Source organism: Paramisgurnus dabryanus, chromosome 17 (assembly GCF_030506205.2).
Source record: "Paramisgurnus dabryanus chromosome 17, PD_genome_1.1, whole genome shotgun sequence".
NCBI lineage: Eukaryota > Metazoa > Chordata > Actinopteri > Cypriniformes > Cobitidae > Paramisgurnus > Paramisgurnus dabryanus.
In genome coordinates, this window is record NC_133353.1 from 29,511,286 (window position 1) to 29,741,386 (window position 230,101).

Below are 230,101 nucleotides of genomic sequence, written 5' to 3' on the forward strand. Positions count from 1 at the left end.
TAACAACACACTTGACAGATAATCTTAAAAATCTCTATTACTGTAATCACACAAGTTTAGTTCAGTGAATTTAGTGAATACTTCCTGTAAGTACTCAGAGGCGGTCTTACCATAGAGGCATAGGTAGGCGGCGGCCTGGGGCCCCCCACCAGCGGTCAAATTAGGGGGGCCCCCAACCAACCTAATAAATAGCCTACATAAATAAATAAAACCCTTATCATGACGAACACTTCAAAAGCATTGTAAAGTATATTAATATTCTTAAGAAATACGTTGAAACTTTGAAATAGTAGTTAAAATGTCCAGTTCATGTTCTGTCACTAAACACTTACACCCCCTTCTTTCACAATGAAATGGACTAGTCCATAACGGTGCGTGCTGCGGCGCGAAAGATAAACACAAAGTGACACGGGGACTGGGAAAGTACATAAACAGATACAATATAAACGCGAAAATGGGGCTTTGGTAAGTCAACCGGCTAGTAATAGCCCTACATTGATAAAAATTATTTTTTGGTGAAGTAAATAATGTTACTACAGAAAAAAAACGAATGTAACCCTACAGGGCTCCAGACTGCGAGTAAATAGTCGCATTTTGCGAGTATTTTCCCTGCCTATGACTATTTTTTATTAAATGTCGCACTGGCTGGACTGTGAAATTTAAATACAATTATATTAATATAATGCGCAGGCGATTACGTCTGCGACGCATTCAGTCACTCTTCTTGTTGTTGCCCGCTCCCCCGCCTTTCTATCAGCTCAGGTGCATATCACCTCTCTAAACCCGTCTCTTTTGTCCACTTTCGACCGCTTCTGCCCTGATTGTTTTGAGAGCGAGAGCCTCTGCTTTCGTTTTCGGGAGAAATGGCGGGTTTAAAATAACGCGAACTAATATTATGTGATGTCAGAGTCCGGTGTTGTAATTAACGATGCTGCACATTGTTTTTTTATGTGTATGTAAGAGCTTTCTCTGATATTTCAGCGCAGTTGATGAAATAATCTCCCCACAACCTCCACACGCTCGCAAAATGACACTAATAAAAGAGGCGGAGATCAGCTGCTTTAGTTTAATCAATGAAAGCCTAAAAATAGCGCTGTACACTGCGTATTCACGCTAGAAGTCAGAAAAAACGTAATACATTGTGCTCAGTACCTTAGATTACAAGTCCTGGCCAAATGATATCTTCAGAGTGCATGGAGACATTTTGTAGTGATTAGAGCACAAGACTGTGATTTCTTTACTCAAGTCTGTGTTAAAGTAGCCTAAAGCTTTTACAACAAAGTAATAAAAAGTTGATTGTAAGTTTAATGGTTTACAATAAGGCAAATATATGTTAAAAATAATAAGTATGGTAAAGTAAAAAATTTTTTTTATGTATATAAAGTATACAATTATTTGTATTTGTAATTAATTTGTTAATGCATTAAACTTGTTTGGACTTAGGTTTTAATGAATTATTAATGCATTAAACATGTTTGGACCCAGTGACTGGTGCCACCAAATTGAGGCAAGTGCAACCTCTCTCAAATGTTAGTCTGGAGCCCTGCTGATGTTATGTTGGGGATGTTTTCGTCCACTATGGGGTGCTGTTGAGTCTTAATTTGGCCACAACTTTCAGCATATGGAATGATTTTTGGTGAAAAATCTTATGTTGACACATATTTTGGGAAAATGCTTTGAACATTTTTCAAAAACTCAACAATACACTGTGGTAAAATTCACAACCCTTTTGTTATGTTTGTGAAGAAAACATCAAAGAAAACATAGTTTTAATATAAAGTGATTGTAGACTGGATTTTTTAAAACCTTTTAACACAGTCTTGGGTATGTGAAAGATTAGTAACAACATTGGCTTTGATGCATTGCTAGTTTTTGTGCAGCATCAGATTTAAATTATTTCTCCCTCATTTACTGTTCGTGGCTGTTTTTGCCTCATTGACTTATTCTCTATTGGTTTGTGTAGTGCTGCACTTTGTGTGACCTCTGCTTTCCATCTTCATTTTGGAGTAAAAAATACCTTCGCCTAGGGCCCCCAATTTGCTAAATCCGCCACTGTAAGTACTGCAAGTAATAATCAGTTTTCAATATTACTGTAAGCAGGACTTGTATTTTGTAAAAAGTCAGCAATCCAATGGCAAATTTTGCCAATTGCATATAACTTGTTTTAGGTTTCATAAGTGTGGATTACTAAACTAAACTAAACTAAACTAAACTAAACTAAACTAAACTAAACTAAACTAAACTAAACTAATAAATAACATGTTCTAGCAGTGTTTGTTGTGTCAACTCTCACTCTTTTCTGCTATTAATTGGGTTTAGTGCTTTTATGGAATTGGAGTTGCTATTGCTACATATTTAAAGGCGTGCAAAGATGGGTGGTATTTGTAATTATACACTGCAAAAATGATTTTCAAGAAAAAAATTCTTAGTATTTTTGTCTTGTTCTCATTAAAAAATATCTAAAAATTCTTAAAATAAGATGGTTTTTCTTAATGAGCAAAATGACCCAAGAAAAGAAGTCTAGTTTTTACACCAAAAATTTTAAATGTAAGTGATTTTGTGCATAAAACAAGCAGAAAAATCTGCCCATGGGGTAAGCATGGGGAATTTTTTGCATTTAGTGTTTAAGAAAATGTTCAAGATTTTTTGCTTACCCCATTGGCAGATTTTTTTGCTTGTTTTATGCACAAAATCACTTAAATTTGATATTTTTGGTCTAAAAACTAGACTTATTTTCTTGGGTAATTTTCATCAAGAAAAAGCATTTTAATTTAAGACTTTTTAGATATTTTTACTGAAAACAAGGCAAAAATTCTAAGATTTTTTTTCTTGAAAATCATTTTTTGCAGTGTAGTGTGGGCCGGTTTGGGCCAAAATGCCAGGGCCGAATTTTTGTCCCAGTCCAGCCCTGATGCTTAGAAACATCTGTTAACCTATGAGGTAAGATTTTAATCATTTTAATTAACGTTATATCTTTACATTAGACGTGTAATAACTTTTTCATGAATTTTGCTGATTAAGCACGCTCGAATTCTCATTTATTTCACTTCATCTCAATCTCTCCTCAGTTCTTTTCAGCTTGGAGAGAGAACAGTTTTTATCTTCATCTATGTTTTATGCATCTTTTCTGCACCATAAAACAGACACAAATGCATTTTGTATAATGCCCAGCACGCGTTCAGCTAAACAGAATTACTACTGACAACAGTGAAGTATTTCTGGATTATGGCCATTAGAGGAACATAGATCTTTTTACTCATCGACAGTACCTGAGTGCATGAGACAAAATGAATGGAGCTTACACCATGGGCTAAATTAGATTCTGTTGCAATCTTTTGTTTGCATTATTAATGATCAATGTGAAAAATGATGTTGTCTTGAGAGCAGTAATGATTTTTTTGTTCTTTGGTTATATGTTAATGTAAGATAAGCGCACTTTGATGTTGCTATCTGCAAACAAGTGCTGCTTGCTTAAATTTATAGCAACTCAGCTGGATTTAAGCCCAAGTCAATACTGAATAATGACTGGTTATACTAAAGAGCAAACTGTTGCTTAAAATGTCTATCATTTCAGTGTGGTCTGCTCCATGTATAGATGATTTCAGATAACACAAATATATCAGATCCATATGTGACCCTGGAACATGCTCGCACGGGTATACAATAGCCAACAATACATTGTATGGGTCAAAATTATAGATTTTTTTTTCATGCCAAAAATTATTAATGTAAAGGTGGAGATATTATGTGCATTTTCTACCATAAATATATCAAAACTTTATTTTTGTGAGTGGATGCACTTGCTAAGGTCTTCATTTGGACAGCTTTAAAGGCGATTTTTTCAATATTTACATTTTTTACACCCTCAATTCCAGTTGCCAAATATTGTATCTGCATACATCAATTAAAAGCTTATTTTTGCTTTTAAAAATTATTATACATATTTGGATTAGTCCATTAGACGATTATCTATTAATTAGTCTACCACTTCATAATGAGATATGACAATGTAATGAATACAAAATATGTGCCCAAGACTTCCTTCTTTTATTTCTGTATGCAAAACATCCCCGAACACACACACACCATTATTTATTATTTATAGTAGTCTAATACATGCACAAATCCACAACATATTCCAAAACAATTTCACAGCGGTAATCAAGATAATACAAGCAAATAAAAGGGCATAAACCGAAATGAAAATTTGGCAACTTGTCCCTTATCAAACCAATGCACGTAGCTATTCAAAATGTTTCCATGGCATTTAAACCTGTAAGTTAATTGAGCGGGTAAAGAGCATCATAAATATTCATGAAGCGTCTGTTTTTTTCCTGTTGGTTGTTGTATTCCATCTCACATATCACTGCGAGGGTCCCTGATGGTGAACCTTATGGCCAGTCCCAAAAATTGAGATCAGTGACTTAAATAAAAGCTTTAAATATGAGACGAAAGGAGATATCCCCACTGCAAACATCAGCAGCTGAGTAAATGAATTCATCAAATCTGTATTTTGCTTCTCTGTCCTTTTATTTTTAAAGGTCTATGCTTTGACCAAACATAACATCAGTTTATATGCCTTTCTCCACCTTTTATTAGCATTTGCACATGCACTGTAAAAAATTTACTGTGAAATTTACAGCAAGTAACTGGCAACAATTAGCCAGTAAGTTACTGTGAATACTTTTCACAGTTAGGGTACTGTACTTCCATTTACAGTATTTTATTAATTTACTGTGAAATCAAGAACATTTAAATACTGTGATTTTAGTAGTATTTACAGTATTTTATTAATTTACTGTGAAATCAAAAACATTTAAATACTGTGATTTTAGTAGTATTTACAGTATTTTATTAATTTACTGTGAAATCAAAAACATTTAAATACTGTGATTTTAGTTGTATTTACAGTATTTTATGTATTTACTGTGAAATCAAAAACATTTAAATACTGTGTGTGTTTAACATTGACCAAGATTCATTTCAGTTGAGAAATCCGATCAGTGTTATGTATGTATAGTTTTTTTATTCAGATGTTTTGCATAGAAATAAAAAATAATTCAGCTAAATAAAAAAATCTAGCTAACTTTGTATGTGCAAATCCTGACTGTGAAATCCAGACTAAAGTTTCATAATGTGGAGAACAAAATTTGTTTCAGTTATTGATTTCAATATTTGCCATGTCCTTAGTCCGTATTAAAGATAGGGCTATATTTTTTATATATTTATGTAGAAAACTGTCAAACAAAAAAAATCACTTTAACTGGGTTTCCACATGTAGGGTTAATTTTTTTCTTTAGTTCAAAACCCATTATAAACACATCTTTGTGATCTGATGTCTAAATTCTAAACAGACTAAAAAGAGTGGTATTAACCTAGTTAACAACGTGTGTCAGGTTATAAAACCTGCTTGCCTTGTTTGCATCTTTTGCATTACTTGGGAGGCTGTTTTTCATGCAACATTATTTTTGTGTATGGACAAACTTGAAGAGTTCTAGGAACTCTTGCTCTTTTTTCACTTCCATTTGTATTGCATTATGTGCAGAAACATGAATGTCATGGCTGAATGTATGCACTTGAAATTCGATACTGAACTGGGGAAAGAGACCGAGAGGTCTTAAGAGACTCTTCTTGTCATGTTTTTCCCCATGCAGCATACACCATGACATAACATGTCTTAAAAAGCGTTACACAACCAAAAGTAAAGTTTAAAAAAATAAAAGGCAAAATTCTGTTGACCCTCAAATGGTCCTTGGGGTCTATATGACCCCAAACGACATTTTCATTAGTAAAAAAACAAGGTTCCCTTTAGGGCTGGGTGTCGATTCAGATGTTCTGTATCGATTCAATTTCGATTCATAAGCTATCGGATCGATTCAATTTCGATTCTCTGTTCAATTCCGATTCTCTGACCAATTTTTATACTTGATCTCGATTCAACTCAATGAATATAGATTTAATACAAATACTTTATTTATGATAAAAAGTGAACATAAGTTTACAAGTGGGCAAATAATAAATAGAAATTAAGAGCCACCAACCTATTTTACACTTTTTTATTTTTGGTACACTTGGGTACATTAAAACAGAACCCATCTCTAATTTTCAAATGCATACAATTATGTTAAATACAATACAATTTTGATGCAAGATGTCAAAACAGTCGCATTCCTTGATCAAACAGGATCAGGTTATTTCATAAAAAAAAAAATCGATTCATGGCTTTTGAGAATCGACCACGTTAAAAAAAATTATTAATCGCAAAATCGATTTTTTCCCAGCCCTAGTTCCCTTCATCTCAGAGATATAAAATGTTGTGACCTTTCATAAATAATCTACAGTATCTTTACATACACAAAAAACAGGGCTTGATTGGGTTGTTCTAAAGGTATGTAATTTTTTTATCTATCCCATTGAAAATGAATGAGAAATGCAAATTTTTTTTTAATTTTTTTCCATTTGTCAAAAAATAAATATCAATAAATCCAGCATAAATCTGAATTTTGACACAGAAATGAAGGCCTGGTACTTGTGCACAAATGCAATGCAGAAAACACATGCTCACACACACACACACACACACACACAAATACACACACATGCTCTCTCTCTGCCTCTCACACACACACGCTTACACTCAGTCAAATTTCCGTAGCATTTTGTAAAAACAGACATTTAAAAATGCATAAAAACTACAAAAATTACTATTTGAAATAAAATGTATTTTTAATGTCCTTTCTAATGTTTATATAAACATAAATTCACAAAGTGTATCTCTAAAGTAGTGATTTGAGCAAGTTGGAGAATGAATGGGTCTAAAAATGCATAAAATAACACTTAATTAAAAAAATTACTCTCCAAAGGCAGTTGCATGCTGGGAAATACAGATTCACGGCCCAGTAAGTAATAGCAACAAAATTCATTAATGTGGTCACAATATAAAATGATTGAGTTCATGTAAAAAATTTTAAATTATGCAGATTAAACATTATAAAAATAGGTTGAGAAAAAAAAATTGTGTTGTATTAACTTGTTTCATTTAAGTAAATTAGACAAGGTGCAAAAAATATTGTTTTTTTTTTTTAGTCGAAATGATTTAATTCCTAAACTGTAATTCTTTTATGATTTTTCTAAAAACCGATGGCTGAATTCAACACCTAACACCTATATCAATATCTAAAAACAATTTCAAATCAAATTTAGATCATAATTAAATAAAATTTATATATTTTTCAGGTGTAGTTGAGGAATTTAGTGGTAAACTTCAAATCTCTCAAAACACAGCTTTATTGTATATATGAGAAGTAAACAAAAAAATTATATATTATTTGTATTATTGAAAATGTATATTTTTCTTACAATGTCGCTTTCTAGTCTCATATAGACCCCAAGGGCCAGTAGTGTTAACAGAAAACGAGAAGCGTTTGAGGGTTTAAAAACTTTGTAAAAGAACAATTGATTAAATGGGAACACTAATGCATTAGCTATGTTCATAGGTGGCGGGGCGGCAGTGGCCTAGTGGTTCATGTAGGTTGTCTACAAACCGGAAGGTTGGTGGTTCAATCCCCGGCTCCACCGGACCAAGTGTCGAGGTGTCCTTGAGCAAGAAACCTAACCCCAGCCGCTCCCGACGAGCTGGCTGGCGCCTTGCATGGCTGTCACCGCCGTCGGTGTATGAATGTGTGAGTGAATAGGTGAATGTGAGGCTAATTGTAAAGCGCTTTGGATGGCCATATAGGTCTGTTAAAAGTGCTATATAAATGCTGTCCATTTAACTAACAATGAACAATACTTCTACAGCATTTATTAATCTTAGTTCATGTTAATTTTAGCATTTAATTATAAATTTTTTAAATCAAAAGTTGTAACTGCTAACATTAGCTAATGCACAATGAACTAATGTGAGCAATTGTATTATCGAACATGAACAAATATTAATAAATGCTAAAACACTAAGTTAATGCATTTACTAATGTTAACAAATGCAAAATTTATGTAAAGTGTTACCCGTTAAAGTTTTTATACTCATGCAAATTTGACCATTTTTGTGTTGCTGTGGGAAAATGTCCAATCACTTTTATATTTGTCTCTCCTTTTGACAATCCTGGTGCTGTTTTTAGTGCTCATTAATTTCATCTAGAAAACAAGTGCCCCCAACTGTTTGCAAAAGAGCCCAAATCAACAGTTAACACGCAATCTGCCACAACTGATGAAATTGAAGGAATTTTAAACAGGGGGGAAAACATATGTGGCATATGTGATGATGATTTTTAGCATAAAATGCTAATAATATTTATTTTTTGCTTTGTTATATGTTGAATGTGGCCATATAGTTCTTGTATAGATCTTTCGGTGTCCACTATTTGAACTCAGATGTTCAGACATTATGAATCTTTAAGAGGGACGGTAAATATAACAAACCCATTCAGTATGCTGCCGAAGGCTTCTAAGCATGTCTGATAATGATGTGATGGATGTTGCCAGGAATAAAATGTCCTGCAGCTGTTGTACTCTAGACATAAAGTACTGCACCTGTCTTAGTTTGACCAATATTGACATAAAACGTAAATTGGTTTATCTGAACACAAATGGATACAAATATGCAATAGCCTATGGATAAAAATAATAAACAAAATATTGAATATGGGCCAAATGTCTGAAACCACTAGAGAAGATGCTTAAAGGGTACCCTGACGTTTGGCATAATAGATTAAAGAGCACCTATTTCATTGCTAAAAACAACGCTATTTTGGAGCACCTATAATATAACTATAGTATAATTTAATTCAGAAAATGCTGTGCAGATAAAGTAGCGTATCCACCACTGCACCAAATTTAGAACAAACAACAAGAAAACAAAGACTAGGAACGCAACACACTTTTTATTTAAAAATTAATACACGTCTATTTAAAATTGTGTATAGCACGTATGCATAAATATCAGCTGACCAATGCCTTCAATATGTTGTGAGCATCAAATTCGCTATTTTTACAACACTAAGAATGCTCGAGACAACATAATACTTTGCTCGGAGTATCACCTGTGTCTCTACACGTGAACTCGAGCATTGAGAACATTGTTTGTGTACACAGAGTTTACTAAAAAAAAGGTTTTGAACAACTGACTTTGGTTGTTTTGGCTTAAAAATAAGAAGCATACAGTTACAAACATCTCTTCATATACTATTTTGCACATGAGGAGTTTTCAAATGACATTTTGTTGGTTTTTCCACATTTAAGGGGAAAATTTTCATTACCGCAACATGTCCATGACTGGATTTGGGTTCTTTGAGATGGAAATATTTATAATTAAAAAAAACTTAATAAAATAAAAACCTTCAGTGCATGTTATAAACATTTACAGTAAAGAAACATGTGGTATTTGTTGATCATTGGTAAATGTAGAGACAATAATAAGGAATAGAAATGTGTCCAAGACCAATTTTCTCATCCTCCGCAACAATTTTCAATCATTGTTTAAGCCCTCAAGGAGCTAACAATTAAAAAAAAATGTGTTGGAAGGGACATAATTGACCGTGACACTCAAGATGGCTACCGGGTAAGCAGCTTCCATTTTTTTCTCTCCAGATAAAAGTTGAAATTTTGTTTGTCATAGTACCCAGACAACTTTTTAGTTCTCATTACCGAAACATGAGTTTGTAAATGCATATATTTAATGTAATATCATGTTGCGGTAATGATAATTTTTTGATTATGATAATCTTAAAAATTTAAATAATTCTAAAGGGAAATATTTTTTAAATCCTCTAAAAATAATGGTTATAGCAAGTTCAGACCTTAATCTTATATGTGCAAAAGAAAAATGGCTTCAATAGCTTTAAAAAAAAATCTGATGCTGGACACCTTCTAAGTCTGGTTTTCGTGAAAATCACCCATATGTTGCCATTTCAAGAACACATTGAAAACATATGTTATCATTTCATCCACCCAGTTGCACAATTGTTCTTAACTTTAAAATGATATGCACATATATTCTTTCATATTTATTTGTATGTCATTTGCATGTAAGACATGCAGCTCAGAATACTCAATAAACAGATAAATGTGTATGAAGCATACCCTGCTTTCTTCTTCTTATCCTGAAAGTAACAAAAGTGTTTGTAAACCAGACACTGTTATCTGGTGCTGAATGAAAATGAGAATTCTACCCAGAGTTGAATCTAATATAGACTAAAGCTAGAGGTCCCTGAACTCCTATGAGTCATGCATTTGCATGGTAATGAGAAAACTAACAGGCCAGATTTATTTCATATCACCTAACCCGCTGTTGATCATTAAGAGGCTACAATACTTTTGTTTTCATCTTTGAATGCTAGTTAACAACCTTTAGCTGAACTGCTGTTGAGCTCCATTTATGCATTTAAATAAAAAAAAAATTATTAGAGCTTGTATAATAGCCTTATGGCCTGTATCACGCTCTGCTTTGAAGTGTAGCGGTTTAGAGGCATTGCATGCTTTAAAGTATCACCCCCGACGCTCTGCTAGTGACTTATTCAAATAAGTGTAGATTGATAAGCATTACCTCCTTCTGCCTTTGGTCTCTTTCTCTCGCTCACTCGAGGTAACTCATTACGGCCGCCTCCAGCCGGCACAGATAACAGGTCAGAGTAAATGGGTTAGCCACTGGAGATCAGGTGCTACAGAGCTATACTTAATCTAAAGCCATTATGGAGACCTATTCTGGAATCTCACACACTGACTTCTAAGTAAAATCAGTATAATTAAAACGAAAAAGGCATTAAGAACAAGTTTCAGTCGATCTCAACCAGTGGGGACGGGACTTTAACATAATGAAGTTACATTTGAATAATGTACTGATTAAATGCTAAATGTGTCCTTGTCTGTGAAATCCAGGTTAAAGTTTTATAATCTAATGATGAGATTAGGAGCATTAAAGTTTGATTTCACTTCAATTTTAGACAGCAAACGACTCTGGGCCGGATCTGCACTGAAGTCCGCGGGTCCGGAACGGATCCGGTGCGGATATGATACTATGTGGTGCTATCTGTAACACTTTACAATAAGGTTGTATTTGTGTAGTAAACGCATTAGCTAACATAAACAAACAATGAACAATATCGTTTTTCAGCATACATTAATTCTTGTTAAAGGCGGCGTCTACAGTGCCGCGCTAAATGCCTCATTCGTGCCGCGAGACCTCCGGATGCGTGTCAACGCGTCTTCACATTGAATTAACATTGAAATGACTCGCGCTTGACGCCTCTACTGCAGCTGGTCTGAACGCAGCATAAGACCCAAGCTTTGGTTTGTCTTTTTTCAGATATTTTTCAGCTATTTGGGGTTGGGAAGCACCAATAAATATAATAACCAAATATTTTTCTTTAAACATGAAGCAGTGTAATTGTCCACGTTTGTGTACAACAGGTTCCAGATACACAGAATTAGGTATAATGGTGCAAACAACAAAAAATGTGACGTCCACGTATGTGGACACACAGGTCTTAGGAGGTTAAAGGAAAACACCACCGTTTTTCAATATTTTACTATGTTCTTACCTCAATTTAGACAAATTAATACATACCTACATGAAAGTGGAAACATGGAAGTGTTTGGTGGCTTCTAAATTCATCCCTGTTTGGATCCTAAGGAATGAATGGGGCTAGGCTAAATGCTAACACATTCACGACGCCCTGTACAAAGATTAATTGCACGCTTTAAAAAAAAGATTGATATGTATAAATCCGTATAAGTTTAGGTAAGAACATAGTAAAATTTTGAAAAACTGTGATGTTTTCCTTTAACAAATACAACCTTATTGTAAATTGTTAACGGTTAATCTTTGACATTGCCTTGCTTTGTCTGTATTAAAGATTTCAAGTTTATAGTTTCACAGGACATTGCATTTTTATTTTTTATAAAAAAAAAATATTTGAAATACTTGTCTCGAGTGTATGAGGCACATGCCCCTCACAAATCTCTGTCTCTCAAGTTTGCGCTACATCCCGCCAAGCTGAAACGAACACAGAAATGCATTTTGTCCACTAAAGTGTGAAATTTGGCTTGAGTGAATGCCTAAAGTAATTCAGTTAGCTTCTGATATGTGCTCTTTGTTTATGTGCACTTACTGTATCATCAGCATCGGCATGAAAATCTCCCATTCTTTCCCCATAAGATGCGTTTTATTATGTTCAGTGTATAATGAAGTCATTTAGTTACTCTTGTCTACTCATATGCTGAGCCATATAAATTAAATCAGATAAGAGCATTTGAAACGAATGAATAAACTATTGCTGTGGTGTTCGACTTTATTCTGTTTCTGCATGAACAAACAAGCAAATAGCTGTTTCTGTCTACACCGATTAGCACAAAGTCATTGCCTGTAAAACGCAGACTGCATGCTCGTCCATGTGAAAATGAACATGAATGAATTGTAATTACGGATTATTTATTTAATTGTATGCAATTCAGATACTGTGAAACCATATGTAAGAAATCTACCTCAAGTCTGTGAAAGAATGGCAAGGGGTTTGATCAACTACTTATGCATTATGAAGCAATCTTAATTTAATACAGGTACCACAATGGTTCCTTAACTAGGAGGTGAGCGATGGCGCCGGTGGGGGCAGAATAATGACGTTTTATGACATTTTATGTGGTCGTGAAGGGATGCACCCTACATTGGGTGCACGGTGAAAACCTTGTGCACCACTGCCATACTCAAGTGCTGCGAAAGACCTGGTGTTGCAGGACAAGCCATAGATACATGAAGCATAGGATCAGCAAAGTTGGGGTGAGAGGAGAGAGAGCACTTCAAATAAATCCTAATTGATGCCCTTATGCTGGTGAGTGTATTTGAGAGGCTTGTTTTGACTCAGATGGCTATTTACTTTTCATCTTTTAAACCAGCCAGACTTGACAATAAAACCCACAAGGGCCTCCTCTGTTTTCTTGTAATTAGCTCTGAATAAGTTTTTCCCTGCGCTCAATATTCAGCCCACACATATACTCATATTCATGTTGTTTCACCTGTATGATCTTTTTACATGTATGGAGATCTTTATCATACACTAAAAGTGAAAGTTAGCAGCGGGAAAAATCATTGTAAGGGGCAGCATGTACACTAACGTGGCTGATAACGGCAGGTGGACACCAACTTGCTAGCGTTTCTTCAGCGAAACAGAAATAATTGCGATTAATCGCATACAAAATAATAGTTTTTTGCATAATTTATGTGTGTGCACTGTGTGAAATTATTTTATATATATAAATACACACACATTAATGTTTGTATTTAAGAAACATTTACACACACACACACACACACATTCTGGTTTCCATGTTTTGTGGGGACATTCCATAGACGTAATGCATTTTATACTGTACAAACTGTATATTCTATTACCCTTACCTATCCCATTCCCTAACCCCAACCATCACAGAAACCATTCTGCTTCTTCACATTTTAAATAAACATTCTGTTTGATTTTTAAGCTTGTTTCCTCATGGGGACGTCAAAATGTCCCCACAAGGTCACAAAAACACTGGTATTCCTATCTTTGTGGGGACAATTGGTGATAATTACCAGATAATTACGTGATAATTACCAGGTACACATATATATGTGTGTGTGTGTGTGTGTGTGTGTAAATGTTTCTTAAATATATATATATATTTATTTATATATATTTTATATACATAATATATACACACAGTACACACACAAATGTATTATGCAAACACAAACTTTTATTTTGTATGTGATTAATCGCAGTTAATCTTTCGACAGCCCTATAAGAAATGCAAACCTTACTCGTCAAAGAAACTGTATTATTCTAGGACAAGGACGTTTCTTAGTGGCTTCAAACCTGTATTTCTTTGTTCTGCTGAACACAAAGGAAGATATTTTTAACAATGTTTGTAACCAAACCATTTATTAGCACCGTTGACTGCCATAATCAGGGGCGCTGTAAAAGGGGGGTAAACAATGACAATTCTTGGGGTCTGTGAGTAAGTGGTGCTAAAAAAATTTTTATAGTAAAAATTATTAACTTTAAATTATTCTATTTGCTGTTTCCTGATATAAAAAAAAATGTATTTGTTTAGGAAACACAAACGTCCATGGGCCCCTTTCCCCCCTCTCAATTATCATAAAATGGTTCAGTCCGCCTAAATTGTATAATCCAGGCAACACAGCTTGACTTCACTTATAGTGCCGGCAGAATATCAACTTGGCAAAACTCAATTTAAACAGCGCAAAATGACTGCCTGTGGACGTTATAGATAGAAATGATTATATTTCTGTTTTTATTCACACAATAACTATTTAAACTAGTTTTAATGAAAATGCATGTAGTTTTAGGAAAAGTCAGGGAGCAGCAAGGCTTTATGATTTATTTAGACAAAGTTAATGACTATGCAAATTTCAAAACGGTCAAAATGACGCCTTGTTTGTTCTAGTGTTAAAGATAATTACCACAAAAAATCTTTAACATTTTTCTTAAACACTAAATTCAAGAAAAATTCAAGAAAAATTTGCTTACCCCATTAGCAGATTTTTTGCTAAATATTGTAATATTTTTGGTCTAAAAACTACACTTATTTTCTTTGGTTGTTTTGCTCAAGAAAAACCACTAAGAATACTATACTAAGAATTTTTTTTCTTGAAAATAATTTTTTGCAATGCATAAGTTTAAATGTTACGGTTAAAATGACTGCTGGTGGCCGTTCTAGTGTTAAAAGTGCATGATAAGGGAACTCAATTTTCTCCCCATGTTAGGTCAAGAAAACGCTGGAAAAAATAACAATACACAGTTTTAGTTAAACGTTCAACACTGCAAAAATTGACTTTCTTACTTAGTATTTTTGTTTTGTTTTCAGTAGAAATATCTAAAAATTCTTCAATTAAGATGCTTTTTCTTGATGAGCAAAATGACCTAAGTAAATGAGTCTAGTTTTAAGACAAATTAACAATTTAAGTGAAATTGTCCTCAAAACAAGCAAAATGATCTGCCAATTGGGTGAAAAAAATTTGTGAAATAAGATTTCTTTTTTCTTAAACACTTAATTCAAGTAAAATTTTCTCACCCCATTGGTAGTCAAAATACCATAAAAGCGCATGATTTTATGTAAATTAATATGAAAAAAGTCTCAGCTGTGTTGGGAGCCCTGTCAAGATTCTTTTCATGGGGCCGAAAATCCTTAGCAGCGCCCCTGTCCATAATAGTATTTTTTCCTAGAAGTCGTCAATGATGCTTCTCTTTCTTGCTTCATTACAAATATCTTCCTTTGTGTTCAGCAGAACAAATAAATAAATACAGGTTTGTAACAACATGAGAGTGAATAAATGATGACAGAATTTTCATTTTTGGGTGATCTATTTCTTTAAGTGTAAAACATTGGTTCTTGCGTGTTTTGTAACTGTGACCTGAATTAAATATGTGTCTATTTTATCTATGTCAGAACAGATGTTTTCAGCTATTTGCAACTCGACATCTCACTGTTCTTCACGCAAAGCAATTGTATGACTTTATAGGACAAAACAAAGCATCACAGCTTTTCAAAGATTGCAGCTATGCTACCTTTTCATGTTTTAGCCATTTTCAAAGCATACACACCGAATCGTTTTGTGTCAGACACAATATTTTTTTAAGCGTATGTTTCATTTGATGACCATTATTCAAAGACAAGGAAATTTTTTAGTGGCTAAGAAATGTCTAATATATCCAAGGCTCTGATTTTATAAATATTGTATGCTTTAAAGGGATAGTTCACCCTAAAATATGAACCCAAAATCACCCTTTCATCATGAATCTATATGTTTTGCTGAACACAAAAAGAAGATATTTTGATAAATGATGGTAAGCACACAGCTGATTGTAACCATTGACTTCCATAATAGGAAAAACAAATACAGTGGAATTCAATGGGTACCGTCGGCGTCAACTGTGTGTTTTTCATTATTTATCAAAATATCTTCTTCATCATTTATCACAATACTTCCATAAAAAAATGTTCCTACTATGGAAGTCAATGGTTACAATCAGCTGTGTGCTAACCATCATTTATAAAAATATCTTCTTTTGTGTTCATCAGAAAAAAAAAATTTATACAGGTTTAGAACAACATGAGGATGAGTAAATGATAACAGAATTTTCTTTATTGTTTTGTACGATCCCTTTAAACTCTGTTTACTGTTTAGGCATTCCTTTACCATTGCACTTCTAGTCTGCACGTTCATTACTGCAGACTGGAGATTGATTTGTGGCACAACATCAGTTTGGCGTTAAACATGTATGCAGGGTCAAATGCATAACGGTAAAAGTTTTGTGTTTAATGGTACAATTGTGGGGCTCTCAGATGTTTGACATAAAATGTACATAATGGAGAATGCACATTATGTATAGTGTTATGGGGAAATGAAAGACATGAATATGTTATTAGACACCTGGCTGATGGAGCTTCAATTTCTTCTTAATTACGCTCTGATTTGGCAAACATCAAACGTGTATTTGGCAGAAGTGCTCAAAAGAATCACACATATTTTGGTAATTATTCCTCATGTTTCAGGAGCTTTTGAAAATAAGCATTTGATACATCTGTAGCTCTAAGAATCTGGTGGCAATTTGAAAATTATTTGAACATTTTAAAGATAAAAAGACACATATTTGAAATGAAATGTGTGACACATGCATGTATAAAAATCAATGCCACAGTGCTAAAGTGGTTGCCAGAATGTCACTGTTGTTACTAAGAGCAATTTTTGAGTACTTTCAGTGTGTTGCTATGTGGCTGCTAAGTTGTTGCTAGATGGTTGTTAGGGTGTTGTGGACTTACAGGTCTGGGTAAGTCAAGTCATCAATGTGATTTTTTTGTACCTATTTGCAAAACAACAATTCTGATCACTTAAAAAAGTAAAAACCAACACGATCTCATAGCAATTACAACGCTATCACATGGCAATTATGAGGTGTCTCGTTCGTATTTATTCGTACGACCAGATTCATACATTTTGCTTTTGCCCCTGTGATGTTGGGGTTAGGGGTGTTGTGTCGTTATTGTTTGTTTTTATTATAATCATATATTTTTGTACGATTTACTTCATACGAATTAGCTAACACAAATGCTAGAAGGCATGTTACACAGTAGAGTACAACATATAGTGTTAGAGGTTTGTTGATAGTAAAAGTGACAATTGCAAATGCAAACACCACTGAGAAAACTATTGTTTCAGCTGTTAGTATGACGTCTCCCACAGAATAATGGATTATAGCTATGACATGACCCTCAACACACACACACGCACACACACAAAACAAGAAAATAAGTTCAGAGTTAAGGTTTGCATTTTCAATACTGTTTATTTTAGTCCAAAACTAATAAGAGCATGTTTGGTTGGCTCGATGTTATTAGCAGATTACCTCTTGAAAAGAAAATCTTAAGATACCACACTGAGAGCTCCTTAAAAATATGAAATAAAAACATTGTGGGTCTAATATTTGTGCACCATCTGTTTGTTGATATGCAACAATATGAAAGCAGCTAAGTGTATAAAACAAAAAGGACAAATTTGAACAGAAGGTGCAGCAGATGAAAGTACTTTCATAATACAGTAATAAAAGTCCAAAAGCTTTTCATGTAGCGTGACGGTGGCTTGTGCTTTTCCTTTGAAGACAGTGAGCAATACTGCGCAGTGCACAAAACACAAACCACATTCAGCATCTTTATACTGCTCTGTACACAATAAACAATAATGAGCTGATCTACAATATTATCTACATTCACTGGCTAAACATCTGAAATCCACTTGCGTAATTGCATCAATTTGTAATAAGAAATTGTTCAAAATGTAATCAGGTATTAATTTATGCGAGGTCAAAGTCTGGTGTATGATTTGTATCCGTAATGTAATGTAATGTTGTTACAGTAATGGGCATCGTAATTGTTTTAAAGGTAGGATGTTTATTAGGTAATATGGCTTATCTGCTTAACTAAACACAAGAGCTTTTTGCACCAGTATGTTTTTTTCGTGAAGGGGGACGGGGGTTAATTCGAAAGTTTTCTAAAGTTTGATTGTGTTTATGGGGTACACACGGGGTAACTTTGCACCGCTGTTTCCATTCTAACAGGTTATTTAGTTCCTGGGTCTATAGAGCTCCACTCGCAGACATTCTCAATATGCTCAGATTGGTTAACTATCCCACTGTTGTGTGATTGGCTGTTTTCGAAATTCCTTTTTTTTATTTTGGGCATAGTTATATCACTATACCAGGAAGAGGCAATCCAGCCATTCGCTGTAGTTGTAACTTTGCAGATGTTGTTTATGTTCAAACAGCATTGTTACAGACTTACTGCAGCTAAAAAAGTGGATTCACAGTCAACTATACCTTTATAAAAATATAAAATGCATTTTATGTTTGCTAGATCTTTATTTGGTACAGTAAGTACAATATGATGTATATTACAGTACACTGTTTTTTGTGATTTGAAAAGAGCACGAAACAACAGCCAGCTGGACACACTTAACACATTTTAAATATGCTGACAATGCCGCTATATAAATACACAAGAATAATGAGCAAAAATAAAGTTTCTTTTTTATATACTGTGTGTGTTTGCACCGTAGCTGTCACTGGGCCAATACCCTTTAAAAAGGTCCAAATATGTACCATTAGGTACACATATGCAGGGCTCGCAAAATTTTTTAATCCCTGGTAGCCCTTCGGGCAGGCACTCTTTCCTTTTTGGTAGCCCGAAATGAATACAAGTAGCCCGAATAAAAAATACACTGTTTAATGTAGAATATTGATAAATCCTGGATTTCCATGTAAGCCAACTATTTCTGCCCATCCCCAGCTAACAATTTGGAACCCAAAATGTTCCCCTAACATTAGTTTTGGTTTCTAGAATGTTATTTTCCAAGGTTTTTGGTTAATAGCAAGGAATGTTTTCTTAAAGAAAATAAACATTCCCCTAATGTTATTTTTAGGTTATTTTAAAGTTCCCCTAACGTTAGAATAATTGATTTGTTATATTACTGAAATATTATATGAATGTATTATAACAGGTTTTTTTATTTAATTTAATATAATAAAATACCTCAACACATCACACATTGTATTTAGATAACATGGTATTTTATCAAATATATAAACAACCAGTGACTTAAACACAATAAAGAAGACTTAAATCAGATATTTATTAAAAAAGGAATAAACATTTAATTCCCTTTAGGTTAAGAGATCTTACCATAGCCGTTTATTTTCGCTGGAATAATGTTAGACTCTGAGGTAAAACGAAATGACAAATAAACTTTCTATTCGCTTTAGGTAAACATATCTTACCACTGCTGTTTAGTCACCTATCAAAAGCTTCTAACTTCATATTCTCTTTATAGCGTAGACGTGTCAAATCGATCGGAAATCACTCAAATATATTTTCCTTCTCACATATTTAGGTTACTACCTGAAGAAAGAAAAAAGAAACGCTAAAACAATGTTTGTCTATGAGGTACATTTTTTTTTTAAATGACTTGAGTTCGCGCTGAGCACAAGCGCAAGCAAGTGCTCGTGAAGTGCGAAGGCGGGAGAAGCGCGTGCAAAGGGTCGCACGCATTTCAGTACGTGCACATTAAAGGATGGGTTTATTTATGCTTTCACTTCATTTCCTGACAGTTTCACTTGTTACGTGAGGATAATGACTGACAAGAGGACGCCGAAATACATACAATATAATTACCTATCTAAATCTGGGACAAAGCAAAAACATTAAAATATTATTTCTTCCCCAAGATAGCCCGACGGGCAGGGCGGAGATACATTTTGGTAGCCCGACAGGAAGCCCCGGGACGTCGGGCTAGCGATTTTGCGAGCCCTGATATGTATACATTTAGTCCTAATAAGTGACCCTGGACCACAAAACCAGCCATAAGTCACACAGGTATATTTGTAGCAATAGTCAAAATTATAATTTTTTTAATGGAAAAAGTATTAAGTAAATTAAGTTAAGATCTAAAGGATATTAATTATAAAAAGATCATGTTCCATGAAGATGTACATTTCCTAACGTAAATATATAAACATTTATTGTAATTTGTGTTGCTAAGGACTTCATTTAAACTTTAAAGTCGCCATGAAACGGAAGTAGCGATTGCCTTAATTTCCCCGTGGTGACGTATATCCGAATGAAACGGCTTTTGAGATGAAATAAGGCAGGGCTGGATTTGAATTTGTCCATCGAGATCTGATTGGATCGTTTGAAGTTGGGTCGTGTTGCTAATTGCTAATCACTGCGATCTTCTCCCGGACCCCGCCCACCTGCCATACTTTTGACCGGAAGTGAAGAGAGATCGTTTTGAGGAGGGGAGGAGATTTGCATTTTTGATTAAAGATTATGAGCACACACGAATTTTTAAAAAATAATGAAGCTCACAGATAAGTCATTTGTTAATAATACCACACTATTAAAAATACATATATAGTTTTTCATTTCAATTTCATTGCGACTTTAAAGGCGGTTCTCTCGATAGTTTGTCAAATTGTTTGCACCCTCTAATTCCAGATTTTTAAATAGTTGTATCTTAGCTTTTAGTGTGAAAGTATAAATCTCAATTTTTAAAAAAGTGACTGGTTTTGTGGTCCAGGGTCACAGATGTCTTTGAGGTACACCTTTTAACAATTAAAGGGATAGTTCGGCCAAAAATGATATTAAACCCATGATTTACTCACCCCCAAGCTGTCCGAGTTGCATATGTCCATCGTTTTTCAGACAAACACATTTTCGGATATGTTAGAAAATGTTTTAGATCTTTCAGTTGATTAAATGTAATGTTACGGGGTCCACCCATAGTCCACGACCTTCAAGTCCAAAAAAAGTGCGTCCATCCTTCACAAATTAAATCCAAACAGCTCCAGGATGATAAACAAAGGTCTTCTGAGGGTAATCCGCGTGGTGTTGTTGTAGAAATATCCATATTTAAAACTTTATTAACGTAATTAACTACCTTCCGGTAGCGCTGCCATCTTAGTCGTGTCCGCATTCAGGATGAGAGCTTACGCAGCCTACGGAGGGCTACTCTGCTGCTGCTCTGTGCCCCCCGCCCTCCGAATTTGTCATACGTCACTAAGAAAAGTGCGTACACTACGCTAATACTCTCTCCTGAATACAGAGGAGTCTAAGATGGCGGCGCTTCCGGAAGGTATTTATTTTCGTTAATAAAGTTTTAAATATGGATATTTCTACAACAACACCGCGCGGATTACCTTCAGAAGACCTTTATCATCCTGGAGCCGTTTGGATTTAATTTGTGAAGGATGGACGCACTTTTTTTGGACTTGAAGGTCGTGGAGTATGGGTGGACCCCGTAACATTACATTTAATCATGAAAGATCTAAAACATTTTCTAAAATATCCGAAAATGTGTTTGTCTGAAAAACGATGGACATATGCAACTTGGACAGCTTGGGGGTAAGTAAATCATGCACTGTAAAAAAAACTTTGCTGCCTTAAAAGTTTTTGTTGAATCAACTCAGATTTACAAGTCATGTCAACAGAAATTAGTTGTCACAACTTATAAAATATAGTTGAGAAAAGTCAACTTAAATTTATCAGTTATAACAACTCACCTGTAGTTATAACAACTCATCTCTAGTCAAGATAAATAATAGTAAGTTGAAATGACTTGTAAATCCGAGTTGATTCAACAAAAAATTTTAAGGCAGCAAAGTATTTTTTACAGTGTGGGTTTAATATCATTTTTTGCCGAACTACCCCTTTAAAGTGCTTAAAAGGTTCTTCACACCGATAACATTTTTGTTTTCTCAAAGAACCATTCAGTCTTTTATGGGATCGTGAAGCACCTTTATTTTTTAGAGCATGCTTATATGCAAAGTGTGCTTTTTGGTACCAATATGTACCTCTGAGGTCCTAATTTGAAGTCTTTAGATGCAAAGCTGTACTTTTTTTAGGGTACAGCCCTAGTGACAGCTATGGTATATATTTTTACCATTTTTATGACAGTGTAGTTGATTCTAATCATTCTATGATCATCATTAGACAAAACATAATTACCGTATTTTACGGACTATAAATCACACTTTTTTTTTGATTGAACCACAAACCTTCCAGTTTGTAGACAACCTACATGAACCACTGAGGCACTGCGATTTTGTGCAATCATTTTCTAAATAAACTCAACATATAGTCTAGTGCGACTTCTATTTTTTTCCTCTTCGAAACGGATTTTTGATTGATGTGACTTACATTCCGCAGTGACCTATAGTCCGGAAAATACGGTAGACAAAACATCATTATTAAGCAAAACATCTTTTAAGCAATCTTTAAAGATGCTGCTGTGAAAGGTGTCCAGACAACTGCTATCGGTCAGGGTAACAATTCTGAATGCATAATTTTTGCATTTGAAGCAGATACTGTACATTACAAATTTTCTATATAATACAGTTCAGAAGTTTATGAATTTGCTTTTATGCAAAGCAGTTACAGTACATTCAGTTCATTCACTCTTGGCAGTCCCTCCAGAAAAACATATTGCATATTGCATATTTATGCGAGGCCACATTTGTTCAAATATGCTGCACTTTCACAGCATTAATTGCAGATTTCCGTGCGCAAAATATGCCCGCTTGCATGATTTTATAATCATCGCAAATCACTTATATCTTAGCAGAAAGTTGAAAAATGTTGCATTTACTTCACACAAGCGCAGCCATGTCCCCTGTTGCCATGGGAACGTTATGAAGTGACATAAATGTGACATAAACATCATTGAAAAGCTGCAAACAGTTTTTACAAGTTCCCGCAATTTCATCGCTTAAAATTTGCATAAATATCCTGCATATTCCATCGCATTTTTTAAGAAAACGTGTCGCAAGATCAAGAATTTTTGACCCCAACAATCACAAAAAAACAATGCGTTTTTCTGGACGGACTGATTCACTCTTGGAAAAATGTACAAAAGCTGTCACTGGCCCTTAAAGAAAGACCCTAATGAGTACCAATTTTATGTACACATTGTGTACTAGTGAGGTACTGTAGAAAAAGCTATGTCATAGAAAATTTTTTTTTGATTCTTTAAATAAACATTTAGACAAAGGTTCTTAAAAGAACCATTTCTTTCATACCTTTCGAACTTAAATTAGAAAAAATATGCAGCTGTACATTACAGCTGTGCATATTATTTACTGGCAACAGTTTGTTCCAAGTTACATGAATATTAAACAAAAAGTCTTTGTCTTTACAGAATAAAACTACAAAAAAAAGCTTCATGCAAGGCATTCTGGGAACTAGTAATCCTCAGCAACTTAGTTTTTTCCTTCAGATTTTGGTTCCCATAATGCTTTGCCTGAGGCTGTTATTTTAGTTTTATTCTGCATATACAAGGACTTGTTAATGTTTAATGATCAAAAAACTGTTGCCAGTAAATAACACAAATTTAAATCTACAGTAAGACACTGGCAAACAGATGTCAGTAATACTTTAATTTATATAGAAATTTTTAACTATAGCCATGTTTCCATCACCATGATTTTATGCGAATTTTGAAGTATCAAAACAAACGATATAAACGCCAAATTTCTAATAAAAATCCCTTAAAGGATTAGTCAAATTTCTTTTAAAAAATCCAGATAATTTACTCACCACCATGTCATCCGAAATGTTGATGTCTTTCTTTGTTTAGTTGAGAAGAAATTGTGTTTTTTGAGGAAAACATTCCAGGATTTTTCTCATTTTAACGGACCCCAACACTTAACAGTTTTAATGCAGTTTAAAATTGCAGTTTCAAAGGACTCTAAACGATCCCAAACGAGGCATAAGGGTCTTATCCAGCGAAACGATTGTCATTATTGGCAAGAAAAATAAAAAATATGCACTTTTAAACCACAAAATCTCTTCTTCCTCTGGTCGTATGACACGCCAGCACGAACTCACGTAATTGCATAATGACGCGGAAAGGTCACGTGTTACATATATGAAACGCACATTTGCGGACGATTTAAAACAACAAACTGACACAAGGACAATAATTAGTATCATTCGACATACAACAACGTCGGAACGGTCCTCTTTCTCCACACTTAAACACTGGTCGCACTTGCGTGTCACAGGACCGGAGGAAGAAGAGAAGTTGTGGTTTAAAAGTGCATTTTTTTAATTTTTCTTGCCAAAAGTGACAATGTTTTCGCTAGATAAGACCCTTATGCCTCGTTTGAGATCGTTAGGGTCCTTTAAAACTGCAATTTTAAACTGCATTAAAACTGTTAAGTGTTGGGGTCCATTAAAGTCCATTAAAATAAGAAAAATCCTGGAATGTTTTCCTCAAAAAACACAATTTCTTCTCGACTGAACAAAGAAAGACATCAACATTTTGGATGACATGGTGGTGAGTAAATTATCTGGATTTTTTCTTTGAGAAAATAGAGTAATCCTTTAATCCAAAAAATGTTTTTAAGCTCGCTTGAGGTGGTTTTTCACTTGCGAAAAAAGTAAATGCGAATAATGGGAGAAGGAAACACATTTGCTGAAGAAATTCTGACATAGCGAACATTAAACCCACCCACGTGGCTGACCGTCTGTTTCCGCTGTCGTTGCCTTTATCATATATGGGGTTCGATGTCACCTTACTGCCCTTGCTGCTAGTGCCTGCATCAAAAAAAAATTTCACAGCATAGCACAGCATTCAGTTTGGCTAGTAAATTAATAACTTGCCCCATCGTGACTACATGCAGTCCTGTCTCCATTTTCCACGCGTGCCTTGTTTTGTTTACTGTTGGTGACAAGGATACGAATACCACCCTGATTCGCTCTAACAACTTCATGGAAACGCATCTAATTTGCATTTGTTTGTTTGTCTTTTTTGCTAATTTTAAAAAGATTCGCTTCACGTTTGGATGAAAATCCAGCTAGTGTTGTTCAGAAGTTAAAGCAACACCAAAGAGTTTTTTTTACCTTAAAATAACGTTTCCAAAAAAGTTTCAGTGGTTCATCCACTCAAAACAGGGTGAATGGCACTTTCACATTCGCTTTGCAGCCCTCTATCGGCCAAAACCGCACTAAAGAAGTTTCCAACCGTCGGGTAGTGGTCCTGTAGTTCGAGTGAAAACTACAAAAACTGGCTTTACGGCAGACCTACACTCCAATCAGAGCCAGCTATGCTGCAGTATTTACAACAGTGCTAATGAATAATTACGGGTCTAACCTGTAGGGGGAGCAAAGAGCTATAACTCTTTAGTGTTGCTTTAAAGGTTCTTTATGAAACCATTCAGCCAAAATGGTTATTCGATGGCATCACGAAGCACCTTTAATTTTAAGAGTGTAGTTACAAAGTTGTATTTTTAAAGGGCACCTTCCCAGTGACAACTTTCGCACCTTTTACCATGATTCAGAGGTTGTTAATGTCAATTCATGCCAGTTGAGCTATACAGAATCTGTCTTCAGTCCCACACCTGCAGATCTACACCTTTTCTCAGATTCTCAGTTAGGGTTCAGTCTTGTGAGATCTTGCTAATGGCCATGGGGATGTCAGCAAGAGTACTGGAAGTACGTACGCGGATCATACGGCTCGAGGTTGTGAGGCTGCTCTGGGTGTGATGAGGTCTTCTTTGAAATATGTTCTGACAAAGATACAGCAGGAATTTGTTGTGCAGGGAGGCGTAGATGAAGGGGTTGTAACAGGCTGAGCTCATGGCTAACAGGTGGCACGACACCTGAACAACATTGACGTGATTCTTGTTCAAGATGGCAAAGTCTGTGTCGAGGTCACGGATGAGATTCACCACCTGCAGCGGGAGCCAGGAGAAGGCGAACGAAAGAACGGACACCAGCAGTAGTCGGAACGTCTTGCGCCTCCTGCGTCCCCACTTTTCCTGGTTGGAGGGCGTGGCGGCCATTAGCCGTGGTGTAGCTCTGTGCTGCAGGTGGCAAGAAATGGCACAATAGGAGATGGAAACCGCTGCTAGAGGAACGAAATAGGAGAGGAGCAGGAAAAAACAGGAATATATTAGGCGACCGAGCTCCTGCCCGGTCCAGAACTCCTCACAGATAATCATTTCGTGGCCCGCCGCGCTCAGATCCAGGTACACGGTGTGTAGAGCAGTAGGGGTGGACATTGCCAAAGCGCATAGCCATGTGCTGAACACCAGACATGTGCAGAAACATCGACCTCCACGCCGCCTAATAGGGTAGGCGACCACTACATAACGGTCCACTGCAATAGCAGTCAGAGATAAAACCGCAGCAAACACAGTCGCCGTTTGCATGAGAGTAACAAAGTGGCACATAAACCGGCCGAAAATCCAACCGCGCTCATCAAAGGCGTAAAAGGCGGTCAGAGGAACGCAGGACAGGCACATCACTAGGTCAACCAGGGCCAGGTTTCCAATCAGGAAATTTGTAGTGCTGTGAAGTTTCTTGTTCAGGCCGATGAAGATGAGGAGGAGGAGGTTTCCAGAGACAGCTACAAGGACCAGCATGGCATAAAGAGGTATGAAGAGAGGTCTAAGATCCATCAGAAGCTGGAGTCCAGTGAATGATGAGGATAACGCATCTTTGGTTCTGTTGTTCCAGGTTTCGTTATAGATATAGTCCATGTTTGTCATGCAACAAGCTGTTACCTGTTTCAAACAAATAGATATGGTAAGTTTGGTTTTTTCTTAAAATCGTGTAAATGATTTGGGCACAATGGAAATTGTGTAAAAATAAGTAAGCCCAGTAAAAAAAGTGAGCTAATAAAGTGTTCACCAAAGATGTTAACTGATATAATGTATAACATGCTGAATAAAACATTATGAATGTTTTATTCAAGATTTTTAATTGTCATGTACAAGTTATATGGTATACAAAAAGCAGTGAAATGTAGATCTGGCATACACTTTTTAGACTATATGCAAAAAATAAGACAAAATTAAGTACAAATAATGAACATAAAAAATTTTTAAAAAAGAAGAGAAAAAAGTAAAAAAATAATTAAATACAAATAATGACAAAACAATATATTAGGCTATTACACAGATGATGGACAGAGATGTAAACAATGTACAGTTAGAATGAGTTGCATTACTCTTCGCAAATTGGTCAGAAGTACATTTACATCTGAAAACTGCCTTACGTTCAGAAGTCATGATAATAAAGGAATAGTTCACCCAAAAATAAAAATAAGCCCATACTGTATATTACTTGCCCTCAAGCCATCCAAGGTATATGCGCCTTTCTTTTAGCCAAACATAACCTGAGTTATATTAAATAATATCCTTCGCCCTATCATACACCTAGCACAATGTGCGACGCACGTTTTTTTTGCTAGTTTGAGCCCGGGGCAGTTGGCATTTTCACGTTCAGCCCCACGTTGTTTAAATAGCGAATGCATTTGCTCACATTTTTGCGCCCATGGTCTAAAGTCTAAAGTTAATATGGCTCAATATTGTTTTGGAAAAAATTCAAGGATTCAAATGTAAAAGATTATTATTGAGTCATAAATGAGGACCGATTACGAGACATTAGAAGGTGTAAAGAGCTGCTTCATCTGTAGCCTGGTATACTGTAAGTAATTGAATGTTTTGTTTTAAACAAATGCAAAAAAAATTTTATAAATGCAGATTTAATGTACATGTTGACTTGTACCTGTGGATATGCTGAGATGAGAACCTTTTTTAAGTAATGGTTTTCAAAAAACTTATGGTGCTATCCGAGTGCTGAAACATTTCGGCTCTCCACACGTTTGTAAATTCTTTATCTCATGTCTGTTAGAAATAAAGTATTTTTAGAGTACAAACCTTTTATTGCATATTTGTATTATACTTTGAGATTACACTGTCACTGATCATGCACACTGTAAAAAATACTGTGCTGCCTTTAATTTTTTTGTTGAATCAACTAGGATTTACAAGTCATTTCAACTTACTATTATTTATCTTGACTAGAGATGAGTTTTTATAACTATAGGTGAGTTGTTATAACTTATAAAACTAAGTTGACTTTTATCAACTATATTTTATAAGTTGTGACCACTCATCTCTGTTGAAATGACTTGTAAATCTGAGTTGATTTAACAAAAAAATTTAAGGCAGCAAAGTTTTTTTTACAGTGCAGGCTATCCATACTGTACATTTACAACAATTAAAAGCCTGCTATTTTTACTTCCATGACTGAAAGAAAACGACTTTTAAAGAGAACAAAAGTTTGTAATACAAAAAATAACAATTTTAATACAAATGAAAACAACACAGTTTTTTAACATCAATCTTAAACTTGTGGTCTTCTTTCTTCGCTTAGTTTTTCAGTTTACAAATGCGCCATCTAAATAGTAAATCAGCATGGCGGAAGCGCAACTGGCTTTTAAAGCGGATTGGAGATGAGACTCTCATTGGTTTATTGCAAATTATGCCTAAAACACACCCATTACTCATTACAAGAATAGGAACATCGCTTTTGGACAGTGTGCTAGGTGCACAAACCATTTTTCCCATTATTAAATTAGTAAAAGTGGCGTCGGTCACACCCTTTTAGATTGCGTGCCATGCGCTTTAGACAATGCGCTTAGATCATTAAAATAGGGACCCCTGCCTCTTTTCAACTTTATTATAGCAATGGATATTGCCCCATTTTTTAAAGCTCTAAAAAGCACATCCATCCATCAAAAAGAAACCATACAGTTATTAAATGTCTTCCAACGCAGTGTGATATGATTGTAAAGAAACATTTATATTTCAAACGTATTAATAAGCCGTACGTGTATTCACGAGAAAGTTGAGATTAGGCGGAAGGCTGAAAACAGTTTGAAACATCTTGGCTAAATTTAATTTTTGGGTGAACCATTCCTTTAATTACAGTAGCTTTATTAGTACCACCATTAATGTGTCTTCATATACATAGCTGTATATGACATAGCTGCCTCATTTTAGATAGGGGGTCCCTTGCAAGAGGATCATCATATTTAGGGGTCCTTGATATCAAATTAAAAGGGGTCCTTTGATTTCTCTGTAGTTTTTCAGAAATTAATTACATTCATGCTTTGCAAACACAGCCATACTGTACCAAATTCAGTAACTCTGGATCTAAACTGTGCCATTTGTGATTCCAGCACAGATAATTTATCACCCAGAATCGATTGAATGTGCACTAAAGCCCGGTACACACCAAAAGATAATTAGGGTGATTTTAGGCCAATTTTCCCCAACAATCCTAGGTGAAGTCCTTATCATTTTCGCGATTGAACCGATTATCTTGAACCGATTATCTTATAAAATTTTCATGTGATCTGTGTTTGCTTAACAAAACGGCCACTGTCAATTATCAAAGGAAAAGACTTACATGAAAAACTAATTAGCACCTTTCATATATAAAACATGTAATAAATAGTTTTAAATGTAAAATATTGCAAATAAATCCTGACATTAATGTTTCATCTCTAAGCCAAATGATGCACAAAACATCTTGAAATAATTTAATGCTGGCGTGTGTGGGGGTTCTTATTTTTTTCTTTCCTAAAATCAATCAGACTACACTTTTGTTCTTCATTTTCGAAAGCTACAGTGCATTAAAGAAACCTTTTCTGAGATCAAATTCTATGAGCAGCCACCTGCACTTTTAAATTGGCAAAATGGACTGGAATGATTCAGCAAACCCTTTGGTTTCCACCCTTTGGCTGTTTTGATAGAGGACACTTACATTAATGTAAAAGTCATGCGAGACTGTTTGTTACTCTCTCAGTTAACAGCACCCACTGCAAATAATAGACAGGGAGAAATGATGCAGAACAAAAACCGAAAGACTGAAATGATATTTGACATTTCCATCCAGTGCACTTACATTTTAAAACTTTTTCAAACATTTTAGTCACGTCAGATCCAAACTAAGTAATCCAAACCAATTCATCACTCGTGTGATTAATAATCCTCTAATGCATAATGTCAACTACAGTGGACAGATATTTAAAGGCCATTTTTGACCTTTAAGACCCAAACCACTATGATTGATGACTAACCCATAGATCTACCTTTATCTTTATAACAGGACAGGTAAATAATAATAATAAATAAATGGAACACCTTTAGAAAGTATTATCTATACAAAATCTACACTGTGTGTCCTAGACTGTATTGTTCAATAGGAATTTTCGTTCAGCTATACTGTTTTCTAAATATGAAATAATAATGCGATTCTCACACTGACATTTAAACAATATTATAGATTTTATTAAGAGATACACCGATATTAACTTTTTTACAGATTATTCTGACTGACATCGGCCGATACTTGATGCCGATATTGATAGTTGGTTGGTTATATTAAAGAGACATTTTTTTTTAAATATGCTCATTTTCCAGCTTTTCCCGTTTTGGAATCCATTCAGCTGATCTCCAGGTCTGGCGCTAGCACTTGTAGCATATCTTAGCATAGTCCATTGAATCTGATTAGACCATTAGCATTGCGCAAAAAAATAACCAAAGAGTTTTGATGTTTTTCCTGTTTAAAATTTGACTTTTCTGTAGTTACATCGTGTACTAAGACCAATGGAAAATTAAAAGTTGAAATTTTCTAGGCAGATATGGCTAGGAACTATACTCTCATTCTGGTGTAATAATCAAGGACTTTGCTGATGTAACATGGCTGCGGCAGGCGTAGTGATATTACGCACTGCCCGAAAATAGTCCCTTGCTATTGAAAGTAACCAAGGGGACTATTTTGTTTGGTTATTTTTTAACGCGATGATGCTAATGGTCTAATCAGATTTAATGGAAGAAAAAAAAGTGGAATATCCCTTTAACTTGCATTGCATTTTCTGAATCTTATTGTCATTATATAATACTGTTAAAGGTGCTCTAAGCGAATTGAAGCGTTTTAGACCATAAAACATTTTTTGTTACATACCGGAAACATCTCCTCACTATCTGCTTGCTGACTGTCCGCTGATCAAACTGTAAAAAAGCGCGATCTCTGTAGACAGCCCAGGCTTCACAAACGGCAATATCAACAAATGGCCAAACCTAGCTCACAAAACAAAACAAAGTATTCCAGCCAATAAACGACAAGAAGGATTTGGGGGTGGGGGTTGGGCGCGTTCATGAAAGCACGGAAGGGAGGGGGAGGGGGAGGAGTTAGCTACGCTCCGTCTGTTTGAAAACAGATTCAAACGTCAACAATAACTAACGTCTCGCAGATTCGCTTAGAGAGCCTTTAATATTGAATGTTAAACTTCTGATTTCTTTACATTTTTATACACAGAGCGAGCTCAAATGCATTTTCCTGTTCTCTTTTGATTGACAGGATATATCGGCCAAAACCATTGACTGTTTTTAAACTATCGGCCGATAAAGAAATACAGCTTTTAGCAACCCATACTGATTATTGGGCAATATATCAGTGCATCTCTAATTATAATATTAAATTGCAATACAAGTTTTAAAGAAATAGAATATAATAGCAATACTGTAGGTAGCACAGAGGTAGCAAGAGAGAGATGAATGGTACTATATAGTCAGGTGACTGTGTGTAGTGCAGGGAGATGAGGATGATCGATGTGATGAGAGGACAGTAATTGTCCACATGCAGTCATTCGGTCTTTAAAACATGAACGATCTGTTTTATTGTCTACACAAAAGAGACTGTAATTTATTATATTATGTCAAATGTGAAAGTCTCGTAATCTAATTATAAGATTAGGAGCATCAGATTTTGATTTCAATCATTGACTTCACATTGATTTCACTAAACATGTATTGACTGTGTAGAGTAGCCTGATTCATTCAGTAAAATAAATATTCTGAACATAAAGAAACATTGTAATACTATTAAAACATGAAATAATGCTGTGATCAGCACTGTATGATGTGTTTGACCATCACAGAAACACTAGCAGCAGTGAGCAACAGTAAATTCTTCTCAAAATGTAAAAAACAGCAGTTGCATTATCCAGGTATTTCTCCCTTTAGCATCCCAGAAGGTATTTTAGATACCCAAAGACACAGATTCAATTCAACACTGCAATACTACATCATTTTTTTGAAAATGAGATAAAAGCCTGCAAAAATAACTTATTTCACTTTGTTTAAAATAATAAGGATCGGCAAAAAATATTGACGGGTAACAGGCGTTAAATAAACAATAGTGCATACATGTTTTACATATCCAAATCTAAAGCCTGATATTAGTTTATTAATCATTATAATAGCCTACTTACATACATTTTCCTGCACAAATTACCAATTTTGTACAGTCTGCTCAACCAGTGACTATTTTAAACATTAATACATATCATTATTTCAATTTAAAGGAAATAAAAACATTTTTGCTCACCTTTATTATTTTCACCTCTTCAGTGGGCGATGCATCATCCAAGTGCACGTACTTTATACATATATACGGCTGGATATGAAGGTTTCACGAGTAAATCAGGACATTGCTTTTGTTAAAAACGATCCACACTTACACTTCCAACCTGCCGTGTATGCTGTGTGAGCCGCTTCATAACTCGTGTTCATTTGGCTCGCGGACCTCAGACACGCGCCGCGCGCAGGCGACTGGAGATTCAAGTCACTAACGAGCACGCGAGAAACTGGTGAACAATCACCAGCCTATTTATATAATGAGAGAAAAAGGTTTTGTGTTATCCAAACATACATTTCAAGACCTGCCAGCAGTAATGATTGTTAAAACAAATGAAGAGGTGTGGTTAACTTTTTGTCAGGTTGAAGAAACTACGTGGTTTGCAGACGCACAAAAGCTTGATCAAAGTGCCCTTTTGGAAATTACCAATATTTAGTTTTAATGAAGGAGAAGTGTTCATTGATGTTCACAATATGATCTTAAAGGGATAGTTCACCCCCCCAAAAAAAGTATTTCATCACAATTATGTTCCAAACCTGTATACATTTCGTTGTAATTACAGTTATGGAGCACCATTGATTTCCACAGTATTTTTTCCCTAAGTTACTAGTGCTCCAAAACCGCTTGTCATCATTTATCAAAATGTCGTCTTTTGTGTTCAAGAAACTCATTTTGGAACAACTTGAGGGCTGAGTTTTGTTGAAGTATCCCTTTAAGATAAGATAAATAAATCAAACACTCAAACAACAAAAAATGTTTTAACGCATTTAATGGGAATTGCAGTTCATATCAGCATACAACTTTGGAAAAAAGCAATAATGCTCCAACAATATAATGACAGAAAAACCCCTATTGTGTTGCCTCATCCATATTCATCAATTAGTGACATTTATTGGTTACTTCTGCACTAAAACATAATTACGAATCAACAAAGGTCACACAAGAATCTCATTATCACACCTTTTGTCTTTTTTTCTTGAATACAACTGTACACTTACTAACATGTACAGAAACAATGGGCATAATATAAAGCTCAACACTCTTTAACCACAATTAATATTGGTTATCTAGTCCATTTACCTATAAAATTTCAGTCTGAGAGGATCTTACAATTAAAATCATGCTTGAAACGTTCATAATTGTAATAACACAATGTCTGGATTTGTGCATATTAGAGTCAATACTGCAAAAAAAGGGCAAGAAACAATTTTCATTTATATTCAATAGCCAATAATAAAATTTACATTTGTGGAATGTTACATAACACGTATAAGTATTTTCCTCCATTTATTTTCTCTTGTTTAATCCTGTAAACACATAACACTGCTGTAAAGAAAATGATGTCTTATAGGAATAGTTTACCCCAAAAAATGAGCAGATCTGGGGCACCATTTACTTCCATATTATTATTTTTCTTACTATAGAAATGAATGGTGCCCCAGATCTGCTTTGTTACAAACATTGTTTAAAATATCTTCCTTTGTGTAAAAGAAATTGATACAGGTTGGAACAACTGGTGGATGAGTAAAAACAGAATTTTCTGGTGAACTATCCCTTTAAATGATACAAAACCAATTATAATGTACAAGTGCATTATGTACATGAACTGACAGTAACTAATCAGAAACAAAAACCTAGCTATGCTAAAAATGTCTGTTCTTAGGTAGTTCGTATGATTCCATTCATTCCTGAATAGTCAATGCCTTTATTCACCATTTCTTCATGTTGTAGCATATATTAGTTTAGGAACTAGTACATGATTATTCGTGCTCCCCTATAGTATGGCTCCTACAAATGGATCACAAAATATCAGGTTGTTTCCACAACAAGACCCCACCTACGCTCAGCAAACTTCCCAGTGTTTCTTTTATATGATTATTTCTCTGGGCTTGGGCATTCTTCCTCCTCACATAGTTGATCAGTTTGGGCAGAGCTGACAGGAAGCTCACTGTTCTGTGTGGGCAGAAGAAGGTACTCCAGCTCTTCTGCATTGATGGCCACCCTTTCAGGCGACAACCAACGCTTGAACTGCTCCAGGGCACTGCAAAAAAGACAATGCAGAATAACCACATGCATACTGAATAGCAGATTGAATTCATTAGAACACCGTAATCAATGGCATTTATTCAACAGCTTTTAACATAAAAGAGATAATTAGATGTAATAAAAAATAATCTTTTGAAATTATGTAGAATAGATAAATGATTAAAATCTTCATTTATTTCAGGGGACCCTGCGGGTAAAAGGTTTATTAAGACTGTTGAGTTCACAAATTCATATTAACACATGTAATCAAATATGATAATAAAGCATATTAGGTGTGCTGTCAGAGGGGAGGGCTCTGAGCTCAAAATTTTAGTCTGAAAACAGAATACTCCCCCATCTTAAGGGAAAACACCACCGTTTTTCAATGTTTTACTATGTTCTTACCTCAACTTAGATGAATTAATACATACCTATCTTTATTCAAAGCATGCATTTAATCTTTGTACAGCGTGCCATGAATGTGTTAGCATTTAGCCTAGCCCCATTCATTCCTTGGGATCCAAACAGGGAGGAATTTAGAAGCCACCAAACACTTCCATATTTTCCATGTTTAAAAAAATGAGAACTATATTGTATGGCAGAAGAGCACTTAGTTTACAGCACTTCGAACTCGGGCGCAGTTAACATCATCACTCCTGACTACTCCCCCTCTCGCTAAAACGTCCGTCTATATTACTGCGCCCGAGGTCAAAGTACTCTTCCTCCATAAAATATAGTTCTCATTTTTTATCTGTTACGTTTTATTTTGTGCCACCATACTTACTTGTGCAACTACTCATGTAACAGTCTTTAAATAGGTTAAACATGGAAGTGTTTGGTGGCTTCTAAATTCATCCCTGTTTGGATCCTAAGGAATGAATGGGGCTAGGCTAAATGCTAACACATTCACGACGCACTGCACAAAGATTAAGTGCACGCATTGAATAAAGATAGGTTTGTATTAATTTGTCTAAGTTGAGGTAAGAACATTGTAAAATATTGAAAAACTGTGGTGTTTTCCTTTAACTGGGATAAATACCAGCCAAGAGTGAGGTGATGGGTTTTTTAGGAGGGATGCTGTAAAAACTGTCACGGAGGTAAGTGGAATGGATTACATGACCATGTTCCTCCCAAACTTAGTTAAATAAACTTCCAAAATCCAAATTCCTAAGGGTTTAACAAATATTTCTCCCAATTATAACGGAGATGAAATGATAACTTCATATGTTGGTTTGAATCTACAAATCTTCAGATCTGATCTAGATTATATTCCTACCTCGGATCGAAATTTCCTTCCTGAAACAGTTCTGATGTTTCGGCATCGTGGAGGAATCTATCCCAGCATTCCTTCTTTGCCTGGGACAAAGAACGGAGCATTTCCCTTGATGTCACATCATTTGACTGTCCCTTGATTCTCTTCAACCGATTTTCTGAAAAGTATTAATCCATAACATGTCCTTTAAGAATAATTCACAGGCCATAAAGCATATTCATATATATATATATAATTTCCTATACCTAAACTGGCAATGTAAACTTCAGAGTCAGCCATTGGTTCCCATGGGCTGAAAGAAGCCCTAGGGAAGTTTGGTTGTGGAGAGCCTTGAGAGGGCTGAAACGAGTCTGTAAATTGTCCATCGAGTTCCTGTGGCTGGGGCAGACTCGAGCAGATCTCAGACCACAGATCTCCACTGGATCGGACCACATGGGTTTCAGAATCGTCGATCATCGCGTCTTTCATCGATCAATAAACCTCGCACCTACGGTTGTCAGTATGTAAACACTCACGCACGTTATGAATTCACGCGTCTGCATTTAAAAAAAAAGACAAAGAGAGACAACATATAAAACACTTTCAGTGGATAAATTACTAGATCTATATTTGCTAGTTGATAACACCAGTGGGGGTGACCACCAGTCTTAATAATTGTTGACATTTCTAGCACTCAAGCAAACCTATATGAAACCTGTAAAAATGACTTTAGGTTATATTAAACTATACTTACCTTATCCAGAATACATTCAAAGCACCTCAGATCTAAGAAGATTTATTAAAATTGTTAAATAAATACAAACTTCAGCATATAAAATCCATCTACGCGACTATGTATTTACTGCTTGGATGCACGCAGAGCGAGCACGTAACCGGTAGGGATTACCCACCAAATCTGATTGGCCATTATACCTGTCCGTCATCCAGACCGTGAATGTGATTGGTTGAGGCGATTTGTTTAGAAACATTACTTCCGTTTACTTCTTTAGCACGCTGACATCGTTAAATATTACAGGTAAGATTTTCTTATTCTGTTTTTTGACAGTTACATAGTTGTGAATGTTGTTTACTGCTCTACTCAGTGCAAGTATTTAAAATATATATAATGCGCAATTATGGTTATGTCATTATACGTTGTTCACACAAAAAAAGTATATTTTCTTGTGCATGAGGAAAACAACAAAGTTATGATCTTGCTTTTTTGTTAACTGATATTTTTCCTGTCAGATACCCACGTTTGTTTATGTGAATCAAGTACGCATGTTGGAGGCGTCAGTGGTCTGAGGAGCTACGACATAAGTAAACGCACACGTCATGTATACTTAAAATAGTAGAGCTTATAGTTTTATAAGAACGTGTGTCGGAGTCTTTACAGACTGTTTGCAGTTGTTCTTCTGGACTGATTGAGAAATCAAATTTCATTCGTCGCAGGCGTTGCTCTTTAGGAAATGCAGGCTGTGGTCAGACTGTCAGCAATTGCGGTAGTGGTCCCTATGGGTTTGCTGCTTTCCAGAACCATGGCATGGATATCTAGTGGCAAAACACATGCTGAACTCGTCACCCGTTTAAGAGGTATGCTAGACTGATAAATACTACAACTTCTTCAATGCCCTGATATGTCTAACGTATACCTTTGCTAAAACCCTGGCAGATCATGGGGTTATCCGAAGCGACCGTGTGTTTAATGCCATGCTTGCCACTGACAGAGGAATTTATTCCAGGAATCATCCTTATACAGACTCCCCCCAATCCATAGGTATCCGTTATGTCCCATGCATCAGCAACTCTAATGATTTAAATACAAATAATGCATGCAAAAGTTACTCACACAATGTTTGTCTTTCTGTGCAAAGGATTCAAGGCCACCATCAGTGCCCCTCATATGGTAGGCCAGCAAGCATGGGTTTCCAAAATGTGTTTTGTATTGTAATACTGCAATAATATGTGAGGAGGAGGAGGTGATGATGAGAGTGCGCTTTAAATGTCACGATTTACATGTAATTTATTCGTAATATTGCTGTTTGTGTAGCACGCACACGCTCTTGAAGTTCTCAGTGATAAGTTAACAGAAGGAGCTTCAGCCCTGGATGTAGGTTCAGGAAGCGGTTATCTCACTGCATGCTTTGCCAGAATGGTAAGTGCTGTCATATTTGACCATGTGCTGTTTTTTATTTCAAAATCTACATTACATTTAAACAGTCAAATAGGTGTAACTTTCAGTTAGTAAGTCAACGAAAAGGGCAATTGTTTGGTATTTGTACCACGGGGGTGTTGAATTCTTAATTCTGTTGCCAAACTTTCTTAAAGGGAAACTCAACTTTATTTGAAAATGTTCATTTTACAGCTCTCCTAGAGTTAAACATTTGAATCATACTGTTTTGGAATCCATTCAGCTAATCTCTGGGTCTGGCGCTAGCACTTTTAGCATAGCTTAGCGCAATCCATTGAATCTGATTAGACCATTAGCATCGCGCAAAAAAATAACCAATAATTTAAAACTTGACTCTTCTGTAGTAACATCGTGTACCAAGTCCAACAGAAAATTAAAAGTTGTGATTTTCTTTTAAGGAACTAAAAAGAACTTTTTTAGGAACTATACTCTCAAACTGGCGTAATAATCAATGACTTTGCTGAGGTAACATGGCTGCAGCAGGCATAGTGATATTACGCAGTGCCCAAAAATAGTCCCCTGCTATTTTGATACCTCTGACTTTTCAGCAGAATGTGATAACCTTTTGGACTCTCTGCCTTCTCAAGAGTTGAATTATGAGTCCCTTCTAACCAGGCAGGATGTTTTGCCAGTTCATTAAGTGCAAACTGAACAAAGCTCCTGGGGCAGATCAGATGGTATTCCGGGCCGGGTCTTGAAAAGTTGTGCCTTGGAATTAACCCCTATTTTTCACTCTCTCTTCCATCGCTCACTCAGTACTTCTACAATACCTGTCATCATCAATTGTTATTCCTGTCTCAAAAATAACGCATTCAAGTTAAATCACTACAGGCCTGTATCATTAACCTCTATTATAATGAAATGTTTTGAGCAAATCGTCAAAAACATTATGCTTCCATATGTTACTCCATCTCTAGATTGTTTACAATTTGCATATATGCAGAAGAGAGGTACTGATGATGCAGTGGCCTGTCTCTTACATTGTCTACTTCAACATCTGGACATTTCGGGGAAATATGCCAGACTTCTTTTTATTGACTTTAGTTCCCCTTTTAACTCGATTCAACGTCATCGGATGATAAAGAATATACAGAGTGTGCAAGTTCCATCATCTCTAATATATTGGATCCATAATTTTCTTTCTAATAGACCCCAAGTGGTTAAAGTTGACAGTACACTATCACGAACCATTGTCCTTAAAACTGGTGCCCCACAGGGGTGTGTACTCAGTCCATTACTTTTTATTCTTTACACAAATGACTGTCAGAGTCCAGTTACAACTACTACTAAATATTTTAAATATGCAGATGATACAGCATTTCTTGCTCTGCTTAATGAGGACAATGACTCTTGTGAACTATCAATGTTCTATAGCACATTTTAGTAAGTGGTGTGAGGATAACTTTCTGCAACAGTGTAAATATGTTATGTATGTACGCATCCAAGGGGACTATTTTCGGGCAGTACGTAATATCACTACGCCAGCTGCAGCCATGTTACCTTTGCAAAGTCATTGATTATTACACCAGTTTGAGAGTATAGTTCCTAGCATATCTGCCTAGAAAATCGCAACTTTTAATTTTCCGTCGGTCTTAGTACACAATGTAACTACAGAAAGGTCAAATTTTGAATAGGAAAAATATCGAAACTCTATAAACTATTTTTAGCGTGATGCTAATGGTCTAATTAGCTATGCTAAAAGTGGTACCGCCAGACCCGGAGATCAGCTGAATGGATTCCAAAACAGTAAAAATCTAATGTTTAACTCTAGGGGAGCTGAAAAATAAGCATATTTTCAATTAAAGTTGAATGTCCCTTTAAGGTGTGCATTATTAGACAGTAAACGCACATCTATTAAGTAGTTTCAGGTCCAGAGTTCCATATCACAACATCAAGTTCAATTGAAATAATGGATTTATTTAATTTTAGCAAGTAAAGCATAAATATATGTGTGGTAGTGAAATATATAAATTGAAAAGAATGAATAAGGTAATTAAATTGAATGATTGATGACTGCCGTCGTCAATTATTCCTCATTGCATGATGCTCACGCTTATGTTAATTGCATTCATGCAGGTAGGGCCTTCCGGTAAAGTGGTGGGAATTGACCACATAGATGAGCTGGTGCAGTCTTCCATTAAAAATGTCCAGGCAGATGATCCCGAGTTGCTGGCCTCTGGCCGGATTAAATTAGTGGGTGAGGAATTAAATAGCATGTGCTGGTAACTAAATATGCTTTTAGGGTAATTGCTACTAGTTGTAAAATAATGTGGTTTCTTATTGTAGATTTGAAACAGTTCTGTTTACCTTAAACAGTTAAATACTTAAATACTCTTTTTTTAGTGGGTGATGGACGATTGGGATTTCCTGATGAAGCCCCCTATGATGCCATTCATGTTGGAGCAGCCGCTCCCACACTCCCTAAAGCAGTATGCGCTTAAGTATAGTACTGCAGTTATTTAATCTGGATAACCTTCAAACATATTTGATTTAATAGTCTTATTCAAACCTGTCTATCGACAGCTCCTGGAGCAGTTGAAACCAGGTGGCAGACTAGTTTTGCCAGTGGGCCCACAGGGTGGAAGCCAAGTTCTCGAACAGTATGATCGTCAGAGCGATGGCACGTTCCTCAGGAAAGCACTGATGGGTGTCATTTATGTCCCGCTAACAGACAAAGACAGCCAGTGGCCAAGGTACATATCAGTTATGCAGATCAGACGAAAACTATTATTTTGTTTTGGTGATTTTCACAATTGTGTGGCTGTTGATTTGTTTTTTTCCCCAGTGATGAGCTCTGATTGCAGTATGGTTGCCCCTGCAAGAGATGGCGCTGGTGCTTTGGTTCATCAAGCCTTTAGGCCTAAGGAAAAGTCTCACATCCCATCTCAACCCGCTGCTTAGCAACACAATTGCCAGGATCATTCTGATTCCTGACTTGAAATTGAAGTCAATGCAGCAGTAGAGGACTCGAATAGGCAGGGCATTTCTGAGGTGATGTCCTGGGGTGCTGTTGTACCTTCTCATACCTATACTGAGTGATGAAGGACTTTGCTGAAAGGCTCCTTAGCTAAGATTTGTGTGATTTCAAGTATGCATAGTATTCATGGGTACTGCTTTACTTCTGTTCTGCTTTAATGATACCATACAGGAAGAAAAGCAATGGCAATACAGTACAGCTACCTTTGTAAAAAGTTGAACCTCTTGGATGTCTCGCTAATAAGTTATATGCCAAGGCGTTAATAAACACAAAACAAAATTACTTTTTAATTTTTGAAAAAAAAAAAGGATAAATAATGAAATAACTTTTTGTTTCAATTTTGCATGACATTCTTGAAAATGTTATCAGTTTTATGTGTTGCTAGAGTTTTGGCCTGTGTAATTTGTTTTCATATTTTCTCTAATTTACATATCTTATTGTATTAATCTACTTGTAAATAAATGTAAACTAAATGCAATGCCTTGTATTTTATTTTTAAATCAATAAAGTTGTCAAAACACTTTAGACATAAGAGATGCACTAATGTATCGCCACCAATATTTTTAACCAAATTTTTATCAATTTAAAATAATTGGCATGTCTGCTATAGCAAAAAGAAGGTTGAACTGAACTAACTGATTATTTTAAATATGCATACAAAAATCTGCATGAAGAAACTGATTGTAGATCTGTTGCATAATTCAATGTTTTTCTCTGGGTACAAAAATGTAATTCTTGCTATAACAAAATGACATGTTTATATGAATGATAGCAAAAATCTGAAAGGTTGTCATTTTGCCATTTAATACTTACAATACATACAATTCAGTAACAGAATTGACACTCGACTTATTTTGTAAAACAGGAAATCAACTAGTATATAAAACACTTTTCACAGAAAATATAATATTGTTATGGCCTATAACATATTGTGATGCATGACAATGAGTACCAAATTATTAAACTAATTAAAAATATAAGAATTTGAATAAAGCAGAAAAGTTTTTGGACCGCAAACATCTCCAATTAAATAATCATCCGTATATTTTATAAGTAAAAGTTAAAACTAATTTCCATGAAAATATATTATTATAATATGTTTAAAATATACATTTATTGTAATATTTAAAATATATTACAGATGTAAAACGTGTAAACATTGTAAAACCTTAGTAAACTAAACAAAATGTACCGGTATACAATTTTTGAAACCTTTTATTGATTCATTATAAACTATCGCCATGTTGTTGTTTATTTTTTATTCTTATTACAATTGTAGATGCTTCGAATGTAATAATAAGCATATTGTTTATGGAACGTTATTGTTCTTAATAATATAAAGATAAAAAACTTAGTAAACATATGACGTAGCGTTACGTCATCAAAACAAGACGGAAAGAAACTTGTCATTGAGCTAATGGATGGCATGGTTAACATGTGTGAAGGGGAGGGTAGCTGGTTTTAATGTATTTCTTTGCTTTGGCAAACGAGAAATAAGCCTATTTCCGAGAAAAGTCTGTCTGATAGAAAACGTAAACATTAAAACTGTGGGAACGCTACGGATGGACCAAAATGTCAGAAGAATTGATGCGAAAATAAACGACTCATTCTCACACTCGAACCTCTCCAAACGTTATGAATTAAAGTTACAACTGTGCCGCTCAAAATTGCACGCTATGGCGACTAATGAAGCGAGAGTGTCGGAGAATTGCTCCCAGAAAGATGAAAGCAGTGTTGCAGACATCACGGTTAAGACAAACTGTGGTAAACGTAAAAGCGACGACACTGATAAGCCAGCAACACAAGAAGGATCTAAAAAGCGAAGGAAATGCGGTAAACAGCGTTCAGGTGAGCGGTACGTCCCGCCTCCGCAGAAACGCAACCCGGGTGTAAGTTTCAGTCAGGAACATTTTGCAGAAACCTCGTACTATTTTGAGGATGGATTTCGCAAAGTGTATCCATACTATTATGATTTTAAGACGTATTGCAAGGGACGTTGGATCGGTAAAACTCTGTTCGAAGTGTTCAAAAGTGAATTTCGATCCGAGCCAATGGACTACTATAATAAAGCAGTGAAAGCTGGGCGGATTCGATTGAATGAAATACCCGTGGATGACCTTAACATAACACTAAAGGTAAGAGATCACATAACAACACTACTAAACCCACTAGACCTGCGTCCGAAATCCTGTAGTATGACAGTACATAATAAATTGAATAGAGTACCAATTTAATGACCCTTAAAACAGTGTGTTCTATATAGTATGTATGAGTGTAGTATGCATACTACATTTACCAATGTTCTGTGACAGTACATACTAAATTGAATGAAGTATCAATTTATTGACCCTTAAATCAGTACGTTCTATATATTATGTATGAGTGTAGTATGCATATTACATTAGCAATGTACTGTGACAGTACACATTAAATTTAATGAAGTACCAGGTTATTGACTCCTAAAACAGTATGTTCTACATAGTATGTATGAGTGTAGTATGCATACTACATTTGCCATGTACTGTGATAGTCAGCACAAGCTAAATTTATTTAGTAGTATAAATTTATTGACCCTTAAAACAGTAAGTTCAATATAGTATGTATGAGTGTAGTATGCATACTACATTCATAGTACATGCTAAATTTAATGAAGTATCAGTTTATTGACCCTTAAATCAGTACGTTCTATATATTATGTATGAGTGTAGTATGCATACTACATTTACCATGTACTGTGACAGTACATACTACATTGAATGGAGTACAATTTATTGACCCTTAAAATAGTATGTTCTAGTATGTATGAGTGTAGTATTCATACTACACTCACAGTACATGCTTAATTTAATGAAGTATCAGTTTGTTGACCCTTAAAACAGTACATTCTACATACTATGTAACAGTGTAGTATGCATACTACATTTACAATGTACTGTGACAGTACATACTAAATTGAATGGATTACAATTTATTGACCCTTAAAATAGGACATTCTACATAGTATGTGTGAGTGTAGTATGCATACTACGTTTGCCATGTACTGTGACAGTACTAAATTTAATGAAGTACCAATTTATTGCCCCTTAAAACAGTACATTCTACATAGTATGTATGAGTGTAGTATGCATACTACATTTACCAATGTTCTGTGACAGTACATACTAAATTGAATGAAGTACCAGGTTATTGACTCTTAAAAAAGTATGTTCTACATAGTATGTATGAGTGTAGTATGCATACTACATTTGCCATGTACTGTGACAGTCAGTACAAGCTAAATTTAACGAAATATATATTTATTGACTCTTAAAACAGTAAGTTCTATATAGCATGTATGAGTGTAGTAGTGTGCATTCTACATTTGCCATGTATTGTGTGGTGACCTGTCTCTTTGTTTACCTATGACATAAACAATCACCTCACAAAAATAATTACGTATGTCTTGTTAAACAAGAAAAGTGTAACAATGTGGAATGCATTTCTTGTTACATAAAAAGCTGCCTAGTAGCCCTTTTTACTGTATTTTTATTTATTAACTTTTGGCAGCTGTTTCCCTTAATGTTTTTTTTTTTGCATACTGAGGTTTCAGACATGCTACTAATTTGGCATACTGTTTTCGCATACTGTATAGCATGGAAGTATATGATTTCGGACGCAGGATTTGCGCAGCCTGCAAGCATATAATATAAAAGTACCAAAGACTTTTTGCAGTACTTTGATGTCATACACCAATCGGTATACAACCAAGTCAAACACACCTACTGTCTCAATGAATGTGCAAGTCTACATCTGCATCTTTTTTGCTCTCCTAGAACAATGACTATTTGAGAAACACAGTGCATCGGCATGAACCTCCTGTGAATGGTCAGCCCATGGAGGTTCTGGTAGATGATGGTGAAGTTGTGGTGGTAGATAAGCCTGCCTCACTACCAGTGCATCCCTGCGGACGCTACCGCCACAATACAGTCATCTTCATTCTGGGCAAGGAGAATGGCCTTAGTGGCCTCCATACAGTACATCGTCTGGACCGCCTCACTTCGGGTGTGTTGCTGTTTGCTCGTACGTTGGAGGTCTCCAAGAAACTGGACGCGATGGTTCGCGAAAGACAGGTGAGACAGAGATTGTTACCTTAATACATCTAAATTTTTCTGGGTTTTCTGTTATATCACATTAGAATTGTATTTGTGTTGGATTGGCATTGCGTGATCTAACCCACACTTAATGTTACCATATTTTGACAGTTAGAGAAGGAATATGTCTGTCGTGTGGATGGAGAGTTTCCTGATGGTGAGGTCATATGCGAGGAACCCATACTGGTGGTGTCTTTCAAGGTGGGTCTCTGCAGAGTTGATCCCAATGGCAAAGAATGCCGTACGGTCTTCCAGAAACTGAGCTATAATGGACGCTCTAGTGTAGTGCGTTGCCTGCCGCTTACAGGTCGTACTCACCAGATTCGGGTCCATCTTCAGTATCTTGGTTTCCCGATCCTCAACGATCCCATCTATGGGTCTTCTGCATGGGGTCCAAACAGAGCCAAAGGAGGACTGGTGGGTATGAGCAATGAAGAGATCCTAGAAGCCCTCATAGAAGAGCACCGTTCTAAGGAGAGTCTACATTTGTTGGATTTACCTGATGATGAAATCTCTGGAAAGCATGGAACGAAGACGGAAAGTAGTGATGGTGAACACAATAGCCAAATGAAAAGTGTACCTGAGCCAAGTGATGCCAGTTCTTGTGATGCGCCCGTGGTTGAAGGTAATGAACCATGCAACAATAGACCTTCATGTGAAACTGAAGCAGAGAAGAATGGTGTTCAGAAAGAAGAGGACTCCGTTGTAGAAGAACCCACTAAAACTGAAGCTTTTGTTAGAGATCATTTATGTGGCGAGTGTAAAATTGTGCGGCCTGATCCATCAGAGAAGGATTTGGTAATGTACCTACATGCATTGCGCTACAAAGGACCTGACTTTGAATACAGCACCCGACTGCCTGACTGGGCTAAAGAAGACTGGATTCAGGATTAAACATGAATCAGATTAATGCAACATTTCTTACCACAGCGAATAAGAGTGGACACAGATGAAAAGCATCTTTCTGTTACTGAATCTATCCAGTGAGAAATGAAAGTGGTTTTATTTTAATTTGCCAGATTTTGGCATTTTATTTTGGATTACTAGGATTTAAGTTGGCTTTACATCTGTACACGTTAATCTGAATATGATCTCATTCAACTGGAACATGCAGCAATAAAATACTGACTTTAGTAATAAAAAGAAGCTTGAATTTTTTTTAACTTAATTTCCTTTTTTATTAAAATAATTATTTTTGTATTAAATAATATAATTACAATGTCTCATGCTAAATGTCATGTGCATATACCAGTGGCAGCCAGTGACTTCTTTTTTCGAGGGCGCTCGATGCTAAGTTCGTCACAACATGTATGTAGCCTGTCCTGTGTGTGGTTCCTTATTTCAAAATATGTGTTCTGCGGATCGATGGATCCTATATGGATCATGTGTCTTGTCAAAATAAGTGCCTGCTGCAGATGCGTCTAAAGGGTTTATTATTAAAGAGACGCTCGCGTTTGCCAGATACTCACATAATCTCATGCGTAATCAGAGTTTACTGTTAAGGGAGTGCCTTGTGTGTATTTTGTGAACGTGAACGTCTCTTTTATCATAAATGGTTTTGACGCATGTGCAGCAGGCACTTATTTTAACAAAACATGTGAAGCACATGGTTCACATGACGCAACAAACACATATTTGGAAAATGCAAGCAACACGACACTCCGAACACATATTTTGAATTTGCGCCCCTCGGATGAGCAGTCACAAGCCGCCACTAGCATATACACAAAATTTAAAGGGTTAGTTCACCCCAAAATGACAATTTTATCATAAATCACTTACCAGGTCCTTCGATTGTCTTCAAAACACATTTTTAGATATTTTTGATGAAAACTTTGAGGCTTGTGTCTGTCCCATATACTGCAGTTTGATTTACACAATCAAGCCCAGAAATGAATGAAAGACATCGGCAAAAAGATCGGTGTATGATCATAATACGGTGTTTCGTCGTTTAATCATAATATTATGAAGTGACGAGAACACTTTTGTGCACAAAGAAAACACAACGAACAATTTAACTTAACAATTTGTTCTCCTGCTTGGCTGTTTAGTGCGTGTTCACAAGCAGACTATGGCGCATGCTGCTGCGTGATCTGCTGATGTTTTTCCATTTTTTTTTTTTTAAGCCATAATGCAAACATTGTAAACAATACTTAAACAACCCATATAAATGCAGAAATTACTTGCCAGGGTATTCTGTGTCTGTACACTGGCAACTACGTGAGCAGGTCATGTCAGCAGCATGCGCCGAACACACACTGAACAACCAAGCAGGAGAACATATTGTTTAATATAACAATAGTTTGTTTTGTTTTCTTTGCGCACAAAAGTTTTCTTGTCTCTTTAAAATATTATTATTGAACTACTGATGAAACACGGACCTTTTAGGCGATGTCTTTCATTCTTTGCTGGGCTTGATTGTATAAATCAAACCGCAGTCTATGGGACAGACAGAAGCCTCCTGGTTTTCATCAAAAATATCTAAAAATGGTGTCTGAAGACTTGGTAGTTAAGAACGACACAGGTGTAAGTGATTTATGATAACATTTTCATTTTGGGTTAAACTAACCCTTTAAAGGCACAATATGTAAGACTTTTCACCACTAGAGGTCGCACAATAACAAAGGCGAAGCTTAAAGGAATAGTCTACTCATTTTCAATATTAAACTATGTTATTACCTTAACTAAGAAGAGTTGATACATCCCTCTATCATCTGTGTGCGTGCACGTAAGCGCTGGAGCGCGCTGCGACACTTCAATAGCATTTAGCCCCATTCATTCAATGGTATCAAACAGAGATAAAGTTAGAAGTGACCAAACACATCAACGTTTTTCCTATTTAAGACGAGTATTTATACGAGCAAGTTTGGTGGTACAAAATAAAACGTAGCGCTTTTCTAAGCGGATTTAAAAGAGGAACTATATTGTATGGCGGAACAGCACTTTTGGGAGTACTTCGACTCGGCGCAGTAACACCCTCCCTCTCCCATTATGAGAGGGAGAAGGGGAGCGGACTTTTCAGGCGAGTCAAAGTACTCCCAAAAGTGCTATTACGCCATAAAATATAGTTCCACTTTTAAATCCGCTTAGAAAAGCGCTACGTAACTACGTTTTATTTTGTACCACCAAACTTGCTCGTATAACTACTTGTCTTAAATAGGAAAAACGTTGATGTGTTTGGTCACTTCTAACTTTATCTCTGTTTGGTACCATTGAATGAATGGGGCTAAATGCTATTGAAGTGTCGCAGCGCGCTCTAGCGCTTACGTGCACGCACACAGATGATAGAGGGATGTATCAACAATTCTTAGTTAAGGTAATAACATAGTTTAATATTGAAAATGAGTAGACTATTCCTTTAAAGCCCAGAATACACTGCAGGATTATGATGATGACACAGAAGCACAATGTCACCAGCATGCGCTAGTGGTAAACAAATACCAGTATGCAGATCCTAGCAGCAAACACACTGTGCAGTGATCAGACTGAATTTCTGACACTGTCACAGAAATCGCGACGATTGTTTCAGGATGGCAATTTTTCGTCTGGGACAGCCAATAATCGTGCAGTGTATCTCCGGCTTAAAAGAATACTCCACTTTCATAAACAAATTAAAAACTTTTGAGATAATTTAAGTACACAACTCCATGAAATATATCACACTGTGTAAGTACTTTTGGATATTTAATGACAAAAGTGTACATATTGCGGCTTTAATCAGAGTTGACCAATTTGTTGTAACTTGAAAACTACCCAGAAAACCAGACTTTATTGTAACCTTAATTAAAAATAAAACTTTATTGAACATTTCCATCATAGTTTATCTTCAGACATAAAAGGCTATCAACAACATAATTTCCACACCAGGAGGTTTTATAATACAGCTGCATAATTTCATAAACATTTTGGCACATAATTATTTTACATTTTGGCACAGTATTTTAAAATGCTTTAAAAAAAAGCAGTTGGTCTTAATGAAGTAACAAAAACGTATCTAAGAGATAAATGTACTTGCGCTACTATGATGCGTGGTCTCAGAATTTTCCTTAAAAAAAAAAAACAGATTCCACTGACCTCTGCTATATTTCCATAGAGTCCATATTCATAAAGGATTTACATCTTTGTGCACATCACGAAATAACACTTGCTACATACAACCTTTTTGCATTCTATGCAATCTTTCAGATATATACTAAACATAGAGGTAACATTTAATTTTTTAGGGATCAATGTAGAAGTACAGTGAATTAAAAATCATTTAGGGCATTAGGGAAATATGTCCTGCTGTATACTATTAAACAAATACATTTTTATAAATTGGTTCTGCCAATAAGAAATGTGTTTCGTTAACGCTTTTATAAAAAACATTAGGGTTGGAAATGCAAAATGTTTTTCAACATACAATAAAAAGGTATTTACATGCAAAATCCACAGCAGCAAGCATTACACAAAGTGTTTGTGATAGGGTATGCATAAAACGTAAAACTGCTGTAGTAGTTTTTTCATAGTGCTACTAATCTTTGATAAAGATGATTGTTGATTAAGCCTGATATATAAAATGAAAATGAAATATAAAATTGATAACAATGAATGTGAGTGTTTCGAAGCTCATGGCTTGGTTGTCAAAGATCAGGCACAGTTGTTCTCTTAAGTGTCTGCAGTTAAAGGCCCCTGAAGAAAGGCTATTTGTGGGTGCACATTCAGTGTATATGTACATGACATGCAAGAAATCATGCTTTAAAAATCAGTCCTTTACAGGTCTGAAACGATTTTTGTAAGCACTCTGTACCCCGAATAAATTTCTTTGACGTGTAATAAATGATGGGGATTGCAGAATTCTGTCTGGTTTGCATTTTCAGACAGATTCCACACTTAACTAAGCTGATTAATACAAAAGTTTAGGCCAGCCTATAAAGTATGTTGACAGTGCTGCTTAGCTGCCACCTTCACCTTTTCCTTCCCTTTTGATCCAAACATCAGGCATATCAGGTTTACTGTTGGGAAGTATCACTGGTACTTCACTTTGGGTGGACCGCAGTCTGACGGTCCCTGGTGAGGCAAGGTCATATACAGTCTCCTTCAAGGACAAACGTAAAGTGTCTCTCTTGCCGTTAAGGTGACCAGGTTGTAACTCTTCCTCTTTAACAGCTAGAGTAACTGAAATAGCAGGCTCAACATCACTTAGCCAAGTCTCATCTGAATCTTCAAGTCCCTCCATGGAACCTTGAGACTGACATGAAAGGAGTCGTTTGTGACAGCTAGCAACCCCGTCTATTGACAGTGATATTTGGTTTACGGTGTCTGTAGTCTGTGTGGTCATAATTTCTTCCATACTAGAAGAGGACGACAGAGACACATCCCAAAGTTTAAGGCCGCTGCTTGACTGGCCTCGACATTTCTTGCACAAATTCTTCTCCTTGGACGGATCTTGCGGAGGAGTGACTGCACAACGCAACATGCTCTCTTTATACGGAGATGACGTCTGAAGTGCCGGAGGTTGGTTGCAACTTTTAAGGTGCCTGTTGCACATTTCTTCACTGTCAGCTTCATCACTGATGCGATCGTAATCTTGCCTGGGACTATGTCCGCAGAACTGAATGTCATCAGAAAGGACGGAAGGTCTATTTGACAGCTTGCTGGTGCAAGTGCTATTCTCAAAGCTGTCGCTCAATTGGCAAGCCAGTGGCTGCAGCTCATACTGTTCTGGCCCTTTCCCTCCGACTGGTTGCCGCTTTCTGTGGTGCTCCTGATCGGGGCAGAGAAAACCATCGCTTTCTTTATTCACTTTTCGTCGAACACGTGAACCTGTGCCACAGCCAAATGCCCCATTAGCTGATGGACTGGCAGTCCCAGGTTCTGCAGCCGAACAAGAAGACAGTTTATTTTCGGTGGTTTGCTTTGTGACGCACGGTAGGGTTATTTTCCCACAGTTCTTTTGGGGGCCAAAGAAGCAGCACAATGACTGAAAGAAAAAAGTGCCAAAGCCGCATGCCACGCACTTCACAAGCAGAAGAAAAATCCCCTGCTTTCGGAAAAGCAATGCGGTTGCCGGTAGCATAATGATGCCCACATAAAAATACGCCCCAGCACCTGTAGCTACCGGACAACCCATTCTCTTCAGGGAATGTGCGACCCTTCCCAATCTGTCGCTGTGTGGGGCCAGACTGTATGAAATGCAGTAATTGGCTACAAAGTCAACAGAAAGACCAGCAGCTGTGGAAATGAACAGTGCTTCCACACCATTTAACTGCCATTCTAATAGCACCAGGAGTCCAATGGTAGCAAAAACACTTCCTCCCACAGCAATGGACAAGTAGATGCTTAATGGAATATTCCAGGTTGTCAGGAAGAGCAATACAAATGTGAGAGCTACAGAAAAGCCGGCCACATGTAACGTCTCTAAACTCAGACATCTCTGGAGGTCATATAAACCAAGCTGGCTTACAAACCACCCTTTCTGCAATCCCATTGGGGCTTTGGAGATTTCCACATTAAACCATGTCAGGACCTCTTGATAGAATTGTGACATTCTGCTGTAGTTAAAGCTGTAGCGTTGTACGGTTTTAAACACAAGCACAAGGGCTGTGATTCGACCTTCTGAATCAAACCTTAGGCCTCCAGTACTAGGCAAGTTGCCCTCTGCATACTGCTCTGCTACCATCATGCTAAGGCACTGTTCGAAAACACTTGTGGGGTAAGGAAAGGGAAAGTCATTGCAGCAGAAACTAAATGCATCCTCACTTTCCGAGCAACGCCGTATGGAAACCCAATGAATCAAGCTTTCGACGAAACACACATTTTCTTCGGCTGTTTCTTGGTCAGTTGTTATTTGAGAGTAGAAGCTCTGGTTTCGAATTATCCCACAAAGGTCTCGCAACCAAACTTGGGCTTCGGGACTGCTCATATTGAACTCAGGATCCAGAGCCAGAGAACCGTTACTTTTTGGATTAAAGTGATCGCCGTTGTCTGAAGGAAGGACACCCCAAATTAGCGTTAATCTCATTGGCTCATCTTCACCTTGTTTTACTCGCTCGAACATAAACTGGTGGCGGTATTCGGCATCGTATCTTTCAAAAGGATGACTGGAACGGAACAGCTGCGCTTCTTTACTCTCTGAAGTTGTCAGTTTCATGCCAGGATCCACACATGATATGTATGTTCCTCCAGCTGCTAACACTGCAAACCAACAGATCCAAATATATCTGAACTTCACTACACCACAAGGCAGAATCTTTAAAAAAAGCAAGTTCGTTGTGTCCATAAACCCTCGTCCTAATGTCCGGAGCTTCTGTTTCAGCGTGAAGAGGCAGCGCTTTCTTGAACTCGTCTCCCAGAAACCACCAGCGTTTTTTGAGCAGCAGGGATTCCATGCTGCCTTTGTGGCATGGTTTGAAGATTGCACACCATAGCGTTCTTGCAAAATAAGTGTGCAGGGAAGCCAAACAAGAGCAAATAAAGTGTTGATCAAAGAGGCACTACCAAGATATATAGCATAACATCTCACAACTGTGATGCTGCTTATGTAGCCTGAGTAATATACGGTGCTGGATGTGAGTCCTGACACTAGTATCAAGTATCCCATTTCCTGTAAAACTCGGTTCATTCTTTTCTCTGGGATAGCTGGAGGGTTGTGGCTTAGCTGTTGTTTCCAGAAATCAACAAAAGTCAGCGCGTAATTCAGACAGCTTCCTAAAAGTACGAGGGCTGATGTGAGATTAATGAGAGGAAAAAATGTCAACCGAAATGCAACCTTATAGAAAAAATATGAGGTGCCGAGTGATAATATGACAGCAACAAGTGACATCACTGCTATCAGTAACGATTTCAGATACAAGCCCATTGTGATCAAAAGCCCAAGAGCTGCGAGAACAGGATAGATAGAGTCTCGGGCCAAGTAATACTTGAAAAGTCTTTGTTTAATACCCAAATCCATTCCAGTAATGGTGGTGTTGTTATATGTGAGCTCGTGACCCTCTAGATGGTCCAGATACATTTTCATCAGCGGATCTCCTTTCTCCACCGGTAAAAACATAACACTATATTTTAGGGATGGGACTTTATATTCAACAGTCTTGGGCCCCAGGAAGTCCTTGTCCACAAGATAATGAAGAATATGGAAGATACTTGTCTGCTTACAACGGTGTGGTACGGATGCACAGCGGCCATATTTACTTCTCTCCGTACATGATGCAACCAAGCTTCCATCGTGGTAGTAAGGAGCACAGAATCTGAGCAGACTTAGACTTTCAGACACGTGCTGTGCAGTCAAATGGAAGCAAGAAGAAACATTGTTGAGAAAAGCCAAGTAGTTCCCCAGCGACCAACTCGGACAGCACTCAGAGCCGTCTAACTCTGATCGGACCTGGCAGAACTCTTTAAATTGTGTCCTTGAACGGATCTGAAATATATAAATTAAAACAGCATTGCTTACACAAAAGTACCGTTGGTATGAAATGCAATATTCTAGATCAGTGGTTCTCAAACTGGGGGCTGTGGCTCACTGGGGGCCCCCGAGATTGTGCCAGGGCCCCAGTTTTAAAACATTTTATAAAATACTTTAATTTACTATGAATTCTGTGTAATTAAATCTCAGAATAACAAGGTTACTAACCAACAGCACTACATTGTATACTTTCAAAGTTTTGTTTAATTCAATTAACATGTATTAATTAATTTAGCATGTATTATGTCATACATTTTCTTTGGGCAGGGCCACAAAGGGCACAAGTGGGGCCCACCGTACACAAGGGGGGGGATACATGGCTACAAAGTTTGAGAACTACTGTTCTAGATTTATGTACACAAAATTATGCACATTTAAACCCAGCTAAAGTAATAATTTGTGAAATTATTGTATTTTACATAAAATCATCCTACATAATGTAAAGAATTATATATCGATCTTATAATATATAGATTATGAGACTTTAACCTGAATTTCACGGCCAGGGTCACATGGTTTTGCCAGTAATCAACCTACAATTTAAATTTTTGCCTTGTGATCGGTTGACATAGCTTAAAAAACTTGAAATTGTTTAACTTAATTTGTTAAGTTAAATTAACAAAAATATATGTTAAATTGACAAAAATGCCATAAAAATGTACAGTGTGGGTTGTTTTATCCAGTGGTTGGGTCAAATATGGACATTTTCTTAGTTAATTCAAGCCAATAGTTGGTTTGTCCATATTTAACCCAACGATGGGTTGAAACAACCCAGAATTTGTAGAATGTAGATTTATAATAGATGTTATTTTTGCCCACAAAACATTGCATTAATTTCCTCCATTATAGACTTAATATCATCCCCTTTTTAGGAAATGTTGTCCTTGCTTTACCTGTGTCTGTTCCATCTGGCACATGGAGTAAATTGCCTTTAGACTCCAGAGACTAGCAGAGTTTCCGGAGCGAAAGACCAGCTGAGCATAGCGTTCTCCTACAGAACCACAGAGCGGGTTAAAAAAATATAGCCTAGTTTCACAAACATCCTGTTTTTATTGATTTATTTGATTTGGAAATTCCTGATTTGCTCACCTGGGGCATTACAAAAAAAGTTGTGCTCAGCATTATCCCGGTGCAACATTCTTCTTGAGCGTTGTTGAGTTCTGCTTGTGTCCTCTCTGTAAACAAAATAGTATTTTGAACAACAAGTAAAAATACAGTAATACATTCCTATTAAAAGCAACAAATTTGATGGTTTGTATAGTTAAGTATTAAACATTCTTGTATGAATCGTCACCAAAAATACCTCGCTGTAGTTTCTTCTGTGAGTTGCCAGGGAACTGGGGAAAGTGATTTTCCAGGTCCAGTGTTTTGCTGTAACCTCATCCACGTTGCTAGCCGGATGCTTATGTCTGTTCCACGGGGTTCAAATCCCTGTTTGGTCCGAAAAAAGATCATTAATAAGTATCTTTATAAAACTGCATTAAATTGAGGGACCTATTTACCATTTTAATAAGGACACCATCAGTAATGTATTCAAGCTGAAAATAAACTACTGTCTAGTGCGGTTCCTGCACAAATCTCTTCCTAGTAATTAAGTGTTCTTAATTATTCACAATTCAATACTTAGCACAAGTGCATCATTTTAAATATATGGTAACACTGCTTGCACAATGTTAAAACATCAGCATTTAGACTAGAGGATATAAGGCTACGTTTACTCGTGGGAGGATATTTTCATAAACGGACATTTCAACCTCCCCGGTTTCAAAATTACTTTGTGCACACATGTCAGTTTTCAGAAAAGTGTTCATTTACACGTTCCTGTGTATATATGCCATCAAGAGAAGTTCAAGCCCATTTAAGTCAATCACCGGCGGCGCTGGTGGTGACGTGGACTAGTTCTTCGTGTTGGAGGGAGGAGTTGTTGCAATAGGTGTTCAATGACGTCAAAGTACCGGAAGAGCGATTCGAAATTAGACCTCTACGTGTGATTTCTCAACTCGCTCTCGCGCTACGTTGACATCATTCGCCTGTCGGTTCTTGCGGCGCCGCAATAAGTCATACACGCATAAAATTGCTGACCTCCGAGCACTCGTCTCTGCTCCTCAACATAATGGAGCAGCTGTATTTGCAAATACAAACACACGAAACGAGTTTGCACGAACATAAATGTGATCATGGAGGTGTTTAGAGTAGCAGTCACATGTAAACATAGGTCGCTCTTTTGACGTAGGTGTGAGCTCTGGCGCATGAAGGTTGGCCGCCTAAACATCCGTTTGTCTCAGTTTAGATGCAACCGTGCAAACAAAGGTTTTCAAAATATCCACTTTGGCCTGAGTTTTTAGAAAGAATCAGTTTCAGAGGCGAAATCTACGTTTACGTGTAAATGTAGGGCGCAAATGAAGGTAAATGTCTCCGTTTTTTTTTTTCAAAATAACCATGTACGTGTAAACGTAGCATAAGACATAACACATTTCACATACTCTACCCTTCCTGTACAATTCAGGTAAAACAAAGTTTGATTTCAATTATTGATTTCACTTGAATATCAATCTTTGACTTGACCTTACTCAGTTAATAATAAAGATATCAATGTAATATTTCACAGATTTTTCTTTAAACTGATGATTTTATGTAATGTCTTTAGCTGGGTTGTCACAGGTAGGGTCGTATACAGACGTGGACAAATACTAACCGACAAAGGGTCTGAAAAGTCTGGAAGCGGACCGGATAAAATCCCAGCCAGAGAACAGGCAAAGAGAACTACTGTACACGAAATGAGTACAGCGAATGGGTATTCGGCTATGACCTGTGAATAGCTATGAAAAATGAAAAATCAATGGTGTTAAAAGTCAAATTTAATACAATTATATGGTGTATTAACCTAAATGGTACTGCTGAAATTTTCCATTTTAGATTTTATTACCATACTACTTCTGAATTGTGTCTAATAGTCTGAATGTGTCTTCATAATATGTCAATAAATCCAATTTAATCTAATATTAACCATCATAATAATAATGCATAATTTACTACGTCTGTGAATTTCGTAACAAAAGCTAAAATGGTTAAAATATGTATCCCAGCTGCCCAGTACCCTTTTAAAAAGGTCCTAATATGTACCATTAGTTACAGATATGTATACATTTGGTACCAATATCTACCTCTGAGATACTTATATGAACTTTTTAGGTGCAAAGGTGTACTTTTTGAAAGGGTACTGTGCCAGTGACATATTTTGAAACATTTCTCACAGGGTATATTATAATCAAATAAACTCTGTCATAAGCATCTCACCTCCTTGGAATTCTATATAAGCCATCATTCCTATGGATGAGAAAGACAAAGTCATTAACACAGACTGATTTCACGGAAAGTCATGTTATAGTCACGAAAAATTTGATTAGTTTATACATGGCACAAAATTCAGATTTTTTCGTGCCTTAAGCATGAGTGTCTTTTTTGTGTCCATTGCACGACTTTCTTTTTCGTTTCATTTTATGTATTGTTTTATCCTATTTTTTTTAGCATTGTCACTTGGGGTTGGGGTTAGAATCACTTTCTGTTACATTTTTACACATCCTTACCCAAACCCCAAATATAACCCCAACTCCAGGCAAAAATAGTTTTAAAAGTGGAAGATAAACATGTAGAAACCAATACATAAAAGTACATCCTAACCCAAACCCTAAATCTAACCCCAACCCCAAGCGACAATGACTTAAAAATAAGGAAAAAATTTGAAAACCATACATAAAATGACACGAAAAAGAAAGTTGTTCCATGAACAAGAAAAACAAAAAAAGTGACACGAAAAAGACATTCGTGCTCAAGGGACGTAAAAAAACTGAATTTCGTGCAATGGACACAAATAAATTAATAAAAGTTTTCCAGACTATAACACGACTTTCCGTAAGATCATCTTGCAGTAACACATTAACTGAATGCATGTTCTGTGAAAAGATACTAAGAATAGGAAAAGGCCTGGACCTCACTGTCACCATGTGACGTTGCACAGGATTGTGGTTACTGCCTTCATGAGGTCCATGAACCCAGCGGCTTTGCAATTTTTTGTGACCCGAAGGCAGATGTGATGGACTGCAGCTATGGACAGTCCTAACAGGACTCGTTGAACAGTCTGCTTGATGGAAAGCATTGATTTGACCTGTACAGACATTGCTTTCAATTGACTGGTGATGGCCACAACAGGGGCACCTTTTGTGTTGCGGTGAATGATAGCCAGAGCCTTGCGATGTTTGCCGGTTGAGTTGAGTAGAGGAGGTCGACTTGAATGTACTGCTGTTATCTTCTTGGTTTTCCTCAATCCTGACCGGACACATTTGGAAATCTGTACCGTCACTGTCTGGGTGACAAACAGAAACCTCGGGGATGTCACTGGAAGAGAAAACATCAAGAAACATGCATATTTTAATTTAATTAAGAATTTATTTCGTATAGAGACAGAGCGCAGTTATGCAAATTTGAAAAACACGCCCACAGGGGGGAAAACAATCCAACCGTCTCCATTGACTTTGTATTGCGAGAGGCCACCTCCTTGTCATTTCTGGCTTATAACAAAAAACAGAATAATGCCTAGAAACAGCTATGTGACAATATGTACAGCTAACAAGCCAAAGAACCCAGAAATAAGTTTTTAGGCAAGCCGTAAAACCAAGCCTTTAAGGAGAAAAAAGTGGATCGCCGACTAGGTTTTCCCCTAGTGGAAGCAGTTCCACTAAAAGGAGTACTATGAAAAGTGGCCTGTTTCCACTTTTGTGTCTTTAAACGCTCGTTTTTTAAGGTCGACAGCTTATAAAAACTTTTTGGCTTGTTAGCTGTACACCTTGTCACACAGCAGCTTTTAGGAATTATTCTGTTTTTAAGTGTAATCTGTAAATAAGTTTTTATAAGCTGTCGACCCCAAAAAACGAGCGTTTAAAGACACAAAAGTGGAAACAGGCCACTTTTCATAGTACTCATTAGTAGAACTGCGTCCACCAGGGGGAAACGTAGTCGTCGATCAACTTTTTTCTCCTTAAAGGCTGAGTTTTCGGCTTGACAGCTTATAAAAACTTATTTTTGGGTTTTTTGGCTTGTTAGCTGTACACCTTGTCACACAGCAGCTTTTAGGCATTATTCTGTTTTTAAGTTTAATCTGTAAATAAGTTTTTATAAGCTGTCGACCCCAAAAAACGAGCGTTTAAAGACACAAAAGTGGAAACAGGCCACTTACTCATTAGTAGAACTGCGTCCACCAGGGGGAAACGTAGTCGTCGATCAACTTTTTTCTCCTTAAAGGCTGAGTTTTCGGCTTGACAGCTTATAAAAACTTATTTTTGGGTTTTTTGGCTTGTTAGCTGTACACCTTGTCACACAGCAGCTTTTAGGCATTATTCTGTTTTTTGTTATAAGCCAGAAATGACAAGGAGGCAGCCTCTCACAATACAAAGTCAATGGAGACGATTGGATTGTTTTCCCCCCGGTGGGCGTGGTTTTCAGGTTATGACGCGCTGCGCTCTGTCTCTATACTGTCAGAAAAAATGATCCCAAGATGTCACAGGGGTAGTACCCTTTAGAAAAGTACCCTTAAAAACCTCTTCAACCCTGAGGACCCTGTCCCGGGTCCAGAATTTCGTATTTTGACTTAATATAAAATATTCTTTTAATCTTTAATGCTTCGTCATGGACCCCAGTAACACATATGAGATACTGTTTGAAAGCTTAGAGTCTCTACTTTCTGCAGATATGCATCAATTTGACATATCTTTTACTGTGAGAAAGTTATTTACACTTAATTTACACTATCACCCCCCCCCCCCATATTTTTTTATATCATTTAATATTCACATATTTCATATTTGTCAAATATGACAAACATGGGCAAGTCTTATATCAAATGAAAGCTCTCATTCTCAGGAATAAGGCTACATCGTTATTTCTGTTCTATTATCAACACATATCCAACAATCATCGAATGAATAATAAGGTAAAAAATGGTCTTTTGTAAACATATGTGAAACTTGAGTGTGGACTGCCTCAGATAGCACAGAGAGCCACAAATGATACACCATCTTTTATTTTAGGTCCTACTCTAAACAATGAGTCCATTCACAGCATTTTCTTTGGTTGTGTGCATATATAATCCCTTGCTATTTATTATATGTGCAAAACAAAAAATTAATATTTATATAAAAAATGTATTTTCACACCCTTTAGTAAAATGAGAATAACTTTTGAATGCTACATGCTAAAGAGTTCATTCTTTTTTTGGGTGTTTACTGTCTGCTGCTGCTAACAACCAGAACTGTCTACAGTCTGCTAGAGCATCCAGAACCAGAGTTATACACTATCAAAGACAGTGTTTACAACATAAAAAATAAAATTTGGTGTTTCATCATATGAAAAACAATATAAATAACAAAATTTGTCACAAACAGCAGCTTTTTATGTAACTTCAAAGGGTTTTCTTTAAAATGATATAAAGAAATTGCATTTATTCCACTGTATGTGGTTATGGGAGCACTTCAAATGTTTTTAGGCAGAAATTGTATACAAAAAGGGTATTATTCCTCCCTTCAGTTGGAGTAAAATAACTTTTGCATATATTATGATAGAGAAAAAATTCCTTTTTCCTCTGTAAGCTGACAATTGCTGAAATCAAACAAAACTGTCTGCAGGGACCTGAGATACCCAGGGCCAGAGTAATATTCTTTCAAATAAAAACATCAAAAAGCGCCTATTTATTTTTGTGTTTATTAGAAGACTGATATCACACACAACCATGTTTAGCACTTTCAACAGTGTTTTATGTAATTTCAAAGGGTTTCCTGTAAAATGATACCAAACTTTTGTATGTAAACCTCTGCATGTGGGTATGGGAAGCTTTTGAAATTGGGTAGGCCAAATCCAGGCGAAAATCCCCAAAATAGCTTCAGGGTGTAAGAAGTTAAGGTACCTTTGAGGTACTAAAATGCACTCTTTGGTACCTGTATGTACCTCTGAAGTACTTACATGACCTCTTAGGTGCAAATTTGTGCTTTTTTGAAAGGGTACCAGTTAATTTTTTATACCATATTTTGACATTTTTTTTCTGACATTTATTGATATACTATTATTTGTAATCTCATACACTTTGGTATGCATATTTCTTTGATTTGAAAATACTGTGTACAATTTCCTTCTGCATGCTGTCAGTAAATGTCTGCCCAGAGAATTGTTTGAGTGCTGGCAACGTATATTAGATTAGCAATGATGTCTAAAAAATGTAACGGTGAAACGCTTGAAGACCCAATTAGGCCAAGAGGGAGTGACTCTGTCAGCTTACCCTGTCAAATCTCATAAAAGCCTTTTCAGATGGGATGAAAACTCACTTGTAACTCCAACCCAAATGCACAGGATGTGAATATGTTATAAAACAACAGCATAAAAGTAGCCTACTGATAAATAATGTAAATCACCAAATTTTTTTCTCTTTTGTTTAGTCCCCAATGAAATGTAAACGCTTTTATCAGATGTTATTATGCTTAAATTTTACAATTGAAATTCAATTTGTGATCAGTATATAGAAACTTTTTATTTAACCCTGCTTTTATTTATCACACTAGTATATTTAACTAAAGTTATTATGAGGTTCGGTAATAAAAAAAAACTATTCTTTTACACCTTAGATTTCCAATTTTTATTTATACTTTCGCAATATTGTATCAGACTTTTATTAATACCCTGCCGATAAGCTATGCAAATATTAAATCACATGACTGTAACAGATCAGCCATCTCTGTGTCGAAAGGTTAAATTTCAAATCTTTTTAAGATTTTAAAATTATAAAAATGATGCGGGCCAAACTTTAACCCATATTTTTAAATGTAACATATTTTAATTTCATATCCATAATTCCACTATCCCTTTAAAGTAAAGCAGTATTGACGTTTTCAGCATAGGTACACAAATTGCTCACCAAAACAGACCACTTTTAATAAACTACTGTTTACTTTACAAAGGTTAACAGTTGCATCTGATGGTTTATCATGTGCACATGCAGCAAATGTTTGATGGTTATCAGAAGGAGAACAGCCTTAATTTAATTGGACGGCTCTGCAGCTGGTTCATCTGCGACCCAAGACACAGAGGTGATTGTTGTGTCCTGTCAGTCTCTAAGGATGACTTTGGTTCAACAGCACACAAATAAAGAGAATAGAAAGCTTGTAAAGCAATTTTTTGATAAGAACCTGTCATTAAAATGTCATGGGTTTAAATTTGTATATATTTAAATAAAACCCAGATTCCCTAATATGCTGTGGTTTGCATTATTGCCAAATTATTTTGCCCATTTTCATAACTTTTGGCTACTGTACAGTGCATGATTTGCTTCAGGCAACTGAAAAATAATTGGAGTGATTCACAAGCATGAATCAGTTTAGTAATAATTTGCTTACAGATACATGGCATCTTGTTGCACATCATGACACAATATGCCTTTACAAATTTTACTGCAATTGTTTAGTCAAATCTTTTCTACTCAAGATCTAGATTAAGTCCTATTTCATTTTGCGTGCATGTGCAATATTTTAATGCTTAAGAAAATATTTTCTTGACACCAATCTCGCAGGTATGTTTGTGGCAGTTTAACTCTGGGAGATGAGCTTGCTTTTGTGTAAGATATGTGCGGCCATTTTAAGAAAAATAAACAACAGATAATAACATGGTAGAAAACCTTTAATTAACAAATCAAAGGCTGCTTAGAAGGCCAATGTGTGTCTCGCATTGGAAAATAAAGACATGGCTTCTCCATGCAGAGAGGGTCACATTCAAACATGAATCACTGCTGCTTCGTCTGGATCTTCTCCATCAAACATGGAGAATGTATCTTGCCATCTGTTCAACATTTCTTTCATCTCCAGAGACAGATTTCATCAGTAACGTTAATCTTTCAGTGTTAACAAAACAGAGGACCTGCATTCTGCCATGATGAACAGAGGGCCTTCAGCCATGATGAAACAAAATGTCACACTATGAGTACAGATGAGTCCTTAAAAATAAAGGTGATAAAAGGGTTCTTCGCAGTGATGCCATAGAACCCTTTTTGGTTCCCAAAAATATTTATGTGATAGGTTTTTAAAAGAAACACTTTTTATAGTCTTTAGATTTTTTTCATGCAATAGAAAGGTTTCGTGGATGTTAACAGTTCCTTCGCTGTAATGTAAAATGTTGCTGTAATTATGCAACTGGTTGCCAGTAACTTACTGTAGAAGATAAAGACTGAAAATGTTTCATGTTCATTTAACTTTGAAGCAACTGTTGCCAGTAAATAACATAAATGTAAAATCTACAGTAAGTTACTGCTAGTTGCCAGAAATACCCAGTAATACTGTAATTTCTACCGATTTTTTTTCAGTGTTGTGAAAACATACAGCTGAACAAAGATCCTATTTATGAAACTTTTTTTAAGAGTGTGGCTCACTGTCGTCTGTATTATTAGAATAACTTTAGAAAGAAGGAGAAAGGCAAATAAATTAAAAATCTGAGAATAAATGTTGGATTTTAGTATGAGCCATGATCCATGCAAATATCAACCTTACCATTAAAAAATAATACAAAAGTTTTAACCAAATGTTTTTAAAGCCACAACATGTAGATTTTGACCACTAGAGGTCACAATAACACAATAACAAAGGTGAAGCTTAAAGGAAAACACCACCGTTTTTCAATATTTTACTATGTTTTTACCTCAACTCATATGAATTAATACATACCTATCTTTATTCAATGCGTGCACTTAATCTTTGTACAGCATGTTGTGAATGTGTTAGCATTTAGCCTAGCCCCAATCATTCCTTAGGATCCAAACAGGGATGAATTTAGAACCCACCAAACACTTTCATGTTTTCCCTATTTAAAGACTGTTACATGAGTAGTTACACAGGTAAGTATGGTGGCACAAAATAAAACGTGTAACTACTCATGCAACAGTCTTTAAACAAAACGAGTGATGGAAATGCCAAATTTCGAAGAAAAATCCCTTAATTCACAAAAAGTTTTTATGCTCGCTTGAGGTGGCTTTTGACTTATGCAGAAAAGAGTAAATACGAATAATGGGAAATGGAAACACATTTGCCAAATAAATTCTGACTTAGCAAACATTTAACCCACGTGCCTCGGCTGCTTTTGCTGATGTATTTGGCAAGCCCCTGGACATTTTATGAAGCACTGCAAAAGTTTAAAACAAGGGCAGCTGTCCAGAAGTAGTTTTGAGGGAAAAACACCAAATTTAAATTTACTGACAAAATAAAGAGGATTCGTTAGACTCAGTTCAGGTTATTGCTTTGTTTTGTTTACTGGTGGTCCATCCTGATCTCAAAGAAATCGTGCACATTTTACAAATTGGCTAATTCTTATCAATTCATATCAAGTTAAGTAAAAAACAACAAAAATGAAACTAAACCCCTAACCCCGCACTTAACCCCCGGCGTCATAAGGGTCAGGGCAAATCGTACCAAAACTTACGAATGTGGTCGTATGAATTGATACGAATTAGCCAACTCGTAAAATATGTAAGATTTTTTTGTGAGATAGCGTTGGCTGGTCACTAGGTTACCAATAAATTATTCGCACAAAGAACTGGATGAAAATGCACCTAATTCACATTACTTTTCTGTTTTTGCGAACTTTGAAAAGATTCGCTTCATGTTTGGATGGAAACCGAGCGACTGTGCAAGTTGGTTTTAGATATTTTATTACAAAAATCTTACATATTGTGGCTTTAAACATACTGATATCTCAGATATTCGGTGGCTTAAAAATCTTTGCAAGTGTTTTTTTAATTCTTTAAAATTAGTCAGGTAAGCACATCAGAATTGTCACATCCGTTGTTTTTTTATCATAAATGTGCGCACTAAAATGTTTATAAAATAAATATTTTAGATTTTTAAAAGAGCCAACCCTACTTCATTTGTGGACCATTATTGGTTCTGCTTTGTGCATTTTTATTCACAGAATTTATATACATTTTTATACATCTCTATCATTAGAGGTCTATTAAAACCTAAACAGATGAATGAATTTATTTGTAATAAAATGCCAGGTTATCTGTGGGTTATTAGAACATAATAAACTAACACCTATTGATGTAACCTACGTTCTGTATGCAATGTAAATCGCTAGACAATTAACCCAACAAACATTTATAATATTTAGTGCAAGCTTATTCATACTTTCCATTCGCTCCCCAGTTTAAGTGACACCCAGGGAGTATTTCTCTATTGTAAACAAAAGCCAAAGTCCAACTGCACGAGAGACATATTGAAGAGGCGACACGGTCATAAATAATCCTAATTATTATTTGCAAAAAAAAAAATCTCTGTGAAATTATGAATTATGACTTCGGGTACAATATCACGCACGTACCTTTGAGGTGGCTCCTGAGAAAATCGCTGTTTTGTAGATAGGTCGATGGTTTCAGCATCATCGCGATCTCTAGAAATAGACCCTGTATCCATGCTAACACTGGCGCTTTAAATATCCAACTGGGGACCGTCTGTCACTATTAAATCTGTAATCTGTGCAATGTATCGATTTGGAGATGCAGTCGTGGTGTTAAAGGCAAACACTACGTTTGCTGGAGTATGTAGGCTGGTCCATCGTCTCTTATTGGATGTCGCTGTGTGATCGAGGTGTTGAACGGGCGCTGTTCACCCGAGGGTGGTGCTGAAGAACACAACAGATTCGCATCATGATTCGCATTAACATTGCATAGATATAGGTGTGTCTAAAATCATATTTAAATCTTTTTGTATTTTTCCAGGCACTCTTACTGCGAGAAGGTGCAATGGTGTGCTGCATATGATACAATGCAGCGTTCCTCAGTTAATTAATTTAATGTATAATGGAATGGACTGTGTATAATTCAATTAGTTACAACATTAAGTAATGTACTTCATATATATTTCAGTTCAATTTCTATGGGACAGCAGACATTTAAGAAATTAGCTACAAATTATTACATCAGATACAAATGAGGTTACAAATAGCGGTTAATCAAATCCTAGCAAATTACACGGCCACTTAAAAATATAAAACTCGATATAAAAACCATTTAAATAGCAGTATATTCACATTTATGATTTTACGATTGATATTATTATGACCCATTCTCTCAATATATATATATATATATATATATATATATATATATATATATATATATATATATATATATATATATATATATATATATATATATATATAAATTATTTTTTTAAATACATGAGTAGGCCTGGGTTTTGTAATATTATGTTAATAAAACAAACACAGTTACTACTAGAGTCCATTTGTGCATGCACTCTTGAGGTTTCTTAAATTATGTTTGTTGGGCTGTTTGGGTCCATAATTTTTTATAGACTATAAAAATGTATGAATGAAAGTTTTTTTTCGACTGAAAGATTCTGAAACAAAAATGGTTCTTCCACATTGTTTGAAAAATTGTCAAAATATGTCACTGGGCAGTATCCTTAAAAACATTCCTATTGTGTTACATTAGGTACACTATTATACATTAGGTATGGATATAATATTACCTTTGAGATACTAAGTTGTATCTTTGATGTATTAATACAAAGTATTTGGGTGCAAAACTCTACTTTTTAAATACAGTGTATGGCAACACTATGAAGAATTGAGTGTGTATGCATCACATCATGTATTTCTAAAGTGGCACATTTCTAACAGTGAATAGTGATGTAAGCTAGATTGTATATTTTCTCAGCGTATCTCAAGACAGAAAGACAAATCTCCCTAATAAAACTGTGAGAAGGAAATGTTTCCCCTGGCAAGTGATATAAAGCCTATGTGTGCATTATGCATCTAAATAAAATTGCAAGGCTCCATTCTTAAAATGGTTTATTTAACGTGTGCCAGGAGTTTCTGATTATTGTGTCTCTACATTACAAAATTTGTCTTGTTCTGAACCTTTAGTCTGTGTAACAAAACTTACAGTTAAAAAACTATAAGTTATTCTGCAACTATAGATTATAAATATTATTTTGTAACAGGTACACAAATAATTTTATATATATATATATATATAAAATTGTAAAATATAAAATATATATATATCTGTTAGAGGTAAAAAAGTGTATTTCTATTTTTTTATCCTTAATAATAAAGAAACTTAAATACATATTATCAGATATTTTAACCAAAAAACTGTATTTCAATTTTTTTAATCCTATATATATATATATATATATATATATATATATATATATTTTTTTTTTTTGGGTTAAAAAAATTGAAAAACACTTTTTTGGTTAAAATATCTGATAATATGTATTTAAGTTTCTTTATTATTTACATTAGTAAACTGTAATATACTGTAGTAATTATAATATAATATTAGGCCTATAGCCTATATAGTATTATGTGGTATTAACTATGATAAATTGTAAAAGTAAATACTGTAGCATAGTTTACTGCAATATTATATGGTGAGGTTCAAAAACAATATTACCTAGTAATTTTACAACTGTTTACTGTTGTAAATACTAAAGTACACTACTGTATTCACGAGTGTCCTTTACTACCCTCTGCTGACATTAACATGTAAGCTTACGTTGGCTTTATTTACGTTTGAATATCTGAAGAAACATATGCTCAAGACATAAATAATATGGTAGAGGAATATAAAGCCTCTTTTGTGTATGTGTCAAGCGCTAGGCGGTGATGTCGAGGTTTCATTATGTGAGAGGGGATTATTTTGTCCATCATCAACAAGACACGCCCAATGGGCGTTCCCGCAGCTCATATTGACTACACTACATTACAGTGCGCGCTACGATATGTGTGTCATAAAGAAGTATGAGCGAATTCGGAACCGAATGACAGTGTAAATTCACAATGACTTTCTCAAAGACTACCTTCAGCGTTTTTTTCTTTGTTGCTTTGTTGTTTTTGGCTTTAACAGTTGTTTTAAAACAATGGCACTTTGGTGTGCGGGAGACTTTTGGTGATGCTGCTGCGCCAGATGGTTTAACTCCAGTGCGAAACAGATTGCTTCAACAACTTGAAGAAAGACAACAAGAACTCGAACAACTTTGCATCTCATCTGATAATGTGCCAACAACACTGGGATTTATGGATCCACGGACTCCTGAAACGGAAATTGGATGCGAAGAACTTAGTGGAGTGAACGCTGTTGACTTTCTTGGTTCGGGTTACACTAAAACAGTTTTGAAAGCAGCGTTACCTGAAGGACTCTTTGTTGCGCTTAAATCCGTGAACCATCAAGGGACTGACATGAGACTGTGCATGGAGGATTTTAAAGACCATCAGAGCTGTCACGAGCTTGTATCTTTCAAACTGAGGAAAGAGATTGTGTTGTTGCAAAGACTTCAGCATCCCAATATTATAAAGGTAGGAAAAAACTAAACTGCCCCCTGTTGAACTTTAAGGTAGCTTGTGTGGGTTTAAATTATAAATATGCACAATTTTGAGAAATTTTGCACGACCAGTTTTAAACACACTTTATATATTGTGATTTAGGAATAGACACATATTTGCCCTCTGTTGACTTGAAGTAGTTTGCGTAGATTTAAATTAAGAATATAAAGGCTGTCCATTTCCAAAAAATTCACTTTCGTACCATTCTTACTTTTAAAATATTGTGATCTTATTGAATGATGTGATTTTTAGTAAATTGTGACAAATGATTAAATATTTTTTATTCCAGTTCAAAGGTCAGTGTCAGGACAGCGCTCTGGTAGGTGGCATAACAGCAGTTTTGGAGCAGGGGATGCCACTACAGATGATCCAGCTCCTGCAGAGCCCCTGGGAAGAGCGCTTTCGGGTAAGAACACAACCCCCAACCCTCCCATGGAGTGTTAATCAGAAATTCCCCACCCACAGTCCCCCACAGGGCATACCTGGGGTGGGGGTGGATGAAATTCTTTGGCCTGGATGGATTAACCGGAGCCCCATCTCCATACCGATCAATCCTGATCGAATGCTTGTCTGTCTCAGATGTCCATCTTTACTCTTATTTGCCCTGATCATTTGTTGTCAGCGTACTGTGGAGGGCAGATGATTTCTTTCATGTTCATTTTGGTATTTAAGAAGCAGGTGCTGACACCCTATGCCTTTTAAGGTATCGAAATGCGTTTAAGCTAAAGGGACTCCTCACTTTACGGTCTTATTTTCTTTGAAACGCATTAACACATGGTCGGGACTATTCAAAAGGTGTTTGGTTTCATCTAGTCATGTTTTTGAACAACGGTGGCTACACGGGGTGACTCAATACCTCGGCTATGCTCACTAGTGTTATAAAATACGATTAAATTAAGATTTCAGTATATACAAATGTAGAATATTTCTGCATAGCTGTTGTGTACAAAATTGTGCCCATAGATAGATCAGCTAGTCAGCGACAGCTTTTATTATTGGTTCTAAAGGATGATTTGGGTGTAAACAACAGTGCAAATCTATAAAAAACATTTATTTAAATTTGCTGTCATTTTTAACTTTTGATTTGCTTTGTGCTGCAGGTCTGTCTTGGTTTAGTGAGACTTCTTCAGTATCTATCCTCCTCACCGCTGGGTTCTGTGGCCCTGCTAGATTTCCAGCCTCGGCAGTTTGTGATGGTGTCGGGAGAACTCAAGTTAACCGACTTAGACGATGCAAGTATTGAAGAAGCAAGATGCGAGGAAGACTCAGACTGCCTACTGCAGTTTCCCCTCCGCAATTTCACCTTCAGATGCTCTTCTTCTCGGATCTGTGAAGGTTTGAACGAGATGAGGAACCTCTACAATGCCTACAGGTGAGAACTTCCCACATTCCATCTTTATTGTCTAACCCATATAATAAAAGAGTCTGGCTGGTGTGAAGAGTTATGATTGTACTTGTTATGATTAATCATCCGAGTGTCAGAGCATCATTTGCGGTGCGTTGATCTCACAGCTTGATTTGCCACACTGCTGTTCCAGGCACAGGAAATTATATACATAAAGTCATTATTTTCTTTCCCAGGTATTTTTTCACCTACCTACTGCCTCATCAGGCTCCCCCAGTGCTGAAACCCCTTGTTGAAAAAATTATGAACTCCACGGGTGAGGAATAGTACCTTATTTTCTGTAAAACTGATTTCGGGATTTATGAAGTCAATTTGGCTATCGCAGCTGTAATATGAAAGCCTATTTTTATATTCTTGTTACAGGGGATTTGAAGCAAAGCATTAATAAAACGCTGGTTGACTTCGAAGAGGTTTTGCATGTGTACAAGTCCGGCTTGCACCTGGAAAATGTGCCACCGTTAATAACCAAAGGTAATGCATTGATTTATTATATGCGCTTATTAATCATAACAGAAATAATCTTGCGTGATGAGAAGCATGTTTCCAGCACCGTAAACCAGATGTACTTCTGTCATAAAACATGTGTAACTCAATCCATCTTCAAGGATGAGTTTCGTACCCTGCAAGACTTTCAAGCGCCTCTTTCTTTGACTCCCTCTGTGTGAGCTTTGACACCTATAAATCACATGACCAAAGTGAAGCAGCACAAATGCGTTAAGACACCAAGCAAATTCTCTTAAATGTTCCACGAGTAAACAGATATTTACTCCCCTTTCTTGAGATTCGATATACATGTCTTTTGTTTTCCCCACAAATTGGCACGCACACACATTTGGTAACACGAGATTCTGCCACCTCTGCTGTGAAAGAGAAAGCACAAGTTCTCTCAGGGCAAGCTAATATTTTGCAGATGGGTGTTGAGTGGATCTTGAAATGGTTTTGATGCATTTTTTTTTCTTTGTGCAGATTATGCTGTCCTGAAAGGAATGAGGAGTGTTGGAAATATGGAATACAGATGCTGGCCGTCGTACAACGAGCAAGGCTGTGTGCTATCTGTGCACAGTGCCAGAGAGGCGGCGCTCATTTGCAGCTCTCATCCGCAGTGCACAAGCTTCTCTTTGAGCAATGAAAGAACATGGACAGGTCAGTATCCAAACTTTAAATTTTTATTATAATAAATGCATATATGTGATTGCATGAAGCTATAATTATAGCCACAATTTTGTTATTTTGTGTAAAATAAATAAATAAATGAAGGGGAAACTTCAAATGTGGTTAGGTGGAAATTGAATACAAAAAGGATATTATTCCTCCCTTCAGTTGGAATGGATTAACTTTTGCATACATCATGATAGAGAAAATTTTTAAAACTTTCCTCTGTAAGCTGACATTAGCTGGAATCAAACATTGCAGGTTTCTGGAGCACTCAGGGCCAGAGTTATACACTTTTAAATACAGACTTTAGAAGAAAAAAAATCAAAAACCCTTTTATTTTTGCATTTATTAGAGGACTGATAACACATACAACCATGTTTAGCACTTTCAACAGTGTTTTATGTCATTTCAAATGGTTTCCTGTAAAATGATACCAAACTTTTGTATGTATACCTCTGCATGTGGGTATGGGAAGCTTTTGAATTTGGGTAGGCCAAATACACACCGCAAAAAATGATTTTCAAGAAAACATTTTCTTAGTATTTTTGTCTTGTTTTCAGTAAAAATATCTAAAAATTCTTTAAAATTATTTCTTGATGAGCAAAATGACTCAAGAAAATAAGTCTAGTTTTTAGACCAAAAATGTAAAATTTAAGTGAATTTGTGCATAAAACAAGCAAAAAATCTGCCAATGTGGTAAACAAATTTTTCTTGAATTTTTCTTGAATTTAGTATATAAGAAAAATGTTCAAGATTTTTTTGCTTGTTTTATGCACAAAATCACTTAAATTTTATATTTTTGGTCTAAAAACTATACTTATTTTCTTGGGTCATTTTGCTCATTAAGAAAAAGCATCTTAATTTAAGAATTTTTAGATATTTTTACTGAAAACAAGACAAACATACTAAGAATTTTTTTTCATAATAATGTATTTGTATGGAGACATTTTTGATCTCTTATAGGTCATAACATTACAATATTGCAAAAAATTTGCTTTTACAATGTAGTGCCATGATAATATGTGACCCTGGATGGATCGCGGCTATTAGGATATTATGTAAAGATCATATTTTGTAAATTCTACCATAAATATGTTAAAATTTTATTTTTGTGAGTGGATGTTGTTCAAGACTTCATTTGGATTATTACTTTAAAGGTGATTTTCTCAATATTTAGATTTTTTGGCACCCTCAGATTCCAGATATTCAAATAGATGTATCTCGACCAAATATTGTCATAGCCTAACAAACCAAACACCAATAGAAAGCTTATTTAGTCAACCTTCAAATATGGTATACATCACAATAATAAAAAAATGATTTGGGTTTTGTGGTCCAGGGTCACATATGTGTTCCCTCTTAAGCCAAATATGATCTTGTTTCTTTTTAAAAAAAATGTATTTAATAAAGGTGTAAAGATGAATGAAATACATAGGTTACCCTTAAGACAGACATCCAAGCAGTAAAACAATCATATAAACATATGTTATTTGCATTTATGAGTTAAATGGTAGCAATAATCCATAAAGGCCTCAGAAACCTTAAATAAATCTTTTTTTGATAAGCATGATTATGCGTTGACTACCTCTATTCTGCATTATAAATCTTCTGAACATACGTCTGTTGTGTCTGTTTGGAAAATGCTGTGTCTAACCCAAGGGCTCGCCTTGCCTTTACTTGTCTGCAGGTCGACTTCTTGCCTCTTTCAGAAGTGGCTTCAGCCATCTGGTTCCAGATGTGAACTCGGCAGTGTACATGAGGAGAGTTAAAGCCTCGGGAGCAGTGCTTTGAGAAAGAGAGAGAAACTGGGGGAAGGGGAAAAATTTTAGACAAATGAATGTGTTATATTTGTAGGCAACTTTCTCAACAGCGTTTGATCCCACTGCCAATCCTACACGCTGCCAAGGAACGTTTAAAAGGATTTCCCTTCAGGTATAATTAACCTGTGGATACAAAAGGAGAAAGAAAAATACTGCCTTCCAACTTTTTTATTTTCCTTCTATGTTGCGTTCACATGGCACGGTCCAATGGAAGGACATTGAGCCTATTCTGCGCTGAGTAATGCCTGCAGGCGGAAAATGAAAACAAGCTCTTTCACAGATTTGCTTTGATGTTAATGAGGCCAGAAGTTTGCTGCGTTTTGCTGGATGCCAGTATGTGCCGAAGACCGTGTCAATAGGCGGAAAACTGCTGAAACCACAGAAATGCAGGAATGTTTAGTGGGAACCATTGTTCTTCCAGCATTACCCTATGTAGGGTATATGTATGAATGTATGTAATAACTTTATATATATATATATATTTCCTTAAATTGTTTGATTGATAAAAAATAGTTTGTAATAAAATATTTTTTCAAATATTTTGACCCCACTGCATGTATTATGTTTTATACTTCCATCCCTTGGATGTTTCATGTTCTTTCAGAGAAAGAGATACACATGCCATTTGTTTGGATATGCTTATTCTGCATTCTGTCTTGTTTTTATGACTTTATCCACAAACTATGTAATAAAAATGTTTTTATTCATTGCTTGTATTTGTAAGACCGTTTGTTTACTTTAACACAACAGTGAACAGAAGAAAAAAATGCAAGTGGAATTTCTAGTGATTTTGATCCCATTAACGTCTTTATTACCATCTGAATATTGTCAATGCCTCAGTAATTCACTTCTTTGGTGCTGTCAGTCTTTACCTTCCACCAGTCTCTGCTTTTATTTTACAAACATTTCTAGGAAACCTCCACGACACACGGCGGCTTCACAAAGTTTATACAAAACCCTTCAACCGCTTGCTAATAAATCACTTGCAGGGTCATTATAGTTTAATTGTTACATGTAAATGCAGCTTGTTTGGGGAGCCTTTCTCATGGAGAAGCGAAAAAACAATGGCGCATTAAGAACAATTAAAGTAAATCTGCTGTTAACACATGAATAGAGCAGCCATCTGCCCTAGTTAGGGGTTTCCATTCATGGGTACATAGATATGCACAGATAAGCACAGGGTTAGTCTATGGTTTCAGGGGCAAGAGATCTTTAGGTGGGCCTTTTGCATTCTCCTGAAGGTCCTGGGGTTTGGCCACTGATAAGATCTTATCCAATTATTCAGCATTATCTGGAACACTTAAAATGAGAATAAAGTTAATGAAGAGTGAATCAGCAATGACAGAATTAACCAAAGGTTTACCCACCATGCAAAGCGATAAAATCATCTTGATGTGCTTATTTGAGGTGCATGCCACAATGCTTATTTTGTGGCATCTAAAGTATTTCAACAAGCACAAAAAAGGGTTGTAATCTTTGATACCACAATTAAATTGATGGATTCTGCTGTGTTTATTTTGGCTTTGACGTGGTAATGGCAGGCATGACTCGTAACTCACAAAAAACAGAACACATGGAAACAATGAGCGTCTTACACACTTACAGTATATGCCATGAAATCAATTATATCTATCATATTTATCGTTGGCAATTCTGTTTAAATCCTTCTTTCTATATTAAAACACACTTTAAATTCCTATTTCAGACTTTACATCATCATACAGTATATTTTAAACCTTCAAAGTTTATTTCTCGTGGTTGTCTCAAAAGAGAATACAAAGAGGGCTTTTCCTTTCTTCTTTACCTCCCAGTGTCTCAAATATAGTGGGACTCTGTTGCTGTGGTTTTAACTGACAGCTGGGCAGTTGTGTGGTGTTGAAGTAGATTGTTATTGCGGCCCGCTTTTTCGCTGCAATTTTGTTTCTTTAGTTTCCAGTTTCACTCAAGTTATTTCTATTACTCTTATTCATGAACTCCATCTGGAAATGATGTAGCCCAAAAGCAAGCCAGAGCGCTTTAGAAATATGTTGCATTAGTGTTTGTAAAGCAAAAAATAATGATTTCTGTGGAGGATATAGCTCTCTTCTTGTATGTAGATGGGCTCTGTTTTAAAAGTATGTGGATTAGATTGACATTACAAAACGAGCATTTATTTATTTAATTGTATAATAGTATGATTGACTTAAAAAGTATTTTTGGAACAAAAGGTATATTATAAGGCACAATATTGGCACAAAATATATACTGTAAATACATTTACACTACACTGCAAAAATGACTTTCTTACTTAGTATTATTGTCTTGTTTTAAGTTCAAATATCTAAAAATTCTTTAATCAAGATGCATTTTTTTTGCTTGATGAGCAAAATAACCTAAGAAAATAATTCTAGTATTTAGACAAAAAAATATCAAAATTAAGTGAATTTGGGCATAAAACAAGCAAAAAATCTGCCAATGGGGGAAGACACAAAATCTCGAACTTTTTTCTAAATACTTAATTCAAGAAAAATTTCTTACCCCTAACTTAGTTTTTTTGCTTTTTTTAATAACACATAATTGATATAAATGAACTGATGTAAAAACTATAGTTTTAACTATTTTTTAAAAATGAAAACAGAAACAACGCTTCGAATGAATAATTTTATTAAATGCGTCGGACATTTTAACGTTACGTGAAAAGAGTATTGACTTCATCCGTAGGACGTCAAAGTACCGCGAGAGCGGTTCGAAAGCATACAAAGCAGTCGGGTCTCTCGCGATACTTGACGTCAAACGCATGGCAGTCTGCATACTGACACACTTTTTTTTAATAAATTGTCACTTCACGCGCATTATAAAGTGACAGAAAACGGCGATTCAAAGTTTTGCCGCGATACACCGCTACTGGGGGGGGGGGGGGGGAGTAAAACTCTTATGAAAACAGACGCTACTAGATCGCCTTTTAGTTGTTTCTCGCTAAACTAGACATTTAGGTTGCTCAATTCAGACATTTATCAAAACACACAAAAGATTTAGTCATATTTCATGACTATTAACAATGTTGTTATTAAAGTCAGAATATAGAGTACAGTAGGCTAAGCTACAGTCGAGAAACGTCCTGGGAACGTCTGAGGAAAAGCTCTAACAACTAAAGCATGGGCTGGCAATGGCACTAATAATAAGGCTAACTCCCTTAACAGGTAAGTTAACATCTTCTTTTGTTCCCACCCAAAGTTTAGGATTAATGTGTTTCAAATTCAAAAAAACTGTAGTAAAGCCTCGAGGCACTGCTTGCATTTCTGCTTCAAGAGCATCTTGGGATTTTTCTTTGAAGGTAACCCCCATTCCTTCTCCCTGTCCTCCTCAGATGCCTTTAAATCTCCACAGTTTAGGGTTATCTATCAAAGCAGATAAACCAGGGCTATTTTCTACTACTGTAGACTGACACACAGCTTCTGTAAATCCTTTTCTGTCTGTCTGTCTTTCTGTCTGTCTGGTTGGCTGGCCTTTCTTCTGCCCGAGGCCTGAACACAGGAGACGATTGCAGGGCTATAGAAAGCTGCAGGCCTGGTTCTGGGTCAGCTGGTGAAGAAATTAAAGCTTGGAGCCCTTTGTTTCGAAAGGCTTTCCAGCTCTGCCTGTTTTACAGATTCTCAAGTGTAGATAGATAGACAGACAGACAGATTGATTGTTCCCATGTAGACATTGAGATGTAGTAGCATTGCAACATAGCAGAGTAGTGCACATGTACATATACTGAATTTAGAAAAGTGTTTGACATGAACAGATTGTAGCTCAGTAGATATATAGGAAAGTGGTGGCTACGGCTGCAAAAAAATGCAAATGTGCATATTGCAATGGTTTGCAGTAACTGAATGATTTTAAAACTTAAAAAATATTATGTATAGTCAGCCTGATGCATATAGCAGAGAGATTATTGTATTGCATATCGTACAGTGCATTATTTAGTAAGTTATTACATATCGCACCCCCAATACTGTGCAGCCCTAATGGTAGCTGTTAGTTTAAATCGTATATGTGATTTTATTATTTAATACTTTGCAGTTGCCGTTTTTGCTGTTGTACACAACTAAAACTTAACCAATTTAATGTGAATGTAAAAAAAAGTTTGAGCAGAATGTCCATATATACTGTTTCCATGTAGGCTAACGTGTTCCAGATGTTTCCTTTCTGCATTTTCACATTGAGACCGATTTACATCTAGCTGTCAAATCAAAGTACTATTGCTGTATGTTTTCTTCAACTGTGATTAACAAAGTTCAGAAATCCCAAACTTTTTAGTTAATAGTTTTGTATAAAAATTTAGTAGGCACACGCACATCATGTTAAGTCTCTGCTGTAATTACCCGATTGCCCCAATATCCATAAAACAGTTAAGGAATCAGTCAGGAGACTGTTAAATTTGGCACCATTAGGAGTTCATTAGTCAGCATCATTACAATAGGGCCTGTAATTTTCTTTCAGGAATATTAATTAAATGCAAATCACAACCAAATGGACTAATGAGTCATGAAACTGGCTTTCTTGTTTGGGAAGTTCTGGCAGTGCCGTACGACACCCTCCAGCTTAAGGCCGGCTGAAGTGAAATGTCCTCCTTCTTTTAAAAGGACGTATAATATCTAGAGACGTGTAATTTTTGGTGTTGTAAAGTCTGTCATGTGGACAAACGGGCAGAAAGGCCTCTTTAAACACTATTTGGCGTGACTCTCTGACTATTTACGATCAATTTGTGATAATGGGCTCCAATTTCGTGTGTTTCAGAAGTACATTAGGGCAGTAAAAGTAATTTTCAGTGATTACTTTGAGAAAACAACCAGAAGGCTGATCCAGACTACATGGGGCTGGAGAGGTTGCTGGAGAGGTAGGGGGGGGGTTGAGGTTACGTTTTTGACATGGGGGTGTAGTTACGTTTGGAGAGTGAAAGAACTTTTGCAAATAAGGATTCAACCATGTGGAGATCTCAAAGTCCTGCAGAGCCTGGGGATCGAGCCAAGGGAAACTGATTCAGAACCATCTGAATCAGTTTCATGTGCTGCATTCATGTCTGTGCGATATGCATCCACAACTTAAACAATGCAGCCAGGTTTTAAAGTCATCTGGAAAACCCTAGAAAAGCAAAGCCAAGGTGTTGAGGGGGACCCCGGATTGACCTTCAGTGTTTTCAGAGAGGCTCCCCCAAAGCAAACAAGTTTCTCAAAGTCAAACAATAGCAGGGCTTTACTGTAACCTACAATCAAAACGCTAGTGATGATGAGCGGTTAAAAATATCAAACTATTAATTTTTTTTAAAAAGTCTATGGTTGCATTATGTTAATTATGTGCTCCTGTATAGCTCAGTGGGAGAGTGATGCGGTAGTGTAAAAGGTCATGGGTTCAAACCCAGGGAACACATACTGATAAAATGTATACCTTGTAATGTACTAAAAGTTAATTTGGATAAAAGTGTATGCCAAATGCATAAATGTAAGTATATCAAATGTAAAAATTTTTTTTTATTATTTTTATTTTTTTTATTTATGTTTTTCTCTGTTAAAGTGATAAAACAGAAATTAAAGTATATAAATAAAACTACTTATTAAGGCTTTCACCATTATGAAATTTGGCCTGTTTAGGGATTTGACGACTATGACGATTAATTGTCTGAATTAATAATTATTAAAGAAAAAAAACAGAAAAAAAGATCTGCACACTGTAAAAGTCCCTTTTATTTCAAAAGTTTAAACAGCAAACAGCTTGCCTGACGAAGGTCTCTGACCGAAACGTTGATCTTGCACCTGGTCAAGACTTTTTTGGATGTGCGTATCCTGATTTCTCTTCCTGTATTATTTTTTTGACATTTAATTCTCATACATTTTTTTTGTTCTATTCACACATTATTGTGATTATTTAAATTAAATCTTCTGGCATTTAAAAGTAATTATTTAATGAATATATCTTTCAAAAACTGACTCATTTATACGCGTGCTGCAGCTCCCCTTGTGTTTTTTTTTTTAGGGAGATGTGCAATCATTGCGATAATCTACAATTATTGCGATGAGGTCAAACGATTGCGGTGAGACGATTATTTAATCGTTGTGACAGCCCTACCATGAGCTAATTTTTAAGAAAAAAAGTTTTAAGTAAAGCCAAATGCATAAGCTATTTTGAGTCTTATTTTCATTAACGGTATCACAGTATTGATTTTAAGTCACAGTAACAATAATTATGTGCATTTTATGTCATATTTATTAAAGGAATAGTCTACTCATTTTCAATATTAAAATATGTTATTACCTTAACTAAGAACTGTTGAATCATCCCTCTATCATCTGTGTGTGTGCACGTAAGCGCTGGAGCGCGCTGCGATGCTACGATAGCATTTAGCTTAGCCCCATTCATTCAATGGTACCATTTAGAGATAAAGTTAGAAGTGACCAAACACATCAACGTTTTTCCTATTTAAGACGAGTAGTTATACGAGCAAGTTTGGTGGTACAAAATAAAACATAGCACTTTTCTAAGCGGATTTAAAAGAGTAACTATATTTTATGGCGTAATAGCACTTTTGGGAGTACTTCGACTTGGCGCAGTAACACCCTCCCTCTCCCATTATGAGAGTGAGAAGGGGAGCGGACTTTTCAGGCGAGTCGAAGTACTCCCAAAAGTGCTATTACGCCATAAAATGAAGTTCCTCTTTTAAATCCGCTTAGAAAAGCGCTACGTTTTATTTTGTACCACCAAACTTGCTCGTATAACTACTCGTCTTAAATAGGAAAAACGTTGATGTGTTTGGTCACTTCTAACTTTATCTCTAAATGGCAGCATTGAATGAATGGGGCTAAGCTAAATGATATCGTAGCGTCGCAGCGCGCTCCAGCGCTTACGTGCACACACACAGATGATAGAGGGATGATTCAACAGTTCTTAGTTAAGGTAATAACATATTTTAATATTGAAAATGAGTAGACTATTCCTTTAAAATACATTCCTAGTTTTTTTGTTAAAGGAGACATATCATGAAAATCTGACTTTTACGATGTTTAAGTGCTATAATTGTTCTATCAACCTCCCTCAAAAATGTGAAAATAATTTACCAGTAACTTAGGTTTGGTAAACCATTAGGCTTTTTCGAATTCATGCGGCGCCGCAAGAACCGACAGCCGGATGAGGTCAAAGTACAGCGAGAATGATTCAAGAAATCATATTTCGTCATCTGGCTGTCAATTAATTTTTTTTTTTAAATAGGTAATTTAAATTTGGCTTCTCTTGTGATGTCAGCAGGAGATAATACCGCCCCTTAATCTGCATTATCCAACCACGTCACTGCCATTTTGTGCAAAGATTAACTCATTTGCATTTTAAAGGACACCCCCCAAAATGGCACAAAAATGTATGTGAGCAATTTTAACTTTAAATCTATATGGTATTATGATTTAAAACTTCACATATGTACTCTGGGGACACAAAAGATTTATTTGACATCTAAAAAAAAGTTTGGGCCTCATTTGCCTTTAAAGTACACTGCACAGATATTATCTTATATTCAATAACAGTATTTGATGTATTGTTACTAAAACTAAAAACATCCATTTATTAAAATGCAGTTAGTTTAATTTCAATAGAGATGTCAATGGAGATCACAAATGTACGTTGCTACAATGCTGCCACCAGGTGGTGTTCTTACAAAATGTCTTATACTGTACACAATGTATGTGTGTTGTATTGTACATTCTCAGAAGAAAGAGTACATAAAGGTACAAAAGTTGTCACTGGGGTGGTACCTTTTCAGAAAGTACACTTTTGTATCTGAAGGGTCCATATTGGTACCTGAAAGCACCTTAGAGGAACATCAAAGGCACATATCTGTACCAAATGGTACATATTAGTACCTTTTTAAAAGGTAACGTCTCAGTGACAAAAAGGTACAATTGCATGACGCATTTACATTTTTACACATGACGGATGCTTTTATCCGAACAATTTACAGTGCATTCAAAAATATAAATTTTTTATGTGTGTTCTCTAGGAACGAACCTACAACCGTTGCACTGCCAATGAAATGCGCTTCCAGTTGAGCTAAAAGAACAGAATCACAGCTCAATGCAATGGTGAGCCCGAACAATTCTTTGACTAAACTTGGACACCCATTATTAAAATAGTTTTCATACCATAGCTGAGCTCTTCTTCATACTGTGTAAGACACTTGCAGATGTTTCTGTGATTTTGTTTATGGTATAAAAGACAGTTGGATAGTGTCACTGGGCTTTTAAATAGGAGTGCATTTGTGTCCTGGAACGGAGCCTTGATTGTAACAGGCCCAGTCAGATTAAATGGATTCCCTCTAGAGAGAGGAGGGAGGGAGTAAACATATTTATCGTCCAATAGTGGCCAACTCATGAGTGCCTGATAGGCATTCTTTGCATCCCATAGCTCTCAGCTGGCCGGCCAGGGGAGACGCAGAGACGTCCGATGGTGTAGGCAATCTCAAAGAGCCATTTTTGTGTTGGGGTTACCTTTACAACATCCATCTGAGAGAGTTTTTCACTGCTCCATGATGTCAAACTGTGAGGAGCTTCCGATGGGTGAGTATCCGGTGACAGGGAATTTCTAGATCTATCCCGTTTCTGGCCTGGCTCCACGGTGACGACTCATTCCGCAAATATGTTCGGATACTCTGCTTGATGAGAGTTTAAAGGTTTTGGCCTTATATGGCTGCTCTCCACTGTACATCTCTATCATTAGACACCTTAATAGAGAAGCTATCATTTTACGAATGTTCTTAAGCTTTGCCTGTGTGTCTGCCGTGTAGGCCGGCGAAGTTAGAATGGAGACGCTGTGTTATAGGCTCTAGAAATTATTTATGAGGATCATATGATGGATTGCAGTATTTATACAGTATGTTGAAATGTGCTTCCTTCTTGCATGAGTGTTTTAATGGCAGTACATTTATAACTGTTCACATAATGCACGCTCAAATCGACACACACAGAGTCCGGGAAAATCTGAACACTGGCTGCACAGCAAAAACAATCGGGTATAAATAGATCTGGTGTTGGGAACATTGCTGTTTATAGGACTTTTTATCTGCTGGAGCATTGTTTAAGGCCAAATGACTGTATTTTGGGAACCAGCTTAGTCTTATTCTTCAAATAAACCTTTATGGAGTCACTTTAAAGCTCAATGATATGCAATGTCCTTCTGATTTGTCATTCTGAATGCCTGGGTATGGAGAAGGACAGAAGAGTCATAGCAGAATGTTTAATATTTGAAGGTTTGTTATGAGAATGAAGTCTATGTGCCGTCTCTCGGATCAGTGTGGGTCATGTGGAAAATCTCATTTTTGTTATGGGTTTGCAGAGACAGTGCTATCTGTTGTTAGGAATCTGGCATGTCATTGCTATTTGTATGCCGCTGTGTTTGAAAATACATGACGCTTTAAAGCAGTTTGAGTCAATAGAGGCTTTAAGTTGTGTGATCTGTAATGCTTTTTAGTTATCCATGTAGTTACTGTGATGCAATATTGTGTTTTATCAGAATTGGGTAGTTTTTTGGTGTAGGTTTGATTTTGAACGTTACGTTCAGTATAGGCCAGTTTTGACAGTGGAACCTGCTGAACAGCCTATTATTTACTTACAAGTAAAATTGAACAGTAAAACCATTGTGAACTGGCAAAACTGGAATATGTAAGAAAAAAAAAAATATTTAAAAATCTGACTTTTTCCATGTTTAAGTGCTATGATTTTATCCCCAGTGCTTCTATCAACCTAGAAAACATAAAAAGATCAACCCAGTAACTAAGTTTTGATAAACCATTCTCTGCAAACATGTGAAAAATATGTCATTGAATTTTGTCTCCCCTTGTGATGTCAGAAGGGGATAGTACCACCCCTTAATCTGCACTATCCAACCACGGCACAGACATTTGGTGCAGAGATCAGCTCATTTGCATTTAAGAGGACACACCCAAAACCGGCACATTTTGGCTCACACCTACAAAGTGTAAATTTTTACATGTTATAATAAGTTATCTATATGATATTTTGAGCTAAAGCTTTACATATGTCTTCTGGGGAGACCAAAGATTTATTAGACATCTTAAAAAAGTCTTGTGAAACGTCTCCTTCAAATGATTACTATCTGACATATTTAAATGTAAGTCTTTCAGTCGTTTCTTGTATTTACTCACTAACCAATATATATAGTAAGGTATGATGAGGATGGCCCAAGTGGCAAACTTTAAAAAAGTAGTTTTCCAAATCTTTATAAAGCACCTTTAAAAGATAATTTACAAATCTGTACTTGAGCTCTTTCATTAGGCTGTACTTTAATATTCCTTGCAGAATAGTGAGGAACATCTTTTGTTTAATGAGGCTCGGGGTTTAATGAATCTACTGTGTATAATTGAGCCTCTGTATGAAAGGAGGTCATTTGTTTTCCACTGACTCGCTCTTAAAATGTCCCAAATTAACCACTTAGGCTACATTGCATTAATTGAATCATGATACATTCATCTAAGGTATGCACTGAAAAGACGATAGCAGTGTAGTTTTGCAATCATCATTAAACGCAATTTTGTCCAGTGTATTATTTTCAACTCATAAAGATAAACGTAGTGCTTTATATAGCGCTTTCACAGACCAATGGCCATCCAAATCGCTTTACAAGTTGCCTCTTATTCATATTCGCTCACTCATTCATACACCGACGACCTGTCCTTCAGATTGTCCTTTATAGTTATGGATATGAAGTGATGTTTAAAAACCTCATCAGACTTTTTCCATGTTTAAGTGCTAAAATTGGGTCATCAGGGCTTCAACCTAAAAATGTGAAAAAGATCAACCCAGTAACTTAGTTTTGGTAAACCATTCTCTACAAGCACGTTAAAAATAGGTCATTGCAATATGGCTCCCCTTATGATGTCAGAAGGGGATAATACCTCCCCTTAATCTGCACTATTCAACCATGGCACTGTCATTTAGTACAGAGATCAGCTCATTTGCATTTTAAAGGACACACCTACAAAGTGGCTATTTTTACATACTGTAATAAATTATCTATATGATATTTTAAGCTAGAACTTCACATACGTACTCTGGGGGCACCAAAGATTTATTTGACATCTTAAATGTCCCCTTTAATCTGCATCTGTAAAAATTATTCAGATGTCATGTCCCCAACATTCCATTAATACATATCTAAATGTAGTTTTACAAGAATAATAAGCCTTTTTTTATGCTTTTATTTTGTAAATGTAAATCGGTCAGGTTAAATGTAAAATGATCAGGCTACTTTAAAATGGTAATAAAATAAAATAAAATATTCAATAAAATATAAAGTGAAGTAAAGTAATAAACAATAATAATAAAAAAATTATAATAATATGAAATAAAATCAAATTTAATATTTAAAGACGGGGTGCCCAATTTTTGAGAAACTCTTTGGAAAAAAGAAGTCATGCTGAGTACCAAAACACACTTCAGTACCAATCAGCAGTAAGGGGTGTGTCTACAAAACGACATCGTTGCCGGGGTTGCGTATGTGTGGGGCGGGTCTATCAAAAGAAGGCCAGGTCATTTCAAATTTCAACATTGGCTTTCAGAGATTGTGCACCCCACCTTTAACATGTTTTAATTTAATTTAATACATTTTAATTAAAAAAATGTAAGTATTTTATTGACATTTCCATTTTTTTATTATTTGCTTATATAATTAAAAAATGTGTTAACTTGAGGTGGTGTGGCTAGCTAAATTGTTGTTTTTCCATTGTTTTTTATTAATGATCTGAACATCAGAGAGTTTGTCCTTGTCAATGTCTCTTTATTGCAAAAAAAAGAGCTATACAAACACACATAAATTAAGTTAACAGTTTTTAATACTTGTTTGCCCTCCATAATAGCAAATTTTTACCTGAATGGTGGAACAGTGACCCCCCATGTTGGGGAGAATTTTGGATACACATGCCTGTTACTACCACAGGGTGTCACTGTTTCGCCATTTACAATAACAGAGTGTCTCCCGAAAAACCCTCCCACCTCCTTAAAGGTCATCAAGGATTTACAACAAATGATATTTGTCTTATGACATTTAGCTAATTTATAAATATATATTTGTGATTATATCAAAAACATCAAAAAAATCTGAGGTGGAAACACAGTGGGAAATGGACACACAGTCGACGCACATCCTGTTTATGTGCCTTAATGATTTGATTCCTATTGATTGTATGCTTCTCTGTGGATGACAGTGGTATCTGTGGTCAGCCAATTTCACAGGGGCGGCTATAAAGTATGTTACTTACATCTGCACTGTTTATATGATGTATAAAATCCTCTATGGAAGCTGACACTCATGTAGGCGTGACAAACAGACAGCAGCCTTCATTTATTTCTAGTTTGGCCGGCAAGAGAACATGTTTTGCCCCACCCTGGTTTATTTATCATAAGGTACAATAAATAACAGAAATAAGCTTGGAGGTGGAGAATTTGACGGAGCAAATCAGAGATGCTTGTGCAGATACATACCCTGATACAGTTTATATTGCGAACTTCATGTAACTAAATTGATCTTTGCGCAAGTTTTTTTTAAAATAAATTCTAAGGTTTGCTTTAGGAGGTTTCATAGTTGTTTATCACATTTAACAGCAAGAAGGAAAATGTTAAGGTAATGGCTTCATTTATCTGGTCTTTTCTAGGGAGGGGCATCTGCATTCCTAATGCAATTCAAAGCTTTTCCTGAGTTGCTCAAGATTTTATATTGATCGGCCAGAGTAACCTGATTGTCTGAGAATACCATACAGTCCCAGTAAAAGCAGTTCACACTGTGGAGGAAAGCACTTCTTATCTCATTTGGATCCCATTAGAGCAATGTGATTTATGAGCCTGATATTTTGCTAATGCAGGAGATCTAAACTGACCTGTAATTGGTTTGACCAGTGAACCAGTCATTAGATCAAGGTTTTCTTTTTAATCCTTCAACAATCTTAACATCAAGGTTTATAATTTAGTAATTTATTAATGTTAAATAGATGGTTGTAAAATACTTCAAAAAGATACAATAAAAATATAAAAAGACTGTCGTTAATTGATTGAAACAAAATCTATATATTTATACATTTGGCAAAAATGGCCTCAACGGCATCTGCGTCAAAAATGTAATAATGAAATTACCCAAATCCTCTCAGCACGTATTGTATCTTTATCAAATACTTTTGCTTCAAATCTGCTTAATCTTTACCGTTTGTTGGCAGAATCTATTAAAGGTGCCAAATAATGCATTGAAATAAAGTGCCCTATTTTAACGATCTAAGCATATTGTCTAAAGCGCACGGCGCACGCTCTAAACGGGTGTGTTCGATTTCACTTTTGCTAATTTAGCGACGGGAAAATTTTTTTATGCGCCAAGCACACAGCTTAAATGGGTTGTTCCTATTCTCGTAATGGGTTATGGGTGTGTTTTGGGCCTGGCGCCATGCCTAATCCCAATTTAGAAAGCGTAATTTGTAAACTGAAAAACTAAGTGGAGGAAGAAGACCACCAGTTTAGACTGATATTAAAAAAATGTGTTTTCATTTGTGTTGAAGCATTGAATTGTTATTTTTTTGGTATTAAAACCTTTAAAGAGGCCCTTCCACATAAAACCGTTTGTACTTGTATTTTTTGATATGTGTTAGGTTCATATGTGTTTGTGTTGTGTCGTGAATGTGAAAATTAACTTCCACCTCCTCTGTCAGCTCTAGCCACTGAAAAGAAATAAGTGTAGAAATCAGGTCAGTTTAAAAAGCTTATCAGTGTGACGTGGAACTGATCGAGGTCATTAATATTCATGAGCTCTTCAACTTGAGACCGCGCCCACATATTACGTGTAGTTGAGTTAGTTTTCATAACAAGTTACTGAAAGGATGGCTAAACGTTAACCGTACCATATTCGGGCCATTATTTTTCGTCAAGAGACATCATTCCTATTAAACGAGGTAATCATACCAGTTGCTACATGTTTGGATGTTCAGAAGAACGCTGGATTTGAAGAGAGACTGCGATTAAAAAGCAATGCTCCTCTATCAATATTGGATCCGGACGTAATGGTGGCGCAGCTTATGTGAGTAAAACGCTTTAGTACTATGTGTCACTGTGGTGGCCGGTGTTTTCTCTTCCGAGGGACGCGAATTCGTGCTGCACACTCTTTGAAAGGGTTTATGATAAAAGACACGCGTGTTTGTGGGAGTAAAACACTTTAGTACTATGTGTCACTGTGGTGGCCGGTGTTTTCTCTTCCGAGGGACGCGAATTCATGCTGCACACTCTTTGAAAGGGTTTATGATAAAAGACACGCGTGTTTGTGGGAGTAAAACACTTTAGTACTATGTGTCACTGTGGTGGCCGGTGTTTTCTCTTCCGAGGGACGCGAATTCATGCTGCACACTCTTTGAAAGGGTTTATGATAAAAGACACTCGTGTTTGTGTGAGTTATTAAATGTGATAAAAAAACACATGTGTGTGTTTGTGCATTCGTTACACACGCGTCGAAGGGTTTATGTAAAAGGGTTTGTGTGTGTGTGTGTGTGCGCGTGTGCGTGTGTGCTGCTACACGCACAACGAAAGGGTTTACGATAAAAGACACGTGTACGTTTGTGTTTGTGTGTGTGTTTTTGTGCGTGGGTTTACGATAAAAGACAGGCGTGTGTGTGTCAAAAGGGTTTATGATAAAATATGCGTGTGTAAGAAAGACACTGTGTCTTAAGACACTCACTTAACATTAAACTGATTACACATGAGATTAAATTGAAAGTTAGTTTGAACGAAAAACTGGTATCCAATCATAGCAGTGGGCGTTTACTTCCAAGTCGTCAATGCAGCCCGCCCATTAAAACGGATCACTTCTCTAACCAGCCTCAAAATCAGGGTACAAAATAGCCTTTTACTTATTGCTTTTGATGTTTTTGGATGTAAAAACCATGCAAACGTCATAAGTAGACCTCAGACAACAGTATAAAACAATAAAAACGCCAGAGGAAGGGCACCTTTAAAAGTTGTTTTCTTTCAGTCATGGAAGTAAAATTAGCAGGCTTTTAAATGCTGCAAATGAATGGATACATGATCCTACATGATCAGTGTTATCTCAAAAAATAATAAACAAATATGCAAGAAAAGGTTTGTACTCTAAAAATACTTTATTTGTAACAAACAAGAGATAAATAATTTACAAACGTGTAGAGACATTTCAGCACTCGGACAGCGCCGTGAGTGCTTTGAAGAGCATTACTAAAAAACGGCACTCATCCAATCATATCCAGAGGTACAAAGTCATTATATACAATAAATCCGTGGGTAGCATTTAAAAAAACATTTAAAAATATATTCAATATTTGCATTTATTTAAAGCAAAACATTTAATTACTTACCAGGCTACAGGTGAAGCTGCTCCTTACGCCTTCTAACGTCTCATAATCGATCCTCATTTATGTCCAAGAGACTCAATAATAATCTTTTACGTTTTAATCCTTTGAATTTTCATATATTAAAACGTTAATGTACTGCTGCACACCCACGTGATAAGCAAACGCGCGTTGTCGTCCTGTTTATAGGCGCATATTTCTAACACACTCCTTAAATAACAAAAACAATACTCCGCCAATGACTTTAGCCTTTAGACCAGGTTTTTGTTGGTCAATGGCGTAGTCTATTTCAGTTGCCTCAAATTAGCAACGCACCAACAATGCGCCCGAAAACACCTAATTTTCAGATGGAAAATTGGGTGCAAATGCATTTGCTATTTAAACGTGCGCTAAACGTGAAAATGATAATTGCGCCGGGTTGAAACTAGCAAAAGACACTTGCGTCGTGCATTGCGCCGGGAGTATGATAGAGCCTGATATGTTAAATTGCTCTCCAATATCTACATAGTTGGGATGTGGCTTTATTAAGTGCAATTTTTTACCTGTTTTTACATGTCTATTTACAACCCTACGATTTGTCTTTAGAATAAAATGGTCTATTATTACCTTTATAAAGGTCATCATGAATAATAATGTTGAGCTCTGCTCTGATTGGCTGTTTTTCAGGGCACTTTCTCTGTGTGTAAACAAACCTTATGTTTGAAATTCACAATTTGAGGAATAGTCAATTATTTGGAGATTGTTAATAAGCGTTTCTAAATAAGTTTGTGTTTTTTTCAGTATGGACCTGCAAAATGTAATTGTAACGTCAATAGTAGAACTTCAGCCTAAACACTAGCATATAGCATTAACTAGCATATAGCGCTAACTCAGCAGTCACAACTTTGTTTGGTTTTAGCATTGTAACAACATTGTAATTAATTTAATGTGTAATTTAATGTTGGTGTGTATATCACAACTGTGACGCCACAGTCGTTTTATATTGAAATTGGGCTGTTTTCCAGCAGTCTTTTGCATGCACAAGGGTTACATAAGGAGAAGAAAACAATAGTGTTTGAGGCACACGATATGTCATTACCATGTACAGAACTCTTATTGTTCATCAATGCCTAGGGAAATTGTTTTTCATTCGACAAACATATGCAAATTGAAGCACAGTTATTGACTTGAAATGTACATTTGCTATACTTTAATCTGAATATCATGAATTATATGATATAGTAAAATATTGTGTCGAAATAAAATGTATCTGTTTAGTTCTATAGAGTAGGTGTTTAGGTCTAAATGCTAGAGCATCATGTTGGGAATTGGGGGTTGGGAGGAAGTCCATGTATTCAGCAGCCAAGTCAGATATGATTAATCTTGCTGCTTCACAGGACACGTGAGAAGCCATGCAAGCAGAGAAACATATCCATATATAATCACAGAGGAAAATATATGAATCCATAAACAGCTGCATGTATCATACAGCAACAACCCAAACAACAGATCTATTGTGTTGTCTTTCTGTTTCAAACCTCATAAATAGAATCTATATTTACATCTTTGGCAGACAGCTTTGCATTTTATCAGTATGTGTGTTTCCTGGGAATCGAACAAGACCTTAACGCTGCTAACACAATGCTTTACAATCTAACCTTCAGAAATATGATTCTTTGAGGGTTTGACACATTTATCTGAAGGGAGACACATTTTATGCCAAGATTCAAATAATTTTTTGTTATGTTGCCAGATGCTCGTTTGAGTTGGCGTTTCCAGTTATGTTACCAAGGTTGCACCAAAAAATATATGATTTATAACATTCTATAATCTGTAATGCACGGGTATATTTGTAGCAATAGCCAACCATACATTGTTTGGGTCAAAATCATCTATTTGGTCATGCCAAAAGTAAAGTTTATACCATAAATATATAAAAAAATGTTTATCATAGTAATATGTCTTGCTAAGGACTTCATTTGGACAACTTTGAAGGTAATTTTCTTAATATTTAGATTGTAAAATAGCTGTATCACAACCAAATATAATACCCTATCCTAACAAACCATACATCAAAGAAAAGGCATCATACATGAAGTTTTCAGATTCGTTATATAATTAAAAATCCTCAGGAAACTCTGTTATAAATAAAATTGTTTGACCTTTAACATTATTTTGTTGGCCTTCTTTGCCTCTACTGGCACATTGATGGACAAATTTCCCATAGTATATAATGTTATTTAAATGATGTCACTATGATTATTGCATTATGTAATTTGATGTCTGGTTTGTTCTTAATTCTGGATTTGCACTAAAACCTTTCACAGCCAAAAAGGATCATGAGTGCTATTTCAATCCTAAGTGACAGACAATCCCTTTTCTGGGGTTGATGGTGAGAGAGAGAGAGAGAGAGAGAGAGAGAGAGAGATTTGTAAAAAGAAAGAGAATTACATTACAGTTGGATTGTGCAGATTAAGGGGTGGTTATCCCCTTCTTGCATCATAGAGGGACCCACAGAGGGACCCAAAGATTAATAAAGATTATTATTTATTCACAATTTGTACAATTATATTAAGCGGTTATGTAAAAATAAGCTTACATATTCATGCACATTCATAATTGAAATAAATAAATATTCGCTTGGACTTCACAGCAAAGAAGGTGCTGGCACTGTTTAAACTTCAGATGATCATCATAACCTCCTGACCTCCTGACCTTCAATTTTTTTGATGCTATATAGTCCTAGACGAGAACATGTTTGCAAATAAAAAAGTACAGTAGACAGTTACTTTGTACATAATGTATTCAACAAGGTTAAGATAAATAATAAAGAGGCAGTATAGTGCCGGACTAAAATGCATGTTTGAACTGCCTTAATTGAAAACAGTGTGCACTGACATATTTTAAATGATCAGTATCATTGTTTTGTCCCAATATGCAAATCAGTATTGTTTTTTGTAAGGTATGTAACTACTTAGAAGTCCTTATATAACTAAGGCCTAGTCCTGGATTAATCTAAACCCTGTCTGGGAAACTGCCCCAAAGAGCTTTATCCTGTTTTTACAGGTCAACTGCAATGTCATGGTTTAAAGAAACAAAAATTAATTTTCTCAACAGTGAAAGGATTATTTCTTTTCATAGACACTTTATGTGGTGTTATCTTTGCCTCTTTACATTGCCTCTATACATTTATTTTATGTTATCTCATAGCTTCTAGAATATTAATATTGATGATAGACATGCTGAAATAGCTATTACTGTAATAGCAGATTATTTGGGTTGTGGTCTATAGCCTAACATAATGTATAGTTTCTTTATTTTATAGTGCAGGTGCTGTGATAATGGATCCCCACCCAAGCGTGTGGTGTGGGTGTGTGTGGGTCTGTGTGTCATTAATGTTTTGGGTATATACTAATGTATGACTGTATGTTTGTGTAATTAAGGTGCAGTCAATATAATTGGAGAACAATAGGAGGGTGTAGCTCTGTCCAGCTGCCACCCGAGGGATCCCCATACTTACCCACCCATGATGAACTACCCCTGCTCTCCCTACCCCAGTTGGTCTCTCGCCCCTCCCTCACCCTCTATCTCTCCCTCTCCGGGTGGGCAATGCACTTTCCCAGCACCTCTACCAGTGCACAATATTTTTCTCTCTTTGTCCTAGAATTTTTCATGCAGATGGCTGACACATTAACATGATTTTTGAATTATTATGAAGTGTATAGTCCCAACAGATCTGAGTGGGAAATCATACATTCTCCATATTATTTTGAATGAGTTTAGTTTCAAGATTATAACCTTAATATGGAATGTAAACAAAAATATCAATAATTTTGGTGAAAGAAGTGCGTCAAATACCATTTGAGAGTTTGTGTGTTTGTGTGTTTGAGAGATATACACCTACAAATGAATATAACTCTGGCATTTTTTGGTCTTGAATCCTAATCTCTGTCTTGTTTTAAAGAAGATACTTTTGGGGTTTTTACAGAAGTGTCAGAACTGGTGAAAAGTTAAATAAATAAATTGTTATAGCAGTTTGCATTTATTTTAATAAATGAGAATAATGCAATAACATATTAATTTTATAAATAAAATTATAAAAATGTAAATATTTTACAAAAGTAATAATGCAAACATGAAGCCGTCTCAAGTAGTTCTGATCCAAATTTTAAGTTAAAATCACAAAAAAATTATGTTTGTGTCACACTTTTAGCGATTTTACCAACAACGGCCACTAGGTGTCAACGATTTATTGCATACTCTTGTCACAAATTAATAAATTACTGTCACTACATTATTATTACTGCAAAAAGGTTTTGAAATATGAAAACTACTTAGAGCTTTCCAACAATATATAGTTTTGTCAACATTTTTGAATATTTGTAATATGGTATAGTTTTACGATTATATAATTAATGAAAAAATAATGTCCTATCCCAACAAACCAGGCTATTTATTCAGCTTTATTCAGATTTTGTAAAAATCTAATTTTTTTGTCCATTTACTAAATATTAATAAAATATGAACAATATATTTAAAATGGCCTTTATTTTATATGTAAAAACAGATAAGCAGCATATTACTGGTGTGACAAAGATGCAACAATATTTAATTTAAATTTAAAAAAAAAACAGGTCATTTTGGCACACATATATGCAATCTAGTGATATTATACCTTACTTTTAATATAAAAAATAGCAAAAGATTTAGTTCAGGAAGTTCTCGGATTCACCAGATCCATGAAAAATTAAAGTGAAAATTAAACATCCACATATGTATTTTGGGGGGTTCATGCTGGATTTGAGGATCTTTGATGTCAGACTGAAATCCTGGCCTCAGGAGATGAACATGAAAGATCTAAAAAATGAGACAGTCTCATCTTCCACCTCTTTTCATTTAATTTTTGGCCCTCTGAGATACAAGCCATGGTCAAATTGGACACAGAAACCCCAGAAATCCAATTTAACACACATCTCTTTTCAGCTCACCATTACGACTGAGGGGGTTGGGTCATGAGAATAATCTTTAAAGCTGGCTTTCCTGCCCCTTTCTCTTTTTATGTGACTGTTCTGAGATCTGTAAATATATAGGCCACGTTGTCGTCCTTACACATATTCCACCGTGTGCTCCTGCCTCCTGAATAATTAAAAAGGTTTTCCCTTGTGACAACCCGCAGTCTGGGATATTTTTTCATTTTTTCTCCAAACCCATTTTCTGTTTGATGTTATTCCAGACAGTTTTGTCTGTCTGAGGGTTGATAAGGTTTGAATAGTCAGTGCTTGGCTCTAATTCTTCTTCTCGCGAGCTTGTTTGTTTTATGGCATAAAACGTGGAACGAATGAGATCATGTTTTTTGGCTGAAACATGGAAAGTCCTCAAAACCCTTCTTTATCGTGTTGGAACCTCATCTGTATTCTTCTTCTTTTTTGCTGACTATTTCTAACACTATTGTCTGTTTTTAATATTTTGTCCTCTATCTGTCGCTTAAGAAATCTTTAGTTTTCATATAGTGAAAGCCTTTGAAATATATGTTGAATCACAGCGTCTTTTCTGGCTTTATGAAAAGTGACAGCTTAGATTTACTGTAGTCCTACCCATAAGCATCATGATCATAATCCTCTTTGCTTCGGTTTGTTTTCGTAGCACAGCTGTGTGTCTGTGTCAAAACACAAAACGCCTCAAAATACTCAATGAGCTCTTTACCAACAATAAATACCACCTTGTTTCTATTTTAAAGCAGCAAAGTCATCTTTCTGGCTTGAATTTCTTCAGCACGGCATCAGAGTCTTTCAGTCAGCTGGAGTGGGAGGAGTTGTTTTAAGAGGCCCCACCTCCTTTGTTTTGATTGGTCGCTTCTCTTTGTCAGACCGGGACAGAAGACTCACAGGCAGTGGAGCGCAGTCAACATTACACAACACTTACACGCAGCTTTCCTCTGAGAGGAGAAGCCCAGTACAGGCTTATTTTCGTTCTGGAGGTCTCACCCAGGAGAACAGGACAGGAAAAGAGGACACAAGGAAGAAATTGACTATTTTCACTTTCTCTTTTGGAAACTCGCAATTTTGTTCAGCTATTTACTAAGAGATTGTGAGTTTGCATGACTCAAGCTTGGGGTGAATGAGTTGTCATGGTGACTGACACTTGTAGGCTGACCCCAGATGAAGACTGGATGTTGAATGGGCTGTAGAGGCCAGTCAGCAAGAGTAACGGGGAGTTATCGGTGAACCAGGAAAAAAGAGGGATAATAGGATGGAGGACGGCTTTTCTAGCTACAGCAGTCTGTATGACACCTCATCACTGCTGCAGTTCTGCAATGGTAAACTAATGATGCTTTTAAACATATGTTTATATTTAACACAGGTCCTTCTCCTTGTCAGGTGTATGTGTATGTGTGTAAATGTGGGCTGCGCTTAATCTCTGTGACCTTTCTTGTGTCTTTCTTCAGTCCATCAACTTTCCATCACAAAACCGAAAGTTCTTGGTGTAGCTGTGACAGATCAGTTTGCTCGGAAGAACAATGCTTTATCTTTGTCACAGGCAGCTGTTTGAACGATTTTATGGGTTGATGTTTCAAAAAAGAAAAAAACCGATCACAATACATTGTGATATACCGCAATATATCACAATATATAGAGCTTGACAGTTTTAGTGTTATTTTGAGACTAAATATTTTAGATTTTGAATAACATCTGTTAAGATAACCTTGTACTGATAATGACACGCTCAACATTTCTGGCTATGTAAAGAATGAGGATGTTGCTTATTGATTTGCATGGTTCTTGTAGATGTTTTTCCAAATGTCCTGTTTTGAGAGCATCGCTTTTGTTGTGTTTTCCTGATAGTAATCTGTAGTCGTGTGCGTGCACGCTGGTGCCTCTTGAGTTTGCGGAAAAAATAAGACTTGATAATAAAACAAGACAAGAAGGGCAGACGATTGGAGGGTGTTTTGGGATGGGCTTTCCCAGTTACAGAATGAACAAAAGTGTGTGTCACGGTTGCGTCAAACAACATTAATCACTCGCAAGAAAAGACCCCAGATAACATTGTAGTATAAATAGTGGGGCAGTACCCTTTTAAAAGGTCCTAATATGTACCAGTAGGTACAGATATGTACACATTTGGTTCCGTATTAGGGATGCTAAACAATTAATCGCGATTAATCGTTAGCAGAATAAAAGTTTTTGTTTACATCACATATGTGTGTAAACTGTGTATAATAATAATGTATATATATAAATATAAACACATTCATGAATAATTTTAAGAAATTTTTTTATATATTAAGTATTTACATGCATGTGTGTACATTTATTTATACAAAGTTATTATACACAGTTCACACACATATATGATGTAAACAAAAACTTCTGCTAACGATTAATCACGATTAATTGTTTAGCATCCCTATTCCGTATGTGTACATTTGAGGTAATAATATGCATTCTTTGGTACCAATATGCACCTCTGAGGTACCAATAGCAACTCTTTAGGTGCAAAGCTGTACTTTTTGAAAGGGTACTGTACCGTCCCAGTGACATCTAGGATACATATTTTAACAGTGTAGTAGGTCCTGTTGTCAAAAAAAAAAAAATATATATATATATATAGTTTAATCTTTTAGTGGTAGGATTTATGTTGATTTGCTTAATTTTTTCTTTTTTAAACACTATATGCTTAACCATGTTTACTCCTCAGTTTGTTCATTCTGTAATCTCCCCTTAAGCATTAGAAACCAATATTTGTGGTGATATGTTTATGATGTCATGTGACATATGTGCATGATGGCCATGTGAATATTGAGATCATCTGTGGTTGCTTTCTTGTGTTTACTTTGAAATTACATTACAATAGTATGGTTGTTGTGACCTTACAGAGACCTGTACATCTCATCATGTTTCCATTTCCCAATAGCCTCTGAGCTTTTGATAGACTTGACAGTGCGTACAAGCCCTTTGATCTGCCTTGCGGCTCGTTCATCTGTTCATGTTCAAAACGTCCTGATCTGGACTGGAAAAAGACAACCTCTTTCTTATTTTGTAAAATTCAAAGTCTGTCAAACTAAAATTTGAGGGAGAGATGCTGTGATGGTTGGCTTGTATTTACAGGCAGTTTATCAGTCCAGTTCAGCATTGTGGTAATTGAATAAGGGTGTGCTGGAGAGTGCTGTGGTGAGGTCATCTGGCAACAGAGTTCCTATCTGAAGCCCTATGAAGTCATTTGTATGAAGCGAAACCCTTTGTGCGTTTCTGATCAGCCAACCAAACTTATGTGGGGATACCGGGTCAGCAAACAACAGCGATGAGGGATTCTGTGAAGTCTGAACACATTACATTTAATCTTTGTTTATAGTGTTACCCCTCGTCTGACATGGAAACATGCTTACCGTTTTCTTAAAGGTGCAATGTGGGGCATTTAAAAGGATCTCTTGACAGAAATGCAATAAAATATACACAGCTTTATTATCAGTGGTGTATAAAAAACTTACAAAATGAACTGTATTGTTTTTATTACCTGAGCCATTTTCATTAGGGCTGTCAAAAAATGTATCACGATTAATCACATACAAAATAAAAGTTTGTGTTTACATAATATAATTGTGTGTTTTGTGTGTAAGTATTATCTATAAATATAAATACACACATACAAGTATCAATTTAAGAAAAAAAAATTATTTATGAATATTTCTTTAAAAATTATATATAATATAAAATATATCAAAATCTAAATAAATATACTTGTAAATGTTTCTTACATGCATGCATGTGTATTTATATATATAAAATAATTACACACAGCACACACTCATATCAAAATCAAACTTTCTCGATTAATCACGATTAATCTTTTGCCAGCCCTAGTTTTTATCCGCAAACACCGTTTGTCCCCTTACATGGAATTCGCCATTCGCACATAATACGTGCATTACGTAATAATATTACTTTTTTAGAGTAACGGTGTGGGAACAGTTTAAGTCAGAAACTGAGATGGTAGGCTTAAGCTCAACATTTTTGTGATGAAATGTGCAATTTCTGAATGCAGAACTTTTCAGTCATAAAAAACCCCTGCAAGGCCTAAAAGAGATCAAGCCTCAGACAAGAAAAAGTAATGCAAAAGTAACTTAAAGTAACATAAGCATTACTTTCTATGAAAAGTAACTAAGTAACACAAATAGTTACTTTTTTGGGAGTTATTTAATATTGTAAAGCATTACTTTTAAAAGTTACTTTCCCCAACACTGCTTACGACAGTGAAGACTACAACTCCCATCGTTCAACCTTCTTTCACAGCGTCATCAAGCTATGCCGTTGTTGCTGTTGTTGTTTAGCGACATTTAGCGGCAAAATTACATATTGTGCCTTTTAAGTGACAATTCACCCAAAATATAAATTCTGTCATGATTAAGTCACACCTACTTACTTTCTTTTGTTTACCTACAAACAGAGAGATTCATAAGACTGTACACGTGTGGCTTTTTCTCACAGTTAAGGTGAATGGTGACTGTAGCATTCAGGCATCTAAAGGGACACAAAAGCATCATAAAAGCATGATAAAGGGGCCAACACAGTTTTCAGAATTTTTCCCTTTTGTATTTCCCAGTTGAAAGAAAGTCAAATGTATTTGGAATGACATGATGTAAGAATAAAGTAGAGAGTTGGACAATCTTCATGTGATTGTTTTCATTCTGCCAAAACATGACAATTATGGTTATTTCCTGCAGGATACTAAAGGGAAAATAACCTCATCTCTTTACTCAGATTAAATATTGGCCGTGTGTTTTGCCAAGCGAGTAACTAGATGGCTGGTGTTCTGGCTTCCAAGCCTCTGTGCCAGACTTCCTTGTGTTTTTGACTGCTGTTGTCTCATATGGCCATAGCTGCAAAATATCTCCTCTTATAGACTCTCAGTTGAGCCACCAATGGTTGCACGTGCAACAGGATTAGGATTAAAGATCTGCTCACGTTACCAATCACACGAAAGTGAAAATCACGAGAGAAAATGCTGTCAACAACTTCTGTTCTTATAAATCCCAATGCAATTTTAGTATTATTTTTACTTTTATGCATTTGGCAGATCCTTTACCAAAGCAACCTTCAGTGCATTCAAGCCATATACTATCAGTATATATGACCTTTGGGTTGCTAACGCAATGCTGTACTGAGTAAGCTACAGAATCCATAAAGACAAGAGGCAATAAGATCTGCTGGAACAAATTATTGCTAATAAGAAATGATTTTGGTTTTGTACAGGGTTGTCCCTTAAATTTAAGGGTAAATATAAAACTCTTCAAGCACTGCTGACTCATACTGTAGCTAGCCATCGATTTCCTTGCAGCGTTGTGGCACTAGTGTTGTTATTTATTGCGCTGAGGAATAAAAGTCGCCCCTCCTTAATGAGAGATATTGACAAGGCTGTTTTTGTATGTTATATGGCAGACCCGAGATGACTCGCATTGCCTCTTTATCTGCGGCTCTGTCCCATTACACTACTGATAAGAATACCGAAACCATTTTATGCGACCAAAGTCATTAGTGACCCCCTCTTTTTTCTCTCTTTCACAGACATCTCTTCTTTCGTGTTATTTTAGATCTTTTACCTGCATTTCAGCTACCTTTTAAGTTTGTGTGCTACATTAATTTGCTGTCAAACTATTTGTTTGTAGACTTCTGATATATAAAACTGGATGCAGGTTTCATTTTGAATTATGTAAGTATTAGTTGTGTTGCAAACATTGTGCACACAGAAAAGACAATACGTCGACAAGCATTGTGCAGTTTAAAGCTTTATAGTACATTATGTGACATGAGCAGGTGTTTTTTTATTAAACTATTTCTATAAGAGCTGCCTAACGATTCTTCGCGACTGATTGTTTGCAGAATAAAAGTTTTTGTTTACTAAATGTGTCTGCAATGTGTATAATAATTATGTATATAATATAAATGCGCACACACATGCAAATATTTTGTAAATACTGTATATACATGCATGTGTATACATTTATAATAGGGTTGTGAAAAGATTAATCACGATTAATCGCATAAAAAATAAAAGTCTGTTTTGCGTAATGTATTTGTGTAATTATTATGTATAGACAGTCACACGATTGTGCGTCTGATCAGAACTTTACTTTCGGTTTCTGTTTGTTTATTGGTCTGACTAGTTGATAAACTGAACTCTTAAACAAATACCCTTTCGAAAATAAGAAATGTTTTGGTTTCCTAGGTAATCTACGTGTTGTTTATTTTGATTGTTATATAAATAAACTACTTTAAAAGGACTTTGTTGTAATTTATTTTTAGCAGAGTTTACCGGAAGTTACGTGATGACCACAAAAGCCGCTTGTGTATATATATATATATATAAAATAAATAATAATAAATACATTTTTTTATATAATATAAAATATATTCAAATGTAAATAAATATAAATATAAACATGTAAATGTTTCTTAAATCAAACATGCATGTGTGTATTTATATATACAAAATAATTACACACAGTGCACGTGCACATATATTATGCAAAACAAACTTTTATTTTGTATGTAATTAATTTTGACAGCCTTAATTTATATATTTACATATATTTTATAACATATGTAAATATAAATATTGTATCAATATATTTTTCCTTGAAGTTATACAGTACATGCATGTTTGTGTAATTATATATACACAATATATGTTGATGTACTGTGTATAATAATTATGTAAACAAAAACTTTTATTCTCCAAACAAATAGTCACAAATAATCATTAGGCAGCCATAATTTCAGTAGCCTAGTATACACTAATCAATTTGTCTACAAATAACAAAATATATGTCAAATGTTTCAAGGCCAAAGTGTCTGTGCTACCCTCATTCATTTTGAAGTTCTGTACCCATGCATGTCTCTCTTTTGTGTCTATTTCTTATTTTCCAGTGCATGGAGAAACATCTGGGATGAAGCTGAAATAACATACCTAAAATACTGGGACATACATACATAGTTAAAACATAACTGAGATCCAATGTAAGAGAAACGCTTGAATAATCAAAAATAAGGGTGCGCTTTACTGGGTCATTTAGTCACAAGTAGTGCATTCTGCATTAGCAGTGCAAGGTGTCAATGACCTATTTAAAGCACACATGTCCCATTGAAAGCTATTGTGCTATTTTTACATTAAAAAGGTTTTTCCTAAAGCTGTTTTGAAATATTCCACTGCCTCATTTCCCCTCAAGGCCTTCAAAAACAAAGGATCCTTTATAGTGGTGTCAAGCAGACAGGATTATTCAAATTGTGTTTCAAAATATGCTAATGCTTTTTTCCAAAACATGGTGCATGTCTTTCATCTGGCTACAGTAAAATAGCTGTCTGGGTTTTGTGGGTCCAAATAAAGGGCTGACTTTGTACTTAAGGAAAAGGTTCACCCAAAAATGAAAATTTTATGAAACTGTATGAGTTTCACAAAAAGATATTTGGTAGCCACACAGTTGACGGTACTTCCATAGTAGAAAAAACAAATACTATGGAAGTTAATGGGTATTGTCCACTGTGACAGTGTGCTTACCATCATTTATCAAATATATATTTTGTGTTTAAGAAACTCATACAGGTTTAGAACAGAAATGATGTAAATGATGACAGAAATGTCATATTTGGGTGAACTATAGCTTTACATTTTTTGGATTTGCTATCTGAGCATCTTTTATAGGTTAAGCGCAAAGGGTCTGACATATGTTTTATCTCAGACAACTTCCACTGTCATTATTGCGCACCATGCGCAGCCCACCCTTAGAACAACACCACGGTTTATTTAAACCACACACCCTCCCTCTGTTCTTGGCCTTCTGTTATGTACGTACAATGCCTTGGGTTCTGCGTCCGGGCTTTCACACACACTGAGAAAGCATTGTGTCAGAAGAGAGAAAGCGGGGCCAGCATGAGTTAATGCTGCCCTACTTTTTTCTCGCTGTGTGACACAAACCCTTTGCGACTCCTTCAAATGCTTTAATTCCATCTTCTCCTTTGGATCGGCCGCCACCAGAACTCCCGATTGTTCGTATATCATTTCTCAGGGGAGCATGAGTCAGCACAGCTCCCGGTTAGTGCTCTACTCCAGCGTGCCTTTTCCAGGTCGGTTTCTCATCTCTGTTTTGACTCTAATGCGCTCTAAGGGGCCGCCTCAGGGCAAGTCCGATGAAAATAGGCTTTGGGTCGTTTATACATGGGGCAAGAGAAGTGTTTTGTGTGTGGAGAGTCTTATCTGTTGTTTCTCACTGCGGTTGACAGCAGGTCACCTGTGACTGAGTAATAAGTGGGCTTTTATATATTGCTCGGTCAGTTCAAGGTGCATGTGGATGGATTGGAGAGCATGACACAGCAGCACTTTTACTAAAGCTAACGTTGAGTCACTTGATGTTTTTTTTTTATAGTTGCCATAAGTGTGTTTTGTTATTGTTAAAAGCAGTGTGCTGAAGCCTGGCCTTATCGAATGGATTATCATATTTTGTATATGATTTAGTAAAGCAATCCATCATAACGTCATAATAGCATAGTGCTCCCCTTTAGCTTAGAGGTAGAGCGTTGCATTAACAGCGCTAAAGGACCTGGGTTCGAACCCAGGGAACACACATGCTGATAAAAAAATGATATCTTGTAATGCACAGTTAGTCGCTTTGAATAAAAGCAAGCATGCATGCCAAATGCGTAATGTAGTTTATAGATACTTAAATTAATAAAATGAAAAATATCTTAACTTTCTTATTATAAGGCTGCATTGTCCAGAGTTTCATATAAATGTTAAATTGAAAACCAAAGAGATTTTAAATGAAAACTGAACAAAATAATAATAATTAAATAATAATGAATAATTTTACTCACTCGATCAATTGCTTTTATGCAATTTTAAGCTTTTGTTTATTGTTTTTTTTATTATTAACACACGTATGCTATCTTTCCTTAAAGGGACACTCCACTTTTTTTGAAAATATACTCATTTTCTAGCTCCCCTAGGAAAACACTAGGAATTGTAAAAAAATAACAAGCATGAATCAGATTGGGGCACAATGCAAACCAGATTCAAACCTGCATTCCCTGTATAAGCACCATGGCTCAACATGCCTGGAGCATGCGTGCTAACCACTAAGCCATGGTTTCAATCAGTGACTCATTTTCAAGACTTAATCATTCTTTTGTTTTAATCCCAGAACAACACATAAGCTCTATTTTCATTAGTCTTGACCATGAAGAAATCCCAGCGTTAAGCTTGAGTACTTTCTCACAGACCACAGGAATAAACCCTGATCAGTATCAGCTCAGTATCTCCTTAATCCTCGCTCAGCTCTGCCGCCTCTTGTGCCCAAACAATAAGACATGGTGCTTGTTTGAGAGCCCTTGGTTTCACGCCACTAAGCAGGGTGGTGGTGCTGGGGGGGGGTGAAATAGACCCTGCCTCTGTGGTTCACACGTAGCTGTTTTCTCGACTTCCCTGCTGTCTGCCGAGAGCAGATTAAGAGGCAACAACATTGAGAGCATCTTTGCATCACTTGTCAGTGCCCTGTCTCTAGTCTCTCTGTGCGGTTGGAGGCTGGTGCGATTAATGAACATGTTCAAGATGCCGGCAGCAATAACAGCTTCTGCAGTCTAATTTTTTAGGAAGTGGTGCAGGGAATGGAAAAACTGAAAGAAATATACACAATATTTTAAAGTGGACATATAATGCAAATCAGACTTTTTCCATGTTTAAGTGATATAATTGGGTCCCCGATGCTTGCATTATAAAATGTGAAAAGATCAACCCAGTAACTTAGTTTTGGTAAACCATTCTCTACAAGCATGTGAAAAAATAGGTTGAAATTTTGCTCCCATTGTGATGTCAGAAGGGGATGTTACCGCCCCTTACTCTGCACTATCCAACCACGGCACTGCAATTTAGTACAGAGATCAGCTCATTTGCATTTAAAAGGACACACCCAAAAACAGCACATTTTTGCTCACACCTACAAAGTGTCAATTTTCACATGCTACACTGTAAAAAAAATTCTAGCTGCCAGTAACTTACTGTAGATTTTACATTTATGTTATTTACTGACAACAATTTGTTCAAAGTTAAATGAACATGAAACATTTTCAATCTTTATCTTCTACAGTAAGTTACTGGAAACCAGCTGCATAATTACAGCAAATTTTTTACAGTGAAAAAGGTTGCTGTAAATTTTACAGTAACTTAAGGGCAGACGTAGAAGAATATACAGTAACTTCACTGTATTTGTAACTTACAGCATAATTATTGCATTTTCATTTACAGCACATACATAACTACAGTAATTTCATGTAGTCACCTTTTCTGGGCTTTTATTGGCCTATTTTTTTTCAATATTCTTTAATAATAATTTCAAAATATTTAAATTATAAGTATACATTTTACACAACTATAAACATTTAAAAATAAACCTTCAAGACTGTTAAGATTTTGGGAAACAATTTATTTTCTAAACTAATCACCGGGACTGTATAATTATCACTGCCATACATTTATAAACTAAATAAATCAAACAACCTGTAACTCTGCATCTTTTAGTTAAAGCCTTTGTTATAAGATGATAAAGTGACATTTTTACTGTGTGGAAAGGATTTCATAATTTCGGACTTAACAAATTATCAACTAGAATTTTGCAGCACTAATGATGATTATTAATCATTATTAGTAAAAGGTGACATCGAGGAGAAAATAACAGTGTCTGAGCTCTTGCCAACTGGCTTTTCTTTAAAGTGGACATTTTACAAGACTTTTTTAAGATGTCAAATAAATCTTTGGTGTCCCCAGAGTACGTATGTGAAGTTTAAGCTCAAAATACCATGTAGATAATTTACATTTATGCATTTGGCAAACGCTTTTATCCAAAGCGACTTAAACTGCATTACAAGCTAGCTGTAAAAAAAAATTTTCAGTATGTTTTCTGGTTTTAAACCCATGAACTTTTGCACTGCTAACATAATTCTCTACCGCTGAGCTATTTCTGAGCTGTGCTGTATCTACTATTATTTAATGTGGAAAAAAAATTTCTGCTGTGAGGGGTTTTTAATAATGAAAGTTTGTCCCCTTTGAGTTATTGCATTTTGACCTGAAGAAAGATGTTGCTGATGTCTGGAAGATTCTTAAAACTCTTGTTTTCCCATGAGGATAATTTGGCTCCACTCATCACCTCTTCTCTATTTTCTCCTGTTCTTTCCACACCAGAGTTCATGAATGAGGTCTCTGAGAGGATCTTATGCATCTATTTTTAGCCCCTAAGTCCTATTTACTAAAGACAGGCTTTTACCTCGCTACGCACCTGTAATCTGGTAAATTGCTTGCCGGCACAGCGTTCAGCACAGCATGTGTTTTGCGACTGTACAAGACAACACACTTTTACAATCACCAGAATTTCCAGATGGGTACCCCATGAACTGACCTTGGATCTGTAACCTCAGTTTGCAGAAACAAAGTGGTGGGGAAAGCAGGCATGCAAAGTAATCCTTTCAAAGCACACAGAAACCTCGCGCTCCCTGACTCTTGCACGCCCTGACTGTGTCTCACAGCACAAACTCTATGTAAGACTCAAAGGCCACTTCACTGATGAGGATAGTTGTTGAAAAGCTCTGGGTGGATTCTCTTTGAACCTCCCTGAGGCCAGATGCACTTTTGTATAATTGAGGACTTGGATGTATGAGACGGACCAGAAAGGTTAGTTAACGTTAGTTATTGCATTAGTTAGCATAGTGTATTTTTAAAAAATTTAATAGTAAACATAGTGTAAAAAGCAAACATAGTGTATAAATAGTAGGGCTGGGCAAAAAAAAATTTATTTTTCAACTAATAGTTTTTTTTTACGTGGTCACGTGAAACTTTCATGTGCTCACGTGAAAGCTTCATGTGCAGAATTTTTTTTTAAAGTTTCGTTTTGCGTGCCCATGTGAAACTTTCGCGTGCGCACGTGAAACTAAACTTCCATACTAAATCGATTCTCAAAGGCCACGAATCGATTTTTTTTCATATTAAACATAAAATTAAAGGCTCTTTAAGCGAATCTGCGAGACGTTAGTTATTTTTGACGTTTGAACTGTTTTCAAACAGACGGAGGGTAGCTAACTCCTCCCCCTCCCCCTCCCTTTCGTGCTTTCATGAACGCGCCCAACCCCCACCCCCAAATCCTTTTTGTTGTTTATTGGCTGGAATACTTTGTTTTGTTTTGTGATGCTAGGTTTGGCCACTATGTTGATATTGCCGTTTGTGAAGCCTGGGCTGTCTACAGAGATCGCGTTTTTTACAGTTTGATCAGCGGACAGGCAGCAAGCAGATAGTGAGGAGATGTTTCCGGTATGTAACAAAAAATGTTTTATGGTCTAAAACGCTTCAATTCGCTTAGAGCGCCTTTAACGTCAATCTTTTTACTAGTCTTCTCCACTAGACTGTTCTGACTTTTTTCAGCACAATTTTTTATTTATTTTTCATCATCAAATTGTAATTGTATGCATTTGAAAATTATAGATGGGTTCTGTTTTAATGTACCCAAGTGTACCTAAAATAAAAGTATGTGGCTCTTAATTAATTTTTATTAATTACCCTAGTAGATTTATGTTCACTGTTCTTTTTTATAAATAGAGTATTTGTATTAAATCTATATTTATTGAATTGAGAATCGAGCCTAAAAAACGTCCAAAGAATCGGAACCGAGAATCGAAACCGAATCGATTTGATAGCTTGTGAATTGAAATCGAATCAATCTGGAACATCTGAATCGATACCCAGCTCTAATAAATAGTATATTTATACACTAAAGAGATAGTACCCCAAAGTTTTTATTGATGTAGACTTTTAAGTTATTTATTCATGATACTAAACAATTAATAATTGCTATTAAAACATTATTCTTCGGGGATACCCATGATAGGTAATGATATCTAATGTGTTATCTAATGTTTATCTATGGAGATGTATTAGTGTTGCCATTTTCATCAAGAGCCTTAGGATCATCTGCATTGTACTGATCCTTTGATAAACGTGATATGAGACCGCATTTTGCATTTATGGTTAGACAAACCTTAAGATTTCAGAAACATGGTCACTGTCAGTGTGCCAATCTTTGCACCATGCTGCTGCTGGGACTCATTTATGGAGAGATCCGTGTTGGAGTGACTCAGCTGGTAGCTTCAGACGTAGTGAGAGATTACAGATGAATTATTAATCAGGCTCCTGCGCTTTGAAGCTAAGACATTAAAGAGTTCATTTTGCTTTGATAATCCTCCATCACTTTCTGCTCTGCATTTATGTGTGCAGTGAAATCAGACCGGCACCAAACACCAGCCTGGAAATTCATGCTGGTCTAAGCTGATCTTGTTTTGAGATTGAACCGGTGTTTGTTTGTTTGGTGTGCTTGTGTATTTATTGACCAGATGTATGCAACAATCATCAGCTCTAGCTGGCATATTAGGGATCACAACATTTCCAAAGAAACCTGAAGTTAAAAACTGTTGGATGTCTAACACAATCACAGAGTAATAGATAGAGATAAAATTCATGGGCAGTGGAAGAATAGAAAGCATGTGCATCTTCAGTCTTTTTTCAAAAACGCTTTAGGAGATATGGATGCCCACCAAATCTGTTTATTTTTTTATTTTTTTTGAAACAATGAACAAGAATTTCAATCTGTGTCTATGCATGCTGCACTGATATATTCCTGCTAATGCTTTTTAATGTGGACAGAGGGCACGCTCCCTAAAGCTCATTTGCAGTCATGCGTAGCTTAGAGGTTCAGCGGACTGCATTAACATCTTAGTAATGTCATTAAATATGTTTAATTGTGCATTTGCATCGTCGTTACTGAGCGTTCATGTGTTATTTTGTGGAATGAGGCATTATTTGGGAAGCTTGTAAAGTGCATTGAAGTGTGTAAAAATTGTTCACCAGCATCAACAAACAGAGTAGGAAAATAATTATTGTTTCCCAAAAACGCCTCCCCCCATTCACCTAAGAGTACCTTATTAAATCGTATGCATATTAAGCTTGGATAAAAGAAAGTATTTTAACACAAAAATGACGCACTTTAGCTAAAGAGTTTGCATTTGAAAAGGGACCAGTTTTATGCTATTAAGCAGATGTGACATTTATTGTGTTGGTTATTAGCACCGTGCCACCATTGGAAAGAAAATTCAGAAAGATTGAAACTGGGTTTGTATTCCGAGACAAGACGGAACAATGTCCCCACAGAGCTTTTGAAAGAAAAATTGAGCCGTAGCCATGGGAAGCCTTCAATCAATGATTAATTTAATCTATCAAAGCAGCAATTTCTTAGCAAACAGCATGAAGTTTAATTTTTAGCAATCATATTTTATTAGGAAGACAAGTCTTGAAGTTGCCTTGTGTGTGCCGTTTTAACATGCATGTGGGGATTCGCCTTTTTGTGTTCCCGTGTTCATAATAACAGAGTTGCGTTCGTAATTAAACTACACAAACACATTGATTCATTAGTACAGTGGTTGTATGATTGTATTGTTAGTCATGTTTAACTAAAGACCTCAAAAGTCTACATAAGGGTAAAGTGAGCCACTATGTTTAGGTAAGTAAAACCAAGAGTTATCAGGCACCTGACAGGGTGAAATAGTATTAAAGAGGCTTATCTTCAGCAGAAGATTCATTCATTAATGACTATGATCGTTTATGCAGGGATAGCAGTTGAATTTTAAGTGGAATGGCTGAAGGCTATTACATGCGCTGTGCTGGTGTATATAATTATTCAGTTCAGCTGGGGTAGGGAAACATCGGATGATTGAATGTTTGCAATGGGAGGTACTTATCTAAATTTCTGTTTCAAAACTATCCATTTATTATATAGCCTGAAGGTTCCCATCTGTCACTTATTCAAACTGATGTGACACACAGTTGGCATTTTTGTAATCATGTCACATTCGCTACAGTATGAATTATTTCGAATGCTGTATGACTAAAGGTTCATTCTGAGTGATTTTTAAGTAAATTGCTATTTATCAATTTGACACAGTCAGTTTTAATAGTGTGTCAAGGGGGGCGTCCCAATACTGTTCTCCATATGGGCTTGTTAAGTGATGATGTAAGGAATACTGTTTCTGGGTCCAAGCCTCCACTTATTTTAATAGAGGATATTGAAATGAACAGGCAAAAATCCTTGAATCCTTGTTCTCTTAAAAAATGCAATGAAATATGCGGGATATTTATGTAATTTTATGCGATGAAGATATGCACCTAGATATCCGCAAGCGCATGTTATCAATGTTTATGTGCAAAAACACCCAAATTAGGATCAGGTGTTTTTGGGAGGTTTGCAGTATGAGAGTATAGCGTGATTGTTTTGTTATTTCCCAATAGCATTTGACGTTCGAAGTGTTGTCAAACAAAACGGAGTGTAGCTAACTCCTCCCCTCTCTTCCGTGCTTTCTGAACGAGTCATGAATGCGCCCAACCCCCACTCCCAAATCCTTCTTGTCGTTTATTGGCTGAAACACTTTGTTATGTTTCGTGGTGGTAGGTTTGACCACTCTGTTTTTGTTGCAGTTTGCGAAGCCTGGGCTGTATGCAGAGACCGCGTTTTTTTACAGTGTGTTCAGATGATGGTCAGCTAGCAGATAGTGAGGAGATGTTTACTTTATGAAACATAAAATGTTTTATGGCCTAAAACGCGTGAATTCGCTCAGAGCACCTTTAACAAGCCCATAGGGGTCTAGACACAGACTAGTCCCAGACTAAAATACTTTTTTGAGCTGTCTTAAAAGGACACCACTTTTTTGAAAATGGGCTCATTTACGTAGTTCCTGAAAATAGTCCCCCTGGTAACTTTCAGTAGCAGGGGACTATTTTTGAGCACTGCGTAATATCATTGTGCCTGCTACAGCCATGGTACAGCAGCAAAGTTCTTGATTATTACACCAGAATGAGAGTATAGTTTCTAGCCATATCTGCCTAGAAAATCACAACTTTTAATTTTCCGTCGGTCTTAGTTCACGATGTAACTACAGAAAAGTCAAGTTTTAAATAGAAAAAATATCAAAACTCTTTGGTTATTTTTGAGCGTGATGCTAATGGTCTAATCAGATTCAATGGATTATGTTAAGCTATGCTTAAAGTGGTACCGCCAGACCCGGAGATCAACTGAATGGATTCCAAAGCGGTAAAAATCAAATGTATAACTCTAGGGGAGCTGGAAAATGAGCATAGTTTAAAAAAAGTGGAGTGTCCCTTTAAGTTAAAAACGGCTCACACTCTTATATCATAAAATATATTAGTGCCATTGTTTTCTCTCAAGATGCACACAGTAATGTTTTTTGTAAGGTAAAAACTACTTAAAGGTCCTAATGGCTTAATCTAAACCCTGTCTGGGAATCCGCCCTATATGTCACGCCATATTTGATCTTGCCATACTGATCTTTTTGTTGCCATAGATGTGTGACACATCAATTGCTACATAAGCTTAAAATATAATTTTCGCAAATGTATGGTTTTGTTTTAGCAGACGTATATTAACCCAGTGGCGTCATTTGGATTGCTAATGGATGAATGTGCTTTTTGGAGCTTTGTCATGTTGACTACAAGAAAATAACATGATGACATTTTAACCTAAAATTTTACATTTGTTTTCAACAGTCGAAATGAAGTCATACACATCTGAGTTGGCATGAGGCTGAGAATTTTTATATTTTGGCAAAATCTGATAAAACACCTGCTACACTGTTGATGTATACTCATTACGGCTATTTTAGGGTACATTACTGTACCTTAAAGGATTAGTCAATTTTCTTGAAAAAAAAATCCAGATAATTTACTCACCACCATGTCATCCAAAATGTTGATGTCTTTCTTTGTTCAGTCGAGAGGAAATTATGTTTTTGAGGAAAACATTCCAGGATTTTTCTCATTTTGATGGACTTTAATGGACACCAACAATTAACACTTAACTCAACACTTAACAGTTTTTTTCAACAGAGTTTTAAAGCACTCTAAACGATCCCAAACTAGGGTCTTATCTAGCGAAACGATTGTCATTTTTGACAATAAAAATAAAAATATGCACTTTTAAACCACAACTTATCGTCTATATCCGGTCATGTGATGCGCCATTGCGACCTCACGCAAAACGTCATCACGTCAAGAGGTCACGGATGATGTATGCGAAACTCCGCCCCAGTGTTTACAAGTGTGGAGAAAGAGGACCGTTCCGACGTTGTAGTATGTCGAATGATACTTATTAATGTCTTTGTGTCAGTTTATTGTTTAAAATGGTCCACAAATGTACGTTTTATATATGTAACACGTGACCTTTCTATGTCACTACGCAATAACGTGAGGTCGCGCTGGCTCGTCACACAGCCGGAGGAAGAAGAGAAGTTGTGGGTTAAAAGTGCATATATTTACTTTTCTTGTCAAAAATGACAATTGTTTCGCTAGATAAGACCCTCGTTTGGGATCGTTTAGAGTCCGTTGAAAAACTGTTAAGTGTTGAGTTAAGGGTTAAGCGTTGGGGTCCATAAAAGTCCATTAAAATAAGAAAAATCCTGGAATGTTTTTTTCTCAAAAAACATAATTTCTTCACGACTGAACAAAGAAAGACATCAACATTTTGGAAGACACTGTGGTGAGTAAATTATCTGGATTTTTTTAAGAAAATGGACTAATCCTTTAAGGACCCATTGTGTACATTTAAAGGTACAGTTAAATGTTTTGTGGTCCTTAAAGGTACACAATAGGTTTTAAGGGTAAAATATTGTACCTCAAAAGGTACAGACAATAAGAAATCTCCTCACATTTTTTTTGTAATACCCTTATGAGCTACATAACGTGCAATGAAAAGATCCCAACAGATGTGGTTTAAAATGCTTTTTACGGACACTATTGCTCATAAATCTAATTAAAAACACTGTACCAAATTTTAACATTTTTACTGCTTTAATTACCAACTGCTTCCTGTTAGTATATAATTAATGAAGATGTTATGGTTGGTCTCTTGGGAATCTGAAAGCATGCATTAATGTTTCATACCACTGATTGTACACAGCCATATGATCATCTGGTTGACTGTTAAAGGCCCTGTTATGTGTGTGAGAGTGTTACAGTGTTTCTCTGGGTCAACAGCTGTTAAGGAAGGGCGTAGCGAGCCATCAGCGAGTTAATATGTGATGAAGAGGGACATGTTAGGCCATTCCCAACTGACTCCTTCAAAAGCACCCCGCTGGATAAGATGTTTGTCTTAAAATGCTCGGGTCACCTCGGGTGGTTTTAAACTGGAGTGGACTGGATTATTAACAGTGTGATGCCTCTGTTAATATTTTTAGTCATTCAGGCACAAATAAAGGTTCTAGTTGGAAATGTTATACAAAGAACATTTTGTTCTGTAGTTCTTTAGAAGTCTGTCTATGGACCAACAAAATAAAACGAATGCCTGGACCTGTACATGTTACACTATTATATCAGTATTAGTGTCTTATATGATTTTATGTGTTTGTTATAGATGACAGTGCCTCAGCAGCGAGCAGTATGGAGGTGACGGACCGGATCTCTTCCCTGGAGCAGCGGGTTCAGTTGCAGGAGGATGAAATTCAGCTGCTTAAGTCGGCCCTGGCTGATGTGGTGAGGAGGCTGAACATCTCAGAGGAGCAACAGGCCATGCTGAGTAGGAAAGGACCAACCAAAGGTACCATAGATAGATAGATATATAGAAAGATAGATAGATAGATAGATAATGCTGTTGGCCTCCAATATTCTGCCTTTTGTATTCCACAAAATAAAGAAATTAATATGAACAACATGATGGGGGAACAAATAATGACGGAATTTTTGGATAAACTGTCTATTAAGTGTTTTTATCCTATCCCACCAGTGATTCAGCTTTAGTCATCACTATTTTCTTTGGCTTCTTCTGCTTCTTTTGCTGTTGTCCTCTTATACTTTGTGCTGTATAGAAGCAGCAGTGAGGAGAGACTCCCCCTCCTCTGACAGCAGTGTTGGGAAGTCAGGTAGGCAAAGGGGCTTTTAAGCTTCATTTGCCAGGAATGAAAAACTAATACAGAGAGCCATAATGCCGTAACTGGTGCTCTGCAATCATTTACCAAAATAGCATGTATGTTTTTTAATTTTAATATTGATTCTGAGGTTTTTCATGCCTAACATTACACCCATAACATTTTACATATTACAATTTTACAGATATAAATACATTATAATGTACAGCTTTACTGTTTAAAAAAATGCTGATTCAGATATGGTACAGTAGTATGAAAACATAGTGCATCTTGAATTTTACTGAAATTGCTACTCTATTTCACGGCAAGGCGTGTTATTGTCACAAAAAAATGTATTAATGTTTTCGTGTTATTGACATAATTTTCCGCTGTTTTTCGTGCCTCTGGGGCACGAATGTCTTTTTCGTCCCGCATGGGTTTCTCGTGTCTGTGCAACGACTTTCTTTATTTTCACTTTATATTTTTTTCTCATTGTTTTTTCCTAATTTTAAATCATTGTCACATGGGGTTAGGGTTAGATTCAAAGTTTGCGTTAGTATGTAATTTTATGTATTGGTTTCTAGGTGCTTTTCGCCCGTTTTTACAACTATTCTCGCCTGAAGTTGGTGTTGGGGTTTGGGTTAGGAAGTCGCAGAAAGTGATTCTAACCCAAACCCCAAGCGACAATTGTAAAAAATAGGAAAAAACTATGAGAAACCAAAAAAAAGACGAAAAAGAAAGTTGTGGCAGAGACACGAAAACCATTTATAGAAATTCGTGCTGGGTGGAATGAAAAGGACATTCGTGCTCCAAAGGCACAAAAACAGCAGAAAATTGTGTCAATAATACGAAAACATTAATCATATTTTTCTTGACTATAAAACGAATTTCCGTGAGATGGAAATTCATATATGACTAAAATACACTCAAATAAATAGTATTTTACTTAAATTCAGTTCGCCTACAGATAAAAAACGGTATTATTTCGGCCAAGCTTAAAAAGTACAGTAAATTGTAAACAAATAAAATGTAATACCTGTAAACCGTATACCATAAGTCTTCTGCAGTTACACAATAACTAATGACGCTTGACATCTGCCATTGTGTCTTGATCATAAGTCCATCAAAATTCTGCTTTTGTGTCCCATAGACAAATCATGTAGGTTTGGATCAACATGAGGGTTTGTTAAAAATAACAGAATTATTTTTATTTTGGTTAAACTAATTCAAGTACAGACATCTACTATATTTAGGTTCATATACACTGGGTAAAATAAGTGTGGGACACGTCACCATTTTTTAGTAAATATAATTTAAAAGTGTTATTTTCACCAGATATTGCAAAGAAATTTAACCATAGATAATAGATTACATATAAATTAGGTTATGTGTAATCATATGAAATGACAAAGACAAAAGTATTGGATCCCTGAAGAAAAGGAGGTCCAAAGGGCATGGAAAACCAATCTTGCACCTTGTCAGTGCAAATAATAACATCTGGTTAAGTCCCAACTGATGGCCTACTTTTGTACAAGTATTAAATACATTTCAGTAAGCATGCTCAATACTTTTCCCTGTGTCATTTATGGATACTTAATTTATGTATAAATTTATTTATGGTAAAAAATTATCTATTTTTTGCATGTGTGAATTGCATGGGTTATTACCAACATCTGGTGAAAATGTCATGTCAATACCTTTATAAATATGTTAACTGAGAAAAATGGTGAGGTGTTAATAAAAAAAATTGAAAGGTTAGGTTTTTAAAAACCCTTTTTTTAATTTCAGACACCCCTGCAAAAATAACAATACTATTAGGAACCATAAGATTTACCATTAAAACAATTACAAAATTCCTGGGACATATTGCAGTAGGATTTAATGGTCCCACCAATATAACCCAACACATACCAATAGAGATCCACAGGGACCATTAAAGTTTCCATTTCAACCAATAAAATTCTCATTAAAACCATTAAATCCAATAGAATTTTGGTGATGGCTTCTTTTGATGTTTTTTTTTGGCAAGGACTAATTAGCAAGACTGCATGGATTGCAGATACTAAATGTCAACTTGGGCTCCAAAATCTTCTACTAAACTGTTTCAAAGAGTTTGTCTGACTTGGATAACATCCCATGGGTTTCTTACTGCTTGTTTGAAATGAGTGTAAGATGAGTCAGGCTTTGCTTCTGCAGAATACGTGATGTTCAATGCGGGCTGATCTGGTTGAGAAAAACCTTCTCATTCTGTTGTCATCTTTCCCTACTCTGTATGCCTTCATCTCCATCTGTGTAAGCAAGTGAAAGTGTTGAATATGTAATAGTACAGACTCACAGGGTAATGTAAGCAAAGGCTACATTATCTCCACTATCAGCAGTTGCACTGCAGGTGTGGATGCACTTTTATAATACTTCAAAGACACTAAAGGATATTCTCTATCCTGAAGCATCTTTGAACCACCAGTGCAATAAAATAGGAAGCATTTGGTCTGGTTCAGTTATTGCATCTAGAAATAGTGATATAATTTAAGATATAACAGAAATGTAGGGCTTCATTCTTTGTGACTGTAAGTTTGGGTGGGACATTTAATTGAATGATAAGATACAAGATGGAAGATGAGCTATTAATATTTATGGCCAGTCTTTCTTGATACACTATCAGACAAAATGGTCAAAAAAGGTTCCTAGCTGTCACTGGATGGTACCCGTTCAAAAAAGTACACATTTACACTTAAAGAGTTCATATTAATACATCAGAATTACATATTGGTACCAAAGAGGTCATATTAGTACCTCAGAGGTACACATTGGTACCAAAGAGGTCATATTAGTACCTCAGAGGTACCTATTGGTACCAAAGAGATCATATTAGTACCTCAGAGGTACCTATTGGTACCAAAGAGTTGATATTAGTACCTCAGAGGTACCTATTGGTACCAAAGAGTTGATATTAGTACCTCAGAGGTACATATTGTTACAAAAGAGGCCATATTATTACCTCAAAGGTACATATTGGTACCAAAGAGACCATCTTAGTACCTCAGGGGTACATTTTGGTACAAAATAGATAATATGAGTACCTCAGAGGTTCATATTGGTACCAAATAGGCCATGTGAGTACCTCAGAGGTACATATTGGTACCAAAGAGACAATCTTAGTACCTCAGAGGTACATATTGGTACCAAATAGACCATGTGAGTACCTCAGAGCTTCATATTGGTATCAAATAGGCCATGTGAGTACCTCAGACGTACATATTGGTACCAAAGAGACCATATTAGTACCTCAGAGGTACATGTTGGTACCAAAGAGACCACATTAGTACCTCAAAGGTACATATTGGTACCAAAGATGCCATATTAGAACCTCAAAGGTACATATTGGTACCAAAGATGCTATATTAGAACCTCAAAGGTACATATTAGTCCCAAATAGGCCATATGAGTACCTCAGAGGTTCATATTGGTACCAAATAGGGCATGTGAGTACCTCTCAGAGGTACATATTGGTACCAAATAGACAATCTTAGTACCGCAGAGGTACATATTGGTACCAAATAGACCATGTGAGTACCTCAGAGCTTCATATTAGGCCATGTGAGTACCTCAGACGTACATATTGGTACCAAAGAGACCATATTAGTACCTCAGAGGTACATGTTGGTACCAAAGAGACCACATTAGTACCTCAAAGGTACATATTAGGCCACATGAGTACCTCAGAGGTTCATATTGGTACCAAATAGGGCATGTGAGTACCTCAGAGGTACATATTGGTACCAAAGAGACAATCTTAGTACCGCAGAGGTACATATTGGTACCAAATAGACCATGTGAGTACCTCAGAGCTTCATATTGGTACCAAATAGGCCATGTGAGTACCTCAGATGTACATATTGGTAGCAAAGAGACCACATTAGTACCTCAAAGGTACATATTGGTACCAAAGATGCCATATTAGAACCTCAAAGGTACATATTGGTACCAAAGATGCTATATTAGAACCTCAAAGGTACATATTAGTACCAAAGATGCCATATTAGAACCTCAAAGGTACATATTGGTACCAAATAGGGCATGTGAGTACCTCAGAGGTACATATTGTTCCCAAAGAGACCACATTAGTACCTCAGAAGTACATATCGGTACCAAAGAGACCACATTAGTACCTTAACGGTACATATTGGTACCAAAGATGCTATATTAGAACCTCAAAGGTACATATTAGTACCAAAGATGCCATATTAGAACCTCAAAGGTACATATTGGTACCAAATAGGGCATGTGAGTATCTCAGAGGTACATATTGTTCCCAAAGAGACCACATTAGTACCTCAGAAGTACATATCGGTACCAAAGAGACCACATTAGTACCTTAACGGTACATATTGGTACCAAAGATGCTATATTAGAACCTCAAAGGTACATATTGGTACCAAATAGGGCATGTGAGTACCTCAGAGGTTCATATTGGTACCAAAGAGACCACATTAGTACCTCAGAAGTACAAATCGGTACCAAAGAGACCACATTAGTACCTCAAAGGTACATATTGGTACCAAAGATGCCATATTAGATTCTCAAAGGTACATATTGTTACCAAATAGACCATATGAGTACCTCAGAGGTTCATATTGGTACCAAATAGGGCATGTGAGTATCTCAGAGGTACATATTGGTACCAAAGAGACCACATTAGTACCTTAAAGGTACATATTAGTACCTCATAGGTACATATTGAACCAAATAAGCCATATTTGCACCTCAAACGAACATATTGGTAGCAAATGTACAATGGTACATATTAAGATCTTTTTAAAAGGGTTCTGCTCCAAAGACAGCTAGGAACCATTTTTTCACCATTGTATCTGACAGTGTACGAAATACCACAAATATTTCAATTTTTTAATTGTCTGCTAAAAGTGGATTTTGTTAACATCTTGGAGTATACTGTACTAGTATGTGCGTGGTTTAAATTTACATAGATTGAAGGACACAAAACTCCACAAAAGTTAGATTTCGTAAGTTATTTAAAAGTTAAAAGTATATTGAAGTTTATTTATCAAAGTTTATTGAAAACAACAGATTATTGCAATCCTGTATCTAATTTTGTACATGTTTTTTTTGGACTTGTAGCTAGACCCATGATCGCCGCTCTTCCACTGAGACCAACTGTCAATAATGGCACTGGCCTGCCTAGAAAAGGTCTCACACTGCCATCACCCTCCAGCTCCAAGAAGGACAGCAGCTCAACAGCAACCAAAAGGTATGACACTAAGACTCAGCAGGGCATGCAAATACAAACAAGATAACAGTGCAGTGTTTTGTGTTGTAAAGGTCGACTGACATCATTATCAGTCCATGATAAGCAACGCTAAACCTGAAAGAGTTGACTCTGGTTTTAAAGTGAGGCGTACAAAGCAATGCAGTATGACTGGGTTTTACGTGATAAAGAACCATATGAATTAGGGTGACATAGTAAAAAATTATTTTCAAAAGAAAAGAATAAGCGTCTTAACATTGTATAAGTGTAATGCATTAAAGAAATCACCTGCAGCACTTTTAAAGTTTCTGGGATCAGTAACCAATCAACAGCAGTAATTGGTACTATAGGTTAATAATTTGCCTTTTTATCATCTTTCTCTCATTGAAAATGACATTTCTCTGATCAATATTCCTTTGAAGCAGCTTATATCGTCTCAGCTTATCTTGTCACCTTAAGGTTCACTCCTTTAAAGTAAATTAATGAATAAACAGAAGTTTAAGATTATAAGACACAAACCCATCTTTTAAACCCTCCTTAAATGTCTTTGTTTGTGAGTGTCAACTGTCTGTCCTATATACTGTACGTTTGTCATCCTGTGAGTTGTTTTGTCCCTTCCCCTTCTTGTCTGTGCATGTTGCAGTATGTCCAATCTGCCCAGGTTTCTCCTAAAGCTGCCTCACAGGTGAGAATCTGTTTATTTGAAAGGGTCTGCTTTCATCAAGCAAGTGGCTAAGCTACGTTTTTATGTTATCATATTCATATATGGGTTAGTTCACCCAGAAATAAAAATTCTGTCATCATTTCCTTACCTTAATCATAGGCGGAGTTTCGCGTTTGTGCTTTGTGGGGGCAAAAACCGCCAAATAAGGGTATCGCAATTATCGAAAGATTGCATCTTTGAATTAATTTAAACCATATTTAAAAACCACAAACAATTTTAGCTTTAAGTAACTCTACCTATTAGAATATTATAAATATGAATCAAATATGAATTATTATTTCATTAACAGCTCAGACAAAATCGTATTTTGCTCTGGTTTGGGGGGGTAGTGCCACCCTGCACCCCCAAACTCCGCCTATGGATGTAATATAGCACAAACTGTATCTTACAATTATTCCTTTATTTTTTCTTTATATAATCTTAATAGCTCCAATTTTTCTTTTGTGTTTTAAGGAATAAAGGTTATACGCTTTGGAACAACATGGGGTTATTAAATAATGACAGAATTTGTTTTCTGTGAATTGATCATTTATGGTTTATTCATTATTCAGCAGAAGATCTTTACAAACAGGCCATATTCTGAGTAGGTATTTGTGATATCACTAAAACAACACTGTAAAAATTTCTTGTCACACTTAAAGGTGCATTGCGTAACTTTTAAAATTATCTCTTGACAGAAATGCAATATAATATACGTAACAATACTATCAGTGGTGTATAAAGACCTTACATCATAAACTGTATTGTTTTTATTACTTTAGAATGAGCAGTTTTTATCTACATACACCGTTTCAAGTTGCCGTCATGTTTCTACAGTAGCCCTAAACGGACAAACTGTTGTACAGCGTGAGTTTTGTCCCTACGCTCCTGCGTCCGAAACCACTTTCATTTGTAGGAGGCACAAAGCACTACTTCACCCACTATATAATATAGAAGAATGCGGTGTCGGACACAGCGGCAGTTTCAGACTAGATATGTTTGTCCTGTGGTGGCTACTATATGCGTTTTGAAATTGAGAGGTGAGCTGTCGTTTCCAATTCGCAATTTCACCACTAGATGCTGCTAAAATTTGCACACGCCACCTATAAAGTTTTAATTTTAATCAATTTCGAATTACAACTTTCTTGACTATTGAGTAGTTGATATAAATTGATACGTGCTGATACACGTTAAAAGTCATTATAGGGATCTTTTATGTTTCATCTATTAAGTTTTGGATGTACATATCTATATCTTTTGAATTAAAGGGACACTCCACTTTTTCTGAAAATATACTTTTGACATTTGATTTTTACTGTTTTGGAATCCATTCAGCTGATCTCCAGGTGTGGCGCTACCATTTTAGCATAGCTTAGCACAATCCATTAAATTTGATTAGACCATTAGCATCGCGCAAAAAAATAACCAAAGAGTTTGGATATTTTTCCTATTTAAAACTTGACTTTTCCAGCTCCCCTAGAGTTAAACATTTGATTTTTACCATTTTGGAATCCATTCAGCTAATCTCCGGGTCTGGCGGTACCACTTTTAGCATAGCTTAGCACAATCCATTAAATCTGATTAGACCATTAGCATCGCGCTAAAAAATAACCAAACAGTTTGGATATTTTTCCTATTTAAAACTTGACTCTTCTGTAGTTACATCATGACCTAAGACTGACAGAAAATTAAAAGTTGTGATTTTCTAGGCAGATATGGCTAGGAACTATACTTTCATTGTGGCGTAATAATCAAGTACTTTGCTGCTGTTACATGGCTGCAGCAGGCGTATTGATATTACTCACTGCCCAAAATAGTCCCCTGCCATTGAAAGTTACTAAGGGGACTACTTTAGGCTGCTGCATAATATCATTGATAATATCAAAATGAGCATATTTTCACAAAAAAGTGGAGTGTCCCTTTAAAGTGTGCAGTAAACTCTGTTACCATGAAACTCCTGCTGGTGCCATTCATTTCATTTTCACTCCTGGCTGTCCTTGCCTGCCAGTATGTTGGCGTACACAGAATGGGTCACGTAACGTCCGAACCTTCATAGACTAACTACAGCTTGTTGCTTCTGTACATATTGCTATTATTTACACTGAGCCTAACAGAGCATGAGGATACCGCTGACTTTTTTTTAAAACTGGATAACACCGTCCACCAATGGCTAGGCCAGATGAACCCTCCAGTCTGGATTAGACTTGACCCTGGCAACCAGCAAATTGCTGATGGGGTCTTTTCTTTTGTTGTGAAGTTTTAAAGGGTTCCCACTAACAAAGCAATGGCAAACCGGGGCATGAACAAGTCACACAGAAGAAAACACATTTGATTTGTTTGTCTTGTTTGTGCTTGCTGTGTCTCTGGGGAAAGCCGGTGTCAGTTATAATTGGCCAGTCGGCAGTGATGTTACCGGTATTATCTCATTTCCTGCGCTCTGTTTTACTGTTTACATTTATGAGGAGATTTGGTTCCTGTTTCAGGTAGGGTATTGTAGGAAGTTAGGTTTCAGGAAAGATCATTTTGTTGTTGTCAACAGGTCAAATATATTAAAAAATATTAAATACAATTAAAAAAAAGAGGTTTTGTTGCTCAGGAAAGTCATGTAATCTTTTTTAGTAATTGACTTTCTAACACTTTATAAAACTTCTATACTTCTATAATATAAGTTTATGAGTATTTCTTGAGTAATACTTGTTGCTGCATATGTATTTTCTTAAATAAAAAAAAAAAGTTGACTACATGTTTATAAGATCATAATCTATTTATGAGGACAATAAAACTTGCAATGATACTTTACTTATATAATACTATATACTTTAATAATTTCCCAAATGTTTTTCTTAGTCTTTCTTCTAAGCTTTACGGCATTTAAACATTGTAAAAGGCACTATATAAATAAATATGACTTGTCTTTCCAGTGAAAATGATGTAAGAATTTCCTTTTGTCTCTTGCACTCACAGCACTGTGAAGAGAACAAATTCATCAGAACAGGTTGGTCCCAAAAGGAAAGACAGTGTGGATTCCAAAACCAATCGAACCCGTGCTGGTTCCATTGGGAGCAATGCAAGTGGAAAGAAAGTCACAGAAACGTATGTAAAAATATACTTATTCTTTGTACCCATAATTACAGAAAAGCTGTATAGAAATAGAAACAGAATACAAAATAACTAATAGCAATTAATAGTATATGCAAACACAATTGTGACCCAGCCTGTGAAAACTCTACCAAAGTCATTTTTGTAATCTACAGTTTAAAAAAACATAAAATCATCTTGCATAATATAAAGAACATTCTGTAAAAATATAATCTTCATATCTTTTAAATTGACTGAGTAAGACCATGTCAAAGATTGAAATCAATGTGAAACCATTGATTAAAATAAAACTTTGATTTAGATATTTAGAGATTTCTGGGATTTTACAGACAGGGTCACAAGTACACACACATACAGGGTTCAAAATGTAAAATAAATTCCCACTCAAATTTTTTAACTCATTACTCTGTATTTTTGGGATGTTTTGAGATTACTTAGCAATTAATTATTTATTAAAACAGTTTTAATTATTTTTGACAATGCAATGTCAAAGTGTGTTGCTCTCAGCATCGCATAAAATTATCTATTGTTTAGTAGAGTAGTATATTTGTATAGACGGTTTCAGCAGTAACAACATAAACAAGCGGCTGTCGCGGTCCGCACGTAACTTCCGGTAAACTCCGCAACAAATTACTTTAAACGTAGTTTATTTATAAAACAAGCAAAACAACAGCACAAAGATTACCTAGGAAACCAAAACATTTGTTATTTTCGACGAGGCGTTTGTTCAAGAGATCACTTTAGCAACTAGTCAGACCATTAAAAAAACGAAAACCGAAAGTAACGTTCGGATCCAGACGTGTATCAGGTGCGTCCGATGAAACCGTCTATACGGTATGTGACCCAGGATCACAAAACCAGGTATAAGGATCCTGAAATTCCTGAAGTTGAGATTAATAAAAGCTTTCCATTGAAAGGTATGGTTTGGTAGAATAGGACAATATTTGGGAATATAATTTTGAATATGTGGAATCTGAGGGTGCAAAAATATCAAAATATTGAGAAAATCTCCTTTAAAGTTGTCTAAATAAAAGTCCTTATAGATGACAAATACATTTTTTTATACATTTACAGTAGGAAATTTATGAAATATCTTCATGGAACATAAACTTAATATCCTAATGATTTTTGCCATAAAAATGTATAATTTTGACACATATAATGTATTGTTGGCTATTGCTACAAATGAAGAGTTTGCTTTCAAAACGCAATAAATCCATTTTGACTAATTTCGGTAAAAATATGATTTCTATACAAAGAAAGTGACAAGATGAAAAACACTATTTTCTGTTACAAACTTTCACATAGCATCCTTAGGTTATAATAACATAGAAAATTAAAATCCATAATTTGATATTCAAAGATTTATTATAAAAACTGATTATTTTTTCGCAAAATGCAATAAATCCATGACAAGTTTTTTCAAAATGCTATAAATCTATTGAATCAACATATAAATGTGCATTCATGTTTGCCATGTTATATTCATGTAGTTGACTAGTGGTATACACCGATTAAAAAAAACATTAATGTCATCAATCAAAACACTTACTTTGTCATATTAAGAACACTGTCATTGCTGCTGTTATACTTGGGACGTTGTTGCTGAACTTTTTTGACAGCGATCAGCTGTAAAATATTAATTGACTTAAAATAATAGAAAGTTTTTTAGGGTCAGTGTGTTAGCATGACAGAAGCTTGATGGTGTCGTGGAGAAGAAGCAACAGCCGGCATTTTTCCTTTGCCCGAGTGCCTCTACGTAAATTATTAGATTTTGATGGCTTACGTTTCTTCTCCGCCACAGAAAACCACCACAGGTTTATCAATGCCATCAAAAGTATTTTTTTTGTGTGTGTTTTATTTGTTGATCACAAAGTAGATGAGGAAAACCAGGATTCTGTGTGTATTCAACGCGCCGCGTTACAATGCGTGGAATGGTGCGCTGTGATTGGTTGAGCGGATTTATTGCATTCTGCAGAGAAGGAGGACTAGCGTTTATTGCGTTTTTGAAAAAAAAGATAGAAAAGATAACAGAATAACACAGCGAATATCGGATTTTGCATCAAATTAAGAATTTACTTTTTAATACTGACCTGATACAATATTGATTTTGGTGGTAACTCATTTTTTTTAAATAGCATTTATCGGTTAAACTTTTCAAATATACTCCTGCTACTTATAACTGGTTTTATGGACTTGGGCTACATATATAATTGCATAAATTGTTTAATGCTATATGCATTAAATAGTTCTTGAATTGAAATCCATGCATTTTGTACCTTTTAAAGTCACCAGCCATTGCACACTTGCCAAATGTTATTTTTGGACCCTTTGGGCCCATACTGTTACATTACACAAATGCATACATACATGCACATACACTTAAACACATTTGGATGACTTGCTTCCTCTCTCTTACTTCTTGCAGCAAACAGAGAGAGCCTGTGTTCAGTGCAGGTAAGAGTCAGGTGGCCTGTTCCCATGTGAAAGAGTAATGTGCCTCTGAGCCATGACTGGATCAGTCACAAACAACATAGCAAATTTGTTCCCTCATTTCTCTTTTTGACTGCAACAAAGCAAGACATAAAATGAATGGTTGAAAACTCTTGCCCTAAAATAAATGGCCGACCACCCAGCATTTATTTTTTAGCGGTAATGCAATTTGGTAAGACAGAGTACAGATGTTGCCACGGGATTCACAGTAAATCAGATTGCTTTCTTAATCGAAAGAAACAAGCAGGAGATAAAATAAATCCAGGGCTTGCTGTATGTGTCCTCTCCAGTCGTGGCTCATGGAAGATCCATTTCAATTGCACTGGTCTACATCAATCCATACAGTCCATCGGTTCATCCCTAATAACAAGCTAATCCATTTCCAGTAACGCATCATCCATCTCTTACCAGCAAACTTTAGTTTTCCTTCTCTTGTTTTGGTCTTTGTATTTTTCAGTTTACACTTAATTTTATTCTTTCTTATTTATATTTTTATTGTAATGTAAAGGGTCATGACATAGTAGTTCACAACCATATTACTGAATATTGTTGTTTCAAATCACTATTAAAAAATTTCCATCTCCTTTCCGTATGGCTAGAACGTTTAGTGTGCGTAGCCATACATTATAAGGCAGAATAAAGCAAGCGGTTGCAAACTTATGTTCCTTATATTTGACCCAGTTACAGTAATTAACTGAGCTAAAAACTAATTGAAGTCATAAAGATGGCTAGTGCAGATGTTAAATATACCAAAGGGAAAATGAATACCTGGGTGAGCGCACTGGACTGTGCTTATAAAGTAATGAATCAGATTGGGTTAGGGAGCTCTCTGCAATCTCACATGACTGTCTCTGTCTCCATACATTCATAAAGGGATGCGACGTGTGACGCACTGCAAAGGTAGGCACTGGTGTCAACTGTTCCTTGTGTGAGCGGCTCTGTGGATGTAACTTGATTCTTAAGCCAGAGTAAAGTCATTTAAAGAATGAGAGATTGTAAGCAGGATTGAAGTTGCAAAGACTGTAAATAACTTTTATCAGCAAGTATGAGCTTTAACCTTCTATATGTCTCTTTAAAGACCTCATGAAATGGCTTGAGGGAAGTTTTTTGTCTGTATTGATGGTTTCCCTAAGTAAAACAGGAAGTTGAGATGAGGCGTATCAAGAGGCTCCACTTCTATTTTTAAATGGCCAGTAGTCTGCACATTCTCAGAAAAAAGTACAAGAAGGTAGAAAAGTTGTCATTCGGGTCGTAGTTACCTTTTCAAAAAGTCCTTAATGGTATTGTTCCAAATTGGTAAATTTTTAGGCCCTTTTTACTGTCCCAGTGACCGCTTTTGTACCTTTTTGTACCTTTTTTTCTGAGAGTGTAGCATCATCACAGCCCTGAGTTTTGATTGGCTGCTTCCTATTGCTAATCATACACAGACAGCCTGATCTCACAAATTTCCGTGTTATAGTCACGGAATATTTTGCGCATTTATCTGTGTCATTGTCACGGATCTCCGCATTTTGATCCATGTCCGTATTTTCTTACAATTGTCGCTTGGGTTTGGGGTTAGAGCGACTTTCTGTTACATAAAATGACATTCTAACCCAAACTCCAAATCTAACCCCAAACCCAAGCAACAATGGTTTGAAAATAGGAAAACTGTTGAGTAACCAATACGAGAAACTGACACGGATAAGAAAGTCTGTGGTATGGACAAGGAAAAATGCGGAGAGATCCGTGACAATGACACTGATAAATGCGCAAAATATTCCGTGACTATACCACGGAAATTTATGAGATCTGGTTATTCTAGAAAATATTTTCTTGGTGAAAAACTTGAATTATGTCCTATATTTAACAATTTTGTTGTGTTTTGTTTGGTCCAAATAACTAAAATCAATTTAAAATAATTTTTAATTTAAAATTTTAGACACGGTCTGTCAATTCAATTCAAAGTCTTTATTAAAAGATTAGAAGAATCAAAGTTTGATTTCAGTCATTGATTTCAATCTTTGACATGGTCTTTCTCAGTCAATATTAAAGATATCAAGGTTATATTTTAACAAAATGATTGTAAAAAATTGGTTAAACTTTAAAAAGTTTGTTACCTGGTTGCCTTACATTTTTGAGTTAATTCAACTTAAAAATATTAGTTGACAATTTTACACAACTTTCTTTTGAATCAACTAATATTTTTAAGTTGAATTAACTTAACATTTTAAAGCAACCAGGTAATTCAAATCTTTTTTACACTGTAGGATGATTTTATGTAGAAAACTAGCACTTTTAGCATAGCTTAGCACAATCCATAGAGTCTGATTAGTCTATTAGCATTGCGTCTAAAAAAATAACCAAATAGTTTGGATAATTTTCTTATTTAAAACTTGACTCTTCCGTAATTACATTGTGTACTAAGACGGACAGAAAATTTAAAGTTGTGATTTTCTAGGCCGATATGGTTAGGAACTATACTCTCATTCCGGCGTAACAATCAAGGACTTTGTTGCCGTATTATGGCTGCAGCAGGCGCAATGATATTACGCAGGGCCGAAAATAGTCCCCTTTCAATTGCAGGGGACTATTTTCGGGCACTGCGTAAAATCATTGCAAAACTCTTTTGTAATTTTTAAACAATGCTAATGGTCTAATCAGATTCAATGGATTATGCTAAACTATGTTAAAAGTGGTAGCGCCATACCCGGAGATCAGCTGAATGGATTCCAAAATGGTAAAAGTCAAATGTTTAACTCTAGGGGAGCTGGAAAATGAGCATGAAAAAAGCATGAAACGTACACTTTAAGCGTTTATTTTTTGCCAGTGTGTGTATTCCCTGGGCTTCAGACCCATGACCCTTGTGTTGCTAGTGCAATGCTCTATCAATAACACAAAGCAAGAACAAAACTTAGCCCCAAAACTCCACTGGGTCTATCATGGGGTCTATCTGACAGTTTGAGAGCTCTGGCTTTATAATAACCGAATCAACACCCACAGAGCTGTCCTACATAAGGATATGGTTTGATCTGATGAATGCGTGTTTGAAAGAACTTCCCCACTTTTTCCAGAAATGCCACCCTTCCCAGTGAACTAATGCTCACTTTGTTTAACACCCATCTGAGCAATGCCAACCTGTGGTTGATTGCAGTGATTTGCAGTGATGCTAAAACACAACCTTAGTGACATTGCGTTGACAACTGGATGTTTTTCTCACTGCTCGCAGCATTATCTTCACATGCACCACCATGGGAGACTCACGTTCTCCCGCAGTCTCACAGCAGTGCATCCAAAGGCTTTTATTTCATTAGTATAGTGTTGCTTTTTTGCTCTACGCACACGTTTGCTCAGCTCTTAAAGGGCATCTATCATCCTGCATTTTATCTCAACCAGCTTTTCTGGTTTTTCTGTGAAACTGGAGTTTGGTGTATATTATATGTCAGGCATTAAATGACACATTGAGTGGAATTTATTTTCCCCGAACCCGACTCTATTTTCTCTCTTCAATGTTGATGCAACAAGATGTCAATGACTCAATAATACACCCACTGCATTGTTTAGTCACAAAACTCAGAAAGACAATCAAACCAGGAAGGCTTGCGCATAGAATACCAAAAATACCTAAAATACATTTGATCAGTTTGTCGTCAGTGTTTCTTGTTTTTCCTTGAGTAAGACATTAAGATTTCCAAGCATCTTCCCTACAGTCTCAGAAAACAAGGTACAAGAAGGTACAAAAGTTGTCACCTTTTCAAAAGTACACTTATGTATCTAAAAGGTGCATATTGGTACTTCAAAGGTACACATTGGTAACTGGTACATACTGTATTAGGACCTTTATAAAATTTACCTTTTTTTCTGAGAGTGTACCGTTTGTGTACTAAACTGCAAAAAAATACTTTCACATCAGTATTTTTATCTTCGTCTAAATGATTAAATATTCATTAAAAACAAACTGACTTGAGAAGCACATATAGCATAATTATTTTACAGAATATATTTTGAATTCAATTTATTTTTACCTGCTGGCAAATTTTGAAGTATACAGTATATGCATTACTCGGTATTGTTAGTTTTATATTTGAAACAAGAAAAATAAGTAAAGATGAGGGAAAAAAGAATGCTGCATTATCTGAATACATTATCTCATGCAGTTATTCTTCAGAAATAAATTGTATCTTATTTCCACGTTTATGCATTTATGCTTTAATCCAAAGCAATATTGATATATTAAATTTCCAATCAGGTAATATCTTTTTTTGCAATTCAAAGCCATAACTTTTGCATTGCCAGCTCCATCACTCTAAAAAATATGGACTGTTTCAACCCATGGTTGGATCAAATATAAACAAAGCCAAGAAAATCTCCATATTTGACCTAACCATGGGATAAAACAACCCAGCATTTTTCAATTACCACTAGTAAATTAAAATAAAACTAAAGCTGTCACTGGGATGGTACCCTTTATGTACCATTCAACTTTGAAGGTCCTACACTGCAAAAAATGATTTTCAAGAAAAAAAAATCTTAGTATTTTTGTCTTGTTTTCAATAAAAATATCTAACAATTCTTAAATAAAGATGCTTTTTCTTGATGAGCTAAACACCCAAATAAAATAAGTCTAGTTTTTAGACCAAAAATATTCAATTTAGTGATTTTGTGCATAAAACAAGCAAAAAAAAATCTGGCAATGGGGTAAGCAAAAAATATTTTCTTAAACACTAAATTTAAGATGAATTCAAGAAAAATTTTCTCACCCCATTGGCAGATATTTTTGCTTGTTTTATGCACAAAATCACTCAATTTGATATTTTTGGTCTAAAAACTAGACTTATTTTCTATGGCTGTTTAGCTCATCAAGAAAAAGCATCTTAATTTAAGAATTTTTTGATATTTCTGCTAAAAACAAGACAAAAATAATAAGCAAGAAGGTAATTTTTTGCAGTGTATAAAACACTAAAGCATTTACTGATAAAAAACTGTAAAAACTCTGTGTATGTTTTGATCATCGCTCTGAATCGATTTCTAACAAAAGTCTTTTACAAAAAGGCAATTATCTCACCTTTTTGCTCAAAATTGCCTATTTAAAAAAAAACCTACCCATATTTTAGAGGTGATAAAAAGAGAACAAATAAAGATTTGTTCTTTCATTTGATACATCGTATGTTTATATATTTAATGAAGAAACTTTAGAAGGCATTCAACTTTTGTGAAAATCATAAAAATGCTCATGCTTGCTGGCAACTTTAAAAAAAATGCTGGCAGGGAAAGAGTTAAGAAGGTTGAGATATTTTTACTGAAAACAAGACAAAAATACAGCTTGAATATGACTTATGGCGCTTTTCCATTGCATAGTACCCCACGGTTTAGTTTAGTTTGGATCGGGTCAGCTCACCTCACTTTGGCTTGGTTAGCTTTTCCATCGAGTTAAGTATTACTTCGCAGTGGGAGGGATTATAGGCGTGTCGTTATATTTGCGCTGCCTACTGTTGTGACATCATACAAGTGAGAGCGTCATTGTACATTCCCATACATTTATTTATTTCTCAGTCCGCCACAAAAATTAAAATTGGCCACCACAAATAGATGTTTGCACATCGCGTTTATCACTACCTCTGTCTCAGATGACAGTTTCTGTTTAAACACCCGTTGTGTCAGTCGACTGAGCGTCATTGAAGTTGCATTCAAGCATATATAATGCTGACGTGCTCGTCGCGAATGTTCCGCCACAGACTGCAAGTCTGGAAAAAAATGTTATGGTGTCCATGATTCTAAACCTGCGGTTGTTTTTCGTCGCTAAAAGGGAGTTTGGGAACTTATAGCAGAGCACAGATGACAACATGTTTGCTCGAGACAGCGCAAGCTAGCACGAAGGTAAAGCTAATCTTTTACATTAGTGATGACGCTGGTAGTGACGATTCTCCTAGACCAATCAGTGATCTACAGTGTTTTTGCGTCACGTTTGGTATCATCTCGGGTCGCTTGGAACCCCAACCGAGGTGGTACGAAAAAAAGTATTGGGTACTACTTACTGCACCCAGTGGAAAAGCTCCCAAAAGTAAGCTGACCCGACCCAAACTAAACCAAACCGTGGGGTACTATGCAATGGAAAAGCGCCATTGTTTTGCAGTCTGGTACAGTAGCTTGGTCTTGATGAGAAGCCCTGTCCTGTGTTTATCTAGTGGAGTGATATCTAAATCTGTTGGACAATGTCTGACTATGTTTTCATTATACTTTACCCAATTCTCCACCCTGTCCTACACCTCCTATGGCCCCGTCCCATTTTACCACTTTACCCAGTAACTGTGCAGATCTCCCTGCACCGACCGTCAAAACGGACCGGATCCGCTGAACCCCCCAAATCCGCGTCAGCTGTTCCCTCGCAGCCCACCAACATCCCGACAGGGCCCAAGATTCTGTCTGACAAAGCTGCTCGGTCCGGTGCCAGAAAGGTCCCACTGTTTACTCTTCCTCTGAGGAAGTGTACTGCTCAGTCAGGCCACTCCCCCTTAGACACGCCCAGTTATAGGAGCCCAATCAAATCTCCCAGCCAGTATTTTCAGATCTGTTACTAATCAACAGCTGTGATTTTAGATGTAGCCACGTGTTATGGTTTAAATCCTTTGTTCTGTTTTGTTGTAATTCGTTTACTCATTTTTTTGAGATTTGTTGTTTATGTTGTTAGACTGCATGTGTGCACTTTTTGCTTTTGATTATATTTGCATTTTGATTAACTGTATATTTCCTTTACGTTTTCATTGTATGTATATTACTAATTCATCAAACAGAAAAATATTCACATGCTTTTGCACTTGATTGTGTGTTGTTTATCCTTACATTTAAATGGAATGCATGTCAAATATACAATAAAGTACATACAAATGGCTAAAGCTTTTCCTTTAAACCTCTCTAATCTATTTGATTCTGTTATTGTTATTGAACATAAAATATACAGATTTTTAAGCATTATCTTGCAGTTCTTTCTAATCCTTTCGTTTAAATCTGGATTAACATTTAATCTTGATTTACACTGACAGAAGAAAAGGTCACTAGGAGGATGGTGCCCTTTAAAAAGGTCCTAATATGCACCATTTGGGTTCAGATAATGTATCTGAGATACCATTATGTATCTTTAAAGACAAAGGTATACTTTTTTAAAGGGTACCGCCTTTTGTAACTTTTTTCTGTGAGAAAAATATATCTTATATCTGCAATATTCAAGATTAAAATGTAATGCCATTAAGCACACAAATTATAATCCTTTTTAGCGACCAATGAATTTTCTTACTCCTAAAGTCTATGTTGCTTTTTCTAGATGAAGGTTATGTCAAAATGTATTTAAAGGGACGACCCATCACCATGTACATGCCCAAAGACCTGGTGGACACCTACAGCCTAGAAGCAAAGATTGATTTGCCTCCTAAGAAACTGAAGCTAGATTGGGTGTATCCTTTTGGTAATGGAAATGCAATTATATTTACATTGATTCTTGTGTTGGACCTTCATTGCTATAAAATTGAATGAGCTATTGATTTAAAAAAAAAAATGATCTGGCACTAATCATTTTTTAGGGCTAATATAATAATAAGATATTTTTTATTGCTCTACATTGTTATAAATGTGGTTGAAGTCATAGTTTTACACATGATGTGATGCTTCATAAGCACAAACTGCAAGATGTGTCTGCTTATAGAGATATTAGTTGCTATTTTTTATTGTCGGAATGAATTACTTTTGTACATTATTTCCAAAATTAATTTGGCACATCCTTTAAACAGGGCTGTGTTATAATACACTGCAAAATATGATTTTCAAGAAAAAAAATTCTTAGTATTTTTGTCTTGTTTTCAGTAAAAATATCTAAAAATTCTTAAATTAAGATGCTTTTTCTTGATGAGCAAAACGACCCAAGAAAATAAGTCTAGTTTTTAGACCAAAAATATCAAATTGAAGTGATTTTGTGCATAAAACAAGCAAAAAATAATAATAATCTGCCAATGGGGTAAGCAAATTTTTCTTGAATTTTTCTTGAATTTAGTGTTTAAGATAAATGTTCAAGATTTTTTTGCTTATACCATTGGCAGATTGTTTTGCTTGTTTTATGCACAAAATCACTTAAAAACAAGACAAAAATACTAAGAAAATGTTTTCTTGAAAAAAAATTTGTAGTGTAAGCACTGCAAAAAATGATTTTCAAGAAAAAGAATTCTTAGTATTTTTGTCTTGTTTTCAGTAAAAAATATCAAAAAAATTCTTAAATTAAGATGCTCTTTCTTGATGAGCAAAACGACCCATGAAAATAAGTCTAGTTTTTAGACCAAAAATATCAAATTGAAGTGATTTTGTGCATAAAACAAGCAAAAAAAAAAAAAATCAGCCAATGGGGTAAGCAAATTTTTCTTGAATTTTTCTTGAATTTAGTGTTTAAGATAAATGTTCAAGATTTTTTTGCTGATACCATTGGCAGATTGTTTTGCTTGTTTTATCCACAATATCACTTGAAAACAAGACAAAAATACTAAGAAAATGTTTTCTTAAAAATAATTTTTTGTAGTGTAAGCACTGCAAAAATTGATTTTCAAGAAAAAAAATTCTTAGTATTTTTTTTTCAGTAAAAATATCTAAACATTCTTAAATTAAGATGCCTTTTCTAGATAATCAAAACGACGTTATTAGACCAAAAATATCAAATTTAAGTGATTTTTTGCATAAAACAAGCAAAAAAAATCTGCCAATGGGGTAAGCAAAGAAAAATGCAAGAAAAATTTGCTTACCCCATTAGCAGTTTTTTTTTGCTTGTTTTATGCACAAAATCACTTAAGTTTGATATTTTTGGTCTAAAAACTAGACTTATTTTCTTGATTTATTTTGCTCATCAAGATAAAGCATCTCAATTTAAGAATTTTTAGATATTTTTCTGATAACAAGACAAAAATACTAAGAAATGTATTTTTTTGAAAATCATTTTTTGCAGTGTATAAACAACTGAAAACCATGCTTGACCTAAAGCAATCTGAGGTGGTCTTCTGATAATAGATAATACCACATTTCTGATTCTTGACTATGACCAAGTTATGGTTATCGGGGCCGGGACTGTCGATCCAACCTCTACTTGCTTCCAACGGGGGAAACGGTTTATTTCATTGCGTCTGTGGTTGTGCTTTATAATGTGGATGAGCAACTTCAAAGACACTACACTGCACATACTGATGATATCAAGTGGTAAGACTATATTGAGTGTTCGTAAAACCAACAAATTTTTATATATTTAAAAGTCAAATACTTTTTTACAATTTAATGAACATCGTATATCAGTATAAAGAAGTGTTCTGCAGTGCATGAGATTCAAATTTCGACTCAACAGAGACATAAATGTGTGACGTCCTCTCACTGCTGTGTCATCACAGTCACAGCTGCCCATGCACTTCTGTCACTCTTGTTTATTCTCCCCTAAAAGCCTAGCTGTCCATCCTGATAAAATCACCATAGCAACAGGACAAGTGGCTGGCACGTCCATGGATGGAAAAGTAAGTACTGTTGATATTTTAAACTGGTAACTGTCAGACACTAATCCCAAAACATATTGCCAATATAGCGAAAATGTGTTTCCTAAGCATCACATGCTCAGCAAGAGTCAGTCAACAGATGTGGATGATGAAGATCTCATATGCATCTGCTTAAAATGAAATGATCTTAGGTCATTGATGGCAGTTTTGTTTGATTTTGGCAGCAGCTGGCCCCTCATGTGCGAGTGTGGGACTCTGTGAGTTTGAACACGTTGCACGTTCTTGGAACTGGTTTCTTTGATAGAGCTCTAGTGTGCCTTTCTTTTTCAAAATCAGTAAGTGCCAAACACCAAATATTATTTTATTTGCATTGCTACTGTATTTGCATTTCATTGGCCATGTGCTTGTTCTCTGCACATTGACAATAAAGTTGGGGTGAATTTCTTTAAAAACTATTGTTTACTATTGTTTAGAACGGTGGAAGCTGGTTGTGTGTTGTTGATGATTCGAATGATCACATCCTCTCTGTATGGGACTGGCAGAAGGAAGAAAGGTTTGCTGAAGTGAAGGTGAGACAATAAAGATAAGAATAAAGTTGTATATTTTTCATGAAGTCTCATGTTAATGACTGTTTTTCTGATGTTCTTGCAGTGCTCCAATGAGTCTGTGTTTGCTGCTGATTTCCACCCGACGGATGCTAATATAGTTGTTACCTGTGGGAAGTCGCACCTATATTTTTGGTCATTGGAGAAGGGCTCTCTTGTGAAAAAACAGGGTCTATTCGAGGTAAATCTTTTAGACTTTTGTGCAAGTCTTTTAATACCACGGCGCTGTTGAATGCTTTATTCTGATTGGTTGAAAAATGTTCCACAAGTATGCATTAAATTACCTGACCTATCAAATGTCTTAAAATAACCACCAGAGCAGTGTATTGGCAATGTTTGTGGTATAAGCGGAATAATTGACTCTGGTCCTTTGAATTATTTAAAAATAATGCACACTGCTTCATGTCGTGTTGCATTACCACCGTGGCTGTGCATTATTTTCGAATAATTCAATGGCCAAACTCAATTATTCCTTACATATTTAATGATAGTCTAATGCATCATTTGAAGAGCACCTATTGTCCCATTCACGTTTTTAAATTTCCTTTGGTGTGTAAGTGTGTATTAGTACATGTTAACGATATGCAAAAGGTACAAACCCCAAAGTAAACGTTGACGTGAGTTATAATCTCCAACGTAAATCTCTTTTCTTGGACTACAACAAACACACGAATTGTAGGCAACAGTTTACTTCCTGGTATTGGTGATGTAGACAAGACCGGCATTATCATAATTCCTCCCGCTTCGGACTCACAGCCTGTAAGTTAACTCTTGTTAGCAACCGAATCTTTCAAACATGGTAAGGAGCGTTACATTTCCGGCTGACATCAGAGGTATTCAGGTCAATCAAAACGTACAGATTAGCTGGCCAATCAGGGACACAGAAATTTTCAAATCTGTGCGTTTTAGGAAGAAAGTGAAATCTGGTACGATATGTGGAAAATAATGTGTTTTTTAAACCATAAACCACGCGAACACATTGTATTATACCAAAAACACAAAATAACGTTGTTTTTAGCAATGAAATAGGTGCTCTTTACATATCTGTTGTACACACAGTGGGGTCTGAGACATCCAACATCTGATACCACAAGTGAAACTACTTTACTTTTTGCTAAATTAATATACATTTTTCATTATATGCTTATTATACCTATAAATAGCATAACAATTCAAGTGAACAATTTCTAAATGAAAAACATAAATCTCAAGTGTTTTTCTTCGTCTTTTTTTGCCTTTATGGCACTCAAGCTTAAGTGGATGCCAAATAAATGCATGTTAATTCCAAACATTCATGCATTTGGCAGACACTTTTATCCAAGCATACAGTGCAGTATACATTTTAGTATGTGTGTTCCCCTGGGACTCGCCCCCATGACCCTTTTGCACTACTAATGCAATGCTCTGTGATGTTCCCAAATCCTGAGAATTGGTAAAGAATATTACATTTAGCTTTAGGGGAAATAAAAGATCGAAAGGGTTAAATGTTCAATGACCCCACTATATGGCAATAATAGAGTACGTTTACCACATTTTACAAAACACTTTAAGCTACATTAAGCTATGTGCCTCGGTGCCTTCACTGTAAAAAACAGCATGAAGTTAAAACAACTTGGTTGAATTGACTTGCAAAACCTAGTATTTTAAGTTTTTACCTGTTATAAGATGACATAACTATAAGTTGAAATTGTTTTAAGTTCATTTTAGTGCCTCAAAGGTACATATTGGTACCAAATGTATACATATCTGTAAAAAATTTGCTGTTATTATGCAGTTGCCAGTAAATAACATAAATGTAAAATCTACAGTAAGTTACTGACAGCTAGTTGCAATATTACAGTGAAACATGCATTGTCTGTTTTGTTTCAAGTTTGTTGCTCCATATCTGCTCAAAAAATAAAGTCATGTTTATGTTTTTTGCAGAAACAAGAGAAGCCCAAGTTTGTATTATGCGTGACTTTTTCTGAAAACGGCGACGCTATCACAGGAGATTCAAGTGGAAATATACTTGTTTGGGCCAAAGGTGAAAGATCTTCTTTATTATGAAGAATAATGTATAATTGTACAGAAATCAACAAGAATGTATTAAGATAAGCTTGGTTTCCTTTTGATTGTTTGGTACGGCAGCAAAGTTCTTCTTTAGTACGCTGTAATGATAGTACAGTATAGTTCCTAGTTTAATCTGCCTAGAAAATTGCAACTTTTAATTTCTTGTCGGTCTTAGTACACAATGTAACTACAGAAGAGTCAAGTTTTAAATAGGAAAAATATTGAAACTCTGGTTATTTTTAGCGAGATGCTAATGGTCTAATCAGATTCAATGGATTGTGCTAAGCTATGCTAAAAGTGCTAGTGCCAGACCCGGAGATCGGCTGAATGGATTCCAAAACTGTAAAAATCAACTCTAGGGGAGCTGGAAAATGAGCATATTTTCAAAAAAAGTGGAGTGTCCCTTTAAATGGAGGTGTTGTGTCATGCTTCACAGGTTGTAATCGTATTAGCTTGGCTATTCAGGGTGCGCATGAGGGGAGCGTCTTTGCACTTTGCATGATGAGAAATGGGACGCTGGTCTCTGGTGGGAAAGACCGCAAACTCATCTCCTGGGATGAAAATTACCAAAAAATTCAGACGGTTGAGGTAAGGCATTACACGGATATATTTTTCATTCAGTCTACAAGCAACAACAACTACATTTGCTTTTTGTTATTTTTCCTCTCAGGTGCCTGAGTTATATGGCCCTATTCGAACTGTTGCTGAAGGAAAGGGAGAGACTGTTCTGATTGGAACTACTAAAAACTACATCCTACAAGGTAGTCTGGATGGGGAATTCATACCCATTACGCAGGTGGGTGAACTACCTAAACTATAAGACCCAGAAGTGGCCATTTTTGGCATGAAAATTAAACACAATTGGTGCTTGTCCTAAATCCGAACTCGAAAAAAAAATGTATGCTATTCAACGTGATGCTTATCTAAATACGATTTTTTTATTCTCAGGGGCACATTGATGAATTATGGGGCCTGACTGTGCATCCACAGAAGCACCAATTCCTCACCTGTGGTCATGACAAACATGTGTGCCTATGGGACTCAGTCGCCCATCAGCCAATATGGACCAAAACAATGGAGGTGAGCAAGTGTATCTATGCATTATGTTCGCATTGCAAAAGTCATGGGTTCGAATCCCAGAGGTCGCACATAGTTCACCTGCATCACAGCTGACTGTGGGTGTGACTTTAGTTTCCTGTTTTCAGTAACTTTTCGCTACTGTTACTATAATGATAAGCTCACTCTGTGTTTTTTTCGGCTTGAGTTATGTTTATAGGATAACAGGATGTCTGATTGGACATATGTGTGTATTTTTCTCTCCGGACAGGATGCCGCCCAATCGGCCGGATTCCACCCGTCTGGGGCAACGGTTGCTATAGGAACGCAGACGGGCAGGTAAGAGAAGCTATTTATTTTCATCAAACACATCATTTAAATGCTGAAAAGGTCTAATGGAGTGTCGCCCGGAAGACCCAAACACTTATTATTATGCTAATGCGACACAGTAACACAATAGTATCCCAGCGGCAATGTTTAAACGCTTTATTCCCAACCAATCCTGATAATGGCACTTCATGAAGACCTCAACAGCCGCAGCTTTCATTTAGTTTGAGGCGCTACATTGTGGATAATAATGTCATTTTCTTCATTACTAATCTGCACAGGTGGCTCGTCCTCGATACGGAATCGAAGGATCTGGTGACCGTGCACACGGATGGGAACGAACAGCTGTCGGTTATGCGCTTTTCTCCAGGTTAGAGAGTTCTCCTGCCGCTACAGATTAAAGTCTCTGCAACTGATTAAGTTGGAAAATCTCTCTCGCTCTTTCCAGATGGCAGTTTCCTTGCAATTGGGTCACATGACAACTACATCTACATTTATGCTGTGGGAGAAAACGGCAAGAAATACAGCAGAGTTGGAAAATGCTCAGTAAGGATGTGTATTAATGAACAATATGCCTGTTTGCATATTAAAGATTACTATTCAGCTGTTACAAACCATCTGTCTCTACTACACGATGATCATTAAGATGTTTTTCCTGCTCACATACAGTCAACAACACAAATCATTATTTTGTTTTCTGTAATATTTGTACCCATTGTGTGTTACTGTGGCTCGCAGGGTCATTCTAGCTTCATAACTCATCTGGATTGGTCTGTGGATTCTCAGTACTTGGTTTCAAACTCAGGAGACTATGAGATCCTTTACTGTAAGTATTTAAGGAAGTTCAAACTAGACTGACTTAAATGAAACCTTACTGTATAGTGCAATGTGGGACTTTTAGAAAGATCTCTTGACAGAAAGGGGTGAGCTGTGGACTGAGTTGGTTGCAATTCACAGTCTCACCACTAGATGCCGCCACAAATGTACACACTGGTCCTTTAAATTAAGATGTCACTATGATATTGCCACACTTCATTGCAACTACACTTTATCTACTTTAAGACGTTTTTGTTGTAAATTAAGCACTGTTGACATATTTTTGTTCTTTGACAGCACAATATTACATACACATATACCCATGCTTAACTTTTTAATCTTAATTTATCTGTAATAAGTGAACTGTGCTTTAGATAAAATGACAGTAATCACTCAATATGACATTTTGTGTAAACCCCAAGCTATTTTTATTACATGTTTAAAGTATGACTATTAAAGGGACATTCCACTTTTTTGAAAATATGCTCATTTTCCAGCTCCCCTAGAGTTAAACATTTGAATCTTACAGTTTTGAAATCCATTCAGCTGATCTCCGCTAGCACTTTTAGCATAGCTTAGCATAATCCATTGAATCTGATTAGACCATTAGCATCTCGCTAAAAAATAACCAAAGAGTTTGGATATTTTTCCTATTTAAAACTTGACTCTTCTGTAGTTACATCGTGTACTAAGACCGACAGAAAATTAAAAGTTGTGATTTTCTAGGCAGATATGTCTAGGAGCTATACTCTCATTCTGGCGTAATAATCAAGGACTTTGCTGCTGTAACATGGCTGCAGCAGGCGTAGTGATATTATGACTGCCCGAAAATAGTACCCTTGGTTATTTTCTATAGCAGGGGACTATTTTCGGGCAGTGTGTAATATCACTACGTGCTAAGCTATGCTAAAAGTGCTAGCGCCAGACGTGGAGGTCAGCTGAATGGATTCCAAAACGATACAGTAAGAGTCCAATGTTTAACTCTAGGGGAGCTGGAAAATGAGCATATTTTCAAAAAAGTGGAGTAACCCTTTAACCGTTAGAAAATAATACAGTATGTATACTGTTAGTAATCCATGGTGTTGTTTTTTAGGGATCCCATCTGTGTGCAAGCAAGTTGTGAGTGTGGAGACCACCCGTGACATTGAATGGGCCACTTTCACCTGTACTCTGGGCTTCCTTGTTTTTGGTAACTTCAATTTTTATTTATGGATAGCATAGTGCCTAACAACATTCTAGGGCCACAAATATATTTCCAATAAAGGACAGCCTAAAATGTATTTTTACTCATTATAAAAAATTAATACATCAATGTTAATTAAAGGATTACTCCACTTTCTTAAAAAAATCCAGATAATTTACGTACCCCCGATGTCATCCAAAATGTTGATGTCTTTCTTTGTTCAGTCGAGAAGAAATTAAGTTTTTGAAGGAAAACATTCCAAGATTTTTCTCAATTGAATAGACTTTATTGGACCCCAACCGTTTACAGTTTAAATGCAGTTTCAAAGGACTCTAAACAATCCCAAACGAGGCATAAGGGTCTCATCTAGCAAAACGTTGTAATTTTTGGCAAGAAAAATAAAAAATATGTACTTTTAAAACACAACTTCTCGTCTTGCCCCAGCTGTGTGATGCGCCAGTGGACCTCACGTAATTGCGTAATTATGTTAGCGGTCACGCGTTATATAAGTGAAACCCACATTTGCGGACCATTTTCAACAATAAACTGACACAAAGACATTAATTAGTATCATTCCACATACAACAACATTGAAACGGTCCTCTTTCTCCACACTTGTAAACACTGGGGCGGTAGTTTTGCATACGTCATGCGTGACCTTCCGACGTGATGACGCATTACGCGAGGTCGCGCTGGCGCATCACACGACTAGTGCAAGATGAGAAAGTGTGGTTTAAAAGTAAAAAAATTTTCTTGCCGAAAACGACAATCGTTTTGCTAGATAACACCCTTATGCCTCGTTTGTGATCATTTAGAGCCCTTCGAAGCTGCTTTGTAACAGCCATTTTAAACTGTAATGAAATTGTGAACAGTCAAATAAAGTTTATTAAATTGAGAAAAATCATGGAATGTTTTTCTCAAAAAACTTAATTTCTTCTTGACTGAACAAAGAATAACATAAACATTTTGGATGACATGAGGATAAATTATTGGGATTTTTTTAAGGAAGTGGAGTAATCCTTTAATTAAAATCTTATTTTAAAGGCAGAATATGTAAGATTTTTATAATAAAATATCCACGAGTACCGAAACCCCCAAAAAACGTAATTCATGACCTCATCCGTGAACATGATCCCTGTATTCCATACAACTGTGGATGTGAAAACGACATCTTTCTCGTTGTTCCACTCTCATTAATGCCGCCATCAAGATTCGCTTTCGTTATTGTTTTGAAAATGTGACCTCAAGCGGCAAAAATGTACGTATTGTGCCTTTAAAGGGACACGCCTCTTTTTTAGATAATATTCTCATTTTCCAGCTCCCCTAGTGTTAAATATTTGATTTTTACCATTTTGGAATCCATTCAGCCAATCTCCGGGTCTGGCGGTACACTGTAAAAAATCCAATTAATGAAATGTTGGACGGGCAAAAATATATAAGTTAAACCAATTTTTTTGTTTGAGCTAGTTGAGAAGACATATTATTTTAAGCCTAGATAAATCTGTGTTTAAAACATTAAATGAATGGTTATTTTCAATTCCAGTCAACATTCAGAATGGCTAATGTTGACTGAACTAATTAAGACAAATCAGGTAAATATGTGGACTTTGCAGCTTTGTTTCCTGACAACAAAATGCTCCTAATATTACTGTTATTTGGTCACAAAATGTAATTGTAAGAGTTGTTCAGGCGTGAATGTATGTGCTTAAAGTTTAAATATGCGGTCGGTTAATAAAGATAGCGTCTATTTAAAAATGTGCTCGGACACTTTCGGACGGAGCTCCATATGAGCTCAATATGAGCTCCAGAAAATCATTGGCGCTTAAGCGCTCACACCCCGCCCAGCGCAGCCTCGCCTCGGCAAGCGCATCAGAAATCGACTGCTGGCTCTGATATCTCTGTGGCGTTTAAACGTGATTTAATTCATTTTAATTTCTCATACTTAACAATGAAAGGGTTATGTTTTAAATCATATTTTAGGATTTCACTTAATTGATATGGCTGTTGAGTGATGTTTCATATCTTTTACATTCGTTATAACCGGACTGCATGCGAATTTGAACTTCAGAGCTGAAGGAGCGGGTGGAGAAATAGTCCCAATATCATAACAATCTTAAATAAAACTTCTAAATATACCCGTGTGTGTACCCGTGTGCGCGCGCGCGTGCGCGCGACCCGCTCGCGCGTGCGTGTGTATGTATGTACAGTATGTGCGTGAGTTTTTAATTTAAAATGTCTTAACTCGGAAGGATCTGGAACACAGGTCATTTCATCTGAGATCAATCCGCACATAACAGCCTGAATCACTTACTGATTCACATGACACAAGTCATCAGCCGTTTCCTCAAGTTCACGTCAGGTAAGTGTTTGTAAATAAATGTTAATTTTAGACTCTATTAATTGGCAAAGACGCAAATACTCGACGTTTTTGTAAAGATATAAGTTATATAAAGGTGTGTTATGTTATGTGTCCGAGTTAAAGTGGAGCTATTTTAGTTAAGATTACCGGACAGGGTTTATTACTCCGTCTTAATTATAATTGGGACATTTTTACAAACAAACCTTATATAATACAATACTGGCGTGCATTTTGAGACAAAAGAATAGCACTCATATGTTAAGAGATGTCAGTATTTTAGTCAGTGATAAGTCCTGTTCGAGAAAACCGCCCAATAGTGTTTAATTCAATTACGTGTGATGTCTGAGAGAAATTTGGCAATTTTAGGGTATAAAGTCTTTCACCGTCAAGCTTTATTATATTAAAACATGTATTTATGTATGTGTGTGTGTGTATTTATATTCCTCTGTTTATCAAACCAGAGCGGTGATGATGTGGAGAGAGGCAGAGAGGGATACATGGTGAAAGAAGTTCTCCTAAATGGCCCTGGAGATGTTCTGACTGATTTTGGAGTGCTTTTGGACTGTTTTATGCCCTCTATTTAGAGAAGACTTAATTCTGTATGTTCAGTCTGTATGATAAGTGAATAAAGCTTTTGTTTTTATGTGACTGAAGTTAATTATTTGTTAACAACACCAGCATAAATTATTTGATAAATAATTTTAAAAAGTTTATTAAGTATTCCCAAATAATAAATATTAATTGAAGTAACACATAAAACATTGAGTAAATACTTAAAATTTAATTGACAGAGTCTTTGCTGTAAGTTTTTAAAGATTCAACTGATTAAAACATTTTAGTTGAATGAACTATAAAGCTAGTTGAGCAAACATACTTTTTTATATTTGAGTCAAAATTGGGCCAACTAAAAAACATCAATCCAGGTAACACTTTGGAGTCAGAAATTGAGTGAACGTAAAATTTCTGTGGAACTAGTTACTAAAAAATAATTCATTGAGCCAACAATTTATTTTTTACAGTGTACCACTTTTAGCATAGCTTAGCATAATCCATTGAATCTGATTAGACCATTAGCATCGCGCTCAAAAATAACCAAAGAGTTTCAATATTTTTCCTATTTAAAACTTAACTCTTCTGTAGTTGCATCGTGTACTAAGACTGACGGAAAAATTTAAAGTTGCGATTGTTTAGGCCAATATGGCTAGGAACAATACTCTCATTCTGGTGTAATAATCAAGGACTTTGCTGCCGTAACATGGCTGCAGGAGGCGCAATGATATTACGCAGCAGCTGAAAATAGTCCCCTTAGTAACTTCAATAGCAGGGGACTATTTTCGGGCACTGCATAATATCATTTCACCCCCGGTACCAAACTGTAAAAATCAATTGTTTAACTCTTGGGGAGCTGTAAAATTAGCATATTATCAAAAAAAGTGGAGGGTCCCTTTAAAAGTAAAAACAATCAATGTCAACATTATAGATCACTGACATGTAAACAATAGCTATTATGCAACAAAGGACTAGATCTGTTTTATATAAAAAACATTTTTTAATTGTTTTAAAATACTTCATTAATTACATTTTTATCTAGTTTTATATGTAGTCACTTTAAATAAACATAGCCAAGAAAACACATAGCGACAGTTCTCCTGTTTGTCCTCATGGCATGACTGCTCAAGACTCATTGCTGAAATTTGTGTGTTTTGTTTGTCTTCACTCTTCAGGTTTGTGGCCAGATGGATCAGATGGGACTGACATAAATGCTGTGTGCAGCTCTAATGCAAAGAGACTGCTCGCCACAGGAGACGACTTCGGAAAAGTGCACGTTTTTTCATTTCCGTGCTCTCAGTCTAGAGTAAGAAACAACACCGACTTTCAGACATCATATTAATAGTTTTGAGTTTGGCACAGTGTAAACAAAATATATATTCTTATACCGTATGTATTTCTCTCTCATAGGCTCCTAGTCATGTTTATGGTGGACACAGTAGCCATGTTACCAACGTTAACTTCCTGTTTGATGACAGTCATTTAGTCTCCACAGGAGGCAAGGACATGAGCATCATGCAGTGGCGTGTGGTGTAAAGCAGCTACTGTCACAGTGTGTCATGTGACTGCATCAGAACTGGGATCAAGTGGCTTGGGAAAACAAAACATTGGGCCATTGACTACAGTGGGAAAGTGGACAGGAAGGACGTCTCCGTTTCATTTGCCTTTAATTGTTATCTCAGGTCACCAATATTTTAAAACGACTGTCTTGAAAGCTCCCTGGGTTATGAAAATGCATCTCCCTAGCTTTTGAATAACAAACTAAAGAATATTCTGTATTGGACAAAGTTAAATACGATGCCAAAGCACATGAAGGAACATGTTGGTAATGAACATTTTAGTCCAGTTGATCTACATTATAGATTTCGGGCGCTGGCCGATTATAACTCTGTAAAAGCATAAATGTTTTGCCATTTTGGATAAAGTCTTAAAAATTGGAAACCATAGATTATACAGGAATTAAACTGTCACATTTATTGTGTTTCAAAAATTGCACGGTTTTGTACTAAAACAAATCGCCTTCCATAACCATACATTTTGTAAGCTTTTGCTGCCACCGTCTGGTATCTTGAGGTACTGCAACCACTCCTAACACTAATATCATATTTATTTTCTGTTTTTTTTTTTTTTTTACTTTCATATTATATGTTACATAATTTGAAAGGTTAGGATTACCAACCAATAGATTTCTCTCAAGGAAAATAAAAGCATGTATAACAGTTACGGGACAGTCAAATTCAGCCTTTTGCAAGTGATCTTGTTAAATCTCTGTAGCCATCCATCCATTTTAGTTTTAATTCTCAGATCAACATAACATCTGTTTTGTAAATCAACTAGCTTAACTGAAAGTCAACAATGTAGTGCACATTTACATTATAGTTAAGCTTCATTTTCATAACCTCTGCTTGAGAAATGAGATCAAACAGTTGTTACAGAATGACTGTAGTATCAAAGCTAAGCATGCACAAGTTTGATTGTAACTGTCTAACCCATTTTCCATGTTCATTGTCTAATGTATGGCATAACCATTAAAATAAAGCAATTTAAACAATTGCTATTTCTCTGAAATATGAAATGTTGTGTTTTGTATGCATGCCGCTTGTTGGACAAGTGACATTTTAAAGGAATAAATCTATGCTATAATTTGAACACAGATACAAAATGGACAACCACTACATTATTGTTTAGAAATGTAAACAATTAAATCAAATTTAAAGCTCTTTGAAAGGGACATATCATGAAAATCTGACTTTTTTCCATGTTTAAGTGCTATAATTGCATCCCCAGTGCTTCTATAAACCTTGAAAATGTGAAAAAGATTAACCCAGTATCTTAGTTTTGATAAACCATTCTTTGCAAGCATGTGAAAAAAATAGGTAATTGAAATTTGGCTCCCCATGTGATGTCAGAAGGGAATAATACCACCCCTTAATCTGCACTATCCAACGGCACTGCCATTTAGTGCAGATATCAACTCATTTGCATTTAAAAGGAAACACCCACAAGGTGCTCACACCTACAAAGTGGCAATTTTAACATGCTATAATAAATTATCTATATAATATTTTGAGCTAAAACTTCACATATGTGCTCTGGGGACACCAAAGATTTATTTCACATCTTAAAAAAGCCTTTTAAAATGTCCCCTTTAATACACAGTGATGCCCTGACCAGCAGATAAAAACAGCACATACTGTATTTTCATAAACATAATCAGTCATTAAATAAAATCTATTTACTTATGTCTGTTCAAACAGCAGAAAAAACTAGGAATGACAGGAAGAGATTAAATCAATCCTTTACAGAATAATAGCCACATGAAGGTAATGTATGCAAAAACATGATTATGTGAAACAAGATTTCCTTGGGAAGCCCTAAGATGACGAATAATATAAAATATGATATGCAATGTAACAAGGATGAAAATAAGCATAAAAGCATTGTCCAGCACACCTACATTTTATTAAGGCCTTTTCAAGAAAAAAAAACAAGATATTTCTTGTTGTTTGGTTATATTTAAAACAAATATACATATTTCTAGTTATGCCAAGCTTTATAATATTTTACTGGTTAGAATTTAGGGGTTCATCAGAGGAACGGTGGGCCAGCCCACTAGGCTGGGCTGACGAGGGATTGCAGTACAGCATATTGTCCACTAGCGGCCACTGTATTGCATGTTTGTTTATACGCCTTTCCGATAAGCCTCTTTCTCATTGTCATAACACGGAGGAAAATGGCAACTACAGTGCGCGTTTGCGGTCCGCAATTCAAATCGATGTAATAGGCGCGACCATGAGCTAAACATCGGATATGTTTTATTCTGCTGTGATATGCTGTAGACATTTAGACACATCTGCATTGCTGCTTGTCCGTGGACCGGCTGTGCATCGCTGGATGAGCAGTGAACCTTCAAGCTGACCATTGTTATATTGAATAGTACACGTGTAGTGTTATATACACGCGCACATAGACATTTATGCGCCGATAGCTTTATATTAACCGGTTCGCCTCAGTGGCTTTCCCGAGGTTCATTTATTCTTTATATTATTTATTACATTGATATTCGCGTGGACAGCATCGGAAAATGAGGTAAGAAGCCAAATGTGCTGTCACAATATAGAAAAATGCACTATACTGTGGTAAATGTGTTAATATGGAAATATGTATACGGTATATAGCGCTTGACAGCGTTAAGCACACATATTGGACGCGTGTCAAAACCTAACCAGTCGGCATATCTGGGTGTCATCACATGAACGCGCACAATAATCCAGCTAGAAAAATGCCGTCTATGTAGGCAGCTCGGTAGGATTTGAGGCGCATCCAATGAAAGGGCCCTGCACAATCTTCACCTGTGCTGACATCAGTGGCTGTGTTGGGCGTGTAGCGCTCGCGCAGTGAGATGCTGAGCATTGATGCCGACGGCTATGACAACTTCAATTGAAATGTCCGCGGGATTTAACGCGACGGCATGCGTGTTGTGTGTTTTATTATTGGATTAATAACGGTTACTGAGCGGTAGACCCACCCGTGCATTGTATATTGGCTGGCTTGGTGGCTGGTGGGTGTGTTTGGTTAATGCCTTTACAAATGCCTTGGAGCAATGACATATTTATAAATACATACTTGACGCACGCTGTGATTCGAGAACAAATGCATACATCTATTCAATATCATTTTTGCAAAATAAGAGCAAATAACGAAAATGAAGAAAAATGCTAATTTAACAACCGATTGTAAAAGATTGTTATAAATTTAGTTATAAATGTAACTCAGATTGGTGCTTATTAAAGGGATAGTTCACCCAAAAATTTAAATTCTGTCATTATTTTTTCACTCTTATGTTGTTACAAACCTGCATACATTTATTTTTTCTAATAAACACAAAGGAAGTTATTTTAAGGAATGTTTGTAACCAAACCGATCATAAGCCCCATTCACTTCCATAGTAGGATAACAGAATACTATGGAAGTGAATGGGGCTCATGAACGGTTTGGTTACAAACATTCCTCAAAATATATTGTTTTGTGTTCATCAAAACCAAGAAATTTATTGTAACAACATTAAGGTGAGTAAATAATGACAGAATTTTCATTTTTGGGTGAACTGTCCCTTTAAATAAGGAAAATAAATAAAAGGTACAATTCTTATTGTACATAAACAACCGTTTACTCTATTAAAGCAAATGTATGATTATAAGGAATCTAGTGGTATATAACAGTCCTACATGGTTTATATTAAATCCTAGCTTAAGATTTTTTTACATTAAAAAAATAATGTAGTATATTTGATCATTTACTATTATAAAACTCCTACTGTAATGGTTTTGGGGAGATTTTCCTGTATAGCTTAGTGGTAGAGCATTGTGTTAGCTGTGCAAAAGATCATGGGTTGAACCCAGGGACCATGCACTGATAGAAAAATATAAGATTTACCTTTACGGCGCATTCCCACATGGCGTAAGCGTTAACGCTTAACAGAAGGCTTGTCTGAAGCCTGGCCAACAGCCAATCACAGTGGCCGCTACACCATGCTCCGGTCTTCCATAATCGTTATTGGCTAGCTCTGCCTAGGTTTTTTGCATAAGGCGATCTGACGCACGCGTTGCCGCTTGAAAAGTTGAGAAATGTTCAACTTCTGCTGCGAGCAACGGCACTGACACGGCACCGACGGATCCACAATTCAGTTCAGCAACGCATGACGTCACCCATTAAAAGTGAATGGGAAGCGTCAAAGCTGACGCCCCGTGTGAATGCGCCATTAGTAAGTTGCTTTGGATAAAAGTGTCTGCCAAATGCATAAATGTAAAGATACTCTTTAATGCATTATAGTTAATACTACAAAATACTGTAGTATACATGAACAAAGTGATGTAATTACAGTAAATTATTACACTAATACAGGGGATTTCAAAGTTTCTGTTGGCTGGGACCCCCACATATAATGAATCTTCAGCGAGAAATCCCTTTCCTAAAATATATATCCATATTTTTTGTAAATAACTATTTAAACTGTGTTAGATAAGTAATTAATTGTGATATTATAAAGACAGCAAATAGTTTACAAACTGAAATAATTGGCAACACAGACCTCACAGTTTTTGCTTTGTTTTTTTTCTCTTGAAATCTTCTGGGACCCCTGCACTAGAGTATACTATGATTTACTACAATAAAGTAATATTTCACTAACACCTTGGTAAATACAGGGAAAGAAGGCTGTGAAAAAAATATCTTTGTTGTTTAACCATTTGATATTTTGCTCTAATAAAAATAAAAATACTGTCAAATATTTTTCATATGGGAAAAATATATTTAAAGTATATTCCTAATCATATATTTTTTTACATTTTTAAGTACAGCTGCATGACACAGTGGTATAAATATGAGCTAACACATAGACCAGATTCCCATAGTCATCCATCACAATGGATAAGACAGAGAAATATAGATCGATTATAATTCGCTGAGCTTCACAAAATAGGATGTGGCTGGCTGTAAAAAATAGCATGAGGGCCTTTGAGAATGCCCATTTCCACAACCAGGGCAATAATTAAGTTTTAATCAACTGGAGGTGTCATGAATCTAGCTGGTAAAGAACGCATGTCTGTTTTTTTCAACACACTGTTAGGAGGGTGCCTTAATTGGCTAAAAATCTCCAAGGAAAATGGACACAGTTGGAAAATTGAAGCAGTTAGTTGAGGCTTAAAGGGATAGTTCACCCAAAAATGAAACGTCTGTCATCATTTACTCACCCTCATGTTGTTACAAACCTGTATACATTTCTTAGTTCGGCTGAATACAAAGGAAGATATTTTGAGCAATATTTGTAACCAAATCGTTTTTTGAAGTCAATGGTGCCTCTCTTTCCTGATTCATTACAAATATCTTCCTTAACACAATAATTTATACAGGTAACAACATGGAGGTAAGTAAATGATGACAGAATGTTCATTTTTGGGTGAACTATACTTTCAAGTTAAAAAAAGATTTTAAATCTACAATCCGAAATCCATGAGTTGTTTGGAAGGGTTTCAATAAAAACCCTGTGCTCTCATCCAAAAGCAAACTCAAATTTCTTTAGTTTGTCAGACACAAACTTTAAATAGAATTGGGTTTGAGTCAGATAAAACCGAAATATGGCTTTTTGGCGATAAACATCAGAGATGGGTTTGGCACACACAGAGAGGTAGTCGTATGGAAACGTATCATATCCCCACAGAAAGTCCTATTTCTCAAACATTTAAAGGATAAGGATAGATGAAAGAATGGTCTCAGATCTCTGACTGTTTCAGAAATACACTGTCTGTATTTTAAATATGTGATTAAATTACATAAATTTCTTCATGAGCCTCAAGTATGCACTTTTTCTGATAACATTCACATATTATGACCACACAGATCATACACAAAAACATCATGAATGCATCTACAGCTCCCAAACAAGCGTAAACGCTCTTGGCAAACAGGACAGCGAATGCCTCAACCTCAACATAATGAAGCACTATGGCTAAAAATAGAAGTAAAGACTTTTGCTCGGGCAGTCAAGGGTTGAATAAATCATTCCGCTCAACCACTTCCTCCGTTTCCCGTTTGTTAGTACGTCACCTTGTCCTGCACAATTTAAGACTTCCCTTTAGCCCAGACAGAAAGGGAATAAAGGAAAGTGGACACACGCAGAGAGGCTGGGATGTTTTTAAATAAATGCAGCATTTGATGTTAAAGCTCCCGTTCTTTCTAATCAGCTTTAATTGTACAGTGCGCAATGTTTCATGTGTAAAAAAATTCGGTATTTTTGACACAATTTACTAAACTGTATGCCGCTGTTTTCACTGTCCATAAAACGGGCTGATGTCTTCCTTGTTCTATGAAGTCCCTACTTCAGAAATACTTAACGAGTTCTGTTTGTGTAGTTTGTTTAGTTTGTTGTGATTCGATAGCAGCTTAGCTTGCCGTTAGCTTAGCTGGCGACTGACGTATTCCTATGGGCGGAGTTTAGTCAAAAAACTGTTCTAGTGACGTCATTAAAGCAGGAAGTAGAGGGCTGTAGTCCTGTAGTCGCTGTTGGCTTTGAAAGGCGAATTCTGTTAAAGAAAATATATCGCCTGGCAGTGAACTTTGAGCTTTATCATTTTACAGGTATTATTTATGCTATTATAGCAACATTACACACTAACTAGGGTTGAAAAAATGGGATCAGAAAGTGACCTTTAATGACAAACTTGTGCTTGTTAGTTTTAATGCTTATACTCTCTATTTTCACATTTAACCCTTTCCCCGCCAGCATTTTTAAAAAAAGTTGCCAGCCAGCGCCAGCATTTTTCATGATTTTCACAAAAGTTTAATGCCTTCCAGAAAATGTTATTCTTTAAATATATAAACAAACAATATATCAAATGAAAGAACAGACCCGCTGCTTTCAAACAAACAAAAAAAAGTTTCATCCTACCTTCATTAGTTCTCTTTTTATCACTTCTCAAATATGGGTAGGTTTCTTCAAAAACACCAAATTTTAAGCAAAAAGCTGAGATAATTCCATTTTTGTGAAGGACTTTTGATAGAGATCAGATGCAGAGCGATCTTTAAAACATACACAGAGTTCTTTCTCTTTCACGTGAGGCGCTACTTCCGGGTTGTATAAGTTGTAGAAGTGCGCCACCTGGTGGATAATATTGCGGAAAGCCGGAAATTCTCGTCATTGGCAGGGAAGCGTTTTCTCTTAATTGACGAGTTATCTCGTCAATGGCGGCGAAAGAGTTAAGGTCAAGATGTTTAATTCGTAAACAAATGACTTGATACAGACTACTTGTTTAAGTCATTCGCTGCCAGACTTTTTTTGAAAAGTTGCCTGCCAGCTTTTTTTGTGATTTTCACAATAAGTTCCAGTAAAATTTTCTTCGAAAAATATATAAACATACAAATATATCAAATGAAAGAACAGACTCTCTGCTTTCAAACAAACAAACAAAACGGGGAAAAAAGTTGGTACAGGAATATTGTTAGAGATCAGACTCAGAACGATTATCATCAGTAACACCTTTTTATGCAAATGTTTTCTCTTAAATGTAGAGATATCTCGTCAATGGCGTGAAAAGAGTTAAGAGAAAGGCCAATGTTGGGACATTCCACTTTTTTTGAAAATATGCTCATTTTCCAGCTCCCCTAGAGTTAAACAATTGAATCTTACCATTTTGGAATCCAGTCAGCTGATCTCCGGCTCTGGCGCTAGCACTTTTAGCGTAGCTTAGCACAATCTATTGAATCTGATTAGACCATTAGCATCACACTAATAAATAACCAAAGAGTTTTGATATTTTTCCTATTTAAAACTTGACTCTTCTGTAGTTACATTGTGTACTAAGACCGACAGAAAATTAAAAAATTTAAAAACTTTGCTGCTGTGACATGGCTGCAGCAGGCGTAGTGATATAACGCACTGCCTGAAAATAGTCCCCTCGGTTACTTTACAAAACGGTAAGATTCAAATGTTTTAACTCTAGGGAAGCTGGAAAATGAGCATATTTTCAAAAAAGTGAAATGTCCCTTTAAAAAAGTAACTTACCAGGTTGCCTTAATTTTTGAGTTAATTTTAAAATCTTATTAGTTAACTTGTCGGAAAAGTTGTGTCAAAAAGTTGTGTCATCGGAGCCGATGGTGTAGTGGGCAGAGCGCCCACATATTTCGGCGACCCAAGTCCTTGTACCCTTCTCTCCACCCTGTACTTTCCAGTCCTTTCCTGTCATAATGTCTATCTAATAAAGGCAAAATGGCCTAAAAACATAACTTAAAAATAATAGTTGTGTCAACTCCTATTTTTAAGTTGAATTAAAGGACAAGTTCGGTATTTTAGACTTAAAGCCCTGTTTTCAGATTGTTTATGGTGAAATAGAATGGTTTTGACTGAAATTTCGACATTTTCGGCTGTCCTGAGAATTTTCGCGTGTTTGTGTTTCAGCTCAGACCTCTACAATGGGTTTAATGGTGCAGTGGAACAATCCTTCCTAAAATGCATTAAACTTTCGTTTACAAAGACGTGAAACTCACCGAGTGGTCAGGGGTGTTAGCTGATATGCTCACACAAAAATCGCTGCAAAAGATGCTTTCCAACAGCTGTTTTAGCATTCGTTGTTAACTTGTGGACCTATTTCCCCAAACGCCTCACACCCGTACATTCTTCCGCTTAGAGCTTGAATAATAAACACTCCAGCCCAGGTGGTGGCGCTAATCCGCCTTTGCCAATTGCAAGAATAGAAACAAAGTTCCCGGCGCGGAGTAATACCGTACCTCACAGGACATCTAATACATATCAATGGAGGTGGTAAAAACTACGATAAAACCTGTTGGAATGCGTATTTTGGAGCGATTTTTGTGTGAGCATACCAGTGAACACCCCTGACCACTCGCTGAGTTTCACGTCTTTGTAAACGAAAGTTTAATGCATTTTAGGAAGGATTGTTCCAGTGCACCATTAAACCCATTGTAGAGGTCTGAGCTGAAACACAAACACGCGAAAATTCTCAGGGCAGCCGAAAATGTCGAAATTTCAGTCAAAACCATTCTATTTGACCATAAACAATCTGAAAACAGGGCTTTAAGTGTAAAATTCCGAACTTGTCCTTTAACTGAAAATTTTAACTTTTTGTATAGATTTGCATTTTTAATACTTGATTGGCACTTACCTTTCCATTATTTAGAAATTTGTTACTATAAATATGCAGAAAGTATTTTTCCATAGATCTTTGTGTTGCTTGCAAGGATGTTTTATCATTTACAAAATTGTATTGGTGGTTCATAATTTACAAAGCCAGGGCTCCAGACGTACTTTTTTTACTAGGAGCACAGTGGCCCCCAACTGAAAATTTTAGGGGCGCAACAAAATTTTTTAGGGGCACACACCGTAAATCTACATGCTAACCAAATAATCACATTTCTACAAATTACCCCTCTATTACTTTTCTTTTTCTATATGATTTCTTGAATGTATCTAGGAGTAGGTTGACAAGCCTAGGACAAAGATACTGAGGACAAAGATATTTTTACCCAAGTGCGTCACAGCATTGTGGCGTTTTTAAGAAACATACAAAATAAGTCATCTGGCAATTTTAAGCTCTTCAGGACAAATAAATGCTCTTTGATTTGTTTTTCCTTCTGGTTGAGCTGCATGAATGAGCACAAGTTTGTTTAAGGATCATGTGGCTGTTTCTCTGTCCAAGTATTTCTGTGGTTGAGATTCCTTTAAGACACAGACCGCCTTCCAATCCTTTGAGTGGATAAGAATGGATGTAAGACAGGACAAGGTGACTGGTCCATATCTGTCACATGTATCTCTCTCTCTCTCTCTCTCTCTCTCTCCCTCGTTCTCTCTTTCTTTTTCATCCTCTCTCACACTGCTCTCTTCCGGCATTGATCTGTCGCTGTATAACAGACGTGTGCTGATGTGACAGGATGAGGAATAAACTATGCACACTCGATTCTCTCTCCGATCCCTTCCCATGTTTTCTTTTTTAGTCATCTGGCTATAAGGAATCTATTTTTCCTCTTTTTTTCTTGATGTCTTAGAAGCTTCAACTCCCGATATGTATTGTTTTGATGACTATGGGTAAGAGTCTGTCCTTTGTGGCTTTTTATTATCCTGGTTTGGCGTTTTACAGAAAAGCATGTTTACTTCTTCATGGTTCAGAATGTATTTCGCCAGCTGTTTTCTCTGAGGAACAAGCCGATTAATCTATAAAAGCATGCTGAAGTTCAATAGCTACAGTGCAGGACTCCCCAACCCACTTAATGTTTTACTGTTGAGTCATTTAGCATTTTGGAGAAACATGGATTTAAATAAGAAACCAGGGCATTGGATTGGAATTTTCAGTCTGTGCTTTTATAGCATTGCGATCCCTGGAGTATCACCCTGGATTTTTTTTATACAGCAACTGTGTCCTGCAAACTGTTTTAGAGGAAGATAGATGTATATATTTTAGTTTCCTGTTTGCATTAATAAATGTGAATGTTATGGCAATGCATGCAGAATATATATTTTTAATCCAGGATGCATTTGGATATTTTACATTGCAAAACTGAAAAAATAAATAAGTTAGACAGGATAGTTTGAAGGATATAAAAATATGATTTCCCATGACTGGGAAGATCTCCATATAGTCAACGCCAGCTGCCACCGTGTGCCACGACTGTGTAGAAACAACAGTGTGTGAGCCAGTTTGAGATCTTATGCTTTTAACCCAGAGCAGAGCCAAACTTGTGGCACAACTGTTTTACTAAGCGTATTTGTTTAGTTTGAAAGTCACCCAGATGGAACAAACTGACTGATTGTTCAGTAGGAAAAGTCGGAAAACTTATGGCATTTTTGCTGCACACATGGCAACATTGTATTAGTGATGGGTTTAAAGCACAACAATCTGTCTTTTAAAATTTGTTCAAACTACCCTGATTTCATACAGCTCTCTCTCTATCTCTATCTCTCTCTCTCTCTCCCTAACCCTGTATGTGCCTTAATAGTTCTTTAATAGTTTAACGGTTTTACGGATAACTAATTATTCTGCATTCAGCACCTGCTATACCATAGCATATATCATATATGACCTGCAGATGGGGAAAGGAAGTTTTTTGTCGTCGCCATGGAAACTGCTTCATACAATTATATTAAGGTGTGATGTCTGGATTTATTCTAGCCAGTTTGATGTCTCTTTCTGTCACACTAATCCAAGATGCTTTGTCAAAGGTGATTAAATGGGGCAAGGGGGTATTTTATTTAAAGAAAAGAAAATAGATGGTGTAACGTTGCTTCTTAGGGAATCTAGTCATGTAAGTGGTTTAAACCCTTAACAGGGTCTATCTTTGTGACGCAAAGTACTTAACCCCTGGTTAAATACCTGTTTTTTAAAATCAGCACTTAGGGCTGGGCAGTATGGCGGTATATGTCAGACGTAACAGTTTTTTTCAATTTTGTGTATTCTGCTGAATGCAAGTAAGTGGGCGTGGCTAACTTGGCACATGTTAGTCTGAGTGTGACCGAGAAACGGGAAATAATCTACTCGTATAACAAATAAAAGAGTAATTTTTGAAACTGAGGTGAGCATTTAGTTAGAAGCTAATTTGTTGTGAGTGGCAAATTTGTATATCCCAAAAACAATATAAACTAGTGCTGGGCATAGATTAATCGTGATTAATCGCATACAAAATAAGTGATTTTTGGCATAATATATGAGTGTGTGCTGTGTGCAATTATTATGTATAAATAAATACACACACATTCATGTATGTATTTATGAAACATTTACATGTTTATATATATTTATTTATATTTGTATACATTCTATATTTAATATAAATTTTAAAAAATTATATATAAATCAGTGTTTCCCATAGATCTGAAATTTACTTGTGGTGGTAGCTGGTGAAAAGGGCAATCATTATCCACCGACAAAAAATGGTATACTATACATGTGACAAAGAACTAATAATGTGTGACACAACACAATACTTTGATTTATTAAACATTAATATTAATTTCACATTATAGTTCATTAATCTAACCACCCCAAACTTTCTTTGCCATAAACAAAGCTGACACTGTTTGTCAAAGCACCACGAAAACACTTGATGTTTTTGCACTGATATATGAAGTAATTTGATGACCCCTTTTATCAAACTCAATATACAATACTATGTATAGCCTATTAATAGACAGTGCAGGTCTATAGATTATAAATGTGACTGATGTTATAATGGTAATAATTTCTATTAGATAGGCACTTTTACTGCTTCTGCTTTCTATTACTCTTTTGCCGATTAAAAAAAGCTTAATCCACTAATCATTTCAGATTTAAAAGTCTACTTGCTGTCCCGATGACAGACTTTACATTACAGCTTTGCGTTTTTTATATCCTGAGTCAGCTAGAGCTTTGCTCGTTCAGAATTAGCACTGCTTTTTGCTACAATCTCTGTGCAAACTGTTTAGATTTTAGTAAAGATATGGTCTATTAATAATAAGATTATAAAAAAATGGGATAAAGAAAATGAAGCGGCGCGTGGTTTGAAACAGCACTCGAGCTTTAGCGCGGTAGCGCTCGCGGCCGTTCTCCGATGGACTCGGGTTTTACACACAATATTAATCAGACTTGGGACCCGAAGTAACGAACTAGGACCGACCCGGACCCGACTGACCATTTAAAATATAAACCCGGAACCGTACGGGTCCCGCGTCCTCAGTGAAAAAAGACCTCTAATGGTAAAACTCTGCTCAAGTTCAGAAACATGAAAGGATACAATGTGACACTGAGGTTGCTTCGCGTCGCACCCAAATTCATTGAGAAACAGAGAGCACGTGAACGGACACTCAACGGGAGAGACACAACGTGCTTGCACGCAAAATGAACCCAACTTGGATGCTATAAGCATATGCGACCATTTTGGTCGCAGTGTAGTTCCCTGGCTGCTCCGTATGTGCAGCAGTTGATCCAGTTTGCAGCGCTGGATGATGAGTTTATGACGCGTACATCATCTTCACGGTCACCCGGCCCCCACCCCTCTCTTTCTCTCAACACCTCTCTCTCTCTCTCTCTTTCTCTCTCTCAACAAAACACGGGTCATCCAGTCGAGTTCAGAAAATACGGAAATTGGTAAAGTGATTTTTTTTCCTGGGCGGGTCGCAATTTACCTGGGCGCAGCGCCCAAGTAGAGCCTATGTATGGGAAACACTGTAAATAAAACAATTCTGAAATTAATATATGAATGTGTGTGTGGTTATATATACATAATAATTAGACACAGTACATGCACATATATTATGCAAAAAATCAAATTTATTTTGTATGCGATTAATCGCGATTAATCTTTGCCCAGCACTAATTCTATAGTATATATATATAAAAACCCGATATATAAATAAAACATTTCTTAAATGTATATTTATGTATGTGTGTGTGTTTAAATATACATAATATTTACACACAGCACAAACTTATATATTATACAAAAATTACTTATATTTTGTATGAGACTAATCTAGATTATTCCTTCCCCCCCTCCCTAATATAAACATAAAGCTGAAAAACATCTATATTGTGAAATATACCATATAACATGAAATAAAATGACACATTTCGTAAAATGGATTTTTGGTCATACCGCACACCCCTATCGGCACTGCATTTAAAGTGCAAGAACGCACATTTGTGAAAATGCTGACGTCTTCCTTACCCCATAGGTGGGGTTAATTGTAACAGACAGGGGGTTAGTTGTAACACTTGCTAAAAATTTTGTCTGCAGGCAGATATTTATTTCAATACTATTTTGTCTATATACTTGAAGTGGATATTGTTTATTTATCTGTCTATAATAGACAGGAATCTACACGATTCATCCCTCATCTGATCATAGTTCAATTATAAATGGATACAAATGTCTAAATATGTGAGAAAATCAGCACAATTATGAAAAACATTTTTTTTATATGTGACCCAGTCTTTAAAAACCATACTGAAGACTCAAAATCAAATTCTGAGATAATGAGCATCAAAGTCTGATTTTAGTCATTAATTTCATTATGATTTTGATCTTTGATGTGACCTTAATCAATCAATATTAAAGATATGAACAAAAATAAATATTTGATAAGACAGGCACATTTATTTTGTTGGCAGTCAGCAATCATTTGTGTGTAGCCTATTTAAAACCACAGCAAAAATTAAGCTAACGTTAGCTGTTTTCATAACACAGCGTTACAATTAACCCTGCGGGGTGAAAATGTTTTCAAGCCTACCAAAACAGTTGCTAAGAGCTGCAGACATATTTTAAAAAATGATGCTATGTTTTAGTCAACAAGACCCTGATTAAGAACACAAAACATTGGTTTTGGTATATTCACACCCAACTCAGAAATCGAAAAGAAAAAAAACATATAAATTTACTTAAAGCAACACCAAAGTGTTTTTTTTACCTTAAAATAACGTTTCCAAAAAAGTTTCAGTGGTTCATCCACTCAAAAAAGGGTGAATGGCACTTTCACATTCGCTTTGCAGCCCTCTATCGGCCAAAACCGCACTAAAGAAGTTTCCAACCGTCGGGTAGTGGTCCTGTAGTTCGAGTGAAAACTACAAAAACTTGCTTTACGGCAGACCTACAATCCAATCAGAGCCAGCTATGCTGCAGTATTTACGACAGTTCTAATGAACAATTACGCGTCTAACCTGTAGGGGGAGCAAAGAGCAATAACTCTTTAGTGTTGCTTTAAATGCCACCAAAACACTCTTTCTTCAATATCTCTCTGAAAAAACATTATACCTTTCCATACATTTATGGGAGACAGTTTTTTGGCAGCGTGAAAACAATACAGAAAAACAAATCGCTCAACCCTGTGCAACAATGTAAATGGTTTGTGTTACAATTAACCCCGCGTTCATTTGTGCCCCACACACCTCTACAGCATTTTTTGTCATTTTTCTGGATCTATGTTAACCTGGATCATTTTGACAACATTGTTGTTTATATGTGAAACTTGAAAACAATTGTTGTTGTTGTGAGAACCTTCGAATCTAATTCCAATACGGCAACTTAACCATGCACATCTGTGCTTGTTTAGCATTGCCTGTTGGATATTTAAAAATACAATGCAAGCATGCCTCCATATTTACATGTAAGCATTTGGCAGATGCTTTTATCCAAAGCGACTGCAGTGCCTTTAAGCAATTAGGGCTGGGTATTGTTAGGAATTTCACAATTCGATTCGATTCCGATTCTTGAGGCTTCGATTCAATTCGATTCGATTCAATTCGATATTGATTTGTTTGCTTCAATATCGATTCAATAATAAGTAGATACACAAGTAATTAAGTACCTGAGTAGCCTATATTTTAATTTTAGCTTTTGGTGCAGACTTGAACGGAGTGCAGCTGCTGTTTGCCATCTTGCTGTTTTGGTAAAGCGTGTTTTGGTAAAGCGTTTCTTGTACAATGTTGAACGCTCTCACTAGAGCAGGGATATTCAGTTAGTTTGTCATGGGGGCCAGTTCATGAAAAGCATCTCATATAAGGGGCCGAAGATATATCAGTGATTATGACTTAATTTTCATATATTTAAACTCCATAACAACAAAATCAGTGCATTGTACAATAGGCTTTTTCTACAAACATGTATTTTCAAACTGCATACAACAAAATTAGTGCATTGTAACATATCCAAGTAGGCTTTTTCTACATCCAGACATGTTCATATGTTGTATTTTAAAACTGCATAACAATAAAAGTGCACTGTAAGATGCTTTAATTTACATTTAAAGGGGTAAATAAGAGCCATATCACACTCATTGAGAATTTAACTTATTTAATCACTTTAGTACACATAACAAAAAAGTTTACAATATGTAACATAACATTGTTTTATGCTGTTTTTGTCAAAGCTAATTATTTCACTACCCCTATTTAAACTACAACAGCCATCTTAATAACTGGCAAACATTAGTCTAGCTTCTAATAAGAGAAATTATACTTTTAGATTTCGCTAGAGCAGTAAAATCAGGTGTATGTTTGTCAATAGATACACGTTCAGTGGTGCAGGTGTTGGGCGCGATGATTGATTAACTGTCACTAATCGTTTTAATGCGTTTCCTTTATTAAGACATCTAATGTCATTGTGGATAAGCAAGTCATCATTGAGCCGACATATCAAACAACAACTGTCGGAAAAGCCGGTTTTGTAGATGGAAATACAAGAGGTTAAAACAGCCATAGAGTCCGTGGTCTCACCACTGTCAGTCATCGCGTCTTGATGTGCGGGCGCGAGCAGCTCGCGTTGGACCAAAGCACGAATATAAACATGTGACAAACCTGCTCGCGCCAGTCACGTGACTCGCGCTCTGCATCTCATGCTGTAACAGATGCACGCTCATCAACTCGTAACTGTAGGGTCCGTTGTCCAACTACATTTATTTTAATTCTAAATGTATTTATTCTAGAGATGTCTTTTTCATACATCAGACTACATAAAGGGCCGGATCAAATTACCTCGGGGAGCGGGCGCTAGAGTGTTGCCCACCCACAGCGCCGCCACTGGCCGGTAGGCTGAATCGATTCATGAATTTGATGAATCGATATTGAATTGAGGAACAAATAATTGCAATGCATTGATGAATCGATATTTTTACCCAGCCCTATAAGCAATACATTGTTTTATCATTAGTGGGAATTGAACCCATGACCTTTACTTTGCTATTGCAATGCCCTTCCAGTTGAGCTACATACAGTATACATTGCATATGTAATGGGCTTTAAGCCCAGCTGCACTACTTCCTGAACTTCAGCCAGCTCCTTGTTTCCTGTCTGCCATTATTGGACAAACTGATTAATCCAGGTGTGCCTGACCTCAGTAGTCACAAACAAACTGATTAATCCAGGTGTGCCTGACCTCAGTAGTCACAACAACAATAATCAGACACACCTGAATTAATCAGTTTGTCCAATAATGGCAGACAAAAGATCATCCAGCACAGGTATTTGGGCCAAGTTTGTGTCATGACACGATTTACATAATTATTTTATTGAACGCAGACATTGCGTGCAAATAAACAAACAATTTCAATATTTATTCTTGGTGAACTCCCTTCTCAATGTGCCAGTGCACGGCTGGAGGCCAATAACATCACAATCGATGTGAGCTTGTTGTTTTTAGTTGTGTGTCCACATCAGTAAATTGAACGTGTTTGCCGGCTGCGGTAGCATTAGGAATCGCTTTCTAGTTTTCTGTAACAGCTGGCCGGGGGGTTGGGTAACATGAGGTAATCCCACTCAGATTTAGACAAAAACACACATCCACTGTCAGACCGTCCCCTCACGGCAGAAACCCGATCTAGTGACACCCGGGTGTTAGTTAGTGCAACCCTGCTGTTGACCGCTCACCCGTCTCATCTCTGATCTCTCTTACTTTTACTTTCTCTGCACTTTGTTGCAACTGGCATGAGTTTTCGAGGATATGAGGGGATTATGACGCTCAAAAACATTTATTTAATCTTGGAACGGATGAATCAAAGCTTGTTTGGTTAGCAGTACACACGTCTGCTGTATTGTGTTACGGAACTGTTTTCTGGACATTTTGAAGATGAATTAAAGCAGGTTTGGTTGAAAGTGCACATCCCACCTTGAGCACTACAAGGTTGTGATTGAAAAATGAATGCTCAATCCATTCAGTATAATCTACCACTGAGTCACAGTGACTCTGGTCTCCATATGAGTGGACGCAAAATCAGGTCAGTGTAATTTCCTTTTCATGTCAGGGAATTGAAAACACAAGAAAAGAAACCGTTTGGATGTGCTTTAGTTGCTTATACTGTATGCTCTGCGATGGCCCATGAGGGCCCATGTTTAATTGATGCAGTTATTAAATTATATGTTTGGTGTCGACCCAGTGGCTCTCTTGAAAAGATGTGCTCAGTGTTTCTGTGCTTCATCCAGCAGTAGAACACAGGACTGTCTTCGTCTCATATTTAAGCCTCATAATTCAGCAATTAAGTTAGTATAACTTATAAAAGACATATGTATTCACATTTCGTGTCTTTTGCATGCTCAAGTTCGTTATTTCAAATAAAAAATTTTTTTAAATGTATGCGCGCTCATAATAGAAGTGATGCAGTTGCGATGCGCACGTGGTGCGACACGCTTGTTTTTTCAGGCGCGTTCGCACTGCATCGAGTTAAAAAAACATTTCAACTTTCTAGAATCCCGCAAGGGCACCGCAGGTCATGTGACAAGAACCAACCGACAGTCACGTTTTTCCACGCGTATTAAGATGCAAAATGTGAACTGCCCCTTTGAACCGCAAAGTTTTTTCTTTGCATTTGTGAAAAAATTAACATGGACTAGGGGTGGGCGATGAACTGTTGTGGTAAACCGGTAGAAATTTGCCAACCGGTACAGATTTTTGACTATGGTTTTTATCGACGTTACGCTCCACGTTACTTGCTGTGCACATGGTCATGAAAAGTTAACGTTTGTACACATATTTAAGCACCGCAGTTTTAACACAAGTGATTTTTTAAGCCATTAAAACACAAACAACTGTGCTTTATGCGTGTGCTGTTTCTGTGTGACAGGCGCGCGCAAGCTGTGCATACTCTGCTTGTGAGCATTTTTGCCGCTTCATTGGCCTTAAAAACACAAAAAAGTCAAAATTCCCATCTTTGCTAGCATCCTGATAAACACGACCATGGAGGTCTTAAGAGAAAGTAAACAGCTGATAAAGAAAACACATGTGTAACAGTATATTTCCAGACTTTAATCTTAAAAGGTTACAATTTTGCTCCTGTCTGTAACTTATGTTAATCAAATTTGCATTGAGAGAAAATCTAAATCACTTTTCTACCTTTAATAATATATAAACATTATTATCCTTATTTTATCACTGGCTGTTTATCTTCAGTAAGCTTGAGTTTTGTTTGCAGCACTTTGCAGTTTGGGCGGCCCGCCTAAGCTGGGAAACCCTACCGCCTTAACTAGGTCGTCCAAAAAAAAAATCCGTCAAGTGTGCATCTCGGAGAATAGCGCTGACATGCGCCACACGGCCGAAATGAGAAAGATGTGGTCCGTACCGCCACTGCCTGGAGGATAACTAGCCAGTTAAAAAAAATATCTCGGAGAAAAGGGTGGACGCGGTTGACTTATGTTTTGGGTTTATTTAAGCCTGTTATTGTATTAGTCTATAGCTCTTGTAAATTTAAAGTAAGTTAGCTGGTGATTTTGTTGTTTGAGAAACCTGCTAGCTAGGTTTCACGTGCCTTTTGATTAGAAATAATTGTTGGGCGCTTTTGCTCACGTTATTTATGTGCATCATTTACATGCTACAGTAGTTACACTCCTTTAAGATAATGTAATTAATAGTGGGAAATAATCAGTTTTTACAATCTTCGCGCTATCTATCATCGTTCACCAGAACATCCGCTTTAGTTTGTGTTTATTAACCCTTTAGTTTCACTTCATTATGCAGCTATTCCTGTTAATAATCCAGTATGTGTTCATTTTCTGTAATAGTTTCTTCAAAATTAAGTTTTATTTGAGTGTTATCTCGGATTTCCACCAACTGCGGAGCGGCTGCAGATCAGCTCCGCTGCGTTACAGCTCCGCACTCCGCCGTCCGCCAATACCCACCAGATCCGTATTTGTTGCAGAGCGGCTGCGTTCTGAAGTGACGAGGACCCATGAGGTCTCGCAAATTCACGTGATGATCGCGCGATACCTACTTCTGTCTCTGCCCATTATGCCATTGAATTATGACGTTTTTACAAACCAGCCTAGATCACAACACGAGATCTCGCGTAGACCGAGCAGTACTTCAAATCCATCCAAAATTCAAAAAATAAGAAGGCTGCTAAAACATTTATTTATGCTCTATCTCTAATGTATTCATTTTAAACTCCCCCTGGCTCTGTTCTTGTCTATTATTTGTTGTTTCTGTATTAATGACTTTATTTGTGTGTGTTTGTAATGTTTGTATTGCAAATATTTAATAAAAAAAACCCAGTTCTCGCGTATTCAGGTATGATCACGCGATAAAGTCATGGCTCCGCCCTGCGGAGCTGTCCGGCATTCGTCAAAAATAGAAGCTCTGCGTATTTGTGCCGGAGGGCTGCGGATGGCCGGAGCTGTGACGGATTCGGAGCGCAGTCAGTGGAAATACACACATTGATTTGAATAGAAACTGATTGACTCCGCCGCCGTTCCGCAGCGGATCCGCAGCCGTTCCCCAGTCGGTGGAAATCCGGGGTTATAAATAAAAATATTTACATTTTCATCATGACGCGCGTACCTTTGATTACCACGCCCCCTGAGTTTTTACAGGCAGGGTCACATCTTTTATCGAAAGCATTTTACAATGCATTCAGTCTATACATTTCTTTTATCAGTATACCTGACACTTTTACTAGAATCAAACCCATGACTTTGTGTTGCTAATGCAATGATCTACCCATGAGCCACATGAACATGGGCCTTATTATAAAAATAAAACCTGAACAAAGGACACAGTATCATTTTTAACCATCCTCAGTGCTCATTTATTTGCTGTATATTTAGATCGCTGTATTTTATGACGTAAAACGCTTGGTGACTTAGATTGCCGCCTGCCCTATAAGACATCTTGCTTGTAGTCAGCCTGTAATTCTGAGCTGATCCAATAAGTGCGATGTGTCCCTCATAGCCAAAGATTCAGCTCTGTTCCCACCCTTCCCAAAATGAATACTGGGTTACAAGCTTAAAAATGCCTCACCATTTCCTAAAATCTCTCATTTAATTCAGCTCCATCCTCCCACACTCTAATAACAGGGGACGTCCATATTTTACTTGCTTTAGAGACTTTTACAGAGCTCAGCTTTGTGTAGCATTTTTGCTACAAGCCAAAAATAACATCAGCTGTAATTTTGAGCGAGCTTCTGTCGAGTTTCCGTGTAACATTTCTCTCATCTGTAAAAATGCCACAGTGAGATTTGTAATGTGAGGTTTGAGATAATCTTTGGTGCATTGGCGCACCCTTAAGATTGGGACAGCAGTAATTTTGTGCCCATGTTTGCACCATTATTTGATGTGCACACCTCTTTAACTGAGCCAGACGCTAAAGCAAAGCAAACAGCATTGGTGTTTGGATAACTGCACTGTTGTTTGTTTGCAATAAAGACTTCCTGGTTAGATTAACCAGTATACTAAAGTTGACGTCTGATGTTAAAGGCATAGTTCACACAAAAATGACAATGTTGTCATTGTTTCTTACTTTTATATCGTTTGAACCCCCAATGATTTTTTGTTTCTGTTCTTCAGAACCCGAATGCAGATTTTTTAACTCTTTCCCCTCCAGTGTTATTAAAAAAAGTTGCCAGCCAGCGACAGCATTTTTATAATTTTCACAAAAGTTTAATGCCTTCCAGAAAATGTTCTTCTGTAAATATATAATCATACAATATTTTAAATGAAAGAACAGACCCTCTGCTTAAAAAAAAAGTTCCATCCTACCTTCATTTGTGCTCATGGCAATTCATACATATTTTACGAGGTAGCTAATTCGTATTAAAACGTATGACCACATTTGTACATTTTTGTACGATTTCTATTTGCCCCTGTGACGTTGGGGTCAGATTAGGGGTGGGGTTTCATTATTATTTTTTATAACAATCATATGTTTTTGTACAATTCACTTCGTAAAATACAAAAACTTGTAAAATACGTACAAATTCTTGTGATTCTTTTAAAAGAGAATGATCTTGTGACCAGACATAAGTCGGGCAGGACCTTCTGTTTGGCACCAAGCTGATGCAAAATGTATTTTTACATGAGACTATGGAGACTAGCTGCTCAAGATCTGTTTCATTTATTAGTAGGGAGTTTGAATGCGTGGACCGAGTTCACTCAAAGTGCGATAGGGATGAAAGCCAAATGGGAAATGCCAGACTTTTTTATCAGCTTTTATTAATTATGACTGCTGCTTATCAACTGTGACTGATAACGTTTCTCTGCTCAGGAAGTCTTGGCTGTGGGATTCAAATGTTTGCATTTGCATTATGCATTAGACAGATGCTTTCATAGACACACGGTGCATTCAGAGTATAAAGTTTGTTATTTGTCTTCTTGTGATCTTGCAATCATTGATATGTTTGGTATGTTTCTCTTTCATTTCTTTTGAACAGTTTACATTTTATGGATGTTTCATGTTAGAATTTTAGTTTCGGTAAAGCTAAAAAAAGTTGTATTTGCAACTCGTTCACCCTAGCCATTTAACATAACCAAGTTAAGGAGTTTAGAATATATAAAATAATTTCATAATGAAAAGCAGAAAATGCTTATTGCTTAATGCAACATGTGATGGACAAACATTGGAGTCTAGTCTTCAGCATAGACTGTAAAAAATATGGACGTAGTGTCCGTGACGTGCACCTGCAGGTTTGTGAAGAGCTTTTTTCAAAGCCCAAACTTGGCAGACCCTGCCATTTTGGCTGCACGTCACTCTCAGATAACTGAAAATGGGCAAAGAGGTGGGTCGTGGGTGGAGCTAAGGTGCCTGAAACTATGCCCACCTAGCTCGACGGTAGTGACACAGCGGCAATTAAAGGTAGGGTAACAGATTTGATCCTGAAACATTTTTAGTTATGCTGGGTAAAAGTCTCCTCACATTCTGATAGCAATCACTGTGTTAAGTTGTTTAAATGTATTTGTAAAAATGTATGTCATCTGTGAAAGGCGTAGGACCAAAAAATGTTCAACAAATCATAGATTTCGGTCCGAACGGACGTTTCCTTTTATGTCCCTCATACGTAAGCGTAATTTGAATTCCCACCGCGCAGCGAGTCCACGCAGATACCATACGTCATCGGCGCGTTCACGTGCGCTCACCTCCTGTCTGTAAACAGCGAGAACAGCAAACTTTTCTGCTGAATTGACAACCTACACAGGAGCAACAAAACTAAATGCATCTTTTATAACAACAACAGCAAAAACTGCCTGGATCAGCAAGAGCAAAAACCCAAATTAACATCGGTAACTTTACTGCTTTACCGCGAGATGCAAACAGCTACAGGAGGCAAAGGGTCTGAAAGGGTCGTTGCACTGTTTATTTTGGTAAGGTAGGTACGCGATATGTTTGTATTGAGATGGATTCAGATATTCTACCTTGATGAAACGTTGTGTTGCTTATGAAATTTGTGTTCGTTTTCCGGATTAGCATAACGATATAGTTACTACGTCTTAGGGCTGGGCGATAATTCGATAACGATAATTTTACCGATATAAACTTTTTCGATAAAACGATAAGGACAGTTCGATAAGGGATCGATAATGTTTACGCACTGTGCGTAATGTTGCGCGAGCACTTCCGGATGCGGCACGCGCTCTTGGTTTACAATCACAGTGACAGTCAGACTTGAAGGAGTGATGAGGCAAGTTATTCATTTATTAGTAGAGACCTATGATTTTCGCGATGCGGATAAAGCGGACGGAATCACGGAATCCAAATGCGCGGAAACATTTTCTTGTGTGTAATGTTGGACGCGCAAACAGGGTTCGTCAAACACAGCAGACACAGGTGCGTGCAGTATACTGTACTTTCATTCAGCGTCCGCCTTGCGCACGCACACGTCCGCACAGCTTTAAAAGTATATTTACAGGACATTCACAAATTCAGGAAACTGAGGAAAAGCAGCAGATCCACCACTGCAGTGAATATAGTGTTTGGGTATGTGGGCTCCCACAGCAACGTGACAGTCTTGACATCCATTTATCAGCGTGTATAGCTTGTATATGTATAACACACGCGTGATCACTGAACTAAGTTTTCTTTCTTGTTTAAGTGAACATAAACAGCTGTTACTCAGTATATTGAAACTTAAAGCAGTCTGTCTTGGGTCTTAAAGGGACAGTAGTCTGCTGCTTTTGTGTCAGAAATGTGTTGATTTCATAACAAATAGATTTACATTTAATACAGATGCATTAAAACAAGATTTTAGTTTTTGTATTTGTCATGTTCTGAATAAAAAGTAGTTTAAAACCATTATTAACTGTCTGGTTTTTACAATTTTCATTCAGGAGCAAAAATCTGCCTTTAAATTTGACAGGAGTAAAGATTTGTTATTTATCATGATAATTATCGATATCGACTGATATGGAAAACATTTTCTCGATAATTTTTTGGGTCATATCGCCCAGCCCTACTACGTCTACACAACCGACTTTGGATGGCGATTTGACTTGAGGGTGGGATCGGGATTTCATTGCTAGGCGGCTACCGTTAGCATTTTTCAAAATGTGTTACCCTACCTTTAACCCATCACTCAAGTGACTATAATAAACGGATGAGTTCACCCATCACGGTTGTGATGAAGAGGAAAATAAGCTATATAGACCGTTTTTTGTACCAGGCTGTAAACATATTTATTTCTGCATTTTAACATGGGCGGTCTATGGGATTGACTCACTTTTGGAGCAAGTTAGCGGCCAGCGGGCCAGTTAATGAATTTCAGTTTAAGTCACTTCTGTGTTGGCTTCACGATAGAAACCAGAAGGTTGCCCTTGGGTTTCACCAGCATGTTCAGCAGATCAGCTCACACCAATTGCTTAGCAACATCCAGTTCTCCCAATTTTGAGTCTTTTCAATGGCAAACCAGAGCCAGCAGGAAACACTTATAATGGCTGTGCCTTGCTAAAACTAGATATAAGGGTCAGTAACAGAAATGGTTTGGCAAAATGAAAAATGAATTTTAACTTGTTTAAAAAGCATGCATTAGGTTTATTTCAATGCACAGTGTATTTATGTTAATGTTATGCAATAACAAACTACATTTGCACCATTTTTATGAAAGTTAAGGCTGAATGTACCTAAAAAATATGTCAAGTGGTATAACCGCCAATTCTTCCAAAGAATGAAAAATATTAAAGGAACAGTATGTAAGAAATTTATATCAATTAAACATAAAATGGCCCTGATATGTCACTAGACATTAAGAAATCATTTTCATTTCAAATACTTATATATACAACAGTGGTCTGGCCAGAATATTGTCATTTAAAAAGTGGAGTTGCAGCCCTCAACTGATGTTTATGTTGTCATTTTGTGTATTGGCCACCAGTTGTGTGATTGCAGTACCAGTTTTAGCCACAAGTTTTGTTATTGCAATACCAGTTTTGGCCACAATCCTACATACTGTTCCTTTAAATATTTCATCCATCATCATTTTTTTAAAATATCATTTTATTAGATCAGTGGTTTTCAAACTGGGGGCCGCGGGATGGTGCCAGGGGGCCCCAGTTTTATGACATTTTATGAAATACATTAATTTATCATGAATTCTGTGTAATTAAACCTAAAAAAATAAGGCTACTAACCAAAAGCACTACTTTTTTGTATAATTTAATGTTTTTTTTTTATTAAAATGTTGAGTTCTGTTGAGTCACAAATGTTCTTTGGGGGGCCGCAAAGGAATGCACCGTACACAAGGGGGGCCACACGCTGAAAACGTTTGGGAACCACTGTATAAGATATATCTAAATATAAATTGTATTGCATTTTTGCCATATTTGTCCTGACATATGCTGAAAACAGCTGTTTTCTAAATAATATTTGACAAATGATGAAAAAATTTATGTAAAAAATTCTATTACACTAACTAGATAATATTTTATTCCATATTTTTTGTGAATATATTTATATTTTAATAAAAAAATACTAGTTATACCAATTGACAAAGACTGGTTACACCACATTGACATTTTTGCAAATATCTCCCAAATATTCTTTCAAAATAAAATAAACCCAGAAATTTTAGACTTAGTCCTCAAAAAAGAGAATGTATGCAAGTAATCTGCAAATTTATTTTGAAATTGTAACCCTTTTACATTTAATTTATCCACACAGACACAAAATAATTAACGGCACGTAATTGACCCATAAATGTAAGAGATTTAAGATTTTAAAGGAACATTCCTATTCAAAATAACATACTTCAGTCATCAGTATTATTTTTTTCTTTTTATGAGATTCACTGAGCTTGGATGTTCTGCTTGATGACTTATATTGTGAAAAAAGTTTAAAATGAAGCTACAGTCACCATATTCATTTTTAAATCAGATAATCCTTTGGCACAGTAACATAATTCCCATATTGATCATGTATTGTCTTTACAAGGTCAGTCCTACCATCACACAAGCACACACAATAACAGATGCACAGGTTTACATGCACTCATGCACATCAGAGCGAGACACTAATGGGGTCACACAGTAGCTGGAAGGTCCATGGTAAGCCTGACCTATAGTGATGCTTTATGTAGTAAAAGCATTAGTCCAGTAGTGTCTGTAGCAGCTATACTCAATGTGGACGTCTACAAAGTGAAAATACAGATCACATGAAATGATTGGCTCGTGTGTGGTTTAGTGTTTATGGTTGAATTGACTTTCTCATGAAGTATTTCAAATATTTCACTAGGTTATAGACGTTTCACAATTGCACATTTTTAAAGGGCTTATAAAAGCATGAACATTGACTCATCACCAAAGCCATAAGTAAATACTTGGTTGGGACCAAGAGTGCAAGAGTTATAAGTCACATTTTTAACCCTGTCTGCAAAGTCCATGAGAATAGAAGCATCAAAGTTTGATTTCCTATGACATGACCTTACTCAGTCAATATTAAAGATGGCAAGGAAGACGAGCACCACACACCTACAAAATTGAAACAGTGACATCTTTAAGATTGTAATAGGATATATAGCTAGGCTTTCTTGTTTTTAACTTTGTATTGGAAGACATCTTGGTTCCATCAGTTGACTTTTAGACTCTGTAGAAGATTAGTGATTTTATTTATTTTATTTGACGGTGACTATTATGTACGTTTCACATGAAACAATATTAAGATTGATTGGTTTTCCAATGTTTTTACACATAAATAGAGAGAAACACTGCACTGTGTTCTTTGGGAGAAGTAAACTGAGATGCCCGTGTTGGCTCGGCATCTAAAAATACGGGATGTTTATGGACGCAAAGAGCTGTCAGGATGTTATTTATGTTGGCCACGTATAATTGGTGGGGGGGGCGGCTGTATACTTTTATTTCAGACTTGCTTTAGGGGTTGAAATGAAACCAGAAAGATGGAGAAGAAGCTGCCGTACTGCCCTCCAACCCCAGATGGATTCCAGAAATAGGTTGTGTTGTAAGGCAGGCATGAAACACGCAAGAATACAGAACTGAGAGTAGTGAGAGACAGAAAATGTTGCAAAACCATTACATTTGCTTTAAACAGAGCTATAAATGCTGAAATGGCAACTTTTAAATCTGAGTTGATCATTACTTTAATAATCTTTCTTTCAAATACAAATATTCTGTATAGTCAATCAGTTAATATGAGTTTAATTGGGCAATATATTTGGACCAATCAGGTGCCTCTTTTCGCTTCTCGTAAATTCCTCACAGGTTCTCTTTTTTTTTGGTAAATCCTCCAAAACCACTTTCAGTTTTCAGCATATTTAGTTGATGCACTGCTAAATTATTACTATATATGTGATTTTGGCATAATGTCGCGAAATAGACGGTGAGTAAATCTTCTTATACCACAGGGCTGTTAAATGCTTTATTCTGATTGGTTGAGAATTGTTCCACGGGTATGCAGCATTATGTTTCGATAAACTCCTGCCAAACCTGTCAAATGTCTTAAAATAACCACGAGAGTGGTAACCGTGGTATAAGCGAAATAATTGACTCTGGTCCTTTGAATTTTTTGAAAATAATGCACACCCGCGACATTACCACCTTGGGTGTGCATTATTTTCGAATAATTCACCTTCGTCAATTATTTCTTATTTATCCACTGATTTATGGGACATTTGTATCAGTCCCACGGGACAAACAATTGGTGTTTTGGTGTTAGAAAGTCTGCATTTGGGCATGTGAAGCCGTTCTTCCAGTTCTACCAGTGGCTGTAAAAAGCTGGTGTGGCTGGATTGGGTGGTTATGTGGAAAACGGGTGTGGTGGTTTGTTTGGAGGTATATGAGTCAGGGTGGATACTCACGTTCCGCTCAAGTTAGACCACGGGCGGGAAACTTACCCAATACCACAGTTTTACTCTATGCGGCTAACATTTAAGTCATCACAATTCAAGCTTGTTTGATGTCGTAAGAGTAAAACACATCTTTGCACACGCTTGACAATAATGACAGTGTTTCGGCAGTGTGTGTATTCGGCAGTGTTTTTATGAATGGTGTAGTATCATGTACACTGTAAAGTTGATAATCATATCAACATATATGTTTATGTATATTTTTTACCAATCAAGTTAAAACTTTTTAAAAATGGGGTTGAATTGACTTGCATAATTAAGTTGTTTTAAAATTATTATTTTTTTAAAGTGTAGGCAGCAAAATAAGTAATTTGTAAACATGAATCATTATTGATAGTGCTAACACAGATTACTTGTGCTTTTTGGAATGAAGAGTTAAAATGAGAGTACAAAGACACATATATTTATTATATATTGCACAATTTTTTTTTACTTGTTAGTTTGTTGACACATCTGTCTTTGGCGTAAGAGCGTGTCTTGCTTTTTTAAGCGTCTTGTGCCATGAGCACCACCTCAAGTTAAAAATAATTTTCTTTTCCACATAAAGACTAGTGCAGATCGGTGTCAGTTTTAAAGAAATGGATTTATGGATAAGCATGTTTACAAAATGTAACAAAAAAATGAAACTGGGAAAGGTATTTATTGGACAAAATAATGACAAACCTTAGTGTGTTATGCATCTGGGTTTTATTTAAATATACAAAAAACTGCATAGAAAAGCAAACATCACACAGGTAATAAAGCATACATTGACTACAATTTTATCTGTTATTAATATCTGATCTTCTTTTGTGGTAATATAAGTCATTGTCTATGTAAGGGATAATGTAGAGGCAGCCGGTAGTTATTGGGAAATAAGCCCCGACAGTGTGATCAGGACCCGACGCGAAGCGGAGGGTCTTGTATCACACTGAAGGGGCTTATTTCCCAATAACTACCGGCTGCCTCTACATTATCCCGCTTATTACACGGCTACTTGCCACATAAGAAAAAAAACTGGACATGAATATGAATTTGAAACATTTTATTGGCATATTTGTTTTAAATTAACATTTTTATCCTTCCGCGAAACTTTGCACAGATGCATAAAATGATCGTAATACCTTATTAAGATCCTCTGCTTCATACTTGTCTGTCTCCATTTTTTCCTCTTTAACCAGTCTTTGAGAAGTTTTAATGCCCATTCTGTATTTTTTTTGTGTGTTGGCTTCGTAGCTGTCATGCTCTATTTTGTCAAGTTCAGTGTCAGTAAGCTCTCTGTGTCTTGTCGTGGTTGTCGAGTGTTTGTCACAAGATGGCGCCAAACAGACAGTAATCTTTATTGATCTTTATTGGCGCGGAGCGATTTTACTGGTACAAGTAGTCCGGCTATGCGTTATTATTTTGGAGCGGTTATTATTTGAAAAGAACGAACCTGCAAATGTCTCAACTGACCAATCAGAATCAAGCATTCCAGAGAGCCGTGTAATAAGTCTTTATAACCTTTGCACATGTGTTGTATGTCATTTTTTTGCCAAGCCTCTTTAAATTCTTTCCTAACGGAGCTTCGGTTTATACTCCAAACAAACACACCAATGCAACACTGGTAGACAATTTTAATGCATCTCTAAAAATATATATATATTTGCAAAGATCAAAAATGTCATATGCAAGTTTTGGAATAATTTTTGGCTCAGGACAGAATAAAGTAGACACCTCCCAAAATGTTAAAGCAACACTATGTAGTTTTCATGTAAAAATTACTTACAGCTCCCCCATGTGGTTGAAAAGCGCAACAGTGCCTGGTATCAGACACTCTTCTGCAAGCAGGGGGAGGGGCGGGGCTTTGTTTCCTACCCTCCACCGCCACTTTCAGAGTGTGCTTTGTAGCAGCTAGGAGGCTGCTCAGGTTGAAGCAACAGTACAATTTGTCCAGTTAAAAGTTGTTCTATCACTGAAATAATTTTAGAGACATTATATAAATGTAAAAAAACTACATAGTGTTGCTTTAATATTAATTGTACGCTTTTACCGATTTCTATTTAAAGAACTATGAAACTGACCACAAATCGAGTAGTCAACACATGATGGACTATATAATTAGTACAGACTACAAACCCACCACTCGAGCCTGTTCAAATAATCCATAGGGGCAATTCCTCAGCAGTAATACCACAGTAAAGTAAAACACATTTTTGGAGGCTTTGTAATGTTGCAAGTTTTTTTTTTCTATTGGTTTAAGCACTATTTTCCAAAACTGTTACCAAGTTTGTCTTTTTATAAGTCATAACTTGTTGACAGGGATTGTATTAAATGTCATGGACTGCTCAACATTGTGTTTTATTAAATACACATCTGAGTTGAGACAAAAAACACTAACTAAAGCAAAAGGTTAATTTTGCACCTTCTTTTAATTTGATTTTAAAGATGTCATTAATTGACGCTGATTGTCAGTTGGATTGTTGTGTAACTTTTTTCTTGTAAATCTTAATGTTCCTCATGCTTTCTTCATTATAGTGAACAAAGTATTTGTCAAGCCCGAGCCTCTGTGATGATCTACGATGACACCAGCAAAAAATGGGTGCCAGTCAAACCGGGCCAACAGGGCTTCAGCCGTATCAACATCTATCACAACACTGTCAACAACAGTTTCCGTGTTGTGGGAGTCAAACTGCAGGACCAGCAGGTGGGATGTGAATGTGGTCCTTATGAGGGTGCTACACAGGTTATATCTTACAATTCACAACATGGCTAAAATAATTGTGGTTAGCTTCATAAAGGAGTAGTCCACCCCACTTTATAGTAGGAAAAAAATTACTATGGTAAAGTCAATGGGCCCCATTTTAAGGGTGGACTACTCCTTTAATTACGTGTTCCCCACAGAACCAAGTTTTTTATCAGGTTCATGTCTAAAATGTGACATATTGTTTGAATTATTCTAGAAAATGTTCACATTTTATGTAGATTGGCTCTTGTAACACTTGGGTATGTTGTTTAAACTGATGTAGAATACATGTGACAATAACACCAAGATATGTAAATTACGAGATAAATTAGGATATTTTTTGTAAAACTGCATTTTATTTCATTCCTGCTTCAATAAAATTTTACTAGGAGATATGTTTAGAGAATCAGTAATAAGCTTTTGAATAAGGGGGCATGCAAACCAAAGCTTTTGCAAACCAAAGCTTTTACGCCCGCGGCCGGCGCATGTTTTTGTTTTCCAATGGAAGCTCTGCGATTTTCCAAAAAAGCCAGCAGCTAGCATTTTTTTCCCGGACTGGAACCTGGCGCTCAGCCTTTTTTCTGCGCTCAACGCTGAGCGTCAAGAGTTGAAAGAGGTTCAACTTTGGGTGAAGAGCTCTGCTCGTCAATGTCAGTTCTCACACGGCCGTCCAATCACAGTGGAGGAAGGGCCGAGGACCAGTTTTCAGCACAGAAGAAAAACGCTAGCTGCTGACTTTTTTGAAAAACGTCAAGCTTCCATTGGAAACGATTGAAAACATGCGCCGGCCGCAGGCGTAAAAGCTTTGGAGGGCACGCCCCCTAAGGGAATAATTGCTTATTATAATATTGTTGCTTACACATTTTGTTCATACAGACAAAGTGTCACAGATGTATTGGATATATATACTGTACAGTAACCCCTTTCCTGGCTTCTTTCAGGTTGTTATAAACTACTCCATTGTGAAAGGTCTGAAATATAACCAGGCCACGCCAACTTTTCACCAATGGCGTGATGCGCGGCAGGTTTATGGGCTGAACTTTGCCAGCAAAGAAGAGGCCACCACCTTCTCAACAGCCATGCTCTTCGCTCTCAATGTACTGAGCTCTCAGGATGCAGGTAAGACAATTGCCATAAAGTTAAAAGGGATGCTTTAACGGAAAAGTTCACTTTAATTATATTAATACTTTCTGTGTTCCAAGAAAGTAAGTTAAGGTGTGAAACCATAATTTGAGTGTGTCTGGTTCCTTTTAACATATAAGACTTTGTCCCATTCTTCACTATACTTTTATGAAAGCTTAAGGTAATTATTTTTGGTGTTCAAACCTTTTGAACGGATATACAATCCTTTTTGCGAGATATGACATTCTACTTCCGAAACCACCATTAAGAGTAGGGATACTCCGATCAGGATTTTTGCAGCTGATACCGAGTACCGAGTTTAAAAGGCTTATGTCTGTTAAAAGTAATGAAAATAAAACACTTCACAGTCTTTACTTTATGAATTAAATATGCACGCATTCGTATAAAGTACAACAGTTCTTCAGTGAAAGGCAGAGAGTTATTTTATAGAGAGATGAATTAGGTTACTGTAGCTTTAAAACGTAAGAGAGATCGCTCTGTTCACGAGCAGCTGTGAGGAAAATTAACGTTTAAACTGTCAAAACTTTTAAACGCATGGAAATAATAAACTTTCAGCATGAAGATGCAATGTCCGCAATAGATATGTGTTGTATATAGGGTGACCAGACGTCCTGAAATCTATGCTGCTGTCCCGAATCCCGCTCTAATTGTTCCGAAAATTATACTAAAGCAAAATCTTAAGTAGTTATTGTCTGATAAAACATGAGCGAGGAGGTTTAGTCATCCTATATATACATATATATATATATATTCATATATACACACACATATATACATACATACACACATACATACATACATACATACATACATACATATACATATATACTTATATAGTCATCCTATATATATATTAATTAAGATATATTAAGATATATATATATAGGATGACTAAACATATATATATATATATATATATATATATATATATATATATATATATATATATATATATATATATATATATATATGTGTGTGTATATATGTATATGTATATGTATATGTATGTATGTATGTTAAGTATACATATATATATATATATATATATATACATAATGTAGGCGCACATTAAGATATGCACTGATAAGGCAAGGGACTCAAAACCTCCACGAAATATGCTGACGTCGAGCCTCCACAACCTCGGTAGGCTGTGGCTCAAGTGTGAATTTAAAGTTGTATTGTTTCATTTAATATATCTAATTCATCTATATGCACAAAGACAATAGGACCTTTTTGTTCCTTTTTTGTTTTATAGAGTAGATTAAGAGAGTGAAAGTTGCAGCAGCCATGAGGACAGTTGAAAGTGCAGGCAGTGACAGTCAGTCGCGTGAAGGAGTCAGATTGGTCGAGGGCGAGGCACTGTGTTAAAAAAAATCTTCTATATGTAATATATATACATTTATATGCATATTTACTTATATTAATAAAAATATACCAATATGATTGGTTCAGTAACTTCAGTTTGAAATTCATTATCTTTTATTATTAAATAAAATAAAGAAAACTATTATTGGATGATCTAACTATTATTGTATGAAGTATAATATACTTCTTTATGTATTATATCAATTTATTTATATGCTTTTGTACTTGTTTCAGTTTGAAATTCATTATTTTATTATTAGATAAAATAAATAAATTAAACTATTATTGGATGATTCCACCCCCCGTAACGTCTGCCCCCGTCCCGAATTACAGCCAATGGTCACCCTACTGTAGTTGAATACACTGTTTAATGTGAAGATGTGTCCCGCTGTTAGGACCGGAGCGCGTCGTCGTAGAAAATACACATATCTCTGTAAAGGCAAAAAGAGAAATCAAAATCTGCATGTCGCACATGAGCAACGGGTTGTAAAAATTAGGGATGCACCGATACCACTTTTTTGGAATACGAGCACGAGTACGAGTACTTGCATTTCAGTACTTGCCGATACCGAGTACTTAATAAAAAAACATGATTTAAATTTACACGTAACAGCTTTAGTCATATAATTTAACAAAAAGCAAAGGACTAGTTTTCCAGTTTGTTGTAAACTCTGCCTCTTTGGACAACACAAGAGGCATTAACCCCTTACATGCCGCTCAAACATAGGCATTTCTCAGACCGTGGTATCGATTCCAGGTATCGGGAGACTTTTAACGAGTACGAGTACTTTAGAAAATGTGGTATCGAGGCCGATACCCGATACCAGTATCGTATCGTATCGGTGCATCCCTAGTAAAAATGCTTGCACTGCGTAAAAATGGTCTCTAGTTGCCTTATGATGACAAAGGTGAACAGAAAGATTGGTTCATGAGATCGGCAAATTTAGCGAGTACTGATCAATTGATCTGCGGAGCATCCCTAATTAAGAGTCACCCTGTTATCAAACTTTCTAAATAACACATGTGACATTACACAGTTCTGCTTTTGTGTCATGTGATATCACAGTCTATGTTCTTATGGGTTTTTTCACTATGGTTTCATAGGAAAGACCCAAACTAAGTCTGTTCACAAGATGCAAAAATATTGGTTATATGTAGCTGATTTAGCTGACAGACCTTCTGAGGTGTTTTCCAAAAATGCTTGTGGTAGATTGCAATCTCTTGTATATCATGTGTGTTTGATCAGTATTGATTTTATTTAAAAAGAAATAATTGACTATGTGCCTTCTTGCTCCATATTATAATTTGGAAATATCAAATCTATATAATTTATACAGTTTTGTGTGTTAAAATATTGTGAGTGACTCCTCCCTCGCACCTATTTTTGTATATTTTGTTGTTTGTATCTTACGTGGGACCTTTAAGTGTAGTGTAACTCTTATTTTACACAGGCTTCTCTTGTTTCAGTCTGCTGCTACTTATAAGATGTATTTTTGGGGGGTCTTCTGCCATTGGTGCTCAGCCCTGGTTAAAATATCCATGGTGCCGATCCGTCTCGAGATACGGGTGTCGCATATTTACCGCATTTTGAAGTGGGGAGGTTTTGAAAGGTTCTTAGAAGTGCAGAAGATACGAGCTGGTGCTCACCTGCCTGAACTCACCTGTCTGGACTGCTATTACCGGTTCCCACCTGCTAGTGGAGCTAAAACAGCACGATTGTAAACATCAAAGGCACTTCAGAGGGCTGAGGTGCTATGGTCGGGCCGGAGTTTTCTCCGGGGCCGATCCGACGGGTCAGCTCCAGAATAATAAGGCTCAGTAGTAAGTATTGTAAAGGGGATTTACCTGCATGTGTTGGTGATGGGATCTAATGCCTTGGATGAGCTATCGTGGTGTCCTTGATGAAGGATGGTGTTGTGGAAGCTGCTTAATGCTTTTTGGCGCCGTGCCTGTCAGAGAGGCTCATGGTGCGAACCATGTGCTGTCTGAGTGACGGAGTGTGTGAGGTTTAATATAAGAGGAGGGTGAGAGGTGTTTGTCATGACTATTTTTGAAAAGATATGATTAGAGCTCGACTGATGTAGTTGCTTGGCGGTCAGAACTATTTCAGGTTTTTAGTTTTATGAGGCTAAAGTCTCGATCTAATGATGAGATTAGGAGCTTCAAAGTTGGATTTCAATAATTGATTTCACATCGATTTCAGTCTTTGACATGACCTTATACTTAGTCAGTATTAAAAATATCAAAGTTATATTTTTACAGAATGTTCTTACAGGATTCTTTTTTTTTTTTTAGAAATCAGTAAATTAGATGATTTTGATGACAGCCCAGGTGAAAAAGAAGCACACTTCCGAAGTGTACTTAAAGTGCTCTATTTTTGCACACTAATTTTTGTACTAAAAGTTCTTCTTTAGTACTTCTTGAGATAATCTTAAGAAATTCTAAGTGTACTTCACTGTGCTATTTTGAGACACCATAAATATGAACTAAAATGTGCTAAAAATGTTTTTTAAGAAGAATTTAGGTATCACTTGTAGTAAACTTGTACCCATCTTTGTATGAAAGTTGAGTTCAAGTTTAATACAAGTGTTAACTAAATACATTTTTAATACAGAGATAGTATGTTAAGAGTGCATTTTAGTTCATATTCTTAAGAAGTACTAAAGATGAATTTTAGTAAATTAAGTACAAGATTAGTGTGCGAAAAATAAAGCACTTGAAGTACACTATTGAAGTGTACTACTTTTTCACCTGGGGAAAGCGAATGATTTTTATATTTACAATTTATGTATTTGCCAGCAGTCAAAAGCATCATAGCTTGGTAGGACATATGAGCAGTTTTTAAAACAGTCCCACTTAGCCAATCAGATCATAGCTTTGTCGCCACATGTACTTCTGATTATCCCTGTTGATAGTCTTTCTGCTCTATAAACACCGGGCGTTTGTGTGTGTGTACTAAACACACACTGTTCCCGCCGCATGCAAACACTACACAATCAAGTATGTACTTTATCAAACACTGTAAACATTGAATACACATGAATTCAAAAACAAGATTTAATCATGTATATTGAATAAATAGTGGATTAGTTGCTTTGTTTGCGTTGACCAGGATATAGTTATAATTATGTTTTAGGAGAGAGATTTTACATTTTATTTATGCATTGTTGAATATGCATTTAGAACATGGGGGTCCTTCAAATATCTTTTGAAAAACAAAAATTAAAATTGAAAACCAAAATAATAAATTAGGCATCATGCAAGGGTGTATACCAAAGATTACTATTTTGGTAACATAACCATCATAACAAAGCATGTAAATCCAGTTTTAATTTATTACATATACTGGGGGTCCCTGCTTCTCCTCTCTATCCATTAAGGGGTCCTTGGCCTGTAAATGTTGAAGACCCAGGTTTAACACTCATGTCAAGGGCTAGCAGGTGAAATTTACTGTTTATTTTAAATTACGAATCTTATTATTTTTTAGCTTATACTCCTCTATGGGCTTGAAGTATTTAACCCTATACCACGAAACCATCCAGACCTCCAGATTTGACTTGAGGGCACTGTAAAACAAAGAGTCCAGGGTTTCCCGCAGCACTTTTCAGTTTGGGTGGCCCACCTAAGCTGGGAAACCCTACCACCTTAACTAGGTCGTCCCAAAAAAATTTCGCTGCAGAAAAGGCCGTCAAGTGAATCTCAGAGAATAGCGAACAGGGCACGCGCACCACATGGCCGAAATGAGAGAAAGACATGGTCTGTCACTGTCTGGAGGATAACTAGCCAGTTGATAAAACATTTAATTCATTAATAATCTAGTATGTGTTCATTTTCTGTCATAGTTTCTTCAAAATTGAGTTTTATTTGAGTGTTTAAAAAAATATATTTTCATCATGATGCGTACTGATTTCAAGCCCCTTTGATTGCCATGCCCTGGCCCCGCCCACACACACAACCCTACCTCCTTAAATAACTAATTTTCTGCGGGAAACCCTGGAGTCTGTTCATTTTATCCTCCTGTGTAAAATGTAGACTATTCGAGCTGCAGACATTTATCAGCACGTGAGAGTAATGCAGCATCTTTATGAAATAACTCGCAGTGCTGTGCAGTGCATTGGCAGAATGTGCTGCAGTAGAGATGAATATTCGTGCATGAGTAATGTTACTGCTTAAATGTGTCTCCTTAACACAGTGCACAGCAGGACAAAATTCATATCCAGCATAATAGTTGAATTTTTATTACCGCAGAACATAGAGAATGATATTTTGTTAAGAAAGCATCCATATAAATGCTTGTGCCATCTTTCCCGGTGAAAAGATTAAACTTAGATTTGTTTGATACAAATGTCTTCACATTATATAATCAATATATTGTCTAAAGTTGTGGTTATATGTACAGTATGTCACATATAGTTTCTTTTAAAGGGGACATTTCACAAGACTTTTTGAAGATGTCAAATACATCTTTTGTGTCCCCCAGAGTATGTATGTGAAGTTCTAGCTCAAAATACCATATAGATCATTTATTATAGCATCCTTAAATTTCCACCTTGTAGGTGTGAGCAAAAATGTGCCATTTTGGGTATGTCCTTTAAAATGCAAATGAGCTGATCTCTGCACTAAATTGCAGTGCCGTGGTTGGATAGTGCAGATCAAGGGGCATCTCTATCCCCTTCTGACATCAGAGGGGGAGCCAAATTTCAATGACCTATTTTTTCACATGCTTGCAGAGAATGGTTTGCCAAAACTAAGTTACTCGGTTGTTCTTTTTAAAATTTTCTAGATTGATAGAAGCACCTGGGACCCAATTATAGCACTTAAACATGGAAAAAGTCAGATTTTCATGATATGTCCCCTTCAGATCTGTTATAATGCTCAGAATTTATTTTTGGAACAGATGATATTAAGCCATCTGCCCCAGGCAGGACCTCAGGTGAAATCCATGTTTGGGACAGTGTGTGAAATGTTGCCTTCATCTGCTATATGTATTCTACATATCCTGTTTATTTCAGCTGTGGTTAGTCTGGTAGATTCTTGTTGTAGTCCACACTTTAAGGGGGCCAGTAAGAAAAAATACTTAAAGGTGCCAAAGAATGCATTGAAATAATATATTAAATTGTTCTCTAATATCAACATAGAAGCTATGTGGCTTTATTAAGTGCAAAAATGATCCAGAAACGTTTTTACAAGTCCATTTACAACCCTAGGATTTGCCTATAAAATGAAATGGTCTATTATTACCTTAATTGAGTCATGAATATTAATGTTGAGCTTTGCTCTAATTGGCTGTTTCACAGAGCAGCTTCTTTCAGTAGCTCTGTGTGTTTGCAAACAGACCTTATGTTTGAGCCTGTATAAGACAGAGATATGGAATTTGAGGAATCATTAATTGTCTGGAGATTGTTAATGGACGTTTCTGAGTGGTAAGTTTGTGTTTTTTTTTTCAGTATGGACCTGCAAAATGTAACTGTAACATCAATAGTAGAACTCCAGCCTGAACGCTAGCATATAGCATTAATTAGCATATAACGTTAACTCAGCAGTCACAACTTTGTTTTAGCAACAACATTGTAAATAATTTAAAGCAACACCAAAGAGTTTTTTTACCTTAAAATAACGTTTCCAAAAAAGTTTCAGTGGTTCATCCACTCGCGGTCCTGTAGTTCGAGTGAAAACTACAAAAACTTGCTTTACGGCAGACCTACAATCCAATCAGAGCCAGCTATGCTGCAGTATTTACGCAGTGGTAATGGACAATTCCACTTTTAACCTGTAGGGGGAGCAAAGAGCAAAAACTCTTTAGTTTTGCTTTAATGTTGGGGCGTACATCACAACTGTAATGTCACAGTCAGTTGACATTCTACGGCACCTTTAAATCTTCTTATGATGACTCTATTCTATAGTTTATAGAGCATAATGATGACTAAGTAGATACAGTGGTGGCCATCATAAGGAGATTTAGGTGGCCCCCTCAAAGTCTGGACCTCCACCCCAAAATTAGGGGCGACAAGTTGGAAAATAAACTGCACCTACATTCAATGGAATAAAATTGTTGGAATAAAATACATATATTGCATTGCATATTTCAATTGTCAAAGCACACACTCGCCAATTTTTTTAAGTACCCCTGTAACCTGGAGTATCCCTGGGTGATAATTACTGCCATAGACAGCGTTGACACAGGTTAAAGTCAATTATGATACCAAGCAACCATAGATGATTAAAAATGTACCCACAATAGATCTGGCCTTTCTTTGAGCAAGCAGGACCTTCCTCCCTTGAGCTTTCAAGCCCCATACAGAGTGCCTGAATGCCATATGACGTAATAGTCATCATTTTAGTAACCTGAGAGCCATGTTTACCATTATTACCAAAGCTCCTTCACACCCACTAACAGGTTTAACAGTAATAAGGTGTTGAATAGTTATCTGCATCTCTGGTGCAGACTATTTAGATTCAGATCAGTTGTTTATGAAACATCTCATGATGTATTTGACTGACTAAAAAGAATCACAGTGTAGTATATCAAGACGGCTTTTGAATTGGTTTAAATTGTGAGATGAGTTTTCTGCTTTTGTATTTAGGTCCAGCGCCACATCGCCAGAATGGACCGGTGACGGATGATGCTGAGGCTCAGAGGAGGTGCAGACCATCTTTAATAATCTTTATGTCTGAGTCATGCTCGAAATGTGGGGGCGGGGTTATCTGTTTGTCAACCAATGGAGGACGGAGAGAGTGTTTAAAAAGGAATGATCATTATTTTTGCAGTTCCATGTGGTGCTGTTAGAGGCAGCGTATTTATATCCCAGCAGCCTACTGTTTATTCCTAAAATAGTGTAAGACTGTTCCAGAAATGACTCATCGTATTATTGAACTAAATGTCAGCATCCTTTAATCGCTTCACATATTTGCTGTAATTGGGAGCAAAAGTCTTATGGCTGTCAAAAGATGCTCGGATGGGGCTTTGTCATCTAGTGGTCAAATAAAAATTGTTTGTTTAACAGATTGTTTGTTTAACATTATTGTGACAAAAGTTATCACTTCCCTCTAGGCAGATGATGGACCAGCATCAGATGCAGATAGAAAGAGAGCGAAGAACTTCTGGCAACGCAGGTAGATCAAAGATAACACATCTAAGGAACATGATCCGAGATTACATACTGTGAAATTAACTGCATACACGCACGCTCATAAAACCGCCCACTAATGAACTCTGCAGGCTTCATTGTCTGCTTGAAGAAGTGTTAATGCTGAGAAATATCAGATTCCCTGGATCCAAAACAGCTCCTTAGTACAGGCACACAGTCTAACACCGCAGCCCACTCTTTGTTTTTACCACTTCTTAAATATTTCTCAGAAATTATGTTCGTAATGCCTTGTTATTTGTCACCAACCAGGTCAAATTTGACCCCAAAAGAATTTTAAATGCATATATTTGCTTAAAAAAATCTATTTTCAGGACCCACCGTAAAATATTTTATTGCTTAAATTACCAAATGTAAAAATATTTTAATTTAATTATTGAAATTTTTATTATAACATTTGTTAATTTTTGCACTAATATTAGGGAAAGTATAATATTTTTCATAGGGAAAGTTTCGCGTTTGTGCATGGAGGGGCACCTGCAGGCAAATAAGGGTACTGCAAAACTTTGAGATTAGCGAGTGAGTGTGGCTTTGTGGGTTTTAAATATGGTTTAAATGAATTAAAACTAGGGCTGTCAAAAGATTAATCACATACAAAATAAAAGTTTGTGTTTGCATAATATATTTGTGAGTGTATTGTGTGTAATTATTATGTATACATAAAACCACTTATGCATGTATAAATTAATTATTAATTAATTTATGTATATTTAAAAAAATATTAGTGCTGGGTAAAGTGATTTTTTGCATAATATATGAGTTTGTGTAATTATTATGTATATATAAATACACACACACATTCATGTATGTATTCAAGAAACATTTACATGTGTATATATATTTATTTATATATATTTTATATGATATATACATTTTAAAAGTTATAAATATATAAAAATCTGAAATTAATATATGTATATGTGTGTGTGCTTAAATATACATAATAATTACACACAGTACACACACACACACACACACACACACACACACACACACACACATATATATTTAGCAAAAAATCACTTTAATTTTGTATGCGATTAATCTTTGCCCAGCACTAAAAATTATATATAAAATCTAAATAAAAAATAGAAAAATAAATAAATATATATTTATATATAATATAAATATTTTTTTCATGTAAATGTCTCTTAAATACATTTGTGCATGTCTTTGTATTTATATATATATGTAAAAACAATTTTTATTTTGTATGCGATTAATTGTGATTAATCTTTTGACAGCCCTTATTAAAACAATTTTTAGTTACTCAGTCTATCTATTAAAATATTAAGATAAGACAAATAAAATATGAATTTCATTAATAGCTCAGACAAAATAATAACTGGCTCTGATCTGGGGGGGCAGTGCCCCCACTGCCCCCACCAAACTCCACCTATGTGTGCTGTGTGTAATTATTATGTATATATAAATACACACACATTCATGTATGTATTTATGAATCATTTACATGTGTAAATATATTTATTTATATTTTTATATATTCTATATGATATATATATATATATATATATATATATATATATATATATATATATATATATATATTTTTTTTTTTTAAATGATATATAAATAATACAATTCTGAAATGGATATATGTATGTGTGTGGGGTTAAATATACATAATGATTACACACGGTACACACACACACATATATTATTTTACTTATTTTACATATAGTATTATTACTTTTATTTTGTATGAGATTCATCTCGCATCAGCCCCAATTAAGACAATTTTTAGTTACTCTGTCTACCTATTAAAATATGAAGATAAGACACATAAAATTTTAATTTCATTAATAGCTCAGACAAAATAATAACTGTTTCTGGTCTGGGGGGGGATTGTCCCCACTGTCCTCACCAAACTCCGCCTATGCTTTTTTATTTATGTTTAAAGTAACTTTCCTTTAGATTTTTGCACGAAATGTAACATAAACATACTGAGTTTCACCCATTTTCAAGTTAATTCCGGTATAACACGCTTTAAATATTCACATTTTGCATTTGTCTGTTGTGCACACGTCACATTTCATCTTTTTCAGTTTCTTTATACTTTAATGCTTAATTTTTATCACGTTTCTCTCTTTTCGTTTGTCATTTGTGTTTGTCACTTCCTCTCTTCCTTTGTTTCTTAGTCTCCACCCTTCAGTTTAAAGTGTCACCATCTGCGTCCAAAACCGTTCCGCATGACCCCAGACAGTATCGGGCTAACACTCTCCCCCCTTCCTATGCTCACCCAAACCCTACCACATCTTCCTCCCCTTCCTCTTCCCACGAGCGGGAGAGCGGCTATCGCACAGTGGACTCTCCTCATAAAAAGGCCCAGCTTTCCACCTCTCTGGCTTCTGCTTTCTCTCCCGTGCAGCCGGGAGTGACTCCCCCGCCACGCAACGTCAAGCAAATTCCTCTTTCCCCTCCTTCTGGCCAAGATACTGCTCCAAAACCCACCTGGTCCTCCATCCACATGTATGCACCATTGCCTGCTGCGTCTCCTCCTGTTATAATGGCAGTGCCCATCAAGCAGCCCATTCTACCTGTCGCCCTACCCATGCCATCCCTAAACAACGGTCCGAAAGCACCTTACTTGGAACCTTTGACACACCACCAGTCATCCAATGGCCATCCAGAGGAATACTACCCTTACCAAACCCCTCCCACACACTATCCAGTACAAGAGTCGTCCTACCCCCTTCCCGCTCTCACCGGCCAGCCCGCTCAAGACCACGCCCACCACCTTCAGATTGCCTCCTCGTGCCACCTGCAACACCCACACCAGGCCACGCCCCTATTTGACACCACGCCCATTCTGTCTGAGGGGCCCAAGACATCTCCCTCACCTGTTTATCAGAATGCCACAGCACCCATCAGTAAGTATTTTAGACCGCATTGGTGCTTCCCGCTCAACCACAGAACAGATTTCACACACCTGTTCAGCGAAACTGTGCCGATGACATGCCGATTATAACAGCTCGCCAATGAATGCCTTTCAAACAGTACTGTCATTGTACCAAGGCCAGTTGCAAATACTCGGTCATGGGCATTGTCAATAAACCCAGTGACTTTTGTGTATGTTGTCATTTTAGTGAAGGGCAGCTGAGTCACTCTCTTTGTTCGGAATAGAGAAAGGAAAATATGATTCATTGATGTCCATGTGTGTTTGCTCAAAGTGATTTGTCAATTTTCTTTTGTCATTTTATTGGAATGGTGCGACACTTTAAACTAACCCTACATTCCAGATTATTTTCCTTTTTTCATCTATAGCTTCAGCTGCTTGCAGGACTAAATGTGATTAAACTTTTCTTTTTATATTGCCATCCTTCTTTTCAAAACTTTTAAATGATGTCATACTATCACTTCCCAGAAATTGTACCCTGGAGCTTTTTATAAATTTTAAATAATTACTAAAAGCTTACTGTCGTAAATCAGTGTAGGATAGTGTGTTTTTAACAAAAAATGAGCAGGCCATTCATAGGTTGTTTCATCCAAAATGTGTAAATACTGTGCACAGACATACCATAGCTCGGTTTGTTTACACATCCCGGTCAGCTCAACATAGCAACTATGGGACAACCCACCCATATAGGTGCATGTTTGGGGTGGAACTATCAGTCTGACTGACCAATGGGAACAAGGAGTGTTTGGCAAAACCGGTTCGGAAACAGTCATTAATTTTGCGATTCAGCTTTTTGATGAGGAAGTTACACCCCTCACCTTTACTGTATATCAGCACAGCTGTTTCCAATTACAGTGTGCATTGGCACGCAAAAAGTCAATAGCAGTAGTGACATATAATAAAACAGCCATCTCTGCTTTCTTCAGCAGGTCCTCCTCTTCCACCAGGTCATCCTTCGATGCTCTCATCCACCCCTCCCATTTATCCCCCTACCTCAATATCCATGGCAGGTCCACCTGCCCCTCCACCGCCACCTGGGCCTCCACCGCCAGGGCCTCCACCACCCGGGCCACCACCACCTGGGCCGCCACCACCTGGACCACCACCACCTGCAACGGTGCCCCCTCCCATGCCACCTCCACTGCCGGCTGGTGGAGGTTCTGCTCCATCCGGGCTCGCTGCAGCTATAGCTGGAGCCAAGCTGCGCAGAGTGCAGCGGGTGAGAAATGCTTTTTGTAGATCTACATTTTTTTTACTTTAAAGGATATAATTTAATAAGTGTCTATTAGTGGACAAAATAAATAACGTGAAGTGCTTAAGGGGATAGATGAGGCCCCTGAACTGGAATAAGACGTCTGAGGACTCCAAGTATTTGCATGCCGCAATTTACCTACCAGCGCGAGACAAAGCAGTTATTTAAAGCGGTCGCGTGCTGTATTTGTTTAGTGATTTTGACACCGCTGTATTTGTTTTTATTATCGTGACTGTAGACACAGCAAATATGCAAATAAGAACATCAACAAAGGATTTAGGAATGTACAGTGTAAAACCTCAGACTATCAATATGCAGTATTCAATATGAATTCAGTATATGATAGTAATCTCTTAGGTAAAGTGTGAGCAGTATGAAACGGATAACCTAGGAATCTGTTTACTTTGGGTTTGGAACGTGACATTAAGACTGTGTCTTAAGAATGATTCTGACTAACTAGCAATTAGTTAGGGCTAATTAGTCTTATTATTTGGATTTAAATTAAACCAATCTACCTTTCTATGTAACATACTTAAAACCGTTATGATCAGTCTTGAAGAAAAAAATCCATGACTAACTTTTAAGATTAGTCTTAAAGGTTTATGCAAACGACCACTGGGTTTAGTAAACGCTATAGATATCCATTTTGTTTTTTTAAATATGTTCATGTATGGTGACGGTCAGTTTAGTGCAAACTGAAACAAAACCTGTGGTTTGAGATTTGTTGCTATACCGGTTTTTACCTTCTATGGGTGTAGGGTTTCGGAGTGGGGTCCAAATGAAAATGAATTCAAATACATTAATACCCGATTCTTTCATGTTTTATCTACCTCAGGCTGAGGAGAGCAGCGGTAAGAACGATGCCAACCGTTCCAGTGGAGGCAGTGGAGGAGGTGGAGAAGGTCTCATGGAGGAGATGAACGCCATTTTAGCACGGAGGTCAAACCAAATCCCTTTCCTATTTATTTTATGTATTAAATGGATAGTACAGCAAAAAATTATATTAAACCCATGATTTACTCACCCCCAAGCTGTTCAAGATGCATACCCTGCTGAAAAATCCAGCAAAGACCAGCATAAGCTGGTAGCTGGTTTTAGCTGGTTTAAGGTGGCAGTTGTTGGTCTATGCTTAGCTTAGCTGGATTTTTCAGTAGGTAATGTCCATCATTTTTCAGACAAACACATTTTCAGATATTTTAGAAAATGTTTTAGATCTTTCAGTAGATCAAATATAAAGTTATGGGGTCCACTCCTTCAAGTCCAAAAAATGTGCATCTATCCTTCACAAAAGAAATCCAAACGGCTCTAGGATGATAAACAAAGGCCTTCTGAGGGTAATCCGCGCCGTTTTGTTGTAGAAATATCCATATTTAAAACTTTATAAACTAAAATAACTAGCTTCCGGTAACGCCACCATCTTAGACTCCTCTGTATTCAGGAGAGAGTATCAGCGTAGTGTACGCACTTTTCTTAGTGACGTATGACAAATTCGGAGGGTTGGGGCACTGAGAAGAAGCACAGAACGCTCTGTAAACTGCGTACGCTCTCATCTTGAATGCGGACGTGACAAAGATGACGGCGTAACCAGAAGCTAGTTTTTCCGTTTATAAAGTTTTAAATATGGATATTTCTACAACAACACTGTGCGGATTACCCTCCGAAGGCATTTGTTTATCATCGTGGAGCCGTTTGGATTTATTTTGTGACGGATGGATGCACATTTTTTGGACTTGAAGGAGTGGACCCCGTAACTTTATATTTGATTAACTGAAAGATCAAAAACATTTTGTAAAATAACTAAAAAAATGTTTGTCTGAAAAATTGACATTTGCATCTCGAACGGCTTTGGGGTGAGTAAATCATGGGTTTAATATCATTTTTGCCTGAACTATACCTTTAATATGAAACAGTCAGTGATTTGTGGTTATGCAGATTTGAAATCATTAATGTGTTTTTAATATAGGAGGAAGGCCTCAGAAAAACCAGAAGAGCCTCAAAACGTATGTCTTACACACGCTGTCATTTCGTAAGGGTTTAATTATTCCAGGCATTGTTTATCTTACAGTTGCCCGACTTGTCTTTCTTGCAGGAAGAATCCAGTGGCTCTCCTTCATCTGCCTCACGTGGTTCAGGCCCACAAAATTCAGCAGGTGTCTGTTTCTAATACAAAAAACTGCCAGTAGTTTTTTCAATATGCTTATTCACTTGAATAAAGTCAAATAAGAGTTACATTTGAAGCCCTTTCTGCTAAAATTGTTGAAATGGTACTAAAATGGCTTCTTTAAATTATTATAAAATTCACTAAATGAAACATTCCACTCAGATCCTGTGAAGAAACCATGGGAGCGAGCAAACTCTTCCGAGAAGTCCTCAGCTTTGTCAAGGTACTTTTACAGTTTATTCATTACATCGTCTCCCGACTCTGATCTTTATTGTTTCTCGACATTCAGTTCTTTAAAAAAAACAGAAATGTGGTCTTTGGTGAGGCGGTAAATGATCGATTTCATCTGACATGTGTTTGAAACGTATGATGTTATCAGGCCTTATGCAAGTAAATGTCTCGGTTGCTTGATTGTCAATACGGTTGGTGACGATAAGGAAGTAAAGCCCAGGGTAACACACAGTAAGCAAGCAATGATGTAAACCGGACAAAGCAGGTTATGCTTGCTCTATGACAACTCATAAACGTAGGCTGCATGTTTTGTGTAAGCTCTTATTGAGTGTTTGTGTAAACACGTGAGCTGGCCTCAAAGCTAAACTTTTTATAAAACCAAGATATTATCTGTTAAGTTAATGCTTAAAACATCTAGAAAGGTTCGATTTGATCAGCAAACAGAATGTACATGTCTGAATGGATTTATTGAATGTGGTATTTACAATTGACACAGGGTGAAACCTGCTGGGAGCACAAGTGACGGGGAGTCATTTGACTTTGACAGAATGAAACAGGTATGTTAAGTGTGTCCTTCAGATGTCTTATTATTCAAGTTATTTGTGTATTGTATTGTATTGTGTAAAATAAAACAAGGGCAAACTGGTTTTCTAACGATTTATATAATCTGTTTCATTCTAAAGGAGATCCTGGAGGAGGTCGTTCGAGAACTGCAGAAAGTTAAAGAAGAAATAATCGATGGTACGTTTAATACGTTTACAAGAGAATAAAAACGTTTACTATTATTCATAAAAGTTAAATTTTTTTGTCTCTTTCGTCTAGCCATTAGAAGGGAACTGCTAAGAATCGGTTCCACATAAGTCTTCTAAATTGTCAATTACGACGGCTGACGACGACCGAAGGTTCGAGCAAGTACAGGAAAGCGCACATGAAAGATTTCTCGCATCATGTCTGGAACGTTAGGTTGCAGAAATGGTGTGCAGAAACTAGGCATTGCTGAGGAAAATGCGTAAGGGGTTCGAGTGAGTGATTGTGTGAATGAACGAGCGGATGGAAACGTAGACCTTCACACTGAATTTTCTATTTTCTTCAGTATGAACGTTACAAGACGGTCCACTGTGCAGCTTGCTGCCCCTGCTCTTACAAGTCTTAAAGTTGGAAATTAATGAAAATATTTTTCGTTTTATAAGTTTATACTGTCTTATTGTTTTATTGGTCATTGTTATTATTGTTAAGAATTGTATTATATTAAATGAGAGAGTTACGAAGTTGCACGACAATTATTGTCAGCCTTTTATATTTTATATTACTGCTCTTATTCTTTGGTTTTACAGTAATACGTACACACAGCACACATTTGTGCAGCAAACTACTGCACAACTGAACGTCTCTGATGTTTATTTTTGTTTTGTTTTGTGGCCAGTGCAGAAAATCAGTGGACATTTGAACGATTTGAAGGTTTTAGATAATATATAGTCAAGCGGAAGGGATGGAGACAGAAACGTATGCAGAAAAAAAGTTATTGAAAGTTGAATTGTACTGAAATGTGTCTTCGGTTCATCCTGATTTGAAAATTCACAGAATTGACGTTTAACTCCGTAATAAATTAAACTGTGAACCCTGAATCTGTCATATGGTGAGCGTGTGATAATGGAATAAAAACTTTGAACGTTTTCCCCACAAGTCCCTGAATGATCTCTTTCACCCCATAGGTCCATTCAGGCATTTTTTATTAAGCCACTGCAAAACAATTACATTTGACATACATTGGGATGTACAGATATATATTCAAAAACTTCTCGGTATCACAGCGGTGCTCTGAATTATGAGTGCAAACGACAGAATATATAACACAAAGATTTAATAATAAAGATATTTCTAAATATGCATCAGTGCAAAAACGAATAAAATAGTTAAATATTAATTTCTACAAAAACACTCAAGAAAATGTATATCACGTTTCTTCAGCACTCCCATCCTCGAGTACGTCATAAGCAGCCCGATGAAACTTCTCAGTCGTTGGATGTTGATGAGTACACCAAAATGTTATTGGACTCGGAGAGGTTAAAGTCAGCAGGATGATACACAAATAACTGCATTGAGGTCGCATGCGCTTCCCATTTCATGCCAAAGAAATGGAAAGCGCACATGTTAACAAGCTTCAATCCGAAGGAAAATTATAGAAACATTTTGGAAAGGTTAACTTTCATACAACCCAACCTTTGAGCATGAATGATCATCCCAAACGCAGGGAATTCAAGTTATGCTATCAATTAATCCTTTATCCTGTATGGATAGTTGTTGGTTGCTTGTGAAATAAATTAAAGCGTTTGCAGGTGCAGCTTGTGATGGATTTGTTCTCATGCAACCATTAATGGCCTCCATGTGCCAATTACGTATCAATTGTAGGTTTTTTCTAGGACTTTGTGTAAATACTTCGTGTCATGTTCCTTCGGATCAGTGATCTTCCAGATTTATTCATTTTTGCCAAGTTTGTATTGTCTTTTGATTCTGGCGTAGGGCCCGACGCTTTCGTCAAACACGAAGTCCCAGAGCACTCGCATCCAGGAAGTGTGTTGGGGCAGCGAGTCGTAATACTCTGCTGCAATTCTCTTGACCTGTAAATTGAAAAAGGACCATAAACACCACGAAAACGAATTATATGGTAACATTATTTGATGCCAGGTGAGGGGTTAATGATATATGTTTAGTAATGTACAGTACCAAGCTACTACAATTACTGTAACTGGGTGAAGCAGGTGTCAGTTATCTATAATTATATCGTACTTAACCGTTTAAACTTTAACAGACGTAATGTAATGTTTAACACGGTTCACAGATACGCCTCAGAGGCTGTTTTACACTGAAGGTGTAAGATTTATAAGCTAATAAAAAAATGAAATAGACTGATGGATTGTGCAACAAAGAGGTATTTAGCAAATATTTGTCTTTCAAGTTATTCTAACTTGTCACATTGTTCTTCTTAATGATTAACATTATCAAAATCAATAATAGGCATTACGTTACCGTGTCATTCCACTCTATCAAAAATACGTGGATCAGCATAGCTAAGCTTTTCCAACGCTATCTCACGGCAATTCGTACGTATTTTACGATGTGGCTAATTTGTATTAATTCGAACTACGACATGCGTAAATTTTTGTTCAATTGGCTTTTGACGTTGGGGTTAGGGGTGGGGTTTCGTTATTGTTTTCTTTTATGATAATCATACGTTTTTGTACGAATTAATACAAATTAGCCAACTTGTAAAATACGAGGATCAGCAAAATTAAGCTTTTCCAACGCTATATCATGGCAATTCGTAAGGATTTTATGAGGTGGCAAATTCGTATTAATTCGAATGACGGCATTCGTACATATGTTTTCTTTTATGATAATTGTAAGTTTTTGTACGAATTAATAAGAATTAGCCAACTGGGGAAAATACGAGGATCAGCATAACTAAGCTTTTCTAACGCTATATCATGGCAATTCGTACGTATTTTATGAGGTGGCAAATTTTTATTAATTCAAACAACGACATTCGTAAATTTTTTGTATGATTTGCTTTTGATGTTGGGGTTAGCGGTGGGGTTTCGTTATTGTTTTCTTTTATGATAATCGTACATTTTTGTATGAACGAATTAGCCAATTCGTAAAATACGAGGATCAGCATAACTGAGCTTTTCTAACGCTAAATCATGGCATTTCTACATATTTTATGAGGTGGCTAATTCGTATTAATTCAAACGACGACATTCGTACATTTATGAACAATTTGCTTTTAACGTTGAGGTTAGGGGTGGGGTTTCATTATTGTTTTCTTCTATGATAATTGTACATTTTTGTATGAATTAATAAGAATTAGCCATCACGTAAAATATGAGGATCAGCATAACTAAGCTTTTCTAATGCTATATCATGGCAATTCGTACATATTTTATGAGGTGGCTAATTCTTATTAATTCAAATGACGACATTTGTACATTTTTGTATGATTTGCTTTTGATGCTGGGGTTAGCAGTGGGGTTTCGTTATTGTTTTCTTTTATGATAATCGTACATTTTTGTATGAACGAATTAGCCAACTCGTAAAATACGAGGATCAGCATAACTAAGCTTTTCTAATGCTATATCATGGCAATTCGTACATATTTTATGAGGTGGCCAATTCGTATTAATTCAAACAACGACATTCCTACATTTACGAACAATTTGCTTTTAACGTTGAGGTTAGGGGTGGGGTTTCGTTATTGTTTCTTTTATGATAATCTTAGTTTTTGTATGAATTAATACGAATTAGCCAACTTGTAAAATACGATATCAAGATATCACCAACTGTCATGGAAACATCAGCACACCACATTTCAGCTGGAAAATATCTTACCTCTGGTAATTTGCTTCCAGGAATGCTTGGAAAGTCATGGTGCTCCATGTGGTATCCCACATTGAAGGTTATGTAGTTGAGTGGGCCGTAATAAGAGTAGGTTTCGTGACCTTTAGAGAACATGTAGTGTTCGGCAATGAAGTGTCCAGAGATAGGATGTAGGCCCATGCCCAGTATAGAACCAGAGATGAGATACACAATAGGCTTCAGACCCCAGAAATAGTAGATGATGATGTCCACCACAAACTGCACGACCGCATTCGCCATCTCCATCCTGGTCACAGGTTTGGGGTTCACGATCAAGGGACGGAGCGCATAAAATAAAGGCTGGAGAAAGAGCCAGACCACCTTTCTAATGGGAGTGCAGAAGAACCAACCCTCAAAGTCAGTAGGAATGTCGACATCCAAGCCATCTCCTCCGAGATAGCGATGGTGATCGATGTGGTACTTCTTGAAGGAGGCGGAGTAAGGCAAGCCGATGGGGAGATTGGCGAACATGGCGAACCAGCGGTTCCAACGTGCCTGTTTGTTGCCGAACGCCACGTTGTGTGAAATGTCATGGATGGCAAGAGTCATCGAGTGGTTGATGCAGCCACCGAACGCGTATGCCCAAAACAACACCCACTTCCAGGACAGGTCCTGGACCAGGTAACACGCCAGGAGCTGGGTGAATACCATTCCCGACACGACCCACTTCAGCTGGGGGTCGTGACCCATCAAAGACTTGATTTCCGGATATTTTGCTAAAAAGAAAAAGTGAAAAATATGCAAATTAATTATTTAAAGGGCCAATATTATGCCCATTTATACAAGATGTAGTACAATTCTCAGAATGTGTTTGTGCAGTTTCAGCTCAAAATACCCCACAGACCATTTATTATAGCATGTCCAAATGCCCATATTTGGGCAGGAGAAAAAAAGTGCTGTTTTCATGTGTGTACCTTTAAATGCATATTAACCACTGCTTTCAGATAAAAATACATCCGATTCCTGTGAATCCAGTCTGAGACAATAGTATCTTTAGCTGCATAAGTGCAGAAAAGCTTTTGGTTAACCAGTCAGACAGTGGATGTGGGCGGGGCTCTGTTAGTGTGAAATCACATTAGCAAGAGAATCAAAACAGCATGTCCAATGAGACTGCTCTGGTGCTTGACACACTGCCGACACACATTTATGTCGAAACACCTTGTAAAAGTGGATTTTGCATAATATAAGCTCTTTAATGAACAGATTGGGACTCTAAAAATTTTGCATATTGAATAGCTTTGCCATAATTGGCCCTAAATCATTGACGGTAGTGACGTGATTTGTTAAAAGATAAAAGCGATTATGTTGAGCTCTTGCACAGGGACTAGCATAGGAGCTTATGGAACTATCGTTCAAGGATTTGCTGATGTCCTCTCATTAAAGTGACAGACTGCACTTGAATAAAAATTAACCCTTAACGCCCTAATTAAAAACTGAGTGACACTCAACAGTATGTTTGCGTCAGTTTGAAAGTTCATGTATGCTTTAAATTTGCACATTTCTTTAAAATGTAATATTTATGTAGCATAGTAATGCAAGTATGGTTGTTTTAAGCATAAACACTAATCTATAAAGTCCCTTTTTCAATTACAGTTGCTCATGGTGACCTAACAAAACAGATTAGGGCAAGATGATGAATACAGTAGGAAGCCAAACAACTGCAAATTGCTCCCACAAGGGATACTCCTCCGACGGTGTGCTTTTTTAATTAGCACAATTGTTTGTTCTGCAGATATTGTATGTGGACGTCATTCATTGTGTAACATCCATAAAATGATTATGCAGCAAAGCATTGATTAATACTTTCCATGCGACTAATTTTTACATTATTTAAAATGTAACATTTCTACACAATATCAATTTTGTGCATCATCTTTGAGTACTTCATTAAAAAGCACTTTTTTGCTTGTCCTAACATATCAATTTCTATAGGCTGTGGTTATTTAAAGGAAAACACCACCGTTTTTCAATATTTTACTATGTTCTTACCTCAACTTAGATGAATTAATTCATACCTATCTTTTTTTAATGCATGCACTTGCATGCACTTTTAATCTTTGTACAGCGCTTCTTGAATGTGTTAGCATTTAGCCTAGCCCCATTCATTCCTATGGCTCCAAACAAAAGTTTTATTTTGTGCCACCATACTTACTTGTGTAACTACTCATGTAACAGTCTTTAAATAGGGAAAACATGGAACTGTTTGGTGGCTTCTAAATTCATCCCTGTTTGGAACCATAGAAATGAATGGGGCTAGGCTAAATGCTAACACATTCACGAGGAGCTTTACAAAGATTAAAGGACAAGTTCGGTATTTTAGACTTAAAGCCCTGTTTTCAGATTGTTTATGGTCAAATAGAATGGTTTTGACTGAAATTTCGACATTTTCGGCTGCCCTGAGAATTTTCGCGTGTTTGTGTTTCAGCTCAGACCTCTACAATGGGTTTAATGGTGCACTGGAACAATCCTTCCTAAAATGCATTAAACTTTCGTTTACAAAGACGTGAAACTCACCGAGTGGTCAGGGGTGTTCACTGATATGCTCACACAAAAATCGCTGCAAAAGATGCTTTCCAACAGCTGTTTTAGCATTCGTTGTTAACTTGTGGACCTATTTCCCCAAACGCCTCACACCCGTACATTCTTCCGCTTAGAGCTTGAATAATAAACACTCCAGCCCAGGTGGTGGCGCTAATCCGCCTTTGCCAATTGCAAGAATAGAAACAAAGTTCCCGGCGCTGAGTAATACCGTACCTCACAGGACGTCTAATACAGTCAATGGAGTTGGTAAAAACTACGATAAAACCTGTTGGAATGCGTCTTTTGGAGTGATTTTTGTGTGAGCATACCAGTGAACACCCCTGACCACTCGGTGAGTTTCATGTCTTTGTAAACGAAAGTTTAATGCATTTTAGGAAGGATTGTTCCAGTGCACCATTAAACCCATTGTAGAGATCTGAGCTGAAACACAAACACGCAAAAATTCTCAGGGCAGCCGAAAATGTCGAAATTTCAGTCAAAACCATTCTATTTGACCATAAACAATCTGAAAACAGGGCTTTAAGTCTAAAATACCGAACTTGTCCTTTAAATGCACTCATTGAAAAAAGATAGGCATGTATTAATTCATCTAAGTTAATGTAAGAACATAGTAAAATATTGAAAAACTGTGGTGTTTTCCTTTATAGTTTGTTTTTATGTGATTTGCATAATGTCCCTATCCAAACTGTGCATAAAGCTGGTATTTTGGATTTACAAATGGTTGATTCTTAACCATATTTGTATAGGAGTTGTTTATCAAAGTCAAAAAAGTTCCTGTTGATCCAGTTGATATATGGCCACACTTAGTCTTTAGTCAAACAGAACATGTCCCATGTGTCAAACTGTGTTTTGCCTGTACGTTTAACATACTGGTCAAACGAGTGACTTTTACATGAACAGCACAGATGTGCCTGTACTTTACATGCAATGACATCTTTGTATACATGCATCCTTTCTTGCCCCACGAGTCTATCGCTGTTATCTCCAGAACACAATCACACCTAGGTCTCATTTTGTGTCATGGTAACTAAGGGCGTACTCACGCTATCCAAACTGAACCGCGCCTGAGTGCGTTTGACCCCCAAACCCTGCATTACAACTTGGTCACGGCACCTCCCTTACAAAAATCAACCATGGTTTTACTACAATTAAACCAAAAAAACATTACTGTAATAAACTGTAGTTTCATATGGTTAGTACAGTACAACCATGGTTTTCAACAAAAACCATGGTTACTACACTTTTACCACAATAAAACCATGGTTAATTCCTTTATAAAAGCTGGAATTACTGTATAACACCAATCCTGTATATTAAAGTTAATCATTTGAATGATTCACAAGGTTTGTGAGAACACAGGTGTGCCGCCCCAAAATCTCACACACTTATTTTATTCAACTTTAATGTTGATCCGACCATTCTCTAAATCTCATGTGACTCTGAATTTAATAAGGGCAGTGCAAATACCATACAATAAAGTCCCAAACGACTCAAATAGAAGCCACAAACTAAACATTACGATGGGTTCCAGTGTTGAGAGACCGATTAACTATTCCCTCCAGCGTTTTTTTTTTATAAAGTTGCTAGCCAGCGGCAGCATTTTTCATGACTTTCACAAAAGTTTTATTCCTTCCAGAAAATTTTCTTCTTAAAATATATAAACATACAATATATCAAATGAAAGAACAGACCCTCTGCTTTTGAAAAAAAAGTTTCATCCCACCTTTATTTGTTCTCTTTTATTACCTCTAAAATATGGGTAGGTTTCTTCAAAAACACAAGCTTTTGAGCAAAAAGCTGAGATAATTCAATTTTTGTAAACGACTTTTGATAGAGATGATATAGAGCGATCCTCAAAACATAAGCATTCATACAGCTGTTTGCCCTAGGGCGATACTTCTGGGTTTTATATGTTGCGGAAAGCCAGAAAAACTCGTCACTGGCATTGAAGTGTTTGCTCTTAATTGACGAGTTAACTCATCAATGGCAGGGAAAGAGTTAACTTAACTTTTGCTTCAAAACAATGACATCCTATTTACGAAATCGGGCTCAAATCGAAAAAGTACAGTGTAAGTGCATGCTTTTGTTTTTTGCAAAAATCTTAAAGATCCACTGAAGTGCCTTGAAACGCATACGCACAACCGGCCCAACGTCATAGATTGTCTCTGAACAGGTACACGCCCACTTTTGGGGGAAAACAAACTAGACCTCCCATTGACTTCCATACAAAATAGCGGAATAAAGCAACGTTCGTACACACCCGGCAGGCGTAAATAACTTAAGAAACCACTCAGATTAAACATGACGAGTAATTATCTGTCCACCCTGCCTGCCATTGAGCGCGAAAGATACATTAACACATTTAATTTGGTCATTATAAAAACATGTCCCTTTCATTCTCACAGCGTCAAATTTGTGTAACAACGCCATCCAGTGATTGTTTTTATATTGACCAAATTAAATGTGTTAATGTAGCTTACGCGCTCTATAGCAGGCAGGGTGGACAGATAAATACTCGACATGTTTAATCTGAGTGATTTCATAAGTTATTTACGCCTGCCGGCTGTGTACAAATTTGTTAAGTTAAACAAAAACTTAATAGGATTTTTTTTAACAGTCAAGGCATTTGCATAATTTCTACTAAAACAGGAAGTTAGGGTGGGACTTATTGAGTGGCCCCACCCTCTTTTAAAATAGCTTGTAGGGTTTTGCTTACCTGCCTTATATTATAATTTTTTGTTTAATCAACTTAGATTTCAACTTACTATTATTTATCTTTACTAGAGAGGAGTTATTTTTACTTTTAAAATATATTTAAAATGTGTAAACTTCATTTTATAAGCAAGTCATCTCTTGTCAAGTTAAATAACAGTAAGTTGAAATGTGAGTTGATTTAACAAAAAATTATAATTTTTTTAAAGTGTAGAAGCTGAAGTTCAGAATGATGTTGTGAAAAGCAGTTTTGGCCGATGTAAGTTTTGAATCCTTTTATATTCTAAATGTTAAATTTGACTTTTTTGAAGCGCACCATGTTATAATCAGGCTAACATATTTATACTTAAAGTAAAAAAAAACAATTTTGATTTTATGGGGACATTAATGCTTTAGTTTTTGCATAAAGATTCTGAGGGTATTGAGTATTGATTAGGCTGAGCTGTTCTGAACATTGTCCAAGTGCACCTGTATAATGAGTAACCAAAGGCTATAAAGCGCACAAATAAAACGATCCTAACTCCACTGGGAAAAGCTAAAAAACAAACGTGATTAATTCTTTGGTGATTAAAACCATATGTTCTATAAGATAACTATAATAGAAAAAAAGTGTCAAAGACAAAATATTTTAAGAAATATAGAAGCATCTAGTCACCACAAACCTCTTACTTTAAAAACCTTTAGTAAAACATCATTGTTTTTAATTACACTATTAGATCCTTCATTACACATAAAGTGAGTCACAATGTAGAGCAGTTTTGCACTTTTGGTTGAACTATATACCTTTAAGGATTTTGTTGATGTTTTGCAATGGGGTATTGTATTGAATATACCCACATTCACAAAAACAACCTGTAATAGCGTCAGAGCAATTAATCCTTCTGGAATCGTTTCCAGATTATAAAAGAATACACTATATTTGATACGCTTGAGGTGTAAAACTAGACATGCGAGTTTACTCTTTCATAAGAGAGGATTTTTGGGCATGATGGAGATAAAGAATTACACAAAAACCAAACTGGTGTAGAAGAATGTATTACACACCCTGAAGAAATATTAAAGTATGACATGACCTGCAGGGTTTATAGTTCATCAGTTATGTGTAGTAAAAATAAACACATTTTTAGTCTTGCAGATAAGTAGTAACATTGTGAAATCCTAAAGCAGATGTAAATGTGTTTATGGGAAAACTGAACTTATGACATGACTCAAAGAGCATGACATGGCTATATTTGCTTGTTAAAGTCATAAGACTAGAATTTGTCTTGTAACTAAAACCCATATTGTTCCTAAAGTTAATTAGACAAGCTTGGCATCAGTTTACACAAAATTATCTTCTGAATCCATTGTCTGATAAATGTGCATCTTAATATTACATTTTCATAGTTAAGCTATATGTACAATTGAGAGGAGCATGTTTATAACGAATAAAAAATAATAATAATATTTTGTACTGTCCCTATTCACATTGGAATCCGTTGTTAATCTGATTATACAAAATTATCACCTGAAGCAATTGTATAACAGGTGACGTCACGTGTGATTTGGACTAAGCATTTATGGTTTATCTCAATGACAAATGTGAGAGTATATGAGAGAGTTAATAGGTGTCATCATGTGGGAATGAAGAAAAAGAAAATGGATTATAAAGAGCTTTAAGAAACATAACAATTCAAATTGAAAAATACTGATTCGTTTTGACATCCACCCATAGTCAAGAACATGCGCTCGCACACGCGCGCCTAATCGGGGAATGCAATGCAGTCATCAGCTCAATGACTTAAACTTTTACAATTTTATATGAGTACTAAGATGTGATCAGAAATTTAAAAATCACCTTGTTTGTATTTATCACTGACAGTGTAAACGGCATAGCGACAAAGTCACTCAAGATGACATTAAAGTGCTTTTGTACACACACCCGAGTTTAATTTTTTTTTTAAAACGAACTTAAAACCCAAGTAACATCTAATATTCAAAATCAACGGTTGAATGAATCATGTAATTATTTGATTCAGCTGAATAAACAAACCAACTTCAAATCACTTCTAAAGCTAATGTTTCAGTGAATTACCACTCAAAATCTGTCATCGTACAGGTATCTGGCTATGATTTTATGTTATCTTACCTAATATTTCTTTTCTTCTCCATGTGTGCGGCTGATCGTTATAGACCCATTCAAAGTCCCAGCGTCCACCTGCCTTCCCCATCTTACACATATGTGCTGATGGTGTAATGATCTCAGGTGAGTCTGCCTTACTAGACTCGTTTCGGACACGCCCTCTAGATAAGAGAAGCTGTAGGTGTGCCAGAGAATGAACCTGTGACAAAAGTAACTAACTTCAACCGAAACCTTAACAAACTAACGAAGTTGGTCTAAGAGTTGCCTCACGTAGGACAGTAGTTACAGACCATAAAAATTTCCCACCAAGATGTTGCCAGCCACAGACGGGGAAAACGGTTGCCTGTGAGGCGTTTTGCAATGCGATTTGAATGATATATGTGGTAATAAATGTTATATAGAGAACATACTCATTGTGTCCAAGCGTTTTATAAAAATTGCCTCAGCAGTATTTAGGTTTACAGTCGCAACATATTCACTTCAGCTGACCACAAGGTGGTGCCATTTTCTACAAAAAATAATAATAAAAAATATTGAATTATTATATTACATTAAACATTATTAATTTAAAAAGAAAATAATAAAAACAGCCGTTGTGATTGGAAATTTTAATCTCTTAAATTATATTAATTAGATTTGAATTGAATTGAGAAAACGTTATTAACATATTTTAAATGATGACATTTTAAACGGCTTAAAGGCTCATGTACAGAAAAAACAACACATAGATTTTAATAAACATTTTAAACACAATCTTTAATTCATAAAACAACCATCTATTAAAATGTGATTATAATATACAGACAATAAATATATATAAATACATAAATAATAAATACTATATTTATGACCCTTTTTCAATTTGTTTTCTTCCTAGCAGACTCAAACAAAAATTTAATTAAGGGAAATCTTACGTGTATATTTTTGCCTACTGTAATAATTTTTTACGAATATTTAAATAAGTATATAATTTACATTTTTTCCAGAATGAAATGTAAATACAAACAGGAACAAGGACGACAATACGGAAAGTTAAATAACATTTATTTACGTAAAGATGAAAATCCCAGTCAGAATGAGGTCAAATGAAGAACCAGATCTCGCGAGACTTCGTGTGTCTGGAGTCCGTGAACGAGAGTCAGTCAATGTGGGACGGAGTTTTGTCTGTTTGTTGGTAGAGAAGGCGGGGAGAGTGGGTCGTTGACTTGACACAGGGGTTGCTTTAATATAGTTTTGTAAGCAAAAAAGCCAAGTATGGCGTCAGGTGAAACACTGTATATTGAAACCGACGGCTCGGAGATGCCGGCCGAGATTGTCGAGTTGCACGAAATTGAAGTTGAGACCATCGAGACTACAGTGGTCGGCGAAGACGACGACGAGCACCAGCCGATGATCGCACTGCAGCCTCTGATTACGGACGATCCTAACCATGTTAACCATCAGGAGGTTATTTTGGTGCAAACTCGAGAAGAGGTCGTGGGCTGCGATGATTCCGACCTCCACGGAGACGACAGTTTTGAGGACCAGATCCTCATTCCCGTGCCTGTTCCGGTGGCAGAAGAGGAGTATATCGAGCAGACTTTAGTTACCGTGTCTGGCAAGAACCCGTCTGGTCGGATGAAGAAAGGTGGAGGCGGCGGGAAAAGAGTGATCAAAAAGAGCTTCCTAAACTCCGCTGAGGCGAGCGGAAGAAAATGGGAGCAGAAGCAAGTGCAGATAAAAACATTGGAGGGGGAGTTTTCCGTCACTATGTGGGCATCGGGTAAGTTTTGACAGTGCTAGGTAATTCAAGTGCTTTGTTCTCGTGTGCACAAACAAGGCCTCGTGTGGGCCTCTCGTTCTCGAGCCTATATAAAGTTGCAAGATCGTACGATGTCAGGGACGATTTTGTTAACATAAAGTCGGTTATGTTGGTCACCCCGGTGTAAATGTTTTTGTTTTGATGGGAAGCCATGTTTTAAGTGTGGATGGGCGCCGCCATATTCCTCCAGACCATTATGGCGGCGGCCCCGAAAGATGGCGCTTGTATGAGCGGGGAAAGATGGCGGCGAGAAGCGCTGTGAGTCCGCCGCGCTGCTGCAGGCCGCAATGGCGCAGCTCCGTTTGAAGAAGGGGAGGGACCGCCGCTGACTCACACGATTTGCTTTGCTGCAAAATCGAGCAGCCTTACAGCCTGTCCTGCTCTCTATAAACAAATCTTATCGCTTATTTAAATGTTATAACTGAGGGGTTTAGACACATCTAAGTTAACGTTTGTGAGAGATCATTCTGTTTAACGTAAGTTAGACGATGCTGGGTAAATCTCACAAACGTTTAGAGGTCACATTTTACACCGAAATTATTTAGGAATAGTAAGCAATTTACATGGAATAAGCACTTTTATTAAATGTTTTATTTTATTACATGGTTAGTTTTCTTAAAGCAAAAATATAATTTTCATATTATGTTTCGTGAAATTCTACGGTTTGTAGCGTTAAATGATTTAACTGTTACAGATTTTATTAAACGTGTTAATTTATAAATTTTATGCATTTGCACATTACGCTTAAATAGTTAAGTTAACATTAATTTGCCAAGTTTACTCATTTTTATAAATGATTATTAGGCATTATTTGATGTAGAGACTCGAAGTGATGTGATTTACCATGAAGATAAATCACGTTTGGTTTTTTATTGCGAGTTAAATTATTGTCAATAAACAAGACAGTGACACGTAATTACAAAATATGCTATAATTTGTTAAACAAATAGAGAAAAAATACTAAAACATGGTATTTATACACACACACACCAAAAAACGTAAACGCTTTATTTACAGAGCTAGTGCGTTTGGTCACGTGCTTTGTATTCACGTGTTGATGAGTGCATTAAGGTTTTGGTTGCTTTGATGTTGTGTAACATGCAATGAATACTGTGCATGTGATTAGATTATGAGGATGTAAGTATTTAAGTATTTATACATCTGTTTGTACAGATGATAAAAAGGATGTTGATCATGAGACTGTGGTGGAGGAGCAGATTATTGGTGAAAACTCCCCTCCTGATTACTCGGAATACATGACAGGAAAGAAACTGCCCCCTGGTGGTATACCTGGGATTGACCTGTCAGACCCCAAACAGCTGGCAGAATTTGCAAGGTGGGTTATTTAGTCAATAGCTTGAATTGTTAGCATTGTCGATTGTGCCCTTTTAAAATGTTTATGTTAGATCCTGAGCATGAGAGAATCCTACATTTTTTGCATTTGCACTTATGCATAATCTGACTTAAGTCTATCTTAAAAACTATGATTATCAAATATTTCATTGATGTCTTTAACCTTTACTGAATCTCTCAGCAGCATGCCATGCATTTTTTACATTCAATGTTTTCCGTATACAGAATGAAGCCGAGGAAAGTAAAGGAGGATGACTCTCCGAGAACGATAGCATGCCCCCACAAAGTAAGTTACATCTTATTTGCTAACAGCACAACTTGTCTAACTTAGAAAATGTTTTACATTTTGAATGTAGTAGTGCATATACTTCAGTTTTCAACTCATTCTTGTGTTGTAGGGTTGCACAAAAATGTTCAGAGACAACTCCGCAATGAGGAAGCACCTGCACACCCATGGGCCACGGGTTCACGTCTGCGCCGAATGTGGGAAAGCGTTTGTGGAAAGTTCCAAGCTTAAACGACATCAGTTGGTACACACTGGTGAAAAGCCTTTCCAGGTAAGATTAAACTGTCAGTATTTATTAGAGAGTATAAAAATCAGGGTACCCACGGTTCATGGAATTTTTGGAATAGCATGTCATTTTAAAAAGTATTCCAGACATTGTTTTTCACCCAAGTCATTGAATATCATGGATTTTTGTTTGTTGCTTTAAATTTTTGTTTTAATTTATCAAAATGTAATCTGCTTGTTAAATTGTGACGTAAGGAATTCCGTTTTCCAGGTCCAAGGCTCTCTTTAAGTGAGACCACAATCTAAACAGACATTTATTGGTATTATATTACTCATTTCAGGCATTTAAGCAACATTTTTATAAGCTCATGGCATTTTGATCAGAGAATTTGACATTTGGCTTAGAGTGGGAACCCTGAAAAATATGGCTATTTTGGCCAAAAAGGATATAATTTGATAAAATGTATTAAATATGCATGGATTATTTTGCTAATTGGTTCTCTATATATCACTTTTTCTTTTACAGTGTACCTTCGAAGGTTGCGGTAAACGCTTTTCATTGGACTTTAACTTGCGCACTCACGTCCGAATTCACACTGGAGACAGACCCTACGTTTGCCCATTCGACGGCTGTAACAAGAAGTTCGCTCAGTCCACCAACCTGAAATCTCATATTTTGACACACGCAAAAGCTAAAAACAATCAGTGAGTAAAGTTCGCAAAAGACTTGACCTGACAGCAGCTTCCCGAGCTCCAAAACCCACTTTGTATGTTGTTTCTAAAAGCATTTTTCTAAGAGAATCTCAGTGCACATTTTGATGGGATTAAAATGTGAATGAGGACCCCACACCAAACTATCCCATCACCGTCTTATGGTATAGACCAGAAATAATTGCCGAACTTCCCAATTAAGAGAGAGTTTCTTCTTTCGAAGATGTGATTGTCAATCGTGGACCCTCATTCATGTACGAGATGCTCATTCTCCTGAGCCCAAAGAATCTGTGTGTCTATTTCTACCAGTTTGCAAAGACAAAGACTGCTTTTTAGATGTCTTCGAAGTGTGCATATTGTACACTTTTAGAGCATAGAGTATGTGTGTGCGTGTGTTGTCCCCGAGACTTAAAACCTGTGAATGCTTTTCTTCATGGAGAATAAAATGCAGTTCAGCTTTTTCAATGTAAATAGAGCTTTTCTTTGTGAGAGGTATCTCATTTTGTATACCTGATCTGTACAAATGTTTTGAAATCATGTAGATAATAGAGATGTTGATTAGATAATTGTGTTTAACCAATTAAAACCGTTTTATCCAGCTTCAGGAAATACTACATACACATGCCTTCTTTTGTAATACAATAACAATCTTTTCAGTATGTGAAAATATACTTTTCCTTTAAATACTTTAATTTATTTAATGAGATGGAATAAAGTTAAACTCCCCTGTGCTGTTGCAAAAAGCCTGATGTTTTATCAAAATGTCTGCCTGCTGGGATGTTTGCAAAGATTTGATGTGATTTTTTATATGTGACAGGTCTGATGATATAAGTTGACAATGTAACATCATTGTCAGGAACAGACAAGTGTAACAGCAGTAAACATAACATTGGACATATATATTTATATATAAATATATTTGCTGTAACCTCAACATACAATGCCTATAAAAGTATTCACCCCATTGGACTTTTTTGAGTTTTTATTTTAAAGTATTGAATCGTTTTTCATTTCACTCTCTAAGGTCAAACTGTAAACACAACACATCTTAAGGAAGTGATTGGTATTGTGAAGTTGCATACATTTTTTGGGCATTGTCAACCGGGTGTAATAGTGTAAACAGTCAAATAACCCAGTAAAAACTGCAAAGGTCCAACATCAAGCAAGTCAGTGTTGTGTAATAAATTATACATTAAATGCAGAGAACTCTAAACAACAGTAAACAGTGGATGAAGATTAAAATATTTTAAGCCTTTATATATATATATATATATATATATATATATATATATATATGACATTTTTATTTGAAATGTATATTTACTTGATAAAATGGCCAAAAAATATGTTTACTGAAATATATTTTCAAATAAGTTTACAAAAATGTATTTTTCACCAATATATTTTTGGCCATTTTTTGTATATTTCAAAATGTATTTGAAAAATAAATAAGCATTTATATTTACGTCTTATGGGGAAAAAACGTGGTGAAATTAAATATATTCTCAACTGCAAAAATATACTTAAAAACTTTTATATTTTGGCCAGGAAAAAATATTGCCGTTTGGGTTGTAAAATCAGAAATGTGTTTGTTTCCCCTGAAATACATTTCGAAATGTTAATATATGAAGTTTAAAACTAAATATAATTTCAAATTCAAAAAATACATTTAATTAAGCTTCACTTTCTACAAAATGTATTTAGCATATATTTAAAACGTATTTTTGGCCACAGAATTTTTTTGGTATGTATTTTTGAAATCTGCAAATGCTACAATGCTTATCTTCTTGAGATACACAATATGTGACAAAGCAACAACGCAGACATCCTGGGGTCTCATTTATAAATAGTGCAAAGGTTGTGATCTATAAATAAACTTAATGGGCGAATGGGCTTGCAGGGTGGGATCTGAGGATGATTTATGTACGCACACTTGCATGTGATATGTGATTTATAAAGGGAACTTTGCTTTGTTTTATGTGTCTTAATATTTTTTGGCTTATGCCATTTTTGGCTTTTGTGCATACGTAGACTTTTAGTAAGGATCCTACAAACAGTTTTATAAACGAAACCCCTGAAGATGCCAAATCAAAGTCCAGGGGCCTCATTTATAAAATGCTGCCTAAAAACCATCCTAAACAAAATGCGTACGTGTGATTCATAAACCGAACGTACGCGCAGAAAACGCGCGTACCCCTTTCAAATGTATAAATCAGAAATGAACTTGAACTTGTGCGCGCAGCCGAGCAGTTTCGGATCTCTGCCTTTAAACGATGCGTAATTAATGTCAGACATATAAAAAGCGCTTGTCAATGTTTAAACCCAATTTCAAACAGCAAGAATGGCTTATATTTCCAAAAACCTGCAGCAATCAGACAAGCAAAAGTGCGTAACGTTACATCTGCTCAGACCCTGACGTGGCGCTAAGCACTTTTCCACGTCAAAACGGTTTTTATAAATATGGACTTTGCCGTGGATTTTCGCCTACGCACACTTTACGATCAAATCTGTGCGTACGCTGGCTTTATAAACGAGGCCCCTGATTTAAATTTGAATGTGGATCAATAGGTATGTTACCTATGGCTGACGCATAACTTAATAAAAATATATCTCCAACTAGCAAAACATGCAATCTAACTTTTTTAGAATGACACTTAAATTAACACCATAAGGAGTCCTGATTTATAAAATATTTCAATTTATTTAAAACAGTATAGAATTTGTTTCAGTACTATTACAGATGAAGATTACTTACAGGTGTTATAAAAGCTGACCTAATCTTGCAGGTTTACACAAATCTTACAGGCCAAAATGAACTGTTAAAACTCGTATTTTATATATGACATGGACAAGACAAGACAAGGATTATCTAACGCCAGGATAAGGTCTTAGTTCAATTAAGATGTTTAAGTATCTTTTAAAACATGCCTTAGAAAAAGTATGTTGCTGGTGTGCAAATCAATGGCATTGGCACATTTTAAAATGTGTTATTTTTAGTTTAGTCAGCTCAAATGTGTTTAAGTCTAGGACTAGCCTTAAGCCTTGTCTGTGAAACCGGGTATAGTGTGTCAGGATATTTAACCTCAATACCTAAATCGCTTGCTTTAAAGCAATAACTTTATTTTCTTACCCTGTTTAAGAAAAAGCTGGGGTTTCAAATGAAACCAATTACAAATCCATCTCAAAATCAAGTTTGTTGTCTTGTGAATTATATTTAGGAGGTAGTTATTTAGGTCATCCCTCTTTGAGCACAGAAAGGTAGCACTTACTTCAAAATAAAACTTTATTTCTTTCAAACTAAAAAAAAAAAACATTGATCTTAAAATATTCATGTACCTTTTCAGAGAAAAAAAGCATCTTTCAAAAACATTTAGTGCACCTTAGTAGAAAAACAATTCTGTCATATCAACAATCAAGTTATAGCACAGTCCATTCAACATTTCAATCCCTGAGGATCTCTAAACAAATCAACCCAAAAACTAAAAAGAGGCATGGGTTTTTGTAGCTGTCAACTTCAATTATTTGTCTGGCTTATATGCTACATTTAAACATTGACACCCAAATCTAAAGTTTATGAAAAAGAGATCGGTTTTCATTAATTTTCTAAGAGCAAACAATAAAAAATATTGCACTTGAGTTGAATTGATCAGGTCAGTCTTCTGAAAACTTGGTAGTAAAGATCAAATTCATATAAAGCCTAGTATTTGTTGCTTGTAATTATGTTGTTGAATGTGAAACAGTAGACTGTGGTCTGCACCAGAAATCATCAATACCTTTACCAAACTCGTCTGAAAATAAGTGACAGGAATAGTTTGGAAAAAAATGGGGCTATATACTGTATGGATGAAATCAACCAAAGATTGAAAATGACTTGATTATTCATAATGATCTATGAAATCACAATTATTCTACTAAGTAACAAAACTAAGATATCTGCTAAAGGTTTTTTTAAGTAAAGTTTTGAACATTGGTGCAATTTTCACTTGCAATTTGATTAAAAAGGCAGTGGATCAATCCAACAGAGCTTGCAGAAGAACAGGGTAGTTGGGTGTTCCCCATCCTGTTACTGGATCCCATGAAGTGGAGGCACAGAAACCCTTTCCTTCAACTTTATCATCCAGACAACTTAGGTGACATCCCTCAGTTACCTAAGGACAGATGTCAAAAACAGGACAATCAGCTATTTGTTAGGATTTTTGTTAACTACTACTAGGGCACTTAAACTAAATGGTTGCACCTTTACACCTATACAATATCGTCATATGTGACCCTGGACCACAGAACCAGTCATAAGAAGCACGGCTATATTTGAATTAATAGCCAACAATAAATTGGATTATAGATTTTTTTGCCAAAAATCATTAGGATATTAAGTAAAGATCATGTTCCATGAATTCCATATTTTGTAAATTTCCTATTGTAAACATATCAAAAATGTATTTATTATTAGTAATATGTGTTGCTAAGGACTTTAATTCCAGTAATATGACACACTTACATCATAAAGGCCTTTGCCTTGCAATTTGTAAAGGCGAGGGTTGAGGAATCCTAAAGAGGGCAGACCCTTTAGGAAGCGTTGGTCATTAATGAGAGAAAGAATTCCCCCTACGACTGGAGTTGAAGCCTTGAAAAAACAACAAGATTACAATTTTATTATTGGTCAATGTTATAATACAATAAAATCATTAATTACCTTAAATATTATGAGTGCATTAAGCGAAATATTGTTATCTGCATATTTACCGAAGTTCCAGAAACCCACGGGATGGGCACGCGATTGGTGACAACCCAGTAATTGTCAGAGAGTGCTGCTAGGTCTGGATAAGCTCGTCCGCTGGAGTTAAAATAAGTCTGTGGTGGTAAAGACTGAACACTTTTCAGATACTTCCCAACCGCATCAGCCTACAATGAAACAAATTCAAACAATATAGATCTCAATTTGTAACAGCCTTCCCAACAAAATCTGAAAATGTGCATTTATAAAACATAGAGGTGTTTTGCTCTCACAACAAAATCACAGCTAGGTACAAAAAGAATTTACGTCTGAACAGTCTATAGCCCAGAGTATAGTCTGTTTTTACGTGTACTTGAACGTACGCGCGCAGTCGAATGCACAGCCTGGCAAATTATAGTTTATTTGACTCATACGTGTACACAGATGTTCGATGCATGCATGCAACCTACATGTACAATGTACGCGGGTTTGAAAGATTTGACGGTGCGCGTACAATACGTGCACACTGTGCGCAGACCCTTAGTGTATGCGTAAAAACGGGACTAAACTTTGGCCACTTTTTGACTCCACTTTTTTTGAAAATATGCTCATTTTTCAGCTCCTCTAGAGTTAAATATTTGATTTTTACTGTTTTGGAATGCATTCAGCTGATCTCTGGGTCGGGCGCTACCACTTTTACCATAGCTTAGCATAATTTATTGAATCCGATTAGACCATTAGCATCACACTCAAAAATAACTAAAGAGTTTCGATATTTTTCCTATTTAAAACTTGACTCTTCTGTATTTACATCATGTACTAAGACCGACAGAAAATTAAAAGTTGCATATTTTGAGCATATTTTTAAAAAATGTGGAGTGTCCCTTTAAGACTAAAGACTTTTACCTGATAATCTGCCATTGCAAACACGTTACTAAAGCCACCGCCACTGATGTAATCTGTGACCTCATAACTGACTTTAAACGGATTCTTGAAAGATGTCCCACCCACGGTGGTCACATAGGGACTTAGGTGAAAAGAAAAAAAGACAAGGGTAATTTAATACAATACAAACAATACTTGATAATGCAAGTAAATTATATTGCATGCATTAATACTACAAATTAGTTGTACAACGTCTACCTGGATGCAGGAAAACTAGGCCTAAAGGTATTTCTTTCTTTTGTTAGATGCCAACAACCAGCTCCACTGTCACCTGCATGCACAAAGAGATCAACGTGAGCATGTGGAGATCATGCATGTTTAAACAATGTTTTAAATAAAATATTAAGTCTATATACAAAGGTGCTTTTCATACCAGAAGCAAAGAGCATGGAGATCCCTCTGAGGCCTGCTTTCATGAACTCAACATTTATGCGGTCCATATAGGCAACAGAAAGACTGTCTTCATCATCCCCATAGCTGATGGTGTGGACCCAAGGTACGGCAGACATGTTGCTGAGCAGCACCATCCACTGAAGAAAAGGCTCCTGGGTCTCATGACGGCCTAAGACGGAGAGAACAGTGATGATTGTTACTTTTACAGATCCCAGGGTTCCCACATCTTAGTTAACTTCAAATTCAAGGACCTTTCAAGGACTTTCCAGGTCTAATACCCTCAAATTCAAGGACTAAAGGTGGGTACACATTTCAAGTGAGAGCAAGGTTTCATCATGTTACCTTTTAAGATACATTGTTACAGTTCCCTTTTGAGGGAACTCGTGCTGCATCACTGCAGTGACACTTTGGGGACGCCTCCAGGGGTAAGTGCATCTGAATGTGTTTATCAAATTCAACCAATGGTGAGGCTTAACGACAAAGACAGGGTGATGCGGGAGCCAGGAAGTATATTACTATCTGAAATATTGCCAAATACGGCATTACAGGGATGCAGGAAGTATGGCAAGGGAGACGCAGCGCCTCGTTCCCTTCTCAGGGAACAACAGTTACATACGTTACCAGAGATGTTTTGATGTGTCAAACACAACTATTCATACCAAAATGCTTTTTTGCATCAACATTTGCATACAGAAGATATAAGCATTTAAAGCGAACAGTTTAGCATGTGTGCTTAAAAAGTCTAGAATTTTTTTATTATCCTACACTACACAGGGAATAATATGGATTTTTTTTCAGAAAATTTCTTGCATAAGATATATTCAAGCACTTTCAATGACCTGTATCTGTGTATGTATATTTTCAAAAACTTCCCAGGGCCTTGAATTTTTCCCCCAGATTCACAAACTTTCAAGGATTTCAAGGACCCGTAGGAACCCTGAGATCCCCATTAACCAAATCTATTATTCAGAACGGATGAGACCGCAATTTATGTCTCTGAATGATTCAGTCTTGATTTTAACCTAAATGTGACCAAGTTTGTAAAATCCCAGCTCAAGTCATTTTTTGCGATTTACTGTTTTCTACAAAAAACAGTTAATATAAATGAAAGAACATAAACAGGATTTCACAGACGGGACAAAAAAATAACTCATCTAAGGAAAAATACCTGGATTGGTGAAGACCCATGTAGAAATGTTGGCTCCACTGCTCATGATATACTCCACGTCCAAACTAGCCTCGATGCCGGCCTTACCGCCGCCCTGAGTGCCCACGACCCGCTCGACTTCTGACACGTGCGGAAATCCTCCAGCAAACAGACTCATAAACTCAGACAAGTCTGCAGGGTGATAGTACTGCTCCAAAAACTAACCAATATGAAGTTTGAAGTTAGTGGAGACATTTAGCACAACCATCCTGCACATTTCAGAAGTCTGACTTTGCGTAAAATCTCAAACAATTCAAGAGGCATACTTGTGCTACTGCTTGACTGTTGTTTGAAGCAGTGCCCACATCTTTTGAAGTAAGGTTATAGCGACTTCTAATAACCGAAGGTGTGACACCCAAGTGATACCATGCTGATGGTTTTTCTTCTAAGCTTTTACTGAAATCCCTTCCTCGTGGTGGAAAACGATGAACTCCACCCACTAAAAATACAGGAAAATGACAGGCTTTAATGCTAAGGTTGTGTTATATAGAATAAAATACTACATGAATGAATGACATGAGGACAAGGATGCTTACCAAAGTCTAGATGTTGATGCACATCTTCATGAACGGAGTATAGGGAGGTTGATCTCAACAGTGTGCGAGCATCTCTCTTGTAGCGGTGAAATTTGGCACCTGGGAGTAACGCTTCAGCCACCCTGAGAAAAACAGATAGAAAAAAAAAAGAGACAAAATTATATTTGACATTATACTTCAAGGGTTTCCTGGACAGGGATAAGACCAGTGGCGGCCGGTGACTTATTTTTCGAGGGCGCTCGATGCGAAGTTCATCACAACATGTATGTTGCCCGTCATGTGTGTGGTTCATTTTTTTTAAATATGTGTTCTGCACATCGCGAGATCCTGTGTGCATCACGTGTCTTGTCAAAATAAGTGCCTGCTGCAGACGCGTCTAAAGGGTTTATGATAAAAGAGACGCTTGCGTTTGCCAGATACTCGCATAATCTCATGCGTAATCAGAGTTTACTGTTAAGGGAGTGTCTTGCGTGTATTTTGTGAACGTGAGCATCTCTTTTATCATAAACGGTTTTGACGCGTGTGCAGCAGGCACTTATTTTTACAAAACACATGATGCACATGGTTTACATGACGCAACAAACACATTTTTTGAAAGCACAAGCAACACACGACACTCCGAACACTTATTTTGAATTAGCGCCCCTCGGAAGAGCAGTCACTGGATTAGACTACTGCATTAAATATGTCACACTGTCAAAGTGGATTCTGGATATTTTTATTACAAAAATCTTACATATTATAGCTTTAATGTGAATCAAGTGAAAATGTTCTTACTGAACAGTCATGGCACATTGAAGAAAGTCCTGAGTTACAACCGTGTGACAGTTTTTGACCCCATAACTCCGAAGCCAATTCTGCACGACTTTCTGGGTCAGTTGCGAAGGCTGTAAAAGTGCAGCCACTTCTTCTAAGCTCATAAACTTCCCTAAAAAAATGAAAGGTAACGTCAGCAGTTTTTAACATTATGATCATTAAATGAGAAGCGAAATGAGAAGAATGAGAATGACATTACCATATTGTTGTGAATCTGGGTCTGACACTAGTTTCAGTAACTCTTTCAAACGGCCAACATTTTGCTGCTTCAGTGCAAATGTGAGCTCCACTTCTTCCAAAGGTTTGACCCGTTCAAGAAGGATCCAGTCCTCAGGAACACTGAAAAAAGGCAAATTTCAGGTGTAAAACCACATGGTAAAAACTGCTGAATAAAGCATTATAGTTTGAGATTAGTATTATTTATATAATATAGTTTTTAAAGTGCCTTACGAAACATCTTGATCTGACTCCAGCAGCTTCCCACTGACCAGCCAAATGAAGCTCAGGACAAAAACAAGCCTGTAAGGTGAATTAAAAACACACTGTCACTTTAAGATATACTGGCCTTGCAGGTTTGATGACATTTAGCCTTTAAGGCGAGATTTTAACTGTATTTTTTGCTGTTTTAAAACTCCAGCATAATAAATCGTACACAAACATGTATGAAGTCAATGAGGATCTTAACAATGTACAGCATGTTTACAGCCGTATTCCGACCATGACCTCGTGAGGTGAACCGTATACACAGACAGATAAGGAGTTTTTGCAAAATTACTATTTTTTATGATCTATAACTACTGAAATATAACACCCGGTAAAGCAAACTACTTACCGCATAGTGTTCGCGCGTAACTTAATATGTGAGGAAAACCAACAGCAATGGAATCGGTCTGAATGCATCAGTCATGTGACGGTCACGTGAGTATCAGCTGATGTTTTATTGCGCACGAGGAGGAAGTTTCTTCTGTAGGACGAGAGCGCAAGTGAAAAACATTTGTTTGTAAACTCGATAATTCAAAAAAAAAATTACATCTGAGAATGCAAATATATCACAAAGGAAATTAAGGATTAATGGAGCATTGAATATGAACATAAAAATCAAAACAGACAATAATTTACGGTTTACAAAAAAACAGATAACCTATAATATTGAAAAATGGCTAATTAAATAATAATTACAAAAACGTTTAGTAAAAGAATAAGATATGTTTAGACCTTATGAGTTTCAGTTCTGGAAGTCAATCCGATCCTTTACAAAAAAATTTTGTGGTAAAAGTGTAGTAACCATGTTTTTTTTTTGGTGTATTGATTTTACTACAGTAACCATGTTTTTTAACTAGTAAATTATGACGTCACGTCAACCTAACGTTACATCGTCAGGCCAACATTACTCATTACTTGTGTTTTGAGAATGAAACTGTTCCCTATCACCCCCAAGATGTTTTTTCCTTGAAAATACTTTTAACTTTTTTATTTTATATGGTAAATTCTTCATCCACAAACAAAAATGGCTTAAATCCGCTTTGTATTTTCCACTTTTTCTTACTGAAGTAAGATCTATTGTCACATCTCTTAGACTTATAAAAAACAAAAAATGTACACTTCGATGTTGAGTTTATAACTGTTATACAGTTTAACCTTATGCAAACCAATTACTGATTTTGTAGCTCTCTCTCTCTCTCTCTCTCTCTCTCTCTCTCTCTCTCTCTCTCTCCTGGTATTATTACTCAATTGTCTGCCATTTAAACTCTGTCTGTAACTTGTCTTCTATTTCCTGAATTTATGTATATTCTTTATTTTTTTCAATAAAAAAACTACTCATCGTCATTATGTGAATTGCGCGTCATCTCAACACTAGATGGCAGTAGAGGAGCGATAAATGAGGTACGTTGCGCAAATGATGCTGCAGGAAACGCAACAATTTTTAAATAGAAATGTTTACCTTAATGAGAAGACTTCAGTGTGGTATTCAGAAGATTATTCTTCTTACTTTGAAACAAATAATTTGCCACAATGTCTTAATGAAAGGCAGTAAGAATTGAAAAAAAACCCCACCAAATAAGAATAAAAATAATTTAATTTGAATATCTATTATATTAGATATTATATCAGATTATAATTCAATTATTATTTTTTATTATAAGCATATATATATTTTGTTCATTATAGATTTAAATACTTGCGATAGCATTTTCGGTATGTACATGGCTGCACTAGATAAAAAAAACCTTATTCAAACTTAAGTTGCTGGTTAAAAAATAAAATACAATACTTGCTAAATTGTTAAAATCTTAAATTAGTTAAAAGATATTTATGAGTTAAATGAAAAATTTTTTTTGTCTTGACTTACTGATCACATATTTTTTACAATGTGCTGTCGAACAGTATGAAATGTTAAAACTTGAGGGTGTATCTTGTGCCGTTGGGGGCGCAGTTTGCACGCTCATTCCCACGAGCCAGCGTTACTCACATTCAAGATATTAACACTATCTAAAGAGCAAAGGGGAGTTTCCAAAGTCATCAAATCCATCCAACTTTGCCACTTTCGGCCAGAGACCACTGAAAATGACTCCCAAGAAGACTGCCGCTCCCTTCCTATGGTTTTCCTTTTGCTTTGGAAATATTCTGGAGGCAGTGGTGCTTGGATCGGTGCAGTACCCCTCCGGCGCGCCTGATAACGGTCTCCGCTCACATCTGGATGCGCGCGGTCCAGGGGAAAGCAGCGCAATCTCCCGGAACGACTCAACATCTGTTCATGTCCCATCTTACATGATCTCTCTGTACAGGACTCTATCTGAACTGGACAGACGAGGAAATAACAGCAGCCTAACGCGCACCAGAAGATATGCCAATACGGTTACCAGCTTCGTGGATCTGGGGCAAGGTGGGTGATATTGATCTGGCAATGAGAGAGAGAGAGAGAGAGAGAGAGAGAGAGAGAGAGAGAGAGAGAGTTAGGTTGTATATGATGGATGTCTATGGATTTTCATAGCTTCTTGATCACCTATAATTTTGATACTGGCACCTAAAATAATAAATTGCAATGAATGGCACAGTGCACATGCTGCACGTTATTTTATATCATGTGTTAGCTCTTTTGATAGGAATATATTTAGTTATAAAACGAAATTTACTGATATTAACAATTATTATGCAAGTTTGTTTAATGTGTAATAATAATGTTTTGTGCATAACCGAGGGCATTGCAAAAAATGCATAGTTTTGCGTATATTACACGAATTAAATTGAAAATGCGCAGTAAATGCGCATTGATTACACTTGATTCATATTTATTCTTATGAACAGGTATACATTGCATATTATATAAGCTTGTTTAAAAAATAAATTTTAGTGTTTGTTTGGAAATAACTTAATATTTTATTAGATTTTCAATACGCGTAAAATGCCGCATGAGAAATATGAAGTAAAATGTCTCATATTCCCAACATCTGTGACAAATAAACTTCAGCAGCACCTTGAGCTAAAGTCTGTTAAACAGAGCATGCGCTCCCCTGACCAGGTGTTGCTGATAAAGATAAAGAAACATTTTAATGTAAAACTCATGCTTAAAGATTGTCACGTAATATACAGAATTTGCAAAATGCATTCTGTCAGTTCACCGCCCAACCCAAAAAAAGAAACCCCAGACAAACCCCTGATATACAGTATGCGTAAAATACCTTTTATAGCATAACTTAGAGTGAATAGACTGGTGAAGAAGAGTCGCTGTGATATTCATACACTGACAGGACAGTTATTACATCCGCGTGCACAGCATTAGAATAATAAAAAGTGACCCAATGGCACACATGCACTAAGGGTTAGGATGATTTGCTTTGATTCTTAGACTTACCTTGCCACATTGACTTAAAAACTGGAAATTTTACTTAATGTAAGTGAAATCTTTTAAATTAAAATCCCTTTCGAATGTTTTTAACCTTCATGCACCACATGGCAGGTAAATCCAGCATGTGCCCAAACATTAAACTGTTTGCAATTACCATTATTTTTTAACTATACAGTCAACGTGATATGTCCCAATCTGGCCTTGAGATTTTTTACAGCCAGCTCATATTGAAAGAATCCTCTTCATGTTTAACCCATAAAACTGCAGTCTCGGGGGTTGCATGGCACTTCGGGTTGCATTTTTAGCTGGATGTCAGCACGGACGCTTGTTTGGCACTCTTAAGTGCAAATTCTGGTCTTTCTTAGCAAAGGCATCATCTCAGTCATGGATAAGACGGCGGCTGTTGGCTGTGAGCTTTAAACCAATTTCTTTAGACAAAGGAATGGAGACGGAAACATGTTGCATTCAAACCTCAAATGTTATCTGAGATTTTGTTCCCTGGAGCGATTATGAGGCCATATCAAGTGCATGGCGGCCACAGAATGCTGAGGTTCACAATCCCTTGAAATGTTACCTAATATAATTACCCACCTTTACAGTTTACTACCTCAATTCTTGTGGACATGAAGCTTAGCATGGGGTGGGTCTCGAAGTGCCGAACATTCCCAACGTCCTGCCAAACCTACTTCTCATTTCTCATCAGTGTAATTAGCAGATGCTGCCAAGGGCCGAGGCAATCCAACAGCTCGGCCAAATGCTCTCCACCTGGTCTCCGTGAAAGTGCTACACCTCGCGTTTGGAGAAATCATTCAGGGCCCTGAATGTTATTCTCATTGAGTAGATGTACTGACAATTTATATATGGCATTGTTGGCAACGCCATGTGTTGGACCAAAGATGTAACCAAATATTCAGGACTGGGGGAGATCAAAGGTTCAAGTTTAGGATGTGTGTCATTGCCAACTGTTCGTTATGAATCTTGTGAGTGCCCTTGTAAGTGGACATGAGACATGTTTTGTTTTCAAATATGTATATTTTTAATATTTATTAAATAGTTTAAATAAGTGTAAATTTGTGACCTTGCTTGTTGATATCTCTAATATTGACTTTGAGTAAAGTCATGTCAAAGATGGGAATCAATAAGAAACTTTTGCCTGGATTTCACAGACAGGGTCACATATTCATTTGCTCTCGGGTACATATCCTTCAGTCTGATCCATTTTTGTTGCTATTTCCCTTTAGATGATCCATCTCTGAAGTTGCACCAGCAGTACACATTTGATCTGTCTGGCCTGTCACGAGGAGATGAATTGATGGAGGTGGAGCTACGGGTTCTGAGGAGGCGTCCATCTGACGTCTTAAGTTTACTTTCCAATGGTGGGAACCTATACCGATTACTCCTCCACACCTGCCCCGTTTTGGGATCACAGCAGCCTCTGCTCCTTACCTCCAGGACCATTGATCTCCTAGATACCACTTCAGCTGCGTGGGATGTGTTTGACGTTGGTGAGATTGTGAAAGCGCACCTCAGGTTGCACAGGAAAACAGAAGGCGGCAGGCATTTGTGCTTTAGCGTAGCCGCTGTTTCAGAAACAAATAACATAGCGGTGCGTCCCTCTCTTCTGGGTCTCGGCCACATGGATCGGCAAACCAACGAAAGGGCCTTGCTGGTGGCCTTTTCCAGGGCACGTAGGAAGGAGAACCTTTTCAGGGAGATCCGTGAGAAGATCAGGGTTATGAAAAGTCATACGTTTCCGGTCCACAGTATAAAGGAGGGTCACCCCAGACATCGAAGGAGGAGAAGGATGACGCTACCGGGACGTTCTGGTGGAGCAGGTCCAAGCGGTAGTGGTGGCGGAAAGGGAAGTGGCAGGAGGAGAACGCGGTGCAGCAGGAAACCTCTTCACGTGAACTTCAAGGAACTGGGTTGGGACGACTGGATTATCGCGCCGCTGGATTACGAAGCGTATCACTGCGAGGGCTTGTGCGACTTTCCGCTGCGTTCACATTTGGAGCCGACCAACCACGCCATCATCCAGACGCTTATGAACTCTATGGATCCGGAGTCCACGCCTCCTAGCTGTTGCGTACCTTCCAAACTCAGTCCGATTAGCATCCTGTACATCGACTCTGGAAATAACGTTGTTTACAAACAGTATGAGGACATGGTGGTGGAGAGCTGCGGGTGCAGGTAGCAATGTGAGTAAGGGGTGAACTACCCCTGGACTTTATCCAAGAGCCGCCTCGTATGATGAGGCCAAGCACGGCATTGTGGGCAAGACGGACTCAGAATGCCTATCTGTGTGTAAAGGTGTGTCAACAAATGTGTGAATGTTCAAATGGCGATAAGATAGACAATAAGGCGAACCGGAGCACGTGTGTGTCCGAATGGCTCTTCACTAGAGCCAAAATTTCCTTACAACACCAAATAAACAACTCCTTAACTAAAATAAAATTATATTCTGTTAATGTAAATTAAGTGTTAAAGGATTTTTACAACACTGCCACAGTTTAGACCTACACTCTGTCAGCAGTGGCACACAAGTTTAATACATTTACGCATCTGGCAGGCGCTTTTATCCAAAGCGACTTACAGTGCATTACAAGGTATACATTCCGGGATCTCCGGGATCAATGACCGTCTGTGCTGCTAATGCAACGCTCTACCAATTGAGCTACAGGACACACATTAATACATGACCACAGTGGTGTTTTGCATAACAAATCAGTCTATAATTAAAATGATTAAGCTCTTACCCAGAGAGTAGCAGACTGCGGGCTGGATCCGATTTGGATCCGCACCGGAGCTGCCGATTTTGGCACGGATTTGGTGCAGATCTGGCCCAGAGTCGTCTGCTGTCTGGACATGGATTTGTTAGTGCCTCTGAAGGAAGCAAAAAATCTTGTTGCCTTAATCAAATGTGACTTTGAGTGGAGTTTAGCTCCATTCTTACCTTCTAAATACACAATATGGTTTCCCTTTCAGAGTCAAGAGAGACATTTGATGATTTATTAAACGTGACACAATTTTATATCAAGATAACCCACCAACACCTGATGCTCTCAAGAGTTAAAATCTGGCAGTGCTTTCCAGCATACAGCATTCAGCGAGCCCAAAAGAATATCAAATAAACCTTAAAGGCCAGGTGCATGATTTTTGAAAAATACTTTCGGAGTCGGGCCGTGTGGGGCGGGTCTATCAAAAGAAGGTCCAGATTCTATTGGGGTAGGGACATGTTTGTTTACGTGATTTCAAATGTTAACATTGGCTTTCAGAAACCACGCACCCCGCCTTTAAGAGATTGTTTAGTATATTATTATGTAATTTAACTGTAAAGCTATTTTATAGGGAGGGGAAAAAAGATTTTTACATGTATTAATGACACCTGATGTTGGCTTAGTATGCTGTATAATACAAGGTATATGCAATGTGTGCAAGATAAATGAAATCATTGCATTGTGCGACCCCTGGCCTTATTCTGCGAGAGACGTTTTAGAGCCAAAATCAAAATGATTGTTGTCATTTGGCTCCCCATGACACACGTTCAACATTCATATACATTCATAAAGAGAGAAAAAATATGTTTTGAACTGAAAATATATTTTTTCTGATGTTAATGTTATTGAAATTATAGTTAGCATTAAATAATTTTATAATATGCATTTAATATGACCTTAAACTCAAAAGCAACACTGTAAAAAAGATTTGTTGGTTCAACTTTACAAACTAAGTTACCTGGTTGCCTTAAAAGTTTGAGATAATTCAGGATTAGTCTATTTTACTTACAAAAATCCGGATAATTTACTCACCACCATGTCATCCAAACTGTTGATGTCTTTCTTTGTTCAGTCGAGAAGAAATTATGTCTTTTGAGGAAAACATTCCAGGATTTTTCTCATTTTAATGGACTTTAATGGACCCCAACACTTTTAATGCAGTTTAAAATTGCAGTTTCAAAGGACTCTAAACGATCCCAAGCGAGGCATAAGGGTCTTATCTATCGAAACGATTGTCATTTTTTGCAAGAAAAATTAAAATTTGCACTTTTAAACCACAACTTCTCTTCTTCCTCTGGCTGTGTGACGAGCCAGCGCGACCTCACGTAATTGCATAATGACGTCGAAAGGTCACGTGTTACATATATGAAACGCACATTTGCGGACCATTTTAAACAATAAACTGACACAAAGATATTAATTTGTATCATTCGACATACAACAATGTCGAAACGGTCCTCTTTCTCCACACTTGTAAACACTGGGGCGTAGTTTCGATACGTCATTCGTGACCTCTTAAACGTGATGTACTGCGTGAGGTCACGCTGGTGCGTCACATGACCGGAGATAGACGAGAAATTGTTTTTTAAAGTGCATATTTTTTATTTTTCTTGCCAAAAATGACAATCGTTTTGCTAGATAAGACCCTTATGCCTCGTTTGAGATCTTTTAAGAGTCCTTTGAAACTGCAATTTTAAACTGCATTAAAACTGTTAAGTGTTGGGGTCCATTAAAGTCCATTAAAATGAGAAAAATCCTGGAATGTTTTCCTCAAAAAACATAATTTCTTCTCGACTGAACAAAGAAAGACATCAACATTTTGGATGACATGGTGGTAAGTTATCTGGATTTTTTTAAAGAAAATGGACTAATCCTTTAAAATATTAGTTAACTCAAAACATTGTGTAAAACTTACTTTTTAAGTCCAACCAACTTTTTTTTTTACAGTATTTGCTATTTCACTTTTACCTCAACTGTATCAGGCTATTAAGAAGAAAAGTAACGTTGGTGCATGGCACATCTTGGCCCCAAAATAGTTTTCAACACCTACCTTCAAGAAGGCCACTTCAGTAATACGATTCAATATGTTTCCCCATTTATAGGTCAAATGTGACCTTATTTTGCTTGGTGCAGCGTCCGAGTGTCAAGCAGAAATATTTATCTGCTTAACATTTTATACGCTTCCTCTATAAAGAAATACAAAGCACATCTTTAATTCGTAACAGCAATTGTTTTTTTCTATTCAACCAAGTTGGGTCTCACCCTATGAGGATTACGATGAAGCATATTGTTTATGGTGGCATTATGAAAGTTACATTCCTAATACAGACCCCAACAAAATGAACCGGAACTCAATGCAATAGAGAAAAAGTGATGACACAAAATCGGAAACTTCCTGTGTGGTTTTGTGTTACGTAATTGTCGTGATTTGGTTTATAAGCATGTGGATCATCTGCGGATGGTTTCACCGAAATGAGTTACATGTGAACAATTGGGTCAAAAACAGTTGACGTATCCCTCACTATGTTTCTTGAATCACTGTTGAACTCACTTATGTAATGTTTGTGTTTCAGTATTTTGCACAAAATATAAAAAAAACATTTATATGCATAGGATTTCTTTTATTGTAACATCCTAAAGCTGCCGTTTCCCTTTGTTTTGAGGCAAAAATGTCTTCTGAACCCTGTGGGTCTGTATTAGATTGTTTGAAAAGATGTAGACAAAGTAAGACAAAGCGCTAAGAAATGGGACTGGATCTTCCTCATCTATTATAAACGTTTGAAAACAAATGAATTTGATTTGGCACAGTTCAGGCGATATTTCACTGAAGCCCTCTATCTACTTTCATCGTAAACTTTTCCAACCTTATGCGCTTGCTCTTTAATCGAATTCCTCTCGAGGCAGTTTCTCCAAACAGTTTGATTTATATTATAAGCAGCCTTTTCTTATATTCGTTGTTGATACGATCATTTATTTAACCGCACCTAGCCGTGGGAGATAATAACATTACAGGACGCCATCATAGACTTCATTCAGGGGGACGAAGAGGTCTGAATAGTGCCGTTGACCTTTTAGTTGTTTTGAGGTCTGGAGGTTATCAGCTTAAGCGTTGCTCGAGTTACAACAGTTGTGTCTTACTATTGGAGCCTTAGGGGACATTTAGTGAAAAAGTTTCAATGTGCGTGCCAAATAATAAATGCAAAGCCTGCAGGATTGTCATGGTTCAGTAGAAGGGTTTGGCACCCCTTGAATATACATGCTGATCAGTGTTCACTTTTTTACATTCAACAACATCTGTTTTAATTTACTGTATCTAAACTGATAAAACATACAATATATTTTGCTCCAAAAATGAAAACGGATAAGATGGAACAATAAAGCCGTGACTGATTTATATTAGAACAAAGGCTTAAAATGTAAGTGTAAATTATTGTACACATGCCCAAGTGCTCTTCTTAATTTAATGTGCATTTATGTGTATTTATCGTGCTGCCAAAATAAGGGAACAAATCGAGAATATTGTCTTATTGCGTTATTGTCATCGATGTCTATTGTAAATGCACTGTGTATGTGTGTATGCATACTGTCAGATAAGGAAGTGTACATAATTCAATTGTAAATTATATGTAAACAGCAATATATTGCTTTCTTGTTTTGTTTGGAGATATTGTTTATTAGTATATGTAAAAATATATAAAAAGCAAAAATATAAATTTGAATATGAGTATTAAGAATCCTTTATTTGTATTTTCGGTTATTATTATTATTTATATTTTCTCGTAACACTTTACAATAAGGTTGTATTTGTTAACATACACTATAAAAAATTAGCTGTAATTATACAGCTGGTTGCCAGTAACTTACTGTAGAAGATAAAAACTGAAAATGTTTTATGGTCATTTAACTTTGAACAAACTTTCCCCAGTAAATAACATAAATGTAAAATCTACAGTAAGTTACTGGCAGTTAGTTGCCAGTAATACCCAGTAATACTGTAATTTCTACAGATTTTTTTTTAAAGTGTAAGTAAATGCATTAGCAAATATAGACTAACAATGAGCACTATACACTGTAAAAAGTGAAAGTTGGATTAATAAATGTAGTTCAATTGGTATTTTTTATATTTCACTTTAACTTAAATTTTGTAGGTGTTGCCAATAGATTTTTTTTTTTACATTTTTCACCTTACATTTTTCATTAAAGTGAGAAAATTTTAGTTGAAAAAATACTTTTTTCAAGTTTAAATACATCCAACTTTTTTACATTTACAGTGTAGTTTTTAAGCACTTATTAATCTTTGTTAATGTTAGTCAATGTCAATACAATTTTTTATGTAAGTTACAACATTTGATTTTAAAAATGTATTAAAAAATGCTGAAATTAACATGAATTAAGATTAAAGGTATAGTTCACCCAAAAATGAAGATTCTGACCAAACACACTGTAAAAAATCCGTAGAAATTACAGTGTTACTTGCAGCTGGTTGCCGGTAATTTACCGTAGATTTAAATTCATGTTATTAACTGGCAACATTTTGTTCAAAGTTAAATGAACATTAAGCATTTACAAGTCTTTGTCTTTACAGAGTAAAACTAAAAAACAGCATCAAGCAAAACATTCTGGGAAACAAAATCTGAAGCAAAAAACAGAAAAAGGTTGATGATGATTTCTGGTTCCCAGAATGCTTTGCATGAGGCTGTTATTGTATAGTTTTATTATGTAAAGATAAAGACTTGATTTTTAAAAAAATATATTTAACTTTGAACAAACTCTTATCAGTAAATAACATAAATTTAAATCTACGGTAAATTACCGGCAACCCAGCTGCAATAACATTGTAATTTCTACGGAATATTTTTACAGTGTAGTTTTACTCCGTAAAGACAAAGACTTGTAAATGTCTAATGTTCATTTAACTTTGAACAAAATGTTGCCAGTAAATAACATACATTTAAATCTACAGTAAGTTACCGGCAACCAGCTGCAAGTAACACGGTAATTTCTATGGATTTTTTTAGCCCCATTCACTTTTATAGTAGGAAATAAAGAAATTAATGGTTTGGTTACAAACAGTCCTCAAAACATCTTTCTTTGTGTTCATTAGACCAACGAAATTTATACAGGTTTGTAACAACACGAGAGTGAGTTAATGAGTAAGAATTTGTATTTTTGGGTGAACTATCCCTTTAATAAATGCTGTATAGGTCATTTTTATTGTTAGTTTATATTAGCTAATGCATTAACTTACTATCGATATTAGCTAATGCATTAAAAATCGATGGGAAATGACTCCTACAGCAAATCGTCTTTTCCAGACATCCACATGAAAATGAACCCTCGGTGACTGTCTGACTCACCCACGGTTCCAGAATTATTATTGGGTTTGTATTTTGTCTCATTTTTTTGCCAGCGAGCATTCCAGGTGATCCTAAAATTTCACACAACAGATAGGGGTAAGGTATTGTCCAGTGCTGGCGGGAAGCCGTACACCATTGTGTGTTGACCTCCGGGAAACACTAATGTGGGTTCAGGCTCCCTGTGGAGGTTTTTAAAATGTAATGACTTTGTGCCCTACCATTATGCACATGTCCAGGGAAGGTTATGCTGTAAGAGCAAATGGATGAGATAGACCATCAGTCACTTTTATTACAATTCCTCCAATATTTAAAAAGGAGTAAAAGAAATAACTTATTGCGAGGACGTTTATGCTGCCTGTTAATCTATTTTCGACTTTTCTGAAGTTACTAATATTTCCTTTGTTGAGTCTACAGATACCGTGGTAAAACGCACTATATCAAGCAATTATTACGGACAGTCGGTGGCCCCTCACCAAGTACACATTTTTTAGGGGTGATTTTAATTTAACGCCGACCCCCAAATATTTGAACGACTGCCTGGAGGCTGTGACAAGAGGGGATATGATTTTTCTTTAAGAGGGATCTTTTTAAACAGCTTGTTTCTTCTTTATTGAATCATGTTGCAGAATCGCATTCGAGACCAAAAAAAGCACCGCAGCGTTCCGATTTTGACATCCGTCCAGTGTCTTTCCCTGAGAGCTATATTATTGGCCCGAATAAAACTTAATTTAGGAGAAAACCTTGAAAGACAGCTCAGGATGGAGGATGAGATGAGCCCGGGTTTAGTGCTTTCATCCAAATAGTTTTTTCGTATTTAGGGAAAATACAACCAGTTTAAGATGAATCCTGTTAATGTCAACATATTAAAATACAATAAGAGTTTTAAATTCGTAAAAATACACTGTCATTAACTTATTATTTTGAAAACTGAATACTTTTTAGTAGCATTTGTAGTATTTTCAGCAGCAAGTATATGTCATACAGTTTGTTAAACAGTGTTGGGGTAACCATAAAATGTAAAAAAAGATGGACGATGCCCGTTCGCTCTCTTTCATTGGTGAAAAGTAAAGCCGTCTGTGTCCCGATACGGCGCTGACATCTTGGGTCTTGAGTCTGCGCTGTAGCGATTTCGGGACCAGTCCTGCGCAGTAGTTAGCAGGAAGTAAAGCCGCGAAAGCAAAGCCCCGCCTTCGCAGAATGCGCATATCACAGCTGTCAATCATGATGTGACACCAACGTTTTTATAGCATTAAATAACTAACTAAAAACAAACTTATTTTTAAAAACAAACACTTGAATTTACATCAGCGCGGTAAAAACTAATGTAAGTGACAGAAACCAGCTTCGGAAAAAAGATAATTGAAGTGTAATTAAGTTGTTTAGTTGTCTCAACTCCCATTGAATAACATAGGGAGGCGGAGTTTATGACCTATCACGGTCACGAGACATTTTGGCTTCACTTTTCAGGGCTTGTGCGGCACGCTTGGGGGTAACGCATTACAAGTAACTTGCATTACGTAATAATATTACTTTTCTGAAGTAACGAGTAAAGTAACGCATTACTTTATAAATGTACACATTAATATTTGAGTTACTTTTTTAAAAAAGTAATGCGAGTTACTTTTCAGTATTAATTTGATAAAAAAAAATAATGTACTGCATTAAACTCAACTTATACCACGGGTCTGTTGAATGCTGTATTCTGATTGGCTGAGAAATGTTCTGTGGGTATGCATTAATTTCTGATAACCGCACACCTAAACTGTTAAAGAGGAATAATTGACTCTGGTCCTTTGAATTATAAGAAAATAATGCACACCCGCGGTGTTGGCACTCTATGCATCGCGGATGAGTGGTAACAGTTATAGTCGGAAATGAAGATGGCAGGCTTGACATTTTTCGACGGAAATATGCAGTTTCTGAATGCACAACTTCTCTGTCATAAAAAACACCTGCAAAGCCTGAAAGAGATCAATCCTCAGCCAAGTAAGAAAAAGTAACGTAAGCATTACTTTCCATGAGAAGTAAATAAGTAACGCAATTAGTTACTTTTTTGGGGAGTAACTTAATATTGTAATGCATTACTTTCAAAAGTAACTTTCCCCAACACTGGTGGTAAAGCATTGCGTTAGCAGTGCAAAAGGTTGTGGGTTTGATCCCAGGGAGCACAGATACTAATAAAAATGTATACATTAAAATGAAGTTACTGCAGGTTGTTTGGATAAAAGCATCTGCCAGATGCATAAATAATAATGTCCAAATACAGCTGCCAATTTATTTTGTGTTTACTGCTAATGACACAGCAAATGCAAGGAAAAATCTACAGTATCCTAGCATTTTTATACAGCGAAATGAAGTCAGTGCCATTTCCAAACATTTGAGCATTTGCTATTTTGCAAAGCTTTTCCAATAGGAGTCAGCCTGCCAATATTTGTCAGAACTTAATTATAAAACTATCACACACCAAAGAAATATAAACAAGTACCAAGGAAATGTAAACTACAAAAGCCACTAGTTTCAAAAATGTGCAAGTACAGTACAGTATTACAGTACCTTAATAGATGCATATGCAGTTTGATTGTATATATATATATATATATATATATATATATATATATATATATATATATATATATATATATATATATATATATATATATATATATATATATTAGTATGTATATTTCGTCTCATTTTTTCAGAAAAATGCTGAGATTTCAAATGCAAGTACTGCGTAAACAGACATGATTCGCTTAAACGGAATCAATAGCAAAGATGGGCCACTGCGGGGGAGTTGCACAACCTGCAAAACATGTTCAATATCCCCTGAGAGAAGCTTGTGGGATGGGATGCAGCCCTGTTTGCTTTTCCTACACTCACAGTTTGTGTCATTGAATGGGAATGTGGGACCTGTAGTGTATATATACAATATATGGATAGGAAATAGCTTGATGTGCCACTATAACAAAACGCAAAAGTCTGTAAAATGTATACTAATAGATGTATACTGTGCGTATGGTAGAAAATATCTCTTTTAATTCAAGGTCAGAATGTATTGGTTGGTACAAAACCTGGGAGGCAAAGGGGAAACAGAGCAACTATTGCAATGTCAAAACAAAACATAAAGAGCGGGGGGAAGAATATGATCTATTGCAGATGATATTTGGCAGGAAAATAGCAGAATATCTCTGGAATGATTCTATATCACCACAAGAGAACCCGAACCACTCCGGAGACGTAAAACAGTAAAGCTTGTTTGCTTTGCCACAATTCAATCCACCCGGGCAGGATTACTCCATTTCCTCCTATGAACAAGCCCTGCCTCCTGGTTTAAATCAAGGATAAGCAAATTAAGGGGCTTTGTCATTCTTTTCGA

At 36.3% G+C, this 230,101-nt stretch overlaps 12 protein-coding genes across 29 annotated transcripts; 7 read left to right on the top strand and 5 right to left on the bottom strand.

Annotated features, from left to right (window-relative positions):
* Positions 1–25,277: 25,277 nt before the first annotated feature.
* Positions 25,278–26,735, bottom strand: prlh2r (prolactin releasing hormone 2 receptor). The gene has a single exon (XM_065288795.2). It carries the CDS (start codon positions 26,589–26,591, stop codon positions 25,479–25,481), a length of 1,113 nt encoding a protein of 370 aa, XP_065144867.2. The 5' UTR covers positions 26,592–26,735; the 3' UTR covers positions 25,278–25,478.
* Positions 26,736–33,067: 6,332 nt separating this feature from the next.
* On the bottom strand, positions 33,068–36,487 carry ccdc32 (coiled-coil domain containing 32). Of its 2 annotated transcripts, none has more exons than XM_065288361.2 (4): positions 36,348–36,487; positions 35,860–36,150; positions 35,618–35,771; positions 33,068–34,357 (listed from the first exon to the last, which is right to left on the bottom strand). In XM_065288361.2, the coding sequence occupies exons 2-4, from the start codon at positions 36,080–36,082 to the stop codon at positions 34,192–34,194; spliced, it is 543 nt and encodes a 180-aa protein (XP_065144433.1). In that variant the 5' UTR covers positions 36,083–36,150; positions 36,348–36,487; the 3' UTR covers positions 33,068–34,191. The 2 variants fall into 2 exon arrangements, with proteins under 2 accessions (XP_065144433.1, XP_065144434.1); XM_065288362.2 differs by having other exon boundaries at positions 35,860–36,101; positions 36,348–36,476.
* A 10-nt stretch (positions 36,488–36,497) lies between these two features.
* Positions 36,498–41,293, top strand: pcmtl (l-isoaspartyl protein carboxyl methyltransferase, like). The gene is made up of 10 exons (XM_065288360.2): positions 36,498–36,629; positions 36,842–36,913; positions 37,046–37,186; positions 37,266–37,370; positions 37,468–37,499; positions 37,644–37,748; positions 39,861–39,981; positions 40,128–40,213; positions 40,308–40,477; positions 40,570–41,293. Exons 3-10 carry the CDS (start codon positions 37,063–37,065, stop codon positions 40,580–40,582), a joined length of 756 nt encoding a protein of 251 aa, XP_065144432.2. The 5' UTR covers positions 36,498–36,629; positions 36,842–36,913; positions 37,046–37,062; the 3' UTR covers positions 40,583–41,293.
* An 866-nt stretch (positions 41,294–42,159) lies between these two features.
* rpusd2 (RNA pseudouridine synthase domain containing 2) lies at positions 42,160–46,120 on the top strand. The gene is made up of 3 exons (XM_065288359.2): positions 42,160–42,896; positions 44,574–44,870; positions 45,003–46,120. Exons 1-3 carry the CDS (start codon positions 42,183–42,185, stop codon positions 45,783–45,785), a joined length of 1,794 nt encoding a protein of 597 aa, XP_065144431.2. The 5' UTR covers positions 42,160–42,182; the 3' UTR covers positions 45,786–46,120.
* A 2,135-nt stretch (positions 46,121–48,255) lies between these two features.
* On the bottom strand, positions 48,256–65,017 carry disp2 (dispatched RND transporter family member 2). The gene is made up of 8 exons (XM_065288357.2): positions 64,738–65,017; positions 57,325–57,729; positions 56,632–56,661; positions 56,030–56,153; positions 54,638–54,765; positions 54,424–54,509; positions 54,228–54,325; positions 48,256–53,289 (listed from the first exon to the last, which is right to left on the bottom strand). The coding sequence occupies exons 1-8, from the start codon at positions 64,827–64,829 to the stop codon at positions 49,825–49,827; spliced, it is 4,428 nt and encodes a 1,475-aa protein (XP_065144429.2). The 5' UTR covers positions 64,830–65,017; the 3' UTR covers positions 48,256–49,824.
* A 2,150-nt stretch (positions 65,018–67,167) lies between these two features.
* On the top strand, positions 67,168–72,823 carry pkdccb (protein kinase domain containing, cytoplasmic b). Its single transcript, XM_065288794.2, has 7 exons — positions 67,168–67,740; positions 68,057–68,173; positions 68,868–69,139; positions 69,349–69,428; positions 69,536–69,643; positions 70,139–70,315; positions 72,015–72,823. The coding sequence occupies exons 1-7, from the start codon at positions 67,225–67,227 to the stop codon at positions 72,116–72,118; spliced, it is 1,374 nt and encodes a 457-aa protein (XP_065144866.2). The 5' UTR covers positions 67,168–67,224; the 3' UTR covers positions 72,119–72,823.
* A 7,723-nt stretch (positions 72,824–80,546) lies between these two features.
* eml1 (EMAP like 1) lies at positions 80,547–144,204 on the top strand. 11 transcript variants are annotated; one of them, XM_073812242.1, is made up of 25 exons: positions 80,547–80,708; positions 110,994–111,176; positions 111,445–111,498; positions 116,620–116,749; positions 117,390–117,431; positions 120,414–120,542; positions 122,977–123,005; positions 123,915–123,941; positions 130,339–130,468; positions 132,096–132,245; positions 132,481–132,550; positions 132,754–132,864; positions 133,003–133,098; positions 133,181–133,315; positions 135,058–135,157; positions 135,620–135,771; positions 135,854–135,979; positions 136,132–136,263; positions 136,511–136,578; positions 136,848–136,936; positions 137,015–137,112; positions 137,305–137,392; positions 138,476–138,571; positions 142,649–142,779; positions 142,884–144,204. In XM_073812242.1, exons 1-25 carry the CDS (start codon positions 80,678–80,680, stop codon positions 143,007–143,009), a joined length of 2,523 nt encoding a protein of 840 aa, XP_073668343.1. In that variant the 5' UTR covers positions 80,547–80,677; the 3' UTR covers positions 143,010–144,204. The 11 variants fall into 11 exon arrangements, with proteins under 11 accessions (XP_073668343.1, XP_073668339.1, XP_073668340.1 ...); XM_073812238.1 differs by lacking the exon at positions 80,547–80,708 and adding an exon at positions 93,395–93,812; XM_073812239.1 differs by lacking the exon at positions 80,547–80,708 and adding an exon at positions 93,395–93,812 and having other exon boundaries at positions 132,757–132,864.
* A 959-nt stretch (positions 144,205–145,163) lies between these two features.
* On the top strand, positions 145,164–191,644 carry evla (Enah/Vasp-like a). 7 transcript variants are annotated; one of them, XM_065288350.2, is made up of 14 exons: positions 145,164–145,562; positions 173,548–173,716; positions 174,697–174,874; positions 182,848–182,905; positions 183,315–183,376; positions 185,568–186,299; positions 187,252–187,544; positions 188,413–188,516; positions 189,541–189,577; positions 189,667–189,727; positions 189,901–189,961; positions 190,466–190,526; positions 190,653–190,710; positions 190,792–191,644. In XM_065288350.2, exons 1-14 carry the CDS (start codon positions 145,558–145,560, stop codon positions 190,827–190,829), a joined length of 1,917 nt encoding a protein of 638 aa, XP_065144422.2. In that variant the 5' UTR covers positions 145,164–145,557; the 3' UTR covers positions 190,830–191,644. The 7 variants fall into 7 exon arrangements, with proteins under 7 accessions (XP_065144422.2, XP_065144419.2, XP_065144418.2 ...); XM_065288347.2 differs by lacking the exon at positions 145,164–145,562 and adding an exon at positions 152,850–153,069; XM_065288346.2 differs by lacking the exon at positions 145,164–145,562 and adding an exon at positions 160,374–160,719.
* Positions 191,645–191,682: 38 nt separating this feature from the next.
* degs2 (delta(4)-desaturase, sphingolipid 2) lies at positions 191,683–201,913 on the bottom strand. Its single transcript, XM_065288354.2, has 3 exons — positions 201,764–201,913; positions 194,356–195,098; positions 191,683–192,587 (listed from the first exon to the last, which is right to left on the bottom strand). Exons 1-3 carry the CDS (start codon positions 201,852–201,854, stop codon positions 192,444–192,446), a joined length of 978 nt encoding a protein of 325 aa, XP_065144426.2. The 5' UTR covers positions 201,855–201,913; the 3' UTR covers positions 191,683–192,443.
* A 981-nt stretch (positions 201,914–202,894) lies between these two features.
* Positions 202,895–207,097, top strand: yy1a (YY1 transcription factor a). Its single transcript, XM_065288345.2, has 5 exons — positions 202,895–203,519; positions 204,732–204,894; positions 205,137–205,197; positions 205,310–205,468; positions 205,949–207,097. The coding sequence occupies exons 1-5, from the start codon at positions 203,012–203,014 to the stop codon at positions 206,129–206,131; spliced, it is 1,074 nt and encodes a 357-aa protein (XP_065144417.1). The 5' UTR covers positions 202,895–203,011; the 3' UTR covers positions 206,132–207,097.
* Positions 207,098–209,402: 2,305 nt separating this feature from the next.
* Positions 209,403–215,702, bottom strand: tpp1 (tripeptidyl peptidase I). The gene is made up of 13 exons (XM_065288344.2): positions 215,577–215,702; positions 215,195–215,263; positions 214,944–215,083; positions 214,706–214,856; positions 213,929–214,050; positions 213,659–213,831; positions 213,354–213,552; positions 212,166–212,354; positions 211,991–212,063; positions 211,754–211,874; positions 210,877–211,035; positions 210,632–210,757; positions 209,403–210,281 (listed from the first exon to the last, which is right to left on the bottom strand). Exons 1-13 carry the CDS (start codon positions 215,642–215,644, stop codon positions 210,144–210,146), a joined length of 1,728 nt encoding a protein of 575 aa, XP_065144416.2. The 5' UTR covers positions 215,645–215,702; the 3' UTR covers positions 209,403–210,143.
* Positions 215,703–216,946: 1,244 nt separating this feature from the next.
* gdf7 (growth differentiation factor 7) lies at positions 216,947–222,374 on the top strand. The gene is made up of 2 exons (XM_065288343.2): positions 216,947–217,628; positions 219,833–222,374. Exons 1-2 carry the CDS (start codon positions 217,310–217,312, stop codon positions 220,783–220,785), a joined length of 1,272 nt encoding a protein of 423 aa, XP_065144415.2. The 5' UTR covers positions 216,947–217,309; the 3' UTR covers positions 220,786–222,374.
* Positions 222,375–230,101: the final 7,727 nt, after the last annotated feature.

Coding starts and splice junctions, on each gene's coding strand:
- prlh2r (XM_065288795.2), bottom strand. CDS start 26,591: ATGACAAACATGGACTATATCTATAACGAAACCTGGAACAACAGAACC.
- ccdc32 (XM_065288361.2), bottom strand. CDS start 36,082: ATGAAAGACGCGATGATCGACGATTCTGAAACCCATGTGGTCCGATCC. Junction 35,772..35,859: donor AGTTTACATTGCCAGTTTAG/GTATAGGAAATT, acceptor AATACTTTTCAG/AAAATCGGTTGAAGAGAATC. Junction 34,358..35,617: donor GAAGGAAATTTCGATCCGAG/GTAGGAATATAA, acceptor TCTTTTTTGCAG/TGCCCTGGAGCAGTTCAAGC.
- pcmtl (XM_065288360.2), top strand. CDS start 37,063: ATGCAGGCTGTGGTCAGACTGTCAGCAATTGCGGTAGTGGTCCCTATG. Junction 37,371..37,467: donor AGACTCCCCCCAATCCATAG/GTATCCGTTATG, acceptor TTCTGTGCAAAG/GATTCAAGGCCACCATCAGT. Junction 37,749..39,860: donor CTGCATGCTTTGCCAGAATG/GTAAGTGCTGTC, acceptor GCATTCATGCAG/GTAGGGCCTTCCGGTAAAGT.
- rpusd2 (XM_065288359.2), top strand. CDS start 42,183: ATGGCATGGTTAACATGTGTGAAGGGGAGGGTAGCTGGTTTTAATGTA. Junction 42,897..44,573: donor ACCTTAACATAACACTAAAG/GTAAGAGATCAC, acceptor TTGCTCTCCTAG/AACAATGACTATTTGAGAAA. Junction 44,871..45,002: donor CGATGGTTCGCGAAAGACAG/GTGAGACAGAGA, acceptor ATATTTTGACAG/TTAGAGAAGGAATATGTCTG.
- disp2 (XM_065288357.2), bottom strand. CDS start 64,829: ATGGATACAGGGTCTATTTCTAGAGATCGCGATGATGCTGAAACCATC. Junction 57,730..64,737: donor TCTCAGGAGCCACCTCAAAG/GTACGTGCGTGA, acceptor TTTCTCTTCCAG/TGACATCCCCGAGGTTTCTG. Junction 56,154..56,631: donor TTATATAGAATTCCAAGGAG/GTGAGATGCTTA, acceptor CATTTTTCATAG/CTATTCACAGGTCATAGCCG.
- pkdccb (XM_065288794.2), top strand. CDS start 67,225: ATGACTTTCTCAAAGACTACCTTCAGCGTTTTTTTCTTTGTTGCTTTG. Junction 67,741..68,056: donor AGCATCCCAATATTATAAAG/GTAGGAAAAAAC, acceptor TTTTTATTCCAG/TTCAAAGGTCAGTGTCAGGA. Junction 68,174..68,867: donor CCTGGGAAGAGCGCTTTCGG/GTAAGAACACAA, acceptor TTTGTGCTGCAG/GTCTGTCTTGGTTTAGTGAG.
- eml1 (XM_073812238.1), top strand. CDS start 93,746: ATGGAGGACGGCTTTTCTAGCTACAGCAGTCTGTATGACACCTCATCA. Junction 120,543..122,976: donor GGAAAGAAAGTCACAGAAAC/GTATGTAAAAAT, acceptor TACTTCTTGCAG/CAAACAGAGAGAGCCTGTGT. Junction 135,158..135,619: donor TATACTTGTTTGGGCCAAAG/GTGAAAGATCTT, acceptor CATGCTTCACAG/GTTGTAATCGTATTAGCTTG.
- evla (XM_065288346.2), top strand. CDS start 160,640: ATGAATGCTCAATCCATTCAGTATAATCTACCACTGAGTCACAGTGAC. Junction 160,720..173,547: donor ATGAGTGGACGCAAAATCAG/GTCAGTGTAATT, acceptor TCTTCATTATAG/TGAACAAAGTATTTGTCAAG. Junction 187,545..188,412: donor AGCTGCGCAGAGTGCAGCGG/GTGAGAAATGCT, acceptor TATCTACCTCAG/GCTGAGGAGAGCAGCGGTAA.
- degs2 (XM_065288354.2), bottom strand. CDS start 201,854: ATGTGTAAGATGGGGAAGGCAGGTGGACGCTGGGACTTTGAATGGGTC. Junction 195,099..201,763: donor GAGAAGAAAAGAAATATTAG/GTAAGATAACAT, acceptor TTTTCTTTTTAG/CAAAATATCCGGAAATCAAG. Junction 192,588..194,355: donor CTGGAAGCAAATTACCAGAG/GTAAGATATTTT, acceptor TTCAATTTACAG/GTCAAGAGAATTGCAGCAGA.
- yy1a (XM_065288345.2), top strand. CDS start 203,012: ATGGCGTCAGGTGAAACACTGTATATTGAAACCGACGGCTCGGAGATG. Junction 204,895..205,136: donor CAGCTGGCAGAATTTGCAAG/GTGGGTTATTTA, acceptor TTCCGTATACAG/AATGAAGCCGAGGAAAGTAA. Junction 205,469..205,948: donor CTGGTGAAAAGCCTTTCCAG/GTAAGATTAAAC, acceptor TTTCTTTTACAG/TGTACCTTCGAAGGTTGCGG.
- tpp1 (XM_065288344.2), bottom strand. CDS start 215,644: ATGCATTCAGACCGATTCCATTGCTGTTGGTTTTCCTCACATATTAAG. Junction 214,857..214,943: donor CCCAGATTCACAACAATATG/GTAATGTCATTC, acceptor TCATTTTTTTAG/GGAAGTTTATGAGCTTAGAA. Junction 211,036..211,753: donor TTGCAATGGCAGATTATCAG/GTAAAAGTCTTT, acceptor GTTTCATTGTAG/GCTGATGCGGTTGGGAAGTA.
- gdf7 (XM_065288343.2), top strand. CDS start 217,310: ATGACTCCCAAGAAGACTGCCGCTCCCTTCCTATGGTTTTCCTTTTGC. Junction 217,629..219,832: donor CTTCGTGGATCTGGGGCAAG/GTGGGTGATATT, acceptor ATTTCCCTTTAG/ATGATCCATCTCTGAAGTTG.